This window comes from Mytilus edulis, chromosome 2 (assembly GCF_963676685.1).
Source record: "Mytilus edulis chromosome 2, xbMytEdul2.2, whole genome shotgun sequence".
Taxonomy (NCBI): domain Eukaryota; kingdom Metazoa; phylum Mollusca; class Bivalvia; order Mytilida; family Mytilidae; genus Mytilus; species Mytilus edulis.
This window is the reverse complement of record NC_092345.1, coordinates 49,901,979-50,145,432: the sequence shown is the minus strand read 5'-3', so window position 1 is coordinate 50,145,432 and position 243,454 is coordinate 49,901,979. Positions and strand designations below refer to the sequence as shown.

The 243,454-nt window shown below is 32.2% G+C and overlaps 7 protein-coding genes across 10 annotated transcripts; 3 read left to right on the top strand and 4 right to left on the bottom strand.

Annotated features, from left to right (window-relative positions):
* The first annotated feature begins 28,828 nt into the window (after positions 1-28,828).
* Positions 28,829-49,185, top strand: LOC139510218 (large ribosomal subunit protein bL17m-like). Its single transcript, XM_071296691.1, has 4 exons — positions 28,829-29,096; positions 37,195-37,266; positions 45,251-45,389; positions 48,922-49,185. The coding sequence occupies exons 1-4, from the start codon at positions 28,917-28,919 to the stop codon at positions 49,170-49,172; spliced, it is 642 nt and encodes a 213-aa protein (XP_071152792.1). The 5' UTR covers positions 28,829-28,916; the 3' UTR covers positions 49,173-49,185.
* Positions 49,186-57,844: 8,659 nt separating this feature from the next.
* LOC139510204 (DNA (cytosine-5)-methyltransferase PliMCI-like) lies at positions 57,845-114,883 on the bottom strand. Its single transcript, XM_071296664.1, has 41 exons — positions 114,733-114,883; positions 113,924-113,972; positions 113,454-113,561; positions 112,535-112,858; positions 110,575-110,611; positions 109,469-109,553; positions 106,953-107,078; positions 106,082-106,199; positions 104,954-105,063; positions 88,868-88,986; positions 88,184-88,276; positions 87,457-87,608; positions 86,783-86,860; positions 85,528-85,631; positions 84,222-84,393; positions 83,789-83,886; positions 81,763-81,838; positions 81,209-81,265; positions 80,640-80,723; positions 80,074-80,198; positions 78,976-79,081; positions 77,171-77,283; positions 76,101-76,215; positions 75,445-75,627; positions 74,696-74,874; positions 73,813-73,886; positions 72,668-72,783; positions 71,894-71,965; positions 70,855-70,981; positions 69,909-70,060; positions 68,268-68,399; positions 67,370-67,572; positions 66,631-66,742; positions 66,069-66,218; positions 65,490-65,656; positions 64,643-64,883; positions 61,632-61,748; positions 59,900-60,767; positions 59,269-59,728; positions 58,510-58,764; positions 57,845-57,894 (listed from the first exon to the last, which is right to left on the bottom strand). The coding sequence occupies exons 1-38, from the start codon at positions 114,783-114,785 to the stop codon at positions 60,579-60,581; spliced, it is 4,716 nt and encodes a 1,571-aa protein (XP_071152765.1). The 5' UTR covers positions 114,786-114,883; the 3' UTR covers positions 57,845-57,894; positions 58,510-58,764; positions 59,269-59,728; positions 59,900-60,578.
* Positions 63,172-63,888, top strand: LOC139510367 (serine-enriched protein-like). The gene has a single exon (XM_071296949.1). It carries the CDS (start codon positions 63,172-63,174, stop codon positions 63,886-63,888), a length of 717 nt encoding a protein of 238 aa, XP_071153050.1.
* A 150-nt stretch (positions 114,884-115,033) lies between the features above and the next one.
* Positions 115,034-185,333, top strand: LOC139510208 (FIGNL1-interacting regulator of recombination and mitosis-like). Of its 4 annotated transcripts, none has more exons than XM_071296671.1 (24): positions 115,034-115,134; positions 118,305-118,412; positions 119,070-119,109; positions 119,891-119,979; positions 123,866-123,964; positions 126,951-127,091; positions 144,376-144,462; positions 146,801-146,876; positions 147,888-147,972; positions 150,485-150,620; positions 152,739-152,890; positions 153,676-153,824; positions 167,371-167,451; positions 168,077-168,172; positions 172,995-173,058; positions 173,612-173,693; positions 174,099-174,181; positions 175,939-176,080; positions 177,994-178,176; positions 178,704-178,925; positions 179,429-179,542; positions 180,229-180,420; positions 183,891-183,995; positions 185,083-185,333. In XM_071296671.1, exons 2-24 carry the CDS (start codon positions 118,323-118,325, stop codon positions 185,278-185,280), a joined length of 2,706 nt encoding a protein of 901 aa, XP_071152772.1. In that variant the 5' UTR covers positions 115,034-115,134; positions 118,305-118,322; the 3' UTR covers positions 185,281-185,333. The 4 variants fall into 4 exon arrangements, with proteins under 4 accessions (XP_071152772.1, XP_071152774.1, XP_071152775.1 ...); XM_071296673.1 differs by having other exon boundaries at positions 115,059-115,134; positions 180,232-180,420; XM_071296674.1 differs by having other exon boundaries at positions 115,112-115,259; positions 180,232-180,420.
* Positions 130,784-140,252, bottom strand: LOC139510219 (uncharacterized). The gene is made up of 5 exons (XM_071296692.1): positions 140,107-140,252; positions 138,097-138,167; positions 135,598-135,799; positions 134,379-134,491; positions 130,784-132,947 (listed from the first exon to the last, which is right to left on the bottom strand). The coding sequence occupies exons 2-5, from the start codon at positions 138,121-138,123 to the stop codon at positions 132,714-132,716; spliced, it is 576 nt and encodes a 191-aa protein (XP_071152793.1). The 5' UTR covers positions 138,124-138,167; positions 140,107-140,252; the 3' UTR covers positions 130,784-132,713.
* Positions 159,368-163,421, bottom strand: LOC139510220 (uncharacterized). Its single transcript, XM_071296693.1, has 2 exons — positions 163,264-163,421; positions 159,368-159,799 (listed from the first exon to the last, which is right to left on the bottom strand). Exons 1-2 carry the CDS (start codon positions 163,316-163,318, stop codon positions 159,477-159,479), a joined length of 378 nt encoding a protein of 125 aa, XP_071152794.1. The 5' UTR covers positions 163,319-163,421; the 3' UTR covers positions 159,368-159,476.
* Positions 185,334-211,533: 26,200 nt separating the features above from the next.
* LOC139512379 (uncharacterized) lies at positions 211,534-229,251 on the bottom strand. Its single transcript, XM_071299975.1, has 5 exons — positions 229,087-229,251; positions 218,861-219,443; positions 216,629-216,807; positions 214,274-214,491; positions 211,534-213,081 (listed from the first exon to the last, which is right to left on the bottom strand). The coding sequence occupies exons 1-5, from the start codon at positions 229,237-229,239 to the stop codon at positions 212,904-212,906; spliced, it is 1,311 nt and encodes a 436-aa protein (XP_071156076.1). The 5' UTR covers positions 229,240-229,251; the 3' UTR covers positions 211,534-212,903.
* Between the last annotated feature and the right edge of the window lie 14,203 nt (positions 229,252-243,454).

The following is a 243,454-nucleotide window of genomic DNA, read 5'->3' as shown; positions in this document are numbered from 1 at the left end:
TAATTATAATTAAAACTGCCTGTAATCCGTTATCTCAAATTAATTAACATGTACTACCAGAGGCATACGGATTAAGATTACAATTCTTGATCATCAATAGATTATGGAGATGATTAAAATGTATTTCATATGATATTTGTAAAACATTACTTATCTATTTAAACAGTGATTTTAATGTTTTTTAAAGATTTCAATTCATTTTTTCTTTCAGCTTTGAACCACAATATACGGAATTTTGCTATTGCATCCATATTCGATTCTTTTATAAGGTTAACTCTGTCGTATTTCTAGTTTGAGAAATTCAATGATGATTTACCAATAAACTGGTAAATAAAAGTAAATATGAATGAGCTTGCTCACTACTGTTGTTCTGAAATTAAATAAATCAATTATTGGACAAAGCACCAAAATTACATACACCAAAATAAAACACATGCCTTTCATGAGAAAACCGCCAAAATATCCCGAAGCCAAAATTTCCCATTTTCCGGTTTATGATTGTACATTATTAACATCTATTTCTAAGCGTATGATATACGCAATACACTGAGTCCAATCCATTGCTGTTTACATGTACGCCAAGTTCTTTAAACATTTGTAAGATTGTTCATCATATATGTAGTAGATATCACTCAAACAAGAAGTTCTTTACAATTGACATCATAAAGACATGTTTGTCATGACGTTGGCAGCATACTTCATACAGAGAGGTTCAGCATCTTTATTTGTAGCAACGATTTGAACAAGCTGTGGAAATTCATATCAACTTGCAGATATATAATCAATATGCAAGTGTATATATAAAAAATGTTTTACCTTAAAATGTCAAGATTCATATGAGAAATAAAGGAAACAGTAGTATACCGCTGTTCGAAATTCATAAATCGATTGAGAAAAAACAAAAACAAATCCGGGTTACAAACTAAAACTGAGGGAAACGAATCAAATATAAGAGGAAAACTACTACACAACAGAAACACAACATTAAAATGTAACACACAAAATATGAAGTATTGTAACCCAAAACAAGAAATTTTTATCTACGATTCCCATTTTTATAGAAAAAAAGCTCTGTTTAATGAGGTGGTGAAGTCGATATTTCAACTGAGCATGGGGAATAGTAGTGTAAAGCGTAGAAAAATCATATATGTTGCTGCACAATTTCAAAGATTGTTATTAAGCAGGAGATCTTTCGATATTTTGAGAATCCACATCTGGTTAACACCACTGGTAGAATATATCTCATCACAATATTTTTGAAGCCCATCTTTAACTGTTGAAAGAATAGTAGTCAGTCCTTAAGAAATATGTTTAGTCAAATATTTTGATGATCCAGCTACGTATCGTTCTTTATATGGAGTTTTGTGTAGTTTTGGTATCTAGTATAATGATGGTAAATTTTCTTCGTTTTCTTTGATGTTGATACCAAAAGAAAGAAGGACAGATTTGTGATTTTGTAAAAATTCGTCCTTGGTAAATGATGTTAAAGAATATGTAGGGGTACCAGTTGTTCTATTTATTCCAAGCTCTGTTGTGAGACAATGCAAATAATGGTTTTTACATATGAAGACAATATTATTAGAGGCTTTATCTGCTGGAACAACGACATATTTGTCATGCAAAGAGGATAAAGCATCCACAACCTCCGGATTCTTGAAAGGGTTAGTAACTCTTGTGCTCATAGTTCATCGTAACTTTTGAATGCGCTTCTGAATGCATGATCGAATAGCTTTGATCCATTCAGACAAAGTGTCCAGTTCTGGTTCGTCTGCTTCGCGCTTTACTCATTTTCTTGCATAGTCCTCAACTGCATCCATCATTAACTTGAAGTTCTTTTTGCAGTTGATGGGCTGGGGAATTCTATATGTTGGTCCCTTGGCTAACAATTCTCCTAGTTGTTCATTGGGAACGATGCCAAGGTCACCAGTAATAACATGACCAGCTGGACTATAATTGTATTGTGACGATGCACATGGGCAATCCGGAGGCTTGGATTTCACAACTTTGAGGTTAAAGGCCTCTTAAACCCTCGTGTGGTTGATAATCTTGAATGCAATAGACTTGGTGTAAGTATAAGAAATAACAGTTGTAGCTTTATTTTTGAAATAATCAGGTATAATTTTTTGTACAGATTTCTGATGGAAAATATTGCTAATATTTGCAGCATCTAAACCTTTGGCAAATTCTACCTTAAAAAAATACGTTTCTCTTCATTTTTGGATGTAGTCGATACTGGTTTGAAAAGTCTATGGTTAGCAATGTCCATGATTATCGCAACTAATCTATACAAAACAGAACGAGAATCAGTAACAGAAGTATTTTGGGCCTCTTGAAATAGTAAAAAAATGTTTTGACAATGGAATGGAGTATAATATAGTTCTGATATGATGAATTCCTTAAGGTTTTTGAACATACGTTAACAGACTATCAATTGTCTCGGTGTGCATAGTAAGTGGTATATATTTTCTGTGACCATGACTTCTATTCCGTGGAGCAGAAATATTAAATGATTGTAATGTATTGACAGTACTACATCTGGGACTAGACAAAATACCTACACCATCAATTTTGTCATTGCATCCATAGGGAATGGCTGTTCCCAACTCTCGTATCCAAAAGTTTTCTCTTTGTAAATGATATGGTGTACTCAATTTGGGGTCATTTGTTGAATCATATATTTTTATTTGTTGAATGATATATTTTCTCTATAATTCGGACTTTCATTGAAACAATAGAATGGTCACGCTGATTGAAATATTTATTGAGAAATTTGTTGTTATTAGGATCATTTACATTAGATCGATGATCATTTATTCTGAAATTGAGTCTTTGTCGAGTTTCCCCGACGTAGATCAATCCACAAAGAGTACATGCAGTACCGTACACAATATTGGAAGCAGTGCAATTCAATTCCTCATGACTGTGTGTATTGTAACTTTTGGTGGTTAATTACTTTGAAAGTGGGTATCAGATATTAGTACATCACAAGTTTTACAATTTTTATGGTTACATTTGGAAATAGAGAATAACCGTTTCACAGATGATATCGGATATGTTCCTTACGTCGTAACTAAAACCCCCTTCCATTTCATGAATGAAACCTACCGAATTAGACTATTTACCGGATTTGTTATAACATGAGCAACACGACGGGTGTCACATGTGGAGCAGGGGCTGCTTTTTCTTCCGGAGCACATGAGATCACACCCAGGTTTTGGTGGGGTTCGTGTTGCTTATTCTTTAGTGTTCTATGTTGTGTCATGTGTACTATTGTTTGTCTGTTTGTCTTTTTCCTTTTAGCCATGGCGTTGTCAGTTTATTTTCGATTTATGAGTTTGACTGTCCCTCTGGTATCTTTCGCCCCTCTGTTACATTGGCGTAACAGTACAACATAAGAACGATCTATGAATATCATTTGAAGTACGCTTTATTCATCAGATGGATACAAGCAGAAACACATATAACATAAACACGTGGACTTGACTGGGTACTTTTACATCTCAACAACAAAACGATACTAAGTACACATCTGAGAGTACTCGCAGTTATTGACAGCTAGTTCAAAGCCAATAAAACATTTATAGAAAATTATGCGTCTAAGACTTAATTGTCAATCAGTACACATCCAACTTCCAATAGATTTAGTGTAAAAGACGTTATAAACAATCAGAGGAAAACATTATCTTGTGCAATATAAAGACTCGACAGATTGTAGATCCATGAAAGTGTATATGTATATAACTATAATAAGCAGAGATTTGTATATTCATTAAAAAAAAACGACAAAAATCTGAAGTAGAAAATAAAACATTAGTATCATTGTTCTTACGTTGTCATTCTTCACGGGACTTGCTAGATATGTAACTCAGTAACGTTACCACGAGAGTAGTGTGACGTTACGTTAATGTTGTGCATCAATTGTATTTAGACCTGTTTTCATTTAAGAGGCAATGCTTCATGTAAGTAAGCATCCACGATAGGCCTCCAGAAGCGTAAATTGCATTGTCGAACAAAAATAAAATCACAAAATACTGAACTCCGAGAAAAATTCAAAACGGAAAGTCCCCCGCTCAAATGGCAAATCAAACGAATTGAAAATAACTGTCATATTCCTGACTTGGTACAGGCATTTATTATGTATACTGAAATGGTTTATTAAACCTGGTTTGGTAGCTAGCTAAACTTCTCACTTGTACGACATTCACCTCAAATTGCATTATATATACAACGATGTGTGAACAAAACAAACAGACAGTCACATTATAGGTGAACTAATATTATTTTCACTTTAGACGTATAACCCATGACGTGCACGTGGTTAAGACTATTATGTACACACAGCTTTAGTGGGTTTTTTCATTTTGTTTACTTCGTATTTATATTTTACTCATTTTGGAATTTTTCTTTCTTTTGGAAAAGTGTATATGATGTTTATCTCATAATTCTGTACTAAACTGGCTGTATTATCATCAACTACCAAATTATTTGTTAGCGTCTTTGTTTGATTGAATTGTAATTAAGTGTGTTTGAACGTTAAATCAGTTGTGTAATATGTATGGGATGTATGATTATGCAATTTTATGATGCTGGATCCCAGTTATGACCACGTTAACCAATTGTTTGGATTACTCGCCCGAATACCGGTGCCATATCAGGAATATGTAAGAAATATTGGTTTTTTTTTGCCCTCCAATTCTTACAAAAATCAACCAAGATGTTCGTTTTATAGATTTGCTTCGGCATAACAAATACTGGAAATCAGATTAGACCTTAACTTTACATACGAAATAAAACTTATATACAGGACGGACAGACGGACTTATGCCGCAACTATTCGGTTTTGAATTATCAAATACTCAAATCCAGATCATTGAACTCATAGTTCTATGCACACAAAAAGTAAAGCGGTGTAGTCATTTTTGTTCTAACAAATAACAAATTGCGTGGATTTTTGCAATAAAAACTAAGCGGCAACAGATCTTTCATCTGATCAGATCATCGAAATGAGGTACCCAACTTTTCCCAATCCTAAATATCAAACTTTCTCACGTTTTGTGTTGTTTATAACTATCAAACTCTCTCTAGTTTTGTTTTGTTTATAACTGAGCTATAAGGAATATCGTTATATGAAAATTTGTATCACAAAAACTGATTTGAATGCGGGTTTTCTTTTGCGTATAGATAAGGTCACGTGTTTGTGATTTACATGTATTATTATTGTTTTTGCCTGTAATTTTCCGCTTATTTTGTTCATCCGTTTTATCCGGTACGCTTCCGTTAGATGTCCGTTTGAAATGGTACTTGTCAGTTGGATGTACGTTCGACTTCCGTTCTGTCCGGTACGTTTCCGTTTCTCGTATATTGCATATCCTGTGTGTGTCCGTTAGGCATTCGTTATATATGCTCCTGACGAATACAAGTTTTGTCAACGGAAATCAAACTATTGTTGTATTTTTTCAATGGTTTGGCCTTATTATCCCCGGTGAGTTCCAATACCAACTAAATATCTTTAATGATTTATGAAAACAAAATCAAGCAATTGTTTTACCCCACTTTTAAATATAAGACGTGTCCTGAACCAATCCAATGAACCATGCAGAGGAATAATTGATTCCGTATTGGTACATATGAATGTTTGATTGATTGAATCTCGTCATAGAATAGCATTAAATGATTATAATCACATGTCTAGTCTATTATTATTTGATACACCTGGTGTTTCGGTTTAGGCTTTAGGCCAAGGCATTCCTCATCAGGTACCCCTAACCCGTATTTTTTAAGTCTAGTTTTAATGATTGTATACATTAGATACTGAATAATGTTACTGGGACATCATTACAAAGCAATATCAAAAGTAACAGGATAAAGGTAAAACTAATATCTACGCAAAAATTACAAAAAGCAAACTTGTAGATATAATCTAAGCTTATTTCAACAGGTGATGTAGCTGAAAACCCCGGTCCCTATGAAAACGAAATTTCGATATTTCATTTGAATGCCAGAAGTGTCCGAACAAAACTTGAATACATTGAAACTCTAGCCTTAGGCTCTTCCATAGTTTGTATCACAGAAAGTCATCTGGATGAAAATATTTCTAGTGAAGATATACATATGGATGGGTACCATCAGGCATTATATAGAAATGATCGAAACTGTTTTGGCGGAGTTGTTTTGGTTTATGTATCGGAAATACTAAAAACTAAGAGACGTTCGATTTAGAATTTGAAAACGGTGATCTTATATATCTAGAAATTGATTTTCCTCAACACAAAATTTTACTTTGTGCTGTTTATCGATCACCAGGTTCAAGTCATCCCTTCTGGTAAAATTTTAAACATTCAATTGAACAAGCATATAATTATACAACTAAAATTATAATTACAGGTGATTAAAATGTTGACTTATTTACTGAACATAATCATGTTTTAAATGATCTAATGAATATTTTTTGTTTACAAAATATTGTAAAAGAAGCGACCAGATTTGATCAAAGATCTGGGAGAGCTACTTTATTAGATCCAATTTTAATTTCTGAAGATTGTTGTGCTACCTTTACTGAAGTTATTGATATAAATAGACAAATGAGTGACCATAATGCTACAAAAGTATATTAAGAATTCAGAATTTTAGCGAAAAACTTTTTTACACGAACTACATGTATTTGGTTTTATAAACATGCAGATTTTACTATATTTAATAATGATATTCAGAATTTTGATTGGCAAACTACTTTGACTGCTTTTGGGGACGACGTAGACGGAATGGCAGGTTTTTTTCACAGAAAAATATATAGTAATTGCTAGAAATTCTATACCTACTAAAACTGTCACTATTCGATCATCAGATAAACCGTGGTTTAACTTGGAAATTCGAAAAGAGATTAGACTACGTGATAGACTTCATAAAAAAAATTGAGAACTGTGCAAAATACTAAAAATATTAATGTTCAACGTAACAAAGTAAATAACATGATTATGTATGCAAAGGAACAGCTCTACTTAAACGCTAATGGTCTTTTAGATGAAAAGTCAAACAAAAACGCGAAATCATTTAGTCTCTCGTTAAAAAAGTTATGGGTAATTGTCGTTTCACGTCGATTTCTCCATTATTAAATCCAAATACTAATGAAATTGCTGTTGGTGAAAAAGAAAAAGAAGATTTGCTTAACTCATATTTTTGTAATATTTCTACATTTTCGGATGATGGAGTTACACCTCCAGATTTATCACTTCGTATTCAACATAGCTTAGATATTGATGAAATAACGGAGGATGAGATTAAAGACATACTCAAATCTTTGGAAATTGGTAAAGCATCCGGTGAAGATTGTATTAGTCATCAAATGCTGAAATATACTGCTAATAGTGTGTGTGTGTGTGTGTGTGTGCCTTTATCATTTATATTTGATTGTTCAATGAGAACTTCCAAATTTCCAAGTTGCTGGAAAGTTGCTAATGTTTTAGTTTTTTTTCAAAAAAGGGGATAAATCGATGGTTTCAAACTATCGTCCTAATGCATTGTTAAGTTGTATGGGTAAAGTTTTTGAAAGAATAGTTAATAATCATATTTTTAATTTCATTTTTGAACACAAGCTATTGTATAAATTCCAGTCAGGTTTCGTTCCTGGTCATTCGACATTTCATCAAATGATTGAGATTTATCACAGAATTTGTTTAGCTATGGAAGATAACGAAATTATGTGTATGATTGTTTGTGATATATCAAAGGCTTTTGACCGACTTTAGAATAAAGGTCTATTAGAAAGAAAAAAAACTTATGGCATAAAAGGCAACTTATTGGGTTGGATTGCAAATTATTTAAGTAATAGGAGACAGAAAGTGCTTTTAAAAAATTCAGGATCTGCATTTGGAACATTAAAAGCAGGCGTGTCCCAAGGCTCAGTATTTCATTATTTCTGATGTTTATAAATGACATAGCAGATAAAATTCAATGTTTAGTTTAGACTTTTTGGGAATGATAGTTCACTCATGTATTCTTCAAACAATGCTATAGATATAGAAAGGAGATTAAATAAAGATCTAGAAACATTAAATGATTGGTCAAAACAATGGCTTGTAGATTTTAATCCTCAGAAAACAATATATGGTTTTTGATTTCCGTAAGGATTCACAGCCTATTGATTTGAAATTTAATGGACAATTTATTAAAAAGGTTGATGACCACAAACATTTGGGAGTTACTTTTTCTAATAATTGCAAGTGGTCAGTACATATAGATAACAATTGCTGTAGTGCCACTAAACAGATTTTTGTTCTGAGAAAATTGAATATATTCTCAACAGAAACAATCTTAATAAGATATATCTTGCATACATACTTCCACTTTTAGAATATGAGCTATGGTATGGATGTTGTGTTAGAGATTCTAAAAAAAATGAGCGCTTGCAGTTTGAGGCAGCCAGAATTTTTACTGGGCTTCCTCAATTTGCAAGTATAAAATCCCTACTTTTTGAAACTGGATGGGAAACTTTGAGTTCTAGAAGAAATAGACGTAAATAGTTATCAAAGGTACCAGGATTATAATTTAAATTTAGTACGCCAGACGCGCGTTTCGTCTACATAAGACTCATCAGTGACGCTCATATCAAAGTATTCAAAAAGCCAAACAAGTACAAAGTTGAAGAGCATTAAGGATCCAAAATTCCTAAAAGTTGTGCCAAATACGGCTAAGGTTATCTATGCCTGAGATAAGAAAATCCTTAGTTTCAAAGTTTTGTAAACAGGAAAATAAAAATGACCACATTATTGATATTCATGTCAACACCGAAGTGTTGACTACTGGGCTGGTGATACCCTCGGGAACGAAACGTCCACCAGCAGTGGCATCGACCCAGTGGTGTAAAAAGTTACCAAAGGTACCATGATTATAATTTAAATTTAGTACGCCAGACGCGCGTTTCGTCTACATAAGTCTCATCGGTGACGCTCATATCTAAATATTTAAAAAGCCAAACAAGAACAAAGTTGAAGAGCATTGAGGATCCAAAATTCCTAAAAGTTGTGCGTAAATTATATTTATTTCATAAAATACACAGCAATAAATGTTCCAGAATATCTTATGGAAATTATCTCGGATTACACAGATGATAATTATTATAATACTAGAAACCGTTCTGACTATAGAGTACCGAGATGTAGATTGGACATATTTTCTGAATCTTTTTTCCCTTCTTCAATTCGTGCATGGAATTTATTACCATTAGATATTAGATCCATACAATCATCTCCAAATTTCAAAAACACCATCCGGAGAAATGATATTTCATGTTTGGTGCCTAAATATTATTTTATTGGAAACAGGATGGAAAATATACTACATACACAATTACGACACAGATGTAGTCCTTTCAAAGCTGATTTATACAGAGTTAATTTAGTAAATGACACAGGTTGTGAATATGGGTGTCCATTAGAAGATTCGATTCATTTTTTCCTAGAATGTCCACTCTGCATAAATTTTAGAAATCAGCTCTTTAAAAACATTCAACACTGCTATCTCCATAGAACATATTTTATTTGGAACAGACGAAATTACTGTAGAACAAAACGCAATCCTTTTCAGAAATGTACATAGTTATATACGCCATACAAAAAGATTCTTTGATTAATATTGCTGTATCTTAAAGTGTACTCGCATCCAACCGTTACTGTTTAAACACAATATATCTAATTGTATATATTTTTCATACTGTACTGAAATATCATTGCTGTCATCTTGAAATTTTTTATATTGTACTTATATGGAGAGGATTGTGTTAAGTTGTTATAACTTGTATCCAATCTTATTGTATATTTAGACAATAAAATATGTTTAAACTAAAGAATTGAGAATCTTTTTCTGGGATTTATTGCAAATTTTTTCTAGTATTGAAGGTGTCGAAATATCTATTCACCCTTTGTAAGAGTAGCTTACTGTGACAAAAATAGTGCTTAAGATGTTGTTGTGTGACTAGTAATCGAAGTTACACGCGTACGAATGTAACTTTTTTCTGATTATGAAGTACATTTTGTATAATATATGTATATAAGTAGGCAATGAATGTGGTTGTTAAATTTGATAGATGCCTTTTGTGCTTTTTTGTTAAATATTTGTTTGTTTTTGTTCTAATTATGATTGTGACACAGTGATGACTGCTGTACCCCTATTTTGACAATTTTACCTATTATGTCTGTTTTGTTTACGCATCGTTGTAAATATAATGGAACTTGATACGACTGTCATACAAGTAAGAGGTTAAGCGTTATAAAACCAGACCAGGTTCAATCCGCCATTTTCTTCATTTGAAAATGCCTGTACCAAGTCAGGAACATGACAGTTGTTGACCATTCGTTTGATGTGTTTTATCATTTGATTTGGCCATTTGATTAGCGACTTTCCGTTTTGAATTTTCGGAGTTCAGTTTTTTTGTGATTTTACTTTAAATATTTGTAAAACCTAAGGATTTTCTTATCCCAGGAATAGATTACCTTAGCCGTATTTGGCACAACCTTTTGGAATTTTGGATCCTCAATGCTCTTCAACTTCGTACTTGTTTGGCTTTATAAATATTTTGATATGAGCGTCACTGATGAGTCTTATGTAGACGAAACGCGCGTCTGGCGTATTAAATTATAATCCTGGTACCTTTGATAACTATTTACGTTCGATCATTTAAATTCAACTGGTTACAAGCATTTCTTGTAGATTCAACCATTCTAAACACATCTCATCACATTTGCTGTTTGAAAACATGGAGCTATTATAAATTTATCTACATGTTAAAATGACTAATTATATTAATGACATCTTATGCATCCAAAAACAAGTACCTGTGTATTTTTTTTTTAAGTTCATTTACGCTATTCGCAATATATATATTTATCGTCTAATAGAGTAAATTTATAGGGCAAAGCTAAGCAAAAATATCGTCTAATTGCCCAATAAATAAGTTATTGATTGTATTCCTGTGACAGCCCGATATATGCTGACATAAACAAAGTTAAAACAAACGCTAATAGTCATATTTTTATTAAAATTCGTTATATATTGGTGTATTTTGATGTTGTTGCGGATAAAATATATCAAACCATTGTTGTGATGTTAGCCTATTAATTTACAGTGGTTTCTTTTTGTAGAATCAACGCTTCCGAAATCTCAGTGTATGTAAAGTGCGGATCCTAAAATATCATTTTCACTGTATATGCCATGCATTTCTGATGTAGAATGGTAAATAAACAGACGAATAAATTATGATTTTTGAAGAAAATGAAGAAAAATAGTTCAAATGTATATGTTTAGTAATAAGTAATACAAGTTAGACAAAGTAAGAGATGGGAGCGGGTTTCTATCGCGCCGAGAGCCATCTAAACGTGAAATATATACCAAAATAGGTGAATATTTAGGACGTTTTACGAACAAATCATGCAGGTGATTAAAAACTAGCAGGAAAGATGTAGTTGCAGAAGAATATTAATTTCAACACAATTATTAATGTTGTATAATGTAGAATAGCTTTTGTTATTCAGTTTGTCCATATTGTATTGAATTCCACTATGATGCTATCTTTATGCGAGTCATGTTTACTGTTGAATAATGATACTTTACCTTCATTTTCACTGTAGAGCGATTCATTAGTAATGTATATGCGGTGCATTTTCACTGTATGAATTTTATTCATATTTATGCATTAAATTCCTAATTCAGCCGACTTGCTCAAACAATAATTAAAGTAAGAAAAGTGACTTGATAGTGCTGACTTTAAGATGAAAAGTTTGATTGAACACTCCAATAAATTCAATAGAATTAATATTCATTTAAAACATAACACATCGTAGTCATAATATAACAACATGTGGATCATTTAAGAGTTGTAAGTGTTTTAAATTTTATCATTGGATTTCGAGTATGGGTCTATTTATAAAGCAGAAGAATCATGTAATAGACATCAGCATCTTTATTTAAAGTGTAGTTATATTTATCCAATGCAATGACACTTCATCGCTGAATACGTACATCTATCATGTCTCTCGAAATAGAATGGAATAATAAGGGATACAAAACAACAATACTTTTCTAATATTTTTTTATAAATCACTTCTTGACCAATTTCAATGAGGTTTTGAAGTAAGATTTTTGATTTTGGGTCTGGTTTTAAATTGGCCCACAATGTCCAAAATAAAACTTGAGGTTATTTGGTAGGCTAAATCCATAAATAATTGTGTATATTATTATTTTTTTTAATTTTGGCCCATTTAACAAGTTTGTGGGGTCCAAACTATCAAGAAATAAATTCTTTTGGATTTCAACAACAATTGAATATTTGGGGTACTTTGTCATGCTGAATCTCATCGTGTTTTTAAATTTGGGATTTAAGTATTTTGGATTTTAAGTTATCGAAATGGTCCACACTGAGGTACAAAGGGTCCGACATTCAACATTTTTTTTCATTTCATCAAAAAAGAGTCTAGCTTGAATGTTGTGTACATACTTAACCCAAACTGTTCAGGACTCGACCTCTGTGGTAGTATCAAGGGTGCTATACAACACGTACATCATTTACGCTACCAATACAACTTTATCAGTTTACATTTTTGACAGAAAAAGTTTGCCCTGATAACTTGACTTGCATTTCACGCTTTGATGACTTTGGATAATTTATGTCACATGTCGTTTCATTTTTTACAGTAAAGAACATGCAAGCAACAATCGAGCTAACAACTATCGTTCCTTTAGAACATGGATATTGAAGCATTAGGGGAGGCAAGTGAAGATGAATCACAGAAAAAAGAACTAAAGTTAAGAAGGAGGGTCTTCATACCAATGCATATATTGCCCTTTCAAGACAAAATGGGTAGCTAGTTTGCACAGGCACAAGAAGATCCACACTAATGAGTTACACAAATGTGACCATTGTGCATTAAAATTTTAAGACTTTTTAATGAACATAATAACTGATAGCATGGAGAAAGCCTAATTTGTACTCATTGTTCCAAACACTTCAAAAGCAGAACTGGCAGTGGCCGATCCAGAACTTTTTGTAAGGCGGGTCCGATGGCTTACCTAAAGGGGCACTCCATCTCACTCTTCAGTGATTCCCTATATAATCAACCAATTTTGTCCAGTCCCCTGGATACGCCTATGCTGGCATGGCTTACCATATGAAGAAAGCAATAGCAACTTTTAATCGCATCTGCTCGTTTTGTACTAAAACATTAAAATGCTTCGCTGACCGCAGAGATCGAACCCTGAACAGTTTGGGCAAATTTGGACACAATATTAAAGCTTGATACTATCTGAATTTGGATTATGATCAAATTTAAGACGTTATATAGGTTTCTGACACAAGGTAAATGTGGTCGAAGATCTTACAAATCGTATGCGCAATACTTTTAAAAATTTGAAATATAAAAAAATTAAAATAAAAGAGCTATGAACCCGTTTAAACCATCAAACGAAATCCCAACTTTCATTTGTGGTATTATAAATAAACCTTGTAGTACAATTTTAGAGAGATCCATACACTTAAACACAAGCTATTGTCTGGAAACTGGAAACATGGGTTTTTTTTGCCATTTCTGTTGTCCCTAATTTCTGCATGTTTGGGACAATTATCCCCGAACCTAATCCCAGTCTTCCCTTTGTGATATTGTTCCTTGTGGTACAATGCCAGAAAGATCCAAAAACTTACACACAAGTAATTTTCCAGAAACTACAAAGTAAACATGATTGTTTGTTGTCCCTTTTTGTTCCTTCATTCCTAAACTGTTAGTACCATAACCCAAAAAATGAATCATAACCTTCTACTTGTGGTATTGAACACTGTGGTACAATCAGGGATGGGGTAATTGAAAATGTAATGGTAATTAAGTGTAATGCATTACAACTTTCCATGTAATTGAATGTAATGTGTAATTGAGCATTTTTTTAATTACTTGTAATGGTAATTTAATTAATTACAATGAAAAAAGCATGTAATGCTCAATTACTTTTGAATTACATTTCAATTACATGTACTTTATGGTGTTAATGATAAGGATTTATGTTTAATAATATAAATTGTAAAATTATATTTATTTTTCAAATATTGATATCACATACTTTCTGTAATTTATTCTAAAGTTTTTATATTACTTATTTGACCAACATAATTTTTTTCTGAATAGTCTTATGATTTGAAAAAAATACATATGTTTTTAAGAAAGATCTTTAACTCAATAGATTGAAAAGTAATAAATCACCATGTTAAACAAAAACAAAAAAATGTGTGAAAATCTTTATGAGAGTTCATTTAGAATTTAAATTTACTGCACACAATCATTTTGTCAAATTAGTATACACAAAAGGATTATAGAGATAAAAATTAACAGCTGTAAAAACAAACAGCAATTAATCAGATTAAAATGTCCAGGGGCAAGGCCACTATTACATTTATTTTATCTAATTAGCAAAATATTGCTTAGATATAGACATTATATACATTGTTTGTACTAAAAATTATTTTCAATGTTGTGACAAGCATACCTGTTATTAAAAATTATTAAGTGAATTTTTTTTTTTTTATTTATTTATAATTTCTTTATTCATGCTATGTTTTATTTAAATAACTTCATTTCTGAGATGTCAAAATACCCCTTAATGTATTGGCAAGTTGATAGGAACTAATTTCCTTTTCTATCAACACATCTACTTATTATGGAAGTATGATACCTCCATGTTCTAATCAAGCGATATATGCCACATTAGCTCCTATAGAAATACTTTTTAGAATGGCTGTCAAAGTGTACAGACCAGAGAGATGCGGACTAAATGACAAAACATTAAAATTACTCATGATTATCAAATGCAACGCTTAAACTATGTTTACATGAATATTTTACACATACAGTAAACATACATGTATGTATAATATTGGTTAATAAATATTATGATGAAATGTAATGTGTAATTTAATTAATTACTTTAGTAAAGTAATTGTAATTTAATTAATTACATTTCAAAAACTGTGTAATGTGTAATTAGTGTAATTGACTACATTTGCAATGTAATGTGTAATTTAATTAATTACATTCCAATGTAATTGACCCCAAGTCTGGGTACAATATCAGAGCAATCGAAATTCCTATACAAAACTATGTAATTATCCTGAATTTAAAAAAAAATGCTTCTTTTATGCCCCTTTTTCGTAAACGGTTGGAACCATTATTCCCAAATATATCTCAACAATCCGTTTGTGGTATTGAACCTTCTTAAAGATTTATATAGATCCATTCACTTAAATTGAAGTTGTCCGGAAACCAAATGTGTCTTGGGACGACGCAGACGATGACGACATCATAGCAATACACGAACCGAAAAAAAATGTGTTCGTATAAAAACAACACATTTTTTTTTTTTAGATTTAGGCGAGTAACCAACTCAGAGATTATTGGTAAATGTGGTAATAACTGGGATCCAGCACCAAACAATTGCATAAACATACATCCAATACATATTACACAACTGAATTTTCGTTCAAGCACACTTGAACACAATTCAATCAAACAAAAACGCTAACAAACAATTTGGTAGTTGATGATAATACAGCCAGTTTAGTACAGCATTATGAGATATACATCAGATACACTTTTCCGAAAGAAAAACAATCCAAAATAACTAAAATATAAAAACGAAGTAAACAAAATGAAAAAAACACTAAAGCTGTGTGTACATAATATACATAACTACGTCTAAAGTGAATAATAGTTCACCTATAATGTCTATTTGTTTTCTTCACACATAATTGTAAATATAATGCAATTTGATGCGACTATCATACAAGTGAGAAGTTTAGCTAGCTACAAAACCAGGATTGATCAACCGTTTCAGTATACATAAGAAAATGCCTGTATTAAGTCAGGAAATGACAGTTGTTTTCAATTCGTTTGATTTGCAATTTGATTGGGGGACTATCCGTTTTGATTCTTTTTCGGAGTTCAACATTTTGTGATTTTAATTTTGTTCGACAATTCACGATACTGGAGGTCTATCTATCTTTTAGTTACATTAATCATTGCCTCTTAAATAATAACAGGTCTAAACGCAATTAATGGACAACATTAACGTAACGTCACACAACTCTCGTGGTAACGTTACTAAATTACATATCTAGCAAGTCCTGTGAAGAATGACAACGTAAGAACAATGATACTAATGTTTTATTTTCTACTTACCAGATTTTTTTGCTTTCATGAATATACAAATATGTGCACATTATTGTTATATACATATACACTTTCATGGATCTACAATCTGTCGAGTCCTGTATTTTGGTATTGCACAAGGTAATTTTTTCCTCTGATTGTTTATGACGTTTTTTTACACAAATCCATAAGATGTTGGATGAGTACTGATTGACAATTTAGTCTTAGACGCATGATTTTCTATAAATGTTTTATTGGCTTTGAACTAACTGTCAATAACTGCGAGTACTCTCAGACCTGTACTTAGTGACTTTTTTGTTGGGATGTACAAGTACCCGGTCACGTCCACTGTTTTTTTTTTTTATATAAGTGTTTCTATTTGTATCCATCTGATGAATTAAGCCTTTTTCAAATGATATTTATCGTTCTTTGTATACTGTTACCCCACTGTCTCAGGTTAGAGGAGCGTTCCAACATGTTTAACCCCGCCGTATTCTGTAGGCATCTGCCTTTCGCAAGTCAGGAACCTGTAATTCAGTCGTTTTTGTTTGCTGTGTTACATATTTGTTTTTCTTTCATTTCGTTGAACATTAATTAGGCCATTAGGTTTCTCGTTTGAATTGTTTTACCTTTGTAATTTCGATGCCTTGTATAGCTGACTATGAGGTATGGGCTTTGCTTAATGTTGAAGGCCGCACGATCACCTATAACTGTGAAATTCTGTGTCGTTTTGTGGAGAGTTGTGTCTTTGGGAATCATATCACATTTTCTTTGTTTATAACAATTTGATTTAACATTTTCTAAGTAAGTAATACCACGCTTGTATATCTTTATTTCTCAACAACAAAAAATACATTGGTAAAAAGATGCATACAATAATTATTACATAATGCATACGAAAGCAAGACAGAGGCAAATATCATATATTACAGTATACATATTAAACTAAAATGCTTTCAAGTACATGAATTGCCAAGGAGAGTCTACAGTCTTATGAATCTGCACAAGTGGTTAAGATCAGATTTTTTTTTTTACTATTTATCAGTTCATTAAATTTCAATAAGTTATGTTGATTTGCATATCTTTTTCTTAAAAAACTGTTTACGACCCTCATTAAAACAGAGCATGTGAAAATATAATGAAATTCATCTCCGATGTCTCCAGAGTTACTAAATAATAATTTCAATTTTGTTTTTCTTCTAATACTTTGCCATCTACAAGTCTCAATAGGAAATCTACGATTTCCTTTTCTCGATCATCAAAATGAAACAAAATTATATCATTAATTTTTCTTCAATAATAATTGAACTCGGTCTTCTTTATACATATACGATAGTTTGAAGCTTTTGTTAAGAGAAATTTGATTTTCTGGTCAGGATATGAGGCACACCTAATGCGACTGTCATGCCATTGAGAGGTAAATCTGGCTATGAAACCAGATTTAATCCACCATTTTCTACATAAGATAATGCATGTACCAAGTCAGGAATATAACAGTTATTGTCCATTCGTTTGATGTGTTTAAGCTTTTGATTTTGCCCTTTGTCAATGATTAAGGATTTTACGTTATGAATTTTCCTCCCAGAGATTCTGAAGCTCGGTTTTGATTGTTGAAAAAATAGAATATTGGTCATTTTAAATAAGGTTTTGTTGAGCATCTGACAGATCCATCAAAATAATATTGTCGGTATGGACGCTTATGTAATTTTGGGTATTCAGTAGAGTCATGAGAGAGAAGATCAAGATCTTTGTCTTTGCTTGAAACTCCACAGGAACAAAAAAAATCGATCAAGGATTGTTGAGAAATGTGCTGTGAGAGTAAATGTTTGGTTATCTAGTGAAATTGTAAATTGTCCTCCAATTTTTAATTTGAATTCTCAGTCCTAGATTTGCAACACAGTTTCCTACGAAACTTCTGTGTTGATAAACTAGCGATTGCAATGAACAAGCCATGCAAACCGCACAAAGTTGTAAACAAGTACTTTAACCAGTCTAACTCGAACAAAGAGGCAAATATGCCGGTAACCCAGAACAGATTTGAAAGACATAAAATCCTAAGAAAAACTACTGCATTCGTAAATGCGTTCGATTTTGACACGTGACCAATATCAATGTTAAGTTTAGTAACTTTGAAAACAATAACGACCAAAGAGAGTAAACCAAGAACAAGTGACACCATGACAGGCCCTGAAAAGAAAATCAGATTTCCTGGGAACTGATTTGGAAAACAAACCCCGTATCCATATCCTGGTGAAAATAAATCTGGTCCAAAGTTGTCTGATATAACTGCTGGAATCACAAATACCAATGGAATAGCCAAACCTAAACCCGTTAAAACTCTGCGTTTGAAATTTAATGTGGTTTCCTGTTGTTGCTTATTCTTAATTGATTTCAGTTTAGTAAGATTTTGGACAATACATACATTTCCTATGCACATGAAAGAGAACACTGTTAACCAGAGATAGTGAAGCAAAACACCAATAACGTAACAAACAGTGACATTATCCTGGTTTCCTATACCTGACATAAATACAACATTCGACAAGCACATCGAAATTGACAAGTTTTCCAAATTTGAGCCCGCAACCCCTGATACAAAACTATACCTTCTGTTGAATAAAATCGTAAAAATCAATGCTATAGTTGATATCGTTAAAGTAAAATACGTGATTATCGTTTCTAAAGACAAATGTTCATTCACACCCGTGATGAAACTACTTCCAAGTGTGCAAGAAATTACTTCAACATGAATATGACCAGTATCATTGCGAACGATTTGCACAAAGATTTCGATACAATTGTCCAGATGTGATATGTTTGGTAAAACAACATTCTGCTCAACCAACAAACTCTCTATAGTCTCCGTGTCTCTTATATCTATTGTATGAACATTTTTATCCAAAGAATAAACTTCGTATTCTAACAACTCATGACGTATATTTTCTTTGTGAAGTTCAAAAGTAGTATTACTCATTTCATCGAAGAAGACTGCTGCCCATTTCATTTCGTTTAAAAAACGCGCAAATATATCTACCTCATGAAGAAACATTGTTTTTAACACCGTCAGCCGAGCAATATCTATCATGCGTTTGTCTCCGTTCAGATTGAACATTATCTTATCTATCTTAATTGGGCTAATTATGTCCAAGGACCAGGCTAAAATAGAGCCAACGGTAAAAAAATCTTCATCAGATAATAAAGAATCTACTTTCAATCCAAACGGAACCAGACGAATAACTGGGTCAACATATGCTTCTGAACAAGTTTCCTTTTCTTTATTCTGAAAACAGAAAAAAAAACAATGATCTTAAGCATACATCTTCTTATGACAATTGTATTTTCATTTGATAAAAGCACTTAGCAAATTACTAGCCATAGTTCACATGACTGGCCCATATATGTATATTCAACATCCTGTTGCAAACATTATTTCGTTTTAATTTTTACAGTACTTACTGTTGTTTATCATATACTTAGCATTGATATGATAGCTTTTGCATATGTGTAATGAGCGGAAGTACACAAGCCATAATTGCCCACCCGGGCTGATAACCCATATCAGGGGCATCTCGTGCACAAAACCCATAATTATAGTGCCTCTCGTACAAGTTACTTCCGGTGTTTCCGGTATCGGTTGTTTACTTTTCCATTGTGACGTCAGATATTTTTTATGACGACGTCAGAATTTACTGGAACTTTTGTGGGGTAGTTTAGTTCTTGCTATCAAATGCCATTGACAATTATGAATTATTTTATAGTACAACAAACATGGAGTAGTAATGATCATAAAACTCTTCCAAAATTTCAATGTTTCAAAATGCCTCTATAGGAAATGTTACCATAATATAAGGAGGTATTGATGCTGTTGTTGAACAATTATAGTATATTTGATTCATAATTTAACTTCTTTATAAAGTTTTTGACTGTTTTAGTTATTGCATTTATTTATTTGCCTTACATAAAACTATTGTCGGAAGTATATGATAAAGCGATTAATACATGGCCTTTTCCATATCAGCCTGGGTATCATCCCTCGACCCATATCAGCACCTCGACTCCGTCTCGGGCTGATATAGGGGTCTCGGGATGATACCCAGGCTGATATGGAAAAGGCCATGTATTAATCTCTATTTATGGAGCTCAAAATTTAAGATACGATCCAGGTTATCAATTTGTAACTTGAATTGTGTTCTTCTTAAAATAATTTTAATAAGCTCTTTATCTTTATCGGTAGAAGTAATATTGTTTCTATGTTCAACTGTAAAACAAACTTCAAAATACATAAAAAAAAAAAAAAACATTTATTACTTTAAGTTATTTTTAAGACTAATTAACCGTCGAGGTGACCTTCCGATGAATGCCAAAAGTCATATAACCAGAAGTAAACATAAAAATAGATATAAATAGATAGCGAACTCGTGCAGTTAGATTTCTCTAGGTCTGTTTGAATATATATAATAAGTTAAATCAATATGTTTATAACTGTTTTTTCCTGTATAAGAATGAGTTTGAAGATCAAATCAAGCAACCAAATGTTTTAGTCTTGTTTCACTTCCAATGTTGGCATTCTTTTCCATTTAATAGCTGAACACGCCTAGTATAAATATATAAAACAACATGTTTAATAATTTATTGCGTCTGAAGCGCTTTTCTGGATTTACCTTCATAATTATTTGTAGTCCGTCTCTAGTTTTTAGGCTAATTGAAGTGCATACTTTATAATTTTTATGAATATGGATTTAATTAGGTGGTTATTACAAATGAATAATTCATTTGCGATGATTCTTTGTTTATTTTGACAAAACTGAACCAAACTGGATGCTGAAAGCGAATTTTTATTTCACTATTCCACTTTCATAAATGATTGAAAGAATAAACCTATATCTCATATATAACTTTTTTTGCCAAGTTTCTCATTTTGACTTTTTTTTTTACAAAGTTCTCCTTAGCCCCTCCCCCCCCCCCCCCCAATATCAAATGGAAGCTCCTTTACTAAGATTAGCTTAGGTGTTTACTTACCTCTGCGGTCCAAATTTTACAAACATCATTGTCTCGATTTTCATTCCCCGATGAGAAGCTGAACATTACAGTGAGTGGGAAAAGAGATTTCATGTTATCAATAAATTGTTGAAAATTGTCATTAACACATATCAAAGATTCCCTAATGTTTTCTGGTGCGCAAAAAATATTCCTGTAAAGATATGGTAATCCTCTTCTATATCGGAACACTGGGTTAATGGGGGATTGCCGACAAATTACATCTGTACTTTCAATTAGCGATGACATACAGAAACGAGACTTTGATTCAATTGGTAGATCGACAAGAAACTCCAAATTGTTTTCCAGAAGTACCTCAAGTTTTTCTAACTTTGTTTTATTCAAATATCCGATTCTAAGAAATATACTGTACACATCCGGTCCATAAATGTTCAACTTACAAAACTTGAATTCTGTTATATTGTGACACAGAGCACAGAATCTATTTTGGAAAGCGATTTCGTTGTCGTATACGACACATGGTCCATTTTTTAAAATATCAATTTCATGGCATCTAGAGATAACAGTTCCATTTTCATACCCATCCGGACACGATGCTACAACGAAGAAACCACCAAAGTACTCGTGTATATTGGAGTGGGCATAGCAGTTCCAGTATTTATGGTATTTTGATATATAACTAACATTTTTCGAAGCCTCCGAACAACAATCGTCATTGTCAATGCACTGCGAGTCGCAATTACAATATCCACGTTCAGATATTCCATCAGAATTACAAATTCCCTTTTCAAAACAAGGGTCAGATATGTAGTGTGACGTAGATAGTTTGTTCGAGGCGGTCGTAATTTCGTCTCCGTGAGGTATCGTGTTGTTGAAATTTATATCTGTAGAAGTTGATAATTTTCCGTCGTCAATTTCAAAAACTGGTTGTTCTTCTTCACTTGTGAACGGCTGAACCGTTTGTATTTCAAAGATTGTGTTTGTTTTTCCCGTTTCGTGATGTATTTTACTAGCTCTTGTTCCGAAAAGATAAGCATTGGTAGTTGATCCATGCAAGTAAATTTTTGAAAGAATTTCAGTTGTTGAAGTTTCTCTAATAGAAATCGTCGACATTCCTAAATCATTCATCGTTCCATGAACCCTTATGATCAAATTGAAAGATATGAACAAAATCTGAAGAATTGGATTCATTTTCAACATTATATTTCTTTCGATATATAAATATAAACATGTCAAAGCAACGATTCACTGACGAGATTTGATATGAAGTCACTATATAATTTGTGTATATATGGCAGTTTGTGCCAATTACTCGTGACATTTATCACAGTATTGAATAAGAGATATGTGTTTCGTACTTCAATACAGGCTAATTAGTCAAAACCAATTATTGAATGTTCATGACAAAAAAATGTACAAACAACACAGCAGGTGATTGGAACAAAAAACATCATACGATATAATAATATACTAGAACACACCCGCGAAATCGCAGGGAAATAGAGCGTATGTAAACTGTAAAAAAAATTATAACTGGAGAATTCCAGGAGAGGTATCAAAAGTCAAAGGTACTTTGGGACTGGGCACATTTTTTTTGGCCCTCCCCCTTTTTTCCAAATACCGATTTTTATTCTTTCTGTTTTTCTGTATACTATGAACATACATATATATATACTATAGTTACTATATAAAACGGTCACTGATATATTAAAAGTCACCCCAGTATAAACTGTTGGAATTTATAGTAAATTATAGCAAAGAGGTAGGGCCAATATGCCTAGGATTTTTTTCACAGAAGGGCCAATTTCAAAAAGTGCCAACAGAGTAAAATTTCCTATAAAAACCAAAAATAAAAATGCTTTTTGATCAATATCTCGATTTACATATAGTATGATATGTGTGATCAATATTTAATTTAACCCTAAAAAAGGATGAATATTTAATTCAACCCTAAAAAAGGATGAAAGTCCAATATCCGGATTTTCGGATGTTTTTCTGTGGAAAAAACAGGGAATCCCCCCAAGAAGGACATTTCAAACCAAAGAAAAGTTATGCTTTTTATGACTGTTGTTATTCATACTACTTTTTACTTCAAAAATGAAATTGGTTTAGTGTGTCCTTATTACATAAAAAACAACTTTTTAAAGAAAAAATTGTAACATCGATAAATTGTACCAATATAGCTTCTAAATAAGAGTAATAATGATAAGAATTGCCGTAGCTCCACCAGTAGAGCACAGCTAATAAATGACGGTTCTGAAGAAAGGGTTCGAACCTCGCTCAGAACTTTTGCATTTTTTTGTGTTGTTATATTAAATTTTAAAGTTTCTATCATATGTTTTCGGTTGTTTGCTTGATTCATAGAGTCATTTTGGTTCATTTTGACTATTCAGTTAGTGTACTAGTAAATAATTTTACGTGTATCAAAGAAAAAACAATGTATCGCTTATTGTGTGCAATCCTATGACTGTCCATACTCTTGAATTGCTTTCTATTCATGTGTTTACGTTATTACATATATCCAAGGGACAACTGCCGTCAAACTGATGTAGGTGCCTGTACATAACCAATAACACGAGAATTAATTCTATAGAAATTAAGCCTACATGTTGCGGGTGTAATATACACATAACTTAAAATAAGGCCATTGTATACAATTTTCATAACAACAAAACACATTTCGTCGAAACCTTTTTTGAACATGGTATTATATGTAACAAATGCAGTTAACAACAATTTTGTCGCCAAATCACAAACTGTAAAGATACTAGTACTGAAATTTTTACCACCGTCTATACACGGGTACATAACTCATCAGAAAAATAAAACAACATAACAGAACAAATCAATTACACTACAAATCGTGATTGTAGGTAAAACATCAAGAAGCTGTTGCATCTGTATCACAACGAAGGGCCGATTTGTTAAAATTACAGAAAAGGCAATACAACATGAAGTAGTGTAACGTGCAGGGGGTCCTACACGCCAGATGGTACTTTGTGTACCCGTAGATCCGTACCAGGGTTACTTCCCTGGATTTGTTGTGTATCGTTGGCTAACTCTCACAAATGGTAACGTGTTTCCTTAACTAATTCAACCTTAGATATAAAAGCCTAACAACAAGTAACAAAAGATTACTTCCGGTAAGTATACAAAATGAAACCCTTAACCTAACAATGGAGTATAACACAAAGGACGCTTAATTGGAGCTATGACTTAACCTTACTTCAAAAGTTGATATATGACTATAACCTATTTGCCTTACAGTACTTTAGTTCTTTGATTCAAAGGTAATATGGAATTATGGTTTCCAGTGCGCCCCTGGTCCTTATTCAGGGCCAAGGTGTCACTGGTCCAAAGGGACAGTATCACGTCGTCCCCTTAATTATATACCACAGGACAATATGTCACCACCTTATTCAGATAGTACAATTGGCTCTTGCTTATAAAAGTTTAACCAAAGGTCCTTGGCAAGCTACTTCTTATTCAGAAATAGTTATAATTACCTTTTCTTAAATCTTCACTCTGGGAGCTCTGACGATCGAACTGATTAACGTTGCGAGAAACTCTACTTATATACTAGAATAATCTCTAACCAAAATGCATATAATCTCTAAACAAAAAATAAATATATTCCGTATTACTGTTACATTTTAATGTAACTCCTATAGTAATTTAATACTGAGCACTTAATTTTCAACTAGAAAGGATCGGAATCAGTACCAAAACTTCGGAAATCGTTTTCCGTAATACAACCGTAATTAGGTAGCACTCCACAGTTAGGTGTGTAGTTTCGCATTTTGGCCCCTGTGGATTTTTTAAATATGAGAGCTAGTGTGCAATAAAATTCATTTTTGGATAGCTGAGTATTAAAATAGCCTTTGTATTGGGTTTATATGAACATCAAGATTATGTAATGTATGTAATATAGGCTGTTTTCTGTATGACAGTCCGTATTTGCATGTCCCTACCATACATTGGTCCGGCAATTATTGCATTGTTTTTTTCCAACTTTTTATCGCACGAACTTTGTGATTGGATTTTACGAAAAAATGAGGCGAAAGACACCCATTTTTTATTTGATCATTAGGAAGATTTATGAAAACAGTTTCTAAAAAGGTATCACTCAAAGGCATTGAAATTCTAGTTTGATAAAAATTTTGGGGGGATATGTGACATGTCCACCCCCCTTTTTGCAATATTTTATGGTAAATAAATGCAGAATGTTGTCATGGATACACATAAAAGGAATTAATTTTCACTCTTTTAACTTTTGAAAATCAAATCTATGGAATATACTGATTACATGCATATGCACATGTACAACACAAACAGTTAGGTTAATGTATTAGAAATCCAGGAATAATAGATGATAAAACATTTTGTGGCTCATTTTTAATTTTATTTTCTAACTGTGGAGTGCTACCTTAACGTACTTCATTAAGAAACGAAAGTAAAAGGATCTAAACATTTGCCGACTTCCTAACAGATAAACTTAGAACTTCCTTATATCATTAAGGTAACTGAATAATTTTCGTCACAGTAGTAACACAGGGTGATCTATGACCAACTGATGTAAGATGTTCTCCGGTTAAAATATATACATGTACATGTATGTTCTTGTCTAATCTTATAGACGATAAAGCCTTAAAAGACCAGGACAAATACTGTGTAACAGATATACATATTCAGAATGAGAAAATCACGATTTGAATTAGTTCGATATTACTTGGCTCCTTGAGAAGTTACATGGTATGGCACCTTGCATAAAGGATGTTAATAATAAAATAAAATCAATATTAAAAAATCAATAGTCATGGCCTTGTTTTTGTAGGAATACCTGTTCAAGGTATGAAAATAAATGATGTGACGTATTTTTATGTACTATAAATAGCATCTATCGGGCTATTTAAAACATGATTTACCTATCTTATCGAATGAAACAAATTGCCGACAAATTGTCCCTACCTCTTTATACAATTTATTCATAGTATATATGAGGCCCCTCATGGGGGGTCCTAGTAATCACATAATCACCATTTTTTTGCCAATATAATCACATAATCATTAAATATTTGCTTATCTTTAGTAATCAAATTATCATAAACTAAAAATACAGTCCTAGGTAATCAAATAATCATGAAATATTTGGCTTAATAATCAAATAATCATTAAAAAACGGCCAAGTAATCACATAATCAAAAACCCCATGAGGGCCCTCATATATGTATCAGTGGTGGATCCAGAAATTTTCATAAGTGGGGGCCCGCTCCAGTCACGCTTCAGTGATTCCCTATATAAGCAACCAATTTTTTTTCTCAAAAAGGGGGACGGGACCTTACCCCCCCCCTTAATCCGCCTCTGTGTATGTATTATACAGAAAAATTTCAGTTACCGCTTTATCTATAGTATATGTATGATCATAGTATACAGAAAAACGCAAAAATAGTTGTTCTGTCTCAAGTACTAATTCAACTTATGTTTAATTTCAAAACAGGCCTAAAGGGCAGCGGAAGTCTTTTATATTTCTCAAAAAGTCAGTCCGGCGACGGAAACACTATATTGACACATTTATTTTCGTTTTCCTTAACTCGAATATAATTCAAGCCCTTTCTGTGTCCGATTTTCTCCCATACGAGGGCTTGAACTCCTTATGATCATTGCCCGCGTCGCCTAGCTCCTCTCTGTGAGAGAGAGCCAATCGGCGGCCATCAGGATAATGAAACTTCTGTGTAGCGATTGCAATGAACAAGCCTTGCAAACCACACAAAGTTGTAAACGAATACCTTAACCAGTCTAACTCGAACAAAGAGGCAAATATGCCAGAAACCAATCACATGTTTGAAAAACATAAAATCCTAAGAAAAACTACTGCATTCATAAATACATCCGATTTTGATACATGACCAATATCAATGTTAAGTTGAGTAACTTTGAAAACAATCACGACCAAAGAGAGTAAACCAAGAACAAGTGACACCATGACAGATCCCGTGAAGAAAATCAAATTCCTGGAAACTGATTTTGAAAACAAACCCCGTCTCAATATAAAGTTAACAGTACCAATTTTCTTGCACCAGATGCGCATTTCGACAATACATGTCTCTTCAGTGCATGATGCTCGTGGCCAAAATATTTGAAATCCAAAACTTATATAAAAGATGAAGAGCTATAATCCAAAAGGTCCAAATAGTATAGCAAATCCGTGGAAGGAATCAGAGCTTTGCATGAGGGAGATACATTCCTTAATTTATAATAATTTCATTTTGTAACAGCAAATTTTAATAACACAAAAAATCCGTATTTTCATGTCAGTACCGAAGTACTATCCTGATGAAAATAGATCTGGTCAATGTTTGGTAAAACAACATTCTGATCAATCAACAAACTTTCTGTATGCTCTTTGTCACGAAATTTTATTCTATGAACATTTTTGTCACAGCATAAAGTTCGTTTTTTTTTTTACAATTAATCAATTATATTCTCTTTGTGAAGTTTAAAGTAGTACTAGTATTACTAATTTCATCAACGAAGCCTGCTGCCCATTTCATTTTGTTTAAAAACGCACAAATATATCTACCTGATGAAGAAATAGTGTTTTAACACCGTTAGCTTAGCAATAATTATCATGCTTTTGTCTCCGTTTACTTTGAACACACACACATATATATATATAACTTCTGAAAATTACACCAAACAGTGTTAGAGTTAGATTTTATACTGACAAATTTTTGTCCGTCCCTCACCGGGATTCGAACTCACACCTTTGATACACTACAGCACCAATCGCTTAGCCTCATGTCCAGCGCTCTAGACCACTCGACCACATCCGCTATATAAAAATATAACTTCAATAGTCGTAGTGTTACCTTGTCACGGAAGGTGAATCTAGAGATATACAACTCGTCTAAACATCAACCCAACAATGTTAGATCTGTAAATTTGCTTTCGCAAATTTTTGGTTCTTCCCTCGCCGGGATTCGAACCCATGCTACTGTGATATCGTGACACCAAATCGCCTGACAGACAGACAGACAGACAGACAGACAGACAGACAGACAGACAGACAGACAGACAGACAGACAGACAGACAGACAGACAGACAGACAGACAGACAGACAGACAGACAGACAGACAGACAGACAGACAGACAGACAGACAGACAGACAGACAGACAGACAGACAGACAGACAGACAGACAGACAGACAGACAGACAGACAGACAGACAGACAGACAGACAGACAGACACAGACAGACAGACAGACAGACAGACAGAACAATGGTCAACAATCGTTTAAGAATTTTAAAAAGAGAAATGAGTCTTTTCGATTAATTCACATTCAATTTTCCGTTTGAATTTGATTAGTTATTAATTAAATTTCAAAAGTGTTAATGGTGTCAGACCACCAATTAAAAGTCACTTTCTGTTCAACCAAATTTTGCAATTTTCATAGCTTTCTAAATTTTTTATCTGAAGTTCAACCTCTGACAAACCAGGTATCCTGAATCGTACAGGTATCACCTTTCTTCATGCCAATTTTCAGCATACCTTTAAAGCAATATAAGAAAGAAGAGACCTTCCGAATGGATGTACCCTCGATTCTTAAACTATTTCAGTACGGATTGTTTCACCAGAATTGTGTCCAAAACTAGTCAAACAGCGGTTCCCTGTTTGAATCTATAATTTATCTAGGCTGTGATTTAACTTATGAAACCAGGTGAACAATAGATCTAGGAAAATGTCATTGAAAATTCCGTATTCGCAGACCGCCCGTAAATTAAGGGGAACCTTCGGAGTGGGAAGTGGGCCCAGTGGACGAATTAAACGTTTGAGAATGTGTGTCACAGGTCTTATACGACACGAAAGAATAGAATCAACGTTTGCACGATGTGATGAAACACGTGGGTATGCAGAGAGAGTAAGTATAATTTCAGTGTTCCTTCACTCAGCTAGATGCAGACACACTTAAGTTAAGGTTCATCAGAACTGTTGACAAATAAATCATAATGAATATTTACAAACTGTGCAACTGGAAAAGGTGAAAGGCCTATTCTGGTTTATGAATCTGTAGATTATCATACGGCAAGACTGTAATCACTGTGTATCATCGCCACCGGAAATTGGGTACTAACGAAGCGGAGAGAAATAGAAAAAAAAAGTAAACAAGTTAAGAATTCATTCAATTTAAAACTTTTCCACTCATTTGATGAGGGTGCCGCTTCAGAATTGATTTTCTGATATATAATTCTTTAGATTATTAGGCCGATAAGTACAACATTAATACAAGATTTTGTGTTATACTCCAAAACTTGCTACTTAGTACCTGAAAATTTTGAGGTCGATCGTCCTCTGTCGCCCCATTCTCACGATATTGAACTGTTTTTCATTATTTTTCCAGACACGTGTTTAGATTATTAGAGTGTGGCATCATTTTTACTGAAATTTGTTGTTAAAAAGATGTTTTTTAAAGAATACGGACAAAAACATTGTTTGTTTATTGTACGGCGAATTGCAGGTCGTTGTACGGCGAATTGCAAAATAACAATTTGTGTCTGTACGGCGTCTTGCAATATATTATAATTTTAAGAGGAAATTAATCACTGTTTAGATAATATCGAGTGACGATATTTTGTTGATATCAAAGCTTTACTGGCTTACAAATATACAAAATGACTTACTTATCAAACATGTACCGATTATCAGCCAATTGCATGTTGATATCGTAAAATATCAGCTGCGAGACATAATATGAAGCTTTTTGTCGAGTGAGCGTACCGAACGAGATCAAAAAGCCTTCATATAATGTCAAGCAGCTGATATTTTACAATATCAATATGCAGATAATCTGATAATCGATTTATCGGGCTATATTTGCGTATTTCAGAAGTGTTTTCTTTGTGTCACCAGCACACAAAAGATGACTTGATAAGTTCGGGTCAAAGTTATTAACGTCGGTTCAAACATTATGACGTCGCTGATATGTCCGGGTCAAAGTTATTAAGGCCGGGTCAACGTATTTGACGTCACAAAGACATGATACGGAATTATATTAAGAGCTGAACAGAGTGATATAGACAGTGGGACGACCGATAATATTAAATATTTGCCGTTAATTCCGTTCAGAAGTCGTCGTTGCGTCCCGCTATTCCACTTTGTACAAAAAGTGTTTTTTGTTCAACCATATTATCCTAAATACATTCATATATCGTTATATTATTACGACTGTTGTCTTATTTGTTGTTAGAGTGAAATTTTGTAAGTTCAATAAAATAAACCGCCCATTCATCTTTTGTTGGTGCTAGTTTTTTTTGTTTGTTTTTTTTTAAGATAAAACTACGCAGTGGAGATATGGTATGATAGCAAATAAGATAACTATCCATCAGGATCAAATAAAGTGTATGTAAGCAATTATATGCTATCGTACGACCTTCAACAACGAAAACTTGTACCTTATAGTCGGCTTTAAAAAGCACCGACCGAAAAATGTGGAAGGATTCAACAAGAAAACTAACGGCATAACAAAACAATTTATGAAAAACAACAAATTTGATATAGATGAACCAACGACAACGTGCACCGAACCACAGGATCGATAATTTGGACAGACACATAAAGTATGTGCTGGGTTAAATACACTGTTTGATTATTTAATTTCTGAAATGATTCATTTGTAAAAGTAAGGTTCGAGAAATAAATCGTGAATTGCATTCGAATTAATTTTCTTGTCAGTTTCTTTTTGAAAATATATAATGTTTATACATCTTAAATGCTGTCAAGCGAATGGTATTTCTATCTCATGCATTTTGTCTAATGCATAATTATATTGGGGGGGGGGGAGGGGGAGGGGGGGGCGCAATAGGGGGTCCGTTATCATGTTAACAACACCTCAATTTTGGTAAAAACAGTTAACAACAAATTTTAAATACTGATAACAGTTAACAGCAACTTTAATTTACCCTTTTTTCCAAACGAACCCAAAAGCAATGAAAAGGGGAAGTGCACTGGCGGATCCAGAAATTTTCATAAGTGAGGGCCCACTGACTGCCTAAGAGGGGGCCAGCTCCAGTCACGCTTCAGTGATTCGCTATATAAGCAACCCGGGCCCCCTGCCCCCCCCCCCCCTAAATCCGCCTCTGAAGTGCATATCTTCAATGTATTCAAAAGTTTGAATACCACTGTACAAAGTCGCAGAAATGCCAAGCTTTTATAAGGAATCTTTTATAAAGCTGACTAATTTTCAGAATACACACGCAAGTACCATATTTTTTTATTGACACATGGACAGACAATTGAACGGATGGAAAAGCAGACGGAGTGATTGACTCCAAGAAAAATGACTTTATCATGAATAATCGAAAATGCTTCAAACAGCAAAAGGGAGGCTTCTTCTGGTTATGTGTATTGTTGAGTTAATGTTTTATGTCAATCAGTCGTAGCAAACTTGGGTTATCGTCATGACGTAGGAAAGTGTAACAAACAAAAAGAATGAGTGAATACTATAGAGCGCGAACATTTTTTTTTTATGGCGGGGGCTCTCATGAATTATGGTAACATCTCAGGGTATTCATACGACTCTTTGCTTACATGATTTTATTAAAAGGAATTACGAAAGTTTACTGATTTTATTTTAAATCATCAAAACCAGTGTATAAATCAGAAAGTAACATGTAAGGTGTCACAAGTTGAAGCACGTTTTCATCTCCAAGTCCCAATTATGAACTCTGAGGTGATATAAAAAAAGCCTTGGTCCATCTTTACATTTCCGAAGTCTTAGACTAGCAAATTTGACATCAATTTGAGAACCAAGTCCTCATTTTTCGGCCTCTTCTACCAGGCCACACTGTTCAGTTATTTTACGGATTGCAAATTGGAAAGGTACTTCATTTTTCACCATTCCATTCAGGTACTCTGGGTCAATGTAACTTATCAAACATTCCATATACATCTGAATTATTTTCATCACAGGACTGACCAGGGTTTTAGCTGGGTAAGAAGTTACTCTTCCTTTTAAAGTTTTGGATACATTACAAATAGAAGCCAGAAATAACTACATTGGTTAGACGTATACATGGTATAGGGGGGCCTTGAGATATCCCAAAACATGTTTAACACTGCCGCATTTGTTGCACCTGTCCCAACTTGAGTCCGTAACCTCTGCTATATAGTCTTGTTTTTATTTAATTTTTAAATTTTGGTTCATTTATATGTTTCAGGAAACAAACATTGAACTTCTACCCCCTTTTTGTAGTGAAATGATTGCTCACTTAGGAGACAGCTTCATGTATACCAATACATAGTTACAAGTTTAGTTTCGTATTATGGGCATGGTGAATTTTCTAAATATGGAAGTTTTTGTACAATTAAATTGATTTTTAACCGGATTTTTGTGACAAAAATGTCGGTTATTGATTTGGGGATGTACGGCGGGCGGGCGGGCGGGCGGTCGGGCAGTCGGGCGGGCGGGCGGGCGGGCGGGCGGCAATCAAATGTTGTCCGTGCATTAACTCATGAACCGTTCAACCAAAGCTTTTAAAATTTTAATATGTTATTACTGACAACTATTCGAAGGTCAAGTTCAATAATGGCGATTTTGACTTTTACCGTTCATGAGTTATGGTTCTTGAAAGATTGAAAAATGGAGTTGTCCGTGCATTTACGCATGAACTGTTCTACCAAAGCTTCCCAAATTTTAATATGTTGTTACTTATGAAAGAATGGAGGTCAAGTTCAATAATGACGAATTTGACTTTTACCGTTCAGGAGTTATGGTTCTTGAAAGATTGAAAAATGGAGTTTCCAGTCGTGTCCGTGCATTTATGCATGAACTGTTCTACCAAAGCTTCCGAAATTTTAATATGCTGTTACTGATGACAAAATGGAGGTCAAGTTCAATAATGACGATTTTGACTTTTACCGTTCAGGAGTTATGGTTCTTGAAAGATTGAAAAATGGTGTTTCCAGTCGTGTCCGTGCATTTTCTCATGAACCATTCAACCAAAGCTTTTGAAATTTTAATATGTTGTTACGGATGACAAAATAGAGGTCAAGTTCAATAATGACGATTTTTACTTTTACCGTTCAGGAGTTATGGTTCTTGAAAGATCGTAAAATGGCGTTTCCATTCAGGTTGTTGCATTTACTCATGAACCATTCAATCTAAGCTTTTCAAATTTTAATATGTTGATACTGATGACAAAATGGAGGTCAAATTTGATATTGACGATTTTCACTTTCACCATTCATCAGTAATGGTTCTTGTGATATTGCCAGGACACAAATAAATGTTAATAAATCCGGTTTGCTGTCGTTGTGACAGCCTCTTGTTATATAGTTGAAGTATAATATAGACTTCCTAGTGGGTTTATAGGAACATTTGGTTTGTTTGTAGCATGTTTTATAAGCCATTTTTCAGTTTGACTGACCATATTTTCCAATCCGTACAGCCATAGATTTAGTAATTTTGTATTGTTTTTCAACAAAGATTTGACGCGCGATCTTTTTAATTTAATTTTATGTAAAAACCAGCGGAAATGCATATGATTTTTTTTTACCTCTTGATAGATATATATGTCTATGGTTTCAGGAAAGGTATCACTCTAATTGATTGAAATTTTCCTTTGGACCAAATTTTTGAGACCTTTGTGTAACATGTTCAACCCCCTATTTTGCAATATTTGGTATTAAATAAATGCTGATTGTTGCCATGGTTACACAAAAACAAAGATATTATATTTCACCATTATCATGATTATAACTATTGGAAATCAAATCTATGGACGATTCTCTTTCCATAAATATACACATGCATAACTCAAATATTAAGCATTATTTGTTAGGAAGGAAGGAAAAGAGGGTGTTTAAAAATTATGAGTTTCAATTTTAAGTTTTTTCCTATGTGTATTGCCACCCCACCCTAGTGCACAATTTTCTCTCTGCGTTGGGTTGTTTTCTTCTATTTGGTCGGGCTTCTGATTCTTTATCATTTTCCTCATTTCCATTCTCGATTTTATCAAGGATTTACTATACTCAAAGACTTTTAAAGACAGTTACATATATGCTGCTTATGTCTTTCCTTTGCGGAAGCAACGTAAAGAAAGAGATGGACAGCAAATTTTAATGTGATTCTTGTAAATAACAGTTAAGATCAGTTTACAGAGAAATGATATCAAAAACAGTGAACACTTTAAGCATTAAGTAACAGATAACAGGAATCCCAATTTCAAATAAACACTTAACAGAACAGATTACAGACAGTGGGTCGAAAACAGTTAACAGTTTAAATTTATCTCAAATAACAGTTTTAAACAAAACCTTGAAAAGGACAAAAACAGTTTAACATAAAAAGGTACATCCCCTCACCTTAGATATTTTAACTTAATAATGTATTTTCTTTGAAAGGACGGTAAATGAATATTCTAAAATTAGCAAGTTGCCATACAGTTGAAAACAAGTTGCCATACAGTAAATTTGTCAACACGATCAAGTTGCCGTACCCTAGACTTTATTTTTTATGGTCTATATTCTTTAAAATACATCTTTTTGACAACAAATTTCAGTAAATATGATGCCACACTATAATAATCTAAAAACGTGTCTAGAAAAATAATGAAAAACAGTTCAATATCTTGAGAATGGGGCGAAAGAGGACGATCGAACTCGAAATTTTCCGGTACTAAGTGGCAAGTTTTGGAGTATTACACAAAATCTTGTATAAATGTTGTACTTATCGGCCTAATAATTTAAAGAATTATATATTCGAAAACCATTTCTTAAGCGGCACCCTCATCAAATGAGTGGAAATGCTTTAAATTGAATGAATTCTTAACTTGTTTACTTTTTTTCTATTTCTCTCCGCTTCGTTAGTACCCAATTTCCGGTGGCGATGATACACAGTGGTAATAGGGCTCTTCACGGTTAGTTCAGCCTTATTGGATAGGGGGCAGATTTTTATAATTTGAACTTAAAAATTGTGTGTAAAATACAGGAACACATCATTCAAAAAGAGCAGTTGCTTAGAAACATGGATAGGATTTCCTGTACTTTCATAAATAAAGGCAACAGTAGTATACCGCTGTTCAAACTCATAAATCCATGGACAAAAAACAAAATCGGGGTAACAAACTAGAACTGAGGGAAACGCACCAAACATAAGAGGTGAACAACGACACAACACTACAATGTAACACACACAGAAACACAAGTTTTGTGGCCCTTCTTTGTACAGATTCCAGTTTGCGGATGTCTTTTTTAAGATACGGTGACCAGACACATGTCGCATATTCAAACAGCGGACGCACTATTGATTTATAAATAGTAAGAAACATATCTTGATCCATGTAATCAAAAGAATGATGATAAGAGATAACACTCTAAGAAAAGAACTGGTCCTAAAACACTTCCCTGAGGTACACCACTCACCACGTCTGACCATGTTGAAGTTCTGTTATTTATACGAACACATTGCTTACGCCCAGACAGAAAACTTTTAATCCAATTCAAAATGCAGCCTTTTATTCCAAGTTTTTCCAGTTTCAAAAATAAACACTGATGTGGCACTGTATCAAACTGTTAAATGGCTATAAATGACTGAAGTGTTCTTTGTACAACTTTAATCTAAACCCACCAAATCACTGTAAATACAAAGATACATACAAATAGAACTAAAGACTATATATAGACTAAACTATGATATCTAAACTACTAAACTAAATAGTTAACACAAACACCTTGGAAAAATCAAGGAATATTGAGTCCAGTGGAAAACCACTATCAATTAATTCTGACCACTCATCCAAAACCTCTAGGAGTTGAGTAACACATGATCTACCGGGACGGAAGCCATATTGACTACTAGTAAAAAGATTGTTCGTGAGAATAAACTTCATAATATTGTCTCTAATGATGCATTCACAGATCTTACATGTACATACCACTGATGTTAAGCTTACAGGTCTATAATTACAAGGTTTCAGCTTTTTCCCTTTCTTAAATATCAGTGATGCTATGCATTTTTCCAATCGTCTGGAACTTTACCCTCTTTGATAGACTTATTAAAAATTAGAAACAATGGATAACAAATTGCATGTCTAACTTCATATAAATCTTTAGGATGAAGACCATCAGGTCCTGCAGATTTATTTGTCTTTAATTTATTAAGTTTCTTGTAACACATCTTCCTGGCAAATATCAATATCATTTAAAAAATTGTTCGACTCTGAATTAGTATCATAATCTTTTAAGTCCTCTGAGTAAAAACACTAGTAAAATTAGGTGTGCGCATGCACAAGAAGATGGCTGCTTTTTTCTGAAGCTCCGAGATAGAGACTTACAAATTGTGAAAGTTTTCCCAGTTTTTCGCATTTTTGTGAAATCATACACAGACATGCGTGACCTTACATACAGAAACATGTTTTAAAAACAATTTTCAAACGATTATATTAATTTTTGATTGAGTTGTGGCCTAATTATTAATCTCCACGTGGTAAGCTCAGCATCCAACATGTAATAAGGATGATGTATCTAATGACAGAGCTTTATCATGTTCTATATATAGACTTCAAAAGTTCTAAATGAAGTGATATTTCTAAAAGATATGCATGATATGTTTTCATCATTATTCTCACAAGAGTATTGTAAAAAAAAATGCTGATTTTCCATTTATCTATGTCATAATAAGTTTGTCACTTTTATCTTTGAAAAAAATGTCTGATGCTCCTGTCAGCCAACAAACATGAAGCCAAAGCTAAAGATATTTAACATAGGCATGATAGAGGTAAAATGCAAGTATTGTAAATGAAGATAGAAAAAAAATTGTCAGTTATGAACATTAATGTTGGAAACCTGCTGTCATTTTTATTGGAATTATAGTTGTACATAAAGATTTTTACAGGAATATTTTAATTTTTTTGGATAGGTATGGACCATGATTATTATATTGATAACACCGGGTCACCCTCCAAACAGAAGAAGTTCTTGATTTAGTGAAAATCTTTCTAAATCATAAATTTATTTTACAGTTAATAAATATTGCTTCAAGACATGGCGATAAAGACAAGTATGCAATGGAAGTAGCAGACTACTGGTTACTTGTGAGTAGGAATATATATATATTTGTTTTATCATGTCTATTTGTAAATTATTAGGTCAGTATATCATGTACATTAATTTATATGTTATGATAATATATGTATACGATTCCAAGGAATATGAAGGCTTTCAGTTTTCATTGATCAGTTAATTTTTATACGACCGCAAAAATTAAAAAAATTTTGGTCGTATATTGGTATCATGTTGTCGTTGTCTGCGTTGTCGACCGAAGACGGGTGGTTTCCGGATAATAACTTTAGTATAAGTTAATAGAAATCAGTAAAATTTTAACACAATGTTTTTAACCACAAAAGGAAGGTTGGGATTGATTTTGGGGGTTATGGTCCCAACGGTTTAGAAATTATGGGCCCAAAGGGGCCCAGAAAAAGTATTTATCTAGTTTCCAGGACAAAAAGTTGTGTATAAGTATTTCAATTGCTCTGATATTGTACCACAATGTTCATACCATAAAGTAGAAGGTTGAGATTTATTTTAAGGGTTATGGGGCTAACAGTTTAGGAATGAAGGGCCAAAAAGGGGCAAAAAACAAGCATTTTTGTAATTTCGGGACAATGACTTATTTGTATAACTGTATGGATCTCTCTAACATTGTACCACAAGATTCCACATAACGAAGGAAAGGCTTTGATTTTGTTTGGGATTAATATTCCTGAACAGTTAGGAATAAGGGGCCAAAAAGAAGCATTTTTCCAGATTACAGGCAATAACTTGGGTTTAAGTGAATGGATCTCTCTGAAATTATGCTACAAGGTTTCTTACTACAAAGGAAAGGCTGGAATTGAGTTTTGGGGTTCTTGCTCCAAGGTGGGAGGGGGGTTTCAACTAGTGAGGGGTCAAAAAAGGGCCCAAATAAGCATTTTTGTAGTTTTCAGTCAATAACTTGTTCTTAAGTGTATAAATCTCCCTGAAATTATACCACAAGTTTCCATACTCCAAAGGGATGGTTATGGGGGGTTATGGGCTTATGGCTGAAATCATTAAGCAATTAGGGGCAAAAAAAGGGGAAAACAAGGGTTTTTAAGGTTAAAGGACAATTTAGACAATTTAAAAGCAGTGGAAGGGAGGTAATGCAATTAAAATTTAAAGAATACATTACTGTTATATATATGTTTGATAACTTGATTACCTCTCTTACACTGCTTGTTTTCAAAAGTTTAAAGAAGAAATCTTAAGTTGCACAGTATTGTGCAATAGATTTGTTAGATCTTTGACCACATTTACATTGTTACAAAAACCTATATTGTGTCAAAAATTTGATCTCAATCTAAATTCAGACAGAATCAAGCTTGAATATTGTGACCAAATTTGCCCCAACTGTTCAGGGTTCGACCACTGCAGTCGTATAAAGCTGCGCCCTGTGAAGCACCTGGTTTTTTTTTTATATTCAACATATGGTTCAATTAAAATGAAGTCAAATTTTCTTGCCATTCACTGATTTTGCTTTTAATATAATGAAAAGGAAATCATTAGTTTAAACATATTTTATTGTTCAAGATAACCAAAGGATCAGACACAAGTTTTACAACTTAGTAACGTCTTCTCCAAAACAAAAACAAAATATACACATTAATTAATGAACACAATAAATATTTCATACTAACAAATAATTTAAGAATAAAGACATGAAAACAAAAGGAAACTTTTTGAAGCAAATCAATGGATTTTAATCGAGTACATCTTTTTACAGTATGAATACGACACAAACACACCGAATAGTTAGTGGAATTACCTATGCGCAAATTTTGTTCTTGTGGACATAACTTAAATAAGTGTGTGTGTTTTTCTCATAATAAAGCGTGGGATCTTAATATATTATCCAAGTTTACGAAAAGGATGTCAGCTGCACAATGGTAATTTAAAAAAGAAGATGTGGTATGATTGCCAATGAGACAACTATACACAAAAGACCAAAATGACACAGACATTAACAACTATAGGTCACCGTACGGCCTTCAACAATGAGCAAAGCCCATACCACATAGTCAGCTATAATAGGCCCTGATAAGACAATGTAAAACAATTCAAACGAGAAAACTAACGGCCTTATTTATGTAAAAAAATGAACGAAAAACAAATATGTAACACATAAACAAACGACAACCACTGAATTACAGGCTCCTGACTTCGGACAGGCACATACATAAATAATGTGGTGGGGTTAAACATGTTAGTGGGATCCCAACCCTCCCCCTAACCTGGGACAGTGGTATAACAGTACAACATAAGAACAAAGTATATATTTGAAACTTATTCTTATATTCTTTCGTTAAAATCCATTGAATCGTTATTGATAACAAAACATAACAGTAAATATTCATCAAGATCATTCGATTATTGTCATTACATGTATATAGAAATATCTTTAATCACATGTGTTGTAAACAGAATAAAGGTTGTCAATGCAGAGAAAAACATTTGGGATTTTTTATATACCTTTGAACAGATAAATAAATATTATCATTTTCTCTGAGCTGAAAAATTAATACAATATAATAGATAGTGTTCAACATTTTCATTAATAAAACCACATGAACAATTTGCATTTTGTATCAAATTTGCTTTGAACAAGTCAGCACGCAGTGCACTACATCTGTTACGCAGCCTTGTGTGTAAAACAGAATACAAACGATCTCCTAAAGAACCAAATCTCGGAGATTTATTATTTCTATAGTATAGTTTGTGCAAGTTTAATTTAAAAAAGGAAAATGTAGGAATATGTCTTATACTTAAGTCTAAAGAGTTCCACAGTGCAATTGATGACGGAAAATAAGACTGTTGATAAGCTGATAAACGATTTACGGGAATAGTAATATTTTGACTGTTAGCAAATTATAATTACAAATATATCTGATACAAAATCCGGAACCAAATCCTGTAAATAATCTTGGGCTTGGTTATTTATAATCAAAAAAGGAAATCATTAGTGTCTTCTCACAAGGTTTGAACACAATTTCTGGCAAATTAGTGGAAGCAACATTGTTCACAAACATATTGTATGGATATTGTTAAGCAGAACAGATTCAATCTCTGTATCAACAAGATTTCCACAGGATACTAGAAACAAAAATTGATCAATTATTTTTATTTCGAAGTCATATTTCATGTATCATTTGGTTAATTATAATAATAATAATAATAATAAATTCTTTATTTAAAGAGGATAAACTCAGTTAGTTACAATAAACTAATCTTCCCTGAGGCCCTCACATACAAATTACAATACAATCAAAACAGATATTTGAGCCAGTCCATGCGAAAAGGTACAAAAACGAAAAATTTACGAAATTCTAAAAAGTGTGCATAATTATTGGTAGTAGACTTGTGATTTATAAAACACATTTACTTTCCCTCATATCATCAAGCTGTGAGCTACACGCACCTGCGAGTGTTGATACCCCCCCCCCCCCCCCCCTAGTTTTATCAAGATTTTTAGTGAATTATTTCATATATTTCAATCATTTTCAAAGTACAGTTTAAATGGCTTGATTTGCCAATTGATAACGTTAAACCTGGTAGCAGTGGGGATAAGGCTCTCGCTTACGATGCGGATATCAATGCAATCTAACCGGGCAACGGTTCGAATCCCGTGCAACCAAGGTTGATTTATATAATATTAAATAACTTAACTTAAATTTCAATTTCTAAAACACAAGATGTCATAGTTTTTGCATTTTCCCTCATCTTTTAATGTTGTCTTTCTTTCTTTAAACCTGTAGAACTGACGGAAATTATTGACTTTTGTCTCTGTAGTGTCATAATTTTTTGTAGTTTCTGGTCGGTATAGTATTAGTCCGGGGAACAAATGATTTTACACTTGCTCAAATACCAAAAATTCAGATATTTCTACGTCTTTTTCGGTTTTAGTTGACAAATTCGGGATAGAATTGACAATCTTATGAATGTTTACATTAATGTAATTTTTTTTCGGATAAAATCGTTTTTCAAAAATACTATAACAAACTTTGATAACGTGTCCTGTAAAGTTTACCAAAAGGACTTTTTGTACCTTTTCGCATGGACTGGCTCATTTACACATAGTTGATTTACACTCATGTAGTTCAATGTATTGTTAATAACATAAAATATAATACTGTTAAAGATGTATACATGTAGTCAAAAAATCAAATGAAAATAATAAAAAATGAAAAATATACAAATACATTGTAGCAAACATTTCTTATCAGGGTTGTGTTAGGTACTTCTTGATACTTTGCTTAAAAGTAAAAGTGTTTTGAGCTTTACTCATTGTGTGTGGTGGTCCATTCCATAACACTGATCCAGAATAAGCAAAGGATTTCTTAAATAGTTCAGCTTTTGGCTTAGGAACTATCAGATTACCTTTCAAGAGTGACACCTCTTAAGGAGTAAGGAATTAAACCACTTATTCTTGAACAATTTAAAATGAACTTGACCTGCTAAAGGTTTTGCTTTCATTATAATGTAAACATGGTAAAGGCAATCATTAGTGTCTACTCAGACTCTACTCACAGAGTTAGAACACAATTTCTTGCAAATTAGTGGAAATAACATTGTTCACAAACATATTGTATGGAAATTGTTAAGCAGAACAGATTCAACAGCTGTATCAACAAGATTGCCACAGGATGCTAGAAACAAAAATTGATCAATTATTTTATTTTGAAGTCATATTTCATGTATCATTAGATTAATTAAACCACCTGTGCTTGAACAATTTAAAATGAACTTGACCTGCTAAAGGTTTTGCTTTCATTATAATGTAAAGGCAATCATAAGTGTCTACTGAGAATACTCACAGAGTTAGAACACAATTTCTTGCAAATTAGTGGAAATAACATTGTTCACAAACATATTGTATGGATATTGTTAAGCAGAACAGATTCAACAGCTGTATCAACAAGATTGCCACAGGATGCTAGAAACAAAAATTGATCAATTATTTTATTTCGAAGTCATATTTCATGTATCATTAGATTAATTAAACCACCTGTGAGGGGGGATAGGAGGGGTCTTGATCCCGAAATCCCGGACTTGAAAAAACGAAATTCCGAGGTCCCGAATTTAAATAAAGCAAATCCCGACATCCCGAAATCCGAAAAAAAAGGATTCCCGGATCCCGAAAGGGTCAATCCCGAAATCCCGAGCTTAAAAACACCCGATCCCGGAGTCCCGATAAAGGTCCTATCCCCCCTCACCTGTGCTTGAACAATTAACCATAAAATTGACAGTCTGCTAAAGGCGCATTTTGTATAATTATTCCTATAATGTAGACATGATTCATTTGGAAATTATTCTGATGTTTTTACTATAAAAAAATAAAATTTCACTGAGATTGGCAATGATTGGTATTGAAAGGGGGTCTCATTGGGGAGTTCTGATCCCGGATCCCGCTTACTGTTTTGCCAGATTCCTGTATATCGCTTACACTATGTACGTAAGCAATTCTCATTTTTTTGTAATTTTCTGTGTCCCGCTGGACTTCATTTCCCGTTTTCACAGCACATTAATTTGACTTTCACGTGTCACGCTTAAAATCGGCAATCCCGCATCACGCTTAGACCCCAATGAGACCCACTTGAAAGAATAAAAGTTCTTATTTTAAGTTTGATGGCATTTATTTATTTTCAGTATTTCCTGAAATCAGAATAATATATCTCACCCTTTTGTTTATTGTACAACATAAATCAGAATAATAAATCTCACCCTTTTGTTCATTGTACAACATCAATCAGAATAATAAATCTCACCCTTATGTTCATTGTACAACATAAATCAGAATAATAAATGTCACCCTTTTGTTCATTGTACAACATAAATCAGAGTAATAAATCTCACCCTTTTGTTCATTGTACAACATCAATCAGAGTAATAAATCTCACCCTTTTGTTCATTGTACAACATCAATCAGAATAACAAATCTCACCCTTTTGTTCATTGTACAACATCAATCAGAATAATAAATCTCACCCTTTTGTTCATTGTACAACATCAATCAGAATAATAAATCTCACCCTTTTGTTGTACAACATCAATCAGAATAATAAATCTCACCCTTTTGTTCATTGTACAACATCAATCAGAATAATGAATTTCACTCTTTTGTTCATTGTACAACATCAAACAGAATAAATCTCACCCTTTTGTTCATTGTACAACATCAATCAGAATAATAAATCTCACCCTTTTGTTCATTGCACAACATCAATCAGAATAATAAATCTCGCCCTTTTGTTCATTGTACAACATCAATCAGAATAATAAATTTCACCCTTTTGTTCCTTGTACAACATCAATTAGAATAATAAATCTCACCCTTTTGTTCATTGTACAACATCAATTAGAATAATAAATCTCACCCTTTTGTTCATTGTACAACATCAATCAGAATAATAAATCTCACCCTTTAGTTCATTGTACAACATCAATCAGAGTAATAAATCTCACCCTTTTGTTCATTGTACAACATCAATCAGAATAATAAATCTCACCCTTTTGTTCATTGTACAACATCAATCAGAATAATAAATCTCGCCCTTTTGTTCATTGTACAACATCAATCAGAATAATAAATTTCACTCTTTTGTTCCTTGTACAACATCAATTAGAATAATAAATCTCACCCTTTTGTTCATTGTACAACATCAATTAGAATAATAAATCTCACCCTTTAGTTCATTGTACAACATCAATCAGAATAATAAATCTCACCCTTTAGTTCATTGTACAACATCAATCAGAGTAATAAATCTCACCCTTTTGTTCATTGTACAACATCAATCAGAATAATAAATCTCACCCTTTTGTTCATTGTACAACATCAATCAGAATAATAAATCTCGCCCTTTTGTTCATTGTACAACATCAATCAGAATAATAAATCTCACCCTTTTGTTCATTGTACAACATCAATCAGAATAATAAATCTCACCCTTTTGTTCATTGTACAACATCAATCAGAATAATAAATCTCACCCTTTTGTTCAATCAGAATAATAAATCTCACCCTTTTGTTCATTGTACAACATCAATCAGAATAATAAATCTCACCCTTTTGTTCAATCAGAATAATAAATCTCACCCTTTTGTTCATTGTACAACATCAATCAGAATAATAAATCTCACCCTTTTGTTCATTGTACAACATCAAACAGAATAAATCTCACCCTTTTGTTCATTGTACAACATCAATCAGAATAATAAATCTCACCCTTTTTATCATTTTACAACATCAGTCAGAATAATAAATCTCACTCTTTTGTTCCTTGTACAACATCAATTAGAATAATAAACCTCACCCTTTTGTTCATTGTACAACATCAATCAGAATAATAAATCTCACTCTTTTGTTCATTGTACAACATCAATCAGAATAATAAATCTCACCCTTTTGTTCCTTGTACAATATCAATTAGAATTATAAATCTCACCCTTTTGTTCATTGTACAACATCAATCAGAATAATAAATCTCACCCTTTTGTTCATTGTACAACATCATTCAGAATAATAAATCTCACCCTTTTGTTCATTGTACAACATCAATTAGAATAATAAATCTCACCCTTTTGTTCATTGTACAACATCAATCAGAATAATAAATCTCACCCTTTAGTTCATTGTACAACAGCAATCAGAATAATATATCTCACCCTTTTGTTCATTGTACAACATCATTCAGAATAATAAATCTCACCCCTTTGTTCATTGTACAACATCAATTAGAATAATAAATCCCACCCTTTTGTTCATTGTACAACATCAATTAGAATAATAAATCTCACCCTTTTGTTCATTGTACAACATCATTAAGAATAATAAATCTCACACTTTTGTTCATTGTACAACATCAATTACAATTTACAAATACACACACAAAAAAAAATGAATTTTCAGTATAAAAATTCAGTATCAAATCTGCAAGAATTAGTTTTGGTGTTTGTGCTTCCATTTTATGAACATGATGAATGTCATGTATATTATTTTTTCAGGAAAAAGATTTAATTCACAAACTTTTCAAAGTCATAGTACCAAGATATGAGAACCACAGATCTAGCTATACAAAGTTATACATGTTACCTAAGGAGCTACCAGGTTATGGCAAAGATATGGGAGTTCTTGAACTAAAAGGTACATTTGTAAATAGTAACAGACTGTCAGTCTGTATGTTACCATATGGGGCACACTGACTGTTATTTATCATCATCTCATTAGTCTTTGCAGGGGCAGACCCAGCCATCTTAAAAGGGTGTGTGTGTTGTTCCAACCCAGGATAAAGGGTGGTTCCAACCATGTCCCCAGTCAAAAGCATTGTTCTTAAATAAAATGGTGGTTTCCTTCCTGCCAAGAACACCTCTCCCATTGACCCACCACTGCTTTGGTACTGACAAGATTTATAACATACTTTTTGTGCCCCACCTACCATAGTAGAGGGTCATTAGGTTTTCTGGTCTTCGTTCGTTTGTTCGTTCGCTCACTCAACTGTCCGTCTGTCCTACTTCAGGTTAAAATTTTTGGTCAAGGTAGTTTTTGATGAAGTTGAAGTTGATCGACTTGAAACTTAGTATACATGTTTCCTATGATATGATCTTTCAAATTTTAATGTCAAATTTAGAGTTTTTAGCCCTATTTCACGGTTCACTGAACATAGAAAATGATAGTGCGATTGTGGCATCCATTTACTATGGACACATTCTTGTTTTAATGAGTGCTAAGAAACTAAGGTTTTAACTCCCTCAGGCATTCTTACCTTAGATGAACCTTGCTATTCTTTTTGTCATAAACAATGTACATGTATTGAGTTATTTATACATTCTGGGATTTCAAATTCTGGGGTGTCAGCATCTAGTGGAAGTAAAAGTCAGAAAAGCACAAAATTTGTTGTATTCATTTTGACCACATTATAAGGATAAAGGAAATACCAATAGAAATATTTGACACGAAATTAGATTTCAAACCATTCAACACCTGACACTTCTTGTAAAGCTGATGCACAATTCCAGAAAAACAACACCAACAAACTCATGGTCCAAGTAGCTTAATTTTGGACATTTTCAAATGTAGGAGGATATAACCAGGGTTGCATTCAATTTTGTAGAGGCTACATTTGGCTACGTAGATTTATGACTATTGAACGTGTAGCTAGCCTAGCTGCTACATAGATATTGATAGCAGCTAGGCTAGCTACTCGTTCAGTGGACAAAAACCTAGGTAGCACTCAAAGCTGCTACGATATTGAACGCAACCCTGTTAACAATCTTTTATTTTGAGATGGTCATACCAGTATGAATTTTATTTTTTACTTCTGACACCTTTTAAAAGGCAATTAACTTTTAAATTAAAGAAATGTTACCTATAAATATAAGTTATTTCCCTTTAACATAATTTTCTTTCAAACAATTTAGACAATAGAAACAAAAAGAAAAGATAAAGAAATAAGTTAGCTTAGTTCATCTGGTTGATGTACATGAAAGCAATTGTCATAATGCAACATCCTTTGTCTTTCCACTGTCATTTGAAATTTTGAGAACCAGAGCATAGAGTTAAATCGAACTTTGCAAACAAGATTTTTCAAAGGTGTTGATTCTTTTATCCATTGATAATTCTTATTAAATATGGCAACCTTGGTCTATTTTCGTTTCTGATTAGATGAATTTTGGAAAGGTTCTGGTCAAGAACACATGAATCAGTTAGAATCAGACTTTACAGATGTTTAATTAGAAGTATTTAAGATTTTTATTTTTGATGCTGATTAGATATTCAAAATGATTGCCAGTGGAAGTCAAAAGTCGAAATTTATACTTAATAAAGAGTGGGAGTCAAAAGGTTAAATTCAAACTAAATTGAGAATTTCAATTTTATTTTAAAAAACAGATTTAGACAATGTGAAATGCACCTAATCCACATATGAAAATAATGAGATATGATATGATTGCCAATGAGACAACTATCCATCAAAGGTTAAATGAAATATTGACCTGTCCATAGAAGTTGTCTACTAAAATTCAATGGTTCTTGAGTTTTTCAATTAGAAATTTTCAAAATTTGCATATATACAGTGTCATCAGAAAATAAGAATTTCTTGCCATATTATCTATGAAAATAAGTACCCCATAAATAATAGTATCAGATTATTACATGGCATTTTTCATATCGCATGTATTATCAGCCCTAGGTTCAAAATCAGCCCAAGAGCCACATGGCTCGAGGGCTGATATTGACCGAGAGCTGATAATACATGCGATATAAAAAATGACATGTTATGATCTTTTTATCATATGCTTCAACAATGGAGAAAAATAACAGATTCATATATTGATCCTTTTATATGGTTCCCAAATAGAAGTTCAAAGAGCGAAAAGTTCACGGACGTCGGACCCCAAGTTTAGTACATTCGATATAAAAAATCTCTATCATATGCCTCAACAGAGAAGAAAAATATTTTAATAAGGACAAATCGACAAAAAAAATCAACAATATACATAATGAACACTGTTTGGAAAAGTCAACTTTTTTAAAGTAACTTTCTAAATTATGTGTGAAACTTTTAAAAGTGCATTTATTAAATGTTTTTTTTGGTTTTTTTTTTTAAATTATTTTACACAATATACTTTCCAGTATACAAATAATTGTTTTGTACACTACTTTGTAATGTTTTTCACTGAAAACGTGACATTGATGTGTATTTCCGGAATTTGCCGAGTATCACCGGAAAGCCATGCGATAACGTTACGGAAAGGCATGTGATAACAATCGAAGCATGTGATAAACTTTTCATATCAGCCGGCTTAGCACAAATTCGAAAAATATGGAATTTAAGTTAATTTAATCCTATTATCATACAGTAAAAATCATATGTTATTTAGTCTAAGTATATGATGATATAAAATATACTATTTTCTGCTCTTCTGCAAGATTGTTGTCTCTTTGACCCATTCTCTATTTCTATTTTCAATTTTATTTCATTGCATATTATGAAGTTTTAACATTAAGGCTAATGATATACCCTGTTAATTGAAATCAACTGAAGTATAACACAATGTTCCAAAAATGAAATTCATTAATTAAATGGATATTTCAATGTAGATCTGCTATGGTCAACAAAGTGATACCCAAAAGCTTGTAAAAATTGGGATAATTGTCAAATAGTAGACAAATACTCGTGTTAAGTTTTGCATGGGCACAAAAGTTTCCTTCACCAATTAAGCCAAAAAATATGAAATAAAAAGGATGTGTGAAATAATAAGGCAAAACAAAATAAAAACATGTATTTCCGCTAACCCTACCTACCCTAATTTTTTTTGCTTACCATAACACTTTTTATGCCATTTTGGAACAAGCACTGATAAAGTCAGACTGATTCAAATGTAGTAACCAACTAAAAAATGTTTGAAAATAAAATATTGCCTACCTACCTACCATATTTTTTTTGGCCTAAGTTACACAAAACATAAAAATAAGGACAATTTACTGGAAAGATTCACAATGAGATAAATACCAATGAACTTAATAAGAGAAATAATACACCAGTTGTCAATAAAAATAAAAAATACTTCATTTTTTACTATATATATGGGACACCTTTTACTAGCATCTATTTGTATTTAATTCTTTTAATTCAGATATTTTCAGTTTGATTACAATATATTTTATTCTCTTTCAGATAACCCATGGCCACAGGTTGTTCCAAAGCAAAGAGAGACAAAATATTTCCTCACAAATATGTTAGTTGATGAACTACGGAAGGAACATCACAGAACAAAACGATCACCATTTGTAAACAAAATACTAGAGACCTCAGCCGATAATATAGACATTGATTCAATACAAAATCAGTACATACTAGACAATCTTGTAGACAATGATGAAGGAAAGACAAAAAATGATCAATCGCATGAAAATAAAAATGATTGATAGTGTTAAGTTATTACCTCTTCCTATCTTTGAATGAAAGGCTGTTAGTTTTCTCAATTGAATTGTTTCATTATTTCATGTTTGGACCTTTTATAGCCAACCATACGTTATAGTTTTTCCAACGTAGTCGGTATAGTTTCGGTTTATGCCCTTTGAACTTAAGAATGCTTAACTATGGCAACAGAATATGCATGCTCGAAAAATCCTTTCTGTGATTGGACAAAATACTGTCATGGTGGGTGATTTGGTTGTGTTTGAAAAAACGTCTCGTTAATTATATCGTGATTGAAAGCAAGTGAAAAACTATAAATATTTGACTAGATCTTACAAAGATTTATATTTTTATTAAAATAGTTGTTTCTCCAATAGCTCTTTGCATCCATGACAGCTGTTTATTCGGGACAATTATATAATTTTTAATGTAAACTTTGTTGTACGAATGTACATGACTTTTAGAACGCACCACACATGTGAAATTTCCGCGGGGTTTTGGTGAATGTAAACAGAAAGATACGAGGACCGAAAATACTGACCACAAACAGAGAAAACGTTATTTAAATGGTATCTTTGTGCTTCTGAAGGTCATCGAAATGATAGTTTTAAACATATACTCAAATTTAAATACGTCAGATATCTTTTTTTAAAGATAGTTCTTGTTTTCATTAATGAAGATTGTTACATCCACTTCTTTTGTCTTTTTAGGTGGATAGTTGTCTCATTTGCCATCATACAACATCTCCTTACTTTTACATCACAGTTTTGATTAAACATCTCATAAAATTACAAGTGATCTAACAAAACTACATAGTGAATGCAGGACTTATCAACTTAATAAAAACTTATATGTACATATTAATGGGGCTAAGTGAGGTACCGGTAGAGGTAATTTTAACAAAAAACCAGTAAACAGAGTTATTTCCTTTCAAAAATGAGAATTGACCACAGGCACTTGTCTCAGAATTTTTTTTTTTCCTAAATATACCTTAATATATAAGTGCCTGTTGAATTGACTAGTCTTTGAAATACAGACATAGGTATGGCCATCCTGCAGCAGCGGTGGCTGGGTAAATTATTTGTTTAATGCTTTATATTTCAGAAGGTAAAAGACCTAAATACTTCATATCTTGTATGCAGATACCTTATGCCTCAAAGATTCTGTCCATCTGATGTCCAATGACCTTGGCTTCATTTTCATGGTTCAGCAATTGCTTGTAAAAAAATTGAGTTTTTTGACATGTGAATTTATTATGAGTTTTAGATTAACCGTATTTGATATATGGGTTTATATGTCTGTCTGCTCTGTCATACATGGTTCACCTGTCCTCGACCTCATGTCATGGATCAGTGATCAAGGTTAAAGTTAACTGTTTAGGTGCATTTTTCAAATATTATAAACAGTTAGTCAACTATATGTGGTGTATGGAATGACAGTAATGGTTACATGTCAGTCTGCCAATTATCTGACTTTGACCTCATTTTCATGGTTCATTGGTCAATGTTAAGTTTTTGTGTTTTTTATATCTATTTTCAAGTACTTTAAGCAAAAGGTTAACTACATTTGGTTTATGGAATAGTTGTAAGGTGTATATGTCTGTCTGGAAGGTATCATCTGACCTCAACCTCATTTTAATGTTGTTTTTATTGTTTTGGTATGTTTACAATTATCATAAGCAAAAGGTCAATGATATTTTGTGTATAAAAAAAAGTAAGGTGTATATGTGTCTGACAGCATTAATCTGACTGGATTTCTTTGATGTTTTTAGTTAAACCTTGAATATAAGGAAGTACACCACTGATTAATGGCCCCATTGCTTTCCATGTTAAATTCCTCAATTTCGAGTGGTCACAGCTCTTTTATCTTAAGTTCAAATAAAGTGACAGTCATTGCATGTCAAAGCAACACCTTCTAGTGTCCTGTACTGAATAAATCAACATACCTTACATTGCATATAAGAAAGAACTGGTTCCCGGAACTTCGGATGTACCAAAACAGGTACTTCCGATCTGACAAAAAGGCAAAATGTACCCTCCTTTTTAAATTTCATGCCATTTTTTTATTATTCAAATTTATTAGTCAAAAATTGTTCTGCAATGATCACCAGTCATGCAGCTTTCATTTGATACCAAAATTAATAAAATATTCTTATATATATTGAAAGTTATGTCCATGCGTAGGAACTATTTTGTGTTAAATATGTACTACTTTCTGGTATGTGCTTTCTGGCCGGGCCTGAATTAGTGGTGTTACACCATAAAATCAATGGTTAGTAAGACCGTGTGAAAGGATCAAAAGGTGTTTAAGCATTGGTCACTTATATTTGTCAAAAAAAGTTTTGATATCCTTTTTAAAAGGTTTGTGTTTTATCTTGATACTTACAATTTTGGTGCCAGTGATGTTTAACAAATGTATGAGATCTTTTTGTTTGATTTTCAACAAATGGAACATATATTTTTATCACTAGGTGTGACATTTTTTGTAAAACCAGACGGCAGAAATCTAAAAACTTAATAGACAACAATAGCTATTGTATTTTTCATATGGAACACTTCATCTTGTTAGAATTTAGAACACTGACCAACACCATTTGATTTTCTTGAAAGGTCTGAATGAACTTTACAAATATTGTATCAAGAGATATAAGAAGAGATGTGGTATGAGTGCCAATGAGACCATCCAAGTCACAATTTATAAAAGTAAACCATTATAGGTCAAAATACGGCCTTCAACACAGAGCAATAGCTCACACCGAACATCTAGCTATAAAGGGCCCCAAAAATGACTAGTGTCAAACCATTCAAACAGGAAAACCAATGGTCTAATCTTTATAAAAACAAAACTAGAGGCTCTCAAGAGCCTGTGTCGCTCACCTGTTAATGTGTTTACTGATGTCGGCCATCTTTGTTGGTAGGCAGGGTCATTAGACACTCTTTTTAAAAATAGATACCCTAGTATTATGATTGTGGCCTAGTTTGGTTAAATTTGGCCAAGTAGTTTTAGAAAAGATTTTTATACAAGTTACAAAAATGAGGAAAAGTTGTTTAATATTGACTCTAAAGGGCAATAACTCCTTAGGGGGTCCTCTAACAATTTTGATCATGCTGACTTATTTGTAGATCTTACTTTGCTGAACATTATTGCTGTTTACAGTTTATCTCTATCTATAATAGTATTCAAGATAATAACCAAAAACTGCAAAATTTTCTTAAAATAACCAATTTAAGGGCAGCAACCCAACAACAGGTTGTCCGATTCAACTGAAAATTTGTGAGGGGATATATCTTATTCTGATGGACATTAAAATCTTGAAAGATTTGCCCTAAATGTCTTGGTTTCAAAGATATAAAGCAAAAACTGCACTTTACCACTATGTTCTAATTTTAGCCATGTCGGCCATTTTGTTTGGTAGGCTGGGTCATCGGACACATTTTTTAAACTATAAACCACAATGATAATTGTCGCCAAGTCTGATTAAATTTGGCAAAGTAGTTTTAGAGAAGAAGATTTTTAGAAAAGTTACAAAAAATGATGAAAAGTTGTTAAAAATTGACTATAAAGGGCAATAACTCCTTAAGGGGTCGACTGGCAATTTTGGTCATGTTGACTTATTTGTAGGTCTTACTCTGCTGAACATTATTGCTGTTTACAGTTTATCTCTATCTATAATAGTATTCAAGATAATAACCAAAAACTGCAAAATTTCCTTAAAATAACCATTTCAGGGGCAGCAACCCAACAACAGGTTATCCGATTCGTCTGAAAATTTAAGGGCAGATAGATCTTCACCTGATAAACAATTTAACCCCATGTCAGATTTGCTCTAAATGCTTTGGTTTTTGAGTTATTAGCCAAAAACTGCATTTTACCCCTATGTTCTATTTTTAGCCATGGCGGCCATCTTGGTTGGTTTGACGGGTCACGCCACAAATTTTTAAATCTAGATATCCCAAGGATGATTGTGGCCAAGTTTGGTAGAATTTGTCCCAGTAGTTTCAGAGGAGAAGATTTTTGTAAAAGTTTACGGACGACGGAGGCCAAGTGATGAGAAAAGCTCACTTGACCTTTCTGGTCAGGTGAGCTAAAAACACTTATTTACCACATCAACCACTGAACATCAGGTTCCTGACTTGTGATGCAAACAAATGCAGCTGATTTTAAATGTTTTAATAGGCGCCATCCTTCACTCAACCTGAAACAATATCACAACATAGAAAGACACACTATAAAATATCAATTGAAGCAATTTTCAAAAGGCCTTGAATGAATCCCAAAAGTAAATTAATGTTGTTTTTGTGCAATCACTAAAGAACCATTTATCAAGTCTCCTTTCATCACAGTATGGGTGACAGGGATTACTATCCAGTAATGTAAGCACTGAATAAAGCTTAATATTTCAGGGTATTGAAGACCTATATGTCATACCTTATGTTGCAACATTGTTCATCTGCCTAATTGTATGATGTAAATATCAGTCTGCTAGCTTTCTCCTGAACTGTGTCCTCACTTTCATGGTTCATTGCTCTATATAAAGCTTTTTTTGTGTTTTTTAAATACTATAAGAAATAGGTCAACTATTGGTGTATTGAATGATTGTAAGGTGTACATGTCCGTCTGGTTAGGTTTATCTGACATAAATTGTACAGGTAAATGTTCTTGTGGTTTTTTTTGTCTGTTTCTTGGATACTATAGGCTAAAGGTCAACTATATTTGGTTTATGGAATAATTGTAAGATGGACATGTACACCTTGCATGGGTTCTACATACTAAATATAGTTGTCTTTTAATTCATAATAATTGAGAAAATCATGTGAAATTTCTAATGTTGACTGCCAAAATCTATGTCCATAAAATACAGAAAAAAATAAACCAAAATTCCAGATTTAAACAGGTGTTTAACCAGGTGCTCCGCAGGGCGCAGCTTTATACGACCGCAGAGGTCGAACCCTGAACAGTTGGGGCAAGTATGGACAAAACATTCAAGCATGATACAGCTCTGAATTTGGATTGTGATCAAATTTTTGACATTACATGGTTTTTTTTTACACAAAACAAATGCCAAGATTTTACAAATCAATTAAAGATTTCTTCTTCAAACTTTTTAAATCTAAAATTAAATAGTTGACACAGCATAGGTTTCTGACACAGAATGAATGTGGTCTAATGAACTTAAAAGGTTTTTTTTGCCTTTGAGCAAATCACTATGCTGTTGAATATTAATCCTCTCAAAAAAATGTTTGAAGAAATTTTCTTTTTATTTATGAAATCTGAAATGAGAAAAATTTAACCCCCCCCCCCTTTTTTTTCACATCCCCGTTTCCCTTTTTCAAAACTGATATCAATTCAAATTTCTAATGGAGTTTGCAACAATAACTACTCATTTAAATACATCATAAAATATTAAGATGTAAAAAAACTGCTTGTTATCACTGAATGGTAAAGATTATTTAAATTTATCAGTTGGTAGTAAAAAGTGTATATACATTGTATATTGTATATAACAAAGATTTAAGTTGATTCTGGACAAAGAAAGATAACTCCAATTAAAAAAAATTCTTGCTATTGCACAAATAGGATATTTCTTGCTTACTATTCTGGACAAAGAAAGATAACTCTAATTAAAAAAAAATATGCTATTTCACAATATTGTGCAATTAGATATTTCTTGCCATTGCACAATACTGTGCAATTGAAAAGACTTGCTATTGCACAATACTTAATATAATAATTTTAGATCCTGATTTGGACCAACTTGAAAACTGGGCCCATAATCAAAAATCTAAGTACATGTTTAGATTCAGCATATCAAAGAGGCCCAAGAATTCAATTTTTGTTAAAATCAAACTTAGTTTAATTTTGGACCCTTTGGACTTTAATGTAGAATTTGAAATTTGAAAACAGGACCAAAAATGAAGAATCTACATACACAGTTAGATTTGGCATATCAAAGAACCCCAAGGATTCAATTTTTGATGAAATCAAACAAAGTTTAATTTTGGACCCTTTGGACCTTAATGTAGACCAATTTGAAAACTGGACCAAAAAAACTTCAATAATCAAGAATCTAAGTACATTTTTAGATTCAACATATCAAAGAACCCAACCGATTCATTTTTTGTCAAAATCAAACTAAGTTTAATTTTGGACCCTTTGGACCTTAATGTAGACCAATTTGAAAACGGGACCAAAAGTTGAGAATCTACATATACAGTTAGATTCGGCATATCAAAGAACCCCAATTATTCAATTTTGATGAAATCAAACAAAGTTTAATTTTGGACCCTTTGGGCCCCTTTTTCCTAAACTGTTGGGACCAAAACTCCCAAAATCAATACCAACCTTCCTTTTATGGTCATAAGCCTTGTGTTTAAATTTCATAGATTTGTATTTACTTATACTAACATTATAGTGCGAAAACCAAGAAAAATGCTTATTTGGGTCCCTTTTTGGCCCCTAATTCCTATCTGTTGGGTCCTAAACTCCCAAAATAAATACCAACCTTCCTTTTGTGGTCATAAACATTGTGTTTAAATTTCATAGATTTCCATTTACTTAACCTAAGGTTATTGTGCAAAAACCAAGAAAAATGCTTATTTGGGCCCTTTATTGGCCCCTTATTCCTAAACTATTGAAACCAAAACTCCCAAAATCAATCCCAATCTTTCTTTTGTGGTCATAAACCTTGTGTCAAAATTTCATAGATTTCTATTAACTTAAACTAAAGTTATGGTGCGAAAACCAAGAAAATGCTTATTTGGGCCCTTTTTGGCCCCTTATTCCTAAAATGTTGGGACCAAAACTCCCAAAATCAATACCAACCTTCCTTTTATGGTCATAAACCTTGTGTTAAAATTTCATAGATTTCTATTCACTTTTACTAAAGTTAGAGTGCGAAAACTAAAAGTATTCGGACGCCGGACGACGACGACGACGACGACGACGCAGACGCCAACGTGATAGCAATATACGACGAAAATTTTTTCAAAATTTGCGGTCGTATAAAAAGCCTTTGAACCAGGTCTTAACCTAAATATTGTTAATGACAATCACAGAATGCTTATCCCATGTCTCGCTTCTGCCACAAAATATAGCAGAATCTACAATAAAGCTTGTAACTCACATCTATTTCTTTTATGTTGTTTTGTTTGATTCAAGTGAGTTAAGTTTGAAATGTCTATAATGAGTGCAAATTGACATCAATAAAAAAAATGGTACATTTTGGCAAATATACCCTCAACAAGAGTGCACACGCTGAAATGTCTTGCCTTCTTTACTAATCATTGATGTTATGTTGATAGTCCTTAATATAAAGCTTTATTACAACTGTCACATAAACTTATCATTAACCAAGTAAACTAAACATTGACCAATGTACCATGAAAATTAGGTCAAGGTCAAATAAAACCTGCACTACTGACATATAGATCATAAAATATTTCCATACACCAAATAAAGATGACCTATTGCATATAGTATTAGAAAAAAAGACCAGAACTGAAAAACTTAACGTTAACCACTGAACCATGAAAATGAGGTCAAGGTCAGATGACACCTGCCAGCTAGACAAGTTCACCTTACAATTATTCCATACACCAAATATAGTAGACCTATTGCATATAGTATATGAAAAACAGACAAAAACACAAAAAACTTAACTATAACCACTAAACCATGAAAATGAGGTCAAGGTCAGATGACACCTGCCAGTTGGACATGTACACCTAACAGTCCTTCCATACACTGAGTATACTAGACCTATTGCTTATAGTATGTGAGATATGGACTTGACCACCAAAACTTAACCTTGTTCACTGATCCATGAAATGAGGTCGAGGTCAAGTGAAAACTGTCTGAAGGGCATGAAGACCTAGCAAGGTGCACACATACCAAATATAGTTATCCTTTTACTTATAATAAGAGAGAATTTAACATAACAAAAAATCTGAACTTTTTTTTGTCACTGAACAAGTGCCCAGAGAGAAAGGCTAAGGACATTGGACATGTGACTGATGGATACTTCGTAACATGAGGCATCCATATACAAAATATGAAGCAATCAAGCCTTCTACAATCTAAAATATAAAGCTTTTACGAAGTTAGCTAACGGCACCAGCGGATCACTATCCCTATGTTGAGCTTTCTGTGACAAAAGTCACAGGCTCAACAAAAATCAACTTCATAATTTTTTTTAAAAACAATTCACAAAAAATTGATTCCATTTCAAAAGCTATAATAGAATAAAAGCTCCACATTTTATAGACATTGACCAAATATGATGAGCATTTTTTTAGACAAACACTTTAGGAAAAGCTTGGCCACCAACTACAATCCAAAATAATTCACAAACAAAAGTGCCAATGTTAATAATATTGAAATCCTGGACAATTTTTTTTCTGAGTCAGAGATGGTGTTTAATGTAAATTAGGATAAATCAATTATGGGAAAATTGGATCAAAACAGATGTTACAACACAACTAATACCTAAAGGGGACATAATTTTGTAATCTTTAATGCGAGGTGCCAAAAAGAAGTCTTTTTGTATCATTAGTAACATCACAATTATTGGTATTTCTAAATATGATTTGTAGTTTTCTGGCTGTATTGAAAAAAATACTAAAATGTTTGGGTCTGAAAAAATTGATCCTGGTAAGCTAACTACTATATAAGAACAAGTGTGTTATGAATAAATATTTAATGTTCAATGATGGTTTTCACATATGTTTTAATCTATAACGTCAAGGTACCCAAATTGCACCTATTTAGCAAAAATAGCAGCGGAAATCTTATAGATTTCCTAGAGACTAAACAGTTTGTATTTTTATATGATTTGATACTATGCACATCTTTCAACATAGGTAAAAATATTTAGATATACACAAAACGTTCACAGTATTTATCAACAGATGGAAGTGTGTACTGAAAAAGCAAAATGTACGGAAACGTCTCCATGCGACGTCATCAAAACATCATCTTTTGAAAATTAGCAGATACAATATGTTACAAGTATCCATTTCTTAAAAAATGAAGAGTAAGCATTGACTAATATCCAATTGTTCAAAATATTTGAAGAAATTAAACAAAAGCTCTGTTATTCAACGTTTGATGATGCGAATTTTAGCATGGATGCAATTTGGGTACTCCTCATTACAGAATCATTGATGGTTTGGAGGTCACTTCATACCCATTTTTGTATGATTCCACATGGAATCAAAATTAAATTGGTGAAACCATATAGTAAATAATCATACATCTACAAAATAAACACATAATGAAAACTTTTGTCTAAAGCATGTAAAATAAATGTAGATAAAAAATCTGTCAAAATAGGTGCAATTTGCATACCCTCATGTTATATATACAATTCCTTCAGAAAAGAAAAAGACTTAATTATTTTAGTGTGATTTCATTAATACAATTTAGTCAGCATAACTGTAGTAAATTTTATTTAGTCTTTTAATATTAATAAACATCTACATTCTGATATATTTAACAACTATTTTATACATCTTGAATGTATCATACAACATTTTACGAATTTATAGTGATTTCATTCAGCATAAGAAGGTCTTAACACTTTCTTAACCCTTTCACCGATTGCTGCCCAAACAGAAGCTACTCTGAGACGATGGCTTCCATGGTTACTATTACTCAAGTGGGAGATCTTCATAATAAATGTTAATAAAAACTTGTTTGTGGTTATTTGTGTATTTATTTCATTCACTAACATCATGTTCACAGTTTTGTTCATGTTTTGATAATTTATTCTTCATAAAATATTCAAATTTTCGGCATTATCTAGGTGAAATTCTCAAAATTCTGCTCTAAGACCCCAAATTAGTAATTTTTTAACCCAAAACGGCATAATTTTGAAAAATTTTATGAGCCTATAATAAGGCTGTACAAATTCCTCGCACTGAACGATGTCCATTCCAAATGTTTTGTACATAAAACGACATTTTATGTCAAAAAAGTATACTAGTTTGGCTTCAATTCTTCCATATTCTTTCAAAAAAAATGTTCCCTCATTTCAAATTCTCGTAAATTCCGTAAATTTCGTCTGATTTAGACACGGTTTTCAACAAAGGGAAGCGCCATGTTTACACTTTCATCCGGGTATTCATCAAAGAAAGATAACTCATGTTTGCACGGTTTTTTAGGGGGAAATATAAAAGAGGTATTCCGATCCCGGTAAAACGGGACTCATCGTCAGCTGTCTGAAGCGTGAATCCCGGTAAACCGGGACTCATCGGCGAAAGGGTTAAGATTTGTAATTTTTGTAATACAATAGCATAGGATGAAATATAGAGACCATTTATTTATCAATTGATAATGCTCATTAATTTGATAATTAATTTGATATTTATATTGGCACTGTTCACAAGTTTTTAAGTACAAGCAAATTTACACATTTACTTAATGAAGGATCCACAAAACTTGATGAACAAAACCCAAAAAATGTAACTGAAGTGATCTCATCATTAAAATTGTGGTATTTTTTCATGATCATAAAAAAACATTTTGATGGTACAATGGAGATCATAACAATTGAAGAAAATAATTACTGAGGATTTATTTATTTTGGTGGGTACCAATTTTCGTTGATTGAAGAAAACTTGCATATTCGTGGATATTTAATTTCGTGGTTTTGGCAAAGTCAGCAACAATTCCTTTGAAAAAGTTGTTATTCATTGAAAATTTAAATTCGTGGATCCCATGTACCCACAAAATCCACTTAAAATTGTTTCAATAAATTCATGAAAATAGTTTCTAAATGGGTCTTTACAAAAAAGAGACGACTCTTGTATAGCACTAATAATTTTTGGCACCTAATCAAATGAAACTGTAACATATTTCATTTACATATATCTTTGAATAACACAATCGATGATAACATACAATGTATAATAAAAATATTGTGTACATTATAAATTGAAATATTGTACATAATCTTTGAATGTTCTATTACAAAAAATTTCATAAACAATGATGTTTTAAAAATTTCAAATAACTTAATCATATTTATAGTGTCAAGGTGACATTTAATTACAATATATTATGTAGTCCCTTCAATTCTTTTTTAAAACATGATTTCTGCAACATCACCTCGATCATTCGTAATCCAATATTGATTGCTAGTCTTTGGATTTGTTTTCAATCTTCAGGCTATAAGATCATTGCATATTTCCATTAACAATTCATATGATTCATATAAATATATATCACTGAATGCACCACATCCAACCAATATTAATACATTTGTAACAATTCATATCAATATTTACCCCAGAATGCATTACATTCAATCAATATTAACAACAATTCATATTGAATCTATCCCAGAATGCACCACATCAATATTAACAACAATTCATATCAATTCCTATCCCAGAATGCACCACATCCAACCAATATTAACATTTAGATGAACCAGCTTTGACAGGTGATTCTTCAATTTTAGATTCAACTTCCATCCCTTCCTCTTCTTCTTTCACACTTTCTTCCTCTTCTTGTTTTGGCTCTTTCAGTGCTTTCCATTCCAGACTTTTCTTTAGTTCTAAACCAATAGCCCTTCCCATTGGAGGTGGTACAGCATTTCCAACCTATTTACAATATATATATATAAAGACAGTTTTAATTTGAATAATATATTCATTTTCTGCAAAAAATGGCACCAATGCCAACCTATTTATATATAAAGACAGTTTTAATATGAGCAATAAGTACATTGTCTCCAAAAAAATGCACCAATTTAACCATTTAATGACTTTCAGTAATATGTTTGAGTGCATCTCTATAAGTATCATGCCATTTAAGTGTGAACAATTGACATATTGCAATGCAATGATTCTTTTCTCCCAGTTAAAGTCTACTGTAATGGCATTTTGCCAGTTTATAATCTTTGCAGAACTTACTTATGTTTTTTTAATTGTTTCATCAAGAAAACCATTGCAATATTTGACACTTTTGTGGTTTTTTTCTACAATTCCCTACCGCCCTCCAATTTTCACAAAGTCTAGCTTTCCTTTTATATATCATATATATAAAACAAAATGAATAAAAATTTGTGAAATTGGAGAATGTCATCTTGACATAACATACAACAACGTAGTGCTGATGGACAAGTTAAGTGATTACTATGGGCTCCAACAAGGTGTCTGCAGGGCCCCTAACAAGTTCATCTATAGACGATCCAAGAAGGGGGCCCCTTTGTGGAAAAAAAATTGTTGATCATATAGGGAATCACTGAAGCATACCTCCCTTAGGTTAATCAGTGAAGTTTTAAATCCTTTTGGATGTGATAATGTCCTTTCGATGTCCACAAATTGTCATTGTCTACTCATGATACAGCAGCAGGTAAATAATATGCTGCAATCAATTATTTCTTATAACTAATTCTGCTGCATAATTTACTCACCCCCAAAATATATTACAGTTTTTTTCTTATTAAATAATACTTTAAATACCTGTCTGTGTCGGTCTAGTATGGTTCCAAAGAATCTGTATGTGTCTGGAAATCCCTGAGATCTGGCACATTCACGCACACTTACAACTCTATGCTGTTCTGGATGTAACACACGACCCTGGTGATAAGAATGATATTATTAGTTATAAAAGTCTCCAAAAATAATGTTGATAATCAGTCAATAACATACAAACAGCCTGTGGAAACTTTGTGCCAAATGTCAAAATGCTTTCAAAGTATTTAGTAACATCTGTTTTAATTGGAAAGCTATAACCCACTTTTTAGTAATCACATTACAGTTCTTTTTTTAATAAAAAGAAATAAATTGGCCATATTAGCAATGGTCCCAGGAAAATTTGTAAATCATTACATGAAAAAATTAACTTTTTCTAAACAATTTTCAGAGCACAATAAGTCCTGTTCTTAATTTGAAATAAATTACAAAATTGTTGGTAATACAAGGATAACTGTTAACAATTTTTCCTTTTTCACATTTCCAGCCAATTTCGTGCCAGAAACATACTGAGAGAAACTTTTTCACACAAATGTTATGGAAAAGCAATTACAGTTCTTTCAAATAATAATAATGTAAAAGAGTTCAACTATTTACTTTTTCAATTCATTTAGAATTTCTTATATTTTTTAATAGTTTTTTTGTACCACTACATATTTTATTTTCATTCTTTACCCCTTTTCAGTCTGACAGTAATTATTTCTAAACTTTTTTTTTTTTTGTAAACTTCATTATTTTCAAAAATATATATCTTTATTACCAAATTCTATATAAACTATAGGTTTTATAAAAACTATAGGTAATAAATATAATAAAACTAGATGAGCAGGGAAAATTAACATTTCTAATGGTGAACCATCCAAGGAAAATAGCTAAATACTTAGCAGCGTCACTTTTCCGTAGAAAACAAACAGTTTACTCTACTTAACATTCTTAAACTTTTTCACAAACATTAGATGAATAATATATGAACTTTTACAATCGTTAATTTTTAATCTATAATTATCTGTATTTAAATTTAAATTGGCAATTGACACGTGATATTAGAACATTTATATTGAACTAACAGTAAAAGGTGACTTATTGGTTCATTGGGCCGGGTGTATTATATATGTAATTATATTTTGTACAAATTTATGCTGATTTACACATGTCACTATAATAAACAATTTACTTACTTACTTACTTACTATAAACACTTATTCATCAGATCACAATAATTGAATCAGTTGAGAAATTAACTAGTAAGACTAATTATTAAAGGATAAAATTAATTAATCAAATAAATCAAATTATGACCCAAGCTTAATCAATAAGCAAATAATGAGTCACAAACCTATGACTCAACATGTTAAACAGATTGACACAAATCTCTCTTATTCATCTATGTCAACATCATCTCTATGTCAGAATAGGAGCAAATCATTTCATAAATAAATAAATGTATAAAAACACAATGTTCAAACTCACAGATATCAAAAACCAAGTAAGATAATTTCAATATTAAATTCAACAGCAATAATTTACAATGGACAGATATGAATCCACTTTGGCTTTGGTGGACTTTGAACAGATGAACCTTGATGACTATTCTTCTGGATATGAATCCACACCATCCGACACAGAATCATCAACACCATCACAGAATTCACATCATGCCGAACAGGTACCAGTCAACAGGGATCCAGTGAAAATCAAAAAAAAAATGTGTTACAGAAACACTCAAGCTCTGACAGAACACTTGAAGACCATTTCATCAATACCAGAGCTTTGTGATGTTACATTTGAAGTTGGTACAGAAAAGGTGAAAGTTCATGGGGTCAAGGCAATTCTTGGTACAAGAAGCAGAGTACTCTATAATCTCATTTTAAAGAAGCAGAAGGAGGCTGAATTTCAGAGTAACGTTGACAAAAAAGACAAGAAAAAGAAAAAAGCTGTGAAATCTAATAAAGTTACGATAATTGTGAAGAAGTATGAACCCGAGGACTTTAGAAAGATTATACAATTCATACACAGTGGTTCTGTGGATATCAATTGTTCATGTCTAGCTGGACTATTATGTGGAGCCTCACAATTTGGTTTGGATGACCTTGAAAGAGCATGCTGGAATTTTGTAAGAAATTTGATTGAATCTGAGACTGTTTCAAAGTTGATTCCATCAGCTAAAAGATACAGCCACCACAAGACTGGACAAAGACTTATGGAGAAGATAGTAAGCTGTACACAACAAAGTGTGGATCTATGACTTTAAGTATAAAGTAAAAATTGTTATGTTTTAAACATAGTGCTATAATGTAATTTATTCCAATGTCATGTAAATTTGACAAAATAAATGTTATAAAATATGAAAAAATATTTATATTTTCTTTCTTTTATATTCCCCCTACTCCATAAAAGTCAAAATTATCATAATGAAATGTGAAAGGAAGACATCAGGAATTGTTAGAACAGATATATGAGAATCTAAACATGTGTTCAACACTTTTGTATCCAGCCCGAAATTTCATTTTAGTTTAAAGAGCTGTTGTATAAAAAACCCACAAAAACACAAAATGATGATATTAGAACTTGGGTAAATCTAACAAACAGTCACCTAAAGTAAACAGTCTTTTGCATTAGTGTTTCGATACCTAACAAAAGGCTTTCAATATGACAGTGAAATATTATTATTCACATTTATTTATACATGTATCAATGTATTTAGCACTGAAGTATCCTGAATCCAGAAAGGCACAGTTGAAAATGATCAAAACCATTCTTGACCATTATTTGTCATGGAAGACAACATATTAAATAGATAAAGCATTTACAAGTGATTGCACCAAATCAACTAAAAGTTTTCCAATCAAGGATCAAATATCCAGACAAAAAAAAAAAAAAATTCCCTGATTCTACGAAAATAAATGAATCCATTGAAGAATAAGGTGATGTTCAAGAAGACAAAGCAATTTTTTTAGTCAATTCATTAATTCCCCATAAAATATATAAACAAAAATAACCTGTTTTCCCATAGGTTCTGGATTGGTTACAGTTGTGCTGAAGAATCCATCCCATTCCAGCCTGCCATACAGCCCAGCCCAGTGATTATGTCTGTTTCCTGTGTGAGGTAAACACCAGGGGACGACAGTATTGAATTGTCTGTCCATAGGATCACACTGTTTCCCCTCAGCACAGGAACACACTCCTCTCAAGCTTCCGTTAGATGCTTTTCCATTTCTCTTGTCATGATGTGTATATTGCCTGTTAAATATCATATATGAATTAGATGCTGTTTATATAAAATAAATGTTTATTAATTATTGAAGGTATTGTATAAATTAATAACATCAAATAAGAGGCCAAAACTAAGATGAAATGTTCAAACCAACACTTGCAACTAGACATATCATATCCAGATCTATTCTATACATAGCAGCCTTTAAATTCAGCTTTACATCATAAATATATATACATATGAAGTCAGAAGAATATCACTTCTAATGGTGAGTTTTTGAAAAATGACTGTCAGCTATTCTAAGAATTTTCATTTAAAATGAAAGAATTCTTTCAATATCGATGGCATTTAAGTTATGATAGTTGATTAATTATTCTCTAAATATTCTTCTTGAATGATTTCTTAATGTTTAATGTGAATTATTGCATAGATATTCAAGACAAGGAGTAGTTCAGCAATAAATAATTAAGTCAAGGATAATGGGCAAATAACTTGTACCCCAATGGAAAAAACATACTCGAATAGAAATCAGTATGCAAGTTGGATTGCAACAAGCCTTATATATATTTTTCATGCAAAAACATAATAAAGTAAAGAGGACCATAGAATTTTCAAACCTCAAAAAGACTTACAATTTCTTTGACTTGGTTCCATCAGAAAGTCTGACCTCAATATTAGGAAGAGATCTCCAGTCTGATCCTGGAGCTAAAGGTATATGCTGCATCCTAGCATGAACTAATGCATTCATATCCTTACAAATATGATCTCTCAGTATTGGCTGGTGTTGTCTACCTCTAATCTGAAATTGTAATATTGTAATGATATACCTTTGTATAAAATGTTACACTTGGACAGCTTAAACACTAGTTATCTGTCAGGGATAATGTGTTTATAAACCTGTACATTCAATCTTGATCAGGCCAATTTTTGGTAGGTTTAGTAGCTCATGACTACAGCATGAATTGTTTTGTTTATATCTACCATATTCAGTAGCAAAGTCAACAATTCTTTATATAATTCATTTTTTTTCAAGTATAGAAATCCTGAACACAAATGTTTATGCACTGGAAATATCCAACCATCCTATTAAAAAACAAAACAATATTAATGAAATCCCTGTAGGAACATTTCACAATTTTTTCAGTTTACAAACAGACAAATTATAGACTTCAGAATAGCTTATAAATAATACAAAACATTTCAATACTAACCAGTTTTTGGAAATGTGACTGTGGATCTCCTTGGTAAGATATCTCTTCTGCCTTGGCACCATTCCTTATATCAGGTAAATCAGACATTGTGTCTCGAATGGTTATGGTCTTAAATGGTGCTGATACCATTCTTGTAATGTTAGACATGAACTGCAAAAAGTAAGAATGCAAGTGGAAATAATGTTTTATAGTAGATACCTCAAAATTTACATGGTAAACAGTCTGGATTCTCTTTATCGTTCTTTTGAATTTTTGAAAGGTTTTTATATATCAAAACATGAATTTTACTACAAATCCAATTTTTCTAAGGGCAATATTTTTGTACAAAGTAAAGAACTAAAACCTGGTTCATCTGTACTAATTAGTGTGCATCATACTAGCTTTTATTGATAACATAAGAATGCAAAGTACTATAGCTTTATATCTTCTCCAATGTTGTTACTGGAAAAAGCTTTGAACATTCTGTCTGAGGATGGGTAATTAATGCAACTGCTTTCGTTCTGTATTTTTGAAAATATTTTCATAGAGAAAATAACTCCATATGGCTATAGCCTTAGCTTACCCTTCTCTCATCCACCTGAACAGATAACTGCATGGCTCTTGGGGAGAACACATGTTCTGGTTCTGGGTAAAATGGTAACTTTTCACCAGGTGCAGCTGCCAAAATTATAGCCCTGTAAATAAAATATTAAAATTTAATTCTTATTTAAGACTTCATTACTTGTAAGCACATCAAAATGTAATGTATAATTAGGTCATACACTGTTTCAACATAGCTGAGTGTATCAAGCATTTCTAACCATACGCTACTACATAAAAATTGGCGAAGGTTATTTTTGTTTGACTTCTGAATTTTCAAGTTGTGTTCATAAAAAGATTCCAAATGGAAATGATGCAGTTGTAGTTCCTTATCCTTTATCTCCAATGATAAGTCTTAAGATTCAACTTAAGACAGTACAAATGTTACATAAGTTACATAAGTTGTAGCCAATCTGAAAATAAGGTACACATTATCAATACTGTATAATTCTTGCATGCATTTATTATTACAATTTTGTAATTTTAGACTAAAATAAAAAAATTTTTTTTGCAATATTGAGAAAAATCATGTTTAAATGATATAAAAGATTTCAAAATGAAAGTTTAAATTAATGCGAATGTAACCCTCTTGCGTTTTTCATAATAATAAAAACATCACAATCATTTCTGAATTTTCAATACTAAAATCTTGATCATATTGGTTTATAACCTGGGATAAATCCAGAAAATTTCATCATCAAATTAAAAGGATCAAAACCTACCTCCTCCTTGTTTGGGCAACTCCATAACTGCCTGCCTGTAACACTCCAAACGTACATTGATATCCCATTCTTATCAAACACTGTAGAGCCAATTTCAATACCATACTTCTTTTGAATGAAACAAAATTCCTCACATTTTCCAGCAAGAAAAATTTTGGTCGATAATAATCACAGTAACTCAAATACGATGAAATTAATGAATTCTGGAAAATATTTAACAAAATATTTCATTATGAAACAGAGAAAGTAATAGTATTGAATAAACTGTTCTAGGAGGGAAATGAGCAGTGGTTCACTGGGTGTATAATACTTGTCCCTTAGTTGTCCTACCATAAAAAAAAATCCGGTAAATATTGTAAAACAGACGGGAGTTTTCAGCACAGATGAATATATGCATGAAAATATTGTGAGGATCAATAAATAACTTATTATGAGACATGCTTACAAATTAATAAAGAAGTATAGTTCCATAACTCTGAGATGAAATATCTAAAAATTGTCAAAACCAAAACAGAAGATTGTAGTAACAAGACGAATAATATAGTGCAAAACCTTTTTAAAGATCTAAAGTCTAACTTGAGTTTTCAAAAGTACTAAAAATTATTGATTTATAATGAATAACAGAGCATGATATACAGGATATTTCTAATGTGCCCAAACATTTATCTATGTTATAAAAGTTTGTAATCAACACAATGAATAGACATTTGTATATTAATAGACATTTATGTTGTAAGTTTATTTTCGATCTATGAGTTTGAATGTCCCTCTGGTACCTTTCACCTCTTTTTTTTTAAGCTGACCTAGAGACATTGTTTTATCTTTTTAAGTTGTAGGGCTGCTGCCTCAATGACCTTTGAGGTACATCCTACATCTCCTATCTATCATTTTATAATACCTTAAACATGGAATATTCTCTGGAGTTAAATCTGTTCATGCCACTGAATCCCTGGCATGGTGGTCCACCACACAATAATTCTACTTCTCCTTTCTGTGGCAGCTTTTGTCCCATTCTGTTTGTAGTATCACCCTAATAAATAAATGTAAATAATCAACTTTTAGGTTATGATGTGGACAATCAAAGATAATGCATAAAACATGTCTTAAGCTCTTGCCCTAAAAAGCAGTTACTGTCTCAGGTGATAGAAGGTTAATCAGCAGTTAATTACTCAAACATTTGTCCCATGTGATACTCCATTGAGCTGTAGATACTGTGCTATGTGGTAATAAGCTTTGTGTATAATTTTATAACATTTGGTTAAGGCAAAGTAAAGTTATAGTATGGAAATGGCAAATTTATAAAAAAAAATCATTCATAAAGGTACTAACTCCAGAACAGTGAAAGTGATGCCACCCACATTTAAACTAAAGCTGTCTTTGGTGGTAAAAAGCATTGTGTATAATTTTCTCAGCAGCATGGGCATAAAAAAGGTCCCAATATTGTATAGGACTCTTACAGTCATCTGTGAATACATCCTGAGGTGTTTAAACACAATATTCCTGTTCTTAACTGCATGACAAGTCTTAACAGCTCATTACAATCATCTGTGAACACGGTACATCCTGGGTTGTTCATACAGAATGTTCATGTTCTTACCTGCATGACAAGTCTCAATAGCTCATTACAATCATCTATGAACACAGTACATCCTGGGTTGTTCATACAGAATGCTCATGTTCTTACCTGCATGACAAGTCTCAATAGCTCATTACAATAATCTGTGAACACTGTACATCCTAGGTTGTTCATACAGAATGTTCTTGTTCTTACCTGCATGACAACTCTCAATAGCTCATTACAATCATCTGTGAACACGGTACATCCTGAGTTGTTCATACAGAATGCTCATGTTCTTACCTGCATGACAAGTCTCAATAGCTCATTACAATCATCTGTGAACACGGTACATCCTGGGTTGTTCATACAGAATGCTCATGTTTTTACCTGCATGACAAGTCTAAATAGCTCATTACAATCATCTGTGAACACTGTACATCCTAGGTTGTTCATACAGAATGTTCTTGTTCTTACCTGCATGACAACTCTCAATAGCTCATTACAATCATTTGTGAACACTACATCCTTGGTTGTTCATAGAGAATGTTCATGTTCATACCTGCATGACAAGTCTCAATAGCTCACTACAATCATCTGTGAACACTGTACATCTTTGGTTGTTTATACAGAATGTTCATGTTCTTACCTACATTACAAGTCTCAATAGCTCATTACAATCATCTGTAAACACTGTTTATCCTGGGTTGTTCATAGATAATGTTCATGTTCTTACCTGCATGACAAGTCTCAATAGCTCATTACAATCATCTGTGAACACTGTTTATCCTGGGTTGTTCATAGAGAATGTTAATGTTCTTACCTGCATGACAAGTCTCAATAGCTCATTACAATCATCTGTGAACACGGCACATCCTGGGTTGTTCATACAGAATGCTCATGTTCTTACTTGCATGACAAGTCTCAACAGCTTATTACAACTGTACATCCTGGGTTGTTCATACAGAATGTTCATGTTCTTACCTGCATGACAAGTCTCAATAGCTCATTACAATCATCTGTGAACACTGTACATCCCGGGTTGTTCAATCTGAAGGCCTGTGCTGCAGGTTCCTCTTTTTCTATAGCCCATTTAGAATCAGCTATTCCAGCTTGATGAAATCCTTCTGACAGACCTTAAAGAGAATAGATATTCTTCTAATTTACTTTAATATTAATTCAAAAGATTTATCTAATACTTATATAAGTAACAATTGACTTTTTTCAAACAAAAATGTATATTGTGTTTAACCTGATAAACTTCATACTGTACTTCTCCTTTGAAGTGAAGTTTCTGAAATCCATGGCATTGTGTTCCTTGAATACACAGCAACCTTTAACATAGTTGAAGGTGAAGTATGTTAAATTTTATTTTATTTCCTTGTTGTTTGTTACTGTGTATCTTTTCTTTTATTTTTCTTCTTTTTTTTTTTTTGACTTTTGCACTTATTGACCAGAGTAAATATATCTTGATAATCAAACAATTGAAACAAAATTTGTTGCCTTTAACAAGTTTCGATCAATATTTTGATAAAAAAATTTCTTTGAATTCTTATTTGTTGACAAATATACAAAACACAATATATTGATACAATATAATCCTAATCAACTACCCCTACCCCAAAAAGGAAAGTTCAAAAATAACCTTTGAAGATGTCACTAAATTTTTGTTACACCAAATGTAAAATTTATACACAATTCTATTTTGCCACATGAAGTGTACTATTTTTCTGTGAGGTTTAATTGAAATGTATAGAAGTCTATAGGTTGTTGGAAACATGATAATTGGGGATAGCTTGATACCTTTGTGTCCCTCCAACTTTGTCCATGTATGTCCAGGTACGGTCTCTGCAATGGACCAATTTAAGTACACCTAGGGTGTGCTCAGGTACACAGGTATAAAGAACACTTTTAAACATTGAATAGTTACCTCCACAACCAGCAAACACATCCAAACATCTGAGTGGTTTCCATTGTATCTTTGTCTCCTCCACATCCTCAGAGGGGGCAGATGATTTGCCTTTACCCTTGCCCTTTCCTTTACCTTTTCCCTTACCCTGAAATATCACATTTTCGTAAAGAAAAGTAAACTTGTATCCTATATAGTCTATGGTTTAAAGCTATCATTTTTGCAATGATTTGTTTTCTTGTAAACTTGTTTCTCTTTTCTTTTGGAAAATCATTTACTTCTGGATACTATCTTATGATCATAAACAAACTTCTGTCCAAGTTTGTTAGAAATCCAGGATAGTTTAAGAAAGTTATTAAAATTTCAAAAACTTTAACCACAGAGTGAATATTTGTGGACCCCTTGACAGAATGTAGGATCGCTATGTCTCGCTTTTACAACAAAAGTCGAAGGCTTGACAAAAATGTCTGTATAAGCATAATTTAATTTTTTTTCAAATTCTTTTTACACAACAAAAGCGCTAAGACCATGCATGGCGTTTTATCACACTTAATTTTTTGCCTCTGATACTTGCAATTTTTGCACAGTATGTCCAACCAGTTATTTCTTGAGTTGTGAAACTGTTGAGCTTTTGCTTTCTAATAATAACCCTTCTATTAAGAATTTGGTATTAAGTAAACAGGAACTTGATGATACATTCATCATGAATGTGAATACATCACACGGTATAGGAGGCTCACATGAAGCTGGATACAAAATTTCAGGATTTTTCAGAATCTAGTTCTAGTGAAAAGAGTTTCATATATACCCAAAATTATCCATCAAGTGTAAACATGTATATACAAATATTCAGTTAACTGGAAGTTGATTAAAGAATTTTCCAAGGGGAAGATAATGACCAAAACTGATAGGAAGATGATTTGTCCACACATCTTCAAATTAATCCAATATTGTTGAAAAAAAATCATTTTATCCCAATAGAATAAAGGTGATATATTGTTTCTATTTACTTCAAAAACAGTATCATAAAATCCACCAACACTATATAATCTGTGCATACCTTTCCTTTGCTACCAAGTAACCTTGCTTTGTGTGGAGGTTCTTCAAATGTTTTGTTTTCACTGTCATATGCCTGTAATAGGTTTCATAATTCTGTTGATAATATTTTAGCAATTGCTAGTTTATTAATATCTTATATCTATTAGTATAATTCATCAATTTCAATGGTTGATGTAATAAATATCAGTTCAGAAAGTAGAATGACATCTGGTAAAGGATTGCTTGACATGGACAGTTTTTAAGTAGAAATAACTCTACTGTAATAAATTGTTTGGTATGTATGTATGTATGAACGAAAATCCCTCAGTTTACAGAGCACCCCTCGAGAGCTGCAAGCTAAGGGTAGTGGAATCCGTGTACAATTCCTATCAGGATTAATGGAGATGTGTCACTAAGGTATTTACAATGTTGGTTCTGCAACTACTTCTTCAAATTATATCAACTTATCATCTTAATCAGATGTTGATCTGATGAGATAAAAAATACTGTTAATTTTTTCTAAAGCTTATAAAATATTTATTTTTAAATGATTCATGTAATATTGATGCATACAAATTGGAATATAAAACTTGATTTCAGCTTCATTAACCAGGGTGATGATACAAGAGTTTATCTTGAACTCCTAAAGTACTTTGATGACCAAAACCAGGGATAAGTGGAACAGTACAGTTAGTTTTTTTATACACTTATCATAGTTGAATTGTAGTTGTATAGCAGAAAGACTATATTTGTAAAACAACAGGATAATTTTTTTTATCTGAATATTAAACCTTACCTCTGAGAAGTAAAATTTATTTGGACCACTAAGGAAATAAGCCTGAAGATCCTGTAAATTGTCACTGTAAAGCACTTGACATTTCCCTTTCACTAAGCTGAAGTCTACTGTGGCCTCTGTAAAATAAGAAATAAATGTCATTTAGAAAACAAGAATGTGTCCATAGTACACAGATGCCCCACTCGCACTATAATTTTCCATGTTCAGTGGACCCTGAAATTGGGGTCAAAACTTTAATTTGGAATTAAAATTAGAAAGATCATATCATAGGGAACATGTGTACTAAGTTTCAAGTAGTTGTGACTTTAACTTCATCAAAAACTACCTTGACCAAAAACTTCAACCTGAACTTTGTACTTTCATTTTCTATGTTCAGTTGACCATGAAATTGGGGTCAAAACTATAATTCGGCATTAAAATTAGAAAGATCATATCATGGGGAACATGTGTACTAAGTTTCAAGTGGATTGGACTTCATCTTCATCAAAAACTACCTTGACCAAAAACTTTAACCTGAAGTCGGACGAACGAACGAACGAACGGACGAAAGGAGGCACAGACTATCGTAGGTGGGGCATAAAAATAAGGGCTACTTTAAAATATATCAAATGAAGCAAAATGCTTTTCTAATCTTATTCTGAAATTAGATAATAATTATGTAATGTTCCAGCAAAAGATAGAGATTAAATATAAAATGTTGGATTCAATAATGGAAGAATTGTAGAGCAGAATTTGATTATTTTTTTGCATATATTACTTGATAATCTTTCTTTCAAAAATGCTCATTTCATCAACCAGATATCGATTTTTATTATGAAGTTAAATAGTGTTGATATTAAATATCATTCCATGATCTGGGTGACTACAGAAGTTGAACATTTGAGTAAATTTAGCATGCACCAGTCAAGGACAGATGTTAAATAAAAAACACCCACTTTCTGTTTAGCTTTCAGATTGGATCAAGTAAATGAACAGTTGCCTGTAAAATTCTATAGTAAGTTTTACATCTCCTAATTTTTTCACTAGACTGTTGAGTGTTCTGAAAGTTATGAAATTTTGTTTTCCTCTCCAAATGTTTGACTGTATGGTCTTTGAGCCTTAAAAATACTAAAGATTGTAATAATGCTTATTTCTACTAATCATACCTTCTTCAGACCAGTACAACATATTGAGATCACAGTGATATGTGGAAGTAACTCCTTTGTGTGTATCTTCTGGTCTGTAAAGATAAGCAGCATTGCATTGCATAGCTTAGACATAATGCAAATCAACTTATTTTCCTAAGCAATTTATTTATGTCTATGAGTAGAATGATTTTTTAAAAATAAATAATGACACAATTATTATAAAATTTTCAATTTCCCTTATATGAATACATAACAACAGGAAAATCGAGTTTAAAAGGACTGTTAAGTAAGATTTTAAATGACAGACATGACTGTTTAGAGCAATTGTAAATTGTAGGAGCACAAGTCAATCTATGCCAACTAGTCTTAACTAGTATTTCTTAATTCACCCTGCTTAGTTGGAAAATAGCTTATACTAATTTAAGTCTTCTGATTGATCTGAGACAACAAAAACTTTCTTTGGCATAGAAAATGCAGAAATTTAAATTCCTTGCTCAATATAAGAATAATATTACAATAACATTTGACAAAGACACACCAAAAGGTTTTCATCATTAAAAATTCAAAAACAAGCTATCAAACAGGGACTACACGGTTTGAAGGTTAACATTGGCTTCAATCAATATACAATCATTGCTTTATTTGGATAGTAAAATGTAATTCCACTAAATATGTGATTTGAGATATTGTAAACAAATTAACGGTCCCATTTTTCTTGCACCAGATGCACATTTCGTCAATACATGTCTCTTCAGTGATGCTCGTGGCCAAAATATTTGAAATCCAAAGCTTATATAAAAGAGGAAGAGCTATAATCCAAAAGGTCCAAAAAGTAACATGCCCCTACCAGTCACTTTAAAAAAAAAAATGCAATCAACACGTTATAATTCCTTTCAATTACCTGTAATATTTACAAACTTTAATTCTTATATTTGTCATGTCAGGAAGTTTTGATCCTGTGGATTTTTTACAATAAATTTCTGTAATTCTCCCAATTCTGAAGGGTGTTGGTAAATCTTCATTGGAACCTTTGATGTATTCAGATTTTCTGTAGGCCTCTGTGTATAGATTTTCATCTACCTGTAGGAAAAATAAGTTACACATTAATAGCTGCTTGTCCTTAAGTATTTTAATTTTATACAAATAAATGAAAGCTGTTGTTGGGCATGTTTATGAGTGGTCACTCATGGTAATTCCTTTCACAAGTTTTACCTCAGACTCAATAAAGGCTACATAGAAGTTTTACTTAAAATTCAGAACACGTAAATTACAAGTAACTTCTAGCTGAACCGAGAAGTCATTGTTGTGTAAAGTATACTACCCTCCATTTGAAGTAGCCTAGTCCTACAGACAGATAGATTGGTTATCTATCAGACTAGTCTACTCTTAAAGGAGGTTTGATAACCTGACCTAACAATGACTTCACGGTTCAGCTAGCAAGCAAGCTAACCAAATATATTACCTTTGCCTACACACTCATTAAAATCGACTGTAACAGACTTTGCTAGATACAAAATTCAGTCTATGACTTTTCTTGAGTAGTTTGAAAAGGAAAATTTCTGTCAATTTGCCTAAATCGTCTAGGAAATTTGAGTGCTAGCTTTGAAAAAAAACAATTCAGACAACTAAAATTATATTGAAGATAATTACTGCACTGTGTTTAGTTGACTTTGTTGGTTTCTTGACTTGTTTAATTTTGAAATTGAATCCTTCTGGTTCTATGTAACAGCCATCTCCTATCTTATAGTCCACACTATCTCGACAAACACTATTATAGAATACTCTGGTATCTGTAGAATCATCTAATTCTTCTCCCAGACTAGGGATTTCTTTCTGTAGGAACAAAGAAAAATAGATAATTTGTAGACTAAAGAATCGCAAAAGGCTATTTAAAGTTGGTGCCTTTAAATTTTTAGGCACTTATCTGGATTTTCTCAACCTAAACCTTAGATTTTGGAATTATGTGGGATGTATTTGAAAAATATTTCCTTCTTTTATTATATCATTCTTTTCATTTTTCAAAATACTTACCAAGTAAAAATGTTTATCTGAACACTTTTGAAAAGATTTCTATTGAAACTAATCGGAATATCTATGCAAGCATTATGCTGTTTGAAGTCATTCATACTGATCTGAACGTTCAAAATAATTTTTAAACATGTTTCGTGCAAGTTGCTCAGTAACAAGAAGAAAGGAAAAACAGTTACTTTTTTCCATTGATATGGATGATCAAGAGTCGAAAGTAGGATTGAAGGTTTTCAAACTTATGTCAAATATAACATTTTATGTATATGATACAAACATACCTTTCTAATCTGATTAAGTCTGTAACAGCTAATACAATGTTTATGTTTTAAATTCTCAAGAACTTCCACTTCATCTGTTGGTGGATCTTCAAATCTGGCTAAATCTGGATCATACCTATTAAGCACCAATTATACAAGTGTATTCAAAAACTATTGTTTCTTTGAAAACTTTAAATAAGAAGAGAATTGTTTTGCCATGTTTCAGTCAACTACTGTGAATTCCTTTATTTGCATGGGTATCATTTTTGTGGATTCTGGAAAGCTGGCAATTCGTGAATATTTGATTTCATGGTTTTGCCAATCTCTGCATACAAAACCTATAGAAAATTTGTAATCCATTGGATATTTGTATTCATGGTGTACTTGTAACCACGAAACCATAGAAAATTGGTATCCAACGAAAATACTGATTCAACAGCAAATTGAATTGTTTTGCCATATTTCAGTCAAGAAAACTGAAAACTGGAAGGCACTTTTTTTTTATGGCCACCACCCACACAAATGCATTTACTTTGCACACAATTTGATGATAATGATGATGGATGGATTTACTTAAAAATTGAATTAAAAAATGTTTTGCCATGTTTCAGTCAACTTAATTGATAATGTAACTGTAGAAATGAGCTCTTTCTAAGTGTGTATGAAGAGTTGACTTATGTAACCTATTCTGACATCAGCCTCAGACTTCTTTTAAACATGAGTTTTACTGAGCGTATTGCTATGTGTTACTTTATTCTACATTGGCTAGAGATATAGGGGAGACCTCACAAAACATGCTTGACCCCATTGCATTTTAATTCCTGTCCCAAGTCAGGAGCCTCTGGCCATTGTTAGTCTTGTATGTGTTTTTAAATTTTAATTGATTTTTATGTTTTGGAGTTAAGTGTGACGTCCATTTTCACTGAACTAGTACACAATTTTATTTTTGGGCCAGCTAAGGACCACCTACGGGAGCAAGATTTTGACGCTAAGTTGAAGACCCATTGGTAGCCTTCGGCTGTTGTCTGCTCTTTTGTCGGGTTGTTGTCTCTTTGACAATTTTTATTCTTAAATACGCTTTCATATTTTACCATTTTTGATAAAAGAAACTTCGGTTATCCTCTGCATCTACCACTCGGTCCTCCTCTGGATGTTCAATACCACCTAACATGTGCCAGTTGTCTGCTGGGGCCTTATATAAAACCTATAAAAACAGCATACAAAATTACTCCATATATTCAATAAGTCAGATCAAAATTAAATCAGAAAGAGGATTAAATAAACAACATTACTTTAGGCCATAGTTGTTTTTTTATTTGTTTTGCGTCCGCGTGCGGGTAGGTTTTCGGCCAATTTGTGTCAAAAACAAACACAAACTTTTTTTTGTTCGTCAGTAGAAAATCCGTATTTTCCGGGTTTTTCCAGCCGTGTTTTTGTGTATTCTTATACTCAAATCTATTTTGCGCTTTAAATAACAAGTAAGCTCCTTATTTAAAGCGTTTAAGCGATCTTGACTTCGATAGAATAGAATATAGAATAGAATATTTTTATTTCCAAAATTACAGGGCCCATAACATGTGACTTCGATACATGTGACAGCAGAAATGGCCAATATAAATGTGCTGGCGAGCGAGATCGTTTGTATTTCACTTTTCAAAGATAAAAGGATCGTTCTGGCTCCATATGCCTTTCCGCTCGCCGGCACAGAAACTTTTTCTCAGATCCTAGAGAGCCTTTACGTAGCCAGCATAAGAGACACATTAAATACAAGATTCAATGATTCAATGTATCAGAGCTTTTATTTAATATTAAGATTTACTAAATTTGATATTGAAAAGATCAACCAATTTCACTGTAATGGTTCTTCCTTGGTACAGGTCTTACAGTAGGCGTTCCTTACTTGCTTGAAGCAAGAGTTACCTCCCATTTGCACAGTTATCTTATTTTATAATTGAAATAAATTTTTATACTTTTTTAAATGAAAAATAGTAGTTTTTGCAAATATTTCTAATAAATTTCTTTAAATGATATCTACCGTCTGATAAGATACGATAAATTAGTATGTACATTTTTAATTCCACAAGATATTAAGATATATAAAACATAATTTCATTAGTTTATTTTCTGAAAAAAAAGTATGCAGAACAAAATATTAATATATTGCCAAAAAGTTTACATAAAGTATTCCAATTATAAGAAGATAACTCTGCAAATGGGAGATAATTCATGCTTAAAGCATTATTGATTTGATACAGGGAATTATTGATTATACATAGGTTTTAATACAACATGACACATCTCAGATCAAAACATGTCTCTTCTCAAAGGCTTCAGTATAAATGGGAAATGTTTGAAATACCAAGGCAATTTCTCAGAATATAATCATATCAAGTTTGTACATTGCTAAATTTCCTGTTTGTCATGTTTGCTCTTTCACTTAGATATGACAGTATTGATCTAAAGTCACTGTTAATCAGTCCAGAACTTAAGCAGACTCTTGTGTTATTTTCTTTGAGTGTGTTTTTTTTCTTTGCTGTCTGGTAGGTTTTCTCAGAATCAGTTGACGCAAAACAAAGAAAAAAACAGACACGGCCTTATCAAAGCATGTTTAATTCCCTTGTACAAAATAATTTCAATGACTTTATGTTTGGTTACAAAATTTAAGATCAATATTATCCAAACAATAAATTGAATGGTATCTTTTGTCTCTCTTTTATTTATTGTTGTTACCATTTTATGGTGCAGAAAGATTTTTTCAATAGTTTTTATTATAACTTTCTGGAATAATATAAAAGTGCCAAAAAATTCAAAATTTATGCACAACAATGGGTTTGATATAAAAATTACAATTCACATAGATCCCCCCCCCAAGGTGAATGTGAGCATCAATAACTACCTTAATTTTACATGTAACAACATCAAACTTGATGTCTTCACAGTCATCTATCATGAACACTTCTTGGTCATCTGAAGCTTCTCCTAGCACTGTGTCATTACTCCGACTGAAACAAACATAGGGATCTGATGTTCAGTAGTTGTCGTTTCTCATGTTTTATATAGATTAGACCATTGGTTTTCCCATTTTGAATGGTTTTTCACTAGTAATTTTTGGGGCCCTTTATAGCTCACTATTCTGTGTGAGCTAAGTCTCCGCATTGATAACCATACCTTGACCTATAATGGTTTACTTTTATAAATTGTGATTTGGATGGAGAGTCTCATTGGCACTCATACCACATCTTCCTATATCTATATCATCTAATTGATTACATAATATATGAGTCTGGTATAGAGTAACAGTGAGGATACTGTACCATAAAACATTTAATATCATTTTAATTAATTACTTTGTTTTTGCATCTATGCATTTTATGGTATTTGCAACTCCATCATACATGTCAATTAAAAGTTACCCAAAAATGTGTAGAAATATTGTTTTAAGATAGGAATCCAAAAGATAAGTTTAGTACTTTATGCTATTAGGTTGCAATTTTTTTGTAAAAAAATACCATAACAATGGTCACCAGATATGACTTTACATTGATCATTGAAATGACTATAATAAATATTTCACACAAAATAACCAGTGAAAATGGAAACATGATAAAAATATTCAATATGCAGAAAAACATATTGTTATGCCTTTACTTTTCTACATTGTCTAGAGGTATAGGGGAGGGTTGAGATCTCATAAACATGTTTAACCCTGACGCATTTTTGCACCTGTCCCAAGTCAGGAGCCTCTGGCCTTTGTTAGTCTTGTATTATTTTTAATTTTAGTTTCTTGTGTACAATTTGGAGTTTAGTATGGCGTTCATTATCACTGAACTAGTATATATATTTGTTTAGGGGCCAGCTGAAGGAAGCCGCCGGGCGCAGGAATTTCTCGCTGCATTGAAGACCTGTTGGTGACCTTCTGCTGTTGTCTGTTCTATGGTCATGTTGTTGTCTCTTTGACACATTCCCCATTTCCATTCTCAATTTTAGTATTTACCAAAACCAATGTGCATGAAACATTTTCTGTCCACTACTGGTTTCCCACATGTATGCTATTCTGGCTATGTAGACAGGGATACCAGTGTCTTGTGGTTTTACTGCTACATAGTCGTTCACCTTAATCTGAAAAAGAAACCACTAGGTTAACGTTATTTTCCTTTTAATAATTCTGACATTACCTATTGGTTTGTTCTGACACAGTATTTATTTGATTCAAACAATGTGAAAAACTTCTTCATACAATTTCAAAATACCTTTTGAAAAGTTCCATGATTTTACAACATGCAAATTAAATTACACTTCAGTTTCACTGAAGAATCACTGATAGTATTTACTTATAGATAAGGTAAACAGGAAGTTGTTTCAGTGATAAATCTGAAAATGCATCACACAGTATAGCTGACAAATATAAACCCTGAAACAAACTTGTTATGTAGTTCCTGAGAAAGATGTGATGTAAAGTATTCATGGGACAGACTGACGGACAGAGGTAAAACAGTATACCCCAATATTTTATTTTAAAGCAGGGGTATAAAAAACATTGTAAAAGAAAAGAAATCTTACAATATCATCATCTAGTTTAATAGCTTCATAGTAGGTGTTTCTTCCATCAACTTTGATCTCGTCTCCTTCCCATCTCAGTTTTGCCTACAAAAAGTTAATGTTATTTAAAAGTGCAAATAGATATTTATTAAGTTTTAGGTCAATAATGTTTTAAATTTATAAAGGAAACTAAACTTATCCTCTTCTTGCTAGATAAATAGCTTCAGTTAAAATTATGTCTAATTAATTGACTACTATCATTCTAGGATTACCATTTTTTATTACAATTTGTTAAATGTCTCTCAGAGTTTGATATAGAAAGAATTTTCCGTTCATAGGGTCTTTGGAATATCAGTCATAATTATTAATGGGGAAAGTGAATTTTTAAACATTTGTTGTCTGATTTTTATCATACATGTAAAAAAAGAACATTTGTCCATTGGACATCCTTTCTTTTACTCAATTTGGCATATATTTATGAAAGTACACATCATAATGAACATGTGTAATAAGTTTCTCATGTAAGGGGAGTGATGAAATAGATCTACCACATAAATTATCAGGAACTTTTCTACAAATGAATTACTCACCTTAGCATTAGATGCAGTTTTATGTGTCTTTGTTGGAGTTGTTTCTTTACTTTCACTCTGAAATATGTTTTAAAAGTCCAATAAGCAAAACAAAAAAATAAATAATCTATTTCAATGCTATCAAAGAGAATATACCAAAACCTGCTTACATTGACATGAAGCCTTTTTACATTTTATGCCATAATAAGGAGCTCTTGTTTAAACTGTCAATTTCAAAATTCAATTATATACTGTTAACCAACTAAATTTCTAGACTTTAAAAAGTAGGAAAAGAACGCAAATACAAATCGTCAAAATATGTAAACTTGTATTTTTCTTTTCAAACTACTTAAAGTAAATTTGAAGTAACTAAATGAAAACACTGCAAGGTGTATCAGAAAGGGGTAAAAGTTTCAGCAAAAATAACTTGGTTGAGGTAAATTGTTAAAATTCTTGTCTTGATGAGCACAGCACAAGTGATCAGTCATTTTTGACAGACTTAAACTGACAAATTGTAATTTTAGCTTGATTCACATTCATCAGAGGATATCAGACTCTTATAAGTGATAACTTACAATTAATTTTGAATCATTATCATCCTCTTCCAAAAGGTCATCGTCCTCTGCTTCTTTTACAACCATGTTGGGACATCTATAAAAAAAAACTAGAGGCTCTAAAGAGCCTGTGTCGCTCACCTTGCCTTGGTCTATGTGCATATTAAACAAAGGACACAGATGGATTCATGACAAAATTGTGTTTTGCTGATAGTGATGTGTTTGTAGATCTTACTTTACTGAACATTCTTGGTACTTAGAATTTTCTCTATCTATAATAAACTTGGACCTTTAGATACAGTGAAAAATATTTTGTAAAAATTTACAAAAATTTACCAAATTAGTGAAAATTGTTAAAAAAGATAGATAGATAGATCTTGACCTGTTACACAATTTTACCCCTTGTCAGATTTGCTCTAAATGCTTTGGTTTTTGAGTTACAACCCTAAAACTGGATTTTACCCCTATGTTCTATTTTTAGCCATGGCGGCCATCTTGGATGGTTGGCCGGGTCACCGGACACATTTTTTAAACAAGATATCCCAATGATGATTTTGGCCAAGTTTGGTGTAATTTGGCCAAGTAGTTTCAGAGGAGAAGATGTAAAAGATTACTAAGATTTATGAAAAATGGTTAAAAATTGACTATTAAGGGCAATAACTCCTAAAGGGGTCAACTGACCATTTCGGTCATGTTGACTTATTTGTAAATCTTTTTTTGCTGAACATTATTGCTGTTTACAGTTTATCTCTATCTATAATAATATTCAAGATAATAACCAAAAAACAGCAAAATTTCATTAAAATTACTTATTCTGGGGCAGCAACCCAAAACCGGGTTGTCCAATTCATCTGAAAATTTCAGGGCAGGTAGATCTTGACCTGATAAACAAATTTACCTCATGTCAGATTTACTCTAAATGCTTTGGTTTTTGAGTTATAAGCCAAAAACTGCATTTTACCAAAGGTTCTATTTTTAGCCATGGCGGCCATCTTGATTGGATGGCTGGGTCACTGGACACATTTTTCAAACTACATACCCCAAAGATGGTTGTGGCCAAGTTTGGATTGATTTGGCCAAGTAGTTTCAGAGAAGATTTTTGTAAAAGATTACTACGATTTACGAAAAATGGTTAAAAATTGACTATAAAGGGCAATAACTCCTAAAGGGGCCAACTGACCATTTCGGTCATGTTGACTTATTTGTAAATATTATTTTGCTGAACATTATTGCTGTTTACAGTTTATCTCTATCTATAATAATATTCAAGATAATAACCAAAAACAGCAAAATTTCCTTAAAATTATTAATTCAGGGGCAGCAACCCAACAACAGGTTATCCGATTTATCTGAAAATTTCAGGGCAGATAGATCTTGACCTGTTACACAAGTTTATGCCATGTCAGATTTGCTCTAAATGCTTTGGTTTTTGAGTTATAAGCCAAAAACTGCATTTTACCCCCATGTTCTATTTTTAGCCATGGCGGCCATCTTGGATGGTTGGCCGGGTCACCGGACACATTTTTTAAACTAGATACCCCAATGATGATTTTGGCCAAGTTTGGTGTAATTTGGCCCAGTAGTTTCAGAGGAGAAGATTTTTGTAAAAGTTAACGACGCCAGACGACGACGGACGACAGACGACGGACGACGGACGCCAAGTGATGGGAAAAGCTCACTTGGCCCTTTGGGCCAGGTGAGCTAAAAATTAAACCCTCATCCTTTAAGGTCAAAATAGACAGCTTTTTGGGATTCAGTGAAAACACAATATCTCAAGATTTTCTGGCTTGTAAACAATATAAATCTGACATACTGCAGAGTTATTTTTTTAAAAGAAGGTAGTGCTTATAAGTATTATATTATTCGAGCAGAATTATTTCTATTGAAAAACCTTCCTTAGTGGGTGCATATATTTTTCAAATCACTACCTATATAGTCCCTGATTATTTTACAAGAAAAAAAATAGGTGTACGTTCATCATGCCTTTTTATTCAAACCATTCCCTTTTTCTAAATCTCCTTGTTAAATTTCACTGTGTTATATCTACCTCCTGTTTACACAAGCTTGTTTGGCCCTGCCAGTTCCACCAAATTTGACCATGTCTTTACAAGCATTACATGTACCACAATCTGGTTGCTGGCAAGTCTAGTGAATTAAACAGAAGCATATTATTATAGAACACAATTTCAAGACCTACACAACAAAAGCTATATCTAAACTCACTCCTAAGAAGGCTTTAAAAGCTATAAATTCTGAAATTATTGTGACAAGCCCCCACCCACCCAAAAGTAATTAAAGCACCTCCCTCCATATTTTCTGGAATTGTCAAAAGATGTTTTGTGAAATGAGTGTGCGAATACTAAGTGATGGGCCAAAAAAAAACCAAACAGATAGTTTATCAAATTCTGATTGTCTGTCAAGGTTTCAAAGAACAATAAGCTTAATGAATAGAATTTGCCATCCCTATCAATTTTATTTACCTCACATATACCACATCTTCTACGCTTAGTCCCATGTCCTGATTTTTCATCCAGCTGACCTTTAAACATACTGTCAAATATCTGGGTCACTAACGGAGTTGTAGCTGCCATGGTAAAGGCAGGTTTCTTATCTTTAACCTTTGTTTTTCTCAACTCTTTTCTCATTTGTCTCCTGAAATATGAATACTGTAAATTCAGAAATTTTTGCATGCATTTATTATTGCGATTTTGTCATTTTAAACTTACATGCAATTTTAATTTTTACGATTTTTAGAAAAATCCTGTTTAATTCATAGTTCATGTAAAATATTTGAAAATGCGAGTTTAAATTATTGAGTTTGCAACTCTGTCGCATTTTTCGCAATAATAAAAACCTTGCAATAATTCATGAATTTACAACAATTGTTTTTTCTTGTTCTACATTTTGACACACTACAGCTTTTTATAGATTACCATATGGTATGGTTTTGCTCAATGTCGAGGATCTACTGCAACCTGTAATTGTTTAGTCTTCTTTTGGTCCCTGGTGGCATGGGTATTTGTCTCATTGGCAATCATACCACATCTTTGTATTTTTATATAAATGATAAGTTTTTCAATACAAATTTAGTCCTTTAATCAGTGGGGAGTAACTGTACTCAGTATCAAGAAACACCAGATTTGTATGCAGGTTGTAGTAGGTTTTATCAAAAGCAAAGTTAAACGAAACTTTAAATGTCAATCTCATAAAATGCATTGAATTTTAATATCTCATTATAGACATTAAACAGTCTATAACCAATAAGAATCAATAAGGAATCTTCTACAACTAGTCTGTTTTTATGCTATGATTGATTGTTGGTTGCTTAACGTCCAGTGGCAAATATTTCACACATATTCAGGACGAGAACAAGTTCACAATAAATACAATAGGTAGGTCTTTTATGCTATGTGTCATATTTATTCAGCATCAATCACCTGTTCCACAGATGATAACCTTTATGCTGTGATGCATTAAAATAAAATACCTGTTCATATTAACACATCCTTAAAACATGTCACACTTGTTAAGACATGCTTTTTTGGTCTTTGAAACCAAAATTACAATTATCATCCACATAATTTCCTAAATCAAACTATTTTTTCTTGTTTTATTCACATGTATAGATATGATAATTTGAAAATATATTGTCAACTTGCATTGTTAAACTTTACCAACAATTTGCCCATAAAATGGTCTCTGCTCAATCATTGTCAATGTAGAAATAAATGCATTGAAACAAACAGATCTTTACCAAGACCTGATGCATTTAATATTAAATATTACCTTTTGCCCAGAGTTACACCAGCCAATTTAATCAATGCCCTCATACATGGTGTGGCAATTAAGAGATCTTCATCATCTTCAGCTGCTTCATCATAACTTTGCACCTAGAAAAGAAATATGTAATTGTTAGTCTATAAAACCAAGGTTTTGTGCCACAGATATTCTTAAACTGTCTCCAGATACTGTGGATTCATTTATTTTTGTGGGTATCAATTTTCATGGATTGCTGAATAATTGCTAATTCCTATATATTTGATTTTGTGGTTTTGACGATCTTTGTATACAAAGCCTATTGAAAATATGTAATTCATTAAACATTTGAATTCGCGGTTCACCTGTATCCATGAAACGAACAAAAATTGGTATTCAATAAATAATAATGATTCCACAGTATCTGGTTTTAAATTCTATGTTTATAAGTATCATTTTTTTCTGTTAAAAAGTGTGTTGTAAATTTTGAACAAGTCAATATCTTTTTTTATAAGTTGGTACCTCTTTAAATACTCTAGATAAACTAATGTCATTCTTCTGAAATCACTTACTTAGACTTAAAACAAGAATGAGTCCATAGTACACGCATGCCCCATCCCCACTATCATTTTCTATGTTCAGTGGACCGTGAAAATGGGATAACATGTCTAATTTGGCATTAAAATTAGAAAGATCATGGCAAAGGGATCATGTGTACTAAGTTTCAAGTTGATAGGACTTCAACTTCAACAAAAACTACCTTGACCAATAACTTTAACCTGAAGCAGGACAGACGGACAGACAAACCAATGGATGAATGAATGGACACACAGATCAGACAACATAATGCCCAGAAATGGGGCATAAAAAAATACTGTACTTTTGTCTGTATTATCAATGATAATTTTGTTGTTTTTGTAGAATTTGGAGAAGATTACTTTTTACTCTTCATTTATGAATATTTGTTGTTAAATAATAGAAAATTAACCATCGCCTTGATTTTTGTACACAATTTCTCTAAAAGACTGGTCAAGTTTTGATAAGCTTACAGTTTTTATGGAGTTTACTCAAAACATCCAAATACTTTTGGACAACTTACAATTGTGACTTTTGATCTGTTGAATCTAGTATGTAAATGTATATTTAATATGGTGTGAACTTGGGCACATTATACAGAAATAGATTTAGATTATGCATACAGGCATGGATTTAATCTGTCTTTTAAGACTAGAATCATTTACTGTATGCAAGTGCCTTTCTCCTAAATACACTTTAATCAACAAACCTGGTCAACAACAAATTGAGAATGTCTGAGCAATGAATCTTCTGTCAAGCTGTTTAATCCTTGTGGTGGGACAGTTATCTGAATGAAAAAAATTCAATACATCAATACTTTTTTTAAATACTTAATTAATTGCAGTCTTCACACTCACCTATAGGCCCATCAGCCAGGGCATCTGAAATTACTATCAGGCCAATAGAATGTCATGAGGTACATCAAGTTTAATGTACCCTTTTGAAACTATTTTAAAAACAAAGTTTATCATACAGTTTATAAATGATATTCATCTCATCTTGACAGTTTGCGACTAAAATAAGATACAAACTGAAAGCTAAGATGCTATTTAAAATTTTTACAGCCATTCTTTTTTTTTTAGATACCTTACACAGTAACATCATCAAAATTCTTATTGCATACATATGCAAGACTGAAATACACTTATTTGAACTTTTCTTAAACACAACTTCACAATTCTTTGAATCTACACTGAAACAAATAGTATATATGACAGACAATGGTATGCTTACAATTACTAAAATAGTTACAAATACAGATACTTAAGAAAACTTTGTACCTTTTTTTTTAAATACTTTCCCAAACCCTTCAGAACACTCAACACTGAAAGCTTTTAAAATGTGATCTGAAATATTTTATCATATATTTATTTGTATTGTTACCTGAATTTTATTCAACAAATCTTCATATGTTGCTATAGGGTTACTTTGAAGGAATTCTATCAACACTTTACTCATGTGGATCTTTTCTCTCATGGTATCCATGAATGGTTTATATGCATCACTAGGAGCCATCAGAATATATTCAGCAAAAGCTGAAAATATGAAATTGATTGATTGATAGATGTTTTACTTTTAGAGAGAGTTACCCCATGCATATTCAGTAAAAAAATAAGTTAACAAAATTCAAAAATATGCATCAAACGTATTATGACTGATCGACTGCTAAATGATGATATATGGGCAGGTGCAGTTAAAATCATTTCCCAAATAAAGACTAAGTAAGTGGTTTCTGGTGGAAAACTGTCTAATTGGCAATCATACCACATCTTCTTATATTTAAATAATGTGGAGTCATTATTATCATATGTTAGTCATGAATTCATAATTTCAACTAAGGCTTATATGCAGACTCTGGCTAAAACCACTTTTTTTGTTTGTAAAATTAAAATCTTCTAGTAAATATTTTAATAAAAATTGTTCATTATCAGTGAAAATATGATGATGAATTGGTGATTATATTTCAGCGACAAATACAACATGTATATTTGAACATACATGTATTTATGTGATACTAATACATGTTTGTATGAACCTAACTTTGTCTAAGACTGACCAAGTCCCCCAGATTTTTCATGTGAAAATAGCCTAATATATAAATATAATATACCTGTACTGAATCCAATCAAGGCATTTTCTCCTCCGTCGAATCCAGCAGTCCACCATTCATTGATAGGTCCCATGTTTCTGGTAGGGATTCCACCTAGAGCACACAATCAGAAATGAACAAGATTGTTTACACACTGTTCTGGTATGATAGCTCTCAATCTTTTAAATTGCATTGTAAGACAGAAATAATTCAAATTAACAGATGTGAAAACAATAATTTTTGTTGGGAGGAGGAGGAATCTAAGTGAACACTTTAAATACCGTTAACATAAAAAGCAGGTCTTTCTTGAACAGCAATATTTTACAAAGGTTACTATTCAGATTATTTTCTGCATTTTCTTTTTTAAAACTCTTTTTATTTGTGTTAAACAATTGCATTAATATTTTTTATGCCTTACCTACAATAGAAGAGGGGCATTATATTTTCTGGTCTGTGCGTTCGTTAGTTCGTCTGTCCTGCTTCAGGTTAAAGTTTTTTGGTTAAGGTAGTTTTTGATGATGTTGAACCTGAGTACACATGTTCCCTATGATATGATCTTTTTTATTTAATGCCAAATTAAAGAGTTTTTACCCCCTTTTTACAGTCCACTGAACATAGAAAATGATAGTGTGATTTGGGCCTCTGTTCTGTGGACACTTTCTAATTCTTGTTTTTAAATCTTTATTATAAAAGAAATTAACAAACCTTCTGTTGCTGGGTTTTCATCATAAATTGGTTTAACATGACCACTAAAATATAATTCTACGTTCTTCTCTATCAGGCCTGTGTCAAACGGACACAGATGTGTATTCTTGTCATAAGCACTACAAGAAAATCAAACATGAGCATGAGTTGAGCCTTTTTTTAAAACATAAATCAGGCTGTTAACTTTTTTGTATGCATTGTTTACCATATGTAATTTCAGGGCCTTTTATACCTTGCTATGTGGTATGTGTTTTGCTCATTGCTGAAGGTCATACATTACCTATTTCTTGCTAACATTCTATGTCATTTGGTTTCATTAAGAGAGTTATCTAGCTTGCAATCATACTACATCTCATTTTTAAAGATGTTGCACATAATGTTCTTAAACAATTGAACTACTAAAGCTGTAAGTAGAATATGTTTTCCCTGTGTACTTTTGATAGTCACTGGTAGACCTATTTGGCAAATGACCGCAATTTTTGGCAAATCTCCGCGGAACGGATAATAAATAGAGGTTAATCGTAAATTTTTCGTTTTACAGTATATTTTGCGGTTCTCTGGAGATTTTCCGTGTCTCAGGGAATTATCCGCGTGTCTCAGGGAATTATCCGTTTGTCCGATTAAACTGGTGTGTATTGAGTCAGTGATAGAACCATTGATGCGTGAGTGACGGTTATTAATAGATCGTTGTATAATCCGTTATCTGTGAGCAACGGTTATTAATAGACCGTTGTGATTATATACACTGTTTACAGTCAAATAAAAATAACCGTCTTATTACCCTTTTCAGTCGAGAAATAAAAAGCGGTGGTTTTGATATTAAATTTACTTGCCATTTAAATATCGAATTTAGTTCAATAAAGAATAATCTATTCAAATGTGACCAATGAACAGGAAAACGCACGTGGTAACTTTGCAATACTACAAATATGTTCACCTTACAAAATTCTTCTTTATTGTCATGTTAAGATAAATCAGTTCCTGTAAAAACAGTAAAAACAGAGTCTTAATTACTGCAGATGCCGTAATCCGACATAATGTCATACTGATTTGACACTTGTCTAGTGTAAGTAACACCTGCTGTGATATTTTTGCAATACAACATGGACAAGCGGAAGGTCGTAAATCGATCTGTTGATCCGAATTTAACTTTACCTGTACAGATATTTATTTATGGAGGATATCATAGATACATTTAATAAATTGTATTGTATTCAATGGAGATAATTTAAATACACAATATAATTTATTAAGACATATTTGCAGGTATACATTGAACATGTTTTCTCCAACCAAGGTTTGATATTGAATGTTTTTTTTTTTTTTTTTTTTTTTTTTTTTTTTTATCAAACTTCGATCAGATCAGTCTCGTAGATTATAAACGAGTAATTCGTTTATAGTTACACATTGTTACTCTTCTAACGTCTTTTTCTTTGTGCTATTAAAAAAAAACTCACAATTTTCCACATCAGATCGACATTTATATATATATGAATACTGGAAATCTTTTTTCCGTCCGACACCACGCTCCCCACAAGAGCCCCAAGATATAATCATACCTGTCAATCACTAGCCGCAAGTTGAATATTTTGGCCAGCCTTCCTCGTGCTTTCAATTATGACATCGTTGCAAATTTATTTTTTTAAAATTGACATGTGAAAAGAATAAAGTGATGGGAAGTTTATTTTACGACCTATCAGAACTTCTTGTGATTCTAATAAGATTTTTCTTAGGCCGCATTTCTTTCTAACAAGAATTTTGTAAACGTTGTGTCGCGTGTGTTACTGTTTTCTAAACGATACACGAGTAGAAACAAATACATCGTTTGATAAATCTTTAATGACCCTGTTTGAATTGTCAATAATGCATGCACATGTTGTTGGTAATCAGACTTTTTTACAAACGTAGAAACAAATACTTCGTTTAATCAGGTTGAAGATAGAAACAAATGCAGTGTTTGTACTAACAAACGACAAACTGCAGACGCATTTTTAGTGTTTGCATAGTTTGTCAAAGTTTATGTAAACCTTGCAAACGTATGTGTTTGAAAAAAATGATCAAAACATGTGCGAGCTTAGCCGTTTGCATCGTTTGTGTTAGAAAGAAATGCATCTTTAATGAGTCTGAATCCGTAACCGTCAAAATAGCATGCTTTACAAAAAGATCAGCCAATTCAAACGTTTCTTTACACAAAGATGATTTTAAGTACGTCATACATTACATGTAAATTAAACATTTATTTAAGTAAATTTTTTTCGTATCTATCTTTTTCGTATCTATCAATTAATTACAGGGTTTATGCAAGTAAGTTGTACCGTGTGGTGCGTTTTCAGATTCATTTCTCAACAACTTCATGTGAACCGAAATATTTCGGCGGGGGTATCAACGGCGTTAACTTGCTTAAATTTTATTTAAGTCAGTTTATTGAAATAAAATTGAAAATGGAAATGGGGAATGTGTCAAAGAGATAGCAACCCGACCATAGAAAAACAGCAGCAGAAGGTCACCAACAGGTCTTCAATGTAGCGAGAAACTCCCGCACCCGAAGGCGTCCTTCAGCTGGCCCCTAAACAAATATATACTAGTTCAGTGATAATGAACGCCATACTAATTTCCAAATTGTACACAAGAGACTAAAATTAAAATAATACAAGACTAACAAAGGCCAGATGCTCCTGACTTGGGACAGGCGGAAAAATGCGGCGGTGTTAAACATGTTTATGAGATCTCAACCCTCCCCCTATACCTCTAGTAGCCAAAGTAGAAAAGTAAACGCATAACAATACGCACATTTAAAATTCAGTTCTAAAGAAGTCAGAGTCTGATGTCAGAAGATTTAACCAGATAAAATAAACACAAGAGTGCACACACTGAAATGTCTCGCCTTCTTTACTAATCATTGATATTATGTTGATAGTCCTAAGTATAAAGCTTTATTACAACTGTCACATAAACTTAACATTAACCAAGTAGCTAAACAAAGACCAATGAACCATGAAAATGAGGTCAAGGTCAGATGAACCATGCCAGGCAGACATGTACAGCTAACAAAGCTTCCATACAACAAATATAGTTGACCTATTACTTATTATAGTTTAAGAAAAATAGACCAAAACACAAAAACTTAACACTGTGCAATGAACCGTGCAATTGAGGTCATGGTCAAATAAATCTGCGGGACTGACATATAGATCATAATATATTTCCATACACCAAATATAGCTGACCTTTGGCATATAAAATTACATAAAAAGACCAAAACTTAAAAACTTAACTTTGACCACTGAACCATGAAAATGAGGTCAAGGTCAGATGACATCTGCCCGCTAGACATGTACACCTTACAATCATTCCATACAACAAATATAGTAGACCTATTGCATAAAGTATGAGAAAAACAGACCAAAACACAAAAACTTAACTATAACCACTGAACCATGAAAATGAGGTCAAGGTCAGATGACACCTGTCAGTTGGACATGTACACCTTCCAGTCCTTCCATACACCAAATATACTAGCCCTATTGCTTATAGTATCTGAGATATGGACTTGACCACCAAAACTTAACCTTGTTCACTGATCCATGAAATGAGGTCGAGGTCAAGTGAAAACTGTCTGACGGGCATGAGGACCTTGCAAGGTACGCACATACCAAATATAGTTATCCTATTACTTATAATAAGAGATATTTCAACATTACAAAAATTCTGAACTTTTTTTTCAAGTGGTCACTGAACCATGAAAATGAGGTCAAGGACATTAGACATGTGACTGACGGAAACTTCGTAACATGAGGCATCTATATACAAAGTATGAAGCATCCAGGTCTTTCACCTTCTAAAATATAAACCTTTTAAGAAGTTAGCTAACGCCGCCGCCGTAGCCGCCGCCGCCGCCGCCGCCGGATCACTATCCCTATGTCGAGCTTTCTGCAACAAAAGTTGCAGGCTCGACAAAAATGACATTGTTTTTGCAGAAGATTAATCCAGACATTAACGTACTTTGGCTTCCCATTTGTTCCACTGTGTAGGATAACTTATTTACGCATTACATCATTAATAATTACCAATATTAAAATGCTGAAATGCAAGTTGTATACTTATTATTTTACTAATTTGCGTTTTGGTTCCGTTCAAATTTGCTGTTATAGCATGTATAGATTCCTTGATTTTCATAACTTATCTAGTTTCAGTTGTTAAATACTATAGTCAGTAAAGAGCTAAATATTTTGCCTTCCAGCAGAGCCAACAATTAAGCATCAGACGTATACGTGATACATTAATCATATATATATGTAGTATCAGTAATGGACTCCTAGACTTTTTCTCCTTTTATAGCCAACTATGCAGTATGGGCTGTGCTCATTGTTGAAGGCTGTACGGTGACCTACATGTATAGTTGTTAATTTCTGTGGCATATGGTCTCTTAACGAGAGTTTTCTCATTGGCAATCACACCACATCTTTTTTTTAAACGGACTCATTTAGCATTTGTTATATTCTCAACGGTTGAGAAAAACTCCATGGATGACAAGTCAACTGGGGTTTTGAGTTGAACATTTTGATTGTGTATGTTTATAAGGGTTTGAATAGGATTTATATAGAAGAGAGAATATATATGGACAAAAAGTGCACAACAAAGGGCCAAAAAAGTAAATAAAATAGACACCAAGAAAACAAAGAATATAGAATAATGGGGGAAAATATGAAGACTACAGAAAAATTACTTACAACTATAAGACAATATTCAAGACCCTCGTATATGTTCAAATACAATCTGTATACACTATAGTATATATCTTGCTATAAAGTTCCGTTCTCAATGTTATTTGCTCGAGCATGACTGTCTGATTCTATTTAATTTTTAAATTGATGTCCAGTGGCAAACATTTCTAGAGTCGTGTCATTCAGGAAGTAAATACAAGAAAAAATGAATCTGTTCATGCGCGGGTTGGTTAAAAATAGAGCTCCCTACATATATCTTGTTTAAAAAAATATTTATTTTACTCAGCTATCTTCAAGGCACTATCTTCTTCTGTTACATGAAATTGTGATACTGTGAAATTGACTGATTAGATTTTATTTTAGCCATGATTGCCAAAGTTTGAAGTAGTAGAGACCATTTCCGTGACCTGAGTTTGTTGCACTCTGTGGGTAAAATCCAGTAGTTTTTTTTTAGCCTACTGAGATTTTAATTACTTATTTTCGAATGATGGAACCATATCAAAATAATAAATTGAACACGGGTTGGACAGTCCGTAAACTGTCACACAAGAAATAGATTGAATGTTGCATGTACATTAGTCCAATTTGTAATGTTGTCTTTACGTCCTTCCACATTCTTTTTTTTCAAAATCCGGGATCCGCTTTCGAATATATTATTATGGGAGTCTGTCAATGGAGCTAGAGATACATTTAACGAACTTGACTGGCTACACAACCCTTGCACGGTAGATAAATACATCATACACAGATACACCGGCTGGTTAAAGGGACAATAAACCAGAAGTGTAAATTGCCCCAGGTATTTTAAGTATATTGTGTGTAATGTGTCAACAGCCACGTGTTAGTGAATTCACAGTCGCTTGAATTGTAGTGATATATGTATGAAAAGAAAATTAAAAAAAGACTGTTATATGTATAATATATATGATTTTTTTTTTTTTAAATACTGTTATATGTATAATATATATGATTTTTTTTTTTTTAAATACTGTTATATGTATAATATATATATATATTATACATATAGCAGTATTTAAAAAAAAATAATTTCATACATATATCACTAAAATTCAAGCGACTGTGGTGAATTCAAAGATAATCAAAATGATCTAATTCACGTGGTAATCTACCATGCAGCTACGCATCATCGCACATCGCAAACAACTAGCTTTGCATTGTAAGATATTTAATTATACCCCCTCTTTGAAAAAAGGGGGGTATACTGTTTTACCTCAGTCCATCAGCCCATCCATCCGTCAGTCTGTCAGTCAGTCCGTCCGTCCCATGAATATTTTTCGTCACATTTTTTGTCAGGAACTACAGGATTTCTGAAATTTGGTTTCAGCCTTGATATAAGTCAGCTATACTTGGAACTTGATGCGTTTTCAGATTCATCACTCAACAACTTCCTGTTTACCGAACACTTGTTTGATTTTACACATGATAGCCAAGTTGAAAATTTTTCGTCACATTTATCTAAGGAACTACAATACAAGGATTTCTGAAATTTGGTTTAAGGGTTAATATAAGCCAGCTATACCGTGGTAACCAAGGTCTGTCGTTTTTAACTGTTTATATGGGAATTGGTGAAGGTCTGTCGTTTTTAACTGTTTATATGGGAATTGGTGAAGGTCTGTCGTTTTTAACTGTTTATATGGGAATTGGTGAAAAAGTCATAGTTCAAAGTCATAAATGAGCGTAAATAAGTGTTCCGTGAAAATTGTTTTCGAAAATCTAATTTGTTCATAATTCTTTTATGTAATAAACTTATTTAAATAAATGTGTACCTTCCCTTGTCTGATCACCAGCATGGCTAAAGGTATTACTCCCAAATGTATTGTGAGGTGACACGTTCAGGTATTCAAGCGATTTCCTGTCGGACTTGCAAGTTCATGCATCGCTTCACTTCTAAGGGTATTGATCAGGTATACGACCGATAACTTGTAACTTTCCATTTTGAACTATCAGGTGTATAGTATAAATCTCTGTCTTGCGTGTCCGATATACTAGTCATTACTAAACGCATAAGCTTGTTTATAAATTACATTTCTGTTGTAAAGAATATTATTTATAAAAATCTAAATAATTCCAAAAAAAAAGATTTGATAAAATAAAAATCTGTTTTCACATTTTTCCAAGGGTAAATTTGGGGAAATGTAAGTACTTGTTCTCAAAAGTGAAGGACAGTTTGAAACATACAAGAAATATTGATTTAACAAACAATACGCAGTTATCGACCATTCTTTTATACGCCTTGATAGAAAGTTACGGAACTATAGATAGTTGCAATTCAAAATTATATACATTTTTACATTGAACATAAGAAAGACACATACATTTTGTTTATTTGGGTTAAAAGTTTTGTAAATAAACTAGTCCTCGTATGACAACAGTATGTTATCATGGGATGTCGATTGACGAAGAAGAAGAAGAGAACTTATTTGAATTAAATACAGGTCGATATTTAACTTGCTTTGGGTTCATCGAAGTTATGGACATAGTAAAATCACAGATTTCTATTTCAACAATATTGTTCTCGAACAAAGGAAGGAGTTGTCATCACAATTGTTGGCTATAATGTATAATGATGTGAACATGGTTCTGAAAGTACATTATGCAAAATTTCCTGTTCCGACATGCATGTTATATATGCCACTGGACAAACACTAATTATCCCCAAGGGATGTGAATATTTTGCTGGAAAACTATTGAGTATCAAAGTTTCAAATTAATTTCGGGATTTATTTTCCTTCTTGGTATTCTATATTCAATAACAGAAAAAAAGAATAAACTGCTTGTCCGCTAAATAGGGATATTCTTGTTATAGTTATATTAAACTAGAGGCTCTAAAGAGCCTGTGTCGCTCACCTTGGTCTATGTGCATATTAAACAAAGGACACAAATGGATTCATGACAAAATTGTATTTTGGTGATGGTGATGTGTTTGAAGTTCTTACTTTACTGAATGATTTTGCTTCTTACAATTATATCTATAATGAACTTTGCCCATTAGTAACAGAGAACTATATTTGGTAAAAATTTACATAAATTTACCAAATTAATGAAAATTGTTAAAAATTGACTATAAAGGGCAATAACTCCTTAAGGGGTCAATTGACCATTTAGGTCATGTTGACTTATTTGTAGATCTTACTTTGCTGAACATTATTGCTGTTTACAGTTTATCGCTATATATCTATAATAGTATTCAAGATAACCAAAAACGGCAAAATTTCTTTAAAAATTACCAATTGGAGGGCAGCAACCCAACAACCAGTTGTCCAATTCATCTGAAAAATTCAGGGCAGATAGATATTGACTTGATTAACAATTTAACTTCTTGTCAGATTTGCTCTAGATGCTTTGGTTTCATAGTTATAAGCCAGAAACTGCATTTTACCCCTATGTTCTATTTTTAGCCGTGGCGGCCATCTTGGTTGAATGGCCAGGTCATCGGACACATTTTTCAAACTAGATACCCCAAAGATGATTGTGGCCTAGTTGTTTCAGTGGAGATTTTGTAAAAGATTACTTAGATTTATGAAAAATGGTTAAAAATTGACTATAAAGGGCAATAACTCCTAAAGGGGTCAACTGACCATTTTGGTCATGTTGACTTATTTGTAGATCTTACTTTGCTGAACATTATTGCTGTTTACAATTTATCTCTATCTATAATAATATTCAAGATAATAACAAAAAACAGCAAAATTTCCTCAAAATTACCAATTCAGGGGCAGCAACCCAACAACCGATTGACCGATTCATCTGAAAATTTCAGGGCAGATAGATCTTGACCTGATAAACATTTATATCCCCATGTCAGATTTCCTCAAAATGCTTTGATTTTTGAGTTATAAGCCAAAAACTGCATTTTACCCCTATGTTCTATTTTTAGCGGTGGCGGCCATCTTGGTTGGTTGACCAGGTCACGCCACACATTTTTTAAACTAGATACCCCAAAGATGATTGTGGCCAAGTTTGAATTAATTTGGCCCAGTAGTTTCAGAGGAGAAGCTTTTTGTAAAAGATTACTTTAATTTACGAAAAATGGTTAAAAATTGACTATAAAGGGCAATAACTCCTAAACGGGTCAACTGACCATTTTGGTCATGTTGACTTATTTGTAGATCTTACTTTGCTGAACATTATTGCTGTTTACAGTTTATCTCTATCTATAATAATATTCAAGATAATAACCAAAAACAGCAAAATTTCCTCAAAATTACCAATTCAGGGGCAGCAACCCAACAACCCATTGACCGATTCATCTGAAAATTTCAGGGAAGATAGATCTTGACCTGATAAACATTTTTATCCCATGTCAGATTTCCTCAAAATGCTTTGGTTTTTGAGTTATAAGCCAAAAACTGCATTTTACCCCTATGTTCTATTTTTAGCGGTGGCGGCCATCTTGGTTGGTTGACCAGGTCACGCCACACATTTTTTAAACTAGATACCCCAAAGATGATTGTGGCCAAGTTTGAATTAATTTGGCCCAGTAGTTTCAGAGGAGAAGATTTTTGTAAAAGATTACTTTAATTTACGAAAAATGGTTAAAAATTGACTATAAAGGGCAATAACTCCTAAACGGGTCAACTGACCATTTTGGTCATGTTGACTTATTTGTAGATCTTACTTTGCTGAACATTATTGCTGTTTACAGTTTATCTCTATCTATAATAATATTCAAGATAATAACCAAAAACAGCAAAATTTCCTCAAAATTACCAATTCAGGGGCAGCAACCCAACAACCGATTGACCGATTCATCTGAAAATTTCAGGGCAGATAGATCTTGACCTGATAAACATTTTTACCCCATGTCAGATTTGCTCTAAATGCTTTGGTTTTCGAGTTATAAGCCAAAAACTGCATTTTACCCCTATGTTCTATTTTTAGCCGTGGCAGCCATCTTGGTTGGTTGACCGGGTCACGCCACACATTTTTTAAACTAGATACCCCAATGATGATTGTGGCCAAGTTTGGTTTGATTTGGCCCAGTAGTTTCAGAGGAGAAGATTTTTGTAAAAGTTAACGACGACGACGACGACGGACGACGGACGACGGACGACGGACGACGGACGCCGGACGCCAAGTGATGAGAAAAGCTCACTTGGCCCTTCGGGCCAGGTGAGCTAAAAATAGGGATATATGACATTAAATTGGTTCTGTCTTTTTTTTTAAACATCGTTAAAAAGATGTGTGTCTAAGGTGAACGACACAAGAACCCTGTAATACTAGTACGAGAGCATATAAACATTCCTTCTCAATAATATGGTTGTATTGGAAATCTTTTCATACAGATTGACAACTCATGGTCCGATATGCATGTAATATTTGCCACATGACGCCCATAATTCTTTCTACCATCATCATCTTATTCTTTGATATTGCTGTAAACATCGATGGTTCACACCCAAACAAAATGGGAGTAATGTACCTTCTGATAGCTTCTCCGTGTTATACACTTGTGAAACTTAATATATAGACGAAATTTCGGTATTGAAATGAATCTACATCTCACAAACAGGATTTTTAAATAACGATTTTGAGCAATCGTTGTAGGTTCATGAATATTCATATGGTGCTTTTCTTTAGAGCCAATTGGAAAAAACGTATATTTAAATAAAGTTTACATTATTAAACATATTCCTCAGAAATCAGTTATCATAAAACCATACGAGTTATGATAAACCTTGATAAAACACAGTTCTGTTATCATAAAACATAAAAGAATGCACTATGTAAACTGGAGTAAAATTATGAGAGTTCTAAGCACTGTACATGTACTATAGTAAAGTTGTAAGTCTGTTCTGTCACAAAACTTGTAAGCGATGGTCCATGCAGTTATATTCATGTCTGGAAATGTCCTTGGCTGTTTATCCAAAAGATATAGTCTGGTTTTTTTCTGTTTCCCATCGTTTTTTGAGAAATGCATTTAAGAGTGAATCGTTAACTGTGTAAAGACCAGTGGCAAATATCTCTCTGTTCGTTCTGTCGATTTGGGAAGATATTTTCTAATTCATTTGAAAATATCTCTATGTGTTTGCAATGTTCAATGCTTGGACTTTGAAAAGGCGCTAATAAAGCTAACTAAATATTATTTTGATAAAAGAGGTAATACAACAAATTTAATTTTTCAAACAAATAATTCTGTAAACATTGCGTGTGAGGGTTTACACGGAGTTAAAAGAAAAGACAACAGGGCAAATCTGATGAAAAAAAAATCCCGAAAATTCGTAGTAACAGGAAATTAAACAGTAATTGAAACCCCCTCCTCAAACAAATGTACCTCATGACCTGTATTATGCTGAGGTACAATTTTTTTGGTGAAAAAAATATAGAATGCTGGAAGTGTTTCGATGTGCTATTGGAAAATCCTTTGAAAAAAATGGGTAGGGTTCACCAGGCCACGGCTTAGGTAGCACTTCACAGAAAATATAGTTACAATTGAGCCACAGAATGTTGAATAACCTTCCAACCCTGGCCTTCTAATACGTTAGGCCAACTGTTAGTGTCATACATGCAAAACTACAGACCTATCTACGGAGTGCTACCATACTCACATGCTCCCGATACTAGTATGTTGAAGAAGTAATGAAATTAATAGAACCAGAGCCGGATTTAGTGGGGAATGGCGTTAATGAGAGTTTATAATAGTCTTGATTTGATTGATTGATATACATGGAAGTTTTTAACGACACTGACTCAATGACTGGCTATACAACACATAGAAGCTTTTGACGACATTGACTGCCTAAACAGCCCTTTGAGTTTCTCAGTCGGCTATAAAGGGGGAATGACACGGTGTCCGCCCCCTTTTGTTGAAAAATAAATATTGATTATATAGGGAATCACTTGAGAATGACTGGAGCTGGTCCTCTCATGACATTATCAGTTAGTCTCCCCTCTCCTTATATATAAAAAAAATCTGGATCTGCCACTGAGAACAAGTTTAATAAATTAAAAAAAAGAATGTGTCACTAGTATACACGGATGCCCAATCCGCACTATCATTTTCTATGTTTAACAGACCAAGGACTTTCTTTAATTAGTATAGAAAGTCCCTGAGTGGACTGAGGAAATGAGGTAATTCTAATTTGGCATTAAATTTAGAAAGATCATATCATTGTGAACATGTGTACTAAGTTTAAAATTGATTGGATATCAACTTCATCAAACACTACCTCGACCAAAAACTTCAACCTGAAGCGGGACAGACGGACGAACGAACAAACGAACAGACAGACCAGAAACAATGCTGAGAATGGAACATCCAAAGTATATATTTTTAATCTTTATTGCAAAATTACACCCATAAGGGTCAAGCAATATAAACAAACATTGTAATATAAGGTAATCTTATACACTCCCATTCCTGAAACACAAACAAAATTAAAAGTCATCTGATTGCAATCTTATTACTGTTAATACTGATGAAGTCGCTTTATCATTGATTTATAAGATACAAGTTGTGACCTTCGAAATTGTTTTATATTATTTTATTTGTATATTTTCCTATAGACTTTTAAGGTACCTCCGTTGTCCTTAAAAAAATCCCTTCCAATAATATCCAAAACTTCATCGTTGATTTGAAAAAAAAATGATTTTAGATTTTCGATTATCAATTGAAATGAACCTACTAGAGCCTCAACTTTCAAGCTCACAATCATTACACACCACTTTAACCCTGAGTTGACATTCCACAATCGGTCAGTAACATCACCTGTTTATAGTTACAGGGTATTTCCCGCCGTTAGACAATCCCGTGCAGTCGACACAATTGATTTTTAACATTCTCTATTATGAGCGAGGTCAAGTTTTAGATCAAGTTAATTACATATATTGTTAACGTTAATTATTTAATTATTAAAAAAAAACGTATCATCATTTCTTTTCTTTTCTTTTTTTTTTGCTAGTATAGTAAATAAATCTCAATCCCGGGATGTAGATACACTTAACATTAGACCTGGAAGTGCCTTCTTATAAATGGAGAAACTGTCTTTCACATTAAAATTTAAAAGAATATTATCGCTCAGGCATATTTTAAATTTTGTAATAAGATGATTGATTGTTGGTTGTTTAACTTCCAGTGGCAAATATTCCATAAATGTCAGGACGAACTTAGTTTTAAGACCGAACTCTCAAAAGATAATTGAACAAGAGGCTCTTAAGAGCCTGAATCGCTCACCTTAATTCTTTTGGTTAAATCTCTCATCAATGATTATTTTGGCTTTTCAATTTATTCAAATGTTTTTTGGATCGTCCTATTTTCTTCCAAAGTTCTATTTTAGCCATAGGAGCTATGTTTCTTGACATACAAGGAAATAAAATATAAAATTTATACTAGATACTCTGAAACTCATTTAGCCTAAGTTTGGCTGAAATTGATACAGCAGTTTCAAAGGAGAAGATTTTTTAAAGTAAGTCAACATGATGAACAAATTGTGAAAAAAGTCTTTAAAGGGCAATAACTCCTTAAGGGATCAATTGACAATTTTGGTCAAATTGACTTAATTGAAGATCTTACTTTGCTGAACATTATTGCTGTTTACAGTTTATTTCTATCTATAATTATATTCAAGATAATAAACAAAAACAGCAAAATTTCTTTAAAATTATCAATTCAGGGGCAGCAACCCAACAACAGGTTGTCTGATTCATCTGAAAATTTCAGGGCAGATAGATCTTGACCTGATAAACAATATTACCCAACGTCAGATTTGCTCTAAATGCTTTGTTTTTTGAGTTATAAGCCAAAAACTGCATTTGACCCCTATGTTTTATTTTTAGCAATGGCGACCATGTTTGTTGATAGATCATAACTTCGGATACAATTTACAAACTAGATACCCTAAGGAACATTCAGTTAAAGTTTGGAAGTATTTGGCCCAGTAGTTTCAGAGGAGAAGATTTTTGTAAAAGATTACTAAGATTTACGAAAAATGGTTAAAAATTGACTATAAAGGGCAATAACTCCTAAAGGGGTCAACTGACCATTTCCGTCATGTTGACTTATTTGTAAATCTTACTTTGCTGAACATTATTGCTGTTTACAGTTTATCTCTATCTATAATAATATTCAAGATAATAACCAAAAACAGCAAAATTTCTTTAAAATTACCAATTCAGGGGCAGTAACCCAACAACAGGTTGTCTGATTCATCTGAAAATTTCAGGGCAGATAGATCTTGACCTGATAAACAATCTTACCCCATGTCAGATTTGCTCTAAATGCTTTGGTTTTTGAGTTATAAGCCAAAAACTGCATTTGACCCCTATGTTCTATTTTTAGCAATGGCGACCATGTTTGTTGATAGATCATAACTTCGGATACAATTTACAAACTAGATACCCTAAGAAACATTCATTTAAAGTTTGGAAGTATTTGGCCCAGTAGTTTCAGAGGAGAAGATTTTTGTAAAAGATTACTAAGATTTACGAAAAATGGTTAAAAATTGACTATAAAGGGCAATAACTCCTAAAGGGGTCAACTGACCATTTCCGTCATGTTGACTTATTTGTAAATCTTACTTTGCTGAACATTATTCCTGTTTACAGTTTATCTCTATCTATAATAATATTCAAGATAATAACCAAAAACAGCAAAATTTCCTTAAAATTACCAATTCAGGGGCAGCAACCCAACAACGGGTTGTCTGATTCATCTGAAAATTTCAGGGCAGATAGATCTTGACCTGATAAACAATTTTACCCCATGTCAGATTTGCTCTAAATGCTTTGGTTTTTGAGTTATAAGCCAAAAACTGCATTTGACCCCTATGTTCTATTTTTAGCAATGGCGACCATGTTTGTTGATAGATCAAAACTTCGGATAAAATTTATAAATTAAATACCCTAAGGAACATTCATTTAAAGTTTGAAAGTATTTGGCCCAGTAGTTTCAGAGGAGAAGATTCTTGAAATAGTTTACGACGACGACAGACGACGACAGACGACTGACGACGACGGACGCCAAGTGATGGCATAAGCTCACTTGTCCCTTCGGGACAGGTGAGCTAAAAACAGTAATGATGACAGAAGAACTTTGATACGTGTGAAATAACCATCCAATCTTTTAAATATAACTTATTTACATTTCAAAAAGTAACAGATTAGTTTACAAGACGTGCATTGACGTACTTTCATATCTTTAAAATGGAACTTCTTTGTCTAAAAGACAACCCACGAGTTGTCGAAATCCAGTTGCATGCATACTATATACATACATATGCATATTATGCATCGACGATCGTTGTATTACGTAACATACTGCTATACCAATTGACCCCTGATATCAACTAAGGTTAGAACTTCCTCCAGGCCGATCATTTTATTTTTGTTCCAATAAACGGTTCTTGAATCAATTATAATTTCTGAAGTATTTACGATGAAAGCATTATTCTCAAATCGTCTTACACAATGATAAAATTGTATTTATACCACAATTGAAAAGTAATTTAATAAAACAAATGACAGATGAACTGATAAATTATAAAGATGAATGCATGTCCATATGCTCATATATATATACACATTCGGACTAAAATTCGCAACTTGTTATTATCTCATCGTAGCATATTGTTAATTTTGCTAATATATGCCTTCAACCCCAAGAGGTATAAATGTGCATTTCATTCTGAAAGATTAATAGATCAGCAGGTGATCAAGACCGTTTTAAAAATTCCTATTTGCCAATGAAGTTTAAATGATCTGCGTCCTCAGAAATACACATGTATTTTCCCATCATAAAAGTAAACCTTTAACCCCGAGAAATATATAATCTGTTTCTCTCTAAATTTACAGAAACATTATGTGATAAATTTTTGAAAATTCCTTATATCTCAATGGATTAATGATACTAGTAGTTCTGTAAACTTCTACATATATCACAATCTGTACCTCAATACAACCGTCCCTCACACTTAACGGATTATACAACGATCAATTAATGATTGAACGTCGCTCACGCATAACGGATTATACAACCGACCTTTTAATAACCGTCGCTCACGCATCACTGGTTCTATCAATGACTCAATACACACCCGTTTTATCGGACAAACGGATAATTCCCTGAGACACGGAAAATCTCCAGAGAACCACAAAATATTCTGTAAAACGGAAAATTTACGATGAACCTCTATTTATTATCCGTTCCGCGCAGATTGGCCAAAAAATCACGGTGATTTTCCAAATAGGTCTGCCAGTGAGTATTGTTAGTCAACAATTAACTTACGAACTGAATGTAAAATTCCCTTTATTATGATCTACCCACTATAAAGAAGATATACTAAGCCTTCTCTAACGCAAGTAAATGTTACTTGTGATCAGGTAACTGTTTGCATTTACATATTACCTGAAATTAGTGATTTTATGCTGAGGTCTTTCGTCATAACTATGAATTTCTTCCTCATCCCCGGTAAACACAGATAATTTAGGATCTGTTAAGGCAACATACTCTTCTACCTAAACAAAATACAAAACAAAACCTTCTATAAAATAACTATGGATTCATTTATTGGTAAATAGTAGAAACCAATTTTTTGTGGATTGAAGGAAAGTGTTTTTTTTTCATGTATATTTGATTTTAGTTTTGCCATAAAATGTTCTCTATAAGCATAAGAGTCAATTACTACTTTCATGAAATTTTTAATTCATGGTTTCCCTGTATCCATGGTTTCCCTGTATTCATGGTTTCCATGTATCCAGGAAATCCAAGGAAAATTAGTACCCAACTGGTATCAATGAATCCACCTTAGGCATGTAGATTGAATAAAATTTCAGCTTAATAGTTCAGATCTTTTCGTTTTTAACATATTTGTCAGTATGATTTAAGGATAATTCTAAATTTTCAGGGGTCTTGTTAGCCTGGATGTCAAAAAGTTTATCTCCAGCAATCACTAGCCTGGTAACACTTAAGTACAGCATATTTTCCCACACAAAATTATTTTTTGAGCAGTATTCATTCATTGCTTCTTCTAGGCCAATTATAGAAAAAATCTGAAACCTTCATGTATCGCACTCTGCCTGGTTCTTACAAAGAGCTGTACTTAATTTTCGAGTAGAACCCTGCTAAAGGCAGGATGGTTTGACCCATTTCTTAATGGACTAGGTAGGATTGAAACTTTGACTGCCAAAAGTAGTGGTTCTCTTCGTTTTTTGGCTCTTTCCACCAATATAAACTAACAGTAATGATGTAGCCAAGTTTGCTCACAGCTAATGGCCTAATGCTTGTAGAGTAAAACTTTGGAAGGTTTGCTTGCTTTGTTTGTATAAATATTAATTCAAGCTTTGTAATTAAGATTGACATCTTCAAGCATAATATATATAGACATATTTTAATCTGTGTATATTATATTTTAATTTGATCGGATGTTATCCCAATTACAATTGTACAATATAAAAACAAAGCAAACAAGCCAAACAAAGTCTTTGTTGACATGCATTAAGAAATAAGCTGAAATGGTGTTCCTATTTTACTTACTGCATCATCAGTAGCTCCTGGGAACATTATCAAGTCACCATCAATTAACTGCTTACATTCTCGACACTTTGCTGGTGGTCCTTTGTTCACAACTTCTTTAATCTCTGTCTCTGAAGAACTGAAAGTCATATAAATTTTAATTGACTTAATGCCAATTATTAATGTCAATATATAATCCTTGAAAAACAAAATTATTTCACATACAAACATCCATTATGTATTCTGTTTGTTTGCTTATTCCACATTTGCTAGAGATATAGGGGAGGGTTTAGATCTTACAAAACATGTTAACCACACCGTTATTTGCACTTGTCTTAAGTCAGGAACCTCAAGCCTTTGTAAGTCTAGTGTCTTTTTTTATTTTGGTTCATTTATGTGTTTTAGTGTGTTGTACATTTGACAAATTTTTTATTGTTTTTGTGCCAACAATAAAGGCATCTAAATATCTTAAATTATGCTTAATAGCTAGTAGATACATTTGTATTTTAAAATATTACCGTATAATTAGGATCATTATGATGTTATGTGGATAAAATTATATCCGTTTTCAAAAGCTTAATAGACAGAGCGTCATCCTTACCATGGCATCCATTTTGATGATTGAAAAAATAGATGGCAAAATGGGGAGATAATTTTGAGGAAGAATAATTTTTACTGTTAAAAAATCTTCCTGCCTGGAAAACATTTTTGAATTTTGTGGTAAATGTTGTTTAAAAAAAGTTGAATTTGTTTTCCGTTAAAAATGATGTCAGTAATTAGCAATAAATCAAATGCAAGGAAGGCAATTTTTTTTTTTATCAGATATCTCTCTATATTTCTCAAAAATCCTGTCAATTCAAAAATATTTTCACACACAGAATATCAGATATACCTTTTATTTTCAGTCTCCATTTCTTCACTTTTTTCTCCATTTTCTACTTTAGCTTTCTTTGTTTCCTTTTCTTCTACTTCTTCTTGTTTAACTTCTTCGTCAGCTGTAGATTTTCTCTTTCCTGGACTGTAAAGATTATTAGGTTTTTGTAATTAAATGCTTTATTCGCTGTAAATACAAAACTTATGAAATTGGTAATAAACAGCTGCGCCATGAGCTCATGATACACCCTTTGTCTTGTGTGAGAAGTTTTATGCAATAATCATAAATAGTTCCTGAGATACAGCGTGACGTGTGAAAAAAAACCTTTTTTGGAAAAAAAAACAACTCAACAACTCCAAAATAAAATTTTGAATCATCAACAAAAATATACAGATCTTTAGATTAATATAATTAAGAAGTGTGTTAAGTTTTAAGCAATAGTCATTAATGGTTTTTAAGATACGATGCTAAATATTAACCCCCCCCCCCCCCCCCTCTTTTTTACAAAAAAACTCAATAACTCCAAAATGAAATTTTGAATCATCAACAAAAAGTATACAGATCTTTAGATGAATATAACTAAGTGTGTGAAGTTTTAAGCAATAATCATAATTCGTTAATGAGATATGGCGGGACATGTGACCCCTCCCCCTTTTTAAAACAAGAGTGCACACACTGAAATGTCTCGCCTTCTTTACTAATCATTGATATTATGTTGAAAGTCCTAAGTATAAAGCTTTAACAACTGCCACATAAACTTAACATAAACCAAGATAGCTAAACAAAGACAAATGAACCATGAAAATGAGGTCAAGGTCAGATGAACCATGCCAGGCAGACATGTACAGCTAAAAATGCTTCCATACAATAAATATAGTTGACCTATTACTTATAGTTTAAGAAAAACAGACCAAAACACAAAAACTTAACACTGCAATGAACCGTGAAATTGAGGTCATGGTCAAATAAAACCTGCAGGACTTACATATAGATCATAAAATATTTCCATACACCAAATATAGTTGACCTTTGGAATATAATATTAGATAAAAAGACCAAAACACAAAAACTTAACTTTAACCACTGAACCATGAAAATGAGGTCAAGGTCAGATGACATCTGCCCGTTAGACATGTACACCTTACAATCATTCCATACAACAAATATAGTAGACTTATTGCACAAAGTATGGGAAAAATAGACCAAAACACAAAAACTTAACTATAACCACTGAACCATGAAAATGAGGTCAAGGTCAGATGACACCTGCCAGTTGGACATGTACACCTAACAGTCCTTCCATACACCGAATATACTAGCCCTATTGCTTATAGTATCTGAGATATGGACTTGACCACCAAAACTTAACCTTGTTCACTGATCCATGAAATGAGGTCGAGGTCAAGTGAAAACTGTCTGACGGGCATGAGGACCTTGCAAGGTACGCACTTTTTTTTCAAGTGGTCACTGAACCATGAAAATGAGGTCAAGGACATTGGACATGTGACTGACGGAAACTTCGTAACATGAAGCATCTATATACAAAGTATGAAGCATCCAGGTCTTCCACCTTCTAAAATATAAAGCTTTTAAGGAGTTAGCTAACGCCGCCAGATCACTATCCCTCTGTCGAGCTTTCTGCAACAAAAGTTGCAGGCTCGACAAAAACCTCAATAACTCTTAAAACAAAATTTTGAATCATCACCAAAAAGTATACAGATCTTTGGATTAATATAATTAAGAAGTGTGTGAAGTTTAAAGCAGTAATCAGAAATCGTTTTTTTAGATACAGCGCTACATGTAAAAAATACACACTCCTGTTTTAGTTAAGTCCTGTAACTCAAAAAGTTTAAATCCTATTATCACCAAAAAGTATACAGATCATTTGACAACCATAATAAACAACTGTCTTAAGTTTAATGAAATTTGGATAAGTGGTTCTCAAGATACAGTGCGACATGTGGACACTGGACAGACGCCAGACATTTGTATACCATAATACGTTCCGTCATTTCAAAATTTTGACGGGCATATAAAAAGTAAGAAATAGTGGATACCATAAATATTCGTATCTAAATTGTTTGGAATGTTGGAATATGCAAGTACATGAGGAAAATTTAATTTCTTGGGGGAAAAAAAACACTGGCAACAAAACAGCTAAACCAATTAATCCAAATGATTTTTTCTTTTTTCAAATATTAGCATTTTTTTTCAAATCTGACAATTTTTCAATATGATGTTCCTTCAATAATCATTTCATCAAGGCTAGACTAACTTTTTCATTTTCTTAAAACCATTTTTTTCTGATGATTAAAAGACGAGATAAGTAATGGTATCATACAATGTTTTATTATCAGTGATTATCCAGGGTAAATTTCCTTAAATTTCTCCTTTTATAGGTAATAAATGATAGGCCCTTTCATCCTATTTTAAGCTGAATCACTTGTACACCAATACATGTGAAAATTGATTAAATCACTTTGTATATACTATACATACATACTTAGCAACATAGTTTATAATTAAAAACTCACGTTCTTGAGAACATAGATGCTATAGAAGGCTGATTTACATTTGACTTCTTCCCTTTTCTTCCTTTTGACTTCTTACTTGGTGTTTCTAATGTATTGATAAAATTAACAATCTTATTTACAAATAATAATGATTATGTAGTAGCGAACAACAAATAAAAGTACTTAGATGTGTAGACTGGTCTTTTTGGGATGATTATTTGCAAACACATAGATGCTTACACCATTTCACCTTATGGAGTAGGCTATATAAGGGCTATTGCATTAAAATGTATGTGGGAAGGTTAGATAGGATTTTCAAAATATCCCAGTGTTCTCCCCAGGCCGATATGACGAACTTGCTTAAGATCACAAAAGTTCACTCTAAAAAAAGAGTTATGTGCCCTTGAATTTTGCGCCTTAAAAAAATCCTGGGGAGAACACTGTTTAATCCCTACAACCAAGAACCATTTATTTTTAAGATAATTTTTTATAATGCTAACAGACAAATACTGAAAAAAAGACCCTTGACCCTCATTCAATAACTAAACTTCACTTCCTACCCTCCCAAATTTTAATGGAATAGCCATAAGGCTCTATCAATTCAAATAAAGATGATTCAAAGTTCGTTGTCATAAAAGTATCATCTGTAATTTTCCACATTCTAGCATTTTGTCATGTCAGGCCTTATAGAGCTTGCTTATTGTTGAATGCCATACAGTGAAATATAGTTTTTAACATTGAAGTATTTTGTTTGCTATACATGTACCTGTATTAATAAATAACCTTTGTGACTCGCAGATTTGTCTATCAAATCCTGTGATTTATGTTCCCTACTTGTATGTCTAAAGGCAGTTGATATCCAGGAGAATTTTGGCAACTTTTTTATGAAATGAAATGTGTTTGTCATCTGGTATGTTAAACCATTCTCAAAGGGGGCTCTCATATGTATTATTTCCTCAAAAATTTAATAACCCAGGCAGCATTTTCAAGACGTCAGCAGAAGCCATGTTGGTCTGTCCAGAGCTTTCGGATAAAATTATTGTTGTTGACCATTATCATATAAGGATGAAGTAGGCCAAGCTTACAAGGTATTAATTTCAAGGAAGAAGATATTATGAATGTCAAACCTTCATCTTTTCTTTCTTCAATTTCCATAGATTCTTCCTGCAAAACACAAAAAGAATAAAATATCTTTTTTTATATTTGTCTACTGATATCCTACAATTAATTTAAGAGCAAAAGCTTTTAAAATAAATTATTTCTTATTTGCCTCTAGCATCACTTAAGAGACTGTAGAAATGTACAGTTGGTGCATTAAAATACAAATCTATTTTCACAGTGATTTTTGTAGAATGTGAGGCCACAATTAAAAATATTTCAGTTTGCCCAAACCCGACCCATGATGACTGGGTGTGGGTAGGTAGGTAGGCAAATTTTTTTTTTTTTTTTTTTATCCGAATTTGCATGAAAATATTAAAAGATCTTAAAACAGTATATCTTTTTTTTTTCTGTCAAACCTTTGTAGAGACAACCAATAGCCATGAATTTAAAACCTCTATAAATAAATTAGTCTACTATATGATTTGTTTCCTGAGATGTTTATAACCCTGACAATTGCTAACTGTGTGAAAGGGCTGTTGGATTTGTGAAGTGATTTTCAACAGTTCCATCAACACAATGTTTGTGTAAAAAAAATTTAAGCTGATTATGTAATGATTAAATTAGTTTGCAGTTTTTAAATCCTATTTCTATTAAAATAGATTAAATGTCCTAAAATATTTATATGAATTATTATCTACCATCCTTAGTTTGTGTCTTTTTTATGTTTTGAAAACAAATTTATATTTTACATTATCACACAGGTAAACTAATTTGGCTATAAATAGATCAAAGCATGTTCTGTAGAATCTCCAACCTAAAAACGTATTTATATAATTTTATTTCTTTAAATAATCAAGTTTAAATTTTTGAAAATAATCATTATTGATAAAATGAAATTGCATAAAGTTAACGTTTTCTGAAGACTTTATTTTTAGGTCATGGTTCTAGGGGCTTCCTCACAAATTGTATAAAAATCCAATATGGCGTCCATAACATGTTTTTACTTTTGCACATGTGAAAAAATATTTCTGACAAAAGTCAAATTTCTCTTGTCAAAAGGGATTTATATTTATATTGCAATAAATTATTCAGAAGGAGTTACATTCAGTTAAGATTATATTTCTGATTCTGTGAGCAATTATAGTTTTATCAAATTATCCCAAACAGCAACGTACTGACTGTCTAATGAGACTTGTAAATTTGAAGTATTTGAATAAAAGGACATCTAATTTACATGATAAAGGAAGATTATAATTAAAGACAACAATTTATCAAGAAATAATTCCTTTTTATTCAGTAAAAACAAAATCTTCTTGCAAGATTGTAAATTCGCAACTTCCGGATCCATTTCCTGTCAGAATAACATTGAAAATATTCGATTGCACATGGTTTTGAACAAATCTACCTGAATATTCTTATCAGATATTCGATAACACGATGAAATTAACATTGAGCATATAGGTAAGGGTTTGGTAGTACAAACAACTACAGCGTAAAAAAACTGTGCCACTTCACATGTTTCACTTCTTTACGTTCGTTAAATCAGAAGATAAATACAGAGAACATCGAATATCGATTAACTGCGTCTCTTATACGCTTTCTTTTAATCTTATTCACAATTACTTTCAAACGCAAAGACGACAAACATTAAGTTTTGTACGATGACGAAGCGGACCCAAAAAAAATCCGAAAAAACAAATTCTTCCAAAAAACGTCAAAAAAAGAATTTGAGTCGGCGGGTTTATTTTGGGTCGGTCGCGTTTGGGCAAACATACAATCTTTTTATTTTGGCCTGAAAAGGAACAAAAAAGTTTGGATTTGAAAAATATTATGAAAGAAAAAAATGTAAACAGCACCACACACAACAAAGTACCTTTTACCTGCAAAATACGCCAGTGTGAGAAAAGAATATTAAACAGCTGACTATTGAAAACTATTAAATCTAATATATCAAAGTTCTGCCAACATTTATTGTATTACATGTACCTCTTCAATTTCTTGTTTTTTAGTATTTTTCTCCTTGGTCACTTCTGATTTCTCTTCTGTCTCAATATCTGCCTCTACCTTGATTTCATCATTTACATCTTTTAACTCTTCTTTATTTTCTACTTTTTCCTCAATTAGAGATCCATTTTTACCATTTTCTATATTTTCATTATTCCCATTGTGTTTTGTGATACCATTAGATCCATTTTCTTTTTCCTCCATATTACTTTTTTCTGTGCCATTTTTCACAGAATTGCCATTTGCCAAAATGTTTGATTCAGTGAACTTCTGCAATAACTTTCCTAGTTGTTTAAAATAACCTTTCTGTAAATATATTTTTAAATTATAATAACATAAAATTGCATGCATGTTTAAATTAGACAATTATTTTCAGTTGGTAAATAAATCAATAACAATTTAAAAAAATATTTTCAATTTTTGTTTTTGTTACGTTACTGCCTTTGTGAAATATGTTCCATATCATCTTTTATTCAGTTTCACAGATTGGTTTTCACTCCACTGGTTACAAATGTAAAATATTGTGGGAAACTTTAAACTGAATCCATTTCCTCTTTTATAGCTTTCCCTCTGTGACAAAAACATTTGTACTACTTAGCTTTTAAATGGTGAATACAAATATTTTCTAAATAACCTTGTTTAGTTATTGGCAATCAGTGTAAATGAAGCTAAAGCTCTTCAACTGTTTTTGGTTTTATATATCCTTGACTTTCAATTATTTGGCTTCAAGTGTTCCTGATGAAGGTAAATCCTGAAAAACGCTTTGACGAAATAAATTTATATGTGTTGTTTTTATTTCTAAGGAGGACTTAGTTACATGTACAAGTATATGTATAAACCAATTTTATACAAGAATTATTGTAATTATTTTTTTACAATAACATATATTGCTTGTCATTACCTCAGTAATATTTTCATCTTTCAGCTCACTTTCCAGTTCCTTGATATCTCTTTTTACTCCTTCAGGTATAATGTCATTTAAAACTTTGCATTTCTTTCTCCAGTACCCCTGTTCATTATAAAAAAAAACAATCTTTTAAAGAGGCAAGTCCCTCATAAAAGCAAAAAAGATAGAAAAAACAACAACAAAAAACAAAGCAAAAGTGACATCACATGATATTTTAATGAGTAAATATTTAAATGGGTTAATCTTTTTCATTACTGCCTACAATTATCATTTTTAATGGACTAGACCTACATGTATTTCACATTGAAGATGATCACAAATTGTCTGAATAAAGACACTGGTTAAAACTAAGGAAAATTCGAAATGAAATTTCACATGATCATTATCTAACATTATCCTTCATCACTTACAAAACTATGCTTTAATCATGTTAATAAAACAGATTCAATCCAACTGTCACTTACCTTCTCAGTGACATCACCATCTTTATACTCTTCTTCTAAAACCTTTAACCTGCAAAAAGATATTGATAAAAAAAATTTTATGAAATTTCAATTCCTGCATTATTATTTGAAAGAACAATATTACAGTTTACAGACACAATAACGATGATAATGATGATGATGAATAGCTGATTATCTTTTAAATGTAATATGAATATTAACCGTGATTTATACTATACTGTCACCCTTAGTTAGTTTTTTATCATGCAAGTTAACAAGGTTCAGTGTAACAATATGCAAGAACAATTCCTAACTTTCAATATAAATGAAGCTGAAACTGCATATCAAAATAAGAAGACACATCACCCTAACAAGACATTTAATAATTTCTAGCTCCCAGCCACCCAGTCTGTGCTCCAAGATAATGCCAGAGGCAGATTTAGGGAAGGGGGGGGGGCATGACCCCACCCCTTTTTGTTGAAAAAATTTGGTTCTTAAGTGAATCATCTATATAAGAGCAAGCAGGCCCCCTATCATGGCAGTCAATTGACCCCCTTGTGGAAATACCTAGATCTGCCCAGGCGCGGATCCAGAGGGGGGTTCCGGGGGTTGGAATCCCCCTTTTTTTTGGACGATCAATGCATTTGAATGGGGACATGTAATTGGAACCGCCCCTTTGTCCTGGGTTAGGAACCCCCCCTTTTTAAAATGGCTGGATCCGCCCCTGCTGCCACTGATTGCTCCAAATATAACTTAGAGCTTGATGATAATGTTTTATGGGCATTCATAGAAAAAAAGGCTGCCACTTTAAAAGATCAGAGAAATCAAACCTGTCTTGAATATCTGAGTTTTCCTTTTCTTCAATGTCTATTTTCCCTGGCATTTTTGAATTCTTTTAACCAAAGAATGAACAGAGAAGTCAACCTTGTGTTTAGTTGCTTTCCCGCGAAATATTGGCCTATTCCATAGGGAAATCTAGACAATTAAAACTTCTTTTGAAAATTAAATCATATTTATTTAAATATCTTTCTTATTCCAATCAATTTGCTTATGAATATTTTATTTCCTAAATTGATTATTTTTCATTTACTGAAGTGTAAAATTGTATTTATGCTTTTTCTTTAATCTGTTAATCCCTTTTCCATGAAAATGGACTAAACCGGAAGTGAAGAATGTAAATAAAGAAGTTGGCGGAAAATATGATCGTTTGCTCTTTGCTGGTTCATGATATTGTAAATTTTCGCTAAATATTTAAGCATTCCTATCAAGTCTAGAAACAACAGTGGAATCACAATTACTGATTTAGAATACAAATTTAGCTCACTCCCCGAACAAAATGTTTTAAAAAATCACTAAAGTAAATGAACTGTGCTTTTAATTTCATTTCTGAATTCTAGACTACTCTTAATATGTCACAGTCACTTGTTTCTGTCAATGTTGGGTTTTACTATCCGTAATTTTTCGTACGGGTATGGATAGTAAACCCCACATAATTTTGACAGAAACAAGTGCCTGTGTTCTCGAACACAGAACTATACCGTAAATTTAGTTATATTGGATGTAGTTTTATTTTGGTTTATTTGGTGCCTCCAATGAAATTGCCAAAATTCAACACATGAAAATTTATCAAACACTAATTGAAACGCCAAAATTGCGTACCTGTACAACAATATTGCTATGTTAGTTGTTGGAGAAAACATTTTATGTTATCAGGCCATAAAAAAGAATAGGTTTGTTTGCCCTAGGATTTGTATAGTAACGATACAAATCCTTGGTTTGCCCAAACCCTACCTACCCAGAAAAAATCAGCCTACTCAAATTCTTTTATTGTCCTGATTTGAAGAATTTTTTTTTCAATCAGATATGAAGACTAATAAACACCTGATAATTCAATTTCTTTAGAAAAAAAAGGAAAATGCCTACCTACCTACCCACTTTCTCAACCTTGAGTAGGGTTTGGGCAAACCAAGATATTTTTAATTGTGGCCTCATATCTTCCGTATACATGGTATATTTACTACAAATCTATACATAGTTAAATCTGCAAATGAATACCTGATATAATTTGACAACATTACTAAACAATTTTTAATTAATTGTCAATTTTCGGAAATTATCCACACATGTCATAAATTGCCAAGCTATTGCTAATTAGACGCCGTTGTTGGTAATTAGAATATCAAAAGCGTGGGGTGTCTTCCCATTTATCCAACTTTTTAAAATAAGGTATTCTCATTTAGCCAACTTTTTATTTTTGTTAATTATTGGGTTGTTTGTTTAGTAATAATAAGGTGTCTTTCTAAAATTTTATAATAAATTTGTTCCTGTATGTTTTTATATTATTTAAGAAATATATATAAAATAGGCGATAGTAAACTTGTTACATTTAATTTTTAAATAATATAAAGTTAAGTATATTTTAAATAATAAATAAATATTTCATCATTTATACAGAAGAAACCCACAAATCAGTAATATTTTTATATTAACATTTTATGAAAGTATATAAATTATGACTGTCTTTATTACTTTTTTTTAAATTGTAGAAGGTGCATTTTACTTTTTTGAAAACAATTAAACGTGTAGGTTTCATGAATGAGATTGCTGCTACTGTTGTTCCAAAATTTAAAAAATCAATTGGACGAAGTTCCAAAATTACACACACCAAAATAAAACACATGCTTTTTGAGAGAAAACCACCAAAATATCCTGACGCCAAAATTTCCCAATTTACGGTATAAATAATACAAACTGTAAATGTTCTATCCATACATATACAATATTTATTATTTTAGACTAAGGGAGAAGGTTTGGATCCATTAAAACGTTTAATCCCGCTGCAAATGTTTGCACCTGTCCTAAGTCAGGAATCTGATGTACAGTAGTTGTCGTTTGTTTATGTAATATATACGTGTTTCTCGTTTCTCGTTTTGTTTATATAGATTAGACCGTTGGTTTTCCCGTTTGAATGGTTTTACACTAGTAATTTTGGGGCCCTTTATAGCTTGTTGTTCGGTGTGAGCCAAGGCTCCGTGTTGAAGGCCGTACTTTAACCTATAATGGTTTACTTTTTAAATTGTTATTTGTATGGAGAGTTGTCTCATTGGCACTCACACCACATCTTCCTATATCTAAGAGTGAAATAACAATTGTAACATGTATCATGTGTATATCATTAAGTTGTTGTGTAGGACATTAAACACCCTAACTAAATCAGAAAACTAAAATCCCCTTCAAGTTTATAGAATGATGTTGATTGTTATACAAACATCATCCATAGAAGAGCTGCATAATGATATTAAATTTAGTTTATCATCGTGACCTTCAGTTGGAGTTCATATTGACAGATTACAATTATAGGTTTAAATGTTCCAGTATTGCTAACATGATCCATTTAAATTTTTGTCTTGCCTGCTAGGAAAGTCCCAGAATGTGAGGCATTGGGATTGCAATCCTGCGACTGCTGCAGAGGTTTTAAGTAAACTATTTATTAAAAGCCTTATAATTCAGAAAGTAGAAAACCTGGATAGTCCATACATGAACATGTACATTGCAAATACAAATATTTTATTGGCACATACATATACCTTAGTTTACAAAGTTTCTGTCTGTCTCAGGTCCATTGTCCTTGACCTCATTTTCATTGATCAGTGTAAACTAAAACAAAGTATGTATTTTTGTCAACATGGTCAAGTTAAGATAAAACTAGAAATAGAATTTGGATATGGGTTTCTTGCAAGTTTCATTTCCATCAGTTAGGGTTCACCTGTCATAGACCTCATTTCATTGGTCAGTGATCAAGGTTAAAGTTATGTCGTCAAGACTGTACATGTATCTCAGATACTATAAGCATTAGGTCAATTATATTTTGTGTTCTATTGTATGGAATGATAATTATAAAGTGTACATGTCTGTCTGGAAGGGTTCATATGACCTTGGCCTCATTTTCATGGTTCATTTGTCATTGTTAAGATTTATGGTATTGTTCCTCATGTACTATTAGCTATAGCCATATTGCAATATTTGGCGTAAAGATGATTGTAAGGTGCACATGTTTGTCTGGCATGTTTCATCTGACCATGACCTCATTTTCATAGAACATTGATAATGTTAAGTTTATGTGATACCTTGTGATTTTACTATTAAACTCTTCATATAACATACTTTTAACATGATTTCAATTATAAGACATTCGGGTTGTGCACTCTTGTTTACATTTTTTATATAATTTACATGATTATCCAATTGAATAGTGTATCACTCAGCATATTGTTTTCTTTAAAAAAAAAAAAACCTACCAGATTGGAACACATATGAAGAATACTCGCTAGAAATTTAACATCTAACTTTGTAAAAAATATTAGTAGATATACTAATACAGAAAGTGAAATATCTATTTCAGGAGATGAAGTTTATATAGATGTCACAGACAACCTTTCTTGAATCTGTGGTCAGCTGGGACCATCAGAAATGTCAACAGAATCTTGATGAAGCCCTACCTAAACTTATTGTATCCTTTGATAAAATTGTCTTCAAGGTAGATGGATGGCTGGACCTTTTTCTGGACTCCGGGATTGGGTGTTTTTAAGCTCTGGATTGCGAGATTGATCCTTTCGGGATCCGAGAATTCTTTTTTTCGAATTTCGGGATGTTGGGATTTTAATTTCTTCAAATTCAGGACCTCAGGATTTCATTTTTTAAGCCTGGGATTTCGGGATCAGGACCCCTCTGCAAGTTTAAGCTGTTGGTTAAAATTCCTGTGAACAATTTGCCTGGGCTGAATGACAAAAAAATGTAATTTTATATGCTTGAGCAGAGAAAAGGTGAAAACATTTTAAAATGTAAAATGTTTTTGTATATGAACATATTTACATTTTCATCCCACTTCAGTTCTTTAATATTAAGGGTAAAAGACCTACAATGGTACAACTTTATACAAGGATTCACTAAAGTGGCTGTCTAATTTGTTTAATTTGCAGCACCTACTCAGTTACTGAAATTAATGTGTGTGTTATTTGTTCCTATCCTGAATGTAAATTAAATATTGCAAATACATAAAGTAAACAATCAATCCTATAAAGTGTATGGATTGATCACAATTATTAATGTTTTTCTTTGAACATGCTTCTTTTGATAGAAAAAGAATTCTTTCCTTAATTTGCATTAGGATTTTCTACAGAATGCAGAAATAATTCAAGAAAAAGTTGGTAAGTCTAGAACAAAACATTGAAATACTTATGTCATGTCATGCTGAAAGTGCAAACATTAACATGAAAAGATAAAAATGATAAGGTACAATGTACCTCATGCAATAAATAATGCTTTGAACTATGGCTCTATGGTTGTGGAGATACAGCATAAAAGAATAATGTTATGAGCATTTATTTTTATTGATAGGGAAAAATTGGAGTGGAGATGCCACAGGAATGGGCAATCAAAGCACAAAATGTATGTGAATACAACAAAATGACTTAAAGTAAAAAGCAATGCTTATTCTCTAAGCCCCATATACCTGTAGTATGGGAATTATAATTGTTCGAACAATGTGCTTGTTTCATACCAACAACCTTTCACTTTTTAAAGCAATGAACTAAAGCATTGTTGGCATAAATGAATGACCCTGTCTATTTATCTGTCTGTCTCTCATATTTGCAATGCTAACAAACTGTATCAATATTGGTGAAAGTTTACACAGTTGTAGAACACTATCAAATGAGATGATCATAGGAACATTATCATGATTAAACACATTAAAGGGGAGATAACCAAAATTCAAGGACAGGGTATCATTCTTGTGAGTTCGCTCACAGTTCTAGTTCCTTCATGGAACTCAAGAAATTGGAACTATATCATATACTTTAAAATAGATTTAGCAGGAGTGTGCTACTTAAACTTTAATTTAAGTCTGAATCAGCAATTAATACATGTATATTTAATTTGGTTTATGCATTTTGGTAATTTATTGTTTATTTAATATTTATATTTTAGGAATTTTGAAGATTATATGTCAGCTATTTTTACCATGTATACAGATTGAAGAATCAGAAAATAAATTATTTAGACATATTATTGAAAAAGTAAGTCATTGCTTAAAATGATAGTACAGTTTGAGAGAATGAATTTTGATAAAATATGCAAAACCTAGCTTATATGCATTATCTATAACTTATTTTCTTTTTGCAAACAAGCCAAATAGCTCAATATTTTGATTTATCATATACTTAGACTAAATAACATATGATTTTTACCGTATGATAATAGCATTAAGTTAAAGTATTTTCCATATTTTTCGAATAGGTGCTTAGCGGGCTAATATGAAAAGTTTATCATATGCTTTGATTGTTATCACATGCCTTTCTGTACCGTTATCACATGGCATTCCATTGATACTCGACAAATTCCGGAAAATTCACCTCAGTGCTACGTTTTCAGTGAAAAACATTACAAAGTAGTGTACAAAACAATTATTTGAATACTGGAAAGTAAATTGTGTAAAATAATTAAATTAAATTAAAAAAATATATATATTAAATAAATGCATTTTTAGCTCACCTGGCCTAAAAGGCCATGTGAGCTTTTCTCATCACTTGGCGTCCGTCGTCGTCGTCGTCGTCGTCGTCGTCGACGTCGTCGTCGTCGTCGTTAACAATTTTTCAAACATCTTCTCCTCTGAAACTACTGAATGGATTTGAATGAAACTTAACATGATTGTTCCTTAGTATATCCTGCACAAAATGTGCGCTTCGATTTTTGATCCGTCAAAAAACATGGCCGCCGTTACTTAAAATAGAACATAGGGGTCAAATGCAGTTTTTGGCTTATATCTCAAAAACGAAAGCATTTAGAGCAAATCTGACATGGGGTAAAAATGTTCATTAGGTCAAGATCTATCAGCCCTGAAATTTTCAGATGAATCAAACAATCCATTGTTGGGTTGCTGCCACTTAATTGGTAATTTTAAGGAAATTTTGCAGTTTTTGGTCATTATCTTGAATATTATTATAGATAAAGATAAACTGTAAACAGCAAAAAAGATCAGCAAAGTAAGATCTACAAATAAGTAAATATGACCAAAATTGTCAATTGACCCCTTAAGGGGTTATTGTCCTTTAATGACAATTTTTCACAATTTGTTCATCATATTTGCTAACTTTAAAAAATCTTCTCCTCTGAAACTACTGAATGGATTTGGTTAAAACTTAGCATGATTGTTCCTTAGATTATCCTGCACAAAGTGTGTGCTTTGATTTTTGATCCGTCAAAAAACATGGCCGCCGTTACTTAAAATAGAACATAGGGGTCAAATGCAGTTTTTGGCTTATATCTCAAAAACGAAAGCATTTAGAGCAAATCTGACAGGAGTAAAAATGTTCATTAGGTCAAGATCTATCAGCCCTGAAATTTTCAGATGAATCAAACAAACCACTGTTGGGTTGCTGCCACTTAATTGGTAATTTTAAGGAAATTTTGCAGTTTTTGGTCATTATCTTGAATATTATTATAGATAAAGATAAACTGTAAACAGCAAAAAAGATCAGCAAAGTAAGATCTACAAATAAGTTAATATGACCAAAATTGTCAATTGACCCCTTAAGGGGTTATTGTCCTTTAATGACAATTTTTCACAATTTGTTCATCATATTTGCTAACTTTAAAAAATCTTCTCCTCTGAAACTACTGAATGGATTTGGTTAAAACTTAGCATGGTTGTTCCTTAGATTATCCTGCACAAAGTGTGTGCTTTGATTTTTGATCCGTCAAAAAACATGGCCGCCGTTACTTAAAATAGAACATAGGGGTCAAATGCAGTTTTTGGCTTATATCTCAAAAACGAAAGCATTAAGAGCAAATCTGACATGGAGTAAAAATGTTCATTAGGTCAATATCTATCAGCCCTGAAATTTTCAGATGAATCAAACATCCAATTGTTGGGTTGCTGCCACTTAATTGGTAATTTTAAGGAAATTTTGCAGTTTTTGGTCATTATCTTGAATATTATTATAGATAAAGATAAACTGTAAACAGCAAATATGATCAGCAAAGTAAGATCTACAAATAAGTCAATTTGACCAAAATTGTCAATTGACCTCTTTAGAAAGACTTTTTTCACAATTTGTTCATCATGTTGACTTACTTTAAAAAATCTTCTCTTATGAAACTGCTGTATCAATTTCAGCCAAACTTAGGCTAAATGAGTTTCAGAGTTTCAGAGTATCTAGTATAAATTTTATATTTCATTTCCTTGTATGTCAAGAAACATAGCTCCTATGGCTAAAATAGAACATAGGAGAAAATGATTTTTTTTTGCTTTTGAAGAAAATAGGACGATTCAAAGAACATTTAAATAAATTGAAAAGCCAAAATAATCATTGATGAGAGATTAAACCAAAAAAATTCAGGTGAGCGATTCAGGCTCTTGAGAGCCTCTTGTTTAAGTTCTTCTGAAACATAATTTAGAAAGTTACTTTAAAAAGTTGACTTATCCAAACAATGTTCATTATGTATATTGTTGAATTATTTTTTTGTCGATTCCTCCATATTAGAATGTGTTTTTTTTTCTCTGTTGAGGCATATGATAGAAAGACAGTCTGTGCCAAAAACTTTTTCATCTACTAGTCCAGAAAGTAAATATCAAAACTTGTGCCTATATGACTATATAAAATTTTGAAAATTTCCAGTAGTCCGATTCAATATTTACTAGTCTGGGGCATCGGACTAGTGGCTAACTGCGCAGACTGGAAAGATTTCATATTGAATGTATCAAATTTTGGGTCCGACGTCCGTGAACTTTACTCTTTTAACTTCTTTTCGAGAACCACGTAGAAGGATCAATATATGAATCTGTTATTTTTCTTTACTGTTGAAGCATATGATAAAAAGATCATAACATGTCATTTTTGATATCGCATGTATTATCAGCCCTCGGTCAATATCAGCCCTCGAGCCATGCGGCTCTTGGGCTGATATTGAACCTAGGGCTGATGATACATGCGATATGAAAAATGCCATGTAATAATCTGATATTATCATATACTTAGACTTAATAACATATGATTTTTACCGTATGATAATAGCATTAAATTAAAGTATTTTCTATATTTTTCGAATTGGTGCTTAGCGGGCTGATATGAAAAGTTTATCACATGCTTCGATTGTTATCACATGCCTTTCCGTAACGTTATCACATGGCATTCCGGTGATACTCGGCAAATTCCGGAAAATACACCTTAATGCTACGTTTTCAGTGAAAAACATTACAAAGTAGTGTACAAAACAATTATATGAATACTGGATGGTATATTGTGTAAAATAATTAAATTAAATTAAAAAAAAAAATTAAATAAATGCATTTTTTAAGTTTTTCTGTAACATAATTTAGAAAGTTACTTTAAAAAAAGTTGACGTTTCCAAACGACTTTCATTATGTATATTGTTGAATTAATTTTTTGTCGATTCGTCCATATTAAAATGTGTTTTTTTTCTCTCTGTTGAGGCATATGATAGAAAGATTTCTTATTGAATGTATCAAATTTTGGGTCCGACGTCCGTGAGCTTTTTACTTTTTCAAGATCTTTTCGGGAACCACGTAGGAGGATCAATATATGAATCTGTTATTTTTCTCTACTGTTGAAGCATATGATAAAAAGATCATAACATGTCATTTTTCATATCGCATGTATTATCCGCCCTCGGTCAATATCAGCCCTCGAGCCATGCGGCTCTTGGGCTGATATTGAACCTAGGGCTGATAATACATGCGATATGAAAAATGCCATGTAATAATCTGATATTATCAGTCTTCCCACTGTCTATATCACTCTGCTCAGCTTTTGATAAAAAATGCATATCACGGTAGACAACCTAATAATCGGTACTTATGACTAATATTTTTACAATATTGATTTGCAGAAAATCTTATTCTGTTTACACATTTTCAAGAGAAAAACCATTTTTTGTTTACAGGCATGTTGCTCTTTTGACTGTATCTTGAATGACATTAAACAGATCAACAAGAACCAAGATATTTCTGTATTAAGTGGACAAGTGCTCGGTTTATTGGAGGTGAGTCTCAATATCTATTTTTTATAATTTGGAAGTTGACATTAACTTTACAAAAACATCATGATAACTATGGCTTCTATTGAAATAAAAACAATAAATCTTTCACTTAATCTTTGAAATTGGAAAAATTGCCTTTTCTTTAATTCTCACTATAAGATAGCCACGAAATCGTGGTACAATTGGGCAAGTGTTGAAACAAAGAGTGTGGACACAGTAAGGATTTGGACACAGTTTGTGCGTTTAATTTTATTTCTGTACAATCTTGTTAAACATTTTCTCAATGTTGCAATGAATTAAGGAGGTACATTTTTTACTTGTAGCACATGGCTTTACCCTCTCTCTATTTACTTTAGCATATCTGGACATTTATGATAATTCATGGTCAATTTTCAATATTTTGTATATTTGATCATACATTTAGTGAAGTGAGAAATTATTTATGGTAGTAAGTCAAATCTAGTATATTGTACCAGTAATTTTAGTTTCATTTTCATGTGTTCATTGTTGTAGTTTACCATATTTTCTTCCACAGTGGTATTTAGACATCCCTTCAATTCTTGTAAATTTACTTTCACTTTCATAATTTTATTGTTGACCTATATTTCATCCGCAGATAAGATTCTGGGAAGTGATCAATCAATTTTGAAATGTTATTAGTTTTGTTATTACTATCTGTGGTTATTTGCCTTACAACTGATTAGCTTTGAACAGAATAATACCAGTCTGCAATGTGCACAAAAGTGTAGTACAAAAATCCATAATTCAATAATATGTTTGGTTGATTTTGACTGTTTGTTATTATAATTGGAAAAGCATTAGCACATACAGTGTAAATATTTGATAAATAAAATATTGGATCGTTTGCATTTTATCATTTATCATGATTTAACTAAACTTTGTACATGCTGTAAGACGTGGAGAAGATTGCCTGGATTGTCCACAAACATTAAACGTGTATTAAGTCCAATGGGATTTTCCACAAACACCAAACATGTATTTAGTCCAAAGTTGAAGTTGTAAAGGAGTAGGTTCAGTAAGACCCCTTTTTGGCCCCAAAATATAGCAGTTTTACAAAATTGTGAAAATGTAATATTTAAGCTATTTATTGGAAAGAAGAATGTCTCTGCTACATGGATATGGGCTGTTTTGACAATACAATGCACATATATCGGGTAGTAGCACCATAAAGTCATGCTAAATTACTGAAATCTTCAAAATTTTAGCATTTTAGTTAGATTTTAGACGGTTTCCGTCTTAAATGGAAGTGGCCGCATTCGTGTTCATTCATAATATTGAAATGTAAGTTGTATTTGTTGATAATACATAATATATATAAAGGTTGATGATGAACACGGATGCGGCCACTTTCATTTTTGACAAAAACCATCTAAAAAGTGAGGTTTTTTGGCATATTTGATAGATTTCTTAGATTTAAGCTTGAATCGGACCGTTTTTAATGACTAAATCAGTTAAAATCTATCACTAAAACTTATCGAATCAATTAAAATAAACATTTAAGTGTTTAAAAAGTGTCTAAAATCTTTCGTTAGATGAACTTGAAAATTGAGGCCAAAATCGGTCCTTACTGGACCTACTCCTTTGTCATATTTCAAAAAAATGATTTTGGTACAGTTGCTTCTACAAATTCAAAGATAAATTGTTACAAGAATAAATCTTATGTTTTCATTGTTCATGTACTTTAAGAATTTTTGTATGAAAACCATTCATGAAGTTTTATTGTTGAGTGGCAGTTTAATGCTTATCTAAGTTTTTTTTATTTGTAGTTAGACTTTGATTAAGCTTTAACTATAATTTCAGTGAAATATTTATTAAAAGTTTAAAAATCTAGCATTTATATATCCTCTCAAAAAGTCACAAATGAATTTTCAAAATTTTATTGATATGTTTTCTATACCAAAACATGAAAATTCAGTCTGCTAAAAACCGGCTTATTAGTGCTATGTTCTCTCTACCTATACAACAAAGTTGCTTTGGGGATAATGTTTGTTATCCATTAGTCCGTCTATCAGTACGTATACTGTTCTGGTCCTTGCAAATTCTCTGAAACCACACATCAGAATTTTATGAAACTTTGTGGCTAACAAGAAAAATACTATGCAAATTTTGTTAATATAGTTAGTCATTGTTAATAGAGGTTCACTATTTATAGGAGTGATTGCCCTTAAATGAGGATTTAATTGTACCCATCTTTTGTGTTTTGAGCAGAAACTAAAGAAGATAGTGAGAAACTAAACAGACTAAATGATCAGCAGTACAAAAAAATATACTAGTTTTGTCATGAATTCTATTTTTGTCTATAATGTTTGAGAGTGTCCTTTGTTGAATATGCACACAAATACCAAGGTGTGTGACACAGGCTCTTTAGAGCCTCTAGATTAGAAATGATTTTATCTCATCATTCATACAATATTTTTTTTAAGTGCCTTCTAAATACCTATCTCTTTTACAAGCCAAATCGGCACAAGTTAGATAATTTATTACAAGCTCATTCTAAATCTCTGACAGTAAAACTATGTAACTATTTAAATGCAGCTTGGAAAATTAGATCGCATATATTGTCATAATATTATTGTATACTCTGTAACTACTGTTCTCTGCTGTCTTTTGTTTGTCATATATTGTATATATTTTCGTTTGCCATAGCATGTATATATATGCTTCTTGCAAATAAAGTATTCATTCATTCATACAACTTTACAAGGATATCTTTGAATTCAAAAGATGTTAGTTATAGGTAAATAGGCAGTACGCACAAAGTTACATCAAAACATGTGAATTCAAGTGGAAAGAATGGCACAAATTTAAGAATAGAATTCTTTTAAAAGCTTACAAAATATATATTTACTTTCTGTTTCCATTCTTCCAGAAAATTTGAAGATAACATCATCCTTTACTTTGGTGGAAAGAACCTTTAATTTTCTGGAAATTAAATAGTTGTAAACAATTTCTTATCTCATTTGAACAGTTACTGTCTGACATAGTGGAATGCTATGAAGTTTGTGTGAAATATGTTGGGTCCACAGAAGTACCTTTGGCCTGGAATAAGGTCCAGTCCTTACCAACCGGAGCTGTCCATATACTTAAAGGGACTTATGGACATTGTAAGGTAAGAATGGAATGTTTAGGAATGTCATTTGAATATTGCTCATTTACACTGTTTTACTGATCATTTTGAAAGTATTTTTAGACAGACTACCAAACATTTCCTCACTGTCACATCACTGTAAGTTATGATTATGATGATCATTGGTGATCATAGCATTGGTAACTGTGATGTTATGGTCTCAGTCCCAAGTTGATTATTCAGCTCCAATTGCTTGATCCCCTATTTTCAGAGGTTAATAATCTTGATTGTGATTTCAAAATTCAGGTATTTTTCATCTTCATGATCATTTGTAGGCAATTTATTGTTATTTTTAAGTTCAAGGTGCAGTTTGAAACACAATTCTACTTGAATTAGACATTTAAATTTATACATTCTAGGATGAAATAGATTTTTGTTGTGATCTGTACTATAGTCCAATTCCCTTTTTCTACTGGCAAATACATGTACTCAACTTTTCTAAATGCTCAATCTAAAATTTCCCAAATCAGAATTTATCTCCCTTTAGGAATAGTCCCTACACTACAAACTCAGGGAAAGGACTATCTTGTTTTCCGAGATATGAATGATTTGAAGGAAGTTTAAATGGTACTGTAAATTCAGATATTATTGTGTGCATTTATTATTGCTATTTTGTCATTTTAGACTACGATGCTATTTTAATTTTTGCGATTATGACAATAATTATAGAATAACTAATCGAAGAATTCAAATAGAGAAAAATATTCAACGCGTGACCGAACAACACATTAATTCACGAATGCGCGTAGCGCATGAGTTAATTATCAGTGTTGTTCGGTCACGCGTTGAATATTTTTCGATATTTGAATTCTTTAATTAGTTATTCTTTTTATTACATTGGCAAATGGCTTTTTTGTAAGAAGTTAATGTATAACATGTAAGGAACTATATCTTTTTTCTACGCATTCACAATTTGTTTTAATCCGCCGTTATCGACGTCTTGACAACGCCTATTATTATACCTTACATACATTTTAAACAATTCTATTGGGTGAAACGTTATCACGTGACATGGAATAATTCAGTTGTTTTTCATTCAATTGCAAGGAAGGACGAATAACCCTAAAAATTTGCACCAGCGGTGAATAACTCTATTATTCACCGGTGAATAACCTTTTCAGTTTGTTGATTTGTACTTGAGTTACCTCCCATGAAAATGACGTCACAGACGTCAATAAACAAAATGGCAGCGTTCACGTTACACTGGAAGCCCACCGAGAGAAATGGAAATAAGGCAGTGGTCATGAAAAGAGTGCCAGCAGCCGTGTCTCTTATAAACGGTCCTTTTCAGGGCCATCAATATTTTACAAAAAGATTCTACCTTTGTTGTACATTCGAGAAATTCTAGAACACAAAGCCGTTAAAGGTATTTTCACCTTGTGTGTTTGTGTTGACTGTTGTGTAAAGTCCAAAGAAGTGTTCGAAAGGCCTTTCCAATGTTAGTTCGGTATAATAAAACAATTGTGGCCCCTTAGAGTCGATGAATATCCAAAATTGTCAACCCTTAAAAGTTATTTCACTTCGGGCTGCGCCCTCAATGAAATAACCTTCTCGTGTTGACAATTTTGGATATTCACCTCTTCAACGGGCCATAATTGTATATTGTTGTATGACGTCAGAGAGTGAAATAACCACGTTTATTTCACATGTGAAATTATCAGTTTTTATCTAACTGAGAAATCAATGGAATTCATTGCAACCAATGTAATAATTCCTGTTTATTCATATGGAAAATTTCAAAATGCGAGTTTAAATTATTGCGATTATAACCCTGTTGCATTTTTCGCAATAATTACTAAATTTACAGTACCTATATTTTGTCCTGTATTTGACTAATAGGCAAAGAGAACAAATTTACCTTAAAACATGGGAATAATTTTGAAAAAGGACAATTAATTGTCAACCCATGGAAGTAATATTTAAAAGGAATAACAACGACTAATTAGCATGTATTAACGGCGTGCAGAGCTCTGTACTAAAGTCATATGATTTTATCCAATTATAATCTCGGCGGCTAAACCCCTTTGGTTACTATCTGTGAAACCGCAGTTCAGAAAGTAGACGTATGATGTAATAAACTTGAAAAACGGACGACAATTGTTCAAACTACAACAGTTTAGCATGCAAAATTGTATTTAATTAAGCATATTTTTGCTTTTTACCGTTTGTTTTAAACTGTTCTAAATGTATTTTCCGGTTAAAAGCGGATCTTACCATTTGTTTTAAACTGTTCTAAATGTATTTTCCGGTTAAAAGCGGATCCTGAGTAAAACAGTTAAATACCAATGAATCAATCAGGTTTCACATGATGTTTAACAAAATAGTGTAGACAAATCTAGACATAGATTTTTTTTACTGTTGAAATGTGCAAAGTTTATCAAGATTTAAAAAAGGATATATTTACTTTCAAGTAATCTTAATTTATGTATATGTCATAAATGTCATTGATTACATTATTGAACCTGGACATCTAAATTGGGGATAATATGTTCGTATATTTTTTTTGAAAGTGTTTATTGAACAGATATATCATGTTATGGAGGGGTATTTGCGAAAAATACAAGTCGAGGGACTTAAATTTCCCGAGCCGCTAGGCAAGGGAAATTTTGTCCCAAGACTTGTATTTTGATGCATATTCACCGGCAGTGGTGAAAAACAGTCAGATTCGTTTGAAATGAGGAAGAAATGTTAGAATATGCGAAAAATACACTGGCTATCAGCCAATCAAAAGCTGGCATTCTTATATAAGGTGTAATTATGTGGAATATACTTGTATTACCATAACAAGCTACAGCAAAAATTAAAACAAACCGACAAAATGAGCTTGACGTTATCTGTCTTGCGGCAAATTCATTTTTAGACAAATTAGTTTATGAATCAAGAACTATAAATTAAAGGATAGAACTATTTAGTATTGTGAATATATTAATTGACTTATACACAAGACTTAAATTATTCTTATTCAATGATAAAAGGGAGTCCAAACGTATGCTTTGTACAATCATCTTCTTAAGTGACAAAAATGGTCTTTTAACTGACTGTAAATATTAAAATTGATAATGACCCAGCCTTGTTCTCCAATTTCATATGTGATAGCTGTCGGTTTAAACTATTAAGATCGTATAACCAGAAATAGAAAAATTGGACTAAAATAAAAATTGAACGAATGACTATTCGGCGGCGTACATTAACAGAATGTAACAAATGGACTATTCGGGTTACTTCGCACGTATATACAACAAAAACTTGTCTGTTCGTAATTCTCTGTGAACATGAAAATGACCGAAAAGTATCATTTATTTGAGCAATCACGTGCGGAGAATCAACTTCCATGCCAGGCATTAAACCATTTAACGAGTTATCGAAAAATGGGCTGTAACGCAGATGAAACCTTTTAGTGACGACGTGGTTATTCCTTTCAAAAATACTTCCATGGTCAACCTAAAATATTCTTAGGGAAGTTTGATTAATAGAAATATAAAGTATTTTGCAGACTTGACCAAGTAAAAATTGGTTATTTGTAATAGACTATTATCTCAGTTTAAGGGGATGGTTTGGTGCTATGTTACATGTAGTATGTAGTATTTAGTCAGTAGTGTCATTTAAGTTACTTTTCCTTAGAATTGTGTTACTCATATCAATTTGAAACAGTGATACAAAGAGAAAACACTATCTATGAATCATAAATATTTATTTAACTCTGTACATGTTTTACACTTATGGTGCATAAGTACATTAAATATAATTATCTTTGGTTTTGAATTATCTGATAATATCACACATTGAATTTGTCATTAATATTATGATAGTCCATTACGGCATTTTCTTTGTTAATATAATCATTAATCCATTTATTCACATTCTTAAGTATAAAATAATTTTGATCTGCAAACAAAGTAAACTGTCAATGTGTTATGGAAGTTAATTGATGAAGAATATAAAACAAAAGGAAGTTTGAAGACGTTAGATTCTTTAATGAATATACTGCCCACTGGCGGATCTAGAAATTTTAACAAGTGGGGCCCTGCTCCAGTCACGCTTCAGTGATTCCCTATATAAGCAACCAAATTTTTTCCCAAAAAGGGGGCCCGGTGGCTCCCCCCTAAATCCGCCTCTGCTGCCAGGTAACAGAACCCGTATCAAAGTGCAAGTGAATTATTGTCATGTGTTGCGATCCTCTGGTTGTTATCTTGCATTATCTTGATTAATAGTTTTGAGAAAAAAAATTAGCTTGCTCAATTTTTTTTCTTTAGGGTACTCAAGACTACTACCAGACATGAAAGATAAAATTAAATTTTTGATAAGACACATGTATATTTGTAACATTTATATATTTTAAATTTTATTTGCATGCATAAAAATATCAATATCACAACATTAAAAACTGTTTTGTTAAAAATCTATAATACATCATACTTTGGAAAGTAGTTTTCTACCTATATTATAAATTTACAAATTAAATATATATGAATTGTATATGTCACAATCCTTTTAAATGTTCCAATAGGGCTTGCACTTTTAAAGTGACTCTTTTCTTAGACTTAATTTGCTGAAGAAATATTTGCAAAACTGTGTGTTAATTCATTTTTTTTTTCAATTTGATAACCATTCTTGAGTTGACAAAATTAAGCAATTGAGTATTCTGTATTATTTTTAACAGTTTGTTGCTGTTAAAGATATTTTTATGCCAAAACGACTTTCTAGTGATTGTGGGACATATGTTAATACATGTAATTATAATGTAACATTTCTAAAATGATGACTAGTAATAGCAAAAAAATATCACAGTTTATTTAATAAGGCTATTTACATGTTTAACAGGTCAACAATTCAATAACGATTGGATGCAACAACACCCTTTGATAAAACACCACATTAAAATCATGAAATTGTCTCATATTGTACAATTCAATTAAGTACTTTAAAAGTTAAAATCTTTGACTTTATACCATGATGATAGTATAAATAAAGATGGATGAGGCTTCAACCTCCCCCCCTTTCCCCAAAAAAAAATGAAAAAAAAATATATAGATTTAAAAATTTATGTGTTTGGATTAAGATGAATTCTAAGATGATTCACATTTGGTCTCAGGAATATATTTCTATCATAAATGACCATTTTGATAATGTTTTATGTTGTCACATGTAAAAATATGACTATTATAAAAACATGATATAGAAAAGGGCAAAAAACGATTTACCGTATTCATCTTCTGATTTGAAATTGGGAATTATTTTGCTGGAATTGTTACAATTAAAAACAAATATGGAGGAAAATTAAAGAAACTAAAGGTCTGTCATGAAAAAAGTTTTCTTCTTGTCAAATAAGAAATAAAAATTGATCATGAACTGTTTGAAAAACTGTCGCCTAAAATTTACCACATAATAGATGAATGTAAAGCAATAAACTAATTTTAAGGCCCATCAAACAAAAATTTTCATTCAAGTTTAAATTTTGTTGATTTAATGAATAGATGATTCCATGAAATGAAAACACAAACAAACTTTTACTATCATGATCATAAAATATTACTTTCAATTAATGGAAACAGTCAAAACAATCCCCATTATCTCAATTTTAGAGACAAAACCACAAAATTTTAATCAGACAGCAGAAATATGCATTGTATGAGCAGTAAATGGTATGAAATAATATGGATCAGTGTAATCTGTAGTGTCATTTCCTGGCTTTTCAGTGAGGAAATTTCCATTAGAGTTGAACTGAAGTGGTACACCACTGTATGAACTAATCTTCCACGGTGGTTTGTCATTGTTATGTTTTGAACGGAAATTGAAAAATACAGATGTATCTTTCACAGAATCCTTTATTTTCCATTTCTGTAAAAGAACAAGATATTGCATGACATTTTACATTCATTCAAAGAAGACCACATCAGTTAATATTTAGAATTTCTTCTATAAGTTAGATAATAGTTTTTGTCGAGCCTGCGACTTTTGTCGCAGAAAGCTCGACATCAGAATAGTGATGGGGCGAAGACTATGGCGGCGGAGATGGAAGACCTCGATGCTTCATACTATGTATATAGATGCCTCATGTTACGAAGTTTCTGTCAGTCACATGTTGAATGTCCTTGACCTCATTTTCATGGTTCAGTGACTACTTGAAAAATAAGTTAACATTTTTTGTAATGTTAAATTCTCTCTTATTATAAGTAATAGGGTAACTATATTTGGTATGTGCGTAACTTGCAAGGTCCACATGCTTTGTCAGACAGTTTTCACTTGACCTCGACCTCATTTCATGGATCAGTGAACAAGGTTAAGTTTTGGCAGTCAAGTCCATATCTCAGATACTATAAGCTATAGGTCTAGTATTATCCGTATATGTAATGACTGTAAGGTGTACTTGTCCAACTGGCATCTGACCTTGACCTCATTTTCATGGTTCAGTGGTTACAGTTCAGTTTTTGTGTTTTGGTCTGTTTTTCTTATACTGTATGCAATAGGTCTACCATATTTGGTGTATGGAATGATTGTAAGGTGTACATGTGTAGCTGACAGGTGTCATCTGACCTTGACCTCATAATTGTGGTTCAGTGGCCAAAGTTCAGTTTTTGAGTTGTTGTCTTTTTTTCTAATACTATATGCAATAGGTCAACTTTATTTGGTGTATGGAAATATTTTATGATCTTTATGTCAGTTGCACAGGTTTTATTTGACCTTGACCTTATTTTCACAGTTCATTGCTTAGTGTTAAGTTTTTGTGTTTAAGTCTGTTTTTCTTAAACTGTAAGCAGTAGGTCAACTATATTTGTTGTATGGAAGAATTGTTAGATGTACACGTCTCCCTGGCATGTGACCTTGACCTCATTATCATGGTTCATTGGTCAATGTTTAGTTTTCTTGGTTAATGTTAAGTTTATGTGACAGTTGTTAAGCTTTATATTTAGAACTATCAACATAATATCAATGATTAGTAAAGAAGGCAAGACATTTCAGTGTGTGCACTCTTGTGTAATTTTTAATCAATATGGGATAAGTATAAACATTTGAGAATTCTGTATGATATTTTAGATTACCAATCATTTGGAATGAGTCTTTTAATGAACATTTAAAATTTCTAGCATAAGAGTGTTGTAAACGTATAATTCTGAGCGTTCATAATTTATAAATAAACACCACATTTGTAAAAAATAACATGATTTTTTTCTCACTGCATGTATTATACAGATGTTACATTAAATACAAAACGTGTACAGTATTATTTACAGTCCCTCCCTTTACATATAAAACGATGTAAAGACTCACCTTTGCTTTGAGATCATGACCTATCATGTACAGTATATAACCTTTACAGTCTCCCCCTTTACATATTAAACGATAGCGATCAGTTAGGACATCATGGACGATATCAAATAAAGCTGGAAAAAAATTGTTATTATTCTATCAGTACATCGTATAATTATGAAATTAGCTTTTTTTTTTCTGAAAAATGTTGTTTTTTTTTTTTAATTTGCTATCAACACTGAGATTTACTTTTGCTTTGTTGAATTAGGATAATTTTTTGTACAAGATTATTTTTTAAAAATGAGTTATGCCCCTTTATAATTGGGCAAATTGCTAAATTTGTTGTTTCTGTTCTCTAAATTAAATTTGCCTCAACCAAATGTTATGAAACAAATAGGGGCATATGTGGTCCATAGACACATGACATCCTACATTTATTTTGAATTGTTTCTCATTATATTATCTGAGATCTCTATATAGCTTACTATACAGTATGGGGTTTTGCTCATGCCCATTGTTGAAGTTGTAATGTGACTTTAATATATGTGTCTTTTTAACAATGTTGAATCTGGATGCATAGTTGTTGTATTGGCAATTATTCCGCACCTTACTTTTATTTTTTTATTTTCAAATTATTACACCTTTATGTTAAAATGGTAGTTTTGCAATTATGTATTAAAATTGAAAAATATAATGTAAAATTCTAATTACCTGCTTAGATGTCAAATTTAGAAGGACAACAATAACTGTTCAACCTTAGTTTAAAATTTGTTCCTTGTATTTTAATATATTTTACTATATATAAATAGTTGAATAGAGTAGTTGTATATTAAATTATTTCTGCACAGTCAAAACTGTTTTGTATGGTATGTATTTTTGTCGAGTCTGTAAAATTTATGTTGCAAAAGACTGACATAGAGATTTCATTTACAGTATTTTTCTGATTGATGGACTTTTTTTTACATGATAAATTTGTAAACCTTTATAGATGTTTATGAAACTTGGACAGAACTTATATCTAAATACAAGAAATAACATCTTCAGAAAATGGACTGACTTTTAAAGTCAACATAACACTTATACACTGACAGCAACAATCACAGGCAAGACACAGAGTTCCATGGAACCTTTTATGAATTTTTAATTTTCAATAGTTATCTCCCTTTGGTAATGAAGTTATTTTTTATTTCAAATCAAAGGTACGAAATTTAACAATCATGAATTATGTTGAGATACTTACTTCTTGAGTCATTTTTATTTCCACTGCTACAGACGTTTCCTTCATCTGTTACCATTAGGTATCCATTTTTACGGGGATCAAGAGAGCTATCTATGTGAGTGTTCCAATACAGGAGTTGTACAGGATATGTTTGATCATGGTTATCAGACTCAATATCTTGTGTTGCATTCTTCCATTCTTCTGCAGTAGTGATTTCTTTATTCTGTAAATGTTTAGAAAAAATCATTTAAGGTTGTACCACTCTTCTTGAATAAAATCAATTTTGATCGTTTAACTTTCATAAAATTTTGACGAAATATTTACTTGGATCCTTTGACAAAAATATGAAAACTTCAAAAAACTTAAATGACAGACCTTAGCATGATTATTTGAATATGTAGCAGTTTGACAAACACACTTTTAATCATTAAGAAGCTTGATATTTCCTTAACAATAGAATGTGATTTGATTTTCAGCTGATTTTTAAAGAGTTATCTCCCTGTAGTGTTATGTACCATCTTAGATTGCAATTTTCATTTTAACGCTGCATTTGTTTGCACCTATCCTCAGTCAGGAACCTGATGTTCAGTAGATTAGACCGTTGGTTTTCCTGTTTGAATGGTTTAACACTAGTCAACTTTAGGAGCAATTTATAGCTTGCTGTTTGGTGTGAACCAAGGCTCTGTGTGGAAGGCCGTACTTTGACCTATACCACATCTTCTTATATCTATAAACTGTAAATGAAGAAATTGATACATGCACATATTATTACATTCCCTGAGAACAGAGAAAGTGTTTTTTGTGCAGAATTGCTATAGGTGACGAATACCACTATGTAATGGAATGCAACAGTCTACTCTACTGACAGATAGAGCACTATACTTATTGACAAGAAATACCTAACAAACTGTAATGTTTTAAAATTTAATGCTATTATGAACCAAAAACAGAAATCTAAACTTCAAAAATTGTGCCAATTTATTAGAATTATAAATGACAAACTAGATTCTCTCTGATGTTAATATGTCGGCTATACTGATCATACAGTTGTAATATAACTCATATTTAATGCTTCCTCAACAAAGTACAATGCAATGTAATGTTAACTAATATGTTTTTCTGTATACCTTTGTTCAACTTAGGTGATACCAGAATATAATGATATATATTAGCAATCACTAATTAATTGTAAAAATATTAGTTTTTAATATTATTGCAAACCTGATACTATTGCATTTTCACGATTAATGCAATAAACATAATAATTTCTGCATTAACAGTAAAAATAAACAACTAGTAGAATTGTTTTGAATGAAACAGCTGAAGTACTACTGAGAGGTCTAGTGGTTAAGGTCACTGCAAACGGAAAAGCTGTTGCCTGAATTAGAGTACAGGAAAACAGGAATTCAAGTACATGTACATGGGTTTTATATATAGTAAAACTTCATTCAAGTATATTAAACTTATTCAACTTAATTTGAAGTATCATATAACTTTTATCTATTGGTTGGTTTCAACTGAAGTCACCACAAATATAGTCATTATGTCTTACATTCATTTTTATGCCCCACCTAAGATAGTAGAGGGGCATTATGTTTTCTGGTCTGTGCCTCCGTTCGTCTGTGCGTCCGTCTGTGCGACCATTCGCTTCAGGTTAAAGTTTTTGGTCAAGGTAGTTTTTGAAGAAGTTGAAGTCTAATAAACTTGAAACTTAATACACATGTTCCCTATGATATGATCTTTCTTATTTTAAGTTTTGACCCCAATTTCACGGTCCACTGAACATAGAAAATGATAGTGTGAGTGGGGCATCCATGTACTTGGGACACATTCTTTTTTTTACATATAATTTAAAGTTTTATTCCCCTAGCAAAAAGGTTCCAGAAAATTTTATCAAATTAAAAGGAAAAAAGAATAAAGCTTGATATTTGATTTACTGAAAGTTATAATGCAGTTTCAATGATTCTGTCAAAGTAAATCAAAGTAAGAGAGAGTATACCTTCTTCATTTGGGATTCAATATAGACTGCATTTAAACATCTGTGTTCTTTATTGTTAAAAATGAGTTGTAAATGTTACTATAAGTAGACTACAAATTCTTGTAGAAAATATTAAATGAGATGTATATAGATATAGGAAGATGTGGTATGAGTGCCAATGAGACAACTCTCCATCCAAGTAACAATTAAAAAAAATAAACCATTATAGGTCAAGGTACAGCCTTCAACACAGTGTACATTGATTAAAAAGTCTGTAAGAAGTGTCTTCACAAAACCTTTTCAGTTCAATATTTAAAAATACTTCAACCCTATGCCCATATTTGTGGCTGGGTTTCAGTCTTCCTGTCATTCTGCCAGACAAATCAATTTTTACTTTGTACAAGATACAAACTTTTGTAGGAGTTTTTGAGGAGGTTAACTTTTTAAATCCTAGATCACTGGATTTTTTTTAACCAATGACTGACAATCGATCTTGTATGAAAATTGTATATGATTTTCAACACAATTAAATTATTAAATACCTCTATCATGTCTATTCCATTTTCCATTGTAGACTGTTTTGAATCAATACTTCAACAATTCAACTGATAACCTGTAAAACATATAAAATTCTGTTAGGATATTTGAGACGTCTGCTGCATGCAGTTTTTGCTGCATTAAAATTTAAGACAGATTTTGCTTTGAAGGCATGGGAGTAAAAAACTTCCAGAAAGTCTTCTAAATATTCTTTCCAACAAAAACATATAGCCTCCAGCAGATATGCCAGTGACGTTTAAATATTGAACATAATTCCCCCTTAATTGCCTCTGAATACAGGCAGCTTCCTGGTCTGAATAAGTGCTAAAGTTATTGATTGTTAACTATTAAAAGATGCAGGCAGTGTTTCATGTCAGGATTTATATGTTATTTGATACCTTAAACTTGAATTTAAGATACCAAGAACTTATCGTCGCTGGGCTTCTAAAATGTTGTATATTACAAATTTTTCAAGAATTTTTTTTCTTACAAACAGGCTTTGAAAATTTTGGTAAAATGCATGCTTCCAAAATGTCGTATGTGAAATTGAACATTTTTGTAAATAGCAGTGAAATAAAAACGTTGACATTTCTGGATCATCCAAGAACTTAAATTATTTTCACAAAAATAAAGAAATGTACAATTATTTTTTTCCCAAAGCCATTCTACAACGATTTTCAAGTTTTCATACAACATTTTGGAAGCAAACTTTACAAACAACTGACATTGGCAATTTTGTAATATGTCTTATTTCACACATTTTGATTGGTCTAACTGTATGCTATTTTGTGATACTAAAGATTTCCTCCCACCCAGACCATTAGTGTCAAAAAGTATTTTTAGCCAAAAAAGTCATATAGGACATTTTAGAAGCCCAGCGACGTTATATAATAATTGAGAAACAGTATGTCAGCTGTATATTGTTGTTTGTTGTACTGAACGATTTTTTCAAGTTAAAATTGTCTTCTTAAATTTTGTAATTTTTTTTAACTAAATTGCCATTAACAAGTAAATTAAATCTTAGTACTGTTCATATATACAGAACAGTGCCTTAGCATATCATTTTCCATTCATAGATTTTTCATTCATAGATATAGTAATATATTGTATTCCTAATTTTCTATTTTTATAAAAGGATTTTTTTTTTTTTTTTTTTTTTATCTTATTGAATGATAAATGACAAGTTTGATGATGAAATATGATTAAAATATTGTCACATCTCCTCTATAAGTAAAGTAGAAGATTTAGAATTGATTTTAATTTTACAAGAAAATGTCACCTTTGTATAGTGACATGTGGGGTCAACAACCTTTGATGCTTGTGAATGTTGGGACATTATATGGGTACATTAGTCTATAAGATATAAAATATTTCCAGTCAGACTGAATTTTAAAATTTTATTCATCTCAAGTCATAATTTAATGAAAATTAGAAACTTTAAACCTTAGATGAAATAGACCAATAAAATGATAATCTTCTGTCTTGATTGAGCATGCATCTGACACATTGTATAAGAAAATGAACGATATGTTTTTATTCTTTAGACACTCCTGCTGGCAAAACAAATCGACCTAATAAACCAATACCATTGGTGAAAATTGGAGTGTTGTTGTCTTTTGTGGCGATAGATTTTTAAATGATATGGTCTAAATTTTCTTTGTAAAAGAAAGATCCTAGCAACAGATTACATTATAATTTAACTTAATTGTAAATATCAGAGTTCATATATTATTTTTAATGTATTTATAATTGACCTTGTGTCAAAATTAAGCTGCATGTTAATTTGTACAATGTATCGACATTTGTGTTGCATTTTTGTAACAGTGAATATCCTTTGTGTGTGAAGTAACAGTACGTAAATATTAACCAAAGATATGCTTGTTTACTTAAAATCAGCTGTCATTCATTTAAACTAAACTGTTTATTATGGATAATGTAGTCATGCATTTAATCTTACCTTTCAACAAATATTTGTCGATCACAAAACTCAGAAAAGTTAATTATTAAATATTTACCTTCAATTGCAGTATGCATTGAATGTCCACTTGCAATTAAATGTTAAAATGTAGATACAAATATATATTAATTAGAACAGAAATACACTTTTTTAACCTGTCAATATATACTATGTATTACTACAGATAAGATACTTCTAGATTCTGATTGGTCGATCTTGAACTGTGTGTGGGAGTGCATGGGGCTGTCAATAAAGGGAATTCCCATTGATAAATGTAGAACCCCAAGATTTATTGAAAATACAACTTTGTGTTACATAACAATATCTGAATTGTATATATTAATTGTTCAGTTTAATTCTTTTGGAATTTCTTAAGTTGATAACAGTATAATTGACATGTATTATATAATAATTGATATATTGTGTTAGCATGTGGAAAACCGTGACCATATAAGTTTTTCCCATGGTTTATAAGATATTCTTTACCTACATATAATATAGATAATATGATATGCACATTTTGAAGAAATTGGTTACAGCTACTGACATAGTTTACTTTTCAAAGTGTGTTAGATTATTGTAAACTTCTTTGGTTTATAAGAAATGCATATCCACGTTTTAATATAATTTATAGAAAGCCAAGAAATAAATTTTGGAAATAGTTCACATATGCAAATAATATGTCATCATCAGATATCGATGGAATATTGTATACCAAAAGAAGAAGAAGTAGAAAACATGAAACCATGGCATTTCACACATGTCTATGGATACATTCTATTTTTTGTAGCCTGTGACAATTCTCTTAATTTAACCAAACTTGGCAACAATAATTGTTAGGGTATCTGGTTTAAAAAATGTGTCCAATGACCCAGCCAACCAACCAAGATGGCTACCAAGGCTTAAAATAGAACATAAGGGTAAAAAGAAAATTTTGGCTAAAATCTTTGAAACCAAAGCATAATGAGTAAATCTGACATGAGGTAATATTGTCCATCAGGTCAAAAATCAGAAAAATAGGACAACCTGTTGTTGGGTTGCTGCCCCTGAATTGGTAATTTGTAGGAAATTTTGCAGTTTTTGTTTATTATCTTGATTATTATTATAGATAGAGATAAACTGAAAATAGTAATAATATCCAGTAAAGTAAGATCTACAAATAAGTCAACATAACAAAAATGATCAATCGACCCCTTAAGGAGTTATGGTCCTTTATAGTAAATTTTTAACAAACTTTTTTAATCTTACAAAATCTTCTCTGAAACTACTGCAACGAATATAACTAAACTTGGTCACAATTAGTATTATGGTATCTACCAGTAGTTTAAAAATGTATCTGATGACCCAGCCTGCCAACCAACATGGCGCCATGGCTAAAAATAGAACATAGGGGTAAAATGCAGTTTTTGGCTTATATCTCTGAAACCAAACCGTTTAGAGCAAATTTGACGGGGTAAAATTGTTAATCAGGTCAAGATCTATCTGCCCTCAAATTTTCAGACAAATCAGACAACCTGTTGTTGGGTTGCTGCCCTCAAAATAGTAATTTTAAGGAAATTCTGCAGTTTTTGGTTCATAATTATCTTGATTACTATTATAGATAGAGATAAACTGTAAACAGCAATAATGTTCAGCAAAGTAAGATCCACAAAAAAGAGAACATGACCAAAATGGTCAGTTGACCCCTTGAGGAGTAATTGCCCTTTATAGTCAATTTTTAACCATTTTCATTAATTTGGTAAATTTTTGTAAATTTTTACAAAATATTTTCCTCTGTAACTTAAGGGCCAAGTTCATTATAGGTAGAGAAAATTGTAAGTAGCAAGAATGTTCAGTAAAGTAAGATCTACAAACACATCACCATCACCAAGACACAATTTTGTCATGAATACGTCTGTGTCCTTTGTTTAATATGCACATATATCAAGGTGAACGACACAGGAAAATTAGTCATTTACGATTCTATAGTACCTCTTTTTAACATAGAAAATTACAAGGCTGAGTGGGGTCAGTCATGTCTGCAGACACATTCTTTACGATTCTATAGTACCTCTTTTTACTTGAGTTGAGGAGTTTTCAGAAAATGTGGTCTACTTTCTATTTTACTGCTTAAAGACTACTTTATAAAAAAAAACCCAGAATCTTGGTAATTTTTGACTGGCCTCCCATAAACTTCTACAGCAATAAATGTTTTCCTTTGGGTGGCTCTTATGAAGCAGGACTTTTCTAATCCTTATGGGGGAAACTGAGATCACCCCAAGTTTTTGAAGGAGTTTTGGTCGCTCAGTCATTAAGTTCTATGTGACACTATGTCTACTTTTTTTACCACGGCATTGTTAGTTTCTCTTGACATATGATTTTTTAATGTCCCCATATATAGTATATCCTATAGTTCTTTTTTCAAAGTTATTTCTGTGTAGATTGGTTACAAAATTGGCAAAAACAACAGCTTTCAAAAGGGTATCCACCTTTATTTTTTACAAAATCCAGCTCACTCACCAACCTTGAATTTATAATTGATAATGGGATTCAGTAAGAAGTTATAATATATTTGCAAGTAATTTGTATATTTTTTTCAAAATAGAGAAAAAAAGGAATTTTCAAAAAGAAAAAAAAATGAAATACAATGATGGGATATATATTTGATGTTCTTTATTGAATTATTCACATTTTTTTTTAGGCTGCTTGGCATTCTCTAGTCATTTTTTGTTGAAGGCTGTAATGGGATCTCTAGGTGTCTTTTGATTTTTTTATGTCCCAAGTTTCATTGACATTTATATCTCTCATCTATTCATTGAAGACCCAATGGTGACCTTATGCTCTATGGTCGGGTTGTTGTCTCTTTGGCACATTCCCCATTTCCATTCTCAATTTTATTGATAAACAAAAACGTAATTGAATATACATGGTATCTTTTTTTTTTTGTATCAGATATACTGGTGTGACATAGAAGGATAGTGTTTCACTAAAGAAATATACAATTAAAATCAAAACCATTTCTTTTAACTTTTAGGTTAAAAATAAAAATTAGAGGATTTATATGTAAATTATTTGAAACATTATATATATGTTTATGTAGATCACATATATTAAGTTTAACATTTTTAAATTGTTAGACCTGTATAGCCTGGAGGTATACACTTGAATTAAAATTAAATGATCCGATAGTAAAAGGAAGCAGAGAAAAGTCATAATTATCTGTTTTGCAGAGTGTGTAAATTTTCTCTTATTTAGTTATTTTAATACTTGAACATGTTCATTTTAGAATAGATGATCAAAAGGAAGGCATTATCTTTCACCTGTCTATGAATGTCCAAATGATAATGGTTTATAATATTTTTACCAGTATAATATTGATCTGTGTGTCCTGTAAATCTCTGCACTTTACATTTTCTTAAAGAAATGCATGAACTTGGTAACATAAATATGCCCAGTTGACCCTTTTAGATAGCTATCTTGGTCAACAGGACCAAGTCAGCTTTTCTCATCACTTGCCATCGTTGTTAACTTTTACAAAAATCTTCTCTCTAAAACATTTTGGTATCTAGTTTTAAAAAAGTGTCCTATATAATCCTGTATGACTCAGTCTACCAAGTCGGCAGATATGGCTAAAAAAAGAACATGGGGGGAAATGTAACATGTGCAGAAACACAATATTGTAATTCAGTGTATATGTATGGGGCCCTATGTATGTTAGTGGCTATAACATTGTTGCATCATTGTCAGGTTTACTAAGCAGTGGCGGATCCAGAACTTCTTGTAAGGGGGGCCCGCTGACTGACCTAATGTGGGGGGGGGGAGAGGGGCGATCCAGTCATGCTTCAATGATTCCCTATATAATCAACCAAATTTTTCACATGAAAAGAGGGGGCGGGCCCCCCCAGGGTCCCCCCCCCCCCCTGGATCCACCTATGCTGAGTATGGTCAAAAGCATGCATAACAAAACTTTGATCAAATTGTTTGATATGTTTACTTCGATGTTTGCAAAAAATAGTTAGACAGAGTTTCAGTCTGTTTTATACATACTGGGTTTTGATTGGACAATATAGATTGACATGAAATGAAGTTTATGTTTATTGTTCAATCGAATTCCAGTATAGACTACCTACCAGTTGTTTACAAACATCCAAACAAACATAGCAAGCAAGTTGATCAAAGGTTTGCTTTGCATGCTTTCATAGAAGAGCTGTAAAGAAATTGTTTATCACTGGTTATAAATTGTGTTATTAAAGACTAAAGAGCAAGCTGATGGTCCAAAACATGAAGTTTTCTTGAGATATCTGTTATTATTAAATTTATTTCTATATGGAATTTTGTTTTGCTACAGGGAAGCAGTGAGCTGTATGGAGAATTATTGGTTCATGTGTCAGAACCTCTGTCTGCGTTGTTCAGGAAGGCCCACAGCTTACAAATGGTATATTTATTAATAAATATATATTCATTGTATTATATGTCATGTATGTTATTCAGGTCTCAGACAGGGTATATACTGTGACATTCCCGGCTTAGAGTTTATATCCCCTGAGCCGAAGGCGAAGGGGATATAAGCCCTAAGCCGGGAATGTCACAGTATATACCCTTTCTGAGACCTGAATTACACATATATTACGGATTACCCCTGACTTAATGTTATTTTCCAGTGCAGATATTTGTTGACAACACATATATATTGAAAAACCCAACCTGATATGTTCGGCATACGTGAAGGATTTTCTAATTTGCTGTGAACATAATTTTATCGTGTATGTAATAATTTATAATAACACTTTTAACATTAAATTTAAGTATTAAAAGTGTAAAATGCGTGATTTTGTATCAAAAATGTATTATTGACTGAAGCACGTCATTATTTTCCCTCTGTGAGCCTCTGACAGTCTGATAGCTTTTGACTACGTCACATAGTAACCGGTGTTATGATGACGTTTTTGAGGTTCCAATTGGGGATAAAAACGTCGTATATACCCCGGCAGTTTCCTGAATATATACTGACATCTCTGTGTTGTTATCCAATCACAAACCTCGACACATTTGTAATCCGTAATATACTGTATTGTAAAACACAAAATTACATTCCTCAGTTCATGTTTGATCACTTAACATCCTTTTTCTTAATTTCTTACTTTGTTTTCAAATAGATAGATGTCAACTGAATGTCACAGAGATTTAAAGAAACAAGCCAACATAGGAAAAGATTTTTTTTTTTTCCTGTTTGAATTGTTTTACACTAGTCATTTTAGGGCCCTATATAGCTTGCTGTTCGATGTGAGCCAAAGCTTATTACTTTGACCTATACATGTAATTGTTTACTTTTTACACATTCTGACTTGGATGGAGAGTTGTCTCATTGGCACTCATACTAATCGTTCTTATTTTCATCTAAAAAAGATATTGTTTTATAAATTTTTCATTAAAGAAAAAAAAAATTCATTGATATATATTCATAAACAAATGCACTTTCAGATTTTTTTATTTTGTTTGAAATTTTGAACGCAAAAGGTAAAACATCTGCATTATCTGAACTTGAACACTAAATGTTAAGCATGCATCCATTAGCCAAGCCTGTAAGGAAGTTCATCTGAGTACATATGTGGAAATACTTTCTTTTTGTCAGTTTTGATCCAACAACCAGGATATTGTATCATTTACCTAATACTTAATCATAACACTTGGACTTTTCCAAGGAAACATAGGTGTAAAAAGTCTATTTGTGGATTTATATTTAGCAAGAACAGTATCATTGTATTCCTGAATATAGGTTGCTCTTGTGTACCCTAAACAGGTCAATGAATTCTTTAACTTGTTTTTTGGGTTTTTTTTTTAAATCATCATTTGTTGACCAATAAATCAGTTGATAAAAAAATTCAGTCATTAATTAATTAATTTTTTTTCACAAATTTACAAATTTTTTATTTGTAACAAAGTTTAAAAGTATATTAAACCACCAAATAAATACACCAACTTCATAATTTTATTGGAGAACAAAATCATTTTAATGACTCAAATTTTGACACATGATTTTTGTAGTCAGACTATAAAAAATAAAAGAAAACATGGACTTCCAACCCAAAAATGAAAAGCATTGCCAGATTTGAAAAGACTGAAGTCATGTGTTTCATTTGATGTAAAAACTACGAAATTTACTTTCATGTTCATGACAAAACCAATGGATAAAAAAACTAAAAAACAACAAAAATAGGAACAACAGCTCACAAAGCACAACATAGAAAACTAGAGGCTGAGCAGCACAAACCCAACCAAAAACAGGGGGTGTTTTCAGGTCCTCTGTAAGGTTTAGTAGATCCTGTTCCACATGTGACCCCTGTCGTGTTACTCCTATAAAATATGTTGACAAACTATATATCAAAAGATGAGGCACCACACAAAAGTGATTGGTAATTGGCTCTTAATGGACAGTAAGATATTGTCAAATTAGTAAACCATCAGTCATGTAAATTCTTAAGCCCTGAAAATTGAAAGGGTCTGAAATTTTGAAATTGAAATGTTTTTCATGACAAATTTTAGACAATATAAAAATAAGGAGATGTGGTATGAATTCCATTGAGACAACTATCCATCAAATTTCAAATGAATTGGATGTAAGTCTGTTACAGATAAATACAACACAGACATGGAAAAATTTAAAAGGACAATAAGCAACACTTAGAACTTAAGCAAGAGCAACACACCCCCTTCATGCAAAATTAGGGGTGATATATAATATGTCAAACTCACATACATATATATTTTTATAGGCCTTTCTGAACTTGATAGATAAATTGACAGTAGATGGAAGTGTAACAGACAAAGATATTGATAGTGTTTGTTGTGGTAAGTGTTTGTTATTGTGTTTCCTGACCCGTGTCTAGCTGTAGCAACACTTAGGGATCACACTTTTGTCAATCTGAAACTCCCTGAAAATGGCTGAACAGAATTCATTCAAACTAACATATTATTTTCAAGACATAGACATTTTGCCCTTGCTAATTTAACTTTCAATCTGAGTGATGGACATACTTTAGCTATTTCTTTTGGAAATTAATTACTGCATAAAGATTTCACTATTAATTTTTTATGCCCCACCTACGATAGTAGAGGGGCATTATGTTTTCTGGTCTGTGCCTCCGTTCGTTCGTCCGTCCGTCTGTGGGTCCATTCGCCTCAGGTTAAAGTTTTTGGTTAAGGTAGTTTTTAAAGAAGTTGAAGTTCAATCAATTTGAAACTTAGTACACATGTTCCCCATGATATGATCTTTCTAATTTTAATGCCAAAATATAGTTTTGACCCCAATTTCATGGTCCACTGAACAAAGAAAATGATAGTGCGAAGTTCAGGTTAAAGTTTTTGGTCAAGGTAGTTTTTGATGAAGTTAAAGTTACATCAACTTGAAACTTAGTACACATGTTCCCTATGATATGATCTTTCTAATTTTAATTGCAAATTTAAGTTTTGACCCCAATTTCACGGTCCACTGAACATAGAAAATGATTGTGCGAGTGGGGCATCTGTGTACTATGGACCCATTCTTGTTTAATGACTGTTTCTATTAATGGCACATATATTTTATACATTTTATGTACACATGTTATAAGTAGAAATTTGTTGGGACACTTAACCATATAGAAACAACCACTTAAAGTTTCAAATGATTGTTGTTATAGTTGTCTCCTTTTCATTTGTCTTTTAAAAGATATTTGAATTTTCATCAAAGTATATCAAGAAAAAAGATTATTTTTATTTTCATTATTTTAAATACATTTACCTATTTAATGAATAATGAAGAGGTTTATTCTGTTTAATATATATATACACATATATTATTACCTTTTTTTCTCTTTACAGTATGCTATGGATTGTTTGAAGTTTGTCAGATAGTTACCTCCCTTGATGTTAAACTGGTTGTCACATTATGGAAAGCCATATCCAAGTAATTATATAATTCATATTTATTTGAATTCCTGATATAAACCGTAATGATAAGTAATGATGTTCAAGTTACAGTAATGGAGACTACAGTATCACTATTCTATGACAGTAGCATAATCAATTTAAATATATCCTCAATATCTCATTCCCAATAACATGTAGACCAGCCATAAATTGTATAGAGGTATTTCATGATGAGACCATGTCAGCCATGGCAGTCATTGTTGTATGGCCATGACTTCATTTCTGGAGTTGCTAGGTTACTTTTCCTGTCTACAGTAGACTTAAATTTTTAACAATAATAAGTTCATGTATTGGTTATGAAGAGTTTATGTGCATTTGATAATGTCATATGAATTTCATGTATCTGTTTGTTTTTTGTTTGTTTTTTCAAAGAGAAAACATTAACTGAGAATTCATTGTTAAAACTAACAATTTAAAAAGAAGCTTATTCCACACTGATAAAATTCATTTCACAAACAGAATTGAAGACTGTCTAGGAGAGATAATTTTTGCACAAAATGTTAATAAATTTAGGGGGATTAACAGGCTAGTGCTGAAAAGTAATTGGTTCTTACACTTTTAATCTCACCTGGCCCAAAGGGCAGAGTGAGCTTTTCTTATCACTTGGGGTCCGTCATCCTGCGTTCGTCGTCCGTAAACTTTTACAGAAATCTTCTCCTCTGAAACTACTGGCCCAATTTAATCAAACTTGGCCACAATCATCATTGGGGTGGGTATCTAGTTTAAAAAATGGGCTCGATGACCTGGCCAACCAACCAAGACTGCCACCATGGCTAAAAATATGGGGGTAAAATGTAGATTTTGGCTAATATCTCTGAAACCAAAGCATATTGAGCAAATTTGACAAGGGGTAAAAATCTATCTGCCCCGGAATTTTAAAACAAATCTGTTGTTTGGGTGCTGCCCCTCAATAAGTTATTTAAAGGAAATTTTGTAGTTTTTGGTTATTATTTTGAATAATATTATAGAGAGATAAACTGTAAAACAGCAATAATGTTCATCAAAGTAAGATTTACAAATAAGTCAACATGACCAAAATTGTCAGTTGACCCCATAAGGAGTTATTGCCCTTTATAGTCAATTTTTAACCATTTTTCTAAAATTTTAGTATTCTTTTGCAAAAATCTTCTCTTCTGACTTACTGGGTCAAATTTAACAGAACTTGGCCACAATCATCATTGTGGTATCTAGTTTAAAAAATGTGTCTGATGACCCGGCCAACTAACTAAGATGGCTGAAATGGCTAGAAATAGAACATAGGGGTAAAATGTAGATTTTGGCTTATATCTCTGAAACCAAAGTATTTAGAGCAAATCTGACAAGGGGTTAAATTGTTAGTCAGGTCAAGATCTATCTGCAATGAAATTTTATAACAAATTGGACAACCTGTTGTTGGGTTGCTGCCCTTGTCAGAATTAGTAATTTTAAGGAAACTTTTCTAGTTTTTGGTTAATATTTTGAATAATTTTATAGATATCTAAATAAACTGTACAGCAATAATGTTCATCAAAGTAAGATCTACAAATAAGTCAACAAGACCAAAATTGTCAGTTGACTCTTTAAAGAGTTATTGCCCTTTATAGTAAATTTTTAACAATTTTTCTAAATTTTTAGTCATCTTTTAAAAAAATCTTCTCCTCTGAAACTACTTGGACACATTTAACCAAACTTGGCCACAATCATTTTTTGGGGTATCTAGTTTTAAAAATGTGTTTGATGAGCCTGTCCACCAACCGAGATGGCCAACATGGCTAAAAATAGTACATATGGATTAAACGCAGTTTTTGGCTAATATATCTGAAACCAAAGCATTAAGAGCAAATCTGTTTGTAGTAAAATTGTTCATAAGGTCAAGATCTAACTGCCCTGAAATTTTTAGACAAATCAGACAACCTGTTGTTAGGTTTCTGCCCCTGAATTGGAATTTTAAGAACATTTTGCAGTTTTTGGTTCATATCTTCAATTTTATCTTAGATAGATATAAACTGTAAACAGCAATTATGTATAGCACAGTAAGATCTTCTAATAAGTCAACTATACCAAAACTATCAATTAAGGAGTTATTGCTCTTTATAGAAAATTTTAAACAATTTTCTTAAATTATGTAAATTTTTGTAAACAAGATGTTTTCCTTTGATACTTCTGAGCTAAGTTCATTATAGATAGAGAAAATTGTAAACAGCAAGAATGTTCAGTCACCAAAACACAATTTAATCATGCATTCTATTCTCTCCTATAATTTGTGTCCTTTGTTTTATTTGCTTCTTGCACATAGACCAAGGTGAGTGCTAGTTAAAAAATGTCAGGAAACCAAGAATTAGTTCTTCTCAAACAAAAAATCTGACTGAAAAATGTATAATAAGATCTCAGAGCCATTTGTGTCATTCTGACACTTCTAGTTTTGAATGGAAACATATCTTTCTGATATAAATTTAAACTGTCGATCTACCCTACATAAATTTAATATTCATCAATATTTAATATTGTAGACATGCAGTTCAGAAGAAAGAATTATTAAGACATCACCTGGATGTAGACAAGATGATACAGTACCTGTGTTCTGAGATAAGTAATGGGTATACTTACCTGTTCCAGCTATTACCACATGTAGACGAGGAAGGAATGGTAAGTTTATTCCTACTCTGTTGCATCTTAGCCAAGGGTACAATCCTGTCCCCTCCTCTCTATCTTTGGCAGATTAAGGTAGAATTTCAGATCCACTAGGTAATGATTTCCATTGGTGGTAGTTGGAACTGGCTGTATCAAATCAAAAAGTGCACTTGTAAATATAGAAATGAAAATAAACAATTGCAACATGTTGATTGTGCAACAAGTTTTGACCCCAAAACATATGACAATATGTAGTTACAATTTCAAAGTTCAAAATCAACTTATTATTTCTCAAGCAAATGTTGGAATGTCAACGTATAATTGAAGGGAGTTCAAGTGCTGCCATTAGTCAAAAATGATGTAGTCAGAATGGGCGTGACTTTATCTACCAGCAGATGGTGCAGCATTGTAATCACAAATGAAGAGGAGGGGACTGGATCGTAACCCTTGGCTAGCAAAGATGACTCTATTTACTATTGACTAGTATTATCAGTTTTCCTGCAGATGGTTGGTCATTCTCTACAGGCACTTCTGGTTCCTCTTCTGATAAAGACTGATTGCCATGATATAGCCAATTTGCTGAAAGTGGCATTAAACACCAATACTCAATTAATCCCTGCCCACTTCTGGACATAAACAAGATAAAATATGTCTAGTACTGTTAATCTCACAATAGTGATGTGGTGTGTTTTCTGAAGAAAAAAAAACATATTTATTTGTCTGCAAATTTTATTACCAGTTCTTGAATCTTGAATGCCTAACACCTAGTTAGATTTTAGTGAAACATAAGACATAAGATATTACATGAAGAAATTTGACTTGAGTATCACAAGGGATGTACAGTTAACTCTTATTGTCTCGAACTTGGTTGACTCGAAATTTGGGATGAGTCGAAGTTTTCATGTGGTCCAGAACTTTGTTCCATATAAATGTATGTAATTCGACTCCTGATGAGTAGAAATTGGATGAGTCGAAACTTCGTTGAGTCAAACTAAATTTACAATTACAAGGAAACAAAAGCATTCAAAATTCATTATTTATCTCGAACTAATACACATATGCCAAAACATGACCTCCGGCATTTAAATGGATTGAAGAGTTAATCTGACAATACACCTGTAATTAAATTTCCAGTCACTGAACACTGTATTGATTTATGACATGCTATTTTCACAAGTGTTTACCTAAGATTATCTTCTATAGAATTTTTATAAATAATTAGTAATATATTGTTAATGTTCATGAAAAAGTATTTAAAATGTTTACAAAACAATTAATTGTGATTTACACTAATTAGCTTGGGGTGTATAAAGTAAGGATTATTACTGCCGTTGATGATCACCTCAAAAATACTCAATCAGCGTCCTTAATCTTGTTGTATTTTCTTTTGAAAAGAAAGAGTGAGATAAAACAAAATGAAGAGAAATATAAATTTTCTAAAAATCCTTGTATCTGAGAAAAACAATTTTGTCAACTATAAAGACCTGGAAATTACTCTCTCGGATAAAAGCCATAGGAAAAAATTGTAACTGAAACAATTGAATAAGTAAAAATAATGTTATAATAATGAAAGACCATGACATACAAATACATCGATCTGATACCAGAATATCAATCCCCTTCCCATATTCACCCAGATTTATTTTAGCTTTACCAAGCTAAGCAAGAGTTGTGTCCCTTGTTCTGTCAAACTTCTGGTTTTCGTTTGAGTCGAACTACGTGTATCTCAAAATATTTCTCTGGTCCGGCTGACTTCGAGATAACGAGAGTCAACTGTATTTTGTTATTTTTATGCCCCACTTAGCGGCATTATGTTTTTCAAGCTGTGTATCAGCTCTTTCATCTGTCCTTTCATCCTTCTGTCCCGCTTTAGTTTAAACTTTTTGGTCAAGGTCGTTTTTGTTGAAATTGAAGTCCAGTCAAATTAAACTTGGTACACATGTTCTCTAGTATATGATCTATCTAATTTTGAAGCCAAATTAGAGTTTTTACCCCAATTTCACTGAACATAGAAAATGATAGTGCTGGTTGGGCATCCATGTAATATAGACACATTTATATACTTCATTGACATTTGAAATTCATATGGCCATTGTTGTAACCAGTATTATCATGTACCCATTGTTTTACCAGGTATTATCACAGGGTGATGAGAAAGGATTTCAGAAGTCTGTGAAGATTTTAGGTTTCCAGATGAAGATAACAGTTACTTTAGTCAGAGAATACAGTGATTACTTATCAGATTGTGGATCAGATGTGTATAAATTACTTATACATTTACAAAGGTACAGTTACTTTAGTCAGAGAATACAGTGATTACTTATCAGATGTGTATAAAGTACTTATACATTTGCAAAGGTACAGTTACTTTAGTCAGAGAATACAGTGATTACTTATCAGATTGTGGAACAGATGTGTATAAAGTTCTTATACATTTACAAAGGTACAGTTACTTTAGTCAGAGAATACAGTGATTACATATCAGATGTGTATAAAGTACTTATACATTTACAAAGGTATAGTTACTTTAGTCAGAGAGTACAGTGATAACTTATCAGATTGTGAATCAGATGTGTATACATTACTTATACATTTACAAAGGTACAGTTACTTTAGTCAGAAAATACAGTGATTACTTATCAGATGTGTATAAAGTTCTTATACATTTACAAAGGTACAGTTACTCTAGTCAGAGAATACAGTGATTACTTATCAGAATGTTGATCAGATGTGTTTAAAGTATTTATATATTCACAAATGTACAGTTACTACAGTAAATTTATTTATTTATTTGAGTAATCTGTGACTGGCCAAGTGGTTTAAATAGTTGAATTTCTATATCACTAGCCTGTCAACTAGGTGGAATCAACTCAAATCTAAATTGACTAGGATTGTCAGTTTTCCTACCCAAGGTCAGTGCTTTTCTCCTAGCTCTTTGGCTTCCTTTGCCAATAAAACAAATACTATCGTTAATAGTGGCATAAAACTCCAATCAATGATATATGGCGACTGCAGATATTATTTTTTTCAAATATAAAAAAATGTTTTGAAAAGTTTATAACCTTTGTAGAATGATGCCACCAAGCATTCACAGACATCAGACTGAGGACCACCATAATGAAGAGATAAAAAGACAGCTTTTGAATGCTACAGAACCATTAGTTTCTTGTTTTTTGACCAACACAAAGTTTTTACAATGTTTAATCAGTAATTCGTCAGGTAAGTCATTATAAAATGTGAAAGAAAAATAATTTGATGTACTCATCATACAATGATCATAGATGCAGCACTTACGGTACTATCTTGTATCCATATGGAAATGTGTTTACTATTAAGACATATTATAACTGTAAGCTCTCATGGGAATGGGATATTGAGGATATAAGGTAATTTTCTTCGTAATAGAAGTTAATCATATATACTTGTTCCCATATTCTGATTTTTTTATGAAACATTTTGGATAAAAATTGAATGAGCCTATAAAGCCATCTTTAAAAATTGGAGTTATCTCCCATTGTCCAGAACTTTAGTTGAATCAACTACAATCCATTCTTTATACAATGCAACTGAGATAGATTGAATTTCACTGATACAGCGATCTTTACCCTACATTGCTTACAAGCACTTTGATTATCATATCGGTTTTGTGATTCAGAACAAACATACTCTGGAGTATTGATTTTGGTCCATCTTTTTGAATTTAAACGATTATTTATATTGTCTTGCTTACTCTTACGCTTCCATTTATCCACAAGTTCACAAGGAAAAATAGTTCAATGGTGTCTAGAACTTATTAATTTAATTTTCATTACAGTTGTGCACCGCAAATTTTATTTTTTGCTTACAAGGTCTGAAGGGCCATGTGACCTATTCTCATTACTTGGTGTCATTTGTCTGTCCTTGTTGTCAATAAATTTTTACATTTTGAACTTATTCTAGAGAAGCACTGAATGGAATGGCACCATACATAGTATGAATGTTCCTTATGTGGTGCTGACTAAGTTTTGTTTCTTTGAAGCAGATCCATCATCCAAGATGGCCACCAGTAGGGGACTTAGTTTAACATAGGACCCTATGGGAAATACATACAAATGTTTTTTTTTAGAGAACCACTAAATGGAATGAAACCAAAACATGGCATGAATATTCCTTATGAGGTGTTGACCAACTGTTGTTACTTTGAAGCTTATCCATCATCCAAAATGGCCAACAGCTTCTTTGTTTTACTGTTCACAAGGATTTTTATGCCCCACCTATGATAGTAGAGCCTACTAGAGGGGCATTATGTTTTCTGGTCTGTCTGTGCGTCCGTTCATCCGTCAGTCCCGCTTCAGGTTAAAGTTTTTGGTCAAGGTAGTTTTTGATGAAGCTGAAGTCCCAATCAACTTGAAACTTAGTACACTTGTTGCTTATGACATGATCTTTCTAATTTAAAAGCCAAATTAGACTTTTGACCCCAAATTAACAGTCCACTGAACATAGAAAATGATAATGCGAGTGGGGCATTCATGTACTTTAGACATATTCTTGTTCATTCAATTACAGGGGCAATAATCATTATTTAGGTAACTGTTATGATTTTTATCTAGGCCAAAAATAAAATATTGTTTGTTTCCCCTCCCCCGACCAACCCGGTAATATCACCGCAACTCAAAAAATTTTATTGGCCATTGTCCAAAATTTTATTTTTGCTATGTTGTTTTTTTGGTGATATCTTTCCTATGCCATAGTCAACAAGCGTTCGTTTTTTGTGATACCTTTCCGGTGCTGTAGTCAACAAGCATTTTAAATCAAGGCATTTTTGCATTGAAGCGTCTATATGAGTCGGAATCAAGGAAAACAAACATAATGCCTTGCCACATGTGTTGTGTGGAAGGGTGATCTTTTAAAATAAAAAATAAAAAGCATCTTTCAACCCACTGAGTGCACCTTGATTGGCTTTGTCTATAACCTCTGATCCTATTTAAAGGATACAATCTTTGAGTAAAAATTTGTCTGAATCGTGCTATGAAATCAATCACTTTGTCTTCGAACAGGTTGGGCAAAAGTCAGTAAATGTGGGATACGTGTATTCCCTGATTTTTGGTGTAAAAAAAAATTGTTTAAATGTGTTTTTATTTTTCAATTTATGGCATGAAATTTACAAAAGGGCACGTTTTAACGTTGATTATTGCATCAGAAGAATTTATAAATACTTAAAGTATTCTAGGAACAATAAAATATGAAGAAGGGAAGGCTTGTTTTTTCTAGAACTAGAAAAAACATACAAATCTTTTGTATCGGAATCAATTGACCAAGCTGCATGATCCAGGTGTAACTGAACATAACTGAATTATGTTCACTTCTATTGAAAAAATTTATTCTTTGAATTTTGTACAAATTCAATATAGAAAAATTATATCAAGAAATAAAATTAAATAATTTGCCTACCTACCTACCTACCCATACCCTGACAACTTCAGTCGGGAGAGGGGAAACAAAGATATTTTTAATGTTGGCCCTATTTTTACATGATTTCCAACACCAAAGTAGACTCAGATGAGCGACACAAGCTCTTGAGAGTACCTAGTTTTTATCCCCTTAATTTTTAGCTCACCTGGCCCGAAGGGCCAAGTGAGCTATTCCCATCACTTTGCGTCCGGCGTCCGTCGTCGTCGTCGTCGTCCGTCGTCGTCCGTCGTCGTCCGTCGTCGTTAACTTTTACAAAAATCTTCTCCTCTGAAACTACTGAGCCAAATCAAACCAAACTTGGCCACAATCATCATTGGGGTATCTAGTTTAAAAAATGTGTGGCGTGACCCGGTCAACCAACCAAGATGGCCGCCACGGCTAAAAATAGAACATAGGGGTAAAATGCAGTTTTTGGCTTATAACTCAAAAACCAAAGCATTTAGAGCAAATCTGACATGGGGTAAAAATGTTTATCAGGTCAAGATCTATCTGCCCTGAAATTTTCAGATGAATCGGTCAATCGGTTGTTGGGTTGCTGCCCCTGAATTGGTAATTTTGAGGAAATTTTGCTGTTTTTGGTTATTATCTTGAATATTATTATAGATAGAGATAAACTGTAAACAGCAATAATGTTCAGCAAAGTAAGATCTACAAATAAGTCAACATGACCAAAATGGTCAGTTGACCCGTTTAGGAGTTATTGCCCTTTATAGTCAATTTTTAACCATTTTTCGTAAATTAAAGTAATCTTTTACAAAAATCTTCTCCTCTGAAACTACTGGGCCAAATTAATCCAAACTTGGCCACAATCATCTTTGGGGTATCTAGTTTAAAAAATGTGTGGCGTGACCTGGTCAACCAACCAAGATGGCCGCCACGGCTAAAAATAGAACAAAGGGGTAAAATGCAGTTTTTGGCTTATAACTCAAAAACCAAAGCATTTTGAGGAAATCTGACATGGGATAAAAATGTTTATTAGGTCAAGATCTATCTGCCCTGAAATTTTCAGATGAATCGGTCAATCGGTTGTTGGGTTGCTGCCCCTGAATTGGTAATTTTGAGGAAATTTTGCTGTTTTTGGTTATTATCTTGAATATTATTATAGATAGAGATAAACTGTAAACAGCAATAATGTTCAGCAAAGTAAGATCTACAAATAAGTCAACATGACCAAAATGGTCAGTTGACCCGTTTAGGAGTTATTGCCCTTTATAGTCAATTTTTAACCATTTTTCGTAAATTAAAGTAATCTTTTACAAAAATCTTCTCCTCTGAAACTACTGGGCCAAATTAATCCAAACTTGGCCACAATCATCTTTGGGGTATCTAGTTTAAAAAATGTGTGGCGTGACCTGGTCAACCAACCAAGATGGCCGCCACGGCTAAAAATAGAACAAAGGGGTAAAATGCAGTTTTTGGCTTATAACTCAAAAACCAAAGCATTTTGAGGAAATCTGACTGGGATAAAAATGTTTATTAGGTCAAGATCTATCTGCCCTGAAATTTTCAGATGAATCGGTCAATCGGTTGTTGGGTTGCTGCCCCTGAATTGGTAATTTTGAGGAAATTTTGCTGTTTTTGGTTATTATCTTGAATATTATTATAGATAGAGATAAACTGTAAACAGCAATAATGTTCAACAAAGTAAGATCTACAAATAAGTCAACATGACCAAAATGGTCATTTGACCCGTTTAGGAGTTATTGCCCTTTATAGTCAATTTTTAACCATTTTTCGTAAATTAAAGTAATCTTTTACAAAAATCTTCTCCTCTGAAACTACTGGGCCAAATTAATCCAAACTTGGCCACAATCATCTTTGGGGTATCTAGTTAAAAAAATGTGTGGCGTGACCTGGTCAACCAACCAAGATGGCCGCCACCGCTAAAAATAGAACATAGGGGTAAAATGCAGTTTTTGGCTTATAACTCAAAAACCAAAGCATTTTGAGGAAATCTGACATGGGATAAAAATGTTTATCAGGTCAAGATCTATCTGCCCTGAAATTTTCAGATGAATCGGTCAATCGGTTGTTGGGTTGCTGCCCCTGAATTGGTAATTTTGAGGAAATTTTGCTGTTTTTGGTTATTATCTTGAATATTATTATAGATAGAGATAAATTGTAAACAGCAATAATGTTCAGCAAAGTAAGATCTACAAATAAGTCAACATGACCAAAATGGTCAGTTGACCCCTTTAGGAGTTATTGCCCTTTATAGTCAATCTTTAACCATTTTTCATAAATCTAAGTAATCTTTTACAAAATCTCCACTGAAACTACTAGGCCACAATCATCTTTGGGGTATCTAGTTTGAAAAATGTGTCCGATGACCTGGCCATTCAACCAAGATGGCCGCCACGGCTAAAAATAGAACATAGGGGTAAAATGCAGTTTTTGGCTTATAACTATGAAACCAAATCATCTAGAGCAAATCTGACAAGAAGTTAAATTGTTAATCAAGTCAATATCTATCTGCCCTGAATTTTTCAGATGAATTGGACAACTGGTTGTTGGGTTGCTGCCCTCCAATTGGTAATTTTTAAAGAAATTTTGCCGTTTTTGGTTATCTTGAATACTATTATAGATAGCGATAAACTGTAAACAGCAATAATGTTCAGCAAAGTAAGATCTACAAATAAGTCAACATGACCTAAATGGTCAATTGACCCCTTAAGGAGTTATTGCCCTTTATAGTCAATTTTTAACAATTTTCATTAATTTGGTAAATTTATGTAAATTTTTACCAAATATAGTTCTCTGTTACTAATGGGCAAAGTTCATGATAGATATAATTGTAAGAAGCAAAATCGTTCAGTAAAGTAAGAACTTCAAACACATCACCATCACCAAAATACAATTTTGTCATGAATCCATTTGTGTCCTTTGTTTAATATGCACATAGACCAAGGTGAGCGACACAGGCTCTTTAGAGCCTCTAGTTTTGTTACACAAATCAAATCATAATCTTTATCATTCAAGTGATCTGGGAGTAACATTTTTAGAAACAATCAAAGATATGAAATTAACACCAAAGTCTCCAAACAATGAAGAACATAAAGATATGCCTGTTACACTTTTTCTACTCAAGTTAAAGTTATAGATTTGAATTGAGGATAACAGATTTTATAGATAATAGTTTGAATTCAATATATAAGTGGAAAGTAACTATTAACAAAATAGTTTTTAAAAAAAAGCTAAAATTTAATCTTCAACAAACAGCAAAACATTACTGTATTGTGAATACATCAATATTTCCTTTAATATGTTCTATAGAATTTCTTTGTCTTATGGTTCTCTCATATAGGTTGTAGTTTTTTGGTAAATTTCGTTTATTTCAGCACCCTAATTTTTTGTGCCTGGATTAAATTCACCAGGAAAACTATGGGGTCCAGCTTGGAATTCAATTGTTTCATTTTGTTGTTAAACTACAGGAAGATTGTCTGGTTTAGATCCTTCTGGGAAACCATGTGATCCCACTTTAAATTCAGTAGGTTCATTTTGTTGTACTGTAGTTTCATTTTCTGGGTTAACTCCTTCAGGCAAACCACGTGATCCCACTTTAAATTCAGTTGGTTCATTTTGTTGTACTGTAGTTTCCTTTTCTGGATTAATTTCAGTTGGATCATTTTGTTGTGGTGCTACAGTTTCTTTATCTGGATTAAATCTATCAGGAAAACCATTTGGTCCTACTTTGAATTCAGTTGCCTCCGTTTCATTCTGAGCTTCACCAGGAATAAGTAAATCTGGAATGGAATTAGATTGTCACTAAAAAACATCTATTTTTACATGTTTTTGTTTTTGTACAGGTGTATTTAACTTTATTCACTCACTGAACAAAGTGTCAAATTTCTCATCACATGGCATCTGAATAAACCAAATTTTGGGCTAATTACGACCAAATTCACCTATTTCCGAATTCGAGTTTGAATGCCCTTTGGTATCTTTCGCCTCTCTTTTATCAATAGGAGTCTTTTTAACATTTTGTCTCCACCAGCCAATCAAAAACTATTATTACTATGTATAGAACAAAGTGGTAAAGTAAGCAACATTTTTAAAAAATGTGGCTTTCCCAGTAAAAATTCAGCTTATTTTTATGCCCTTTATGGTAGGCAAAGTGTGCATTTGGTATTTCTCTTGACCGTCTATCTGTGTCTGTTTTATTTTCTGTACCGTACTGAAGATCACCTTATCCAAATGTTATGAAACTCATAAGCAATGCTAAGAACCAAAACTAGCAGACAGTGGGCAGTGAGTCAATAACCTTTTAAGCACTGCAAAACTTGAGGGGGATACTCAAATCCTCATACACATTTTCTTTTTCTTTTCTATATGATTTTACAATAAGAAGATTTAGAGAGAAAAAAATTATATATGTCCTCCATTTTTAGCTCACCTGGCCCAAAGGGCCAAGTGAGCTTTTCTCATCACTTGGCGTCCGTCGTCCGGCGTTAGCTTTTACAAAAATCTTCTGCTCTGAAACTACTGGGCCAATTTTTACCAAACTTGGCCACAATCATCATTGGGGTATCTAGTTTAAAAATTGTGTCCGGTGACCCGGCCAACCAACCAAGATGGCCGCCATAGCTAAAAATAGAACATAGGGGTAAAATGCAGTTTTTGGCTTATAACTCAAAAACCAAAGCATTTAGAGCAAATCTGACATGAGGTAAAATTGTTTATCAGGTCAAGATCTATCTGCCCTGAAATTTTGAGATGAATTGGACAACCATTTGATAGGTTGCTGCCCTGAATTGGTAATTTTAAGGACATTTTGCTGTTTTTGGTTATTATCTTGAATATTATTATAGATAGAGATAAACTGTAAACAGCAAAAATGTTCAGCAAAGTAAGATCTACAAATAAGTCACCAAGGCCAAAATGAACTGTTGATTTCTTTAGGAGTTATTGCCCTTTATAGTCAATTTTTAACCATTTTTCGTAAATCTTAGTTATCTTTTACAAAAATCTTCTTCTCTGAAACTACTGGGCCAAATTAAACCAAACTTGGCCACAATCATCATTGGGGTATATTGTTTAAAAATTGTGTCCCGTGACCTGGCCAACCAACCAAGATAGCCGCCATGGCTAAAAATAGAACATAGGGGTGAAATGTAGATTTTGGCTTATAACTCTGAAACCGCAGCCTTTAGAGCAAATCTGACATCGGGTATACTTGTTTATCAGGTCAAGATCTATCTGCCCTGAAATTTTCAGATGAATCTGACAACATGTTGTTGGGTTGCTGCCCCTGAATTGGTAATTTTAAGGAAATTTTGCTGTTTTTGGTTATTATCTTGAAAATTATTATAGATAGAGATAAACAGGAAAACATAAATAATGTTAAGCAAAGTAAGATTTACAAATAAGTCAACATGACGGAAATGGTCAATTACCCCCTTAGAAGTTATTGTCCTTTATAGTCAATTTTTAACAATTTTCATAAAATTTGTAAATTTTAACTAACATTTTCCACTGAAACTACTGGGCCAAGTTCATTATAGATAGAGATAATTGTAAGTAGCAAGAATAGAGATAATTGTAAGTAGCAAGAATAGAGATAATTGTAAGTAGCAAGAATAGAGATAATTGTAAGTAGCAAGAATAGAGATAATTGTAAGTAGCAAGAATGTTCAGTAAAGTAAGATGTACAAACACATCACCATCACCAAAACACAATTTTGTCATGAATCCATCTGCTTCCTTTGTTTAATATTCACATAGACCAAGGTGAGCGACACAGGCTCTTTAGAGCCTCTAGTTTTAATCACTGTCAATCTTCAATACAGCTGTTGAAGTAAGTTTTGGGTCATTATCATATAAGAAGAAGCTAGAGGTTATTAAATCTGAAGTTCCTCTCTATTGATTTATTTAATCTAACTAGTGTCTTCTGTGGTACCCTATAGTAATAATCAATCTGTCTGTCTCTCTGTGAATTGTCAGCGCTTTCATGCCTCAACCAATTTTTATATTATTTTTATGCAGTCTTTATTTCTATAAAATGAAAGTCCCTTTTGAATTGTGTAAAAATTGGACAATAGGTCACTTAAACTGTTTTTCTAAAATGGCACACATTATGTGTTTTGTGGTCTTTATCTTAGCAACTACAATATATAGAGGAAAGACATTTCTTCTGTTGTTCCATGTTTTAAACATGAATTTCATTGAAATCTTGATCAACATGACTTAAATTTTTGCCCCCCACACAAAACATTGCAGGGGACATAGAAATGCTGGGCAGGTACTTTTTACTGTCTCGTTAGAATTCTCACATGGACAATTCTTGCCAGATTTTTATTAAACTTACATCATAGGTTTATATCAACAATATTTAGTATGAATTCAAAAATCATTGTCGATCAATGAGTTTTTAAAAAGTTATACTCCTTAGAAACATTTATTATATGGAAAATTGCAGTGTAAGTGCTAACAAGCTCTAACGTATTTAATTATTGCCAAATTTTTATGAAACTTTATATCATCAATGTCTTTGATGAGTTAGAAATCAGTGCTAATCAATAATTTTATGAGAGTTCTGCCCCTTAGAAATATTAATTATTTGAAATATTGCAATGTTATTGCTCTTATGTGTACATTATTTCCAAATTTTTATGAAACTTATTTGGTTGGTTTATATAAGCTATGTCTTGTCTGGTCTTGATCATATTTTTTTAAAGTGTTATGTCCCTTCGAAGTATTAACTACATGGAAATATGCATTGTAAGCATGTACAATTTTTGCCAGATTTTTATCAAATTCATCAGCAATTCATGGAATATTTTGAAAATAATTGCTGATCTTATAATTTTAACAAGTTATGCACCTTGGAAATGTCAAACATATTAATGAATTGCTCTTAAAGTTTACAACTCTCTAAGATGATTTTAAAAAGTGTCGGTAAATGATTTTCTTTTTTTTTTTTTTTAGTTATTTACCTTAAACAGGTAAATATATATGCAATGAACTTTTTTCTTTTATACACGAGAGGGATTCCAGTAAATAAATGTCAAAATTCCTCAAATGTGAAACCATAAAACTTGCATGGTGGTTCACTATAATTTGTGAAGACAAAGCTTTTTTTCATTTTATTCCCCATATGGTTCTAATCACTATAGATAAGCATAGTAATATATATTTAAAAAAAAACATAAACCAATGTGAAAACTCTTTAAGATTTGTAAAAAAATATACATATTACATATTTACTCACTCAAAAGTATGAAGAATAAAGGAACAGCAAAACATAATTTCAAATTCCTTCCCATAATGATGTTTCTGGACAAGTACTGTTGTCACTGCTTGTATGAATGCAACTAGTCGGACAACTGGTTTGTTATAAATGAAGTTTCATACAAGATATACTCCAGTGAATATAACTCTACTATGACCTTGCTTTCTCATAAAGGTCATGTGATTAACATGCTTTTCTTACAGCTTATTCCACCTGTTCACAGGTCTTTGAGTTAACAGTTCATAGGTCAGAAACAAAACAAGAAAGTTTAAACCTGACTGATTGAAAACTTTTGATAGCAAGGCAATTAAATATAAATTTACAAAATCCTTTTTTTTACTGTTATCATAGAATAATGCAAGCAATTTTAACACTTTTTTCATATTTATTTAGGGAATTTTTATTCGAAAAATGTTCAGTAACTCATTGCTCGGGTACAAAGAAAACAGCTGACTGTTATGTTTTAAAATATAATTTAATAGTTGTGTAATAAAGCTATGTAGCTGAGGGACGCCTCCGGGTGCAGGAATTTCTCGCTACATTGAAGACCTGTTGGTGACCATCTGCTGTTGTTTTTTCTATGGTCAAGTTGTTGTCTCTTTGACACATTCCCCATTTCCATTCTCAATTTTATTATGTAAAATTGTAAAAAAGCAAAGGGAAAAAAGTAATGTGACAGATGTACTTTGGGGTTGTAACACCTATTATATAAAACAACAGACTAGGAAATTTGTACCCAATATATCTTAGTATACAAACATGGTACATGTTGTAAGAGGTCAGACTACACTGATATATATATGGTAGGGCAGAAATATATATAAACTGCGTACAATAAAGGTAAAGGACAAGTATTGGTTGTGTAGTACTATCTATTCTTTCTATAATCAAGTCAAAGCCACTTTATTTTTCTTTAAGTCAGTTTTTGTCGAGCCTGCAACTTTTGTTGCAGAAAGGACGACATAAGGATAGTGATCCGGCGGCGGCATTAGCTAACTTCTTAAAAGCTTTATATTTTAGAAGGTTGAAGACCTGGCTACTTCATACTTTGTATATAGATGCCTCATGTTACGAAGTTTCCGTCAGTCACATGTCCAATGTCCTTGACCTCATTTTCATGGTTCAGTGACCACTTGAAAAAAAAAGTTCAGATTTTTTGTGATGTTGAATTCTCTCTTATTATAAGTAATAGGATAACTATATTTGAAATGTGCGTACCTTGCAAGGTCCTCATGTCTGTCAGACAGTTTTCACTTGACTTCGATCACATTTCATGGATCAGTGAACAAGGTTAAGTTTTGGTGGTCAAGTCCATATCTCAGATACTATAAGCAATAGGGCTAGTATATTCATCCTATGGAAGGACTGTAAGGTGTACATGTCCAACTGGCAGGTGTCATCTGACCTTGACCTCATTTTCATGGTTCAGTGGTTATAGTTAAATTTTTGTGTTTTGGTCTGTTTTTCTCATACTATATGCAATAGGTCTACTATATTTGTTGTATGGAATGATTGTTAGGTGTACATGTCTAGTGGGCAGATGTCATAGGACCTTGACCTCATTTTCATGGTTCGGTGGTCAAAGTTAAGTTTTTGAGTTTTGGTCTTTTTATCTAATACTATATGCCATAGGTCAACTATATTTGGTGTATGGAAATATTTTATGATCTTTATGTCAGTCGCTCAGGTTTTATTTGACCTTGACCTCATTTTCATGGTTCATTGCACAGTGTTAAGTTTTTGTGTTTTGGTCTATTTTCTTAAACTATAAGTAATAGGTCAACTATATATGTTGTATAGAAGCATTGTTAGCTGTACATGTCTGCCTGGCATGGTTAATCTGACCTTGACCTCATTTTCAAGGTTCATTGGTCTTTGTTTAGTTTAGGAGAGAGATTAAAATAATTCCTTGTTTTAACCAAATTGTAAATTTTGAAAATAGCAGAGGTATACTTAACTACTTAACATGTTAAATTATGGCTGTTCCACTAATTACTTTTGTCCTGCCACAGTCAAGCCGGATCTATTAGTACAAAAAATCTATTATGGCATCTGTACTTGTTTATAATTTTTTTTACATTCAAACTGTTAATATTTGAATGCTGAAAGAATGAAAATGTCTTGATTTGTTGAAACAAATAAAATATAAGCAAGTTGAACATATTAGACCATTGCACAAGGTATGGTAGCTCAGAGGAAATTTTTCCATAAAATATTCCTTAACAAAGTATTCTAATGTGTAAAGGAAAACTGCATCAGCATTTAATTGAAGAGAACATTTCATGGGTCAATATCCTACTAATTATTAATTTTTTACATCTTATATTTGAAACAGGTGATGTAGACCAAATAACGGCTTATCATATAAATTTGTGCGTCTTAATTTAACCTACATTTATAGAAGTCGTGGTCAGACTGAATAATGGCTTTTTTCATATGAATTTGTGCGTCTTAATTTAACCTACATTTATAGAAGTCGTGGTCAGACTGAATAATGGCTTTTTTCATATGAATTTGTGCGTTTTAATTTGACCTAAATTTATAAAAGTTGTGGTTAGACTGAATAATGGCTTTTTTTTTATATAATAATTTGTGCGTGTTAATTAAACTTATTTAATAGAAGTTGTGGTATAGAAAGAACATACAAGGACAACAAAACAAATTTGTCAACTTGACTTACTAGTAACAAGGTACAAATATATTCATGTATTCTACTTGGTGAACTACAGCAGATGTTTACAAAGTCAGTTGGTTAGAAAACAAATACTCACATGCACATAGTTATTTTTGCTATAGTTGTACTCAAAAATCAAGAAACAAGAATGGGACATGATTTATAAAATCTTTATTTAAATTCTCTAACAATTTTTTTTTTTTTTTAAATTTATGCAATCAAAGTTTGTCCTGCAGGAGCTTGGTTTCTTTCAAGTATCTATGGTCGTTTAGCTCCAGAAAGTTTTCATGTATTTATGCATCATTGGATTTCAAATGTTTGGATTTTGAAAGTTGCTGATGAGGTTATATTAAAAAAAAATGTAAAGTGTTTTGTGATAGCTGCTGTCAGTGTTAAAATGAAATGTAGATCACTCTTATCAGTAATATACAGATTAATATAGAAATATATTTTCAAAATTTTGATTCTGTTTTTACCTATGACAAAGTTTTTTAAAATTCTATACAGGTTGACAAAATTACTGATGTCTAAAATCTTTAACAAAAGAATGTATTAATGTCAACTGCAAAAGAAATAAACTAACTCCATTTATCATGAAAATACAGATATAGAATTTTTTTTCTCAAGAATGCGACTTTAGAAAAACTTTATTGTGTCTTTCATTCGAAAAAGTTACATGGAACTTTGTGATTATTTCAAATTAAGTGAACAAATGGTCCAAAATTCACCAAGTGAACAAAAAGAAATATTCTGATCCCCAGTTTGATGAAAAAGATATGATATAGAAATAGTGGTTAAGCTGATGACCAAAAATATATTCAGTATTTTAGAAAAGATTGTTAGCATCAGAGCAGAAGTAAGTTGCTGTGTCTTACATTTCATACTCTATTGCCCTTTCATCAGGGCAGAAGTAAGTTGCTGTGTCTTACATTTCATAATCTATTGCCCTTTCATCAGGGCAGAAGTAAGTTGCTGTGTCGTACATTTCATACTCTATTGCCTTTTCATCAAGTTTTCTGTTAATTATTCTTGTCTTGGTACCAATAAGTAAGTGGATTGTCTCTTAAGGAGAAGATCTCTATCCAGGCAAATGTAGGTCACTATGACCTATATTAAATGTTTTTCAACATTAATTAATTTAATTAAATTATGCAGAAGGAGGCAAACAATCATTATGAATGCAATCATCGATTACTAATGTTAAGATTGTTGCATTGGATGACTGAAAAACAAATGTAACAGCAGATTTTTTTAATTTTGAAGGGTTTCACATGTATAAGAAAGATAACTGTCCATCAGAGCTGTGGCCATGTGTATTATAGCACATACATATTTGTACTTAACAACAATATAGTTAAATTATTTCTGTTTTCTAGCATAGGTTCATCAGAAAAATTTCTGTTTGATTTCAGTTGACGACTTGACTGTTTCTGACAGCTTGCCTCATTTATTGCTTACGATTCATGTGATGAATTCAATTCCCAAACTATCAGGTAAAGTTCCAATCTAATTCAAATAAAATCTCGGCACTTGCTCAATTTATTTGTGCTTAAAGTCATATGAAATGAGTTTCATATTATTTTAATGTTATTGAAATTATTGAACCCATGCATGCATATGTACATATTTTATATTTTTTACAAATCTATAACTTATTTCCAACAAATAATATTTCATTCAGTTATGTTAATCACAAGCTAATTAAATTTCTAGTTTGTTGCCGAAGGTTATGTTACTTCACATGGGAAAAAATCTGAGAATTCATGTATGGGAAGACAAAAATTGGCTATTATTATCAAGCTAAGTTAATTTATTTCTAACCAATTTTTTTTAGTTTTTCTGAATCCTCCACATGTTTGAAACTGAAAAAAGATGTAAAGTTTAAAATTAGAACTGCCCATTTACATATTTTGATTTAAAAAAATAAAATAAATCCACTCCTTAATACTTATTAACTTATTTTATGCTTTAACATAAAAACTTGTTCATACAAAACTTATCTAAAATGATCGGAAATTAAAGTTTTCCAGTATTTGGTTTCTTGCAAAATGTCTTTTTGTTTTGAATGAAACAGTTGACGTTATAAACTAGTGATAATACTTTTGGTATCATTTACAGATATTGAAAAGGAAAGATGGTTGTCACCAAATAACCACCCAGAAGACAGCCCAGCCCACAGTCTAATACAGACAATTTTCTATCTCCTAAACAAATGTAAGTTTCCATACAGAGAAATAGAATTAGTATTTAGAATAATGTTGCATTATGGGACCAACTCTGTTTTGGACATTTTGATTTGTCTAGAGATCATATACTGCATTACATGATTAAAAAGATCAGAATTTCTGTATTGGTCCATTGATTTTTCTAATGGATTCTTTTTGAATTGTTATTGTCTGATGATTAAGCAGAATAAAGAGAATGTTGAAAGTACATTTTTGTATTTGAGTAATAAAACCAAGTATATCAATAATTCAACCCAACCTGCCATATGTACTTTTTTTGTTAATCACTGCCTATCATATTATTAGCTCACCTGGCCTAAAAGGCCATGTGAGCTTTTCTCATCACTTGGCGTCCATCGTCGTCGTCGTCGTCTGTCGTCGTTAACAATTTTTCAAACATCTTCTCCTCTGAAACTACTGAATGGATTTGAATGAAACTTAACATGATTGTTCCTTAGTATATCCTGCACAAAATGTGCACTTCGATTTTTGATCCGTCAAAAAACATGGCCGCCGTTACTTAAAATAGAACATAGGGGTCAAATGCAGTTTTTGGCTTATATCTCAAAAACGAAAGCATTTAGAGCAAATCTGACATGGAGTAAAAATGTTCATTAGGTCAAGATCTATCAGCCCTGAAATTTTCAGATGAATCAAACAAACCATTGTTGGGTTGCTGCCACTTAATTGGTAATTTTAAGGAAATTTTGCAGTTTTTGGTCATTATCTTGAATATTATTATAGATAAAGATAAACTGTAAACAGCAAAAAAGATCAGCAAAGTAAAATCTACAAATAAGTTAATATGACCAAAATTGTCAATTGACCCCTTAAGGGGTTATTGTCCTTTAATGACAATTTTTCACAATTTGTTCATCATATTTGCTAACTTTAAAAAATCTTCTCCTCTGAAACTACTGAATGGATTTGAATGAAACTTAACATGATTGTTCCTTAGTATATCCTGCACAAAATGTGCGCTTCGATTTTTGATCCGTCAAAAAACATGGCCGCCGTTACTTAAAATAGAACATAGGGGTCAAATGCAGTTTTTGGCTTATATCTCAAAAACGAAAGCATTTAGAGCAAATCTGACATGGAGTAAAAATGTTCATTAGGTCAAGATCTATCAGCCCTGAAATTTTCAGATGAATCAAACAAATCATTGTTGGGTTGCTGCCACTTAATTGGTAATTTTAAGGAAATTTTGCAGTTTTTGGTCATTATCTTGAATATTATTATAGATAAAGATAAACTGTAAACAGCAAAAAAGATCAGCAAAGTATGATCTACAAATAAGTTAATATGACCAAAATTGTCAATTGACCCCTTAAGGGGTTATTGTCCTTTAATGACAATTTTTCACAATTTGTTCATCATATTTGCTAACTTTAAAAAATCTTCTCCTGAAACTTTTGAATGGATTTGGTTAAAACTTAGCATGGTTGTTCCTTAGATTATCCTGCACAAAGTGTGTGCTTTGATTTTTGATCCGTCAAAAAACATGGCCGCCGTTACTTAAAATAGAACATAGGGGTCAAATGCAGTTTTTGGCTTATATCTCAAAAACGAAAGCATTAAGAGCAAATCTGACATGGAGTAAAAATGTTCATTAGGTCAATATCTATCAGCCCTGAAATTTTCAGGTGAATCAAACATCCAATTGTTGGGTTGCTGCCACTTAATTGGTAATTTTAAGGAAATTTTGCAGTTTTTGGTCATTATCTTGAATATTATTATAGATAAAGATAAACTGTAAACAGCAAATATGATCAGCAAAGTAAGATCTACAAATAAGTCAATTTGACCAAAATTGTCAATTGACCTCTTTAGGAGTTATTGCCCTTTAAAGACTTTTTTCACAATTTGTTCATCATGTTGACTTACTTTAAAAAATCTTCTCTTATGAAACTGCTGTATCAATTTCAGCCAAACTTAGGCTAAATGAGTTTCAGAGTTTCAGAGTATCTAGTATAAATTTTATATTTCATTTCCTTGTATGTCAAGAAACATAGCTCCTATGGCTAAAATAGAACATAGGAGAAAATGATTTTTTTTTTGCTTTTGAAGAAAATAGGACGATTCAAAGAACATTTAAATAAATTGAAAAGCCAAAATAATCATTGATGAGAGATTAAACCAAAAAAATTCAGGTGAGCGATTCAGGCTCTTGAGAGCCTCTTGTTAAGATGGTGGAAACAGTTCCTTCAAATACTACAAAGTTCAATATAGAGGTACAATTTTTGTCGAGCCTGCAACTTTTGTTGCAGAAAGCTCGACATAGGGATAGTGATCCGGCGGCGGCGGCTACAGCGGCGGCGTTAGCTCACTTCTTAAAAGCTTTATATTTTAGAAGGTGGAAGACCTGGATGCTTCATACTTTGTATATAGATGCTTCATGTTACAAAGTTTCTGTCAGTCACATGTCCAATGTCCTTGACCTCATTTTCATGGTTCAGTGACCACTTGAAAAAAAAGTTCAAATTTTTTGTAATGTTAAATTCTTTCTTATTATAAGTAATAGGATAACTATATTTGATATGTGCGTACCTTGCAAGGTCCTCGTGTCTGTCAGACAGTTTTCACTTGACCTCGACCTCATTTCATGGATCAGTGAACAAGGTTAAGTTTTGGTGGTCAAGTCCATATCTCAGATACTATAAGCAATAGGGCTAGTATATTCGGTGTATGGAAGGACTGTGAGGTGTACATGTCCAACTGGCAGGTGTCATCTGACCTTGACCTCATTTTCATGGTTCAGTGGTTATAGTTAAATTTTTAGCTCACCTGGCCTAAAAGGCCATGTGAGCTTTTCTCATCACTTGGCGTCCGTCGTCGTCGTCGTCGTTATCAATTTTTCAAACATCTTCTCCTCTGAAACTACTGAATGGATTTGAATGAAACTTAACATGATTGTTCCTTAGTATATCCTGCACAAAATGTGCGCTTCGATTTTTGATCCGTCAAAAAACATGGCCGCCGTTACTTAAAATAGAACATAGGGGTCAAATGCAGTTTTTGGCTTATATCTCAAAAACGAAAGCATTTAGAGCAAATCTGACATGTGGTAAAAATGTTCATTAGGTCAAGATCTATCAGCCCTGAAATTTTCAGATGAATCAAACAAACCATTGTTGGGTTGCTGCCACTTAATTGGTAATTTTAAGGAAATTTTGCAGTTTTTGGTCATTATCTTGAATATTATTATAGATAAAGATAAACTGTAAAACAGCAAAAAAGATCAGCAAAGTAAAATCTACAAATAAGTTAATATGACCAAAATTGTCAATTGACCCCTTAAGGGGTTATTGTCCTTTAATGACAATTTTTCACAATTTGTTCATCATATTTGCTAACTTTAAAAAATCTTCTCCTCTGAAACTACTGAATGGATTTGGTTAAAACTTAGCATGATTGTTCCTTAGATTATCCTGCACAAAGTGTGTGCTTTGATTTTTGATCCGTCAAAAAAGATGGCCACCGTTACTTAAAATAGAACATAGGGGTCAAATGCAGTTTTTGGCTTATATCTCAAAAACGAAAGCATTTAGAGCAAATCTGACATGGAGTAAAAATGTTCATTAGGTCAATATCTATCAGCCCTGAAATTTTCAGATGAATCAAACATCCAATTGTTGGGTTGCTGCCACTTAATTGGTAATTTTAAGGAAATTTTGCAGTTTTTGGTCATTATCTTGAATATTATTATAGATAAAGATAAACTGTAAACAGCAAATATGATCAGCAAAGTAAGATCTACAAATAAGTCAATTTGACCAAAATTGTCAATTGACCTCTTTATGAGTTATTGCCCTTTAAAGACTTTTTTCACAATTTGTTCATCATGTTGACTTACTTTAAAAAATCTTCTCTTATGAAACTGCTGTATCAATTTCAGCCAAACTTAGGCTAAATGAGTTTCAGAGTTTCAGAGTATCTAGTATAAATTTTATATTTCATTTCCTTGTATGTCAAGAAACATAGCTCCTATGGCTAAAATAGAACATAGGAGAAAATGATTTTTTTTTGCTTTTGAAGAAAATAGGACGATTCAAAGAACATTTAAATAAATTGAAAAGCCAAAATAATCATTGATGAGAGATTAAACCAAAAAAATTCAGGTGAGCGATTCAGGCTCTTGAGAGCCTCTTGTTGTGTTTTGGTCTGTTTTTCTCATACCATATGCAATAGGTCTACTATATTTGTTGTATGGAATGATTGTTAAGTGTACATGTCTAGCGGGCAGATGTCATGTGACCTTGACCTCATTTTCATGGTTCAGTGGTCAAAGTTAAGTTTTTGAGTTATGGTCTTTTTATCTAATGCTATATGCCATAGGTCAACTATATTTGGTGTATGGAAATATTTTATGATCTTTAATGTCAGTAGAGCAGGTTTTATTTAACCGTGACCTCATTTTCACGGTTCATTGCACAGTGTTAAGTTTTTGTGTTTTGGTCTATTTTTCTTAAACTATAAGTAATGTGTCAACTATATATGTTGTATAGAAGCATTGTTAGCTGTACCTGTCTGCCTGGCATGGTTCATCTGACCTGGACCTCTTTTTCAAGGTTCATTGGTCTTTGTTTAGTTATCTTGGTTAATGTTAAGTTTATGTGACAGTTGTAATAAAGCTTAGCTTTATACTTAGGACTATCAACATAATATCAATGATTAGTATAGAAGGCGAGACATTTCAGCGTGTGCATTCTTGTGTTTACTTAAATTGCTTTTTCAAACAACTTTGTAGTGTATGGTTAATATAAAAGATGTTTTGTAAGAATCAGTGAGTATGTTATTTTTACATTTAGGTTCAGTGGAGGTGATTTTACCTGTTAATGTTCCAGGGCTATCCAGTACCAGTAAAAAAGACAAGTATGTACAAATACGGTCTTCTATAGGTTATTTGTTAGAAATAAAAGAAATGTTGGGTTTATATTAGTAAGGCAGCAATCTTTTCATTATTCATTGAACAATGCTTATTTTTTGTGGTTTGGTTTATTTCTCAGATACTATAAGCAATAGGGCCACTATATTTTGTGTATGGATAGAATGGAAGGTGAACATGACCTTGACCTCAGTTTCATGGTTAATTGGTTAATGTTATTTTTTTTATGGTTTTGTCAGGTTATCAGATACTATAAGCAATAGGTTTACAATATTTGGTGTATGGAATGATTTTAAGGTGTACATGTCTGTCTGTCATGGCATGATTCATCTGACCTTGACCTCATTTTCATTGATAATGTTAAGTTTATCTGATACTTATATTTAAACCTTCATATTACAGACTTTCAACATAAATATAGCAGGAAAGATATTTCAGTTTAGGTACTGTGTTTGAAAAAGGGACTTGTTATTTATACTATATAGATTATGTGGGGTAGGGGGTATGTGAGCTCACTGAAAATTCTTTTATTCTTTACAGGGAGGTGTGTTTGTATGATGAAATATGTGTGCACTTCTGTGGTTTTATTGGAAGTTTACCAGTAAAACATTTTCATAAACTGGTATGTTTTATTAATTACAGCAGATTGTTAATGCTGCTTAGTTCTACAATGTCAGAAATGTTTACTGTGAACCAACTAATTTTTGCGACTTTCCTGAGTAGAAAAATATCGTGCATATGTAAAACTTGGATTTTTACTTACTTAACTACATAAAGTACAACACTTTTTAACATTGAACCTAATTAGACAGTAAAAAAGACATTGATTTTAAGTGTAACTGATATTGATTTTGCAGTATTTTTTTTATTGCTTTACTATATATAATTGAAATATTTTAATAGTAGTGTTTCACCATTGACTTTATATAGCATTTTGCTCTGGAAAGAGTAGTTAAAGCATGTGTACAATTTATGAATTCTGAAGAAGTTTTTCCTAGTACATAGTTATTTTCTTTTTTACCCCCAGGAGGAAGTATTATTAGTTAATTTATTATCGACAAGTCCAGTCTGTTCACAGCTGGCTACAGATGCTTGGTGTTTCCTTGTTAGGTCAGTATTATATATATATATATATATAGTTGTTTAAAGTGGGAAAATTAGGATACAAACATTTTTTATATCCCCGTCAAAATTTTGACGGGACATATTATGGTATACAAATGTCCGTCTGTCTGTCTGGCCGTCTGTACATCCGTCTGTCTTGCCGGCGTAAACATGTTGCACTGTAACTTGAAAACAACTTATCCAAATTTCATGAAACTTAATATAGTTGTTTCTTATGATGGTCAAATGATCTGTATACTATTGGTGAAAATAAGATTTAAACTTTTTGAGTTACAGCACTTTGTGTGACACATGTCGCACCGTATCTCAAAAACGATTCTTGATTATTGCTTAAAACTTTAACACTTCTTTGTTATATTAATCTTAATATCTGTATACTTTTTGGTGATGATACAAAATTTCGTTTTGGAGTTTTGAGTATTTTGTAAAAAAAGGGGGGAGGTTTTTTTTACATGTCGCACCGTAACTCCAAAATGACTTATGGTTATTGCTTTAGACTTTACATACTTCTTTGTTATATCAATCTTAAGATCTGTATACTTTTTGGTGATGATTCAAAATTTTATTTTGGAGTTATTGAGTATTTTGTAAAAAAGTGGGAGGGGGTTTTTATATGTCGTGCCGTATCTCAAAAACAATTTATGATTATTGATATAAACTTTACACACTTCTTTGTTATATTAATCTAAAGATCTGTATACTTTTTGGTGATGATTCAAAATTTAATTTTGAGTTATTGAGTATTTTGTTAAAAGAGGATGCTTTTTTTACATGTCGTGCTGTATCTTAAAAACAATTTATGATTATGATTATTGCTTGAATTTTTACACACTTATTTGTTATATTAATCTAAAGATCTGTATACTTTTTGGTTTGATTCAAAATTTTATTTATATTAGTGATACATGTATTTAGTTTTTTGTAAAAAAAAAACAGGATTTGGGGGGGGGGGGGGGGGGTTCACATGTCCCACCGTGTCTCAAAAACAATAAATGCTTATTGTTAAAATTTTCTCAGAAACTATTTATGATTATTGCATAAAACTTCCACACAAGACGTCGGGCGTATCATGCGCTCATGGCGCAGCTGTTTATTGAGGTATTGGTGAATATGAGGGAAAAGAAGTTTTATTTCATCATCAAAGTTTAATGGGTGGTGTGCTTCGTGAGAAGAATAGAACATTAACAATTTGACTTGGATATTAAAACTTTCAATCATAGAGAAAGTTGTATCCTTGTAAACACTTTAGTTTCATCTTTGACAAAATGATACCGAAGATTATAAAAAATAGTATTTGCTTGACCCTCCATCAAAGTAGGCAATATTCAGTGATAGCAAAGACAAGTTGTTTCCCAGTCAGAACAATATTTCTAGATTAAATGGCATTTTCCCAGTAGACTCTTACACTTAGTACTTGCTTAGTAAGATTCAAGCTCTGCTGGTCTAAAACAAAGTCATCATAGATACCCCATATTCTTTCTTTTTTATTAGATTGTTCATATATCTGTTTAATTAACATCTTCTGTGTCTAAATACGGTTAACACATTTCTCATGAACACCAAAAAGATGATATAGTTCCTGTAATCTGTAAGTAAGTATGGAATTCTGATCTTACAGCTGACAAATATATATATACCAGTCCGTCCTGCCTTCTGGTAGAAACAAATAGGGCAAGTAAACTTAATTATTAAATATGTCATATACACTTTTGCTACATTAATGTTAATAAATTTTTATTAAGATATGGATCTGCAGAATTGTGTGACAGCCATGTAAAATTACTGTTAGAGATCATGAAGAATATACAGGGTCATACAATACAATACAGAAATGTGACTGTACTGGTCAATAGAATGATTAAATTCCTAGCCAAAGAACATCAGGTACTTAAATAACAATTATCCGCCCCTTATACTGTGGATTTCTTTATTATTTGTATGATACCAATTTCGCCAGTATCATGGGTACAGGCAAACCAAGAATACAAATGTTCTATTAATAACAATTTTTTTAACGGCTTTCTATGCAGAGTTTGGCGAAACCACACAATCAAATATTCATGAAAAAGCAAGTTTTCCTCAATCCACAAAATAAATGAATCCACAGTTATTGTTTAAAAATATAAGGTATGTGGGATATAGGTCAACATATGATACAAATATTCAAAAGAATCTAGAGGTTAACATAGCTTTCATCAAAAGACAGGTTTTGTAGAATATGTCAAGTTCTTAAACAGCCCATGTTTATAAAAAAAAATATCAATGAACTTCTCTGGATATTTGCTCCTCTTGCTTTTAGCTCACCTGGCCCGAAGGGCCAAGTGAGCTTTTCTCATCACTTTGCATCCGTCGTCCGTCGTCGGCGTCGTCTGTTAACTTTTACTAAAATCTTCTCCTCTGAAACTACTAGGCCAAATTTTATCAAACTTAGCCACAATCATCATTGGAGTATCTAGTTTAAAAAATGTGTCCTGTGACCCGGCCAACCAACAAAGATGGCCGCCATGGCTTAAAACAGAACATAGGGGTAAAATGTAGATTTTGGCTTATAACTCTGAAAGGGAATAAATTGTTTATCTAGTCAATATTTATCTGCTCTGAAATTTTCAGATGAATTGGACAATGAGTTGCTGCCCCACAATTGGTAATTTTTAAAGAATTTGCCGTTTTTGGTTATTATCTTGAATATTAGTATAGATAGAGATAAACTCTAAACAGCAATAATGTTCAGCAAAGTAAGATCTACAAATAAGTCGACATCACCTAAATGGTTTGTTGACCCCCTCAAAGAGTTATTGTCCTTTATAGTCAATTTTTAACAATTTTCATTAATTTTATAAATTTTTGTAAATTTTTACAAAATATTTTCCTCTGTGTAACTAAAGGGCCAAGCTTATTATAGAAAGAGAAAATTGTAAGTAGCAAGAATTTTCAGTAAAGTAAGATCTACTAACACATTACCATCATCAAAACACAATTTTGTCATGAATCCATCTGTGTCCTTTGTTTAATACATGTATGCACATAGACCAAGGTGAGCAACACCGGCTCTTATGAGCCTCTAGTTTAATTTTCTGCTAATTTACTTGATTTAATCTCCATAGACCAAATGACGAAGATGTAAGTCACTATACTTTAGTTAGGAAACGGATTAATATAAGCTAACAGCTTGTTTCTGGATCCTATTAATTATTTCACATGTATTATTATGTAAATGTCTATTTGTGTATATTACTGAATTTAATTAATAAAATATGTTTACACTAAGTCACTCTAGGTCACTGTACAGTCTTCAACAATGACACAAAAGCCAAACTGAGTAATAAGCTATAAAAAGGTTTAGCCATGACAAAATTTTAATACTCAAATGAGAAAACAAACAACCTGATTTATATACAAAACATTCAATGAAGAAAAAAAATGAATATACTGCAACAAACAACAACCACTTAATAACAAGCTCCTGATAGTTGGGTTCAACATGTTCATGTGCACCCAATCCTCTTCTTACCTTGAGCAGTGATTTAACAACACACTATAGGAACAAGCTATGAAAATCAGAAAAGCATGATCTTGTGCAATGCCAAAATATAACTATTGGTAGGATGTAGGACCATTAGTTTTGTCCATAACTGAATTTGACAGATATTTTGCATATTTTAGCATCACCATATGTTTATTTTTATTACTGAATTAAAATTTCGCAGAATTTTAGGCCCAATATTGATCTTGCATGTACCTACCTCTTTCAGTATTAATTTATTGTGTTAATAATATTTATAGTGTATCTTTTACAGGTTGATATAATCAAACTATACCCTCTGAGTAATCACATGACACTGTGGTCAGCTTTGTCTATTTCTGGTTTTACATCAACAAATGCAAGGAGTTTAGTGGATGACATTGTTGGTCATTGTGTGAAAAATATTTATAACTTCATCAATACAACAGAAAAGAAACCTGATAGCTTTGTTTTTCTTGTAAGTTTATATATTTATGGGTTGGGAGCAAGAATCTTTTCAGTTATACATGTTTTACATTTGATGCTCTTATTCATTCAATAAATATGTAAGGATTATTCCCCTTTAAAAAGTATTTAAGAATCTTCGAAGATATGGTGTTCAGAGCTGGCTAAAAAAAAGCTCCAACTGATATAAGGATAGTTTTCTCCCTATGATATAATCTGTTGACAAAAATTAAAGAGTGAATTATAAAGCTAAAATGGTAGTCAATTTAGAATGATTACAGTTAATTCCCTTTGCATAAAAGCATGTGTTATAAAGAAGAGTTAGTGTAATCATGTTTTAGATTAAACTTCTCTGTATCGTACTATTTTATTGAAATCTAAATTTTTGCATAATATCAAATCAATATACTTATTACATTTGAGTAATACATCAACTAAATAACTAATTGGCAGATTTTCAAGGTATTTCAGAAAGTAATATGTATAATTGTAATGCCTAAAGTATAAAATTGTAGGAAATTTATATTTGTCTCTTTACAGATTTCATCAATAGATTGTCTGCTCAATATATTTAATGATTCAGATGTTGTTGAAAAGTATCTCCTGCCCAATGCTCAGTCCACTGTTGTTGAGAAAACTGTTATGATTTGCAACAGCTTTTCTGATTGGTTGATATTACCTATTACTAGATTATGTCTTGCAAAGGTCATACATTTATACTCCTTCATCTTGCCTAACTTGAATAATAAAGAAATATTACAGGTTCGTAGAAAAAAAGACAGATTTTCTGTTACTGTAGATTCATTATTATTCGTTGATACCAATTTTTGAAGGATTTCATGGTTAAAGGGAAATTACAAATTCAAATGTTCAACAAAATACAAATTTTGTATAGGCTTGTTTGCAGATTTTGGCAAAACCACAAAATTTAAAATCTATGAAAATGAAATGTTTTATGAATACGCTATTCGCTAAAATTAATTTCCACAAAAAATAAATGAATCCACAGTATGTCAATTGCATCTAAAATTGATAGCTGTATAAATATTTCCCAATGCTTTTCAAAGTTTTAGTAATCTACACCTATATTGCTGCTAAAATAATAATTCTTTATTTCCCTTGAAATTTACAAGATGTTGTTTGGCAATTTTGAAGGAAACATTTCCTTTGTTCTTTTTGTTTGTTTCATTAAAATTATTTGGCATTGTTGGTACAAATATTCTATTCAGTAAAACTTTAAACTTGTATATCTTTTTTACCTCCAGATTTTAATATTGATATCAACTGTGATGACACAAAGACCAGATCAGTATTTTAAACTATCTGTAGCTGTGTTCCTACAACATTTAGGTTCTGTAAAGCTCTCTCCATCATTTGAGGTATGTAAATTTACAAGTTATGGATCTTTAATTTCATATCTTAAAGATGAAAATAACAAAATTAATGAATACCATATGATGAATACAAAATAAAAATCCAGAGTTTGCTGAATTGGAATTAACAAAAATCATTATTTAGATAAGCATACCTATAGGATCTTATTTGAAAATTCTGACATTAATAAAGCTGGAAATGATAGGGGCGATTTTGGATTATTTTTATTTCTATTTTTATTCTGCAGTAACACTTTCTAATTTACTTTAACAACCTTACATATTTGTAATACTTGATCTATAGATATTGTTTTGTGGCCTGTCCTTTTTAATGACCTTGTCCACTTTAGATTGTTTTATCTCGACTGATTAAAATCATCAAAATTGTTGAACCAATTAATCATGTTCCCTTAACCTCTACCGCAACTAGTGTTCAGTTGTTCAAACAATTATTGAATTTTAATATAAACATTTTTCTGTTGCATACTTATACTTTTCTCAGTTTTCTCAGTCTCATACAAAATGTCCAATGGCCAAAAAATCAATTTCCATAGATACCATCTAGAAAATTAAATCGGTAAAAAAACTGGAAATGAAAGCATTTTGTTGTATAGTTCAGTGTTAAATTCATAATCAAGCAAATGTTTCAATTGCCATCATTTTGACTATTTATGTTTTTTCTTGTTTTTCAGCAGAGTCAAATATTAAACAAAATCCCTGAGATTTTCAACAGTTTATTATCAGATACTAATAGTATTATAAAACACAAAGCGTTAGAAACATTTACTAAGTTTGCTGAGATCACAGTTCATGAGTCCATAGTTCCCCAGTGTATACAGAATGATACAAATATTCAGGACAGTGTTGTAGCATTCCTCAATAAGGTAGGCATAGCAATAGTAATGAAATGATACATTTAATTTTACTTCATGAGTCTTACCTGGATAGATGATTTGGACTTTGGGCATCAGTAGTGGATCCTGAAATTTTCAAAAAAGAGGGCCTGCTCTAGTTATTTTCTAGAAAATCAACCCCTCCCCTCCTAAATCCGTCTCTGATGTTAAATATTCTGGATTTCCTATTCTAACTTCTAAAAACTTGATGAGAAAGGGTACTTATTATGTTTACATATTCAATTCTATTATTTGAACTATATATACATGTATATATTTCTGTGTAAAATGTTATATAGGTAGAAAAAGAACAAGGCATAATCCTTTGAAAAAGATAAGACATATCACTTAACATCGTACAACGACGACATGATACCAATATATGATCGCAAAAACCTGGTGTAAATTCATTGACATTGCTGAGGTTAATTACTACAAAAGTCCCTGTTTTAGTCTTACCAACTGATACACGAGCATTATATTTAAATCTTTCTTTTTTTCAAAGTATTTTATCTTTTAGGGTCACAGGAATTAATTTTGATTATATTTTGACTGCTGCAAGTTTTTTATGCATACAAGTCAAGAAAATGTCCAAAATAGTTAGAGTTATCTCCCTTTAACCAATTTTAGAACTAGGTAGACTTACAGTATCTGAAAACCTTAAAATTTATGAACATGACCTTACATTGTAAATTTTGCTAGAAATGTATTGCTCCTGTTAGAGTAGTTCATAAACAATTTCTAAATTTGAAAACTCATCGTTATTTAGGCTTTTCAAGCCACCGACATTCTTTATCTGTTCTATATAGATGAAGACTATGTGTTAATAACATAGTTACATTAGTTATGCTGATGTTAATGAGGTTCCAATTGTGATAATAAAACAAATGTATATAACCCAGCAGTTTCTGGAATATATACTGACATCTCTGTGTTGTTATCAAATCAATTACTCGACATATTTGTACTCTGTAATATATCTTTATTTATATTTATTAATAACTTCTTCATATGCATTTGAATAACCTGTTGAATTAATCAATAAGCTACAGAGAAATAATTGGTATTTTTACAAACACCGGTATTAGTTTTTCATTAAAATAAGCTATTAACATGATGATGCAGACTATGGCAAGTTAGAAATATATTCAATAATTGGTATTGAAATCAGGTTTAGTGACACTTCGGGAAATATATTTGAAACCATGAAGCTGAATGTGAAGTTTGGTGAATTATTGGATCAAATTATCTGTCTCTTCGTGTTTATTTTTGACATATTTCCTTTTTATCATTTGGATATTTTTTTATTAATTTTTTTTGTGAACACTTGTCAAAAATAAAAGAGGTCAAAATGAGGAAAATAACATGGGAAGGGTGTAATATGGACACAGGAGACAGAAAAATTTGTTCTTGAGAATTATTATCATGAGTAATTCTCACATAAACAAAAACTTGATAACTGTTTAAAAAATTGGAGCATCCAACTAAAACAATGCATTAAGTCCAGGGACACAGTTATCAACTTTTGGGAATTTTGGGTCCTCAATGCTCTTCAGCGTTGTACTTGATTGGCTTTACAACTATTTTGATCTGAGCGTCACTGATGAGTCTTATGAAGACGAAATGCGTGTCTGGCATATTAAATTATAATCCTGGTACCTTTGATAACTATTATCATCATTTGTTTTTCGTTGTCTACAAATGTAGTCCCTAGTGTGGACAGTGTAAAATATTTTTCATTCACCATAAATGATTATGTTATTTTGTATCATGACAGCCTCCAGCTTGGGCAAGACATTGTGATCACTTCTGTCATTGTACTTTGTTAATATGCAACTCCTTGAAGACCACTTTACACATGCTATCTAAATTATAAGACCTGTTCCAAAGGTCAGAGGTATACTATTTCAACCCTGTTTGTCCATATGTCCATTGGTCCCATGAAATTTCTGTCATATTTTCTCAAGGACTAGAAATCAGAGCTTCCTAGAATTTGTTATCAAGTTTCATTTGATCATGCTAATCAGTGTAATAATTTCTAAATTAGTCTTTCATTAGATTCCTGTTGAACAAAAATAGTCTAACCATGATGGCTTTGTATGAAATTTCTGTCATATTTTGAAAGGAAACTAGAAACATGAACATACTGATTTTAATGGCCCTGCAACGAAGTTGTCAGTGCCATATAGTTTTACCCTTGTAGGAAATTCCATCATTCTGCAACAAACCATTATACAGAGTTTTCTCTAAACGCCTTTTGATATTGGGCTGATTTTTGGTATGTGAGTTAAACATGATGAGTTACAGTCTTACAGATCAAGTTTAAGTTTTGATCTGCTCTGCTAATTTTTACTGAAATTATGGGCTTTGTAGTTTCAAACTACCATCTTATATGTGTTCTTGAAATTGACGATTTTTCAACATTTTGAGACGGGGCCATTCGTATTGCTTTGACACATCTTGTTTTTCCTTTTATTTGATAAGTATTTTTATCTGTTTTAAGCTTAAATGTTGTGTATATACTTTCTCAACTGATCAGTGTTCAATCTCTGCAGGAAATGTTTTGCTGTCAGAGTACTCTGACAGCGTCTTGTTTTTGCTAATTAGATAACACATAATCACATGTCTGGTGTATCTTTTATCTGATATTGTATTGCCCTATAGCAACAAAAAACTGATAATTGCGATAAAAACAGACCTGAATTGATCTATCTGTTAATAAGATGGTTACAATAATCACAATACTTATACAAAGGCTAATAAATCAGGGTTAAAGAAAAGTACGTATAACTAGAATATAACATATGTACACTATCTAATATTTTATACATTAGGCTTATGATGGCTTTCATTGTCGTAACAGTTTATTTTTGACTGAAGTTAATAAATCAATAAAAATGCTTTAAGTTAACAAATCTATTTTAACAAGTTAAACATTTATTAAATATGAATAACAAAATTTAAGGTATAACATATTTTGAAAAGCAATTGATTAAATTAATTTATTTGTAATCAGATTGTTGGCTGATTAATGATTACAATGATTACTTGAAAACTATAATCAACTACAGCTGATTGATAATATCAATTGCCCAAAGTCTGGTCATAAAAAAGGCTTTATACTGTCAGCGAATGTGTAAAGCTATCATTTAAATACTGTGCATTCATTGTTTTTCATTGGATACCAATTTTCATGGTTTTCGTGGGTACAGGTAAACCACGAATTGAAATGCTCAAGGAATAACATATTTTCAAGAGGCTTTATATACAGCGTTTGGCACAGCCATGAAATCAAATATCCACGATAATGCAAGTTTTCATCAATCCATGAAAATTGGTACCCACGAAAAATAAATGAATCCACAGTATAGTTAATGCATTTAGAGTGCACAAATAGCACTGTTTCAGAATATGATATATTCTGTAAACTCTACATTAAATAATTTAATTTTTCTTTGAAGACTCCATTTCCATCAGCTGTGAAAAGAAAAGATTATTTGATAAATTTGCTAAATAATACAGATGAAGAGGATGACAGTGATGAGAGGAATGATTGCGGACAAGAGGTATAGAAATTATAAATAATAAAAATGGAATTTATTAAAAATTTTAAGCACAAGAAATAGTGCAAATTCCATAATTAAAAATAGTTCTAAGTTTAAATAATAGCCTGTTTATTACTTTTTTTTCACATGTTTCATGATTCTGAGTTGATTGTCGGGTTTCAGTAAACTTCAGCAATAAAACATGAAAGTAGATTAACAGTTACATTTTTCACAAATTGAAATACTTTTTTGTAGATTATATGTTATGAATTCAAAATAAGTGTAAAGAATCCTGCATAGAGTACTTAAAAAAGATTTGGTATGATTGCCAATGAGATGATTAGTTTTGCCATGGCTCATACTTATATAGTAATGACATGTTTTCAAAATGGGGCTATTTTGGCAGTTTTTGCATTGAAAACAAGATATTTGACACCCTTAAGGAAAAATATAAGGCAGATTCCAATTATTCAAATGTTGATGTTTTACAGACTGTCACATTAAAGGTTTTTTAGATATGTGTTAACAACAAAAGACAGCTGCACTGTCATAGATGACTGTTGGAGGGTGTAAAACACTTAAAGGTTGTCAAAGTCTTCTACTTGTATGTATCAAGTACACATATAATCAATAATCAACTAAATTTGCTAGAAATGAGATATATTTTGTATGGTTAGAAGGAGGTTGCATAACGCCTTAGTTAAACATGAAGGGAAAAAGTAATTGCATGTTGCTTCTATGAAATAATGTTGTACCAATTGAACAAATCCTTTTCAAATTTGAATAAGCAGTTTCTCTGGTGGAGTGGGGGTGAATTTTGGCAGATTGACTATTTAGTGCAGAATTTTAATTTTCATCCTGTCTTTTGAAAAATGATTTATTTTCAAGTGTTTCTATGACAGGATATTCATTTTCAAAATCTTCCTACCCTGATCGGCCATAGTTGAATATGTACTTGACACATAAGTTATATATTTATTCATTATTTTCATACTTTTGGTATATTTTCAAATTTGTTTCCTGGCAAATAGAAAATATGTTAAAATTGCTCAAACAACAAATATTTCACGGTGCAAGCTTTCAATAGTATTTTTTGTTTCTTTCACAGCCATCAAGTAAACGTCCTAGAACTGAGGATTGTGGGAAATCTGAGAATCAGCAACAATTGATAGACCTGCTTCTGAGCTGCTGCCAAGGATTACAGGAGAACAAAGATGCTATACCAAACCAGCTGATTATGAGACTTAAGGAAACTAGGAATTTGATTGGTTCTTTTCTTGATAAAAAAGGATTAGACAAACTATAATTATGTGTTCAAAATTTGTATGAATATGTTTATAAAAATATGTTGAGATCTTGTTTGATTCTTATAATACTTTTGGTTGCCATAGCTACCAAAAACACACTTCAGTAAAGGAGAGCTGTGTTCTATTGAAATTGACCCATTTTTGTTGTATCAAACAGAAGGTGTGGTATGATTGCCAATGAGACAACTGACCAAAATGACACAGAGATTAACAACTATAGGTCATTGTACAGCTTTCAACAATGAGCAATGCCTATATGGCATAGTCATCTATAAAAGGCCTGAAATGACAATGTAAAACAATTCAAAACTATTTATATGAATAATATTCACTTCAAACATATAACTAACAATTAGAAAAAAACCAAGTTTACATGAATAAGTCTAAAACGAAAAAAAAACCCACTGAGGGTCAATAAAAAATCACTAGTTCAATAAAGAAACACTACACAATAGGACGAAAAGACAACAGTCTAAAAAAAACAGTACACAGGAAAACAATTCAAACAATTCAAATGAGAAAACTAACAGCCTTATTTATGTCCAAAATGATGAATGAAAAACAAATATGTAACACAGCAACAAACAACAACCACTGAATTGCAAGCTCCTGACTTGGGAAGAGCACAAACAGAATGTGGTGTGTTAAACATGTTTGCAGGCACCCAACCCAATCCTAACCTAAGCAGTTCATGCTGTTTTAGTTATTGCAAGTAAAAACTTGGTGATAAACAGCATTTGATAATGTCACAATCAAGGAAATGATAATGTCAACCAGTGGACTTAAGCATGGTCATTAGTGACACAGATATTCAATAATAACTAAACCATGATAGCATTTGTAAAACTTTCGAGGGTATAACTATAACTTGACTATTTAGAATTCTTGATTCAAAAGCTTCCTAGTAGACAAGAATCCTCTATAAATAAAAGCATGAGAGGAAATGAAAGTCCTGCAATATCATATCAACTAGGGAAAAAAATGTACATACTTAATATGTGAAGAAGCTGTTTGTTGATTCACAGAGTTGGAAAGTTCACAATTGTTAAATTGAAATCGTCTCTTTTGTCTTGACGATAAATGCTATGAACATAGAAGCACCAAATGTTTAATTATTCAGCAAAAGGTTGTCATCTCATTAAACGAAAATGAAGTTTAAGGTGGAAATCCGACTTTTTTTGTTTTTAATAAGCTGCATTTTTTTCTGAAACAAACTATTTTTTTAGTCTTTGTTTAAAGTTTAGAATGAGGAAAATTTGTATAAAGAGTAGGTTTATCTAATTGTCTATTTCTTTTTGCATCTTTTGATGTATATCATAATTTCACAAATTTGTGGACACTGTTTGGAGTTTTAGTCAATACCCTCAATTTTTGTTTGTAACCTTAAATAGTTAATCTATTTTCATTGATGAGATCTGAACACCGATAAAATACTTAGTACTTACTTTTTTCCAAAAATCATAACAAAAAAGGTAGAAAAGGGTTTCTCTCTCAATCTGCTCGATTCTTTTTTGATTATTGTTTTGTTTAAATTCGAACTTATTTCTAAAACAAATTTGTGAGCAAAGTTGATCTATAATCTGCATATTTAAGACAGAAGTTTTTGAAGTAATCAAGTAGAGTCACTTTCTTTTCTTAACATTCATTTTAGCTCTTTGAATGGTTTAACTGATAATTTCTCTGCACAATAAAGAACCGTTTTAAGAGTTTTGCAAAAAAATGGATCCTAGGATACAGAATTCGAAAGATATCCAAGGATACAGTTTCAGTCTAGTGACTTCCAATTGTTCTTCGTCACTTTGCAGACTATTCCTGTTGTATTTACTCACTGGAATATTTACCCCTTGACGGATTGGATCAGTCTAGATTATATTATCCAAAAAGATGAAAGTAGGAGAAAAAGCAAATACGCTTAAAATACAATATCAAACCCATACTAGTATTAAATGAAAATTGGACAAATTTGTCTTGATACTATAGTAAGGCCGTGTTCACATTGACCTAAACTCGGTGTTGTGTAAGTGTAACTCACACGTAAACTAAACAAAATGACGTTTCCATTGATAAAACTCAATGTTTACATGTAGTGTAAAACTAGTTTTGGCTTCATGCAGTCGATACTCGATGTAGGCCTTGTGTAGATTAAGTGTACACAAAACTAGGCATTTAAAACATTAGTTTCACTGTGTATGTTTAAGGAAGAAACAATTTTTGAATAAAATTGATATTTATAACAATTATTAATAAAGTTCTTTACAGAAATATTTGTCTAAACTTGATATATTTATTTGTTTGGGTTTTTTTAAACTTAACGTAGCTTTGTGAAGCCCTTATCAAGACTCAAAGCAGCATCATTGCCGAACACATAATTTATTGGCACTGGCTACGGTTACATGGAAATGTAACAATAATAAAAATATTATTGTTACATTGAGGACTAAATGCCGGAATGCATGGTTGGATAAGGAACAGATTATTTACGAATGTAACAATAATTATTGAGGCTACGGTTACATTGCGTTATTGTTACATGAAAAACAGCAATGTTCGATGGGACTAGTAATATGTACTAAATAATAAAAGTTGAAGACATTATCTTATATTAACAATACATACAAGTATAACATACAATTTTTTGATTTTTTTATAGTATGTCCTCCATGGATTCTGAAATCGGACTCGGACATCTCTTAAACTGAGTTTTACTATGCGTAGTGTTGTGAGTTTGTTTTTTCTACATTGGCTAGAGGTATAGGGGAGGGTTGAGAGCTCATAAACATGTTTAACCCCGCCGCAATTTTGCGTCTTTCTCAAGTCAGGAGTCTTTGCATGGCCTTTGTTAGTCTTGTATGATTTTTTTAATGTTAGTTTCTTGTGTAGAATTCGGAGTTTAGTATCAGTGACGTCCATTATCACTGAACTAGTATGCATATTTGTTTAGGGGCCAGCTGAAGGACGCCTCCGACGGGTGCGGGAGTTTTTCGCTACATTGAAAACCCATTGGTGACCTTCGGCTGTTGTCTGCTCTATGTTCGGGTTGTCGCTTTGGCACATTTTCCATTTCCATTCTCAATTTTATACATGTATACAGAAGTTCACAGTGTTAGTTCACAGTTAGCAAACTTTGCTTTTGATGTATCAATTTTTGGTAAGTGCGTTTGTATAGCTGTATGGAATTTGTGTCTTGATATTGTTTCAGTTTCGTTTCAAACGCATCCCATGCAAGATTTAAATTTTTCACCTAAAAAAAATTGGTAATAGGAATCTCTTCATCTTTTGTTCAAAGTATAATGACAGTAGTACGAGTAGGTGTGCTGTTAAATACTTAAAAGTGAAGTTTTCTCAGCCCGAATTTTCAACAACAAACCATTAAACAATATTTTTCGCCTTTGGCACTACTAATTTGAAGTAGTATCTTTAAGAACATCAAATCCATTAATACCTAAAACTATTTAAACACCATTTGTTGAATAATAATATTTATTATTTATTATTATAACAAGTATTATTTAGTAGACATAAATGAATTAAGCAACAAAACTATATAGAAAATTTAAGTTTAATAAATCTAGCGTACATTGCTGTTTTTCATGTAACAATAACGCAATGTAACCGTAGCCTCAATAATTATTGTTACACTCGTAATTAATCGGTTCCTTACCCAACTTTGCATTCCGGCAATTAGTCTCCAATGTAACAATAATATCTTTATTATTGTTACATTTCCATGTAACCGTAGCCAGTGCCAAATTGCCTAATTTATTTGAAAATTAAGGTCTTTCAGAATCGACTTGACTTGCACAGAAATGTTTGCCACTGGTCTTTACTCAAACAACGATTCACTCATAAATGCATTACTTAAAAAGTGTGAGGTAAATGTATTGTTTGTCTAGAACATGTATCTCGGATCCGTTAAATTACCCTTAAAACTAAAAAAAAAATTACCCCCCCCCCTTTGTCAAATACTCCTTGGAGAAGAAATACCATTTGAAACAAACAGAAAAGATAGGAATATAGTGATCCCTAATATATCATTCATTCTTCTCTTTCAATCTCTGTACCGATGTAATGCATTGGCTTTATGAGAATAAAAATATATATCTTCGCCTGTAAGCACGCTGCTGCAGCCTACGTTTTCTAATGCTTAATCGATCGAGACATCTTTATTATTTTTAAACTACTGCAAATCATCAAAATGGCTATCATAAAGAAGCAACCACTTAACTTAAAAAAAAAAGGGGGGGGGGGTATTTTGTTAATTTATCTGAGCCAACGTTTTATTCCGGGTTTTTTTCGATGCTGGTAATCATTTTTTTTTCAACATTTAACACTATTTAATGTATGGAGAAACTCTTGATTTAGAATATTTTTGTATCATCTGTAGGATCTTTTTTTTTTTATCCAATTCGGGTTCGGAATATTTCCATCGATCCCCCACCCCCGCCGATTCGAAGTCTAATGGTCGTTTCCTTACTGCTAGAAAAGCTTTGCATTCGGTTCTACGTAATTAACATTTAAGTGACATAGAGTTTACAAGTGTGAACAAATCTTATGTACAGGTAATTAAACAAGATGTGTAGGTGTAAACAAATTTAATGTGAAACCAATGTCTAGTACATTAAACTAATTGTAAACAAGTTTACTGTACATGGCGTTTGATGTGAACACGGCCTTAGAAAGGTAATCAATATATAATTGATCTTGTAAGGAGTCAAATTATGTACAGCTCTTTTGATATGGCATCTGTCCAACTTGAGTCACTTTGTTTTTATGCTCCACCTACGATAGTAGAGGGGCATTATGTTTTCTAATCTGCTTCTGTACGTCTGTTCCGCTTCAGGTTAAAGTTTTTGATGAAGTTGAAGTCCAATCAACTTGAAACTAAGTACACATGTTCCCTATGATATGATCTTTCTAATTCTAATGCCAAATTAGACTATTGACCTCAATTTCACGGTCCACTGAACATAGAAAATGATAGTGCAAGTTTCAGGTTAAAGTTTTTGGTCAAGGTAGTTTTTGAAGAAGTTGAAGTCTAATCAACTTGAAACCTAATATACATATTCCCTATAATATGATCTTTCTAATTTTAATGCTAAATGAGAGTTTTTACCCCCATTTCATGGTCCACTAAACAGAAAATGACAGTGCGAGTGGGCCAACCGTGTACTATGGACACATTCCTGTTAAGATGTATATGGGATTGATTGATCAATTTGCTAAATTAAACTAGAAGTTGATGAATATTCAAAATAATTTCAAATATTTTTTAACACAATCTTTCATTTGATTACAAAGCAGTCGTATTTGGATATTTGATACTAAAGGGACATTCAAACTCATAAATCGAAAACGTCAGAGCCAGTATGGACACTGGTTTTTTTTTGGTTTTTTTTTTTTGCATTACACCTTTCATCTTTGAATCCCTTTTTTGACAGACGATGAGTCTAACCCTATCACTGATCATATGTTGATTGTTAATAAATATGAATTCTAGCAATATGTCTCCTTTTGGCTGTTTATATGGAACGCCATGACTGCCTTATGTTAATGATCAGCATTATATGCAGTGCTCACATTATATTAAGTGCTCACAACATTATATGCAGTGCTCACACCATTATATTAAGTGCTCACAACATTATATTAAGGGCTCACAACATTATATTAAGTGCTCACACCATTATATGCAGTGCTCACATCATTATATTAAGTGCTCACAACATTATATTAAGTGCTCACAACATTATAGTAAGTGCTCACAACATTATATGCAGTGCTCACACCATTATGTTAAGTGCTCACAACATTATATTAAGGGCTCACAACATTATATTAAGTGCTCACACCATTATATGCAGTGCTCACATCGTTATATTAAGTGCTCACAACATTATATTAAGTGCTCACAACATTATACTATGTGCTCACAACATTATATTAAGTGCTCCCAACATTATATGCAGTGGTCAAAGCATTATATGAAGTGTTCAAAACATTATATGCAGTGGTCACAACATTATATGAAGTGATCACAACATTATATGAAGTGCTCACAATATTATATGAAGTGCTCACAACATTATACGTTTTTTGTTGTATGATGAGATTGATGTATGATGAGATCATTCGGTAAACATCGTTTTTTAGCGGAAATTACCGAATCCATAATTTGTAAATTACGGTAATGCCCAGCAAACAAATTTAAACAGTTATTAAAGTCATGTGATCATAAGGCAGTATACAATATTTAAAACTGATTGAAATAAGTAAGGAAAAGATGAAACTAAGAAGTGAATGATTAAAGTAGTTCTGTTCGTCGTAAGAAATACGAATGGCAAAATGTAAGTGAAATAATAAAAAGTTTATTTAATGAAATATCGAAGGGAAATTTGTATGACATATTCCTCGAGTTCATTTCCTACTGAAGAACTTTAGCAAGGTGCCACTTTATAGTCCGTACTCAGTTTTAAAAAAGCTTAATTACCTTTTAAATAAAACAGTCAGCTTTCTATAACACATAAGCGTCATATTACGCTAGCTTATATATGTCATAATTGAGTGTCATGATTGAGTCATTTTTGGCATCCATTTTCAGAATTTGTCATTTCACATGAATAAGTATAACAGATATGGAAAATGCAGTTTAAAGCATTTCATTGTAGGTGTTTAACATAACTTTAGGCAGCAACCATTTAATTTTTTTTGGGGGGAGGGGGGGGGGCTATTGATTTTTATTATTTTCGCGACAAGTCGAAAACATTTTTTGTAATTCAATTTTAGCATTACATATATTGGCAGCTAGGGGTGAATCAACCAAATTTTTTTTCTCCGAATCAAAAACAAATTATTTTTTTCTCCAAAAACTGGAAACACACTTTTTTTCAAAAAAATCCATAAATTTTACCCTTTCAAAACCCAGTTTAACATTATTTTCATTTAAAGTTATCATCTCTTATGAAAACTGAGTTTGTGGGGATGAAAAACGTTTACTACGTTTGTTCGTCATTTTGCACGGTTAATATATATAAAAAAAAGTGGTATGCTTGATAATGAAACAACTTTCCACAAGAGACAAAATGACATCACAGAAATTAACAACAAAACGGCCACAGTACGGCCTTCAACAATGAGCAAAGCCCATACTGCATAGTCATGCAGCTATAGAAGGCCCCGAAATGATAAACGTAAAACATTCCTAAGTTATGTACAAACAAACGATCGAAAAACTAACATGTATATAACACATTAACAAACGACAACCACTGAAATAAAGGCACCTCCTGACTTGGGACAGCCACATATACAGAATGTGCGGCGGGTTTTAACATGTTAGCGGGATACCAACCCTCCCTCTAACCTGGGACAGTGGCGTAACAGAACAACATAGAACGAACTATGAAAATCAGTTGTAAAAGGCTTAACTCATCAGATGGGTACAAATATAAATCCATCTACCAGAAAATAGAGTAGACGTGGGCGGCTACTTCTATATCCCAACAACAAAAAGACACTATAAGTACTGATCTGAGAGTACTCGCAATTACTGACAGCTAGTTCAAAGCCACTAACAACTAATAAAAAAAACATGCATCTAAGCTTTGCATTTAGGTAAAGATTGAAACAAACTGTGAGTAAAATAGAATGATTTACTATTATTGGAAAGTAACGATTGTCCATGAAAAAGGAGTCATTTTCAATGCTCTTCAACTTTGTACTTGTTTGGATGTATAAATATTTTGATATGAGCGTCACTGATGAGTCTTATGTAGACGAAACAAGCATTTGGCGTACTAAATTATAATCCTGGTACCTTTGATAACTACTTGACCTAAATTAATTCTGGTTAAGGTACATTAAGATACAAAATATAATCAACTACAAGTCATAGAAGAATAATATCTTTTAGATCGCACTTCTTTGATAACAATGGACCTCGAAAAAAGATCCAAATTTGTGTTTAGGTCCAGATGATAGCAACAACACAAAAAAGAGGAATGCTATTTGTTGCTGAGCACTTCTTTGATTTTATTTAAAGTCCACACAATTTATTTTGTAACGGAAGCACAAAAAAAAAGATACTCATTATCAGTGTATATGTCGTGTACAAGTTGCGATTTTGTACAGGTTATAACATTTACAAAAATATTGTACATGTTATAACTTGTATAATGCAAAAATACAAGTTATAAAATGTACAAAAGTACCTCGTACATGTTATAACCTGTACAAAATATTGCTTAAAAATAGTTTTAACTTGTACAAATTTGAAAAATGAAGATATGTTTCTATTATTGCAACAGATGTTATTAACTTCAATAATATTTTCATCACTTTTTTATTATGCCTTCATGTTAGTGTGTTTAGTCTTTTTTTTTATAAGTTAATGCCCAGGGGTCGGTATTACGAAGATATCCTAAACCCTGTCATAAGCTGTATCTAAGGACATGTCTTATGATCCTCTTATGGTTATCTGGGGACATATTTCAGACCTCGTCTCAAAGCTGTCTTAGGATAATCTCGGCAAAGATATACTTAAAGTTGTCACTGTATCGGTTATGATAAGGTTCAATGATAAAAATGGTGCATCATTGTTTAATCAATACATTGAAGGTTGATTGTTGACAACTAATAATAATCCGTCAACCTACAAAACATTAGCAGGAAAATTAAATTTGATGATAAGATAATAAATGAGTGTAATTTATATAAATAAATTCATGACCATCCTAAGACCCTCATTAGACACCTCTCGTGTAGTCCTAACTTTGTAACTAACTTAAAGAGATGTTCTAATTTAGGAAAACTTTGTAAAACACACTTAGGAGTAAGATAAGTCACAAGACTATCCTAAGAGTCTAAGAGTCTCATACATGTCCTAGTCCTAAGACAGCTTTGTGAAACTGGCCCCAAATGCATAGTGTTAATACCTTCTTTATATTTTTAAAACACACATTCAGTATTCTTATCTAATGAATTATAATTGTGAGTGTCCACTTTGAAGGCATTAGTAAAATGCTTTCATTCTAGTTGACCCTAAAATACGTAAGAGGATAGCCAGTATAGATTTCTCTACAAATAAAATTGAGAATGGAAATGGGGAATGTGTCTAAGAGACACCAACCCGCCCATGCATGGAGCAGACAATAGCCAATTGCCACCAATACAAGCTTTCAAAGTAGAGGATATATATTTAAAACATCAAAATGACATTCGCCTCATGCAATGATAATTATTAAATTTATCAAAAAAATAATAATTTGAGTTATAAATTTACATGAGTCATGCTGAAGGCCAAAAATGTTGAAGAGTAGATCCAAAGATATTTATAATGAAGCGTGGTCCAATGAAAACAATTTCAGCTCTCTCTTGATTTTACAGAGTAAGCATTTAAGACATTGCTTTAGATGTTGCATGCTATAAAACGAGGGGGGGAGTATTACTCAAAATTTAAGGCATTGCACTTAAAATTTCAGATGATTTTACTTACTATCTAATGTAATTGTCATTGAGGAAATGTAAGCTTTTAGTAAATAGTGCCACACTGATGTAAGCCATGATGGACTGCATAAAACGTACAATTACATGAAAACACATTTTGACAACATAAGTCATGAAGCATACATTTCTGAAACTTTGTAATCAATGTCCTCTAAAGACAAAACACGTTCTGACCCTATTGATTGTTGCTCTTTATTCATTAATAATTGAAATGTCTGTTTTACTTCATTTAGATGTATCTTAATTTTTGTACAAGTTGAAACCATTTTTAACCAATATTTTGTACAGGTTATAACATGTACGAGGTACTTTTGTACATGTTATAACTTGTATTTTTGCATTATACAAGTTACAACATGTACAATATTTTTGTACATGTTATAACCTGTACAAAATCACAACATGTACACGACATATATAAAGTGCGAATCCAGCTAGTTCATTTTACTGTTATATGCGGGTATGTCTATTGTAGAATAAAGGATCATGGGAAAACTGTATTTGTTTACGTTTTGAAAATATCAAGTTAAAAGATTTTAAGTTAAGTTTTAACATATTTTCATTGTGATATGTCTTTATAATATAAAAACATAGCATTAAACTTCAAATAAGTGTTATAAAAGCATCATAATATAGCATATCGATTATTGAAAGCGATCCATTTTAACTATAGATGCGATGAATTATCACTGTTAGTGCAGTCATTATTAATGTAGAATTTTCAAAGATGCGAGGAATTTTTATTGTAGAATTATGTGATAAATGCACTTGCAACAAATGAAAAAAAACTTAGTTGATGACTTTAGGATTTATGATACATGTATTTTCCAATTGAAATACAAACTCCTCATTCATTCTTCATCAAATATATAGCTTTTCAAACTTGTAACAAAAGCGATTCTCAAAATGTCATATTGTATTCTTCAGATTACGTTTCTCCTTGATTTTAACTTATATAGTGAATCACTGGAGCGTGACAGCAGCGGGCCCTCTTAAGCAGTCAGTGGGCCCCTACTTATGAAAAATTCTAGATCCGCGAGTGGATACTACCACAGAGGTAAAACCATGCACATTTGGGTTATTGTACACGAAATGCATGCTACAATTCATTTTTGTTGATTTTAGACCCTTTGGAACTCTATGTGGGCTATTTCAGCAACTAGGCAAAAAAATCCCCAAACTTGATACATGGTCAGATTCAGCATGTCAACGAATTCCAAATATCTATATTAAAGGACTTTTTACTATAAATTTGGACCCCACAAAATTGAAAAAGGGACCAAAAATATGAAAAAATGCATGCATCGGATACTTTTGTTATTGAAGGCATGACTGTAACAATAGGATGAATATACAAAAATATCTTTTTCTGGGGTCTCATTGGGGGGTTCTGATCCCGGATCCCGCTTACTGTTTTGGCAGATTCCCGTATTCCGCTTATTGTTTTGTCAGATTCCCGTATCCCGCTTATACTATGCAGTTCTAATTTTTTGTAATTATCCGTGTCCCGCTAGACTTCATTTCCCGTTTTTCTCTACACAATCATTTAACTTTCACCTGTCACACTTGCAAAAAATCGGCAATCCGGCGTGACGCTTATACCCAAATGCGACCCACTATTTTACTCTATTTTGACTCATATAAAGCCCATTATAAATATATTAAAAAAGTAGCGTAGATTTTTTCATCCCTTTTTATCCCGTCTCGTTTCGTTTTTGAGCCATATAGATGTCGTATGTGACAACTCTCCATCCGAGTCACAATTTATAAAAGTAGACCATTATTCGTCAAAATACGGTCTTCAACATGGAGTCTTGGCTCACACCGAACAGCAAGTTATAAAGGGCTCCAGTGTAAAACCTTTTAAACGGGAAAACAAAGGTGCAATCTATATCAAGATGTACGTAATTAGTGGTGAAGTGTCATGGAAATGGATAAAAAAATAAGGATAAAGATCTCTATACGCTTTATAAGAAACTAAATGGAATACATTTGAAATAAATGTTATTTCTATTGAATTTAGTAGAGTGTTTTAAAACCAAACTTTTATCCGTAAGTTAAATTTTATCAAATCTTTCTCTTACTTTATCTATTATTTGAGCAAGTCGGCTAAATTAAGGCTTTACAGCTAATTTCCTAATGCATGTAAAGCAAAACTTTGGTTGGCTTGCTTGCTTTGTTTGTATAATTGTTTATACAAACTTTGTAAATAAGATTGACATTTTTAAACAATATGAATAGGCATAGTTTAACCTGTATTTTTAATATTTGAATTAAATTGGGTGTTATCATAATGCTTATCCAATAAAAAAATCAAGCAAATCAACTAAAGTCTTGCTCTACATGCTTAAAGAAATGAGCTGTAATAGATAAAAAAAATAATAATTATACAGTGAAAATGCACCGCATATACAATACTAATGATTCGCTCCACAGTTAAAATGAAAGAATAGTATCATTATTCGACAGTAAACATGACTAGCATTACGAAATCATCATAGTGGAATTTTAGTTAAATATGAAGAAACTGAATGACAAAACATATTCTACGTTATACAACTTTAATAATTGTATTAAAATGAATATTTTTTACTGCAACAACATCTCACCTGTTAGTTATAAAGCACCTACACGATCTGTTGGTGAAATGTCCTAAAAATTCACATATTTTGGTATATATTTCACAGTTGGATGGCTTTAGGCGCGATAAATCCCGCTCGCATCTCTTACTTTGTTTTATTAGTATTATGTATTTCTGAACATATACATTTTAACTATTTTTCTTCATTTTCTTCAAAAATTAAAAAAAGTTCGTCTGTTTATTTATCATTCTACATTAGACATTTATGGCATATACAGTAAAAATGATATTTTAGGATCCGCACTTTACATACACTGATTATTATATAATGAGGGGGGCAAGGGGTTTTCCGGTTTAACTGTTATGCTGTTATGGGGCATTTTAATTCTTTGTTATCTGTTATTCTGAATATATATTTACTGTTAGCTGCTATTGTCTTATTCTTTGTTAGCTGTTATAGGACTATTATCTATTTTGTTATCTGTTATTGTGAGAATGTATTTGCTGTTAACTGTTATTGAAAATGGGAATGTTAGCATTTTTACAGCCAATCTTCCGTAGAAATTGAAGACAATTGAAAATTGTGATTTGAATGGATAATAGTCTCATTGGCACGCTTTAGCCTTACCATATCTTCTTACAATGTATATCTATTGGGGTCTTTCTACTTGTAATATCGGGTGGCCCTGTATTTGCAGAAGAATTTTAGTAACATACATCACATAAACATATTAAAATCAATTGGACCCAGGACTTTTCCAGTATATATATTATTATTATACTTTGTAATAAATTCCATTGTCTGTGAACATGTAGCATTTTGTACAAATTACAATTCACTTATTACTTGTACAATAACTTATAGTATGGATTTGTTATAAAAAAGCATTGGTACACCCTATATAGACTTTTTTATTCAATGACCACATAATAATCTTTATGTTGTACTATTACACCACTGTCCCTGATTAGGCCGGAGGATTGGACACCAACGAGCATGCTAACGTTGACGCAATCACATTCTGTATGTACCTACTTCCAAGTCAGGAGCCTGGATTCAGTGGTTTTAGTTTGTTACTGTGTTACTAAGGTTCTTGTTCACTATTTTGTGGATAAATTAGGCAGTTAGTTTTCTCCTTTGAATTGTTTTACATTACTAAGTGGCATGGGTTTGAATTATGGCTTTTGGAATTATACAATATCTTTTTCTTTTAGCATTTATATTATAAGTGCTACTCCCTCTCTTTTCATTTACATGCAAATGGAACCCTGACCACCATATTTTTAAAAGCTTTTTAAATGCTTCACATGATGAAAATTGAAGCTCTGAAACCATTGAGCAAATAAAGATGTGTCTTCAGTTTAATTTTTCGACAAATACCCTTTTTAAAATCCTACAGCTTTTCCAATGCTGTACCCAAATTTTCCATATTCTATGATTTCACATAAGATTCACGATTGGTGTTTCACTTGGTGTCATCCAATTTTTCACTAGGTCCAAATCCTATTATACTATCAGAATTGTCACTTGAGGCAATTTCTATTATCAGAAGAACCATAACTGGCATGCGTGTTTCAGTTACATGTCCTGTCTCCACTGATCTGGGTATTTTTGTATTTTATAAGTAAGTGTTTTTTTTTAATTACTTGTAAAGTATATATATTGCTTTTCACAGTCAGAAGAAAAAAATCTAAAAATCAAATTGATAATAAAGTGTCACTGGCTGCAATATTTTCAAAAATTAAATAAAAAAAACCTAAATCATTATAAAGGTCGACCTTTGGTGAGGGTTTACCTGGGATTATTCCCGAAAGAACCCGAAACATTGCATATTAAATTCTAAAGAATTAAGCAATAAAAAGAACGTAGTGTCAGGTCAGAAATATTGATACCATACCATAAAAATTGATCCCTCAAATACCATAGATTAAAAATATCCCTATATCAAAAACAGAAACTAGTAATTTCGTTCAGAAAAAATCAACAATCATACTATAACTTATTGTACAAGTTACGGGGGAAAAAATCAACCAAGGCAGAACTGCCTCAACGGCCGAAACGTCTTGTTTACACAAATTACAATTTTCTAGGTCCATACCACAAGTTATATACTAAGATCTACGAGTCATCTACTGGATTGGTCCTGGATAGATTTATTTTCATATTTCATTTACTGTTATCTGTTATTATCCCTTTTCAATTCCTTGTTATCTGTTTTCACCAAATCAATTCACTGTTTTGCTGTTATGGGGACCCCCACTTGCCCCCCCCTATAATTGTAATATAATTATATTAATGGAGAACTTCTAGTATTGTTTTACTGTGAATTCTTCTCGTTGTTGTGATTGGCGTTCTAATTCTTCTCACATACAAGCTTGTCTATAGTCTGAGGATTTCTGTTATTTTTGCTACCAATTTTTTTCCATATCCCATGTTAGGATCAATCTAAAAGGTTGAAAATTTCATATCTGAATATTTTTTTCGTTATCTGGAAAGTTACTTTTGACGGTGGATCTTGATTGTTTCTGTGGGGTTTCTTTCTCATGGATAGGGATCACTCACGGGGAAAAAAATGGAAACTTTGATTGTCGAAACTAATTTGACTTTTATGTATACTAGCATAAAATCGAGAATGGAAATGGGGAATGTATCAAAGAGACAACAACCCGACTCCATAGAAAAACAACGGCAGAAGGTCACCAACAGTTCTTCAATGTAACGAGAAATTCCCGAACACGGAGGCGTCCTTCAGCTGGCCCATAAACGAATATGTATTAGTTCAGTGATAATGAACGCCATACTAATTTCCAAATTGTACACAAGAAACTAAAATTAAAATAATATAAGAAAAACAAAGACCAGAGGCTCCTGACTTAGGACAGGCGCAAAAATGCGGCGTAGTCCGAATTATATTCTTAAAAGAATTTAAATTCACAAACTATTTTTTTTGCACCAAACATTAATAACTGTTTAATTTTGTTTGCTGGGCATTACCGTAATTTACAAATTATGGATTCGGTAATTTCCGCTAAAAAACGATGTTTACCTATTGATCTCATCATACAACAAAAAACGTATAATGTTGTGAGCACTTCATATAATGGTGTGAGCACTAAATATAATGTTGTGAGCCCTTAATATAATGTTGTGAGCACTTAATATAATGGTGTGAGCACTGCATATAATGTTGTGAGCACTTAATATAATGTTGTGAGCCCTTAATATAATGTTGTGAGCACTTAATATAATGGTGTGAGCACTGCATATAATGTTGTGAGCACTTAATATAATGTTGTGAGCCCTTAATATAATGTTGTGAGCACTTAATATAATGGTGTGAGCACTGCATATAATGTTGTGAGCACTTAATATAATGTTGTGAGCACTTAATATAATGGTGTGAGCACTGCATATAATGCTGATCATTAACATAAGGCAGTCATGGCGTTTCATATGTTTACATGTTTAGTTGTATCGCAGTCGTTAATCTTGTACTGTTTCACCATAAATAGATATTTGACGCATAATTCGTACAGTAACAATCTAGTCTACATCTGATGCCCACAAAGAAAACACACATCAGTTATTTAACTTGTTTACTTGTCCCATTGGTTGGAACCATTTTCTGGATCTGCGGAGGTTTATAAAAGGATTTGACATTTAGACCTTGCATTATTGATTTCCTATTTCTAATTTCTATTACCCTCTTAGAATTTTCACAATAAGAAGGATCATATTACGTTGGTGTTTCGGTTGTTGGTAGTTTTTACTTTGTAAAGGAAGACAGGCCTCAGTCTAAAGATGAATGTATTACTTTTTCCTTTGATATGTACTGTAACTTTTTTTTATTTTCCATAATCACTAAAAAGAAAAGTATTTCTTGATTCATTAGCTATTCTGGTGGATCTTGTTTTTGTCGACACTTCAATTCTAAGTTGTCAGATTTCCCGGTTCACTGGTTTCTCTCTGGGTCTGTTTTTGTCGGGGTAAGACCTCCTTCGTCAATACATGAGGGGGTACTTCATATACTTTGAATGTGTATTTCTCCATTGATGCACTGGTGGTGTTAGTCGCTCTTGAAAGATCTCTACCATACTCTCTATTTTATTAAACATCACTAGACTGGTTTCCTTTCTTCATTGTTGTAGCGATTTCCATTGTAGGTGATCGGATTTATTAACATAGATTCTTTTGTGGCTGGGTCCCAAACAGTTGGGGCATATTCTAGCTCATCTTCGCTAGCCAAGGTTTACGATCCATTCCCCTCCTCACCGCCCTTGGCGCATTAAGAGAGAACTTCGATTCCACGAGGTAATAATTTTCATTGGTTGCAGTCGTAACGGTGGCAACATCCAATCAAATATTTATCAAAGGTACCAGGATTATAATTTAGTACGCCAGACGCGCGTTTCGTCTACATAGAACTCATCAATGACGCTCATATCAAAATATTTATAAAGCCAAACAAGTACAAAGTTGAAGAGCATTGAGGATGTAAAATTCAAAACAATTGTGCCAAATACGGTTAAGGTGATATATGACTAGGATACGAAAATCCTTAGTTTTTCGAAAAATTCAAACTTTTGTAAACAGGAAATGTATAAAAATGACCACATTATTGATATTCATGTCAACACCGAAGTGTTGACTACTGGGCTGGTGATACCCCGGGGACGAAATGTCTATAACATGATCACGAGAAAATAAAAGTCAACAATTGCCACGTGCTGATTATTTTACAATTAGTCCATACATTCCAAAACATACCACGATATTAATTTACAATTTAAATTTCTTCATTAACTAATAGAATTTCCTGGGTATGTTTCTTGCACAAATGTTGGAATGTCAACGTATAGCTTCGTTTTCTGCGTCAACAAGTTTCTAAACTCTAGACGCTACCATGTTTTCACCTCCACACTGAAGAGTGTCCAAGTGCTAACCTGCAAGCGTTTATACCATTTCAGGTTGTTTTAAATGGTGATAATTAAGGTTTTTTTTAAATTTTGACCATGGAGTTTATACAATGTTGTTGGTGTCTTCTTGTTTGTTACCTTCAAGCTGCTGCATGTGTCAAGGTGGTATTTCATGCACCATATTTGTTCCTATCTTGCTAGTTAATGCAGGCATTCTATTCTTATCATATATTTCTTTCACAGTTTTTGGATGTTATTGTAAGATAGCTATTGATATAATAGAGAAAGAGGTTTGGTCCCAGGACTGAGCTCTGTGGCTTCGGAATCTACAGGAAATTTTGTTTATTGCATCCTTCTAATGTATTACCAATATGCATTTTGTTGTTTTCTTTTTTTTAAAGGCTTTATATTCTTCCTTTACTTAAGAATCTGGTTTTCTTCATTCTTTTGTAGAGTCGTTTTTGTGAGCTTTTTTTATATTTCCTTTTATCCATGGGTGTTTCTTTTTCTTCTTGTATTGTTTGTGTGGTACATGATCTTGTGTAGAGCAGTTTTATTCGTACTTGTATATCGTTTGCACTTTAGATTTCACATCTGTACCCGTAGCTGTTTATATAGTGCTGTAAGGTCGTCTTTGAAACCTTCCCCGTGTGCTTTTTGGGGAAAAGACGGCTTCAAGCCGTCAATTCCCTAATGGGGTTGGCCAGAGTATCATTCCCTCACGTCAATCATTTTGTTTTGATAGTTTGGAAACCCCCTCAAAATGTCATACTGAAATTGATTACAAGGAGAACAGATTGACTTTAAATACATTTTTTACACATTTCCTTTCTGTTTCTCGTGAAATTATCGTATATTGAGCTTTCCCTTACACTATATACGTTTCTTTTACAGTCCGGAAAAATCAGTATTACGAAATATTCTAAATATATCTAACCTAGTGACGTCATTGTTGGAATACCACACTACACAGGGATATCCTTTATTCATTATAAAAATCATTCACAGTATTTGTATACTAATTAAAAATCCGTATTTGTTAAATGTAAACCTAATGATGTTTGCTGTAGTGTAGATGATTCACACACCACCATGCAATGCTTTAATCTGAGGCTATAATCAGATAATTTGTAGGTCAACTTTCGCGGGAAACAATGTCAATGGGGATACATGAGATTGGGGAAAGAAACATCAGTTTTCATTGTTTCTGTAAAGTTCTGTTTTTAGAATCTTCCTCCAATTCAGGAGCACCTCAATTGATGAGTACTTATACACTAAAATCAAAGTAAATGTTTCTGAACACTTAAAATGTGACATTTAGTATATGATAAGTAGTCTTCTATATAAAAAAAAATTTGGGTACCAACATAATTAATGAAATGGTTAAAAAAAAAATTAAAAAAACAAAATGTTGCTTTTTGTAGTTTATACCTATTGAGATTGGGGAGAGCAACTGCAGTTTTCATTCTTTCTGTAAAGTAATGTTTTTAGAATCTTTCTCCAATTAAGGAGCATCTCAATTGATGAGTAATTACCCATTAAAATGAAAGTTAATGTATATAAACACTAAAAATGTCACATTAAGTATATATATATGCTAAGTAGTCATCGATTAAAAAATAATTTTGCGTACCAACATAATTATTGTAGTGGTCATTTTTTTGTCATTTTTTTTTTTAACTATTGCTTTTTGTAGTTTAAAGCTATTTATTCATGAATTTTACAGATATATCAAAATGTGGGATCTGGAAACAAACTTCACACAGCTTTTATCAATCATATTTGATTTTATAAGTACATGTATCCCTGTGAAGAGAGCTGTAACTGGGAACTTTATCAATGGAAAATTAAAACTGAATAGATTTTTCAGTCCTCACTTTCTTGAGAATACTGTCACAAAAAATTGAGAAAGGTCTTAGCCTGCCCTTCAGTTGTACATAATTTAAATTCTAAAATATATTGTAGTAGTTGTTAAATTCAATTGAATTTTAGATAATTAACTCCCAACTTTAATCAAATGTTTTGATTTAGAAGGTGCAGATCTCATTGGTCCAAATTGTCTCTATGATGAATTCTTGACTAAGGAAATGAAATAACAATAAACAACAATTCGTTTCATTATTGTCAGCCTTTCTATATGTTCTAGCTGTTATTTTGTTCATTCTTTGTATGTAGACTATCAAAAGATACCCCCCTAAAAATTGAAACAATGGCCGTCTTTTCCCTCAGAGCTCTTCAGCTCTTTGATTAATATCGTGGTATGAGTCTTTCTTGTTCCTTAAATTTGATGGTATAATCAAGACTTGAGAAAATGAGATCTAGTGTATTTTCTTCAACTAATTTTAATAAGGGAATGGTTGTCGATAAGATCTTTAAAAGATTGATATATAGGGTGCATTTTGAGTTTCCTCTTTTTTAAAAGGAGTTGCTCTTCTGTATATTTGGGGGACTTTTGTATGTAAAGGACACAAACAGATACGTATAAAATTGATTTAGTTGTTATATTTTTCTCTCAATCATAAATTACGTCTGATATCCGCATTAACAAGAAAAGAGAGCGTGAATATCAGTCCGGATACGGAATAACCCTTTCCGATTCCGGAATGATACAGATACCAAACTGTGAACTAGCAATCATTATTTATAACGAAAATATGTATATAACAGCTCATCCAGTTCCGCCAATAATGATGTTGGAATTTGAGTTATTACTTACTTTGGAGATTGGTGATTCAAGCTAACATCACAAACATTTTGTCAAATGTGTTGACGTCTTTTTATTATATTTAGGTGTTACGGATAGAAAAATTAATCACCGCCTTTATTAATTATATTAAATTTTGTACGATTATTTACGTTTGAAGTTGGATTCATAACAAACTGGACATATATATATTACAGTTAATTGTTATTAATAAGTATTGAAATATGCATTTTGTATAAATGAATTATCAGTATTTAGTTCTAATATAATCTTAAATCAATCCTAATTCTATCTCACTTTGATAGTTTTTCATATGTGACGTCATGCTGTTTCTAAATTTCATAAATTCAAATGTGGCATAACGTTTGTGCCTTTTCGCCATCGTATGTGACGTCACATTTTTTTAATTAACGTTGACGCCTGGACTGATTCGGGTGTGTCTATTCTGTGTTAAACTTTAATAGCATTATGTATTCGGGTTTAGTTTTCTGTAATTAGTTAATACTTCAGTTTCATTATGTATATCTCTTTCATATTCATTTGTTAAAATTTACTGTTTGCAATAGCATGAATTGTTCTATATAATAAGGATGTTCTTGTCCCGGGCATAAAAACAATGCCGTATTTGGCAAAACCTTTTCAACTTTTTATCTTCAGTGCTGTACAACTTTGTACCTTTTTCACTTTCGATCTTTTATATCTGGGCGTTATGTATTCGGGTTTAGTTTTCTGTAATTAGTTAATACTTCAGTTTCTTTATGTATATCTCTTTCATATTCATTTGATAAAATTTACTGTTTGCAATAGCATGAATTGTTCTATATAATAAGAATGTTCTTATCCCGGGCATAAAAACAATGCCGTATTTGGCGAAACCTTTTCAACTTTTGATCTTCAGTGTTGTACAACTTTGTACTTTTTTCACTTTCGATCTTTTATATCTGGGCGTCACTTGTAAGTCTTGTGTAGACAAGGCGCGTTTTTGACGTATTGAATTTTAAACCTGATGCTTTTTGTTATCTATTAATCATGTTTTTCTTTGTCTAATATGTTCTATTAATTTGTATTGTAGTCCTGTAATATTATGTTGTCATTTCAATGTTATATTTAACTTTGTCATTAAAGTGCGAGGTTTGGCATGCCACAAAACCAGGTTCAACCCACCACTTTTATTCCCCTTTAAAAGTGTCCTGTACCAAGTCAGGAAGATGGCCATTGTTATATTATTGTTCGTTTCTCTGTGTGTTGCATTTTAACGTTGAGTCGTTTGTGTTTTCTCTTATTTTTGAGAAATTGAGATAAGACGTGGCACGGTACTTGTCTATCCCAAATTCATGTATTTGGTTTTCATGTTATATTTGTTATTCTCGTGGTGTTTTGTCTGATGCTTGGTCCGTTTCTGTGTGTGTTACGTTTCGGTGTTATGTCGTTGTTCTCCTCTTATATTTAATGCGTTTCCCTCGGTTTTAGTTTGTTACCCCGATTTTGTTTTTTGTCCATGGATTTATGAGTTTTGAACAGCGGTATACTACTGTTGCCTTTATTTACATCAGATACGTGTCTTCTGTATTACGCACAAATGTAAAAACTTCTCTCATCTCGGGTTTCTAATTTTACCCCGATCAATTCACAGTTTCTTGGCTGTATTTGGCAAAACTTTTTTGTCCTATGCTCTTCAACTTCGTATTTTATTTGCCCTTTGGACTTTTTTTTATTCTAGCGTCACTGATGATTCTTTTGTAGACGAAACGCACGTCTGGTGCGTATACAAAATTTCAATCCTGGTATCTATCATGAGGTTTTTTTTTCTGTATCAAGTACTGTTAAATGCTCGCATGTTTTAGTTGATTCTAAATTTTGCCTTGTTTGTGGTTTTTCGATAAATGGTGTTGTTTTCTATTCAAACCTCTGAGGTTTTAACATTCTAGTTATACCATGTTTCAATGCAGATTATTAATTTTGGCCTCTATGTACACACATACGTTTTCTAAATTACGTAGTTCTAGTTGATAGGCTAACAGTTTATATTTATAATATGTAAAGAAATGAATCTTTATAAAACTGTGTGATTTTTTTTCTCATGGGTGTTGATGTGTGGAGTGGTGTCCTCTTTGAAGAATTATCTGCTTCTGAGCAGTTTGATAAATCACGTAAGCTGTGTACGGAGTCCTTGTTTATAACTATGACATGTGTCAGTATAGTTTGGAGCATTACAAATTAAGTAAGCAGCATCAACTTAGCTTTGTTTGAATTAGGTCATAAAAAGAGGCAGTGTTTGATGCATCACAAGTAGTGATATTAGTTGAGGGATCTGGATTCATTTCAATGTCATTCGCATTTATCAACAAAATAAGAGTAAGATATTGTAGAAGGCCTTTACTTTTTTCTTTTATACAGAGCTAGCATGAGTTATGAGTTCTGATTCATAATGATTAATGATTAGCTTAGGTGGTCTCAGTATCCTTATGTTGGTGGTAAAATAATAAAGGCAATAGTGTAAGTATTTTTCTTGTAGTTTTAACTATATTTGAGGCTGCCATTTTTGTTGATACACCAAAACATATTTTCAGCATACAGTTCTTTACGTGCCCGCTAATATAAACTGTTCACCACGATAAAGTCAATAGTGCGGATAGTTATCAAAAGTACCAGGATTATAATTTAGTACGCCAGACGCGCGTTTCGTCTACATAAGACTCATCAGTGACGCTCATATCAAAATATTTATAAAGCCAAACAAGTACAAAGTTGAAGAGCATTGAGGATCCAAAATTCAAAAAAGTTGTGCCAAATACGGCTAATGTAATCTATGCCTGGGATAAGAATATCCTTAGTTTTATGAATAATTCAAAGTTTTATAAACAGAAAATTTATAAAAATGACCACATTATTGATATTCATGTCAACACGCGGAGAGTGGCGTTAAAATCCACAATTAATCCATTAATACTTTCATTACGTCCCCATTGTTTTAGTCTTCGTTTATTGTTGGTTTTTTTTTTAATTACGAATCAACCGAAAGTGTTTTGTTTCTTTATTTTAATCTACTTTGTAATCAGTGTCTTGATCTCGAACTAAATTGATCTCAGCCAAGGTACGCGCGAAATAGTGATTTATTAATTTTGTTTATGGCATTATATATGTACAATTAGTTCGGATTGACTGTCTGTAGATCCTGTATCGTGATCCGGTCCTCTATAAGATTTCAGAAGGTTTTGGTCTTTTCGATCATTTAAATTACCATTTATCCGTGTTAACATGATGTTCCCTATCACGACACCTTAGTAATTCTCTGGATATGTTTTATTCTGAGCAATTACTAGTACATGTATGTGATTTTAAATTTAGCTATTATCTTAAGGCCCTTTTGGTTATATAGCTTTACAACTGTTTCGGTTATTGTAAAACTTTGGCTTTCAAATATTTCGGATGAATGTAAATAAAAAAAGTGCTTGGGACGCATGGAATTAATAGAGTATCGTTTTCGTTGTTTTTTTTTTTTTTTTTTTTTTTTTTTTTTGGGGGGGGGGGGGGGGGTGTTTATTTAACCATTTATAGACAATTGCGGCACATCTTTATCTTTGAAGATACCATTAACAATACCTATCAAAAACGCCAGGATTTCATTTTGAAAGTGCTCAGAATGTTCTGATGATGCGCATCTCGTATTTGACTTTAGATTCTCAATAATCACTGTAATTCTTTAAGTTGAATGTATTCAATTTCCTGATTCCTGTCTTTTCTATTTTTCTTGTAATAAAACGAGCTTTGTCATGGTTAAATTCAGCTGTAGATCACTTACGTATTTTATGATTCTTAAAGTTTTCTTTCCAATCACCCATAGACTGTCCATTCTCTCATGTTTATTTCGGTGCTAAATCAATTTTGTCAGTTGCCATAGTGTTCTTATGTGCTGCTACTGATGTACAAGTTTATAAAACAAGTTATTTTGTTTAGTTGTCTCATTGAAATCAAACACAATCACCTTATTTTCATATTGCTTCGTATTTTGATGCTTGTTTACTTTTTTAAAGGATCTTCATTCTATTTTGTTCGTTGTTGCTGCTCTTTTTTAGGTGTTTCTAATGAAGTTTTAAACCTTGTTTTGCAGTTCTTATATTCTTGTGTTCCATGTAGTTCTTTTAAAACCCTTATTTGAAGCTTATTTATGTGTTTCTGGTGCTGTATTTTCCAAATTCAACACTTGTGATTTCTATACTAAATAGTACTTGTATGATTATATATGAACCTACTTCTGATGTGGTACTTTCTGGCTCAACTGAATAGGACAGCACCTAAGGGGATAGAGTATAACCTTAAAATAATCTCATCATAAATACCAGGATTAACCTCACTGTAAAGCGGGAGAAAACTCTTGGAAGCTACATCTTTATTCTATACACCAGTTCTATAACATGATGACTAAAATACCACCGTTAAGATATACCTCAACATATTTGAATAGAAACTCTCTACATTCCAAGACATCATCGAGTTTGCTGCTGACAACATATACCATATATTCAAAAACTTTATTGATATACTTTGTAAACATAAATGTTTGACATTGTGAGTCGTACTCAGCGAAGGGAAATTTGGCTCAAGGCCCTGTTAACGACACTTGGTATAGAATAGATGAAGCAAGTCCCAACGAAACAGACACTACACGTCACCAACCTACCGGAAAAAGATGAGTTCCTACAAGGGGATTAGGTGATGCTCCATCTCGTAGTAGGTGGCTACAACAAAAGATAAAAGGGGATCAGATTGACTGTGGAGAGAGAAATAAATTAAATGTCTTTGGGGAAATAAAAAAAAATATACCAGTGGTCAATTCCAAAAGGAAGCTTGGAGAATTTGATGAAATACCAATTCTTTTCTGAGACTGCTCTCATACTCAGTAAGTAGTTGGAGGCAGTTTAAGGGAACTGAATGGATAATTAGTTATTTCAACCATAAAACTAATCTATGACTTTCCCTGTCAACAGAAAAACTCAAATTAAAACTACCTAGGATCCTGCGGAAACATAAAGGCAACAGTAGCATACCGCTGTTCTAAATTCATGAATCGATTGAGAAAAAAACAAATCCGGGTTACAAACTAAAGCTGAGGGAAACACATTAATTATAAGAGAACTACGACACAACATTAAAATGTAACACACACACAGAAACGAACTAGAATATAACAATGGGCATTTTCCTGACTTGGTACATGACATTTAAAGAAAAAAATGGTGGGTTGGACCTATTTTTGTGGCATGCCAAACCTCTCGCTTTTATAGCAATGCTAAATATAACATTAAAATGACAACATTACATGACAGGACTATAAATATGTTTAAACTAGACAGGACTTTATTACAAATAAATGGGAGAACATATCGGACAGAGAAAAACACGAATAATTGCTAAAAAAAGGTACCAGGTTTAAAATTTAATACGCCAGACGCGTGTTTCGTCTGCACAAGACTAACCAGTGACGCGCAGATGAAAAAAGTTCGAAAGCCAGATCAAGTACAAAGTTGAAAAGCACTGGGAATCAAAAGTGAAACTGCATGTCTCATGGTCAAATAAGGAATGCTCAGGCATCCTGGGGCAGATCACACATATGTTTCCTATAATGTGTCATGAATAAACAACGCTTATATACACAATATAAGCTCCTATTTTATCTCGACTCCAAGACAAATTATGTAACGTGTACACCATAAATAAAGCTTATCCTTCAATTTTCATATTACAATTAAATCTCCGGAGATCTTATTTCAATTAGATTGATTCTTCAACAAAATGTTTTATAATCTAGCTTGAGAGAAATGGGGTTAAAATCATTTTGAGAACGTTATTAAAGATGCATTATATATAAACGTGCATCTGTTTTATTATTTGCATTGCGTTATATTAAAGAAAATGAAAATTTAAATAAAAACAATATTTCGACATCAAGTTATTAAAAAGAGTTTTGTAAACATCTGTGAAAGATTAGACTTTAAAAGTTGTGATATCTTTTAAATACACCTTACTACGTCAATGACATATGCTTTATGTAATTTCAAAATGAGGACAATAACATGTTACATTTAAACATTCTAGTATACGAATTCAATTTGCAACATTTAAATTATACACATCAGACACCATTCGAAAGTTAATACCCATGAAAAATTTTCCATTCAATAAAGTTTTCAATGTTAAAAAGTGTTATCTTGTCCTACCGAGTCTGGGACACTATTTAAGAACTGTTTATTTCCCAATATCATTCCCATTGTGGTTAACAGAGACCTCAGTGGCACCACAAGTACCTTTAAAGCGCACAACTTGACAATAACGGATCGACAGGGGTTTAGAAAAATTGCCAGTGAACTTCTATCGTCTGCGGTAAGAGACAGATTCCGTATGCAGATGCAGACATTGTATCCGGGTTACAATCTGTTGCTATAGGTTAGCTCAACGCTTCTTTGTCGTTAAAACAGTCAGATCATAACAGTAACATTAATACACCAGTGGAAAGAAATATGCATGCTCTGAATACAAAAAAAAACTCGATCTACTTCATTTCATTTATTAAATAACAGAACAATCTACAAATAAATTACTGGGATTGTCATGAAACAGAAGTTCTTTCATAATATTAGTTCTAAATGGAATAAATATTCGGAATGTAATTTCCACTAGAACAAATATCACAGGTTTTATTCCTTGTGGATTAAAGAGTAAAGAATATTTTCACCAAAATGAACAGATATTATGGCATTTTTTATAACAAAGTTTACTGGAGAACTTCTGTTTGACGGAACACATACTGGGTTGATACAATGTACGCACACATTATTCAAATGTAGACAATACAATGTCAATGTTTGTATCTGTACCTTGATGCAAAGTTTTGAGTACATGAAATTCAATTTTTATGTCGACATAAATACAAATGAAAAACATACAATAAATTAATGTATTTTTTAAAATGCATTGGACATCATATTTTTTATTTTTTATTTTAACACAGGTCTGAGGGTCATATTTCATTGGTGCATGTGTTTCAATATGTTTGAAGATCGTTGTTCGTCAGTTTGATTATGTTTATGGTAAATTGAAATATAGTTAAAGATCACAATATGTCTGTTTTGTTTACATTTAATATGTTAGTTAACATATTTTACGTTATGTTTCCATATTTGTGGCTTTTTTTTGTTTTTTTACATTTAATCAGTTTCAAAAATAAATCTGATTTATATATTTATGTATGAGGAAAAACGTACCAAAAGTAAAAAAAATGTGTAAGTTATGAGTTCGATTACATTTAGTAATAAAAGGTTATTCGTTAAAGCCGATATTGTAATATCTATACCCCCACTTTACCAAAATTAATATAAGATTAAACGCCGTTTTAAAGGAATTTATTGGTGTATAAACGCGACCAATTCACTCACAAACAAATAAAAGTCCGATAACAGTAATCCTTATAATTCTTTAAAATTTGAGATACGGAATGTATTCTTCCACACTCGAAACCTCTAGCACACGTAAATATTGTATATTAGTTTCATTAAATAGGAATGATTAATATTCAAATCATATTAGAATTATTGGGTGTACCTCTGTATGTCCGTCCGTCAATCCGTCCCATGAACATTTTTCGTCAACGGCATTTTTTTCAGGAACTACAACATAAGGATTTCTAAAATTTGGTTCCAGGGTTTTAAACAAGTCAGCTACACCGTGTGATGCGTTTTCAGATTTATCACTCAACAACTTCCTGTTTACAGAACGCTTACATATTTTTACACTATTAAAATTACTTATCCAGTTGCGGCGGGGGTATCATCAGTGAACAGTAGCTCGCAGTTTTACTTGTTTGTTCATCGATACAAAAGCAGACAGTCACAGGTTGCCAGACTAAACATGTACCACATTACTCAATTATAAATTCCTAGATGTTTCTGTACAGCTTTTACTCTTTTAGTCATTTCAGTCCTTATTTTTTCCATCTTAAGGTCTGTGGATCTTGGATCTGTCATACAATTTTTCCATTGAGGAACTTTCGGGCACTCTCGGTAGTGATGTATCACTGTGTTGTGTTCTGAGAGTAGATATCTACAACGATGATAGAATTAAGTATTATGTCAGTTGGTTTTGTTTGTATACTTGTTTTGCTATACAGGGTACGTAACTAATGTTATCGATTCCCTGGAGGGAACGCCCTCAAACCCTTTTAAATCTCGATCAGTGGAAAGTTAACAGTACATAAAGAGCAAACAATAAAATCCGGTACAGAAAAGGGCATTTAAAATGTTATACACGTGAAAAGACAACAAAAACAGAAGTCAAATTAAAGTCATAAGAAATGAGTGACCGATGAACAATAATGTTCTTCCAATTCTTGATATCTTAAACAATTGTGTCTGTTCAGAAACATACACTTTATTATTGAATTTCCGATGTATATTTTTTTCTTCTTTCCTGTGTGTCACAACCTTAATATATGTTTTTTTCTTCTTTCCATCTAGTGTAACATTGTTATATTTTTTTTTAACATTTTACTCCTTGAGTATAACAATATGAAATGTTCTTTTTAGGAAACGGATTAATATAAGTTAACAGCTTATTTCTGGATCCTATTAATTATTTCACATGTATTATTATGTAAATGCCTATTTGTGTACATTACTGAATTTAATTAATAAAATATGTTTACACTAATTCTTGAACCAATGCATACAAACATCATAAACTTAGTCTTCTGTTCAAGAATTTTTCATTTTGTTCGCATGAATTTCGTATAATCGTCAATTTTTTTTTCAATCGGTCAGTATTGTTGTGAAAATATGGCAGCTAATTAAAGTTCGTGTTTTGAAGCCGAAGTTTAACGATTGTCACCTGTATGTCAACAATCAACAAAAAAGCAACAAAAAAGCATGGAAATTGAGCACGTGTTTAACAAGTAAATTCAGATAATAGTTTATTTTAAGGACATCCATGCGTATTGCGATCACCGGATTTTTACGAGATGTGTCAAATTGAGGTCACTTTGCATACGGAAAATATGTCCTGGAAGGAAGCAATTAAAATAAAGTAAACTTCTTCTAAATATGAATAAATTAAAGAATTTTCTTCAGAAAAAAGTATATGTACATAAGTTTTATAATGTAAACTATTCATTGAGTTATAAAAAACAAATGCATTATTTTTTTTAATTTGAGGTTTCTTATGACTTTAAAGCAAGACATTTACATGTTGCACCAAATAATTCTCCCAATTAGGTGCAACATTCAGATCAAAGCATTACCTTTTGTATCGTTTTTTAGCTGCAAATGTGTGAGTTGTAACTTCACATACTCTGTTGGGAATATAGATATTTTTAAAACATTCTACTCGAGGCTCTGTCCTCTGTACGTATTTAGTCAGATATAGATCACCACTTCCGGTATCACCCCAATCCAGAATAAAGAAAGAGACATTAAATGTAAACCCTGCTGCATCGGGATATTTTGGCATCAGTTCATTCTGAAAATTAAAAAAAAATATATAATGTGCTGCAATATTTTGAAAGTAAGAAGCACACAAAAGTGTTTGTAAAACCTAAGCAAACTAAAACCTTTCTTGTTAAGTAAATAGACAATAATAGTGCATTGACTTGACATATCAACGATATAAGGAGGAGGCTTAGAAACGGGGAAATGCGAGGCTGTGCCGAGCATTTTCCCCGTTTCGGGCCGAATCCTTATATCGTTGATATGTCAAGTCAATGCACTATTATTGTCTTTATACTGCAATCTAAAAAAACATTTTCAATTGTTGTGTATTGTGTTAATGTTATTTATTTGATTTAAATATTGGGAAAAATCCCCCTTTAAAAAGGCCTCATATCACACAGACGGAGAAATATAAAACACGATGAAATGTACATCATTACCGCAATCAATGATGAACAAACTCGTTGCAGACTAAAATATCAACAATAAACATAAAACATAATGATTTATAGGTTGCAAACAAAAAAATTATTAATAAGTGAAATATGGTTTCCCAAAAATTGCAAAACAAACAAGTTTGAGTCGTTAAACGCATCGTTGTTTACATTGGAAACAAGAACAGGTTGAAGAGGTCGTATGAATAATTAAATATAATTTCGACAATTTCTATTTAAATATTCATGAGGAAAAGTGATATCAGGTCAGTGACTGTATATGGCATATAATGAATGGCTGTTATTTATTTTGAATTTATTGAACCATAAAATTAATTTTTGACTCTTCACATTGAATAATCCGCGAAGCGGATTATGTTAAATGTGAAGAGTCAAAAATTAATTTTATGGTTCAATAAATTCAAAATAAATTATTGCCATTCATTATAAATAAATTTCTATCAAAAATAAGGCTCAAAGATGTATATCAATACGAATAACAACGTACACAGATGTTTGCGTATGAATACACAACGTTAGAGTGGGCGTGTCGCCATAAAAATTGATAACATTGAAAATAAAGCTAATTCTTTTAACCAATCAGAAGACAGTAAATACACCAAATTTATTTATAGAAATATACAGTCAACGCATTTTGACTGCTCAAATAGAACGAGTGTAGTATAATAAGAATTATTGGAACCATGTTCGATGTTTCATTGAACCGTTCATAAACTAAGTACATGATCTTTTGCAAAAAGTATTAATTCTAATAATGGATAAAATTCGTTTTACATAGTATGATTGAAGAAAAACCGACATAGTTAGATGATGCAATTAGTTACACAATTTTATATCTGTATTTATATTCTTGTAATTGTTATAAAATACATCAAATAACATAATTACAAACCTAATCTCGATCTATATCCAACTATAGAAATTTACATGTGACGTCAATTTTGGTGGCGTTGATACATTCGTGTCACACAGTTCGTAATTCTTTTATGTTGTTTTTGTGTGCCGTCCTAAATTATTTTTTAGGTATTCGTTGTTATTCTGAGGTAAACCTGACGAAATGTACTATTATGTTATTTATTTATGTATTTCTCTATTCTGAGTTTTCTTGTATGTATTTGTACTGTATTCCTGTCATGTAATTTTGTCATTTTAGCGGTATATTTAACATTGCCATAAAGCGCGAGGTTTGACTAGCTAAAAAAAAACAGGTTCAACCTGCCATCTTTTTAACTTTATATATCCTGTACCAAGTCTGGAATATGACAGTTGTTATCTAATAGTTCATTTCTATATATGTTGCATTGTTGTTTGTTTTTTGATGCACTGCAGTGTTTCGTTGTTTTCCTCTCATAGTTGATGTGTTTCCCTCGGTTTCAGTTTGTTACCCGTATTTTCCTTTCAATCAATTCATGACTTTTGAAAAGCGGTATACTACTGTTGCCTTTATTTATCTGATAAAGCTTTATTAATTTAGTCGAACCAATTTTAATTCTTTCAAATAATTAAAGTCGGATTGTAAAACATTTGTTTACTGTATAATAGTCAATTATTATTCTACGATTTTATTTTTTTATAAAAAAAAAATCTTGAAATTAAACCAGTTTAAAATTCCGGCTTCAAATTAAAAGCTCAGTTGAACAATCATTAAGGAGGCGGGAAAAGCTATGTTCAACACAACGAGTTTTGTACTGCAGTTCTACCTTTATTACATACATTTAAAATATCTTTAAAACTCCATAATTTATCATGGACTATGTACTCATCAAAGTCCACCACACCAACATAATCGTAGCCCTGTAATTTTTCTTGACAGCTGTAGACACCAACTTGTTTGTCATGTGAACATTGAGGTAGTGTAAAGCGGTATTCCTCAAATCCTCTGTCTGAAAACCCTAGAAAAAGAACAAGTTTCATGCAGTATTAAAGTCTACAGAAAGATCAAAACTCTCTGTAATGAATCAAATTATTTATGTCAGGTACATGTAAATTGATACTTTCGTCTTCAAAACCACCTCACCTATACGGCGAGAGAATTTATTTTCCTATCAATAATGCTTTGATTTTACTATGTTTCGAGGGTTACACTTGTCCTTCAATTCACGTGTTATTCTTGTGTGGTTGTTATTTTGTTGAACGGTTATACAAAGTACCGTTTTAGACTCATACTTTTAAAATAAAATTTATAATTGAAATGGGAATGTGTCAAATAGACAACAACTCGACCAAAGAGCAGAAAACACACCGAAACTTTCAGAGCCACCAATGTGTCTTCAACACAGCGAAAATAAATCAGTTCACTATATATAGAGAAGCAATAGTACAAGAGTTATCCCTCTTAATCCAGGTCTACGGCTTCAATTTACAAAAATATGATATCGGGTTAATAAATTCTCAAATTCGCATTTAAGTAAATATAAAGTGATAGTTTAACTAATCACTTAATACAAATGTATACAATAATCACTTATCGGTTAGAATCGAGTTATTGTATTTCGTGTCATTTATAATTTCATATAGAATGACTCATTAACATAATACGCATCATACAGAGTAAATAATGTGATTACAACTAATCGTGCTTTACAGATTAAAGTAAAGTATACTAATAAATGCGTAAGAATAACTGTAGTACTAATCATTGACTAACATCATTTACCAAACACTGTAATTCTATAGCAACATATTAATCGACATGATCTTCATATTAATCGACATGATCTTATGGCTTTGCTTCACTTAGCGAAACAATAATGCAAGAGTTAAATCACTTAATCCAGGTCTACCTCCAAAAATATGGAATATGATTTGGCTTATACATTATTATTATATCATTATATATTTTAAGCAAAAAGGGGCTTCTTAAGATCCTGAACACAGGGACTCGGTTAGCAGATTAAAATTTTGTAAATCAATGTTTTTAATTTATTTTTTATTATTTCCTGTCTATTTGCATTACTATATTAACGTATTTAAAGTTGCCATCACTATTTCTTTGTTTTCTGGCAATGTGCAGTTTACTATCCATATCCATATACTGAAAAAACCTTTTTTCAGTATATGGATATGGATAGTAAACTGCACATTGCCAGAAAACAAAGAAATAGTGATGGCAACTTTAAATACGTTAATATAGTAATGCAAATAGACAGGAAATAATAAAAAATAAATTAAAAACATTGATTTACAAAATTTTAATCTGCTAACCGAGTCCCTGTGATCCTGAATGGCTCATCAGTCAAAACTGTTCATCTTTTCTGTTTATAGTGTATACCTTGTTTATTGACTTTCGAGACAATACGCAAAACGAAACTTGAAAACTTCTCAAACATAGTCATTTAAGGGAGATAACTCTTATAATGAGCAATCTGATAGTTTGGGTGAAAAGTAGATGATATACTTATTATTATATGATGGCCAGATATCAGTTTATTCCTTTTCCGAGTCTTATTTGGATACCCGCTAAGCACTGTCCATTTCGTTATTTGTAAATCGAACAGTTCATTCAACTATTTTAGGCTATTCGTTATTACTGATTTAAGTGTACATATAATTAAGGCTCGTAAAATATCGGGAACCGGTTTTTTTTTTCTCGCTATTTTCCCGCTAAAACAAGATTTACTGATTTTAAAAGTGTAATGTTTAGTATAAATTCAGGACGACTTTTGTCAAACTTAAGCTGATTTTTGTACAGCGGAACCTACAGACTATAAGCTCGCCTTTCGCTCCAGATAACTTTCTTTTTACTTAAGTACGAAATCCTGTCAAACGAAACAAATCAAGCATCAATATTTAATTTCAGAGAAAAAAAAATATAGGATGAATTACTAGTTTGCATCAGTTTATGATACAACATCAAAACGGGTTCTTAAAAGGGAATGGAACATATCATTTATTGCTGTTCTTCATCTTAAGATGAGGATTTTGAAAAGGGTCAGGTAAACTTACCGATTACTTTGCCTGGCAGTGGCAATGGAAACTCGTCAATTTCTCCAAATTGAAGTTTTTGATAATACAAAAGCACCTTGTAAGCATCTTCGTTAAGATATTGGACCATAGTAAGAACTTTATCGACACCCATCAATCGATGATATTCAAACCATTCAATAAGTCGTTGTGGTGACAAAGTTCCGTAAGCAATCTTGGCACAAATAGCTAGTTTTCCCTTTTCCCGGCTCGGATAAAACACCGGTATTGTTTTCATAAATGCAGAACACGGTGTACCATGTTCGACCATTCCAACATGTGTAGCATTCATAATGCATTGGGGAATCTGGCACTGGTACTGACGTGCACTGAAAGGAGAATATCCAAAGTCATTTTTGATGAAGGCTTCTTTCGTTACAAAATTATCCATTGTTTTCTTGTTGAAAATACAACAATCAAATTTCTTATTCTGAGATCCGTCCCATAAGTTTATTGTTATACTTGTAAAATTTCCCCATCTTTCATCTGGATTGGCTACTGCAGAGTATAAATAAAGTTCACCCCGAGGTAATCTTGTAATAAAAGAAAATCCTGTGACGACATTCTGAAATGTAAAGAAATAGAGATGATTTTTTGCCAATTTTGAAAAACTCGCTATCGCTCAGGCAGAAATAATCACGAATATAATGCCTACCCATGTTAAATCTATAATAAAGTATAGCTTGCATCAATTATTTCTCAAACAATGCATGTACTCGATAATATCAGAGACATATAATACAATGTATTATATGTCTCTGATAATATATATATATATAAGAATTTTGTGTGTATTTTAGTTCAGGTATCATCTAATGAAAGTATCGATATGACCTCCGAAGACTGCAGAAGATAATACAACCCAATATAAACATATGATGAAATCATAATCTTTCAGTCAGTTTAATTGAAGTCTGGAGCTGGCATGTCAGTTAACTGCTAGTAGTCTGTTGTTATTTATGTATTATTGTCATTTTGTTTATTTTCTTTGGTTACATCTTCTGACATCAGACTCGGACTTCTCTTGAACTGAATTTTAATGTGCGTATTGTTATGCGTTTACTTTTCTACATTGGTTAGAGGTATAGGGGGAGGTTTGAGATCTCACAAACATGTTTAACCCCGCCGCATTTTTGCGCCTGTCCCAAGTCAGGAGCCTCTGGCCTTTGTTAGTCTTGTATTATTTTAATTTTAGTTTCTTGTGTACAATTTGAGAATTAGTATGGCGTTTGTTATCACTGGACTAGTATATATTTGTTTAGGGGCCAGCTGAAGGACGACTCCGGGTGCGGGAATTTCTCGCTACATTGAAAACCTGTTGGTGACCCTCTGCTGTTGTTTTTTATTTGGTCGGGTTGTTGTCTCTTTGACACATTCCCCATTTCAATTCTCAATTTTATAAACATAAATTGAAAAGATAGCGACCTCGTGCAATCGGATTTTTCTAGGTGTGTTTTATTTCATGTTATAAGTTAAAAAAGATAAGTTTATTATCGTTTTAGCTGTATTGATTGCATTTTTGTGAAGCGAATCAGTCAACGAAATGGTTCACTTTTGTTGACATTTTTTTCCTTTTTATGGTCGATCACGATATATACATACGTAATCAATCTCTAGCTAATGGGTTATATTGAAGGTACCATGAATACAGATTCAATAATGTAAAATAATTCACATGCAGGTGAATAATAAACATCGATGTTTATATGCTTATTTTGACAAAATTGAACCAAATTAGCTGCTAAAATGAATTATGATTTCGTCATTTCATTTTAATTAATGGTTGAACTAAACAAAATCATATTCTTGTTCTTTTCCTATCTATTGCTAATTTCGAACCGTCTTTTTTAGAACAGCTACTACTTATGCGGGTCATCTGAATATTCCTCTGCGTATAACATAACAATCGATGCAAATATATATACATAAAATGAAATAACTTAATTTTTCAGAATTGTACAGCAAACTGACCGTTCAATTATACAGCGTTCAAAGGTTTGCGATTGGTTTTGTTTTTGTTCAAGAAAGAAATTGTTTAATTTAACTGTTTAGTCAAGGTGTCATAATTGTTACCACTCTGCAAATCAGAGACAACATTACATTAGTATGGCGTTCATTATCACTGAACTAGTATATATTTGTTTAGGGGCCAGCTGAAGGACGCCTCCGGGTGCGGGAATTTCTCGCTACATTGAAGACCTGTTGGTGACCTTCTGCTGTTGTTTTTTTCTATGGTCGGGTTGTTGTCTCTTTGGCACATTCCCCATTTCCATTCTCAATTTTATTACAACATATTTCTGAATTACATTAGTCATGCTAGTTTTGTCTTAGAGTTTTACCAAACATGAAAGGATAGTAAGACTTTGAATAAAAAGAATAAACAGTTTCGGTAATTATTTGATATCATAATTATATGTTAGATAAAAAGAGTAAATTAACAGATTCTGTAATTATTTGATAGCATAATTATATATATGCATGTTTTCGGAGGACAAAAATCGATTTTCACATTAAATTGAGGTTTATTACACATCTGTAACTCACATGCTGATGGGTATTGATATTTGCTCTAAAACTACCCTCATGTGTATCGTAAATAAGTATTGAATTTCCATTTCTTTGGACAAAGGACAAACTAAACTACTGTAACAGATATTAATTAAGTTCCGGGTATTGTCATGGAAACCGTTGAAAATCTATATTTATTATTGCTTTTTTTAAATTCAATCCCTATATAGTCTTTAAACCCTTAAAGTATAGCTTTCTAAGTAATTTTGAAAATTGTCAACTAGATACATTTATGTTTCTATAATTAAAAAATATATCTTGAAATATTCTTGAAAAAGTCATTAGAACTGAGGGCAGGGGACTCTTAACAACTTGTTTGTTGTTAAAAAAAAATTAATGCTGTTGTTATTGTGTATGTTTAATATGTAAGTTTATTGTGTTTATTGTGTTAATATATGTTGGTCACAAACTGTAAAGTTTATATGACAATAAAATATTTGATTTGATTTGATTTTTATTAAAAAAAAATCATCAAAAAGTCGAAACCGAGGCTATACTAGTATTTGTAGTCAAGAGATCAAAATTACATAGAAATTAACAACAAGGTCATCGTACGGCCTTCAACAATTAACTTAACCCATACCGCATATTCAGCAATAAACCTGTTCGTGGACTGAACGAAAAGAATTGATTAGAAGTATAAAAGTCGGGTTTGCTTTAAATTCTAGGACTAGTTTTAGAAGGGTGAAATATAGAAGTTAAATGATAACTGCTTTGTTTGATCAGTCCCGATGTGTTACAATTTAATGGTTACTTTGACCATGACCATGGTCAAAGCGACCATTAAAGGCAGTATCATAATGACATCTGTTATCGTGTTTAAGATGGTCAACACGATAATTGTACAAGAACTTAACTGTCCCAACTGATAGGTTACGACAATAGAAACGAGAATGCTTGATGTTAACAACTCTAGACTCCAACTCCAGTTTTATTTTACGCACGTTTATCATATCATATAATAAAAAGCTGCGCCACCATATAGATGTCATGTTGACAAATAATTACATTAGATGTATGTTTCATTATAATACGTTATTATGATTGGCTAACTAGCAATCTCGTGATATTCATTCATCAATTGCAATACACAATGCAACTTTTCATTCATGATGACACGAGGTCCCACAATAAAGTGCACAGGTAAATGAAATAAAAACTTGATAAAAGGCGTGTTTTCATGATCCTATAGGTAAAAATGTAATTATAAGTATTGAATGCTTTTTTTTGTAACTTTATAGGGTTGTAAAAGCGTTGACCGAAGTACATTTTGTATGAAGCGCGGAAATATCAAATGTATTTACGAAAGTGTGAAAACAAGTTGCTCTCTTTAAAAAAAGAAAAGCAATACATGAACCTATGACTGCTGACTGCCGGGTCACCAAAATATTGTTGCTGAATTTGTGTTTATTTTATTTATTACTTTGGAATGTACATAATTTTTCCGATTATAACCCTTTGGCAAATCCTGATTTCTACTAACCGGATGACTTATGCAAATTGCACAATTTAACTATCGCAATTTAAATTTATGCAGTTTTGCTTTATAATCTGGAATTCTGGTTGCATTTATTTTAACTATCATATCTTTATATTTTGTTTCCTACATGAATGCCTATATGTTCTCAACTCGTATTTGAAGCTGTCTTTACTCATGGTAGATGTTGTATGCGGTGAAACCTGTGGCATGCAATTGATTTAGAACTCTTATGAAGAGACTTATTTTGGTCTCATAAAACATCTTGAATTTTAAGGATTTCCTGATTTTACAGGGAAACTTAGTTTTGCTGAAGAATTTATTAATTCAGAAGTTTATGAATACCTGTACTCACTTTTAAAATAACCAATTTATATAAAAAGGTATGTAGATATAACAAGATACCAGAATTAAAACGATGTACGCCAGACACGAGTTAAGTCTACAAAAAAAGCATCAGTGATGCTCGAATGAAAAAAAGTTAAAAGGTGGCTAAATACATTAAAAAGTTAAGGAATCTATTCCTTGGATAGACAATCCTTAGCTTTTCGAAAAGGTCAAAGTTTATTATAGAACAGTGACTCAAAAAAGAAACAAAAGAGAAACAACTCGAGGTTAGAATACCGTTAGTAATGATGACCGTGCTTGAAAGTCACATGTGAAGCTCTTTCTACCGTGTCCTAGATTTATAGATAACAAAAACGAAAAATGTGATCTATAATGTGAATGAATCAAGACGTGAAGGATAGTTGGTCAACACAGTCAAGGACGTATATTTGTTAGTTATACGTCCTTGACACAGTGAATACAATTTTCAAAACAGTACCATAGTACAAATATGAAGATGCTATAAGGTTAAACTATTAAAACAAACAAACAAAAATTGAATTAAAATTTTATAATAAACTAACGTTCCTGTTAGTATTTTTTTTTTTCAAATTCTTTTGAATATATATAATATCAATAAACAAGAACGTCAAGTATTTACGGATGGACATTTTATTTATCGAATGAATCTATTTTCAAATTCTAATATTCCACTTAGTGAATATATTACAAAACAAACTATAAGCAAAGACTTCTAAATCCATACTAAAACAGTATAAAATTAAAAACCAATTCTTTAGAGAACAATTGAAGGTCTTTCCACCTCGATAATAAGAATGAAATTTAAACTAGAGGCTCTAAAGAGCCTGTGTCGCTCACAGTGGCGTAGCTTGCATGTATGCTCAGATGCTCAAGCATCCACATCATTTTGACAAAAGAAAAAATAGCAGCAGTTTAACTCGGAAGTATCCAAATATAACAAGGCTGAGGATATGAGCAGTCATTTTCGAAGCACTATGCCTGGTCTTTCATTAAGGATAATTTCGTTTATGTAAACAAGATACATTTAGTTGAATCGCAGAATAGTGTTTCAAGTTAATTTTTGGTCGTAAAAAAAAAGTCTACGTCATCGGCTTAGGCAAGCGGAGAGGACTGATACGCAGACCCGTGGACATGTTTCATCTGAAATTGAACCTAGTGGAGTGATGGCTTCTCATTTGACTATAGCAACTAACAACTAAAACACCATATCCTGATATCGTTTCTTGCGACATGGTAAACGGCGTGATGAAAAAATCAATTTGAGTTAAGTCCTAGGCTAATGAATTCCAGTTTCTATCTAGGTCCAAATACTAATTTTAATTTCAATCAGTAAAGAACAGAGATCCAATTTTCCCCGCCAAGCACATTTCATGTCATATTTTATCTATTAAAGGACAAGGAACAAGCTAGGGAATAACTAAAAAAGCACTTTTTTTTTCTTTTTTTCTTTTCAATATCTTAAGAAATAAAAGCTTCACAGCAAATGAAATGGGATTTCCATTACAATTTATATTTTCAAATGGTCATAACTGGTTAAAAATATTTGATCACGACTTATTTTCAAAATTGTCAAAGACATTGCTTATGATATGAGTTTCACTTAATCTGACAAGAACTGTACACATAGGAGTGCTAACAAGACCGGACGATCGGACGCCGGGTAGTTCTATGTCTCCTGCAACGCGTTTAGCTCAGTAATAAAAAAAATAAAAAACCCAAGGTTGTAGACTCAAATTCCTGGAAAGAGAAGTCACTTCAGTTCCTATATGTCAAATATAACTTTAAGATTGGGTGCATAGGCGGATTTAGGGGGGGGGGGGGGCAAGGCGGCCCGGGTCTCCCCTTTTCTGCGAAAAAATTGGTTGCTTATATAGGGAATCACTGAAGCATGACCGGAGCGGGCCACCACTTATGAACATTTCTGGATCCGCCACTGGGGTGGGAAACTTTACATCAAATATTTATGAATTGAATGATGGTAGTTTCGAGGAAACAATAACATTTGGTTAAAAATATAAATATATGTATTGGTGGGAGTTTTGAATTTAAACAAAAATCTAACTAGTGTCGGATTCTGTGGGAGAACATGTGCTTAAATAAAAAGTAATTTTCTGCATAAAAAGGTCCAATTTTTTTTCGCATCGCTCCGCTCGGCGCCGAGACATCCACATCATTTCAACCCTGGCTACGCCACTGGCTCACCTTGGTCTATGTGAATATTAAACAATGGACACAGATGGATTCATGACAAAATTGTGTTTTGGTGATGGTGATGTGTTTGTAGATCTTACTTTACTAAACATTCTTGCTGCTTTACAATAATCTCTATCTATAACAGTACTTTCTGTGGAAAATGTTATTGAAAATCTCTCAAATTTTAAGAAAAATTGTCACAAGTTAAAAATTGACTATGAATGGCAATAACTCCTTAGGGGGTCAATTGACTATTTTGGTCATACCTGACTTATTTTTAGTTCTTACTTTGCTGTACATTATTGCTGTTTACAGTTTATCTCTATCTATAATAATATTCAAGATAATAACAAAAAAACAGCAAAATTTCCTCAAAATTACCAATTCAGGGGCAGCAACCTAACAACCGATTATCCGATTCATCTGAAAATTCCAGGGCAGATAGATCGTGACCTGATCAACAATTTTACTTCCTGTCAGATTTGCTCTTAATGTTTTGGTTTTTGAGTTATAAGCCAAAAAATGCATTTTACCCCCATGTTCTATTTTTAGCCATGGCGGCCATCTTGGTTTGTTGGCCGAGTTACCAACACATTATTTAACTAGATACCCCAATGATGATTATGGCTAAGTTTGGTTAAATTTGGCCCAGCAGTTTCAGAGGAGAAGATTTTTCTAAAAGATTACTAAGATTTACGAAAAATGGTTAAAAAATGACTATAAAGGGCAATAACTCCTAAAGTGGTCAACAGTCATGTTGACTTATTTGTAGATCTTACTTTGCTGAACATTATTGCTGTTTACAGTTTATCTATCTATAATAATATTCAAGATAATAACCAAAAACAGCAAAATTTCCTTAAAATTACCATTTCAGGGGCAGCAACCCAACAACGGAATGTCCGATTCATCTGAAAATTTCAGGGCATATAGATCTTGATAACAAGAAAAAGGGACGCGGGGAGATAATAATCAGAAGAAATACAAAAGGTCTTTCCACGAAAAGTGGAAAGACCTAATAATAATCAGAAGAAAAACAAAAAAGTGGAAAGACCTAATAATCAACATTAATATAATTGTAATTAAATTTTGTTGTGATTATTGTAAATCATTTTACGGTTGCTGTGAGCTGCAATGATTTAAAATCATGCTTTATGATTAGAAAACACACAAGTATTTTTATTCACGACCGTTTAAAATTTAAATATTGAATAAATTTACCTTACTTTCCGTTTTATGGATATATTACAATACAAAAAAAATAAATAATAATTACTCATAAAAGTTAAATACTAAAATGGTATGAAATAATTAACGTAGAAATATAATAATTATTTTTTATAAACATTTTTTTTTTGTAGGATGCAAGAATTTATTTTAGATTTAATTTTTATGTTTCCTTTACAAATAAATATTTAAATATACCAAAGCAGAGTATATTGTCATATAAAATACTTATTTCTTAATTGTAATATTCTGATTTCAATCATTGTTAGTTTCTTCAGAAACATAAATACTGTACATATTTCGTTTATATATTTCTTTGATTCCAATTGAAATAAATACTTTTGATAAGAATATTATCTTTCTGTTTTCCGATCTAATATTAATATTTTAACCAGAATGTTCTCTCCCGCTATAAGTCTATGATGAAATACAGATCAGTACACAGTATCCCGTGGTTAATTCTTCAAACATAATTAGTTTACATGTATCGAGTCAACAGACAATACCACGTTATAATTGACCCAGATAGTATCATACACACAGTGTACAGCGGTCGTTTTAAAACAAATATAATTGCGTCGTCATGGACATCAAGGAACCATATCAAAGACGTAGATAACAACCTGTTAAGACCTGTATAAATGACCGAAAAATTTCGAGACGTTTCGGGAATTTTATTCTGACTTCCGGCCGAGAGGTATCAAGTGGCCCATAGACACATCCAAAACTCGTCAATATATAAGCATGAACCCCTCAGGGGGTTCATGCAAAAATCAACGTGATGCTCGCACGGGACTTGTGTGCGTATTTCAATTAATTGTCGCGACCTGTATTGATAAAATCACATTATCAGATGAATAAAGTACAAGTACTCTTGCTCTTTGTGTGAACAATTATAGTGGTGCACGTGATATTGTTCATTCAATGTGCCCTTTTACGGTCCATGATTGATTGATAAAGAACACGATCTTTGCATTGAACCCCATTTTCATATCTAAACTTATATGTAAAGTGATATAACTTACTAACCATACATATTAGTAGGTTGGTCCCCTCCGTAAAACATTCAGTATGCCTTCGGAATATACAAATATTGTCAAGAATTTCAATAACGGCCGGGTAACAGACTAACATATTATAGACCTAAGGTCTTTTGACTTGAGATCCTCAGTTTGTGACCTTGAAATTGAGGTCAAGGTCATAGGTTAATTTGACGTTCTAGATTTTGACCTTTGCTTTAAATTCATATCTATATATCATAAAGCCATATGAACTGACATTTTAGACTGATTTTTAATATTTTAATATCAAAATAGATATTAACTGGTGGAAAGACCTTCAATTGTTCTCTGAACAATTGGTTTTTAATTTTGTTTGTTTTAAGGCTCTTAGGGGCCATTGAAATGAGTGATATTCGATCTTGTCTTTCAAAATAAATGCGACAATGTACTGTCAAAATTGGGCTGATTATTATCGGATACTAGGATTGAACTTGAATTCAAAAAAAAAAGACAGGACGAGCCGATTACAAGATAGCTTCAAAGTGCATAAAAGTCTGGGTAGAATTTTCAACGGAACAAATCTTGATCTAATACACATAATCATAATATTGTTTTTATTCGATGCTTTTTATTAGATAGTTTACTACCAATGCCGAACCAGTCAAAATAATATTTGATAAAAAAAAAGTCGAATTAAGACGATTTGAACACAAGAAGGCTTATATTATAGGACTTACATTATCCCCCTCAACCAGAAATAAAATAGTTTCTCCCTAAAGTTACGACAAGTAATTATTTATGACATAAATGTATTTAGCAGAAAAACAATAATAACAAATTGCCGAAGCCACGCTAATGTATATCATTTTTAAAATGTTCTTTTTTCTACGATACTATACGGGAGGGAGATACGAAAGGGACAATTAAACTTTAAAAAAACGTCGACAGTCCACACATACACAACACAGAAAACTAAGAGTGTGTAACACGAAACCCACAAAAAACTAGACTGTGCAAAACGAAACCCACAAAAAACTAGACTGTGCAACACGACCCCCACAAAAAAAAACTAGAATGTGCAACACGACCCAACAAAAACTAGACTGTGCAACACGAACCCCACACAAACTAGACTGTTCAACACGAACCACACAAAAACAGAAGACTGCAGCATGAACCCTACAAAAACGACTGTGCAACAAGATCCCCACAAAAAACTAGACTGCGAGTGCAACAAGAACCCCACAAAAAAACTAAAGACTGTGCAACACAAACCCGTACAAAAAACTAATGACTCAACAAAAAAATGTGTTCCAACTATCGAATATAACAACAGAAAATGCAGTACATTACATAATCATAGAGCAACCTACCTGAAAGATGGAACTTAAAATGTCTGCCCGTTTCAGTTTGTCATGTGTGTAGAGATGACCAGCAAATAAAAATCCAAGAACAAGGAATATTGCTAGACTGTAAAGCTTTAGAGTATATCGACGATATCGGATCATGTATGACATGTTTGACATGTAATCATGTAAATTATTATACCTTACGTATATTTCAAACAGTTCTATTGAGTAACGTAATCACGAGTTACCTCCCATAAAATGACGTCACAAACGTAAATAAACAAAATTGCAGCGTTCTCGTTACACTGGAACAGTTGGAAAGCAGGTCACGGTTTGACCCCAAGTTTATCAGCAACAATAGAGTCACGTGACCGTGAAAATTCAGTAAAAAAACGGATCAGACAAACCTCATTTTAACTCACTGAATACTTTTGTCGTAATAAAAACTTATTGACCTAACTAATCTTGAGTATCCATAGTTTATTCTCGTCAAAGCTCACACATCAAATCAAAGTCCTTTATTCTTTATTTTATCTGCAAACTTGGAGTTTGGGTGAAAATTGTCAAGTCTCCTGAACGAAAAATCTAAATATTTACGAGGAAACTAAAAATGATGGGCTGAATTTAAATTTAATAAAGCATCTCATTAAGACAAACACTCGATATGAATATCTCGGCAATAGAATGTTGGATACGCAAACGTCAAATTGATTTCAAACCGAAGCGGTGGTTTTTATGCCGATTTGTGCAAGTGGTTATCTCCCCTTAATATCACCAGTCAAAAATTAAAACCCAGCAAAATGCATTTATAAACATTAAAAAAGGAGTTTACTTTACAAAAATTAGAAAGAAAATAAACGAAACTCGATTTATAACTGTAATATCTGCGATTATTCCGGGAACGTCACGCACAAACCTTCGGACATTTACTTGTTACGTAACGTCGCTACGGCGATACCAATTGTATATTTTGTAGCCATTATTAAATTACTATCAGAACCATCAAGTCTTGCTTCAGATCTTTCAATGGCGACGAGGATGGGATGTAATATCTGCGATTATTCCGGGAACGTCACGCACAAACCTTCGGACATTTACTTGTTACGTAACGTCGCTACGGCGATACCAATTGTATATTTTGTAGCCATTATTAAATTACTATCAGAACCATCAAGTCTTGCTTCAGATCTTTCAATAACTATGTTATGATAATATAAAGAAGAGATACTTCCCCCTATTTTTCAGAGAAGGACTAAATTTAAATATTAAAACACAAAATATTACTGCAGTAAATAAAAAAACAATTCAGAAATGTGGATAATGACACCTATACATGTAAAATTAAAAACCTAGCTATATTGAAAGAAATTAGATCTGGCGGATGAAATATACTACATGTAATTTTTATATGTGGGATCATTCTTAGCAGAATTTTTTTATAAACACTTCTGATAATATTTAATGCAATAAAACATAGTTAATACAATTTCAATAATCTTTCTGAAAATTGATATAATTATTAAATAAATAGTACTGATCATATATATTTTATATTTTAAAGTGTGACCAAGAGTCACAACAAATTTCTTCAAATTAAGAGAGCCTTTAAACTCAAGCCTAGGCTATGTTTCTTAGTTGAACAGTAAAATACAAAAAAGGGATTTATAAGTTTTATACCAAAAATATTGACAGAAATTCTGTAAAAAAATATGCCCATCGAGAGACGAGGAAAGACGGCATTGGACATAGATAGAGCTGAGAGTGGCAGCAGCCGATGATGTCTCTTATAAACGGTCCTTTTCGGGGCCATCAATATTTTACAAAAAGATTCTACTTTTGTTGTATATTCGAGAAAATCGAACACAAATGTATTTTCAAACGTCAGCCTGTGTTCGAAATGCACTTCCACTGTTTGTTCGGTATAATAAAACAATTGTGGCCCCTTAGAATCGATGAATATCCAAAATTGTCAACCCTCAATGAAATAACCTTCTCGTGTTGACAATTTTGGATATTCACCTCTTCAACGGGCCATAATTGTATAATGTTCGAATACATTTTGAAAATAACACTTGATATTCGTTGATCAAGCTCTCTCCAGTGTTTTTAGCACCTTTCCTATTGTTTTGTAATGTGAAAAAATAAAATTAACAAGAAATATCTGATAATTCAAATGCATCTTATGTATTGATCTATATTTATGTAAGTTGTTCGATCAATGATGACTTATAAAATTGAGAATGGAAATGGGCAATGTGCCAAAGAGACAACAACCCGACCATAGAGCAGACAACAGCAGAAGGTCACCAACAGGCACTTCCAATAGGTCTTCAATGCAACGAGAAATTATCGCACCCGGAGGCGTCCTTCAGCTGGCCCCTAAACAAATGTATACTGGTTCAGTGATAAACTCCAAATTGTACACAAGAAACTAAAAGTTAAAATAATACAAGACTAACAAATTCAGTTCAAGAGAAGTCCGTGTCTGATGTCAGAAAATTTAACCAAAGAAAAAAAACCAAAATGACAATAATACATAAATAACATCAGACTACTAGCAGTTAACTGACATGCCAGCTCCGAACCTCAATTAAACTGATTGAAAAATTATGTCTTTATCATATGAATATCAGACACAATCTTCCCCGTGAGGGGTTTAGTATCATACCATCATAATATATATGAGAGGACCATAACCCGTGTCATGCCAACAACTGTTTTTAGAATAAATGTGTTTATTAATAATACATGTGTTTAGTTCCGATGCAAAGACCCTATAAGTGAATTAATATTAACGCCAAAATATGCAATCTTTAATGACCTGACAACAGTATCGTAACTATATCCCTTCTTAATAAGTCTATTTAAAGGTTTTCAAGCTTCTGAGGTGAATACTGACATTTTTGTGCTTTATAAAGAATATTTCGATAACATATTTGATGTGAAATACCTGAACGTATAACTTATAAGAAGTCTGCATGTTGAGCAATATTTACGAATGATGTCCTTATACCGATGATAAAATTTAGTAAATGTTTTGACTAGTTTGTGATATCGAAAACCCTGGTGTAATAATTTTTCAGTAATACATAAATTTCTCCAGTTAAAATCTTAAACATTGTTACATACACGAGCGAATCGTACAAGTTGAGATATAACACTGTAAGATGGTGACAAGGGAACGTCACCATCTAAAAATGGATAATTAACGATAGGAAATGAGAAATCATCTCTTTTATCATAGATTTTAGTATGAAGCTTTCCGTTAATGATAAATATATCAAGGTCGAGGAAAGGGCAGTGGTCATTGTTAGTATTAGCTTTATTTAAAGTAAGTTCAACAGGATAAATTTCTTTAGAATACATACTGAAGTCGTCATTATTGAGAGCTAAAATCTCATCCAAATATCTAAAAGTATTAGCCTAGCTGCATTCGGTATAATTATCCTTCTATTCGTATGTACCTATTTGTTTGTCCAGTGTGATAATAATAAACATAGAAAATCTAAACTATATTTATACATGGTAGACATACTTCGGACACAATCGCTGATTCATCTTTTACCAAAATTTTAAAACCGTACATCTTTGTGCGTGAAAATACAGACACAAAAGCACCCTTGTGCACATTTGTCTGCTATAATTATTTCTTTTATAATCCTCAAAGATAGAATGTTAAACGAGAGATCAATACACGCCACACAAATTTACGAAGATGCTGCACACAAATGAAAGAAGATGCTGAAATTAACGCGTGAACAGTTACATTTTAATCAGATTCCAATAATCTAAAAACACTGTGTATCATCAGTACAGCGGATATAGGTACTAGCCAAGCGGTCGTGATCGATTTTGACCTCAAACGGTAACGAAAATCTTTGTGTTGTTCACATAATATCAATATGTACCTCAATCTAAACAATTGTTGTTTTATGAAATGATTTGGTCGTAGGTTGATGATTAGAGATGTCTCATTATTTTTCCCAAAACAAGAACGATTACTAAAAACATGTGTAAATACGTGTCAAAGAAGTTGGCACTCGTCTCATCCGATCATTACAACTCTTTTTCTGATAGAAGCTAGGCCACTATGTGTGGGTAATAAGTATAGTTGTATCAATAATTGGCAATGAAATCTTTCATGCATATATTTCTTTCGATATTTTATTCCGAAAAGAAGCGTTGTGTACGGTGTTTTGCTGTTTGGAACTCATGACTTTGCCAAATAAAATGTAAAAAAATAATCATTCAAACCGTATATATAATAGACTCACTTAGCAAAATGGTTTAAGAAATAAAAATGTTTATTTAAGTTGATACGCATTTCTAAATTTGAAGAACTCCCTGAACAATTATATACTAGTACGCGTTGTTGTCTCATTACATCATTATTTTAGTAATAGTAGTTTTTATACAAGAGGCTGATAAGAGCATAGAATGCTCAAAATTCCAGGCATTCTAATAATAGGCAACAACTCAAAAACAATTTAAAGGGGCACAAGCTGTCAAATTTATGTTCACCATCTTGAACTCAAATTCATATATTTGATTTATAACATACTAAAACGTATATTCAAATTGCAATAAGTCTGAGTTAAACAGTTAAACAGTTAACAATGCGTGTATATATATATATATATATATACAAAAATTTTGTGTGTATTTTAGTCCAGACGTCATCTAATGAACAGTATCGATATGACCCCCGAAAACTGCAGACAATCAAACAACCCGATATACACATTGACATAAATATAAATAAATAGCGACCTCGTGCAATTGGATTTGTCTAGGTCTGTTTAATTTCATGTTAAAGTTTAAGATTAAAAAGTTAATTATCGTATTTACCTGTATTGATTGCGTTTTTGTGAATCGAATCAGTTAACGAATGTTCACTTTTGTTGGCATTTTTTCCCTTTTAGTGGTCAACCACGATATATACATACGTAACCAATTTCTAGCTAATGGGTTATATTGAAGGTAAAATGAATATGGATTCAATAATGTCGAATTATTCACTTGCAGGTGAATAATATCATCCATGTTTATCTGCTTATTTTGACAAAATTGAACCAAATTGGCTGCTAAACATGCTAAAAACGAATTATTATTTCATCATTTCACTTTAATTAATGACTGAACTGAACAAAATCATATTCTAATTCTTTTCACATCTCGTGCTCCATTGGAATCGTCGTTTTTTGGGACAATTACTACTTATACGGGTCATTTGAATATCCCTCTGCGTGTAATATAACCATTATCGATGCAAATATATATATCAAATAAAATAATAATTTTTTTTCAGAACTGTACAGCAAATTTACAATTCAATTATATGTAGCGTTCTATTGTTCGCGATTGCTTTTTTTTTTTTTTTAAAGAAAGAGAGTCACACATTGTGTAACAACATGGAATACTTCCATGGTAACAACAACATAGCTTTGAATTTCATAATTTTGTCAGACTGAGTTTTACTAAAAAAGAAAGGATCTTAAGACTTTTAAATGAAAGAATAAACAGATTCTGTAATTATTTGATATCATAATTATAAGTTTTCGGAGGACAAAAATCGATTTTCATATTAATTTGAGGTTTATTACACATCTGTAACTCACACGTTGATGAGTATTGATATTTGTTCTAAAATAACCCTCAGAATGTGTATCGTAAATAAGTATTGAATTTCCATTTCTGAGGACAAATGAAGAAAAATAACACAGATATATAATGAAGTTCCGGTGTATTGTCATGGAAACCAGTTGAAAATTTATATTTATTATTGTTTTTTAGAGAAAATCGGGTTTCAAATTCAATCCCTTTGATTCAAGTATAGCTTTATAAAGTAATTAAATTGTCAACTAAATACATTTATGTTTCTAAAATTTTAAAAAAAATGTCTTAATATATATATTTTTTTTTATCAAAAGTCGAAACCTATATTAGTATTCATTTTGTAGTCAAGAAATAGCAAATATACACAAGTTCTAATATGAATATTTGTAAGGATAGTGGTCATTTCGGAAACTTATTATATGTATAACAAGAAGTTGTTTTAATATGATTGCCAATGAGACAACTCTCCACAAGTGACAAAAATGAGACAGAAATTAACAACAAGGTCATCATACGGCCTTTAACAATGAGCTAAACACATACTGCAAAGTCAGATATAAATCTGTTTGTGGAATGAATGAAATGAATTGGTGTGAAGTCTGACAAGTCAGGATTGCTTTAAATTTTGTGACCAGTTTCAGAAGGGAGAAATATAGAAGTTAACTGATGACGACTGCGTTCTACACGATGATTATTTTTATACGATATATCTTCTTTGATCAGTCCCGAGGTGTTACAATTTAATGGTTACTTTTACCATGGTAGTAATATAATGCCATATCTTACAATCTTAATGATGGTCAACACGATACTTGTAGAATATAACCGTCCGATCTAATATGTTACGACAATAGAAAGGTGAAAGCTTGAACTGAACCATAGCATTTTATAATCTGACTTAAGTTTTATTTTAGGCAAGTTTGTAATATAATATAAAAAATGTTTAACACCTTGTGTAAATCTGCAAATATAAATCTTTAATTGATGAGCGATGAATTTGTGTTCATGAATCAATGTCCAGTGACAAAAAAAAACCTCTCAAATCGATACTTTATCAAGAAAAGAATATAAATCTTACAAATCCAAACAAATCCAGTAAAACGTATGAAGCATTTTGTACTTCACAGCAAATGAAATACACTAAATAGGTAATATACCTTCGAAAATATCTATATTAGTTCAAACTTATCCAAATTCATTGATTTTAATGACAATATCAACTGTTAAAGTTTCAAATCGTACAAAATGCAGTCGGATTTTGTAATTGAACACCAATATTTTGGTGTATTATTTCGGTTCTTAAATATGATTAGAAATGTAAATACTACATTAGCAAACAGGGGCGGATGCAGGAATTTTCGAAAGGGGGGGTGCTAACCCAGGGCACCCAGGGCAAAGGGGGGGTGCAAAACATATGTCCCGATACAAATGCATTGATCGGCAAAAATAAAGGGCCGGTGCGCACCCCCGGAACCCCCCCCCCCCTGGATCCAACACTGAGCAAAGGTTTATCAAATGGTCATTAAACGAAAGAGTGGTTCTACTTCCCGGAACCATTATGCTAAGATAAGTGATTCGTCCTTGTTCAAATATTTATTATGTGACAATGATAAACTATGCTAGCATTATTATCTTGAGAGGGAAATATAGCCATCAGAAACTATGTTTTACCAAACCAAAAGAGACATCAAATTAGTTCGTTCTATTGAGACAATTCAATATACATGATTGTATTTGTTATTGTTCATATTATGCATATATCACTCTTTTCCGGTATGTTTGACTTTTATATACCGTGACATAGTAAACGTGTTTTTGATAGATTTGTTTTCTGCTTTGTATCATTCTGATGAAAATAATGCCCGTTTAAACTGAAATTTAGTTTGTTCTAATATTGTAATGCAACACATCTGTCCCAGGTTAAGGAAGTTTTTGTTGCCAAATTATGAGCCTATAATGCAGTGATTGCTGTTTGTTGCTGTACCTTATATTTATTTTTCGTATATTATAAAAAAAAAAAAAAAAATAAGAAGCGGATGATGTGGTATGATTGCCAACGGGTCGATGACGACGACGACGACGACGACGACGATGAAGGACGTGACGAATGATTGCAACTCACATTGCCTTCAAGTTATAAGTTGCAAATGGACAATTCCAACAAAATTTTAGCAACACAATAAAATTGAGAATGGAAATGGGGAATGTGCCAAAGAGACAACAACCCGACCATAGAAAAAAACAACAATGCATCTTTTTATAATTGTTGATTACAAACCAATGATAGTATTAACATTTACCACCTGTATTTTAAAATGCGTGCATTGGAACTGTACGATTTTTACATCTCGATGACCGTGAGAGCATTCTGATGTATTGCTATCGCCTAGATTTCCATTTAAAACGGTGAAAAATTTCCTGTCATTTATTCATCTTCCATGCACGAACTTGTCTCAGAAAAAAAAATATATCTCTGTATATGAACCTCAGTTTCAGGTCACTTGTTTGGTCATTCGTGATACCGTCATGCAGGCTCCGCCCTTCTAAAACTATCAAATGGTATTTTGACTATATTTATGTTGTTTGTGTAGAAAGGTTTTTTGCTACCAAATCTTGATGCAGAAATTTTATATACATTGTAGTAGTAATATGTGTGATATTAAACATTCTATTCAACAACTTGTTATTTTATCGAATCATGGGTGTAAGTCTCCATTGACTGTCTCCCGAATGATTAAAACTTGAAAAACTTTTCAATGCATATTCAGGGCTCAATCATCTTCATGTTAAATGTATATGAAACCTGTTCTTAACTAGACCTACAAGCTGATTCTCCAACATATTTTCATTACGTTTTTAACTGTATGTAATTTAAAAAAAAAAGGTAAGACAATCTGGAAGACATCAAAGGTCAATGGCTGTCTCTGCACAACAGCTGTCGCTCAGAAGAAGATCATTGTTCATTCAGTATAGTGTAAACATTATCGATTTGGAAAATCCAGTGATATTGAACAAAAAACTAATTTCCCGACAAAATGAGGGTACTCAAGCTGTGTTACTGGATATTTAAAACTATAAGAATTTTCTTCAAAAATCCATAGTTATATAATAAAGAAAATGTATATACTTCATGTACTAAGTCCTCAATAACTTTGACTAAGTTTTCAACATTGGAAGAAGCAGTATTATAAAAAAGAAGATGTGGTATGATTGCCAATGAGACAACTATCCACAAAAGACAAAAATGACACAGACATTAACAACAATAGGTCACCGTACGGCCTTCAACAAAGAACAAAGCCCATATCGCATAGTTAGCTAAGATAAGACAATGTAAAACAATTCCAACGAAAAAAATATTTAACGGCCTTATTTATGTAAAAAAAAAATGAACGAAAAACAAATATTTAACACATAAACAAACGACAACCACTGAATTACAGGCTCCTGACTTGGGACAGGCACATACATAAATAATGTGGCGGGGTTAAACATGTTAGTCTTTCAAAAGAATTATGAATATGGGGGTTGAACATAGAGGAATTTTTATACAAAAATTTCTTTAAAAGAGAGGGAGCATATATGTCAATGTCTTTAAAAGAGAGGGAGCATATATGGCAATGTCTTTAAAAGAGAGGGAGCATATATGTCAATGTCTTTAAAAGAGAGGGAGCATATATGTCAATGTCGTTAAAAGAGAGGGAGCATATATGTCAATGTCTTTAAAAGAGAGGGAGCATATATGTCAATGTCTTTAAAAGAGAGGGAGCATATATGTCAATGTCTTTAAAAGAGAGGGAGCATATATGTCAATGTCGTTAAAAAAGAGGGAGCATATATGTCAATGTCTTTAAAAGAGAGGGAGCATATATGTCAATGTCTTTAAAAGAGAGGGAGCATATATGTCAAAATATCTACGAAAGATACCATAGAAACATTCAAACTCATAGATCGAAAATAAACTGACAACGCCATGGCTAAAAAAGAAAAAAGACATACAGACAAATAACAGTATACACAAGACACAACATAGAAAACTAAAGACAAAGCAACACGAGTCCCACCAAAAACGGTGGGGGGGGGGGGGGGGGGGTGATCGAGGTACTCCGGAAGGTGAAGCAGATCTTGCTACGCATGTGTTAGATTGAGCAACTGAAATATCCAGTCATGACAGTTGCCGACCCTTTTTCATAAACTTTGAATAAAGAAATTACATACTGCCCATCATATATTTTTTAACAATAATCATGATTTCGCTATTTTATAAATAGATGTCATGTTGACAAATATCTCCGATAATTACGAAAGTGTGAAAAAAAATCAATTTGATGCCTATAACAGCCTTGCCATACATGTCATATCTTTCACAGTAACTGTTATATGACAACACTGTAAATATACCTGACGCCTGAATGTTCAATATTTTAACGTCATATGTTCATGCTTAGAGACGTGTTCAAAGTTTTAACGTTTGTGTTAAAAATATTAACATGTGTGTTCAGACACAGTGAACACCGGTGTTCAAATTCTGATCTAAACCTCATAGTTGTTTGTCCGATTTTCTATTCTTCTAATTATTGGAAAATTTACAAAGAAGTTAATTTAAAAATATGATGATCTTGTGAATTTTTTACTAATATTTTAGTAAATGTGAAATATTAAACTTCCAAGCTGGCATATATGTATAGCTTATGAACTTATTTTATTATTATTACTAGTTTTACTTATAAGTGACATAATTACGCATATCAATGAGGCCTGTTATGATAATATCGTAATAAAAATATGTCGATGTTTATCTTATTTCATGATCCGTTCAGTTTATTAACATTACATGTTCAATCAGTGTTCAAATCGCTCGAAATTTTAAACACCTCGCGTTAAAAAAAATATACCAGGGTACCAAATACCGGAAACAGATATCGGCTGGTGATTTAGGCGGTTAAACGAAGAATGGATACACACAAGGAAGAGAACTGGAGAAGGGACTTCTATTCCACATGAACACGAAAGAAGTTAGTAACAAGTTAGGATAGGTAGTTAGATGGCTTCCTTGGTATTTGCTATTGTCAGATATATATTTGTCAAATATTCATAACTGTTATATCCAAATTTTCAATATTCAACATAAAAGACTTAAAGAACAGGATTAAGATTAAACGTAAATAACTGTCAGCGTTGTTCTGATGATTTCCTAAACTGATGAATAACCAATCTGTGATCGTGTGTCTGTTATACAGAATAAATGATGATTGTTGACATCCACGTATATTAGCTGAACACTAAGTGTTAAGAACTCTAACATCAAGTGTTCAAAAATGAAACACAAAGGCACCAAAAACGGAACACCACACATTCAATTGATGAACACGAAGTGTTAAGAACTCTAACATCAAGTGTTCAAATATGAAACACAAAGGCATTAAAAACTAAACACCACATATTCAATTGATGAACACTTAGTGTTAAGAACTCTAACATCTTTTTTTAAAGTGTTCAAAAGTGAAACACATAGCCATTTAAAACTGAACACCACGCATTCAATTATTGAACACTAATGTAAACATTTAGAACACCATTTTTTACTTAGAAAATGCATTCTTTTTTTATTATTTGCAGAATCGTTAGATTGATATGTTTGAACTAGGAACCGGTATCCAATAATCACACAAAGGTCATTTCTGCATGCTATAGTGTTGGAAAAAAGAAAGATGTAAAAAAAGGTATGACAATATATGCATATTAATAGCTTATGTGGGTGTATCATTTCTATATCTGTATACCTTAGGTCAAGAAATCGTCTTTTGTAATTTATAATGTCAAAACTTGCATTTCACTGCCATAGAATATCAATTTGTACTCTAGTATATATTGAAATTAAAGCATAACAACCATTGCATTTTTTTTTATGCTTTATGAAAAATTCTCTTCTATTAATTTTTAATTTTATTTTGCAGGATATATAGGCTCATAGACATTACTTGTTGTGGAGGATTTGACATTAGAAGTTGATAACAACACATAAAATACCACCCAGTTGATAGCTTCAAGTGAAGATGCACTGAAAAGTGGAGCGTGCATATGTGATCGTATAAGAACTGTTGGAATTTGTAAACTTTTAAACTTTCCTTGTGACAAATATCTATCTCATAAACTATCTACTTATCACATTGACATGCTTTTTTGGTTGGATACACTTGATGTAGCAACTATCTAGTCATGTAGGGGTAAATCAATATTTGTGATATATTTGAGTCAGTTTAAAACCATTATGTATGTGATTTCACTGAATGTTACTTGTGATATCATAAGGTATTCTTGTGCACTTTTCTTACATACATGCTCATTTGATTATATAAAGAATTACTTGTTAAAATATGTTTTATTGTTATATTTTGCCTGATTCAATATAGTTTTTATAACAGTTTAATACTTATGAAAAATTATGTACTCTTGAAAATAGAACATGTTCCACATTTGAACACCATCATTTTGAACACTTATCTCAACTGTTCTGAATGTTAACGTCTGGTGTTCTGAATCTTAACATTTTGGTTTTTGAACATGTTCTGTGTGTTCAAAAAGTGTTACATGGCCGTTGAACGCGTCGACGTATTAAGATTTTGAACATTCGGACACGTTAAATCGTTGAACACTAATGTTAAGGTCTCTAACATCAAGTGTTCAAAAATGAAACACAAAGGTATTAAAAACTGAACACCACACATTCAATTGATGAACACTAGTGTAAACATTTGGAACACCATTACACGTTCAAAAAGTGTTACAAAAAAGCGTTCAAGCAGTGTTCTATTTATTAACACTTAGATTTACAGTGAAGAAGCTAACAATGGCGAGATATTAAAGTGGCTTATCATACCACTGTTAATAGAGTAAGTTGTCCCCTCCCCTCACCCCACCCCCATCCCGATGTTCTCCCCTATCGTATTTGTAAATATAATGGCATATCTTTCAAGTGTACAATTTCTGTTTAGAAATTTCTTCCATCAATATAGGTTGTGTTAAAAATTAAGCACGTCATTCAGATTTCGTTATTATAAAAAAAAAAAATTAGAAGTTCAATTCTGTTTTTCGAAAAATATTCTAAAGGAATTACATCCATTTGTTCGGATGAAGTGCCTGTTAGTGTGAACAGAAAAGAGGAAAAGGATTTTGAATAAAATTTACAGACGAAACAAACAAATATATACATTACATAATCATAGAGAAACCTACCTGAAAGATGGAACTTAAAATGTCTGCCCGTTTCAGTTTGTCATGTGTGTAGAGATGACCAGCAAATAAAAATCCAAGGAAAAGGAATATTGCCAGACTGTAAAACTTTAGAGTATATCGACGAAATCGGATCATTGTGTATGGCATGTAATCCTAATTTCTATCAGATGTTCGAATACATTTTAAAAATAACACATGATGTTCGATGATCAAGCTCTCTCCGGTATTTTTTAGCACCTTTCCGATTGTTTTGTAATGTGAAATAATAGAATTAACAAGTAATACTTGATAATTCATATGCATCTTAATTATGTATTGATGTATATTTATGTAAGTTGGTCGATCAATGATGACTAACTAACCTAACTGCACTCGGTATAATTATCCTTCTATTTGTATGTATCTATTTGATTGTCCAGTGTGATAATAATAAACATAGAAAATCTAAACCATATTTATATATGGTAGACATGCTTCGGACACAATCGTTGATTCGTCTTTTACCAAAATTTTTAAAACCGTACATCATTGTGCGTAATACAGCACCCTTGTGCACATTTGTGAGCTATAACTATTTCTTTTATTATCCTCAAAGATAGAAGGTTAATGAGAGATCAATACACGCCACACAAATTTACGAAGGTGCTGCACACAAATGAAGATGATGCTGAAATCAACGCGTGAACAGATACATTTTAATCAGATTCAAATAATCTAAAAAGATCTTTATAAATTCAAATTGAGGTTTAGTTTGAAACTTGAGTGCGTCACATTATTTTCTTTTGTCATAGTGAAGGCAATTTCCTACTTTAAACTTTAAATGATAGTCGAATTGTAGCTTCCCGTCACGCTACAAAACACACACACCTCCAAGGCAAATCAGAAATTTTAGAAAAGAACTAAAATTGTAAAAGGTTTGAAGCAAAATACGTCTGATCGAGCGTAAACTACAAAAGAAGGCCGATATTATATGCAACGATACTGATAAAAGATGCATTAAAATTGTAATGGTAGAAATTTCGGCAATACAAATAACCTTCATTGTTAAAAGAACCGGAAAATAACATAATGAATTTTTGTGAACTTTGAGATAATTTAGTAACGGGACAATATTTCAATTTCAATTTCAATTTTGACCTTATTTAAGTGATCAAGCCTTATACATGTCGAATATGCGTTCAGCATTTGAATGACAGCTTGGTGTGAATAGCGATAAATTTGAATAATAATGCGTTTTTATGTAGTAATTAAAAGGGAATGAAACACGTTTATATTAAGTTCTCAAATACAATTTAAGTCTCATGGGCGATAATTTAAATGAATTGTATGAAATAACAAAGAAAAGGCACTTTTTTATAAGAAAAATGTGCGCACTGTCAACGCTTTCACAACTATATGAAATTACTACATAACTGAGAAGCATTTTTTTCTCGGATCAAGAAATCACGCCGATTTCTTTTTATTTAGCAGTGCACATATGTTGTGGAATCGTGTGTCATCACGATTGTTACAATCATTTTGATATGAATGTTAATTTCAG

Excerpts from the sequence above, each read along its gene's own strand:
- LOC139510218 (XM_071296691.1), top strand. The coding sequence starts at position 28,917 with ATGTCATTGAAAATTCCGTATTCGCAGACCGCCCGTAAATTAAGGGGA. Across the intron at positions 29,097-37,194 it reads CACGTGGGTATGCAGAGAGA|TTAATAAATATTGCTTCAAG; the intron begins GTAAGTATAATT and ends TTTATTTTACAG. Across the intron at positions 37,267-45,250 it reads TAGCAGACTACTGGTTACTT|GAAAAAGATTTAATTCACAA; the intron begins GTGAGTAGGAAT and ends TTATTTTTTCAG.
- LOC139510367 (XM_071296949.1), top strand. The coding sequence starts at position 63,172 with ATGGACAGATATGAATCCACTTTGGCTTTGGTGGACTTTGAACAGATG.
- LOC139510204 (XM_071296664.1), bottom strand. The coding sequence starts at position 114,785 with ATGCCAGGGAAAATAGACATTGAAGAAAAGGAAAACTCAGATATTCAA. Across the intron at positions 106,200-106,952 it reads ATGGAGACTGAAAATAAAAG|TTCTTCAGAGACAGAGATTA; the intron begins GTATATCTGATA and ends TATGACTTTCAG. Across the intron at positions 74,875-75,444 it reads AGTCAACTAAACACAGTGCA|GTAGATGAAAATCTATACAC; the intron begins GTAATTATCTTC and ends TTTTTCCTACAG.
- LOC139510208 (XM_071296671.1), top strand. The coding sequence starts at position 118,323 with ATGTCACAGACAACCTTTCTTGAATCTGTGGTCAGCTGGGACCATCAG. Across the intron at positions 173,059-173,611 it reads AGTACCAGTAAAAAAGACAA|GGAGGTGTGTTTGTATGATG; the intron begins GTATGTACAAAT and ends TATTCTTTACAG. Across the intron at positions 179,543-180,228 it reads AGCTCTCTCCATCATTTGAG|CAGAGTCAAATATTAAACAA; the intron begins GTATGTAAATTT and ends CTTGTTTTTCAG.
- LOC139510219 (XM_071296692.1), bottom strand. The coding sequence starts at position 138,123 with ATGGAAAATGGAATAGACATGATAGAG. Across the intron at positions 134,492-135,597 it reads AAATAAAAATGACTCAAGAA|CTTTATTTGATATCGTCCAT; the intron begins GTAAGTATCTCA and ends ATTTTTTTCCAG. Across the intron at positions 132,948-134,378 it reads GTCATGATCTCAAAGCAAAG|AAATGGAAAATAAAGGATTC; the intron begins GTGAGTCTTTAC and ends GTTCTTTTACAG.
- LOC139510220 (XM_071296693.1), bottom strand. The coding sequence starts at position 163,318 with ATGGGAAGGAATTTGAAATTATGTTTTGCTGTTCCTTTATTCTTCATA. Across the intron at positions 159,800-163,263 it reads TTTATTCTTCATACTTTTGA|ATTTACTTATTCCTGGTGAA; the intron begins GTGAGTAAATAT and ends ATTCCATTCCAG.
- LOC139512379 (XM_071299975.1), bottom strand. The coding sequence starts at position 229,239 with ATGTCAAACATGTCATACATGATCCGATATCGTCGATATACTCTAAAG. Across the intron at positions 219,444-229,086 it reads TTTTAAGTTCCATCTTTCAG|AATGTCGTCACAGGATTTTC; the intron begins GTAGGTTGCTCT and ends TTTACATTTCAG. Across the intron at positions 216,808-218,860 it reads ACTGCCAGGCAAAGTAATCG|GGTTTTCAGACAGAGGATTT; the intron begins GTAAGTTTACCT and ends TTCTTTTTCTAG.